The 237,804-nt window shown below is 38.3% G+C and overlaps 2 protein-coding genes, 1 long non-coding RNA gene and 1 pseudogene across 8 annotated transcripts; 2 read left to right on the top strand and 2 right to left on the bottom strand.

Annotated features, from left to right (window-relative positions):
• Positions 1 to 2,726: 2,726 nt before the first annotated feature.
• On the bottom strand, positions 2,727 to 3,893 carry LOC110202879 (interleukin enhancer-binding factor 2 pseudogene; annotated as a pseudogene).
• A 74,013-nt stretch (positions 3,894 to 77,906) lies between these two features.
• EIF2AK4 (eukaryotic translation initiation factor 2 alpha kinase 4) lies at positions 77,907 to 187,005 on the top strand. 6 transcript variants are annotated; one of them, XM_078151337.1, is made up of 39 exons: positions 77,907 to 78,171; positions 87,909 to 88,024; positions 89,967 to 90,069; positions 98,534 to 98,707; positions 103,869 to 103,949; positions 106,213 to 106,361; positions 115,560 to 115,675; positions 119,011 to 119,168; positions 127,050 to 127,585; positions 132,387 to 132,496; positions 134,929 to 135,086; positions 137,274 to 137,689; positions 138,627 to 138,696; positions 141,712 to 141,795; positions 143,341 to 143,463; positions 145,594 to 145,698; positions 147,122 to 147,179; positions 147,844 to 147,923; positions 149,414 to 149,515; positions 151,990 to 152,043; positions 154,777 to 155,013; positions 156,950 to 157,024; positions 157,485 to 157,607; positions 160,382 to 160,431; positions 161,937 to 162,105; positions 165,798 to 165,914; positions 168,452 to 168,517; positions 170,869 to 171,033; positions 171,660 to 171,794; positions 171,952 to 172,059; positions 172,582 to 172,710; positions 175,508 to 175,594; positions 176,808 to 176,920; positions 178,138 to 178,196; positions 178,983 to 179,080; positions 184,129 to 184,197; positions 184,768 to 184,812; positions 185,983 to 186,101; positions 186,758 to 187,005. In XM_078151337.1, exons 1-39 carry the CDS (start codon positions 77,989 to 77,991, stop codon positions 186,813 to 186,815), a joined length of 4,998 nt encoding a protein of 1,665 aa, XP_078007463.1. In that variant the 5' UTR covers positions 77,907 to 77,988; the 3' UTR covers positions 186,816 to 187,005. The 6 variants fall into 6 exon arrangements, 5 of the variants coding, with proteins under 5 accessions (XP_078007463.1, XP_078007462.1, XP_078007465.1 ...); XM_078151336.1 differs by having other exon boundaries at positions 77,909 to 78,171; positions 141,709 to 141,795; XR_013485404.1 differs by lacking the exons at positions 184,768 to 184,812; positions 185,983 to 186,101; positions 186,758 to 187,005 and adding an exon at positions 180,056 to 180,148 and having other exon boundaries at positions 77,909 to 78,171; positions 141,709 to 141,795.
• Positions 187,006 to 188,067: 1,062 nt separating this feature from the next.
• On the bottom strand, positions 188,068 to 191,926 carry SRP14 (signal recognition particle 14). The gene is made up of 5 exons (XM_020979264.2): positions 191,816 to 191,926; positions 191,544 to 191,616; positions 190,505 to 190,617; positions 189,136 to 189,168; positions 188,068 to 188,535 (listed from the first exon to the last, which is right to left on the bottom strand). Exons 1-5 carry the CDS (start codon positions 191,837 to 191,839, stop codon positions 188,446 to 188,448), a joined length of 333 nt encoding a protein of 110 aa, XP_020834923.1. The 5' UTR covers positions 191,840 to 191,926; the 3' UTR covers positions 188,068 to 188,445.
• Positions 191,927 to 198,827: 6,901 nt separating this feature from the next.
• On the top strand, positions 198,828 to 204,889 carry LOC144456331 (uncharacterized). Its single transcript, XR_013485405.1, has 2 exons — positions 198,828 to 201,057; positions 203,492 to 204,889. It is a non-coding gene; the product is annotated as an uncharacterized LOC144456331 (long non-coding RNA).
• Positions 204,890 to 237,804: the final 32,915 nt, after the last annotated feature.

The following is a 237,804-nucleotide window of genomic DNA, read 5'->3' on the forward strand; positions in this document are numbered from 1 at the left end:
GTGTTAGCAACCTCACAAGGTGGTTATGAGGATCAAATGAGTTTGTCACTGTCGAGTTCAAACTGTTGTTATTAGTATAGAAGGAATGAATAAAATCACATAATGCCTGCTGACTGCCTCCCACATGCCAGGCGGCTCTGCCTGACACTGTGTCTTCTCTGTCATATGATGTTGTTGGAAGCTTTAAGCTTTGCTTCAGAAGATCCTTGCAAACACACATAAAATGCATTCATTAAAAACCATGGCATACAGATCCTTCTTTTGACATCCTGCTTTGAGGGCTACAGAACAAAGACAAATGCTTGGGCTTTTACAGTCCTATTTCATCAATCAGAACCTCATTTAAATATGATATTAAGCATTAAAAATAATTCATGGATACCCCACTCCCTCCTTAAGGAAGCTATAAGGAGCTTTTCTTCCTACTATACCCTGCAAAGTTAATTGCTAGTACTCATAGGATCATAGACTTAAAGATTTGGAGAAGGAAGAGATTTTAGAGGTCATCAAGTCCATTTTACAGATGGAAAGACTGAGTCCCAAAAGTTAAGTGACTTACCCAGAATGACTCAGTAAGTCAATAAACCTTTATTAAGTGCCTACTCTGTGTCAACCTCTGTGCTAAGCACTGGGGAGACAAAGAAAGGCAAAAATAAAGTCACTGCTCATAGTATGATGGCAGCTAGTAAGTGTCCAGAGTGGGATTCAAACCCAGGTCTTCCTGGTTCCAAGTCCAGCATCCTGACCATTACACCTCACTGTTTCTTTCACCCAGATACAGAAAATGAATGCAAGCCTATTAGTCCTTATTTCAGAGCTCCTCCCTCAGGCTTCTTGGACCCTAGACCTGTGTCAGATGATGATCTTAAAGCAGTGTTCCACCAGATTGTCCTTGATTGGTGGTCATCCTAATGGCCATTATCTCACTGGATCCTCAGAACATCCCTGTGAGGTTGGTGCTATAGACATTTCTGCCACATTCTACACAGAAGCCTCAGAACAGTGAAATGACTTGCCCAGAGTTGCACAGTTATTTGGTGTCAGAGTTGGGATGTGTTCATACATCTTCCCGACTGTGAGTCCATCACGTTTCCCACTATATCAGGTCATAGGACCCTCACTGTTTTCTTGTGAAAAACAATATTTTTATCTCAGTGAGTGGCTCCTGAATTATCCAGGTGGGTGCAAGGACCTAGAAGTACACATCCTGGTGGTCCAGAGGGTTTTATACTAAGGAAGTGTTTGTTAAGACAGAGAGTTATTACCCCAGCCCACAGACAGAGCCTCTCTTATCCCTCTACACCAGAGCATCCCTACTTTATATGACTACCCTGTTCATTTTTTTCATTCTCTTTTTCTTAATAAAGCAATTAAAAGTCTCAGGAGATGACCTAATTACTGAGCCTAGCAGCTCTGAGAACACCTAATGGAAATCCATCTTGGTCCCCAGTGCTATTTCCCTTCCCCTCTCTTTCAATCTTCATTTTGTTATCTCATTAGCGATAGAAAGATGTCTTTCATCCAAGCCATTGTTGCCAGGAAACATTAGAACGACTTGGAGAATAAATACCAGAAACAGAATAGATGTGCCTCCTCTCCTCACCCACACCAAGACATGTTTGCAAATATACACATCTGGGAACACGTAATCATACACACAAGCAAACATATACACATTCAGACTTGCTTGCACTAATATAATGTATGATCTTCTCACATGCCCTCACACATGCTCATCCTAATCCTTCGAATGTCTCAGGGTTGGGGGGGCTCCCTATTCTAGAGCACAAATACTGTACCTCTCTTTTCTAGGGCTCTGACTTTGTGGTAACCACTTGAATTCCTTATGACCTGAAACTGACACCAAAGCATGACATTCTTCATGCAAAATAAGACTGAATGAAAGCTTCCTTCTCTTGAAAAGAAAGTACCTTTCAATTTTAATCCTGTAAGTACTTTAAAGCTCTTTATGCTGTGATAATGCAGATAAACTCCCAAACCTGTATATCAAGCCCTGCTCTCTCTCCTCAACTCCAGTTGTGCATCACCAAAGGCCAGCTCCACAGCTCCATCTAGATATCTGATAGACAGACCAAAGTCAGTGCATCCAAAACAGAACATAGTACATTCTCCCCTCCCTACTGTGTTTCTGACATTTTGGACTTCACCACCACAAATTAGGCTGCCATCTCACCTTCTTCTGCCATGCTGGCCCCTTCTCTTATCGGTGAGCTCCTTCCAGAGCCCAAGCCAAGCATGGTACATCACTCTTAGGACTGTGCCACCATGTTCCCACATGAGTGTCTTGTAACTCCTTCATCCTACCACTTTTCAGAAGGAAACACTTTTAATAGTTTCTAAATTTAAAAAGAAAAACAACTTTCAGATCCTAACAGTTCATAATAATTTCAACAAAAAAAAATTCTGGAAGATTTTGGTCTTAGTAGAGTTTCTAGAGTTGGTTGTTCTGTGGAGGGATTAGTGGTGTGTGTAAATCTGTAAAAGGCAAAGTGCAAGAAGGCTGATAACCTTCCCTTTGTGGCATAGGCCATTGAGTCAAGGGAGCATCAAACTGCCTACAAGACAATGCTTCTTTCTCCACACCTTCCAGAAGGCTTTCAGCCTTATTTTTTCTTCCCACAATCCCTTCACCCTCACACTTACCACTATCCAGCCTCCATGAAGGAAGTTTCTTCCTTTGGCAGCCAAGAAAGAACCAGAAGGGATCACTCTTGGGTCTTAATGCTCTCTTCTTCCTCTTCTTGAGGTGGCTTCTCTGCATTCTCCTCTTCTTCCTCAACTTCCTTCTTTTCTGGAGGCTTCTCATAAGCCTTTTCAGAAGGCGTCACTATCACCCCATCCCAAGTAGACATTTCTGAGACAAGATAGCTGGCATCACCTTCCTAGCCAAGGATCTTCCTATATCCTCCATGTGACAGGATCTGAACCAATGTGAGCCATATAGCACACCATGTCCTGTTGTTTCAGGGTCATGACTATGTGTATCCAGAAGTTACCACTTTCACAAGGGTCAGTAATCCCTACTGAACCAAGAAGAAACAACCTGACAGCCAGAATCTGAAGACATTGCCTGTAAGCCACATTGAGGTCCAAGAACTGTCTGGTAGGGTTATTCATCACAGCATAGAAACCCAAAAGGTCAAGGATCCAAGGTGTGAGAGGTTCAAAGCCAGGGAACCAAATCCTCAAGTCCTTCAGTAGATAGATGAGAACTTTCACCATAGACTGAGAAGAGTCTCTTCAAACCAACTAGCATGCCGAATGGCCTCCAAGGCACTCTGTAGAACCTTAATGTCCAAATGTAGTTCTGAGTCCAACTTTTGAAGATTAGGTGGCCCTGTTGTAACGGGGATCTTCACTGTGGCATCAGCAGAGCTGATATCAAAGCCAGTTTCATTGGTCATCATAGTCAAAAGTTCTACAGAATGTTGTGCTCTAAGACTTTCCACCACTTTGTTCTCCAAGGCTGCAATAGCTTCCAATGTTGACAGAATCTTCCGGATCACTACCAGATCAGTCACATTATGCCCTATGGTCCTTGCCCCTTTCTTGTAAGATCCCACTTGCCAGACCTCCTTAATTGTACTTCAAAGGTTTCTGGAGCCACAGTCAGGCTGTCAATCACATTGCTGATTTTTGTTACCAGAGAAAGGATGGATGCCTATTCAGCAGAATTGGGAGCAAGGTCCTGATTTCTCTTCAGCAAGGCCTCACTGAAGGTGGTTTCATCAGGTGCAGGTTTGACTCAGGGGAAGACTGTCTTACACACATAGACATCAAATGAGATGTGTGGCACTAATGGCATGAACCCCCATCTTGGTCCTCCCCTGGCCAAAACACCCTCCACTACCATGGCCCCTATCACCCCTCATGGCTCCCACAGTCTTGAACCTCCTACCACCTTTCAGTTCTTTTTTATTTGTCATTTTCCCCCACTGTTGAGGGCAGAAACTGTCTTTTTGTTTGCTTTTGTATATCCAGTGCCTGGAACATAATAAATGCTTAATGAATTCTAGTTGCCTACTCACCTGTCCCTTGGACCCATCTCTCCTCCAAATTCCTCCATTTCCATTGGTGGCAACATTATCATTCTAATCACACAGGTTCACAACCTTTAAGTTATTCTTGATTCTTTCTTCTTCCTTAATCACTATATCTAATCAGTTGCAAGATCTTGCACATCCTACCCACACAGTGTCTTTCATATCTGTCCCTTCCTCTCTAGTTCTATAGCACTCTCACTAGTAGGCAAATACCCTAAAGAAAATGACATAAAGGCCCCATATAACCAAAATACTCATAGCAGCACTTTTTGTGGTAACAAAGAACTAGAAACAATGTGCATACCCACAGATTCAGAAATGGCTGAACAAACTATGGTACATAAATAAAATAGAATGTTGTTAAGGAGTAGAAAATAATTGTTGAATAAAGAATTAATATTGTGCTTTGAATTTAGGTACCAGTCTGCCAGAATCAATTTTATTTTAAGATTAACTCTAAGTCATTTCTGACTTGGAGAGAACAAAATCTTCAAAACAACAGTTTCCCCAACCCCTCAAGAGATATGTCTCTGCTCCAAGACAGCTTTAGATAACATTTCTAGGAATCGAACAAAGAAAATCAAAATATGTAACAATGCTGTTGTGCTTTAACACTCCAATAGTTGAGTAACCATATCTCCTTCCTCTAGTAGTTGCTGTTGTTTGTCCTTAGCTCTCGAAGAGGACCATGACATCTGGGAGGTGGTGCCATGATTTACAAGTGAATTGGATTTACGTGAGGCAGGACTGTGCAAAGTCACCAGCCTCACTCTCTCCTCTGGAGCCAGCTGGGTCCAGAGGCAAAATATAGATCAAGACAGCTAGAGATGGCCCCCTTCCTTCCTCTGGTGCTACTGGGAGGAATCAGTAGGTTTCCTCCCACAGATCTTTATCTGAGAATCCAAATAGGTTTGAGAGCCCAACCTGAAGTCAGGAAGACTCATCATCCTGAGTTCAAATCTGGCCTCAGACACTTACCAGTTGTTTGACCCTGGCCAAGTCACTTAAAATTGTTGGCCTCAGTTCCTCATCTATAAAATGAGCTGGAGGAGGATATGCCAAACAATTCGCCAAGAAAACCTCAAATGGGGTTATGAAGAGTCACACAGGACTGAAACAACTGAACAACAACACTTCCCACAGGATGGACCCTAGTATAATTCCTTCAGGAGACAGAGGAAGGAGAATGACCTTAGATGGGAAAATACACGTAAGATAGGTAAATATTCCCTACACGGATTGGGAATCTTCCACTGCAGATAAGAGATATTCTTTGTCAGGTTGCTGGTTACGACCTTTAATCCAGTCACCTAATGAAAAGGTTTCTTTTCATTGCTTTTAACAACTCCGCTTCCAAATGGAAAAGAAGGAGGTTTTTTTTTTAATTAGGCTAGAGAAAATATTACTTCATAATATTTTCAGTTTCAAAAGTAAGGGCTTTAAAAAATATGCTTCCACATAATGAATGCAAGGAATTGAGAAAAATATGGGAAGACATCAATGAACTAATCTAGAAAGGAAGCAGAACCAGGTAAACAAAATATATAACAAACTCCAACAGCTTGAAAAATAAGAACCAGAACTACAAATAACCATAATGAGGCCAGTTTCAGTACTAGAGAACGGATGATGAAACCGACTTCTCTCCTCTAAGCAGAGATATTGGGGGTAACAGGAACAGAATGCTGCATATAGTGTCAAAACCTGATACCATATTGGTTGTCTTTGCTTAACATGTTTCCTTTTTATGAAAGAAGATTTTAAAGCTAAGAGAGGAGCCAGGCGGCTGAGGCAGGAGAAAGTAGGCTATATCTTGAAATGACTACAAATAAAAAAAATAAGGCATCAATAAAATTTAGGTTTAAAATAATTGAACATGGGCACTCCTACTGAAGAAACCATCACTTTCCTAGATGTTTAAACCAAGGCCTTTTTAACTGATTAATGTTTAAAACTCAGAAGCCTTTAAGTCCCAGCTAGAAAGTCTGCCTTCTGCAGAATACCTCCCCCAACACCTCTGAATTCCAGTGCCTTCCCTCTGCTAATTATTTCTAATTTATCCTGTATATAGCCTGTATATCTATGTATATATGTATTCTCTGTGTGTGTGTGTGTGTGTGTGTGTGTGTGTGTGTGTGTTTACATGTTGTTTCCCTCAATAGACTGTAAACTACTTGAAGAGCAGGGACTGTCTTTTGCCTCTTTTTTTTTTTATCCACAGTGCTTGGAACATAGTAGGTGCTTAACAAATGTTTATTAATTGAAAAGCCACACAGCCTCTGTAGCCTCAAGATACCTATAGGCTTTTGCTCTTTTTCTCCCTCTTTACCTCAGATATTGGTCTAAATTCCTGATTCTTTGCATCCAAATGGACTCTCATGCCTCAGCTCCCTTACCCATCACCCTAGTCACCCTAAGGAATGAAAAGAAGGGAAGAGAGTAAGCATTTATATAGTACCTCCTAAGTGCAAGACACTGTGCTATAAACACTTTACAAAAATGATCTGTTTGGCCCTTAAAACAACCCTGTGAAGTAGGTGTTCTTGTTATCTCATTTTAAAGTTGAGGAAACTGAGACAGATAGCAGTTAACTGACTTGCCCAAGGTCACACAGTTAGTAAGTATCTGAGGTCAGATTTGCACTCAGGTCTTAATTGACTCCAGGTCCAGTGCCCTATCCACTGCATCACCCAGCTAGCTGCCTCTAACCACTGTGTAGATTAGAAAATAGTTCTAAAAAGAAGAGCTGAGGACTGATTTATGGGTTTGTCTCCATCCTATACAGGGGATCAAATTCTATTGAACTCCATCTAATAGCTTACATTTCCTACTGATGGCAAGACCTGAATGTGTTCACTACAGCAGCCCTGTGACCAGCTCTACCACCACAAACCCACAGGATGATCTCTAAAACAAAACGGAACAAGAGGAGAAATCGGAGGAAAAGGGCAAACTAACATTTCCTCCTCATTCTCTCAGACAGATGCTCCATTCAATAGACCTATAGGGTTCTAAAATGAATTAATAGATGAGTCTTTCCATTAATTAAGTGTAGCACAATTATCACAGGGCTTTATAATTCTAACATAACTGCCCTTAGATGCTCTCAGGAGCAATCTACTACAGTTACTTCAGTAATGTGCTTTTCCCCTGAGAGGTAAATGTGTTACTAGCGCAGAAATAGACACAGGGATAATACAATTAAGCCAACTCTTTGCTGAACAGGACTGGAACTCATTTTCCACAATTCTGCATAGGAATACTGGGCCACAGGTATCTTTAGGGCATGGGTGTGTTGAGTGTCATCAGCCGTCATTCATAAAAAACAATTAATTTGCTGGTGAATCTTGCAGAACATTTCCATCGAACTTCCCAGAAAAGATCCCTCAGAAGTGGCTGGGAAGAGTCCTCAAGGAGAGGGCTTAGGCTTGCTTTATGATTCTTGCTCACTCATGGCCCACCTTAAACTTTGCAAAAAAGACACAAGAGGAGAAAAACGTGGCACATAACTCTTGTAATTCATCTGCCACTGGACAGAAGTTATTTGGCCACCTCATAATGAATGCAAAAATAATAACCAACTCAGTAATAACCAACCCACTATTCATCAGGATAGAGTCGCTCAAGGCAAGACACAGCAAACAGTAAATACAAAACAAATTTACATCAAAATGCCTGAACTCAAGGCAAGGAAATTGGCAAGCCTCTGGATTCTTCACTGTAAAGAAATTGTTATAGTGTGGCAGGGGTTTGCTTGGTGCAGGCCCAGGGCGCCTCCACTAGTGAGCTGTTTCCTGGACAACTGTGATGAAGTATAAAGGAGGTGATGAGGAGAGACAGAATGTTCATACTGTGCAGATATTTTGTAACTGGTTCTGGAAGGCTACTTGCATGTTGAAGAGGACGCTAGCTGATTGGCTAAGGAGGCATTCAGAAAGTTCTGCCAGGTTCTGGACACAATTTCTTGGCTTCAGCACTCTTGGGGGTGCTCAGCAATTGGTGAGGGGAGGAGGGCATATGACCTTGTAAGTCTGAGAAGTCTAAAAAGCTCCTTGGCATCCAGTCATTCTAGAGTTTAGGTTTGCAGGCAACATAATATTAACACCCTGAGGATGAAGGAAAAACTTGGGGGAGTCACCTTTGGGAACCCAGCCCAAAGCAGCTGAGAGACAGGTTTATCCAGTAGTTATGACCTAGACATGAACTTGGTGGGACCAATGCTATGTAGGAACTGAGCCTAACACTATCCGTCCTTCCTAAAGTGAGGTAGCATAGGGTATATTTTGCCTTCCAGGTATGAGGGTGGGGTGGGGTTAGGAAATGTTTGCATGTTTGTTCTTGCTACATCTGAGAAGTACATCTCTTTGTAAAAGCTGAGTGGTGTTAAGTGGTGAAATGGAATTTGGGAGCTTGCCATACTATAATAGGGGATCTTAACCTTTTTTGTGGAACCCTTTGGCGGTATCTGCTAAAGCCTACAGAACTCTTCTAAGAGTAAGATTTGAAAATGCACAAAATAAAATATATAGAATTACACAGGTAAATAATGATAGTGAAAATCAGTCATCCAATTCCAAAGGAAAAATGCTATCCACCTCCAGAGAGGGACCTGATAAACTCTGAGTGCAGACTGAAGCATATTGTTTTTGCTTTTTTTTCTTTTTGCAACATGGCTAATATAGAAATATGTTTTGCATGACTTCACATGTATAATGGTATCATATTGCTTGCTTTCTCAATGGGTGGGGGAGGGACTAGAGAGACGTATAGGATTTGGAACTCAAATTTTTAATAAGGATGTTAAAATTAAATAGATAAAACTTAAAATATTTTTAAAGCAAATTCACAAACCCCTGCACCATAATTTCAGTTATCTCTTTTAGATTATAACAAGCTCCATAGGGGTTAAGCCCAGGAAAATACTTCATTGTCTCTGTAATTCCTATTTCTCCACTTCTTGAGTGGCATGCTACTAATACTGCAGGCATACATAAGAATATCTGAGCGTTCACCAGGGTCCTGCTATTGTTACCTGTGGGAATTAGAATGCTTAGAAGAGACACTATGGTGAGCTAGCCTATAGGTGTATAGATAGTAAGTAGCCATTTGTGAATTTCTCTTCTTCCTCCCTTTTCTCTACCTCATACAGCACTAATTGAACTAAAATTATATAGGAGCATGATAATTCAGAACTGTTCTGTGCTACTTTTACTTCATGATAATTTAATAATGTCAACTCTTGGTTGACCATTATAAATACTGATGGTGTAAGAATTTGAGTTAAATTGGACTGAATATGAAAAATAGTAGTTTTAAATGCCTAATAGCTTAAAATCGATCAACAAGCATTTATTAAGCATTTGCTATATGCCAGGCAGTAAGCTTGGTGCCAGGGATTCAAGAACAAACTGCAACTCACAGATTACCATGGCTGCTCTGCATTTCCATACCAAACCTCTTTATAGCAGTTTTGATAACTATACTTCCATATGGCAGGTTTTCTTTGTAATTCTATGTATTTTATCTTAAAAACATAAAACACTGCCAAAAGCTGAGAATGCCTGCTCTATGGTCAAAGACTAAGACACACATTTATTTCAACCCTCTGGCCCTATAAGAGAGTGATGATCCCTATTCCTAAGGTCATATGCTATTATTCTTCTATGGAAAAAAAAATGGGTTGTTTTCTATTCTTCTCCTAGAAAAATGAAGCTATATGTGTGTGTGTGTATGTATGTATATATACATATATGCATATATACATATATGCATATATATACATATATGCATATATATACATACACACACTCTCACACACACACACACACACACATACGCACACACACACACCAACTTAGATTTAAACTTTTGGTTCAGTTCAAGTAAAAATACCACATCAAACTAATATTCTAGCTCAGCTTTATCTAAGACCCCTGCTGGACAGCACTGCACTTGGGGGGAGAAAGGTATCACAAAGTTTCTCTATGAAATGACAATATTATTTGCAATGAGTTAATGAGAGTAATAGAATGAAGATAAACTCTGACACTAGGGTGTGATAATTAGAAGTTTTCTGGTGTATTTAATTTAAGAATCCATCTCAAAAGCAATTTGGTTGCTAGGGGATGCAGATGATTGAGATCATTGGCTTGTGTGGAGTTGAAGAAAAGAAACAGTGGCAGCAACAACTATCATCTCAGCAGTCCCAGGTATACTTATACTATGAAGCCAGCAATAAAGTTAGATGGAGGGCCAAACTTCATCTAAGAATCCTGGCAGTCTCATTCACAAACTATTCAAGCAAAATTATGACCCAAGTGGGGACTTGAGCAAGGCACTGGAGTGTCTAAAAGAACCAAGTAATTTAGAGGGTAGATTGGTTTAGGAAAGAAACTAAGCAACTGGGGGACTTGGGGGACCAGTAAAGCTAGTTATTAGGGTAGGTTTCAAAAACAGCACAGAACACACATCATCCCATTTCATGAATATGAGAAGAAGACTATATAAAAAACACAACCCTTCTGGCCACAAGGTAGTAACTTCTTTGGCTAGGGTATCCCCCAGAACAAAGGAAAAACAAATATCCCTCAGTCCTCTGTAGCACCACCCTTCAGTATCAAGAAGCAGTGTGAAAGGAGCTATAGGACTGGGTGTGGTACAGTAGAAGTACTTCTCTGGAGTCAGAGGACCTAGGTTCAAATCCTGCCTTTGACACTTATCACTAGTGTGACCTTGGGCAAGACATTTGATCTCTCTGGGTCTCAGTTTCCTCATCTGTAAAATGAATTAGTTGGGCTGTGTGATCCTGGGCAAGTCACTTAACCCCAATTGCTTCACCAAAAAGCAAAAAAAAAAAATGAATGAGTTGGATTAGATGATCTGTTAGTTCCCTTCCAGCTCTGTGATGCTATGAGCCTTATGACCCAAATAAAGATATTGAAAAACATATTCAAGATTGAGATATGAAAGAGGGCAAGGCATTGTACCTTACTAAGAAGCTTCACACTGGTATGCCAATGACAGCTTTCACAGACTTTGAGATCTGAAAGGGACCTACATGGCCATATATATATAGGGTTGGCTGTCACCTACTCAAGAAAAACTATACTAGGGGCAGCTAGGTGGTGCAGTGGATAGAGCACTGGCCCAGGATTCAGGAGGACCTGAGTTCAAATCTGACCCACAGACACACAGCTTACTAGCAGTGTGACCCTGGGCAAGTCACTTAACCCCATTGCCTAGCCAAAAAAAGGGGAAAAAATGGAGATAAGAAAAACTATACTAACTCATACTTTGACTGTAATTCTATTCTTAAAAAATCTGAATAGGTGGGTCCTCTTTAGAGGTGGTCTCAAAAGTAGTTCTGGTCTTCTCATGAATAGGAAGCCTAGTTACCCTTGAACCTGACCTTGTTTCCCATTAGCCTTGCAGGCCAGAGATAAGCAAAGCCATGCAAGACTTCCTTGGGACCCTAAAGACTCAATCACTTTATCCATTTCAGGTCTGTACCCACCAGGCTGAACTTCAGGGGTGAGAAGCATGGTATTTTCTGTCTCTGGCATTCTTCTCTTTGTACAGATAAGGTGCTGAAATAGATGGCCTCTTAATGTCCTTTCCAGTTAGAAAATTCTATGATGATAATGATTAATCAAACTACAGTATTGATTTGTTTCCATGTGTTATAAATCATGCAGCTAATGGAGAAATAAATTCTCTGTGTCTAAAATTACAGGCATCATTTACAATAAATAACAGTTTAAAAGTTCTTGTGCTTACTATTATTCACTTGCAAATTAGTCAGTCACCAATCTTTCTTTTTTAGGCAATTGGGGTTAAGTGACTTGCCCAGGGTCACACAGCTAGTAAGTGTCAAGTGTTTGGTCTGAGGCCGGATTTGAACTCAGGTCTCCTGACTTCAGGGCCGGTGCTCTATCCACTATGCCATCTAGCTGCCAACCAATCATTTCTTAAGCATGTACATGCACTGTGGTAGGAACATTCACCTGTGTTCTTCTAAAGCTGCAGGTTATGGGAAGGGAGGGGCAGAAAAATTTGAAGCTCAAAAGCTTATGGAAGTGATTGTTGATAATTCAAAATAAATTAATTAAAAATTTTTAAAAATAAATAAATAAAATAGAGTTGCAGGTTAGTACACCAGGCTGAAACTAAAGCACAACTCTGAAGCCTTAGCATAAAAGGAGGTAAAATTAAATGTTGGAGCTAAGGATTTTAACATGATTCAGACCTATCCAGACCAGGTGGCTTGTCACAGAAGTTGACAAAGTTGGGGCAGCTAGATGGCATAGTAGATAGAGCACTGGCCTGGGATTTAGGAAGACCTGAGTTCAAGTCTTGCCTCAGACACTTGACACTTACTAACTGTGTGACTCTGGGCAAATCACTTCACCCCATTGCCTCACCAAAAAAAAAAAAGTTGACAAGGTATATATAAACCAGGAGAGGCAGAAGTATTTCTAATTCCCAGGCCAAATACACCTGCTTTTTCTATAAATCCAAACAATGAGTCTGTACCACAAACTCTACTGGATACTGTGGGGACAGCAGCCTCATTCAAGTATTTGAAGTGATGTTATATGTAAAAGAGATTGGTTTTGTTCTGCTTGGTCCAAAAGATAGAACAAGGAACAACAGGTAGAAACTGCAGAGGCACATTTATATAAGGAAAAATCTCCTAACCTTGTATCATTCAAAAAGCAGACTATGCTCTCCAAAGGAAGAGCGTTCTATCTCACTGGATGTCATCCAAGCAGAGGCTGAATGACTGCTTGGTGAGGATACTGTAAGAGGGATTATTGGTCAGGTAGGAGCTGGACAAGATGGTCTCTGAGGTTCCTCCAAACTCCTAGATCCTATAATTCCATGAATAGAATAGGAATATAGATACGATCTTTACCTTCAAGAAGCTTACAATCCAGCTAAGGAGATGGGATACAGGAAACAATTAGAAAACAATGTAAGATAGAACATAATCAAATGTTAAGGAGTAGGGTGCAGATTATAAAATGACTGTCCAGAGAAGGGAGAGATCAAAGGAGGTCAGAAATGGCAATGAGGGCTCCAAGGAGGAGGGAATGAGACTTGGGTTGAACTTTAAAGAATGAGTAGGACATAAACAGGTGAAGATGAGAGGGCAGGGAATTCAAAGCAGGGGGAAACTATTCAAAGGGGCAGGAACACAAGTGTTATGTGGTTATAAGTGTGTCTATTTATCTCTTTATGTCTTTATCTGTGGTGGTCTGTGTTTAATGTGATAAAGCTTGGAGGTCATGTTAGAAGAGAAAGATTACATTCTCAGGCTGGTAACACATTTATGGGCATTTAAGTGGTTCCATGGATAGAGTGCTGGGCCTGAAATCAGGAAGAGCTGAGTTCAAATATGGCCTTAGACACTAGTTGTGTGATCCTGGGCAAGTTACTTAATCTCAGTCCACCTCAATTTCCTAACTGTAAAATGGGGGTAATAATAGCATATTTCCTATGATTTTTGTGAGGATTAAAGGAGATAATATTTGTAAAGTGCTTAGCACAGTGCCTGGCACATAGTAGGTGCTTCATAAGTTCTTGCTCTCTTGTTCCTTCCCCTGCATCCCTGACTAATAATTGACCAGTAAATTCCTATTTGGGATGATAAATGGCACAGTATATGTTGTCTTCTACCTGAGGTAAAACCTGTATCTTGTTACTTGGCAATAATAGAAATTGATTAATTTTTGTGTGGCACTGTCTTGGTCATTCCTGGTCACCAGGGAGATCAGGAGGTTATAGGTGAATGCCTGTTAGTGTGGCAGGCATCTCCTACCTTCTCTTCCTCTTTGGCCTCTTAGGAGTTTTGCCTTGACCTTGGACTGGCAGAGGGGTTGTTCACTTTCATTAGCTAGCCCTTTGCTGTCTTCACCTGACCCAGACCTCCAACACTTCTTTTTATACTTTTTTTTCCTTTTAATCCCCTCTTTATGACCCACTCTCTGAAATTAAAGTTAGTTTTGCTTGTGACTATTCCCTCTCCTATCTTCCCTTTCCTTTCAAACCACCTTCCCTTCTTCCTGACTCCACCTCATTTCCTTGTTGAATTTAATGTATTTCTACACCAAACATGTCTCTGTGTGTATGCTTTCAACCCTTCTTTGAGAGTAAAGTTCCTATGACACCCAGTCCCCCAACTCCTTTCTCCATGTTTGTAGACTTCTCTTGCATACCCCAGGTAGGAGAAATAATAAGTTATTTCCCTTCTTCCTTATTTCTTCCCTCCTTTTGCCCTCCTTTGTCTTTCCTGATTAAAATAATGAAAACAGAATGAAACTACCCACAGACCCATGTTTGTCTTTCTTTACTCTGTGACTCTTTGTGAGTCTGGTCCTGAAGTGATACCTTGTTTCTTCTCTCCCATTGGAATGTAAGCAAGGAATCTTTATATTCTTGTCTAATTGATTCTGTATCTCACTCCCCATAGAGGCTATTCCAAACCTTCTCCTCTTCTCAGACTTCCCATACCTCTCCCTGTATTTTGTCTCTCAGCTGAGGACTTTAACTCATATTCACCAAAAAAAAATTGAGGCTATTTAAGGTGAGCTCCCTCTTCTCCTATTCTCTTCAGCTCTTCATGGCCCTATCTACATATGCACTTGATCCCAATTTCCCCCTCCTCAGATCATCTCTTCAATCATTTCCTTATCTCTCTCAAATCTTCAGACTCTCCCTATTAATTACTCCCTTCCCTACTGCTTGGAAATATACCCAAGTATCCTCCATCTTTTAAAAAACTTCATTAGATCTTACCATCTCCCTTTGAGCTATCATCCTATATTTCCCCCTCCCTTTCTCAGCCAAACTCCTTGAAAAAGTTGTCTACATTAGCTTCCTCTCTTTCCTCCAGTGTCCTTAACCCTTTGCAACCTGGCTTCCAAAGTCATCACTCAACTGAAACTGCTCTCCCCAACATTATCAATGACGTCTGAATTGTTAGAGCTAATGGTATTTTCTCAGTCCTAATCCTTTTTGATTTCTGTGCTGCATTTAACTTTGCTGACCGCCTTCTCTTCCTGGATACCCTCTCCCCTTTGGGTTTTGTAATACTGATTTCTTCTGCCTGGTTCATTGCTTCTAATTTTCTTTTGCTAGATCATTATCCAGGTCACACTCCTTAACTGTAAGTGTTCCCCAAGGTTCTGTCCTAGGTCCTCCTCTATTCTCCCACTATTTTCTCATTCTCTCTCTCATCGGATTCTCATTCATCAGATCCCATCACTTTAATGCATCTTCATGCAGACATTTCCCACATCTATATATGCAATCCCATTTCTCCCTTCAACTTCATCCCACATTACCCATTGAACATTTGCCCATTGAATTGCTCATTTGAATTGCCCATTGAACATTTCAAACTGAATGACCCAGAGACACCTTAAGCTCAACATGTCTAAAAGTGAACATTTATTATCTTTCCTTACCTCAGCCCACTTTCTTTCAAATTTCCCTTTTTCCTTCAAAAACACCAACATCCTTCTAGTCACTCACATCCATAATTTTGGCATTACCTCGGACTCTTCATTCTCTTACCTCAAACATCCAATTTGTGACAAATCTTGCTGTTTCTACCTCAACAATATCTCTTCCATCTGACTCTATGTCTCCACTCTGGAATATATTTGCCCTTCTAGGTTTCTCTTAATTCCTCTGTTTGCCTTTCAAAGTTTCTGTCAAGTTCTATTTTCATAAGAAATTCTTGAAAGTCCTCATTCCATTAAAGGTCTATTTTTCCTGATTAGAATTACACTTATCTTAATTAAGACAAATTTATAAGAACACAAGGCATTCCCTAATTGATAACTGGTCAAAGGATATGAACAGTTCTCAGATGAAGAAATTAAAGCCATCTGTAGTCATATGAAAAAATGTGCTAAGTCATTATTGATTAGAGAAATGCAAATCAAAACAACTCTGAGGTACCATATCACACCTATCAGATTGGCCAACATGACAAAACAGGAAAATGATAAATGTTGGAGAGGATGTGGGAAAATTGGAAGGCTAATACATTGTTGGTGGAGTTGTGAAATGATCCAACCATTTTGGAGAACAATTTGGAACTATGCCCAAAGGGCTACAAAAATATGCATACCCTTTGATCCAGCAATAGCACTTCTAGGGCTATATCCCAAAGAGATCAAACAAATGGGAAAAGGACCCACATGTACAAAAATATTCCTAGCAGCTCTTTTTGTGGTGGCAAAGAATTGGAAATTAAGAGGATGCCAATCAATTGGGGAATGGCTGAGCAAGTTGTGGTATATGAATATATTGGAATACTATTGTGCTATAAGAAATGATGAACAGGCTGACTTCAGAAAAACCTGGAAAGACTTATATGGTCTGATGCTGAGTGAAGTGAGCAGAACCAAGAGGACTTTGTACACAATAACAGCCATGTTATGCAATGACTAAGACTGTTAAACTGAACCCTTCTCAGCATTACGAGGATCTCCAGAGACCTCGGAATGGAAAATGCTGTCCACATCCCAAGAAAGAACTATGGAAGTCTAATCGCTATCACTTATTTTTACCTTCTGGTGAGTTTTGTTTCATCTTTCTGATGGTTCCTCCTATTGATTTTACTTTTTACTTACAACTTCACTAATGTGAAAATATGTTTAATGGGTATGTAAATGTAAAGCCTATATCAGATTGTGCGCCGTCTTGGGGAGGGTAGGGGGGAGGAAAAGGGAGAAAAATTTTCAACTCAAAAGCATATGGAAAAAATTAAAAAATTTAAATTAAAAAAAAAGAATTACACTTATCTTGCAGGATCAGTTATCTTTGGTCATAAGCCTTTATCTTTTACCTTTCAGAATACTTTATTCCAATATTTTCTCTCCCTTATATAAATTGTTGCCAAATTTATGTGAATTTGACTGTGTTTCCTTGGTACTTGAACTCTTTCTTCCTGGATACTTGGAAGTATTTTTTTCATGTTGGTGTTCTGGAGAAAATATTTTAATGGTGTTTGTCTAAACAAATGTCAATAGCTATGACTGGGGAGTTAACAATGTGAGAGGTGGTCTCTCAGAAGCCTCCTCAAAGGGTCGATAGTTCTTGCTAATAGCTCTTGCATTGTTTTCAAAACCCTCCCCCACTCAGACCCTGTCTTTTAAGTACTTAGCAGAAAGAATAGCCCTACCCCCAACCTGAACTGCTTGCCCTTGCAAAACTTCCCAACCTTTTTTGTCTCTGGGCAAACTTGTGTCTCCGTGAATAGATTGTACGCCCTGAAAGCCCAGCCAATGGGATAAGAGGAAGGAAGTTAGGGAGGAAGAGCTGGCGTAAGGGTATAAATAAGCCTTAATTTCTGTAACGAACTCGTACTCTCCTGGCCAGCAATGGCAACCAGGGGCGGTACCCTTTCTCATGAGAAAGCAATAAACTCCTTTCTACTTTCAAGGTATCTAAGTCTTTGTTTTTATTTTTGAGTAAGTGGTTTCCGTCCCACACAACAATAATCAGTTACTGGCTGGGCTGTCGTTGAAGTGGGAATCCATTTTCAAGGTCATGGTTTGAAAGGAAAGCCACTCCCCCAGGGGAGAGAGGCCAAAGGAGTGGATAAAGAAAAGTATAGCTGTAGGAGGAATACCTAAACTCCCCTTCCCCTGTTTATGCAAATTGGACTAATTTTTCCTTAAAATGTATTAAGACTATCCTCTAGATTTAATTGGCTCATGAGACTAAGTTTCAGATCTTCAACATCTTTTTCTGGTTACCTGGGCACAAAAGTGCCAGGACACGAAGGACTGGAATTCCTCTCTCAGGCCTCTGGAGTCTTATAGAATGACCAACACTAATACTGGAGAACTGTACTGGGCTGAATCAAAGCTATATCCTAGATAAGCATCCCTTTCCTGTTAAGGATGTTCTTTCTCTGCTATGGCTGAGTAAAACTGCCTTTAAAAAATAAATTTTCTTTCATTTTCAGATCCACCTTCTTCCTTTCCCATTTTCTGTACCCTCAAGTGAGAAAGCAAGAAAACAAAACCCCTGATACAAACATATATAGGCAAGCAAAACAAATTCCTACACTGGTCATGTCCAAGATAGATAGATAGATAGATAGATAGATAGATAGATAGATAGATAGATAGATATAGAGATATCTGTACTCTACTCTGGATCTATCACCTTTCTATCAGGTTGCAGTAGCACATTTCATCTTGAGTCCTCTGGAATTGTGTAAACCTCCTTTTCTGAACTGTTAGTTGGACTACATGTGTCTTATTTCATTCCAATTTCAGACCTAAACTACTAGGCAACTATCTTGTGTCAGGTACAGGCTATGAGAGAGGTCCCAGGAGAAGAGTAACTAAGCCCACAAAAAGGTTGGGGGAAGAGAGTGAGTGGTAAAAAGTGACTGATTCCTGCCTATCTGGGCACCAGCCCAGCATACAGCAACACTACTGTTAAATATGTACTCGTCTTACCACATTAAAAAAAAAAGAGAGGAAGGAGATGACCTTTTCTTATTGACTAAGAGATCATTACATGCTAGTTATTGCCCTAATATAGATCATAGCGATAGAGAACTGGCCTCAGAGTCATGAAGACTCTGAGTTCAAATTCCACCTTTAATCTAACACATATTAGTATTGTGACCCTAGACAAGTCACTTAAACTCTTAATGTCTGTAAATCCTGTAAGACTATAAATTGCAGAAGTACAAATCTGTATTGGTAGGAGAAGCTCCTCACTATAATTGGTAAGAGAAAATGAAATTATATGTCTTACAAAAGAGGAGGCAGACATTGGGATCATTCAGCCTAAAATGAAGAGCCCTTGCAAACTGACTAATCTTCACTATAACAAGCAACCTGGAATCACTTATACTTCATTCACGGATATTTTTTTTCCCTCTAGTAATTCTATAATTGAGGGCAATAATAAAAGACCTTGTGGTGAGTATGATGAATAGACGCTGACCCAAATGTAGAAATATCCCAAATATAATACCTCTTATTCTTCTTCTCTGATTCAAACACAAATCCAGAATTGGCTATAATGCTTTTCCCCTCATGAATATCTTCAAAAGTGACCTATGAATCATTCCAAAATTGTGTTGACCTTAGACCAATTTTTTTCATATACATTTGGTCAACTTCATCTCTTCAAATGATATCTCTGCTTTTTCATATAGCACATTAGACATTGAAGTATCAGAGTCCAAATATTAATTTGGACCAAATAATAATGCCTTCCACTGTCATCAATGATCAGAATATATTGCTATATAAATGCTGGCAGAGCTGTTCTAGCTGTTGTCCATTTCATCTATAAATGGCTGGGGATGATTTGACTTACTTAGATCTCAGGCCAAGCTGTCTGTTGGATCATTTTTGCTTTTACTGCTTTTCTCCATTTCATAAAGCAACATTTCTCAAAATCTTTCATTCTCTTCCTCTGTCATGTTTTCCAAATGGGATTTTATTCTAAATCAATACTCTCCAATTAACAATAATATTAGATATAATTCCAAGGCTCTTTTGGCCTCCTTTTTGTGGCAGTTGTTTTGTGTTATTTTAATTTCTCCAAGAAATGGGGATAATCAGAGTCAATATAAGAGGCAACTTTTGCATTTCTCAGTGATACCAGTTTACATAAGTAGGTGCTGAGTTGAAGTTATTATAATTGCACATAGCATCTTTATCTCATTATCCTTTTCACTAATTGGCATTGATTTTTACCTTTGTCCTAATTAGTTAACGATCCTATTATATGAAGATGGTTGATTCAGAAATTATTACCATATTGGTAATTAGTCATATCCTAACTAATAACTATGTCAGTACCTGAGGTGGAGTGAAGATGTAGATCATGGAAGCTGAGGAGGTTTATGACCTGGGAGACCAGGATGTTAGAAAATATACATCAACATGTATATTAAACTCCTAAAATATAAGGGTAAGAATTAGGTTGGAAAGGAAAACTTCAAAGGACAGAAGTAAGAAAGTAGGAAATTGATAGATTACTGCACAAGGCTCTGGAAAGGGTAAACAGATGGATGCAGTGAACTCAAAGGAGAAGGTAGAGAGATAGTGGCAATGGTGCCCAACTCTTAGCACATTCGATCCACTTCTAGGTTACTTTGTCACTATTGCTATGGAAGTAAAAGAGACCCATACTGGATTAAGGGTCATTTTCTAGTGCATCTTTTTTGTAGGTTGTCATAGCCAAAGAATTCATCACCTAGGAACCAATCTGCTAGTGACAAACTTTTTTTTTATTCTTAACTAGACTGGTCTTTGGACACCAGATAGAGGTTATCACTGGGACAATCTATAAACCTTTTCCAGTCTGGTAAAATCTGACAGAATTTGGGCTCTGCTTATACAGCCTTTGAAAATACAAGGTCACATCCAAAACAAGATGAAGCATAGGAAAAGGAATTTTGTGGAGGATATTGGCTTTCTAGGCATCATAATATTAATCTACACAAATAGTGCCATCTGTAACAAGGGTATCAATTATCTCTATACTCCCTCCAACTCGTCCCAATATGCATATAATTAAAATCATGTAGTCACGGACGACAACTTTGCTTTTTTTGTTTTTTGCTTTTTTAAACTATATCAGAACCACTAAAGATACATCAGGCCCCTTAAGCCAAACTTTTGAAGGATTAAAGTAAACATTTAATGTTAATAAAATCATTGCCTAATAGGAAAAAAAAAGGTTGAATGAAGTGCTCTTATCTAGGCAGTAATCAAACAACCATTTCCTTACTTTCTGGCCATTTCCATCCCACTGACAACTAGCACTTCACTCTGGCTCCCTTCTACCAGTGATCTTTTTGCTTTATCTACCAGGGAACCAGGACACCACACCATTTCCTACAATCTTCTTGCCATGCCTTTATCTAAGTAATCTATCTTCCTTCCCTTCCTAATTTCCAGCACCTCTTTTCATGTTTTCTTCCTCCCTTAGAATAAGTTCTCTGAGGACAAAAACTGTGTTACTTGCTTATATTTCTATTCCTGGCACTTAGCACAGTGCCTGGTATACAGTAAATGCTTAATAAATGTTCCTTTCATTTATCTATGTTTCATATTCCTTTACTTCATTCAAAAAGATGTTCTCAAAGAAAATAATTATTTGCACTTGCACTTGCAAATAAGATAATTGTTTGCACTTGCAAATTCTAATATTACTTTACTAAGAAAGATATCTCCCACCAAATTTTACCCTTTCAAAAGTTTTTTGGGGCTCTGTTTTGTGGATTTTGGGGATTTTAAGTAGCTTATGGCATAGTATGAACCCCAAAGATACACTGAAGCCAAACTTGTCCTGAGATTCATTACCCTAAGACTAATTAGGGGAGTGACATAGTAGTCAACACAGAAGAAAAAATAATGTTATCATAAATATTCATTGATTCAAACATTTATCAAGTACCTACTATGTGCCTGGAACTCTTCTAGATATTGGGGACGAAACTAAGAGCAGAACCTTGGGTTTCACTGGTATAAAGAACTTGCTGATGAGGAAACTTCCTCCTACCAATGCAGGTTGGCACCTTCCCTACAATTTATAATCTTGCCCAGGGAGGGGAAATCATATGGCCTTGAGATTGGGGGTTCCCTACCCCTAGTCTTGCCTAAAGTGTTGAGAAGTTAAAAGACTTGTCCAGGGTTGCACAGCCCGTATGTGTTAGAAGTGGTACTTGAATACAAGTCTTCCTGTTTCCAAGGCCATCTCTCCATCTACTACCCCATACTGCCTCTCTGTTAAGTATACAAAGGAAAAAATGAAAATAGTCTACTGGGGAATAGGATGCATAAGCAGGCAAATTAGTATAACATAATTTGAGGAAGGAGAAAAACACCAAAAGCTAGGAGGAGCAGAAAAGACTTCCCATAAACTATGGCACCTAAGATGAGCCTTAAAAAGAAGCTAAAGATTCTAAAAGACAGGAGTAAAAAAGGGAGGTAATTAAAATTTAAATTCCAGTTGGGCAGACATACTTCCTCCTCATTTGGTTCAAACCCTAAGAAGTACAATTCAGTTACTGCAAAACCATTACTTTGAACACATTAATAAATAAAGATAATTTAAATAAAAATAGTTGTTAACTATAAGAAGGTCTGCTCATGGAATCAGTGAGAGGCCAATAGGTGAGCCCCTGACTGAGCAGATAGGAAATAGAGTATCAGCAGTTTCTCCTTCAAAGAGGAAGAGAAATGACCCAATACATGCAATGTGTCTGGTGAAACTGATATTTTTCCATGTCTGTGTCTTTTCCAGGCCCCCCTTTGTGCTCTCAGCAACCTAGGACACAGGGTGATGCAGCAAGCACAAAAACAGACCCTCTAGAGGTCATGTGTCATCCCCATCAGGAAGGCAGATTGATGAAGACATGGAACAGGAAGGCAGCAGCTATTGCCAATGATCCTCACATGGGTACCAGCCTCGCTCCCATTCGAAGGTGCCAAACCCCAGGTGAAGAAAGCACACGTAAACCAGGCTTTCAGGTTAGTCTCTCTAAACCAGACCTGAACAACTTGGCAGTAGGTAGGGTCCAAAATTAAAATAAGGGAAACTTCTTCGGGCCACAGGTGGGTTAGACCACAGACAGACAATGGTTGGTTGCTGCGGGTCGCATGATAAACAGGAGAGTGCACAGTGGCAATCCTACTTTTTTTGCAGGCTGCCAGAAATCCTTTGACGGGCCACAAGCGACCTGCGGGCCATTTGTTGTGCAGGCCGACTCTAAACCAAAGTCTTCTAAACTAGTGTTCATATTGTCTAACTGATTGTGTTGTCAGGTGAGACTCACATACAAGAGTGGAGTACGGAGCTTTGGGGGCTCTGCATTTTGGGCATTTCACATGCATTCACCAAATATTGACTGAGTTCCCATTATGTGCAACGTATTGGCATTTACAAAAAGAGAAGAGAAGAGAAGAGAAGAGAAGAGAAGAGAAGAGAAGAGAAGAGAAGAGAAGAGAAGAGAAGAGAAGAGAAGAGAAGAGAAGAGAAGAGAAGAGAAGAGAAGAGAAAAAAAAAAGAAAAGAGAAGAGAAGACAGCATGATGTAATGGAAAGAGCACTTGATAAAATGTTTGGAGACCTGAATTTAAACTTAGCTCCTACAGCAAAGCCAGGCAATTCAGGGTGACTCACTTATGTTTTTGGGTCTTATTTACCTCATCTATAAATATAAGGAAGTTGTATTAGGTAACTCTTAAGGCACCTTCTAGGATTCTATGACGTATAGTACACATTAAGACCATTTTAGAACTAGATTAAGAAGAAATTGATCAATCTATAAAACTATGCAAGCTCATACCTCTTGGCACTTTTCTTCTGGGTTTAAGACCTGAATTTCCAAATGCCTCCAGCAACTGGATGTAAATTTCATTTCCCAGTTTAGGACGTAAGCTCCTTTGAAAACAGGGATTATTCTCTGTATTCTCAGGGACTAGCACTGTATCTGCAGTAGATACTTAAGTACACAGTTGGTATTTGAGTACATAGTAGGTACTGAAGAAATGTTTAGTAATTGATCAATTGATCTTTTATACCACTGCCTAAATCTCAAGTCAAGTATGCTCAAAAATCTTCAGTGGTTCCTTATTGCCTTCTAAATAGAGTTGAAACTCCTTCATCTGACATTCAAAGCCCTCCACAATATGGTGCTAACCATAGTAGCACTTTCAGTATTCTGCACTCCAGCTAACCTAACTACTCTCTTATCCCTAGCCCACACTGCACTCTCCTAAATCCCCAAGGGTCTTTTCTCAGATTGCTCCCCATGCCAGGCCCTTCCTCCCTCCCCACCTTAGCCGTCAGACTCCTGCCTATTGAGCTGTAAACTCCTGCCTTTGAGGCCCCTCCTAACTATGAGATTCTGTGATTCTGGGGCTTTTTAAAAATAACTTGCTAATATACTTGCTATGCCATTGCATTGTATTGTACATTGTAATTATCTTTCATTCTGCTAGACTTTAAGCTCCTTGAGGACAGGAACCTAGCATAGCACTCTAAGTGTTTGTTGGTGCTTTTGTTGTTGGAGGAAGTGTATAAGTAGAGGCTGGATTGCCTTTGGAAAGGGATGTTGAAGAAGGGATTCATGGATGGAGCAAATGAGATGGGCTAGATGACTTCTTAAGTCTTTTCCAACTTTCAGAGTCTGTTATTTTTATATTTCCCTTATTTTTAAAAAGTCACTATGAAATTCTGAGTAAATCTCCTCTATTCCTTTGCCTCAGTTTCACCATATGCAAAATGAGAAAAATAACTATTCTGGTCAATGTTGAAATTTAAAAAAAAAAAAGAAAGAAAGAAAAGAAAAGGCTGGTGGAGGAAGTCTGCCAAGGAATAAGAAAAGGAGGATAATATTACATGCCCAGCTTCTCCCTAAACATAGCAATAGGGAGTTCAGTAATTTAATATTTGAATAAATAAATATTTGCTGAGATGATCAAGACATGAAGAAGCCCTGCTTCTCTTGCCTACTCGTGAATGATTTAGATAATATGCATAAACAAGAGAGAAATAGGAACTTGGCCTTCCCGGTAAAGACAGATATCTAAAGAGTGTTCCTTGCCTATATATAAAGACCTCTGTGGTGTCCAGGAGAATTATGTTTAATGCAAGTCTGTAATCCAATCATAAAGACATTCGCTCTTCACCATGTATTACTTTGCTGCGTGAGAGGCAATATGACAGAGTAAATGGAGAGAGCTGGGCTCCAAGTCTAAAAGATCTGGGTTTGAGTCCTGCCTCTAACGGATACTGGCCGTGTCAGACACCTGGGCAAGTCCTTCACTGCTGTAGGCAACTCTCTAAAAACAAGCAGGTATTGCGTCGGTATATGCATTAGTAGAGGAAGTTCCTTACCAGGAGCCCCTTATATCCATGAAACCACAGATCTATTCTCTGTCCTATCGATAGTCCTATAAATATGTATGCATGTATATTTTGGATAAAAGACTATTAGAACAGTATGAATAAGACTGGCTAACAAACCTCTAGAAAATAGAGAACCAGCACACACTCCAAGGAGTTCAAAAACAGAGAGAAAAATTGCATATGGAACAACATATTCACACCAATGCCTTTTGTGGTAGCAGAAAATGGAATACAAGATGGGGAACGTACAACACTACTGAATGTTTGTCCTAACTCCCAAAGGTTCTCTTCTACAAAACAAACTTCTTCCCTGCCAGGAAATTTTGTCAGGTTTTCCAACAGCCTACATCTACCGTAGGAAAAGAAACTATGGGAAAGAAGATCTGCAAGTGCTTAATAAATACTTGTTGAATTGAATTGAACTGAATTGAATCTTAAGCTTGTCAAATGATATTAACCACCTCAAAAGAAAAGTTCATGAAAACAACGGCTGTTGCATTAAAATGCTAAGACATTGGGCCAAGGATATAAGTACCATTATTACTTTAATACTTTCAGTTTCACCACTGCTCAACCAAAGACTCTTTTTGTTATGGATAAATAAACTACCCACCAAAGACCAATATCTGTTTCCCTCTCTAGGACTGACCCTATCTTCTCTCTCAGAATTTGTCTTCTTCTGGTCCAGGAACTGGACTGCCTTTGACTACTTCCCTAAGAGAAGCCAACTTCCTCCCACTGTAGAACAGCTAGAATTCCCACATTTCTTCCACAAAGAGTCCTACAATGACTAGACCTTCCTGGGGCAACTATACCATATTCAGTCTTTCCCACCAAGGAGCTAAGTATCAAGTTTGAGAAGTGAAAAACCTGTCAAGGGAAATGTATTAAGTACATGAGTGTGAACATGTGAGTTTAGTATTAATGTCCTATGCGGATGTGAAATTGCAGGTTAAGTATGACTATGTAAGTAAAAGAGAGGATAGAAGAATGCAAAGAGGGATAGCCTTGGAATCACCCAGAATTACAAGCTTGTTCTCTTTTGGCACATTGATGATGAGGTTTTCCAGGTCCTCATAATATTTTTCTTTGACCTTCTCAGGGTTTGTCATGATGAGAACATATACACTGATGATGAGGGCATGGCACTCTCCTGCAACTGGCAACCAACTACATTGTCATGAGCCTGTCATTTATTTCCTTTGGGAGGCATACAAGCTTGTTGGCTAGATTAGTTTTGATTGCAAAACCTATGTCAACTTCACCATGCTCCTTATCACTTCAGCCTCTCCAGAAAAACATGTAGCCAGCTCTGACTTTGCTAAGTTGGCCTTCATTTGCCGGTCTTGTTTTACCAGGGCTATTTGGATGCAATATCTGCTGAGTTCCATGTTGTCCATAAGCATGAACAGTCTTCATATGCTTGGCATAGACATTCCCCTAACTCATCGATGGGTTTGAGGCTCTTAGGTTACATTCAACCAGGTTTAGCCTGTCTACCAAAACAGTTTACTGGGGTGTGGCCACTGCACATGCTACAGCTTCTTGGAGCCACAGGTGAAAGTTTGGTAACAGGTGGACACCAAAGGTGGAAAGCAGCCCTGAAAAGGGCTGATCAGCCTCATACCGGAAGTACTAGTATTCCCTGACACCTGCACAAAATGGGTGGTTTAATTGGAGGATTGCTGAACAACCTCTAGTATGTGTATGTAACAGAATATGATTGTACTGCAAGAAATGAAGATGAGTATAACAAAGTTAAGTTGACCTATGGGGCCATCACGTAGCACATGCTCAGAACTGCTATTCATTCTTGATTTTGTTGAACTAAATGAGAATTCTGAGCTCTGCTTTGGCTCATGTGGCAACCCAGGAATGAGAGAACTTGGTGTGACATGACAAACTTTAGGCGGTCCCTTGGTTTTCCCCTACCCCATTTCAGTGGTAGAGAAATGAATTGCTACATTGATTAGAGGCAGATTCCAGCTCAACCTCTTCTCCTTTCAATTCTTTAGGCATCACCCTATAACTCAAAACTTCCAGTAAGCTATGAGAAAAGGCTGGTCTTTCTCCCCATCTTACCTCTGTCCACATCACCCTGCCCTCTCACTCCCATTATCCACTTAACTGTTTGGGCTTTGTTTTGTTTATAAAAAAGGGATGATAGGGACATGGGAAACAATATCCAGACTGTGGCATAAAAACAAAGGCTATCAATGAAATTATATAACAAACAAAGGAGATAATAAGGACAGGCCTGTCGTAGCAAGAGGAGGAGGAATAACTGTGCTGCAGTGGGGAAAAAAATTGGACTAGAAGTAAGAATACCTAGGTTCTAATCCCAATTCTGTCACTAACTAGCTGTGTGACTCTGGGCAAGTCATTTCCTCTCTCTGAGCCTCAGTTTCCCCATCTGTAAGATGAGAAGGTTGGAATGAATGACCTTGAAAATCTCTTCTAGCTCTAAAACTCTATGAGTAAAGAAAGCAGAAGGATGGGGTGAATCAACCAAGACTATGGTAAGATTCCTATTCCCCAGCAATGCTAATTGCACAATCTTCATAATATCAAATTCACTTTAAAAAAAAATGAAAAAAAACGACCTAGTCTTTTCCTTATATAAAATACCAAGTTAATGCCAATATCACATTGATGCTGTGGCTCAAATTATGCTTTTCTCTTTTGCATCTCCCTCAAAACTCCACTTACAAGAAGGAAAGAGTTATGGCTGTGTCCCTTAAAAACCATTCTAACCATTCTATGACTATCTTTGGCTTTCAAGTAGACATTATTTTTCCTTTCATTGACACCTAGAATTTCTACCTCATTAATGACTTCTCAAAGTTGCTGTAAGGATGAGAGTGTGATTTCCACTAGTCATCAATCAACCAATCACGAAGTATTGATTAAGCACCTGCTGGGTGCTGGAAAGGCAGCTGGTGGGAAGAGAGCCTCTAGGCTAGAAACATTTGGGTTCAAGTGCTACCTCTGGCACCTGCTGACTGCAGGAGCTTAGACAAATCATTTAACCTCTTAGTACCCTCTGTAACTTTCTAAGCCCTGGTTGCAAAGATGGTAGTAGTAGGGAGAGATCGGGAAAAACTTCATGTAGAAAGTGACAAGCTGAATCTTAAAGAAAACTAGGGATGTTAAAAGGCAAATGGTCATTTCACATTAAAAAATATTCTAAGCCTTCTTAGTTTTTTCCCTTTTGCATCTAAAACAAGGAAGAGAAGCAAAGTGATTTATCCATAGTCAAGGCACCAGAGCCAGGTTAGAACACCTCACCCTTAATTCTCCAGTCTCACACTTTGCCAGCAAATCTTCATTGATTTACAACTAACAAGTATAATGATTTTGATCTCTTCAAAAAGTGTCACCTAACCTGAGTTATAATAATGATTACAACATCTTACAGAGAGACAATTAAAGCCTTTGTCCTTAGCACTACCTTTCATGAGGCAAAAATGGATCCTCACCTTAGAGCTTCCTACAGATTCAGAGAGGCCTTGGAAAGCAGGACACAAAATCAAATATAAAAGGGGATTTTGACATGAATCAATGGAGTGATCTGGAAAGTGAAATTTGATTATTTTCTCTCTGCTTGAATCTTGCTTGCACTCTGAGTTCCTGGAAATGAGATTCACACTTAGAGTGACTTCTACCAGCTTGAGAAATTGTGCTTTGCCCTAAGAAACTGCAAGGAAGGATTAGACACAAAAGGGCAATAATAGAAAGGTGTAAATGAGCACCCAAATGGATGTCCAGAGCTCCTAAAATCCGAAAAGGGTTGAGTAACTTCCTCTTGGTCTATGAGGAGGGCAGATGGAATCCCAAAGGTGGAAGAAACCTAAGAGTCTGAACACTTTCCAGAAACATGATGCCTTTCCTTTCTTCTTCTGCTATCCCATGTTTTCCTTAGCTGCCCCACTACACTATGAGACAGCCCTCTGCTCAAAAGGTGTGAGAAGAGAGAAGCTTTTTGCTGCTTTAGTTCCCTTTTCCTTTCTCCTCTTCTGCTCTCTGTGCTTTCAGAAAACTAAGATTATCAGTCTCCTATCTGCCTGACTTCAATATTACAGAATATTAGATCTGGAAAGATCCTTCAGTCTAATGCCTTCATTTAACAGATTAATAACAACAACAACAACAATAATAATATGCAGCTAGGTGGTGCAGGGGGCAGAGTGTCTGGCCTGAAGCCAGGAAGACTCATCTTCCTGAGTTCAAATGTGGCCTCAGACACTTACTAGCTACGTGACCCTGGGGAGGTCACTATTTGCCTCATTTTTCTCATTTGTAAAATGATCTGAGGAAAGAAATGGCAAACTGCTCCAGTATCTTTGCTGAGAAATCCCCAAATTGGGTTACAAAGAGTCAGACAGACACAACTGAAACAACTGAACAACAACAAAATAATAATAAAAATGACATTAATATAGCACTTTAATGTTTACAGAGCATTCTATATGCCTTATCTCTTTTGAGACCCATACAACACTGTGAGGTAGTTACTACAAATATTATTTTTTTCCCATTTTACAAATAAGGATATTGAAACTCAGAGACATTAAGTGATTTTTTTCCCAAGATCATTCAGATCAATAGGAAAGTAAAATCCATGTATATCCTTAATGTAGTACAGTAGCATAGTGGATAGAATAATACCTCTAGTGTCAGGAAGACCTGAATTCAAATCCACTCTCGGAAACTTAGATCATAACCTTAAGTTATTTTACCTCTGTCTGCCTCAGAACACTTTCCTCAATGGTTAAATGGGGTAGATAGTTTTTGGATGGGAAAAGTAGCACAGCAGCAGCAGCACCAGCCACAGGCCTTAGAGGTGGCTGTGACAGTAGAAACAGCAGCAGCTTCAGGAGCTCTCAGCCCAAAGAAGGTAAGGAGGTCAGACAATGGTTCAGAAAGAGATTACAGGGTTTTGCTGGCACTGGGGGCAGCTGGTGCTGAGGGGCAACTCCACTGCCCTTAAGCAGTTCTGGTCACAGTTCCAGGGTAGAGAGGAGTGCTTGTGGTCAGTCACAAGGGAACAAGGGCCCTGGTCACAGTTCCAAGGCTAAGAGGAGCACTAGCAGTTACAGCTGCAGAGAAGCAGGGACCCTTCCTGCATAAAGCCCTGAGTGCAGACCAGGACAGCAGTGACCTCACCTCTCCCAGAATCACACCACCTTGGAAGTACCAAAAACTTGCAGACCCCCTCAGAACTAGCTCTGAAAACAGCAGCACAAAAAAGCCTAAAGCTTGGCACAGTGCCTCCCCACCCCCAGGTGAGTAGAGCTCAACTTTAATATAAAGTTCAAAGTCAAGAAATAGGCTAGAAAATGAGCAAACAACAATAACAGCAAAGAACTTGACTATATAAAGCTACTACAGTAGCAAGGAAGACTAAGACATAAACTCAGAAGAAGGCGACAATGTGAAAACCCCTACAACCAAAGGTTCAAAGAAAATGCTAATTTGACCCAAACCCAACAAGAATTCCTGGAAGAATTAAAGAAAGAGGTAAAAGAAGTAGAGGAAAAATTGAGAAAAGAAATGAGAATGATGTAAGAAAATTATGAAAAGAGAATGAACAGCTTAGTAAAAGAGAAACCAAAAAATACTAAAGAAAACAACACCTTAAAAAACAGAATTGGCCTAGTGGAAAAAGAAGCACAAAAAGTCACTGAAGAAAAGAACTCCTTAAAAAGTAAAATTGGCCAAATGGAGAAAGAGGTACAAAAGCTCACTGAAGAAAATAATTTCTTAAAAATTAGAATTGGGCAAGTGGAAGCTAATGACTTCATGAGACATCAAGAAACAATAAAACAAAGTCAAGATAATGACAAAATAGAAGAAAATGTGAAATATCTCATTGGAAAAACAACTGACCTGGAAAACAAATTGAGAAGAGATAATTTAAGAATTGTTGGACTAACTGAAAGCCATGATAAAAAAAAAAAGAGTCTAAACATCATTTTCCAAAAAATTACAAAGGAAATCTGCCCTGATATCTTAGACCCAGAGGGTAAGAAAGAAATGGAAAGAATCTACTAATCACCTCCTGAAAGAGATTCCAAAATGAAAACTACGAAGAATATTAAAGCCAAATTCCAGAGCTCCCAGGTCAAAGATAAAATACTTCAAGCAGCCAGAAAACGTGCGCATGCACACACACACACACACACACACACACACACACACACACTTTAAATATTGTGGAGCCACAGTCAGGATCACACAAGATTTATCATCTTCCATATTAAAGGAGCAGAGGACTTTGCCTGGAAGGCAAAGGAGCTAGGATAAGAACCAGAATAACCTATCCAGCAAAACTGAGTATAATCCTTCAGGGGAAAAATAGATATTTAACGAAATAGGGGACTTTCAAGCATTCCTGATATTAAAAAAAAAAAAAAGACCAGAGATGAATAGAAAATTTGACCAGAGATGAATAAAAGACTTAAGAGAAGCATAAAAAGGTAAATGTGAAGGAGTGATCGAAGGGACTCAATAAAGTTCAACTGTTTACATTCCTATATGGGAAGATGATTCATGTAACTCTGTAACTCCTAAGAACTTTATCATTGCTGGGAAGTTAGGAAGAATCTACATAGACAGAGGACATGGGTATGAATCAATTATGTTGGGATGATCTCTGAAAAATAAAAAATGAAGTGATGAGAAAGGGAAAAAGGAGGGAAAGGTAGAATGAGTAAACTATTTCACATAAAAGAGGCACAAAAGGAAGAAATTTTATAATGGAGGGGGAAATGGAGGTGGTGGCAGGCAATGCTAAAGCCTCACTCTCATTAGAATTGGCTCAAAGAGGAAAGAATTTATATATACACTCAGTTGGGTATTTAAAAAAATCTATCTTACCCAATAGGAAAATAGGAAGGGAAGAGGATACGAGATACAGGGAGGGGAATGATAAAAGGGAGGGAGGATTAAAAAAGCAGTGGTAAACAAAACAAATTTGGGGGAGGGATAAAAAGAGAGAGAGAAGGATAAACAGAAGAAAATACAATAAAGGGAAATACACAGTTAGTTGTGAATGTGAATGGGATGAGCTCACTCATAAAACAGAAAACGGATAACAGAACAGATTAGAAACCAGAAGCCAACAACATATTGTTTATACAAGACATACTTGAAACAGAAAGACACACACAGAGTTAAAATAAATGGCTGGAGCAGAATCTATTATGCTTTAGCTAAAATTAAAAAAGTGAGAGTAGCAATCTTGATCTGAGACAAAGCAAAAGCAAAAAAGATCTAATTAAAAGAGATAGTCAGGGAAACTACATTTTGCTAAAGGGTGCCACCAACAATGAAATAATATTTTAAAAATTAAGTGCAAATATCTCTGATAAAGGTCTTTTTCTCAAATATATAGGGAACTGAATCAAATTTATAAATATAAGAACCATTCCACAATTGATAAATGGTCAAAGGATATGAACAAGCAGTTTTGAAAAGAAGAAATCAAAGTTATCTATAGTCATATGAAAAAAAAATCCTCTAAATCACTATTGATTAGAGAAATGCAAATTAAAACAACTCTGAGGTTATCACCTGATACCTATCAAAAATGACAAATGATGGAGGGGATCAGGGAAATGGGTACACTAATAAACTGTTGTGAACTGGTCTACTTATTCTAAAGAACAATTTGGAACTATGCCCAAAGGGCTATAAAACTGTTTATATCCTTTGACCCATCAATACCACTACTAGGTTGGTACCCCCAAAGAAATTGAAGAAAAAGGAAAAAGACCTATACATATAAAAACATTTATAGCAGCTCTTTTTGTACTAAAGAATTAGAAATTGAGGGGATCCTCATCAATAGGGGAACAGCTGAACAAATTGTAGCATATGCTTGTGATGGAATGTAATGGAACTTATAGCTTGTGCTATAAGAAATGACAAGGGGTTGGTTTCAGAAAAAAAAAATATAGCAAGACCTATAAGAACTGAAGCAAAGTGAAGTGAGAAGAACTGGGAGATCACTGTGCACAGTAACAGCATGTAATGATGATCAACTGTGAAAACTTTGGCTACTCTGATCAATACAATGATCTAAGACAATTCCAAAGGACTCATGATAAAAAAAAAAATGGTATCCACCTCCAGAGAGAGAACTAATGAACTTAGTGCAAATTGAAGTAAAATTTTCTTGCTTCATTTTTCTTGATTTTTTATGATATGTATAATATGGGAATGTGTTTTGCATGATTTCACATGTATAATTAACATCACATTGCTTGCCTTCTCAGTGGAGTGAAGGGGAAGGAGAGAATTTGGAACAAAACAATTTAAATGGAGAAGAATGTTAAAAAAAATTTTTATTGGGGCAGCTAGGTGGTGCAGTGGATAGAACACTGGCCCTAGAGTCAGGAGGACCTGAGTTCAAATCCAGCCTCAGACACTTGACACTTACCAGCTGTGTGACCCTGGGCAAGTCACTTAGCCCCAACTGCCTCACCCAAAAAAACAATTGTTTAAGAAAGACCTGATATTTGATTGGATATGAGGTGTGGTTGTGGGGTGGGAAAGAAGGAAGAGGCAAGGATGATTCCTGTGTTCTTGGGATTGGGGTGCTCTCAACTCTCAATAAATATCAGAAAGACAGGAGATGTGGGTTTGGGAAAAAGATAATAAGCTCAGTTTTGTACATATTGAGCTTGATATGCCTGCGGGCACTATCCAAGAGGCACAAGGTGCTCAGGAGAAAGATGAAAGCTGAGTATGTAGATTGGGAGTTATCTGCATAGAGATTACAAGTGAATTCATGATAACTGATAAGATTACCAAGAGAGAGGAGAGAGAGAAAGTAAGTAGAACCAAGACAGTGAGACTGAATGTACCCTATGCATGGAGAGTGAGTCATCGTTGATGTTCCAGCCAAAGAGCCTGAGAAGAAACAGACAAATAGAACTAGTCAGTGAGGTCAGTGTCATGAAAACCCAGAAAGACAGCATCCAGGAGGAAGGTATGATTAACAGTACTGAACTCTGCAGAGATCAAGGAGATTGAGGACTGAGAAAAGGCCATTTGGTTAAAAAATTAAGAAATCATAGAAAGCTGTTTCAGTCAAGGGGTGTAGTCAGAAGCCAGGCTACAGGAGCTTGAAAAATCATTGGGAGGTGAGAAAGTAGAGGTAGGGAGAGTGGAGATAACATCTGGCTCTGAGGCAACATCATGTAGTGTGTCTTCAAGGTCAATTAAGATACGATTTCAGAGGGGCACTAGGTGGGACAGTGGATAGAGCACTAGCCCTGAAGTCAGGAGGACCTGAGTTCAAATGTGGCCTCAGACCAAACAGTTGACATTTACTAGCTGTGTGACTCTAGGCAAGTCACTTAACCCCAATTGCCTAAAAAAAAAAAGATATGATTTCAAGTCCCACTTTCTGACATGTACTGAATATTTATTACATATCTACTACATACATAGCAGTTGTTTGTGGATAGATCCATGCTGATCTGTGTCAATCCAAATCATTTGGAAGTGAATTAATACTGCTTATCCCAGCACTCCCAGCCAATATAACAACAAAAGCAAGTCACAAAACCTCTCTCAGTCTCAATTTCCTTTTCTGTAACACAGGGTAATGATAACACCTACCTTACAGGGTTGTTATGAGTATCAAATGAAATAGTATGTGTAAAGCACTTCAAAAACCTTAAAGAGGTCTATAAATAGAAATCTACTGAATAAGTATAAATATATATTGCAATATATAAAATATATATTTATACACAAATATAAATCTATAACTATAATCTACTATCAAGGTAAGTGACCTTAGGAAGGAACTGGCTGATCATGAAAGTATGTCTATGGAAACAAACACACACAGCATGCATAATTACTCTGGTACTCACATAACCTCAAGCTTTTAAAAATATTTTAAGGCTTCACTAATTCTAACACACTTCATTTTTTTCTGATTGTCTTAATTAAGAGTTATGTATTTTCAAAAACCCACAATAAAGACTTCATGTTCTCAAATAAACACCTAACCAGATGACAAGTACTACTGACTTTCTAAAAAGTAATTTGGCTTACAGCTTCATCAATGAAGAAAAGGTCATCCACATGTAGCAGAGAGTATTCAAAATCTAGCAGGCTACAGAAGAAAAATGCACATACTAGTGACCATCACTTCCTTGTGCTATCGCAATTCCACCAGATTCTGCTCATTGTTTACACTGACCTTGAATGAGCTTGCTTTTGCTTTCAGTGGTTGAATGTATTTGATTTAATGTCAACATTTTATCTAAAAGAATAATCTGCAAAAATGTAAAAGCAATGTTTGTTCTTTCTGATTATATTTTTCTGACTGAAGATTAACAAAAGTGAAGTAGACAAAAAGAGATATATGCTTTAATTCTAACAATAAAACTTATTTCCTTAACCAGAATCTTTCAAGTAAACACATAGCTAAAGAAAAAAAAATTAAGTCACCATACACTCATTCTAGACATACACTCTTCCCCAGTTGACCTATCAATCCCATCTCTCCCCAAATGATTTGTTCTAATGATTATATCAGTTCATCTGTCAAATGAAGGATTTGGATTTGATGATTTTTGATTCAGCCCTAAAATTCTAGGATTCTGTTTATTGCGTGCACTACTTATGCACACAGCCAGTTTGTAGCTGGATATATATACTAATCTAAGTGTTAATCCAAGTCATTCAGAAGTGAATTAATACTGTTCACCCTATTGTTCCCAGCCACTATAACAACAAAAGTAAATCAACATAGCTGCTCCCATAGAGTTTGAAGTGTCCAGCATGAGAGTCAATTTCCAAAAGAGTGAACTAAACCTATTTGAAATGACCCAATCTGAAATTATGTCAAATGTACATTGCACAATTAGCCTTCATGTACAAAAGAGGCACTACTAATGGTTCTGCCATCCACCTGTGCAATTGTAGCTGTAAAGACTATTACGTGATCAGGCCTTTTCTACAGCCTGTCTTGTATCCACCAAGGGTTTGCACCTGGGTCTGCTATTTGCAGCACTGCCTTTTTTTTTTAACCTATTTTGCTGAGAAGAGAATTTCAGGGAAAAAAACCAAACAAACAAATGTTCCTCGGCTGTCAAAAATTTAGTCAAAATGTCCCGTTGGCTGTTATTCAACTCCCTTAATTCAGCCATCCAGATGGCTTGATGAGGAGTTGGAGTAGGCATGTAACAGCAGTTAGAATCACAATACCCACCATCACCTGGACACTTGGAGATTCTCTGCATTAACACAAGCATCCCAATGCAACCTGTAGCTCCATCAACAATGGTATTGATTCTTAATTCTCATCCCACTCCAGTAATCAGGGTTAAGACAAATGTTCCTTTAATGGATATGTGTGTGTATGTACAATACCTTCCTCTGCCAAGAAGGAGAGTGCTTAGATATCATATAGTGCCACATACCATAGTTTGATGAATTATTTGGCATAAAATATCTCATGCTATTTCATAGGCTAATCTGTATATAAGCCAAATGGTTGGGGTGGGGGTGAGAGCCAAATTGTATAGTTGGCCAGGAACCACACATTTAGGTGTTTCCAATTTAGATTCAAAATTCCCTTAATGCCTTGCCTCAAAAAGTGCCATTCTTACCACAGTATACCAGAATGGCCTCACTATCCTTCTTTTATTTTGTTTTACAAACAATATATAATTATACATCATCCAAGCTGAAGTTATTGGAGGATGTGAAGTACATTATTAAATAATATTTATTTCAAATGTTGAAAATGATGTTTCATGGTTTGAAATATTTTTTTAAATATGCTTTGAATCTTCCAAAAAGTTCCAGTTCAAATGATCCTCCTTTAATGATTCTATTGGTTGGTTGTTTTTTCCCCTAGTATTTCACCAGGAAAATTTAAATCATTTTATAATATCAGCCATTCAGGAAAATACAACTTTGTTTATAACAAAACACAAACTTTGAGAGTAGCATACCCTCAAAAATATATGAAATGATGAATCTAACTTCAGGTCAAAGTACAAACTACCTTTCTACCAGGCAGCAAAATTGGCAGATCTACCCAGTGGACCCGAGGAATGTTTTTAAGAGACTAGTTCTAAAAGAAATCAGGCTATTGTTAAGTAACTATTGTAATAATAATGACTCACATTTGTACAGAATTTAAAAATTTACAAATAACCTTCACAGCCCCATGAAGTAGGTTCTTAACAAGTACTCATTGGAACCAGTTGAATGAGGTGGGTTTAGAGATAACATAGTACAAAGATTATAATTTTTTGAAATGAAAAAATTGAGGTTCAAACACTTATGTGACTTTCTCATATTCACACATAGCAAATTATCTGTTGTGGTTGCATCTATCAAGGATTCTCAATTTCTTCACCTGTAAAATGGGGGAAATTATAACACATAGCTCACCGGCCTGTTGTGAGGATTAAATGACATAAGATAAATAAGTGCATTAATGCATTGTTGGTAAAATTGTAAAGTGATCTAGCCATTCTAGAATGCAATTAGAAATTATTCCCAGAAAGCTGTTAGACTGTGCATACCCTTTAACTCAACAACACTGCTACTAGGTCTATACTCCAAAGAAATAAAAGAAAGAGGAAAAGGACTTATATGCACAAAAATATTTATATCAGCTCTTTTTGTGCCAGCAAAGAATTGGACACTAAGGGGGAGCCTATCAATGGAAAATGGTTGAAGAAGAAGTGATATATGTGTGTGACAGAATACTTTAGAGCTGTAAGAAATTATGAAGAGGATGGTTTCAGAAAAAACTGGGAAGACTTCTATGAACTGATCCAGAGTGAAGGGAGCAAAACCAGGAGAACAATTTATATAATAATAACAATATTGTAAAGAAAACAACTTTGAAAGACTAAGAAACTCTATCAACACAATGACCAACCACAACTCCAGAGGGCTCATGATGAAATATGCTACCCATCTTCATAAATAAATCAATTTCTAATTAGTCTGTTACATGGTAATGTATTGGTAATCCTGTTTCCTTAGAAAATAAGGAAAAGGTGGTTCATTTAAGCCTGCATTTCATTCTATTCTGTGGGTATACCATGCATAATGAGCTAGGCCCATAATTGATCTGAGAAAGAGAATAGGCCGGATTGCATTGGGGAAATTGCATAGCATTTTAAATTATCCCATCTGATTGCTAACACAAAAGCCCAATTAAAAAAATATATATATATATTATATATATGTATATATATATATATATTTTTTTTTTCCCAATAGTACTATATCACAGAATCATAGAACACCACATTCTGTGAAGAATCAAAACTGTGTGTGACCCAAAGGGTGGTAAAGAAACCAAAGCAGACAGAGGTTAAGTGACTTGTCCAGGGACACACAGGTAGTTAGTCCCTGAGGCCAGATTTTAAGTGAGGTCTTCCTGACTCCAAGTCCAATGCTCTAGCCATTGTACTATCTAGCTAGTAAGATATGAAAGATATCACCCAAGAAATGTACAGCTGTAGGCTGGTCATGTAGCAAGACTGAAGATAAAAAGTGGGCAGCCTAAGTGTTGGATTGGGACCTACCTATAGGATGCTAAAAGAACTAGAAAAAAATAAGGTCTCCAGATTGTTGGTTAGATCCTCTATGGAGGATCCAGGGGACTATATGGACAAGAATCACACAGGATGAGAAGGGGTGGCTAGGTTACAACTTGTGTCATTTAAGTAAACAAGGATCTCAATATATCATTCAGCCCCTTATCAGTGACAACCAGAGAGATTACTAGGGCAAAGCAGTCAGGGCTTTGTTCCAGGGTAATTTAAAGAGTGCTGAAAGCACCTTCCTGGGAGCGCTTTCTCCTCTGGTCTCCCAGCCTGCAATTCTCTTCCACTGATGTCCTTACTCCCCTGGCCAGCTCTACCTCAGCAGTGGTAAGTATCACACTTCCTCCCTTAGTGGCTACACTTTCAGCAGCATAGAAACCTGTTTCCTTTTCTCTAAGTCAGAGGTTCTCAAAGTGTGTGGACCCCTCCAGTCCATGAGGCCCAAACTATTTTCATAATAATAGTACTAATAACTTATTTGCCTATGAAAGTGTCTCTATTTTCCAACTACATATGTGTGAGGTTGATTTTCTTCATATACTTCAACAACATATCTCAACAGAGGAAATACAGAAGCAGCTATGAGAATCCATCTGTCTTCTATTAAGCCAGACATTAAAAAGATTTGCAATAATATATAAAATAATGCTACTCTTATTGCTATTTCTTTTGTTTAGGAAAATACAGTTATTTTTTCATAAAACATGTTATGGTGACATTATTATTGTTATTTTAAGTGAATTAATAAACAATTTTTTTTCAGGACAGCTAGGTGGCACACTGGAGAGAGCACTGGCCCTGGAGTAGGAGGACCTGAGTTCAAATCCAGCCTCAGACACATAACACTTACTAGCTATGTGACTCTGGGCAAGTCGCTTAACCTCAATTGCCTCATTGAAAAAAATAACAATAATAAACAATTTTTAACGATCAGTTTGAATTTCTAATATAGTAAATATTGACAGATACAACACAGAGAATAAAAGCTCTTTGCAGTCCTCAATAACTTCTAGTTATTATTGCCAATAATAGATAAAAAAAAAGATTTGCCAAAAAAAAGTTGCCAACAAAAGATAATAGCTAGAGCAGAATATTTTTCTTTTTTTCCTTTTCATTCATTTTGAACTTAAATACAAAAAAAAGACAAATGAAAGAGAACATTTCCATGTACACAACACAACACAAAGAGAATTCAATACAAAACTACTAATTTCCATTTCATACTGCTTACTTTAAAAAAAAAGTAATAAAAACTAAACATTGTTTTCAAAGCTACCCTGCTTTTCTGTGCTTTTCTTTTGTTCTCTGTTGTGCATTTTTCATTTTTTTCTCCCTCCCTCCTCACCTTGCCCTAGAGAAGGCTCTCATTAGACACAAATAGGTATGAATGCATGTATATGTATATACATATGTATATAGAACCATACAATACACACTTCTATTTATCAATTGTTTCTCTGGATGTGGATAGTATCTTCCTTCACAAGCCCTTTGTAGTTGATTTGAATATTTGTAATACACAAAATGAAATTTCTATGAGTGTTAAAGGGTCTTGAAACTAAACATTTTGAGAATTGCTGCTCTACGCCAAACCCCCGAGTGGAGGGAGCCTCCCTCCTTTTCCCCCATTCTGTCTGCCCTTGTGAAAATGTTGCTAGTTTACATCTCCGATGACAACAGAAGGTATCTCAGCATATTTGGCTTTGCCTTTCTCACAAGGTCATCATTAAATCAATTTAGTTTGGACGAACCTCAACTAAATAAGCTTTCTGGAAAACTCCAAGGAAGAGATGCTTCCATGGTAAAAAAGAGCCCATGGACACTAACAGAATGATGTTCCCTAAATCAAGTTTCTTTGCAGTGTACAAAGTGACACACACAAAAATTAAGTTATATGTCTCACAGAACCAAGGGTATTGGGAACTGAAATTTGCAAGGTAATATAAGGAAGGATCTACCATATGCCAAAATAATGAATAAAAAAGCCACCTTTGTCTACCTACCTCTCAAAAAAAAAGTTAATCGTTTTTACTAAATTAACTTTACTTAACTGGATTTTTTGGCAACATGTAGACATAATTCTAATCTAATAGCCAAGGCAAAAATCCCAATATTATTTGTGGATCCTTTTATTTTTAAACTGTAAATAAATCTGTTAACCTCTCTATACTTTGGTTCACTCTGGACATTTTTTGGCTACTGCAACAAAATGTGGAAAATTAACTCTAACACCCTCTTTGTCTCAAAGAGATATTTTAAGGATAAATGGGATGGTATTTACAAAATGCTTGTAATTCTTTGTTCAGAGAACAGCACAAGAAGCAAGCACTCCAGGTCAATAGACAAATACTTTATGATAGCAAATTCACACAGGCTTACTCTAATAGCTTCATCTCTCTCAACCTCTCTAGCATTTGACACTGCTGACCAATCTTTTTTTGGATACTGTCTCTGTTCTAGCTTCTTGTGACATTTCTCTGCAGTATTTCTCTTCCTAACTATCTGACCATTCCTTCTCAGTCTCCTTTTGCAATTTTACTATCCATATCTAATTGCGGGTGTAACCCAAAGCTCTGTCCTCAGCCCTCATCTCTTCTCTCTGTATAGTCTATCACCTAGCGACCTCTTCAGCTCTTGTGGGTTTAATTATCATCTCTCTGCAAATGACTTCTGAATCTAAATAACCAATTCTAGTCTTTCTTCTTGGCTCCCATCCTGTATTATCAACTGTATATTGTATATCCCAAACTTGATGTCTTGTAGACATCTTAATATCAACATGTCCAAAATTATCTCCCCCTGCCCCCCCACCAAGCCCACCTCCCTTCCAAGCTTACCTAATTTTGTCAAGGGTACCACCATCCTTCCATCCACTCAAGTTCACAATCTCGATATTATTCATGACTGACTCTCCCTCCCCCTACATATCCAATCAGTTGTCAAATTTTGTTTCTCCCTCCATGATATCTTTTGCATCCATCCCTTTTTCTCAAATCTTATAGCCACTACCCAAGTTCAAGCCCTCCACACCTCTTACTTCCTAGAGTCCCCACTGGCTTGTAGTGGCCTCTCCTCTAAGATTACCTTCCATGTATTTCATATATATTTTGTATGTACTGATTTATGTATGTATTGTCTCCCTCAGTAAAATGTAAGTGCCTTGAGGGCAGGGATTGTTTTTGTTTTCTCTTCAGCACTTAACACGATCTCTAGGACATAGCAAATGAATCAACAAGTCAGTTGACAAGTATTTATTAAGCACTTAGTATGTGCCAGGCACTCTACTTATCACTGGGGATAAGAAGAAAGGAAAAATCAGCCCCATGTCCTCAAAGAGTTCAATTCTCAAGTCAAAGTGTCAAGAGGGATTTATTAAGTACCTGCTGTGTGTCAGATGTTATGCTAAGTACTGGAGATACAAGGAAAAGCAAATATAATCCCTGCTTTCAAGGAGTTCACAGTCTAATGAAAGAGAAAACATGCAAACAAATATGTGCAAACAAGACATAGGAAAAACTGGAGATAGCCAACAGAAAAAAGGCACTAGAATCAAGGGGGATCAGGAAAGACTTCTTAAAGAAGATGAAATTTTAGCTGGGACTTGAAGGACAACAGGGAAGCCAGGAAATGGAGATGAGGAGGGAGAGAATTCTGAGAGTATGATGTAAGAATACTAGAAAAACAGAAATGGGCCAGATTATAAAAGGCTTTGACTGCCAAAGGATCTTGTATCTGATATTGGAGGAAACTGGGAACCACCGGAGTTTATTGAATAGGACAGTGACATGGCCAGACATATACTTTGGTAAAATCATGTTGATGGCTGAATGTAGAATGGACTAGAGTGGGGAAAGAATTGAGTCAGGGAGACCAATCCAGAAAGAAAGCTATTGCAGTAATCCAAGCATGAGATTGTGAGGCTATATAGTGGGGTGGTGGCAGTGTCACATTCTACTGAGAAGTAATTAATACAAGTTTGTTGATAAATTTGACCAGTCTCCCTGCTTCAACTCTCTCTGCTCACACCAATCTATCCTCCACAGAATTGCTCAAGTGACTTTCATAATGCACATGTCACTCCCCTACTCAATAAACTCTAATGGCTCCCTATTACTTCTTGGATCAAATGTAAATTCTTCCATTTGGCTTTTAAAGTCCTTCCTAATCTAGCATCAACCTACCTTTCCAACTTTGTTATATATAACTTTACCTCTTACACTCTAAAGTTCAGCCAGACTGGTCTTTTTGCAATTCCTCATATGACACACTATTTCTCAACTCCATGACTTTGCCCTGGCTGCTTCCCATTGCTGGAATATACTATCTCTTTACCTCCACCTCATGACATTCTTTATTCCCTTCAAAACTCTACTCAAACTCTGTCTTCTAAACCAGGGTTTCTTAACTGTTTTTGTCATTGGCAGTCTGGTGAAGAGTATGGATTCCTTCTTAGAATAATGTGCATTGCCTATATTCATAATGAAAGGAAATGCCAGATTTCAGTTAGATGTTAATGAAAATAAATGTGATTTTATCCCATCCATGTTCACAGAACCCCCTGAAATCTATATACAAATCCCTTGTTAAGAATTGTTCTTAAAAAAAAAAAGAATTGTTCTAAACTAATATTTTCCTGATGCCTTTCCTTATAAAATTACAATACACACACATACACACACACATACACACACACACACTTACTTATACTTGTGTATGCTTATTTATGTTTTTGCTCTTCTCCCCTAATCTCAATATACCATAAGCTGCTTCAGGTTGAGCACTATTTCATTTTGTATTTGTATCTCTAGCCCCTAGAACAGTGCCTAGTACATTACAGGCTCTTAATAAATGCTGGCTGATTAATTGATTGATTAAGAATTGGGACTAAATCAGTCAAAACCAAAGAGAAAAATCAGGTCATGAAGCAAGGAAGAATTTTAATCAATAAATTACAACATTTTCTCTCTATTCAAAATTCACTTCAGACTGATCTTAAGTGAAATATGTCTGTGACATTCATAAATATGGAAAAAGCAAAGGGCATTTTTATAGACTAGTAAACATTTCTGTACTTTGTAGATTTTAAACACTTTGTGAGGCTGAGATAGTTGTTTGTTTTGTTTTACACAATTCTTCTCTTAGGAATAACTTTAAATTGGTGGATTTATGACAAACCTATACCATTTAATAGCATATCTAATAGTTAGAATTTAATAAGTCATTGCCAGGGCACATCACAACCTTGTGTAAGGGTCATGGTTGCCTGCCCTAAGGATTAAATGCCTAAGATCCATAGGTGAAATATTTTTTGAAATTGCATCTCTGACACTGAATCCTTGTTGTTATATGTTCTTTTCCTCCTTGCCTGTTTTTCCTTCTAGAAAATGTTTGGTTTTGATTTTTTTGTTTGTTTTTTGCTAGGCAATGGGATTAAGTGACTTGCCCAGGGTCACACTAAGAAATGTCAAGTGTCTGAGGCCACATTTGAACTCAGGTTCTCCTGACTCCAAGGCAGGTGCTCTATCCACTGCGCCACCTAGCCACCCCTGTTTTTTATTTCTTTTTAATTTATATATTTCAAATTGAAGCCTTTGAAAATGTCATAGTCATAGCTCAAATAGTTTACATACCCCACTGAATCTTCCTTTGTAACAAAGGAAATGAGTTATTCATGACCAGCCGCAAAAGTAACCAAGTCCAATAACATGCTTAAGTGCAAGCCTGTAGTCCTGTGTGTATTACATCCTCTAACCTCCAAAACAAAGATTGTGCATTGTAATTAACCTTTAATTTGACTGCTTTTTCTTATTGTTTTCATTTACACTATAGTGGTCATTTTATACAGTAAGGGTCTTTCTCCTAGTTCTGATTTTTTTTATTCTTCACTTAACTCTTTTCAAGATTCTCTAAATTCTTCATCTTCATTATTTCTTACAGTGTCTTCATATCCTATTACATTTATGTACCACAACTTGTTTAGCCATTCCCAAATCAATATCATTTCCTATTTATTTTGCTACCATAAAGAGTGTCTCTATGAATATTTTGGAATATATAGGATCTTTCCTTCTTTCACTGATCTCCTTAGGGTATATGCCCAATAGTGTAATCAACTACTAGGTCAAAGGCTTAGAGGGTTAATGACTTCACTAGAACAGTTCCAATTGTTTTCTAGTATGGTAGAGCCAATTTGCAATTCCTCCAACTGCATATTAATGTGACTGTGTTTCCATAGCTCCTCTAATGGTGCCTCTTTCCATCTTTAATCATTTTTGCCAGTTTGGATTACATTTTTTTAGTCTCTTAATATTTTTTCCAATTCTATGTGAAAACAATTTTAGACATTCATTTTTTTAAATTTTGAGTTCTAAGTTCTTTCATTCCTTCCTTCTATCCAGCCCCAGGCAGCAAGCAATTTTATATAGATTATACATGTGCAGTCATGCAAAATATATTTCCATATTAGTCATGTTGTGAAAGAAAATACAGACAAAAAACCCCCACAAAAAATAAAGAAAGTAAAAACTAGTATGCTTCAATCTGTATTCTTATTCCATCAGTTCTTTCTCTGGAGGTGCATGGCATTTTTCATTATAAGTCCTTCAGAATTATCTTAGATTTTTGTATTGCTGAACATAGCTAAGTCATTCACAATTAATCATCATATAATATTGTTGGTACTGTGTACAATGTTCTCCTGGTTCTGCTCACTTCACTTTGCATCAGTTCATGTAAGTCCTTCCAGGTGTTTCTGAAAGCATCCTACTAATCATTTCTTATAGCACCTTAGTATTCTCTTAACAATCATATACCACAACTTGTTCAGCCATTCCCCAATCGATGGGCATCCTTTCAACTTCCAATTCCTTGTCACCACAAAAAATTGCTGCTGGAAATATTTTTGTACTTATAGGTCCTTTTTTTTTTTCAATCTCTTTGGGATACAGACCTAGTAGTGTTATTGCTGGATCAAAGGGTACACACAGTTTTACGACCCTTTGGCCATAGTTTGGATAACATTTTTTTTCAATTTTTAAAATATTTTTATTTAAAGTTTTGAGTTCCAAATTCTATTTCTTCCTCCCTCTCTCCTCTCTTCCCTCCCTGAGATGATAAGCAATCAGATACAGGTTACACATGTGCAATTATGTAAAACATTTTCATATTAGTCATTTTATACAAGAAGACTGAAAAGAAAAAAATGAAAGAGTGAAAAATAGCATGCTAAAGTCTGTATTCAATTAATATCAGTTCTTTCTCTGGAGGTGGATAGTGTGCTTCATCATTAGTCCTTTGAGATTGTCTTGGATCATTGCATTGCTGAGAATAGCCAAGTCATTCACAGTTCTTCATTGAACAATATTGTGTTTACTGTGTACAACATTCTCCTGGTTCTGTTCACTTCAGTATGCACCAGTTCACGTAAGTCCAGGTTTTTCTGAAATCATCCTGCTTGTCATTTCTTATAGCACAATAATATTCCATTACAATCATATACCACAGCTTCTTTAATCATTCCCCAATTGATGTGCATCCCTTTGATTTCCAATTCTTAGCCACCACAAAAAGATTGTCATTTTTATTATATTGGTTCAGCCTATCCATGAGCACTTAATATTTTTCCAATTGTTTAGATCTGACTTTATTTGTGTGGAAAGTGTTTTGTAGTTGTGTTGATATAGTTCCTGGGCTTGTCTTGGCAGGTAGACTCCCAAGTATTTTATATTGTCTACAGTTATTTTAAATGGAATTTCTCTTTCTATCTCTTGCTGCTGGACTTTGTTGGTAATATATAGAAATGCTGATGATTTATATGGGTTTATTTTGTGTGCTGAAGCTTTGCTAAAGTTGTTTATAACTTCACATAATTTTTTAGTTGATTCTCTAGAATTTTCTAAGTATATTATCATATCATCTGCAAAGAGTGAGTTTTATTTCTTCATTGCCTATTATAATTCCTTTAACATCTCTTTCTTCTCTTATTGCTATATCTAACATTTCTAGTACAGTATTAAATAATAAAAGTGATGAGAATATTTGCTTCACCCCTGATTTTATGGGGAAGGCTTCTAGCTTATCCCCATTACAGATAATGCTTGCTGATGATTTTACTTATAAATATTATTTATCATTTTAAGGTAAGCTCCATTTATTCCTATGCTCTCTAGTGTTTTTCATAGGAATGGGTGCTGTATTTTTCTGTGTCTATTGAGATAATCATATAATTTCTGTTGGTTTTGCTATTGATATGGTTAATTATGCTGATAGTTTTCCTAATATTTAACCAGCTCTGCATTCCTAGTACAAATCCCTCCTGGTCATAGTGTATGATCCTTGTGATATATTGCTATAATCTCTTTGCTAGTATTTTATTTAAAATTTTTGCCTCAATATTCATTAGGGAAATTGGTCTATAATTTTCTTTCTGTTTTGGCTCTTCCTAGTTTGGGCATCAGTACCATATTTGTGTCACAAAAGGAATTTGGTAGTGCTCTGCCTACTTTTCCAAATAGTTTATATAGTATTGAGATTAATTGTCCTTTAAATGTTAGGTAGAATTCACTTATGAATCCATTTGGTTCTGGGGATTTTTTTCTTAGGAAGTTCATTGATAGCTTGTTCAATTTCTTTTTCTAAGATTGGGTTATTTAAGTATTTTATTTCTTCTGTTAATCTGGGTAATTTTTTTTAAGATATTCATTCATTTATTTAGATTGTCAAATTTATTGGTGTATAATTGGGCAAAACAGCTCCTAACAATTTGTCTTAATTTCCTCTTCATTTGGTGGTGAATTCACCCCTTTTGTTTTTGTTGGATTACATTTTTAAAGCACATCGGAGATTGAGTGAGTACTAGAAAGATATATTATCATATTATTTTTTGTTAGGTACTGTCCTGTGTTTGAAAGAAAATTAACTCATCTTTGAGGGACAAACATGAAAAATGTCACATAAAAAGTCAATTTCCAGGAAGAATTAGAGAGAGGAAGGGTTTTTAAAAGTTTGAAGAATTTGAAGAATAGGAAAGGAAGGACTGTTTAAAGCAGAGTGCTAATAATAACAACAACAATATTTATATAGTGCCTATTCTGTGGCAGGCACATTTTACAAATGTTATTTCATTTGATCCTCACAACAACTCTGGGAAATAGGTGCTATTATTATCCCAATTTTACATCAAGGAAACTGCAGCAAGCAGAGGTAAAATATTTTGCCCAGGGGTCACACAAGTACTAAGTGTATAAGGCTAGATTTGAACTTAGGTCCTCCTCACTCCGGGCTCCATGATCTATCCATTGTGCCACCTAGTTGACAGTCTTTTGTCCCACATGGAGGCTGGATTGATTTTTTGGGGGCTTAATAAATAGCAATTAAATTTGGTCACCATTTGATTTCAAAGTCATTATAAAATCAACTTGAGCAATTTCTGCTGCGATTTCCTAAGCAAGTTCAGCTACACAGGTTAATACCTACTAGTTAGAGGCAGTTAAGTGATGTAGTGGACAGAGCACAGGGCCTGGAGTCAGGAAGACCTGAGTTCAAATCTATCCTCAGACACTCACTATGGGCAAATCATAACCTCAATTTCTTCAACTGTATAATGATAATAATAACATATAAAATGATAATAATAGCACCTGCCTACCAGGGTTGTCATGAGGATGAAAGGAGATAATAACTGTGAAGTACTTAGCACAGTGCCAGGCACACATAGTATGCACTATAATAATAAATGTTAGCTATTATTACTTTTCTTATTCTACAGCATAACAGAATCATAGAGATGAGAAATGGAAATTACTTTGGGGATTATCTGATCCAATCCCCTCATTTTAGATTGGTAAACTAATTTCATAGACCTGGCTTCGACTCATGACCCTTTTAGCCTATGTATTCATAAAGACTTCCAGCACACTTGAAAACTGAAGTATGGTCATTAATGTTGCATTTGTTATTGTTGTCTTGTGTGATTATTAAGTTCTAAACATCGTCTAGTAACACTATTCATAAATATTCATCTGAGCTCAAAGCATTTTCTAGATATGTGGTCACAGATTTAGATGTGGAAGAGACTTTAGACTACCTCATTTTACAAATGAAGAAACCGAGGCCCAGACAGCTTAAACTAACTTGCCCAAAGGAGTAAAGTAACAAAGCCAGAATATGAATCCAGGTCTTCTGAAAATTCAAATCAAAATTCAATATTTCCTCATATTTCACCATGCTGACACACTTTGACATCAACCATTTCCATAATAACTTCCTGACTTATACACAACTCAGGCATTATCAGGCATTTGGCATTTTGCAAAATAGACATGTATATTATATTTGAATAAGCTGTGCATCTGTCTTTTTTAGAAGTATGCAATAGTGTCATGGAAGTGATTATTTTTCTCTGATAGAAACAAATAGTGTGATTAGAACTAGCAGAAAAGGTTTGTTTCTTGGTTTTACATATCATTAGGTTGAACAGTATCCAAGATCTGTGAGTAGCCTTTCTCTTCCTTACCTTCTTCATCTTTCAAATTAGCAAGTTAGACACATAAAGTCACAAGCTTTTTAAAATTTCAAGTCTTCACACAAATAAGTGAAATCTACAATTTATAATAAAAACTGTCAAGGCAAGGCTTTCATAGAGAAAGGTAGGGAAAGAGTTTGAAAATAAGGAATAACACAAATCAATTAATTTCTAAATTAGTCTTTTACCATGTAGCATATAGACAATCCTATGGCCTTAGAAAATAGAAAAGGAGGCTCATTCATGTCAGGCTTCCAAATCACTTTACTCCCCAAAAGTGTTGGAAGTCAATGGAAAATATATGTTGGTTGGACAGGAACAGAAGTCCCAGGTCACAGTGCCAATTGAGGACACAAGTCCTCAGAGTCCCAACTTGTTGTTTCACAAATCCCTTTCCAAAATATAAAGGGAAGAAAAAAGAAAAACAAATCCTAATGTAGTAAGTCCAAGATAACCACAGTACTGTTTGATTTTTACAAAATAAACATAATATTTACCATAGATTAATTTTTAATTAAAATTAACTTAATTACATTTTAACTTGACACTTTTGCAATACATTTGGAATATGTGAATATTCCCAAAGTGCCACAAAGTTAAGGCTAGGAATCTGGACAAGCCAAAAATAGGCATGATTTGAATAATATTGGGAAAATAGAGGCTACTATGATTCTCTTGCTCATTTTCATCTTTTATGTTCCCCCTGCTTGGAAAGTAGTAGCATTTCTAGGTTTGGTCTATTATTAAGCATCATAGTAGTTGTCAATAGCTACAACAGAAAACTATGATAATAAGAAGTAATTATTTTTCCCTTATTGACCTTAGGGGACTATGGTGCAGACTCTTATTTGAAGTAGACAGGAGGCAAGCCTGGTTTCATTAAAAGAAAGAATGAAAAGGGGGTGGGGTGGGGAACTATTCCTCTTGGGAAGGAGAAAAGCACATAAATGTTTTGTATCCTTCATGCTGTATCAGATTCTAATTCCACCAAAAATTGTTCTGAAAGCAAAAGTTAGCCAAACATTTTCTAGCTATGGTTAAATGTAACTACCCTCTCCTTCTAATGCTAATCCTTGAATTATCTTGATTGTGGACTGTATTATTCATTACTTAATGTGCTAGAAACTAGGGGAGGCAAAATAAGAGTCTCTAGATCCACCCAGTCCCCTTCAGTCTTGCTAGGTGAAACACCCAGAATTTATAGAGATCCAAAAATGTGATTGTAACAAAAAAGAATTGTAACAAAAAAGAATTTGCTCACCTTAGGTTAAAGAGCAGATTGAATTCAGGGGTAACAGATGAGAAAAAAAGAAAAGCAGTTTCAAGGACAGACTTGATGAGGAAGGCTGGGCTGGCTGGATGGTTAGTTACAAAGACGTGAATCACAAAGAAATAACATAGCCTGAGGTAGGGATAGTAATGGTTGGGGTGGGGGGCTGAATTATGGGTTATTAGCCCAGAGACCTCTCCCATCTAGAGGATTAGGGAGGGAGGAGGCTATTAAGAAGCTGTAAAAAAAGTGAACAACCAGCAGATGTGAGCAGTGCAGACCCAGGAGAAGGCACTATAGTATAAATGACTGACTAGTGGAGAAAGCAGACTCATTGCAACAGTAGGGAAAAACTCAGCTTGCAGCTTGATAATATCACTGGACAAGCAGATGACATCAGCAGCAGTTTTTCAAGGGGAAAAAAGCAGCAATAAGTTCCCATAGCCTTTAGAGAATGAGTTGCTCTATTTGTTTTCCCCAGTCACATGTTCCCAATGCATGTCTTCTCTCACATATGTCATCTTAGCCATACGTATTCCTTCTGTGTGCCTTCTCTGTGTTCCTTAACCATACATGTTTCCCTATGTGTGTTCATTCCCTCTCCCACCAATGGTGTGATAACCAAAATATCCTTGAAACCTGGGGTAGCTTTTGGGAGACCTGCAAGTGAGAGAAGCCTGGACTATAGTAAAATAGTGACTGAAAGTCAAGCTTCCAAATTCATTCCCAACTATGTGAATAACATCACAGGGCATTTGTGACTTTAGTTCTTCATTTCAAAGTGGCAATATCAAATGTCCAAGATCAATATAAGGATGGATTCTTTTCTGTTGAATCCATATAGAGTTATGAATCAGAAATACTCCATAACCCAAAAGAACTATGCTGCAACATTATCAATCAGTCTTGGATCCCTTTCAGGGCTACCCAGTTAACTCTAAGAGTATTCACTGTACAGAGTGTTGTTTTACAGGTTTACAACAAGCCATTCTCCATCTTATATCCCAATATCTCTAAGGGCTTGTATGAAATCAAGGCAAGAATTAAAGAAATTAGCAAGTTAAATAAATTCAGCATCTCCTCTCAGTAGCTGCAGACAGTAGGCAGAGGCTTACATGAGGAAAAATGAAAGCAATGGGTCTAACTAGAGAAAGGTATGGCATTGGTAGATACAGGTAGAGTAAATGTCAGTTCTTAGGAAATACTGAATATTTTTCCATAATCAAAAAGAAATTTAACTGGTGTAAAAGATTAACTTAATCCTCCATCAAATCTATTTTTGAAAATCTCAGGCAGGTCAAGAACTTGAATTTTGATCTTAACTGTCATGAGGAAACATTATCATCATACAAAATGACTGCGGCTGCTTCTTATCTCTTTACAATCTCTCCAAAATCTGTCTGCATTTCCTTGTACTCTGCCTTAAGAGATTTTATTTTCTGTTTCCGTAACAAGTTTATGGGAAATCATGCCACTGACAGTTCTAGGAGTACTACAAGAAATATTTAGGATGTAAGAACTTTGAGTCTACTTAAATAGCTACAGATAACCATTACTAATTATATAGCATAAAACATTCCCATCAATCCTTGATTGAAAATACACTCAAAAATAAAACTTTATTTTATCAGCAAATTATTTTATCAACATATTACAATACTAGTGCTTTGGAAAAAAAAGAAAAGGGGTATCTTATTGGGGAAACTTCAGATATTAATTATGGACACATACTGCTATTCTCTAACACCCAAATTCCACACTAAATACACTTTTAAAAAAATCCAGTTATCCAACTTGATGAACAATAACCTAGAATATATTATGTTCATACACTTTACACAAATATGAAAACATTCCCTGTCTTTTTGCTTCCCTTTATTTAACATTCTACTTTATGAGAAACTAAGCTAGAAATAGAAAAGGGTGCCTATAATCAAAACTTTTTGTTCTGAAACTGAGACACTAAGAGAATAGAATGAGAATATGTCAAGTGGTTAAATTTGGAAGGAATTCCAAACATTCATAATATTTGAGATATAATCCATTTGATTTCAATTAATTCTGATACCATTGAAATGTAGGTTTATTAAATATCTACATGCCAGCAACAAACTTGCTACTTTGAAACTTCAGCATATATGTGCTCTCTCTGCTTCCACAGCCCATCATACACACAAATCTCTTGTCTTTATGTCCCTGTAAATTCTAGATTGTAGTATCTACATTTAAAGGGACAGCAATATATTTACCAGGATGAAGTACATGTCAAACAAACCTCAGAGAAGTTAATACTTTACTATTCAGTATTTTCGAATAGTTACCAAGAGTCTTTGTAAATTACATTAGTCAAGTAACCAACTTTTATTAGCAGCTTATTAGAAGTATCAAAATAAATTAGTTTATCTTTCTTTTCTGCAACAGCCAGACTAATGGAGGAGGAGGGAGGGATAATATGCTTCTCTTTATTCTACACTTCAGGCAATAAGAAATAAAGGGGGGTGCAGATGGAAGGGGGTGGGGGAGCTAGTTCACAAGTGGCTTGGTTATTCATTTGCTTTTGTTGCATTTTAAGAATGATATACCAAGGTGACATCTGAATCTAACTTCATAGGGTTAATTATCAGCAGATAGGGTTAAGAACAATATCAAGTGAGCTAGAAAACACGAATAGGGTATGGCTCTTTACTACAATTTGACATACAGTTAAGAAACGTGAGGCAAATGTGCAAGCACACTTTCAAACAGTGGTAACTTTCAATCCAGACAACATGAATAAAATCATAGAGTTGTATTCAGGTATTTGTAAACAACAGCACACACAAGTAAGCTCAACAGTCTGGCCCCGTTCTTTTAATTCTATGTACAACCCTAAAAAAATTTATCATAAATTATCCCTGAACACTGTAGCTATGTCAGTCTTGAGAGATACTTGTAACACTGAATTAACCTGGGGCGTCTATAGGAAAGGAGCTCAGCTCTCCACTGCTATGGGATTGGGGGCCAGGAACCTGTCCCCTCTGCAACTTAACTGCTGTTACGCTCCAGTGATTCATTAAACATCATCTTCCTTCAATTAGATTCACTTTGCCAGGCATCGGAAAACCTGCGTGGAAAACAGAGACATTGCCCCAACCACCGAAGATTGGTCTTGCCCAACAAGTCAGCGCCCTCAGGGAAACACACGTTAGAAGAAAGCCTACAACCTCAACTGTGCGCACTTACCTAATAAAGAGCCAATGAAGATGACAATTTGCACGGTTGTGGTGAAATGCCGATAGGTCTGAGCCTCACTATCCTCTCCGCTTTCCAAGGTGCTGACCCCGAGGGAGCTTCGATTGGTCCAGACGGCCTCAGCGCTGGACCCATTATACGGCCCTAAAGCTTGGGGGAAGCCTCGGTCACTGGCGTCTCTGGGGATCCAGCTCTCATTGTGACCCATGGTGAGACTGTATTTTTCTCCTTCCTCTTTCTTCCTCCCCGACCCCCAAGCCCCAGTCTCCCAACTCCAAGCCTCTGCTTCACACTCAGGCACTCTGGGTGCCTGGAGCCTGGGCTTAGAGGAACTAATGAATGAATGAAAATGAATGAATGAATGAATGAATGAATGAATGAATGAACGAATGACAACTTGTGCCTGACGGGGAGGGCCTTGGCGGCGGAATCACTGTGCCCTGTAGAGGTGACTGGGCCCCTCACGTCTGCACATCGCTCAGGAGGGGCTAAACGAGGCTACTACTCCCCATCCTGGGTCCCTCTTGGGTCCCACACACGACAGTAGGGACACAGTCAGAAGCTGCTCTCGACGCACGACTCTCTCCCTCCCTCTTCCCCAGTGGTCACCACGGCCACGGTCACCACTTATATTTGTGGATCGAAACAGGGTTCCCCAACTTGAAAAGACAGTATTTTGCATTCAAGGAAGGCATACTCCGCCCCCGCCCCCAGCTCCTTCAGTTCCTCCCAAAACAGGCATACCACCTAGGGGAGGAAGCCTCGCCATTTGAATGGCTGGGTTCTCCACGCTTTCCTTCAGAAAAAAAGAAAACATCTGGTTGTTGTTTTTCAGACCCGCGGACTCAGAAGCTGAACCGAGTGAAAATCCCTGAAATCTCACTGGAGGCCAAGCATCCAGAGCCTGGAAGGGGCCACTGGGACCCCAGCTCTGCCTACGGTGCTGCCGAGATTCCCTAGCTCGAACTTCCCCCGCCAACGACCCTTCTTTTCCCCACTACCCTCCAAAAAAAGCTGTCACCGGGGGAACCCCCAGCCCCAGCTCCGCCTCCTCTAGGGACTTCACTCCACCTTGGTGCCCGCTCGAGCCGAAGGTTCTCAACCCTGCTCTGCGCCCTTACTCCATCCCCTGTCGTGAGGCTTAAGAGCTCCAAGTTTGGAGGACATTAGGGGAAGGATGTTCCCACTCCCTGGCAGCCCTCCCGCCCCCATGCGCCGCAGCCGCAGGTCTCCTGCTGCTGCACGAGCAGCTGAACTCCCGGGGATCCCGGGGAGGAGCGAGCGAGCAGAGCTGGGTCACATGGAGAGGCGCGCGAGCTCCTCCCTCACCTTCCCTTCCTCCCTCCCTCCTCAGCCTCGGTTTCTCAGGAGGCGGCCATCTTAGCCGAGCCGACCACTGTCACTTTCGGTAGCCCCAGAGCGGTGGGCGGGGGTCGAGCTCGGGCCTCCTCCTCTTCGTGGGCGTTATTCTCAGAATGGTCCCTACATCGCTCCTCCTCTTGTCCGCGTGGCTGGGAGGTGGAGGAGCGGAGGCTCGCCTTCCCCTAGTCCCTCCCCCTGGGCACCGAAGACCGGCCCTTGGGGCAGTTTCTGGGGGCTTTATAACCCTGCCCCACCACCACCACTGTGTCTCCGCCCTTTGCTGGGAGTGTCACGACTGATCACGACCTGGGGCTTCCCCCTGCGAAGGAGGGAGAAAGGAAGATGACGATTTCGTGCCAGTGGACGCCTGCCGGGGACCATGAAAATAAAAGGGAGGGAAGGCTGAGGAAACAGCCTAGGGGTGGAGGACAGGAGGAGAAAAGCAAGGAGCAGCGTGACGTCGGGGAAGGATTCACCTCCTGGCCCTTGCCTAACATCACCTGTCACTCCGCATCACAGATCTAGAGATGGAAGTTACCTCAGAGGTCAACTATTCAACTAGTCCCTGCTTTAAACTGAGGGTCGGAGAGGTTAAATGAGAAAGACTTCACAAGTAGTAAGATACACTGAGGGTGTGCTTTGAACCCGGGTCCTCTGATTTCAAATTCAATGTTCTCCCCACCGTGCCATGCAAACTGAGGGCACTGGACCAAACTAGGGGAGTAGGGGAACAAGCATTCATTAAGTGTTTTCTATGTGCCAGGCGCTGTGTTAAGCGCGTTATAAATATCTCATTTGATCCTCATTTTATCTCTAAGATCACTCTCAACTCCAAATTAATATTTAATATTCTACATTTATTATCTCATTTGATAAAGCATGAAGGGGATTGGGGCACCAGGAGGAATGGACTGAAAAAAAAATAAGTGAACCCCTGCTCTTGTTAGGTTTTTTTAATATCTTGACAACTGACTGTTAATGTAGAGTTGGGTAGGGGCTAGGATGTATGGCAGGTGTGACCAAGGTCTTTCGGGAGTAACTTCTAAAGGCTGACAATATTACAAAGTTATTTTTTAAAGAAGAGCTCCACTAGGGTTGCTTTCAAGTTGACCCCACTCATAATATCAACACCCCTTCCTTCTCCATCTAACACCTAGGAACAACCTTGCAATGTTTGTGTAAAAAGGCTTAGCTCCCTTGGTAGATTTGTAAATCCTTCAGTGAAAGGGATCATGGGACCTAAAATTGTACCTTGCGCATAGTAGGTACTCAAGTAAATATTTGCTGGGTAAATTAACCCAGAGATGCTGTTAAAAATTATTCTAAGCCCCTAAGCAAAATTTTCAAAGAAATCCCTTAACCCTCCATGAGTTGTCAAATAACCCAAATAGTGGCATTTATATTTATTCTGCAGGTAATAGTAAATCATTAAGCTTTATAAGAGAATGACTTGGTCAGACCTATGCTTTAAGGATATCAATTTGGCAATTATGTGTATAATGAATTGGAGAGGTGATACAAGGGAGTCAGGGTGACCATCTCTGTACCCTATGATCCATAACCCTCTCCTTTCTCCCACAGTCAAACTCCTTTAAAAAAAAAAGCCATCACTGATTCCTCACTTCTACACCACTTGTAAACTGGTTTCGTATCACCACTGGCTGAAATCATTCTATTTTTACAAATGATCTCTTAATTGCTAACTCCAGTCCTCAGTTCTCAGTTCTCATCCTTCCTGACCACTCTGCAGTATTTCACCTTGTTAACCACCTACTTTTCTTAGATACTCCTCCCTGGAGGAGTTCTCCCTGGATATTCACAGCACTACTCTCCACCTACAAGTCTGACCATCCTTTCTTAGTCTCCTTTGCTAGAACTTCATCCATGTCCTGTTCCCAATGTGTATAATATACCCTTATAAATATACCCTTAGGTCTCTGTCTTGGGTCCTCTTTTCTCTCTATGTTTTGTTGTAGTGGTCTCATTGGTTCCCAGGAGTTTGGTTATCATGTCTAAGCAGATGCCTGTTAGATATATATTTCCATCTCTTATCTCCTGAGCTCCAGTCCTATATCAACAATTGCTTATAGAACACTTCCAATGGGATGTGCCATACGAATCTGAAACTCAGTATGTCCAAAACAAAATTTATTTTTACCCTAAACTCACCCTTCTTTCAAACTTCCCTCTGTTGAGGGTATTACCATCTTTCCAGTCACCCGGGTTCATAAGCTTTGAGTCATTCTACCTATACTCTTTGCTTTCCCTTACTCCCATATTCAATTAGTTTCCAAATCTTGTCAGTCCTACCATCACAGTGTTTCTCATATCCATTTCCTTTTCTCCAGTCATCATGGCCATCCAAATAGTTTAAACCCTTCTCACTTTTTCCCTAGATTACTGCACCAGCCTCCTAATTGATGTGGGAAGTGGGAGTATTTCTGGAATGGTAAATAATCTTCACAGGTGAAAAATTTGAAGAATAGCACTCATTCAGGTATATAGGTTTTTGAATGTGGGTTTTTTTTAAATTTGGGAGACAAAACATTAAAATCACATGTGTGTACACATATACACCTACAGAAACACAACTATCATATACATTTAATATAGACAAAGGATGATCCATTAGTCTGTATGCAGTTTGATATAGGAAATTTGGTCACTTGATTCTATAAGTAAAAGCATTTGTTTATTTTGTCACAATTTTCATTATATTAATTGCATATCTGTAGAGTGACTTTTTTCTTTATGTGTATGCAAATCTTTAGTCACACAAAGACATATCAGCTATCTTTTTTCTGTTATGATTGCCACCATCTTCATACTTCACGTCTTGATTCTTGAGTAACAAAAGGGAATGAAGAAATAAAAATTTCCACAACAAATATGCAGAATCAAGCAAAACAAATTCCCTCATTGCACATACTCAGAAAATATTTGTCCCATTCTACACCCTGAATCCATCATTCTCAAGAGGTAGATAGCATGCTTTGCCATTCATCCTCTGGAACCATAGATGGTCATTTCATTGATCATAGGTCTTATAGCTTTCAAGTCTTTATGTTGCTATTATATAAATTTTCTCCTGGTTCTGGTAATTTCATTCTTTATCAGTTCATAGAGCTCTTCAAAATTGTTTTTGTAATACTGATATTGTAGTGTAAATTGTTCTTCTGGTTCTATTCACTTTAGTCTGCATCAGCTCATACAAGTTTTTTCCCTATCTCTTTGAAATCATCTATTTCTTTATTAAAGTACAATGATATTCCATCACATTCATATACCACAGTTTGTTCAGCCAGTCACCAATTTATAGATATCCTATTCATTTCCAGTTCTTTGCCACCACAAAAAGAGTTACTATAAATATTTTTGTACGAGGACTTTGTGTCTTTCTTCGATCTCTTTTGGGTATAGGTCTAGCAGTGGCATAGAAGGGTCAAAGGGCATTCATCATTTAGTAACTTTCTGTATATAATTCCAAATTGCCTTGCAGGATGGTTGCACCTAGTCACAGATCCACTAACAATAGATCAGTGTGCCTATGTCCCACAGCTCCTCCATTTATCATATTTCCTTCTTTCTCATCATTGATAATCTGATATGCATGTGATAGAATTGCTTAGTATTGCTTTAATTTGCATTTCTTTAGTTGTTAGTGTTTTGGAGCACTTTTTCATATGGCTATATATAGCCTTAGTTTGTTCTCTTGACAACTGCCTGCTCATATTCTTAGACCATTTATCAATTGGGGAATGACTCTTATTATTATGAATTTTAATCATTTCTTTATGTACCTTGGAAATACAACATACCTAAATGAAAACAGTCAGAATTCCTATCAATTCAGTATTATGAAATGTTTCAGTTATTAAATATTTTCCTAAATTATATGTGTATTAAGAATCTTAGCTGGAAATTATATGCAAATACTCTTAAAAATTGTTTGCCTTTGTGTGCGCATATGAATTGTGTCAGTGATACTTAGTAAGTACTTCTTGTAGGCCAGGCCCTATACCAGATATTAGAAGGGGATTCTTGCACTCTAGAAGCTTAAATAGAGGAAAAGCCAAGTTAGGAGACAGGCCAATAAGTGTTGTACTCAGTGCACTTGCTTTCCTTGTACCTGTCTAGTTATGCTGAAGTCTTGTGCCTCTCTTTGTTATTAAAGAAAGAATTAACAAAAAAGTAGGTACTCTATGACTGAGATTAATGTAAGGTCAGTCTTAAGTTCTGAAGAAATTAGATTAATTCTGTTGTTGCTGTTATTTGGTCGTTTCAGTCATGTCCAACTTTTCATGATCCTATTGTAGGGTTTTCTTGGCAAAGATACTGGAGTGGTTTGCCTTCTCCAGCTCATTTTACAGATGAGGGACTGAGGCAAACAGGGTTAAGTGAATTGTCTAGGGTGGAATAGCTAGTAAGTGTCTGGATTTGAACTCAGAAAAATGAGTCTTTCTGATTCCAAGCCTACTGCTCTATCTACCGTGCTGATTCTATACCATTTTACAATTGATTCTATTCTGTAATTGATCCTATTCTATATTACTGCTGCCTTATTGTATATGATTGCTCATGCTCATTTCCCTGTCTCTTTGCCTTTGAGCTAAGTTTAGAAGTTCAGTTTCACGGTTAATCACTGTTCCATTCTTACCTCAAGGAAATCCATTATTCTTCAGGGATACTGGTAGACATTAGGAAGTCTGGTCTAGTATCTTTATATCATCAAGCTATCCTTCAAGGATGTCTGGTTTGTTACCCAAAGTCTGATTCACTATCTCTAACCTTGCAGGTGTACTCAAACAATGAACATTTCTTAGTCATGAGAGGGAAGGTGGAGGTTGTTGCTAGCCCCTCATTCCTAATTTCCGGCCAGTTGTATTGTCCTCACCCTCATGCTGCTACCACCCCTATAACAATTGCATTATTTTCCTCACCTACTCAGTTCTGTGTTTTCCTTCTATATTTATAAAAAGAAGCTGCACCTCCTCCTCTAGGTCATTATCCTCACTGAGGTAGCCACTTGATCCACTTTATTAACAGGTTTGTGCCCTGCTAATAAACTGATAAAGCTCAGAATTCTGTGCCTCAGTTTACCTTTTAAAATTTTTATCAAGACAGTTTTAAATGGTTTATGTTGCACCCCTTCACTTCTTTGTGTGTTCTGTTGCCCATATTTTAACTGCTTACAAGATACTACCATTAACGAGGAATAAATAGGCAGAGGAGAATAAAAAGGGAATATAAGGATTCTGAAGGTGAACAAAGGATATTGTTCGAAGGTGTAATGATTAACTTAGGGCTATAAACCTAATCAGAAGACAAGTAGTTTCTGACTCACCACAAAATTTCAGGCAGATGAATAGATGAAACGTCTTTGCTTATGTTGCTTACAACTCCAATCTCAAAGGTTATTTTTAGGCAGATTGATATAGCTAACATTTCACTTAAGTCCATTTGTGTATCCCAATTTTCTCTCTTTCTCTCAATCTCTCTCTGTCTCTGTCTCTGTCTCTCTGTCTCTCTCTCTCTCTCTCTCTCTCTCTCTCTCTCTCTCTCTGAGGCATTTGGGGTTAAGTGACTTGCCCACAGTCACACAGCTAGTGAGTGTTATGTGTCTGAGGCCACATTTGAACTTAAGTCCTCCTGATTCCAGGGCCAGTGCTCTATCCACTGTGCCACTTAACTGCCCCATATCCCAATTCTCTTTGTGGAATTAGGAGCACACTGACAGTAAACACTTTTTTTTTGTGAGAAAAATTTTTAATGGAATCTGACCATAAACTCCAGCTCAATGTTAATTCATACATTACTTAGGAAAACATCTAATGACTGAAACAGATTTTAGCATTATTGAATTCTAGGTTTGATCAAACTTCTATATATTCTTTAATATAGACAGTTTTAAATATTTTTAAATTTTTAATTCTTGAGAGCAAGAACTAGGACCTTTGAAGATGATGTGTTAGCATCTTCCATGCATCTGCACAAAGTGGGTACTTGATGACTATTATTAATCTATAATTATTATCATCATAATGGATTATAGAAGTAGAGCTGGAAGAAACATCAGAGGCCATCTAATACAACTCCCTCATTTTGTCATCACTTTCCTGACGTTAAATTCTTTTACACTGATTTAATTTATCTAAGTCATAACATTCAAGCCACTGAGCCTGCTTTCTCCAAGCATATGGAGAAGGATGATGAAGAAGCAAAGCAAATTTTTAAATACCTTAGAAGCTAGTTCAAAAATAGACTGGTTTTCATTAATGAAGAAGCTATAATTCAAATCATAAGTTCTTTTACATACTGAACATCACAAAATGTATAAAATTATCAATGAAATGATACTTTCTTTGCTTGTCCTCTAAGGTAATTTTAGCAAAGATCTGTCCATTTTATCTTGGAGATATAGACAATGCTTCTGGTATTGCTTTACTGTTGTAACAGTTAAAATCAAGGTAGACTGAGACACAAAGTTCCTAGCACAATCAATTTATTAGTAAAGCAGGAATTTACCAATAAATAGAGTTCCAGCTTCCCTAACAAAGTTAAGGCCCCGAACTGAGGGAGAGAGCTCCCTTTTGTAGTTTTAGGGAGTATAGAACATAGGAAGGCTAGCATCATAGGTGAAAGAAAATAAGATTGGATATAAATCGAGAATGAAGACTGGCAACAACTCCCTCCCTCCCTCCTGTGACTAAGAAATGGACATTGTCCAAGTCTGGCTACATCTGCAAAGACAGAGGTAGCAAATCAGACTTCTTTGGATAACAAACCAGACATCCTTGAAGGATAGCTTGGTGGAATAAAGATACTAGACCAAACTCCCTTGTGTCCACTTGCATCTTTTAAGTGTAACAGATTACCTTGACACAAGACTAGAACAGTGAATTAACAGGAGAACTGGATTTCTAAACTTAACTCATTAACAGCCAACTAAATTTCTGAATTTAGTTCAGAGATGAAGAATCATGACGTGGGCAGTTACAGGACAAAATCAATTATCTATAAATAGAATCAATTAAAGAAAAAAGGTACAAAATCAATATTATTATTTTACCACCTAGTAAATTTTTCTGTTTTTCTTGCATTCTACAGTAGTTTTCTGTCTTTATATAATACCTTTTTTATGATATATTGTATTTTAAGTCTTTCACTAGCTAAACAAATTTAACTCTTTTAGATCATTTTATTAGTAAAAACAACTTATCTGCTTAGCTCTATTTTCCTAATAAATAGATTTTATGATATAATTTGTTTTTATATTACCTAGGTTTCCCTCTATATCCTTCCTATTCTCCCTTCCAAGAGAACTATTCTTTATAACAAAGAATTTTTAAAAGAAAGAAAAAGAGAAGAAAATTTTCATTAAAATTGATCGATACACTATCAATTGATCAATGAAAATATTGACATAATAATAGACAATGTTCAGCACTCATGGATCCTACTCCTACCCCCATCCCCTTACTTCTTGCAAAGGATCAGGACTAGGTAACTTTGAATATCACATTTGAGGCCAACCTTGTTGTTTATATTTTTGCAAGATTCTTTTTCAGCATATTTTGTGGTGCTTTTCTTTCCAATAACATTATTATAGTCATTGTGTGTATTATTTTCCTGGTCCTACTTGCTTCACTTTAAATCAGTTCATGTAAATTTTCCCATGCTCCTCAACAATTGTTGTTTCTTACATAATAATAATAATAATATTCCAATACTACATTTCATGTACCACAATTTACATAGCACCAATGGGCATTTACTTTGTTTCTAGTTTTTTGTTACCCCCCAAAAAGTGCCACTATAAACATTTTGGTGCATATGGAGTCTTCCTTTTTGTCAGTGACCTTGGTGAACTTCATTTTCAATATTTTTTTTTCTTATTTGGCTAGCAAAGTTCAACCAAAGCTGTCTGAGTTTTCTCTACATTTCATTACCATCCATTATTATAGACCTAAGTGTTCACTTTATTTTTATGGAGTAAAGTAATAGGAGGGCTCTCCATTTTACAGTAATCAGTACTAATTTTCTAAATGTCAGACTTACTTAATAGATGTATCCCTATCTAAATCCAAACTGTATTGTGCTAGTTATTAGGTCCGCTATGATTAGGTCCACCTAAGGTCCATTTCTACCATGTAACTTTGGCTGGGTCCACATAGCTGCTGAGCAACTCTGTGTCTCATCTCTTATCAATTTTCTAATGAACTTCCAACACCAGTTGTTCCAAAACTATTCCATTCTCCTCAAGAACCCACCCTATCCCCAAGTTGTAGCAGATAACTTCATCTCCTACTTTACTGAAAAAAAGGTCATTCAACATGAATTCCCTCAATTATCCTCCTTCATGCCCTAGAATCTCTCTTCACCCATCTTACCATTCCCTCATTTATCCTTTTTCATATTTCAAAACTCCATCTTCTCCTATTCCTTCCAGTTTAGAGGAAGAGGTGAGCCTTCTAGCTAAACTAATACCTCCACCTGTGCCCTTGATCCCTTCCATATTACCTCAAGACCATGCTTCATTAATCATCTATTTTCTTTCTTATATCTTCACTATCTCACTCTTCACTACCTCCTATCCCCCTACCTTCCCCCTACAAGTATGCTTAGGTATTCCTATCCTTAAAACACCTATTTCAATGACACTATATCCTTTAACTATTATCCTATCTCTCTCCTGTATTTTACTCTGAAATTTTTAGGAAGAAAGTTTTGCTCTCTGTTTGATCTTTCCAGTTCCTTGAAATATGTGTTATATTCTCATCACTTTAATGAAACTCCTTTCTTGAAAGTCACCAATGATCATTGCGCAGTCCTCAAATCCTCCTTGACCTCTTCAGTGTTTGAAAGTGTCAATCATTCCATCCTTAATACTCAGTCTCCCTTTTACTTTTAAGATACAGAACTCTCCTGGCTGTCCCTATCACCTGCAGGCTCAAATAGAAAATACACTATTTGTCATTCAAAAACCTTCATAACCTAACCCCTACAAATAGTTCTAGTCTTCTTACACTTTATGCCTCCTCACATAGTCTTTGATCCATTGGCACTGGGCTCTTTGCTTGTCCTCACCAAAGACACTCCATCTCCCAGCTCCATGCATTTTCACTGACTGTCCCCCCATGCCTGCAAAGCTCTCCTTTCTCATCTCTTCCTCCTGGCTTCCCTCAAGTCCCACCTAAAATCCTACTTTATTCAGGAAGCCTTTCCCAATCTCTCTTAATTCTAGTGTCTTCCCTCTGTTGATTATTTTCTATTTATCCTGTATGTAGTGTATTTGTACATAGTTGTTTTCATGTTGTATCCTCCCTGTTAGATTGTGAGCTCCTCAAGGGCAGGAACTATTTTTGACTTTTCTTTTATCCCCAGTACTTAGAATAGTATTTGGCATATAGTAGGCACTTCATAATTATCTATTGATTATCTTCTACTTCTATGACCACAATTTTACTGAGCATTTTCTGTCTTCAAACTCCTAAATGTAGGTGTTTTCTTAAGATGTTCTTCTCAACTCTTTTTCCCTTGGCAGTTTCATCCACTGAGCACCACAGAATTTTAGAGTTGGAATGGATCTCAGAAGCCATTTAGCCCAATCTATAACAACAATAATGCCTTTATAATATCCATGACAAGAGGTCATAAAGTATTATCTTAAAGACCTCCAGTAAGAGGGGTGCTCACTACCTATCAAAGCAGCCCATTGCACTTCTAGACAGTTTCAATTGCTAAGAAGTTTTTTATCCCATGGAATATATACCTACTTCTTCAAAATTTCCAACTATTTCTTCTCATTCTGCCTTCTGGGGCCCAAAACAAGTCTAATGCCTTTTCCACATAATAGCCTTTCAAATACTTGAAGACACTTATTACATACCCCTTAAGTCTCCTCTTCTCTACCTAACCATCCCCTCTTCCTTCAGCTGATCTTCCTATGACATGGTTTCTAGTCCCCTCAACATCCTGGTTGTCTTCTTCTAAAAGGATCCATTCCAATTCATCAATGTCCTTCCTAAAATGGAGGGCATAGTGCTTGTTACAACACTCCATATTTGTTCTAACCAGGACAAAGTATAGAGGGTCTTCATTCTAGACACAATATCTGTAAAACAACCTGGCTTCTCATTAGCCTTTTTGAGTTGTCCACAGTCCACCCAAATCCCTTTTCTAAAAAATTAGACCAATATTTTTCCTTCTCTAGTCCAACATTTTCTATTCTCCATGATACTTCAAATACCACTGATAGTGGCTCAGCAGTGACATTAATTCTGGTACTCTGGGATATAGTTCATCTGTGCCCAGTGATATGAATTATTGAGGGCAACTAGATGCCTTCTTAACATCTCTTCACTTACCTTTGGTTTCAACTAACCATTAACCATTTTTGTCCATCCTTTCAACTCCATTAAAAACATTCTCTTGGACAGAAAAAAAAATAGAAAAGGAGAGTTAGGTAGCTCTTCTTTCTCACCAGGATTTTATAATTATCTCATGGCTTCAACTATCATCTCTATAATGAAATTTTATAAATCTATTATCTTTACTCCCAATTTCATATTCACATTACAAGCCCAGATTTCTAACAGCTTACTTAATATCTTCTCCAATATATCTTGCTTATACTTCAAATTGAATATGTACAAAAATGAATTTATTCTCTCTTCTTTCCACTCCAAGCCTATTTCTCTTTCCATCTTTCTATTTCTAATAATGCTACCATGAAGTTTGGAATCTCAAACTTCAGAGTCATTTTTTACACTGTCTTCTTCCATAACTCACAATTCCCGTCATTTGCCAAGTCCTATCAATTCTGCCTCAGAATATTTTTGAATTGACCCTCTTTTCCATCTTTGCTACTACCTTAGTTCAGACTTTCTTCATCTGAAGTATAGCTTGCCTCCTCCTAATTGGTCTTTCTTCTAATCTCACTCCTTCTGGTCCATTTTACACTTTTGATGGTAGATAAATTTTCTTAATGCACAACTTTGATCACATTATGACCCAGCTCAAAAGCCTTCAATTGTTACCTATGACCTACTAAATAAACACCAAATCCCTAGGCTGATATTCAAAGCCTTCCACAACCTGGCTCTGAATCACCGTTCCAGCCTTATATACTACTTTCAAGTACTCTATTCCTCATTTTTCTCCCTGCACCTGGAAAGTTCCTCTATCTATCTTACCTAACCTTCAAGACCCAGTCCAATGCTGCATACTCAATGAAATCTTCCCTGCTTTCCCAGATAGAAGTGATCTCTGCCATCTATGAATTTTTATAGTCCTTTATTTGTACCTCTTAAAGTGCGTGTCTACATTCTACTTTATTGATTCTACTTTGTATTATAGTTATTTGTTCAGACTTCTTCCTCCACTAAAGTGCTGTTCTGCTGCTTGATGATAGTATGTAGGTGACTATAGTTTTTAAAAACTATATCAGCAGCCCTGGTAGATACCACCAAGCTATAAGGACATTGAGTACAAACCCAACATTAAAAGACCACCCTAGTTAAGCTTGTAAAGGCTCATCACCAAAAGTTAACCACAAGGTAATGAATTTTTTCAACCATAGGAATTCATGAAGATTATCTACTATAGCTCACAGAGCTGTAATCTGTATTGGTAGAGGGAGTACACATTCTGTTGAAGTCATGAATCCTTGAAGTATTGAAGTAAGTAGTTCTTATATTCCCTACTAGACTGTAAATTATTTGAGGGGAAGTATTTTATTACCTTTATATGAGAGGCAGCATGAAGCAATAGATAGCACACAGGATTGGAGTTGGAAAGAGTTGAGTTTTAATCCCATCTCAGACACTAGCTGTGTGGCCCCGGTCAAGTCACTTAACTTTTTGTGCCTCAGTTTACTCATCTGTCAAATGAAAGGATTGGACTTGATAACCTCTAGATCTATGTCCTCTGTTCCTAACCCTAAATCTATGACCCTTTGATCTCCTTCAGTACTTACTTCACTATCTTGCAACCTAATAGGCACTCAAAGAATGTCAAATGAATGAATGAACAAATGGGTATGAGCCAGACTATATATAGATGACAGTAAAAGTTATAGCCACACTATCTCTGCATTAGGTGTTAATTATTCTTCTTTCCTTAAGCTGTCTGAGATTTATTAGGTTTCTTTTTTGCAACAATTAGAATTTGGTTTTTCAAAGGTACACTGGTTGTTAGCACATGGATGTTACTTGAAATGATAATTACAGAATTTTCATCAACAGCACTAAATAAAAGGCTTCTTCTGTGCTGATGCAAGAGTAGAACTACTTTTGAGAGAGTTGAGCTCTTCTAAAAGCAAAGAGCAGTATTATAGGAATAATTTGGATAATAACTTTCCCATATTTATATATCATTCCTGCAATATTGACCTATTTTAGTGCACCAGCCTTTTTAAGTGATCATTCTAATCCAATAAATTAATTATTAAATAACAAGTTGATCAATGAAAATGCTTGAATGATTAAAAATTATTTTAAAAATATACATAGACATATAGCTTTAGAATAGAAGTAATTAATTTATTCACTCAACCCAATTTATTCATTCAACGAAAAATTGGGTATGAAAATGGAGACTCAAAAAAGACTCAACAGGCTGGAATACTGGACTAAAAAGCTAACAAGACGAAATTTAATGTGATAAATACACTTGGGTTAAAAAAAATTAACTGTACAAGTACAGGATGGCAGGGATAAGGCTAGGAAGTAGTTCATGAGAAAAAAGCAGCCTGGGGATTTGGGTGGGCTATAAAATCAATGAGTCAGCATATTGAGCTAATATGATCTGAGGCTGCGTTAATAGAAGCAGAGTGTCCAGATAGAGGGAGATGATCACACCACATATAAGCCTAATCAGAACACATCTGGAAAATTGTATTCTATTTAGGCAGTCACATTTTAGAAGGAACACTGACAAGTTGACATATGTCCAGAAAGAAACCAGGAAAATGAGAATTCAGTTGACGAAACCAATGATACTTAGCCGGGAGATGAAAAGATTTTTTTTTCATCAGTTGATTCTACCTGGGGCCAAGCAGAAGTCTAATTCATATTCACCCAAAGGACTGCCTTCTTTTTTTCTTTTTTCTTTTTTGAAAGTGTCAAGGGGAAGAGAGATTCAAATTGCTCTGTTTGGCTCAAGAAGACAGAAGTAGGATCAATGGTTAAAACTTACAAGGTATGGGCAGCTAGGTGGTGAAGCGGATAGAGCTCTGGCCTTGGTATCAGGAGGACCTGAGTTCAAATCTGGCCTCACCAAAATAAAAAAAGTTATAAGGTGACAAATTTTGGCTCAACAAAAAGAAAAATTTCCCAAAAATGAGAGCATTGGAACATTTGGGAGCTGGGGCAGGTATAGGGTACAGATGAGGGATGGGGCAGATAAGATGGGAAATGAGTTCCCTGGAGGTATATAAGTTGAAGGACTACTTGTTGGGAATATTTTAAATAGGTTGATGGTTTGAGTAAGGGTTGGACTAACTTCTGAAGTCTCATCTAATTCTAGGGTTCTTAATCTATGAAATACTTGTTAAATTTCCTTTATCTGATCAAATATTTAATTTTTCCATCTCTATGCTTCACTTTCTCTAAACCTTTTTGCCCTTATTTTAATCTCCAATTCCTCCATCTTTCAGTATTATCCCAGGCTGTAAGCCCTACTGTGACTACACTATCTTCTCTTTCCAATCTTAACTCCTTGTTAAATCAATTTAACTTCATGCTGGTTACTTCTCTCAAATCCTCTGCTCCATTTCCGCTTCCAGGAGCCAAGATGGCAGAGTAAAAAAGGTAGTCGTTCTCACTTTCCCCTATCAACCTCTGAAAACCCAGAAAATATCACCTCAGAAAAAAAAAAACCCTGGAACAGCTGAACTAGAAGAAAGATGGGGAACAGCAGTGCAGCAGCCCAGCAAACGGTCTCCCAGTGCCTCAGCAAAAATAAGGGAAGCAGCACTACAAAGGGCCCCAGGTGGATAGCATTCACCCGAAAGGAGCCAAAGAAAGCAACCTAAAGTCTTCATAAAGGTCCAGCCTTGCTGATTCCAACCCAACACCAGGTAAGCTGTCAGAACCCCAGGAAGAGATCTTGAAGCCCAGGCGGCGGCAAACACCAGCACCTGGACCTCCGACTGCCTCAGTGACAGCGGGGGAACAAGTGGAAACCAGCTCAGAAAACCATCAGGTGCCTGGCACTCTACCACAAAGGAATCTCCCGGTGCATTAGCAGAAAGGAGGGAGGCAACATTGCAAGGGGCCCCAGGCAGATAAACATCCTGCAGCACCCATCTAAAACGAGCTGAAGAAAGCTTAGGGAAAGGAAAAGCAGGTAACCTAGAATTGCCTGAAAGTTCTAGCCTTGCTGATTCCAGCCCAACATGAGGTAAGCTGCCAGAAACCTACAGCTTCCAATCGCCAACATAAGAGGCCCCAGCGCACAAAACCAGTGACCAAGACCTAGGCTCCCAACACAAGAAGCTTGGGTCAATGCCTTCTGTTACCCAGCAGGAGAGCTCAATCTCTTTAAAGGCCAGGGAATAAAGAAACACCATGAGTAAAAAGAAACGTTATCATAGATTCATATTATGAGAAGAGTGAAGATCAAGACAGAAATTCTGAAGAGGACAACATTGTCAACAAACCCACATCTGCAACATCAAAAGGGAACATGAACTGATCTGAAGCCAAAAAAGCCTTCTTAGAAGAGCTCAAGAAGGATTCTAAAAGTCTAATGAGAGAGGTAGAAGAGTCCTTAATAAATACGATTGGCCAATTGAAAAAAAGTACACTGAAGAAAACAAGTCCCTAAAAAACACAATTGGCAAACTGGAAAAAAAGTACACCGAAGAAAAAAAATCTCTTAAAAATACAATTGGCCAATTGGAGAAGGAAGTACGAAAACTAACAGAAGAAAACAATCTGTTAAAAACTAGAATTGGACAAATGGAAACTCGTGACTCTATGAGAGAGCAAGAATCAGTCAAACAGAAACAAAAAAATGAAAAAATAGATGAAAACTTAAAATACCTCATCAGTAAAACAACCGACCTGGAAAATCGATCCAGGAGAGACAATTTAAAAATTATTGGACTACCTGAAATCATGATGAAAAAAAGAGCCTGGACAATATCTTTCAGGAAATCATAAAGGAAAACTGCCTTGAAGTCCTAGAACCAGAAGGTAAAATAACCATAGGAAGAATACACCAGTCACCACCTCAAAGAGATCCCAAATCAATGCCAAGGAATATAATAGCAAAATTCCAAAAGTACCAGATGAAAGAGAAGGTGATGCAAACAGCCAGAAAGAAACAATTTAAATGTCATGGAACCACAGTCAGGATTACACAGGACCTTGCAGCTTCTACATTAAAAGACCGCAGGGTGTGGAACATGATATTCCGTAAGGCAAAGGAGCTTGGATTGCAGCCAAAGATCAACTACCCTGCAAAAATGAGCATGATTTTTCAAGGAAGGAGATGGATATTCAACGAAATGGGGGCTTCCAAACCTTCCTGATAAAAAGACCAGAGCTCAACAAAAAATTGGATCTTCAAGTACAAGATTCAAGAAAGACATAAAAAGGTACATGGGACAGACAGATACAATATGTTGTTAATAAGGGTGGACTGTTTACCTCCCTACAAGGGAAGATGACATTTGCAACTCTTGAGAACTGTATTGTTATTACACCATGTTAAAGGAGTATACATAAAGAGGCTAGATAATAGTTGAATTTGATATAATGATAAAAAAAATCTAATCAAGTGGGTTAAATGGATCCAAGTAAGTGGATTAGTCTAATTTTAGAAAATGTACTGAGAAAGGAGGAAGTAGACAAGAGTAAATTACATTACAGGAAAAGACACAAAATCCTATTACAGCAGAGGGAAAGAAGGGAGGGGGGGCAGGCATTGTTTGAACCTTACTCTCATCAGTTTTGGCTCAAGAAGGGAATAACATAATCAGTTAGGTATAGAAATCTAACTTGCCCTATAGGCAGTAGGAGGGAAAAGGGGAAAGAAAAAGGAGGGGGGATAGAAGGGAGGGAAGAAGCAGTAAGGCTAACGGGTGAGAAAAAGGAAAGGGAGGGAGGGACTGAGGGAGGTGGTAGTCAAAAGCAAAACACTAGTGAGTAATTTTTACTTACAACTTCACTAATGTGAAAATATGTTTAATAGGAATGTAAATGTATAGCCTATATCAGATTGTGTGCGGTCTTGGGGAGAGTGGTGGGGAGGAAGGGGGAGAAAAATTTTAAACTCAAAACATATGGAAGTGATTGTTGATAAATCAAAATAAATTAATAAAATGAAGGGGAAAAAAAGAAAGAAAACCCCAAATGGGGTCATGAAGAGTTAGACACAACTGAGCAACAACAATAAAAATCTAACCTTTAAAAAAAATCCTCTGTTCCCTTTACCTATTGCTGACCACACATCACTAAAACCCATCCCTGAATTGCTGCTAAGGGCTTTGCCTCATACTTCACAGGGAAAAAAAAATTGAAACTGCTTTCTCCAAAGTTACCAATGATGAGTCTCAATTGGTAAATGTAATAGCCTCTTCTCATTCCTCTTCTTTCTTGACCTCTCTGCAGTATTTGACACCACTGATCACTTTCTCCTGTATATTCCCTCATCTCTAGGTTTTTATGGTACTGCTCTCACTTGATTCTCTAACTACTTGTTTTGACTGCTCTTCAGCCTCTTTTTCTGGATCTTCATCCATGTCACACCTAGTAACAGCAAGCTAAGCATTGTCCTGAGACCTTTTCTCTTTTCACTCTATACTTCTTCACCTGGTAATCTCATTGGCTCTTTCGAGTTCAATTATCAGTTCTATGTAGATGATTCTAAGATCTATATATCTAGGCCTCATCTTTCTCCTTTCACATAGCACATCGTTCAGGTGAACATTTCAAACTAGATGTCCCAAAGGGATCTCAAACTAAAAATTCAAAATAGAACTTTACCCTCTTCTGAATTTCCCTATTGCTGTTGAAGGCATTACAATCCTTCCAAATAATCCAGGGTCACAATCTTGGCACCATCCTTGATTCCTCAATCTTGCTCATCCTACATATGTGCTAGGTTGCCAAATCTTATAATTACTTTCTGTACATCTCCTGCATGGGTCTCTTCTTCATTCATACAGCCACCACTGTAATTTAGGTCCTCTCCACCTCTTTCCTGGACAATTATAATAGTTTTCTAATTGGTTTCACTGGCTCTCTCTCCATTCCAACCCATCTTCCACATAACTGCCAAAGTGATTTTCTAAAAACATTGTTCTGACTCTCTAAACTTTAGTGAATCCCTATTACATCTAGGATCAAATATATAGTACATTGTTTGGCATTTAAAACTCTTTACAACCTGACAGTTTGGGCATTTTCTACCTTTCCAATCTTCTTGTATTTTACTCCCCTCCACAAACTCTACAATCCACTCATACTTACCAAATTGCTATTCTTCATACACTTGCATATTCTTCCATGTTTCCTCTCCATGTATTTGCACTGGCTATTCCACATACCTGGAACAATTCTCTCTCTCTCTCTCTCTCTCTCTCTCTCTCTCTCTCTCTCTCTCTCTCTTCTCACTGTGTGTGTGTGTGTGTGTGTGTGTGTTTTAAGATTTAGCTAACATGTCATCTTCTCCCAAAGGCCTTTCCTGAACCTCACCCTCTCCCCAGTGCTATCCCTCTTCTCATCTACTCTGTATTATCTTTTATGTTCTGGTGATTTCATCAGCTCCAAAGGATTCAGCAATCCTACCTATGCTGATGAATCTCAGATCTACTTATCTAATCAGAGTCTCTCCTAATCTCCAGATTCACATCTCCAACTGCCTACTAGACAGCTCAAACTGGATGTCCTATTGATATCTTAAACTCTACATGTCCAAAAGTACTCAGTACTTTTCCCTGAGCCATTCCATCTTTCTACCTTTACTATTACTGTGAAAGAGACCACCATCCTCCCTCTCACCCAGGCTCCCACCTACATGTCATCCTCTACTTCTCTCATTCTCTCTAACCCCACATATCCAGTTTGTTGCCAAGCCCTATAGATTTTATCTTTACAATAGCTCTCATATTTACCCTTCTCTCCTCTGACACTGCCACTACCCTAGAGCAAGACCTTATTGCTTCATGACTGGACTATTACAATAGTGTTCTGGAAGGTCCCTCTGCCACAAGTCTCTCACCATTCTAGTACTTCCTCCTTTACTTAGCTGTCAAATTGATCTTTCTGATTTACAAATTGATCTTTCTTATTCAATAAACTCCCTATTACCTCCTGGATCAAATACAAAACTCTGTTTGGGGTTAAAAGTTCTTCATAACCTGGACCCCTTCTATTTTTCCAATCTTCCCCCCACCCCCCACAACTTCCTTGCTATTCCTGATACTCCATTTCCCAACCCTATGCATTTTCACTGGCTATCATTCATTCCTGGAATTCTTTCCCTCTTCATTTCCACCTCCTGGCTTTCCTTACTTCCTTGACACCTCAGCTAAAATCCCATTTTCTACAAGAAGCCTTTTCTAATCCCCCTTAATCCTAGGGCCTTCTTTCTGTTGATTATCTCCAGTCTATCCTGTATATGTCATGTTTGTACATAGTTGTTTGCATGTCACCTCCCCCCAGTAGACTATGAGCTTCTTGAATGCCAGGATCACATTTTGTATTTCTTTGCATCCCCAGTGCCTGTCATATAGTAGGTGCTTAATAAATGCTGGTTGATTTATTGGTTAAAAAACCTACTCTGGTCCTTAAGACAAATAAGACAATTCCAGCCGTGAAATTACTTTCAATCTAGTAGAATTGTTGAAACGTTAGAATGTAAATTAATAAGGGGAATACAAATGTTTTTGAGATTTGTTGAGGAAGAGATTGCTTCCAGCTAGGGGATCAAAGAAGCTTCACAGAAAAGTTAGAATTTGAGTTGGGCCTTACAGAATAAGCAGGCTGTCAACAAGCAAAAATGAGGTAGGAGGGTATTCTGGGCCAGACCTAACTGGTGGTTATGGTTCAGGTGGTTCAGGTTTGGGACTAGAACAAAATGAGATATACATAGACAATTGAACATTTTTGTTTTGTTTTATAATTTATTGATTTTTGAAATATTCTTTTATTTTTATATTTTGAGTTCCAAATTCTCTTCCTCCCCTTCCCATACCCACTGAGAAGACAAGCAATATAATATTAATTATACATGTGAAATCATGTAAAATATATTTCCATATTAGCCATTTTTAATTTTTTTTTTTTAGGCATTTGGGGTTAAGTGACTTGCCCAGGATCACACAGCTAATAAGTGTCAAGTGTTTGGTCTGAGGCCGGATTTGAACTCAGGTACTCCTGACTTTAGGGTCAGTGCTCTATCCATTTCGCCACCTAGCTACCCCCTTAGCCATAGTTTTTTAAAAAGAAAGGAAAATAAAGTGAGAAAATTATTCTTCAATTTGTATTTAGTTTATCAGTTCTCTCTCTGGAGGTGGACAGCATTTTTTCGTCATGAGTCCTTTGCAATTGTCTGGGATCATTGTACTGATCACAGTAACCAAAATTTTCACAGTTGTTCATCATTACGACATTGCTGCTACTGTGCACAATGATTTCCTGGTTCTTCTCACTTCACTTTGCATCAATTCATATAGTTCTTGCCACATTTTTCTGAAACCACTCCCTTCATCATTTATTATAGCACAACAGTACTCCATCACAATCATTTGCTACAATTTATTCAGCCATTCCCCAGTTGATGGGAATCCCCCATTCCAATTCTTTGCTACCACAAAAAGAGCCAATATTAATATTTTTGTGCATATAACTCCTTTTTCCTTTTTCTTAGATCTCTTTGGGATATAGATCAGGTAGTGGTATTACTGGGTCAAAGGGTATGCACAATTTTATAACCTTTTAGGCATAGTTCCAAATTGTTCTCCAGAATGATTGGACTAGTTCACAATAGTTTATTAGTGTACCTATTTTCCCTCATCCCTTCCAGCATTGGTCATTTCTGATAAATGTGAGGTGGTACCCCAGAGTTGTTTTAACTTGCATTTTTCTAATCAATAGCGATTTAGAGCATTTTTCATATGACAATAGATAGCTTTGACTTCTTCTGAAAACTGCCTATTTATATCTTTTCATCATTTATCAATTGGGGCATAGTTTTTTTTTATAACTTTGACTCAGTATATATTTGAGAAATGAGACCTTTATCAGAGAAACCTGCTGTTAAATTTTTTAATATTATTTAACTGTCTATGGTACCTTTTAGCATAATGTAGTTTCCTTGATTGTCTCTTTTAATTAGATCTATTTTTCTTTTGCTTTGTCTGAGATCATACTTCAGCTGAAGCATATTAGATTCTGCTCCAGACCTTTATTTTAACTCTGTGTGTATCTTCCTGTTTCAAGTGTTTCTTGTAAACAACATATTGTTGGATTCTGGTTTCTAATCCATTCTGCTATCTGTTTCCATTTTATGGGTAAGGTCATCCCATTCACATTCCCAGGTTTCAATGATTTGAGCCTTAGTGCCCTGGACTAATCAAGTCTCTAAGATGATTTCTTTGCCTTTTTAGGGAGAAACTAGCCTAATCTATATCAAGTAGATGTCACTCCTACCACAGAGGATATTCTAAGCATAGGGAACAATGTAAGTAAATGTTTGAAGCATATGGAGCCTCTTCACAGAACATCGAATAGTCCTTTTGTCTGAGATGAGAAGTACATGTTGGGGAATCATGTGGGCTAAGGCTAGTATAATAATTTGGCACCAGATAATGGAAGATTCTTAATAAAAAATTAAGGAGGGGCAGCTGGGTGGTGCAGTGGATGGAACACTGGCCCTGGAGTCAGGAGGACCTGAGTTCAAATACGGCCTCAGACACTTGACACTTACTACCTGTATGACCCTGGGCTAATCACTTCATCCCATTGCCTATCGAAAACAAAACAAATAAAAAACTTAAGGAATATGATCTTTATTTGTTAGTGACAAGACCTACATTAGACTCCTAACTCTGCCATGTCTTAGCTGTGTGTCTTTGGGCAAGTCACAGAATTACTATACTTGGGCTCAAATTCTAGCTCTTCTCTTTGTTATCTACATGACTTTGGATGAGTCACTTTACTTCTTTGCACCTCAGTTTCCTCATTTATAAAATAAAAAGATCTTGTAATTCTACATCTTCAATCTCTCTACACCATAGCTTCTTCATCTATATAATTTATATAATTAAGATAACAATACTTGCAATGAACCAAACAGCAACATTGAATCCCAAAAAATCCAAATATGAAGGCTTCTTTGATAAAGCTTCCCCATCTCACAGTCCTTTTTTTTTTTGCCATCTCTCTACCTGTTGCAGGGGATTTGAGGGGTGTTGGAGAAAGCTGCAGAGAAGGGGATCATCTCTATACCTTCCTGTTTTTTGTTTTCCCAAACTAACCATTCCAGCTTCCCAGATAAGATGAGGAAAAGTCTCCAGGGTCCTTTGCATTCTCTGATTTTCAGTGACTTTCTCTTTCCTGCAATCTTGGGAGCCCAAACCTAACTTGTGTACTCTCTGTACTACCATTCACCCTTCTCTAACTCTTCTATTTTCATCTCCTATCTTTGGCCTTCATTAGCTACCATCCCCTTATGTTTTTGCCATTCTGCTGACACATCTTTTCAAGTTTCTAACATTCTCCTAAATCAACAGAAGGGAAGGGCATTTCAAAGGAAGGTCATAGGATCAGAGATTTAGATCTGGAAGGGATCTAAGAGTTCATCTAGTCCAGTCCCCCAATTTTATATATAAGGAAACAGAAGACTGGAAAGGTTAAGTAATGTTCCCAAGTCACATAAGATGTAAATGGAAGAACCAGGGCTTCAACCCAGTCCTCTGACTCCAAGATAATAACATAATGATAAGAGTCAAAGTCGGCTGTTGGGAAGGGAAGTTCTTGCACTGGAGCAGGTTCACTAAAGCCAAGATCTAATGGACCAGACTTGTAGGGTTTGGGATGAAAAGTGGATAACTAAGCAATAATTCTATAGCAAAGTAACTTAAGTAATGGTAGCAAATAAGATGGACAAAAGAAATGTCAAGAATACTTACACAGGTGGCAGCTAGGCAGCGCAGTGCATAGAGCTCAGGCCTTGAAGTCAGAGGACGGGAGTTCAAATCCGACATCAGACACTTGACACTTAAATAGCTGTGTGACCCTGGGCTAGTCACTTAACCCCAATTGCCTCACCCCCCCCAAGAAAAAGAATACTTACACAGAATGAAGCATAATAGAATTATTCAAAATTGGTATACAGAATTAACAGACACATGATACTGATGTGTAGCATCCAAGCTGATATACAGTAGGAAAATTGAGTACAACACACTGTTCCTCTCATGAGTCAAGAGATAGAAGTATAAACCTCAACAGGCCCTGCACACCTCCGTCCAAGGTGCTGTGCCAGAGCAGCTCTACTCCGCGGGTTACAGTGACGGCTAAGAAGGAGGTCCGGCCTCGCAGAGATAAGCAGGACTCAGCAGAGCAGAAAGGGCACGCGTTGAGATCCGAGGGCTTGGCATCGAATCCCAACCCGGTCATTTACTCCTGGGGCACTTGTCACAACCTGTCCGTGGCTCAGTTTCCTCCTTCACAAAACCACGATAAACTAGCTCGCTTTTGGAGTTCTGAATGTACGTCCCGTGATCTTCAGCCTGAGTAAGAGAGCGGAGTCCTTGCACCGGGCAGGAGCAGCCTCTGGAGCGAGGCTTCCCAGGGGCCCTGCCAGGTTACCCCGGGAGTTGAGTAGCGGCCCCCTCCGGCCAGCAGAGGGCAGCGCAGCGTCCCGGAGGGGCCCGGCCCTGCTCCTCCTCCCTCCCTTCTTCGGTCCCCTCCCCCTCTTCCTACTCGTCCTCGTCCTCCGCGGGGCGGCTCGGATCGGCCTTCCCGCCAGCCCACGCCGCCGCCGCCGCCTGGCTCCCGGTGCGGCCAAGGCCATGGCTGGCGGCGCCCGCGCCCGGCAGCCTCGGGATCCCGGCGAGCAGGGTCGGCGCGGAGCGGGGGACGGCGCGGCGGAGCAGCCCGAGAGCTACCCGCAGCGCCAGGACCACGAGCTGCAGGCGCTGGAGGCCATCTACGGCGGCGACTTCCAGGACCTGCGGCGACAGCGGCCCGGACAGGTAGGAAGGCGTGGGGAGCGCTCGCGTCCTGCCCCGGCCTCGCCTCGGCTCTTCTCCGCCTGCCCCGGGGCCTGGCCCTCACCCCACGCCGGCCACCCCGTTACTTCCTCCGCCGCTCAACCCCTGGTGCTTTATCCGCCGCCCCCCTCACATTCCTGCACTGCCTCGGTAGCCCCGCCCCGCCAGCGCAGCAGCTGCCCCAGGATCAAGACAGCTGTATGTCCATCCGTTATCCTTGCCAGGTTCTAAGCCAGGGTTCTTAACCTGGAGTCCGTGAACTTGGGGTTTTACTTTAAAAAAAAATCATGATTACTGCATTTCATTATAACTGATGGCCTTCGTAATACTACGTATTTCATTTTATGCATTTACAAGTATTATTCTGAAAAGGGTCTATAGGTTTCACCAAACTGCCAAAGGGTCCATGACACAAAAATGTTAAGAACCCCTGGGCTCAACTCTTTATGTGCACCCTTCACTGTCCCATGACTTTTTACTGATATCCTTAATTTTTCTGCCACCCTCATCCTTTATTCCTCCCATCCTTCCCCCCCACCGCCCCCATGCACAGATAGATATAGATATCTATATATATATATACATATATATTTATATATATATGTATATATATATATATCTATATATATATATAGGTACTTCTCCTTTTCCTTGACATTCTCTGAACCTTTTGGGTGGGCTTAACTGTACACTCATCACCTCCTCTAACTTTGCTTTTCTTCTCTCATCACTTTTTTCTTGACACATGCCCAGCCCTTAGTGGACAGTAATCCTCTTCAGCAAACATTTCTTGGGTGCCTAAGCACTGCAGCAATACTGAAATGATCACAGTTTGGGGTGGGGAGAGAATAAAATTCATTAACTTCTTCATGTTGATAGTGGTTGATAGTGCATAGGTAAGTTATAAAGTATTTTTGAAAGTTCAAAGCAAAGAGAAATCACTTCTGACTGGAGAGATAAGGGTATAGTGGAAAAGATTGTATCTGACTTGGCTTTAAAGGATGAGTAGGTTTTCCAATGGAAGAAATGGTCGCGGAAAGGAATTCCGGAAATGAAGAACTACATAATTCATGAGCAACAGGAGGAGGCATTTGAGCCTGGGCCACATTAGAGACTGAGAAAACTGGTGTGGTTGGAGGGTGTGGTCTGTTAAGTGAGATAAGGCTGGAAACATGGGCTAGACCCAGTTTGTAGAGGACCTTGAAGGGCTAGCTACAGAGTTTGGCTATCATTTGGTAAGAGGGAGCAATGGAAGGTGTTTGAGCTAAAGAGTTATATGGTTACACCCGACATGAGGATAGGGCAATGAAGTGTAGGATAGATTGGCAGGGGAATACCAATTAAGTTATTAATAGTAGTCTGGGAAAGATGTAATTAAGTCTGAATTAGCAGCCACAGCAGTGAGAATGGGGAGAAGATGGTTGCTGGAAAGATTTTGAAGACAGAATTGAAAAGACATAGTTATTGAAGCAGTGGGAGTGAAGAAATCAAAGATAAGTCAAATATTTTCAGAATGAGTGACTGGCAGAAGAGTTATGCCATTAACCTATATAGAGAAATAAGAGGCCAGTTGTTGAGGAAGGATGATGAATTTGGTGTATGGAATATGTTGAATTATAAGTGCCTGTGTGATACTTACATGGAACTAACTAGCAGGAAGGTGGAAATGTGGAGCTGGAACTCTAAGAAAGAGAAGAATTGGGGTTGGACATTTATAAATCAAGTACATAGAAATGATGGTTGAAACCTTGAGAGTGGACAAGATTGCATTGGGAGATAGCATAGAGAACAAATAAAAGAAAGGTAAAGATTGAACACTTCTTCCCCTCCCAATGCAGCAAGGTTCTGAGTTCAGCTTTCCCAGGGCAGAATCAAATTACTGCACAGGGAAAAGAGATATTTGTCCAAAAAGTAAGTAGCAATACTCTCAAACATCCTATCTTCATGCACAACCTACTCTTTCATTTCTTATTATAGTGTTCCTAATTCTACAAATCATATATCACACATTCTTCTATTTCATCAATCTTCACTGTATTTCCCTGTTTAGAAATCCCCCCCCCACTTCCTTCTACCGATATAACTTTGCCCACAAGAGTGTCCACTCCCTCCAATGCATCTAAAAGTGTCTCATGCTGTACGGAATATCTGGACTGAACTCTACCCTGTCCCTGCCCCATTTTCCTTCTGTTATAGGCCTTTCTTTTAGGGCCCAACTTAGTGCTTTATAAATGTTTGTTGAATGTTGTTGAATTGAAAGCTTCATGTGGGCCTGGGTTTTGAGAACTAGTCTTTCTTCAGGCCCCTAGGTGGCACAGTGGATAGTGTCATGCCTGGAGTCCTGAGTTCAAATCAGGCCTCAGACATTTACTAGCTGTGTGACCCTAAGTCACTTAACCCTGGTTGCCTCAGTTTCCTCGCCTGTAAAATGAGCTGGAGAAGGAAATGGCAAACCACTGCAGTATCTTTGCCAAGAAAACCCCAAATGAGGCCATGAAGAGTCAGACACGACTGAAACAACTCAATAACAAACTCCTTTCTGCCTGTAATAGTCGCCTCCCATGTTTTACATCCACCTTTTTTCCATATTGTACCAGGTGCTACCTTGTCCCCCTAGCTTGTCTCTGCTACTTAATTTATTTTTATTATCATATATTTCAAGGGTCTTTGAGTTCGTCTATGGGAGTATTTTCTTTACTAATGGAGGTTACGAGGTCTCTTTGCCTCAGTTCTTCATGAGTCATAGTGACTGAAAAAATTCATCATCTCATATCCAACCTTCTTGTGCTATACCACTGGTACTTTGCTAGGTTAGTCCACAGACAACCCACGTAAGTACATACATACACACACACACACATACGTATATACATATGTATGTGTATGTGTTTATGTATGTGTTTGTATACATATACACATATACATACATGTGTATATGTGTGTGTGTATACATATACATGCGCATATATATATATATTTTTTTCAATCTCTGAGCCTATAACTGAAGATTTCCCAGGTTGGCAGAACCTGCTGCTACAGCTGATACAGTGTTGGAGAGTCTATAAGCATCAGCTTAAGACTTTAGTAGAGGTTATTCATAATCAGTTGCTCATAATGGAGACTTATCTGTGTGCTCCAGAGAACATTACTTTTTGGAATTCTGTTTTAAATGATGTCTTCCTTTTATCTCACAAGCATGGAAAGACATATGTGAAGCAACTGCTACAGGTAGAAAGGAGTTTGGGGTTGTGTCCAACTCTGCATGGCCCCATTTAGGGTTTTCTTGGCAAAGATACTAGAGTTCTCTGTTATTGCCAGCTTTCTCACCTCTGAAAAATCTAACATGAATGTACTGTCATGCTTCTGAGTATTACAAAATAAGCGGTGCTTTCTCTCTTCTACAGTTTATATCATTCAGCCTCATCTGACACATCTACTCAGCAAGGTTTTAATGAAGTAATAATTCTTTTGGAACTCTCTATAAAAGGAATACATTCTACTCCACTCCTCCTCCATCCGTTCTTTCATGCTGAAATACTGGAAATGCAAATCTTTACTCCTCACAGTCATAATACAGTAGCATTTTAACCATCTAGAACTCAGTTATTTGGCACCCTCAGTTATATGAAATTTAGCTCAGTATCAGGAAATAAGCATAAAAGTCTCAGAGCAAGAAAATTGATTTCAGAAAGTTCACCGTCAAATTCATGCATTTCACTCTTAGTAAAAACCCTTTAGGCGGCAGCTAGGTGGCGCAGTGGGTAGAGCACTGGCCCTGCAGTCAGGAGGACCTGAGTTCAAATCCAGCCGCAGACACTTGACACTTCCTAGCTGTGTGACCTTGGGCAAGTTACTTCACCCCCGACTGCTAAAAAACAAACAAAAACCCTGTAGGATGAAACCCTGTAGGATGTCGCTCAGAACTTAGTTACTGTATTTTTTCCATAGTTCTAAAAATGTATCAGGTTTTCATGCCCACAGCACATAAGAAGCAGCAAACTAAAAGATCAGAGAGAGAGAGAGACAGCTAAAAATGGGTATGTACACAAAAATCAGTAAGCCCTTATTTTAAAAAGGGGGGGAGGCTTAATGAAAGCAAAAAGCAAAAGTTTGATAGCAATTAGGAGGAAAGAGAAAGGATTGCTTAAAATCCAGTCAACTCAAAAACACATAGTACGTGGGTGCTATTTTGCATAGGACCAAACTCAGGTTTGTTACTGAAATACAGCACAGTACAGTAATATGGTAATATTCATAATTATGACCCTGAATCATTAGACAAGATAGAAGCATGTTCATGAACCCTTTAAGAAGATAGGGAAGTTTGTAATACATTTTCACACTTTAACATAAAAAAAAATTGATGTTTAAAGAATTTGAGCCCTCAACTGTCAGAAAACTTGGTTAGATTAATTCTGGATAGTGGTTTTGTTGTACTTGCATTCTTGGAAGTGAGAATATCAACATAGGAGGGCTACGGTCTGATAACAAAATGAATATTTCTCCTATGTTACCGTATTAGTGTTTTCTGAATATACTGTAATTTTTGAAGGTTTCTAGTTTCAAAAAGTCATGCTGCTTTGGATGTTAAATCCCTGAAATGTAGCTTTTTTGGTCCTATGGTAAAACTAGATTCTATATAGGATTAGAGATGTTAAATTTTCAGAATTGTTACATGGTAGAGGAGAGGGAAATGACTCCATTTCATCCCTTTAGTAGATAAAAAATTATTGGGAAAATATTGACTTATTCTTCAGTAGCCATTTATACCTCTAAAGTCATGGTGTCAGTTTAGGAACTTTAAAATGTATTATGTATAACAGTTTGCTCACATAATATTTCTCTGATACATCAGTAATTTGGTGATTCAGTTGATAAAAACACTCCCTCTAATCCCTGCAGATCACATCTCATTTACATCTTATTCTATAGAACTCTTATTCCAGTTCCATAAAGCCTTCATACAGAGTCCCCCAAATATGTTGTGAGCTTCCTATCACCAGACGTGTGGATACCAAAGGAGTATGAAAACTATACATTAGTTATCTTTTGATCTTGTTATATGATTTTTCATTAATACATTTCTATCTTTAATTTCAAGTACAATGCTTCCTTAGTAACACATTGCAGCCTATTCATACTCACTTTGGGATTTCTACTGCTCTTTAAGTGACCTTCAATTTTAGTTGTTTGTAGATGATAATGTTCTATAAGAATATCGATATTATATAAACAGTAGAGAATAAAATAAGCTTACAGGAACCTTAGCAAGAAACTGAACTAAGCCGTATCATCCTAAGGGTATTTAAAAATTAAAACCAGAAGACCCTTAACAGACAAAAAGTGAAAAAGATCTGTGAAGGTTTCTCTAACAAGCTACTTCACTATCAGTGACAATCTGCCAAGTTTGCCCTCTTAATATCATACCTGTGGATGCTGCATGAAGAAATAAAAGGACACTAAAGAATACAGATAAGGGAGAAGTGGACTAGACCAAATATACAGAAGATCATGCTGGAAGTGACATAAATTTAAGGGTATAGAGATATTAGTGTCATGATATCTGAAGGAGGAGAGAATACCAAAGACTTGAGGGATGGTGAAAATGGGCCTTGTTATTATTAGAATAATACAATGTAAAATAATAAAATAGTTGGCTTTCTAAATTTTTAAGTTTAATTTTTCTTAAAGTAATTACAAACCTGATTAAATTTACCTCTAAATATTTAAAATTTAATTTTAAGTAGATAAGTATTTTGGTTTTTCACTAATCTACCAAAATTACACAAAAGCTTAAAAACAAAAGGAACAATGAACATCCTAGTAAAATGGATTTAGGTTTATTCATTATGTCAAATAGATTCAGAAGGTATTCCTTTTTTAAAATTTATTTTTGTTGATGCCTTTTGTCTTTATATTACATTCATTTCCAGATAAATTATTCTCCCCTCACCCAGCAGGTCTTTCTTTATAAAAAGAAAGAGGAAGAAAAATTGCAATAAAACTGGCACATTGCTTTTGTCTGACTTTTTTTTTTCTTACCCATAGTCCCTCACCTCTGTAGTGAAGGGAGAAAAATATATTTCTCAACCCTTCTCCAGATCTAAGCTGGGTTATTATAATTAGATAACATTCCATTTCATTTTGTTATGGAAAGCACTGATTTTCAGAAAAGGAGCATGAGGGAAAATAAAAATACCGTAACTCATTTAATATAACTTTTGTCACATGGAACTTTATACAGTCTCATCTGAGTGGTCACTGGCAGCAGTTTTTTTTCTCATTTTAACCATCTTCATGGATGTCTGAAAACTAAAAATTTATTTTAATTTATATAAAATACTCTCTCCTTATCCATGATTATTTCTAAATATTTTAAATATGAACTTTTTTTTTTTAGCCAAAGTTTGTAAGCAAGCATTCATACTTCCTTAAATGGGTAACTTCCCCTGCTATACTAGCATCTTTCACATGCTAAAGAAGCCAAAGGAATGAGGCCAGGACACAGCTTTGTCCCAGGGAGGATATGCTAGGCCAAATACAATCCTGTGGTCCTGGAGCAGACACCATAAAGAGGATCAGTTTTCTGTTGCCCTCCTCACATCAACTAAGTGTTTGTTTGGTTAGTAGCAACATCATCATCACCTTGTTGTAGAAGCCTTTCCTTAGTTGTTAATCTCCCACTCCAGCCCAGGAATCACTTTGTATTTGTTTTGTTTCTGAGATATGTGATAAGTAAATACTTATCTATGAATATGTTAAGGTCCCAATAGACATTAGGAACTGCTTTGCTTTTTTGTATTTGTATCTGCAGCACTTATCTAGCACAGTGCCTGGAACATAGTAAGTACCTGATAAATGTTTGTTGGGTGATTGACTAATTGACTGACTTACTTTTCTGCTTTGGATTTTTCATCGAAGAGATTAAACAGCATGTTGACTGGATTGTTCCATTCTTAACAAAGTTTTTCTTTTAACTTCTGTATTTACAAGTGAAAATACTCTTAGAGTAGATTCTCAAAGTTTTGGTTTCATCTGGTTTCATTTGGTAAAGAATGCCTTACAAACATAGCATCTAACTCAATTATGTTGAAAAAACAACATTGTAGTGGATAAGACACTGAACTTAGATAAAGAAAGAGCTAAATTCAAATTCCACCTTAGAGACCTACTAGCTGAGTATCTCTGATTAGGTGACTTCACCTCTCTGAGCACCTCAATTTCCTATTAATCCTCACAGCTCTAAATGATCCTATTTTTTTAAAATGGTTTTAGACTCTTCAGGGCTTTCTGTGGTGAAACCTAGGTACTTTAATTTCCACAGCTATTTCTGTTTTAAATAGCTTTTTAACTTTTTTAAAAGCAAGTTCTGAAGGAATGTTACTACTCTATCCCTATTCTTTGCATTCTTTGCTTCTTATTTCTTAAAATCAGCAACGATAGGATGATTAGGTTTAATGTTTATTGACCTTTTTGTTTTAAGGATATGTGAAGAGTGTTCAATTTTGTGTTATCAAAAATGCAAGTTTAGGTTACAGAAGGTACATTCTGTTGTAATGTATGGATGCTCATCTATTATAACTTCCCATGAAGCTTTCATACTAATCAAAACTGTATCAGCAGTCAGCAAAACAAATAATTGACAAATAATCTAAATATATTTAGATACTCTGTAGTATATTTAAGTTTCTCTCATTTCAAATTGTGCATAGTAGATTTGTAGTTTCATGTGCAATCATCTTTTTTATTGTACTATGTTGTGGAAATGCTTGTTATTCCATAAATTAAAAATAAATTTTAAAAAAAGAGAAATACCTGCTTCAGGAATCTCACTCATATAGGTATTCCTTACACTAAAACTAATATCAACTCTTCCATGCCTTAGTAGAAGGTCTTCATGATTTGGCGTGGCCAAATAATTCATGAAGTAGTAACTAAACTTCTGGTGACTCAGGTTGGTCCTTAACCAACAAGTATACTATCACTTGATGAGTCTGTGCTTGAAGCTTTTCCAGCCTGCTAGCACCTGCCAGAGCTTGTTCTCCACTTTGAGAACCCTCGGTCACCACTATCCTGTGATGTGGCATCAAAGGTTGTTATGTTTGCCCTTCGTTCTCGAAGAGAACCATGACATCAGGGAGACAGTGACATGACTTGCAGTTGACTTTGATTTGAGTGAGGGAGGGATTCTCCTCCAGAGCCATCTGGGTCCAGTGGTCAGATATTCATCAGGATGCTGGATATGGCCCAAGATGCAGTGGGAGACCCTGCCCTTTTAAACTAAGGTCTTTTCAGATTCTCACTTTGAGTGAGGTAATGCCTTTTCAGTGACTTGATCTCTTTAAGAAGTGAGTCAAGGAATGGCCTCTTTAATTAAAAAAAAAATCAAACTGGGAGAAGACCCTGGGGGTTGCTGGCCAAAAGAGAAGCAGTTACTATTTACATTCACTCTGAGCCAGGAGGGCCCAAAAAATGGCCATCAAGTGGTGATTGGGCAGGGACCTAAGGCATCAAAGGAGGACTTTTAGTGGAGGATTTAACTTAATATTTATGAAAGTCACAAGTTTGTAGTGGCCTGTTCCACGTCACCCCCCTCCCCATCAAGTATAGTGTAGAAATGGTTCCACATTCTAGAAGTTGATCTCATCATTTTGCTTTGTGGAGTTTGGTTGGGGATGAAGTAAAAGAAACATTTTAGCAGTCAGCTGGGGGGGAAAGCACTAAATTGCTGTGTATACAATAAACAAATTTGGTAAAGGCATCCTCTTGCAGTTGAGTGTGAAAAACTTTCCAGCCTTGTAGATCCCCTCATGGCTAAGACTGAGCAGGTGATTTTTGCCATAGAACATTGAATTAATAAGAATTTAATTGACTTACAATGTTATTAAAAGGATACTTCAGGTAGAATATAGTTTAATATTATAGATAAAAACAAATCAACATTTTAAACTTCTAATAAAGAAAGTTTACTTTCAGTCCTTTTTTGCATCTTAAGATTTCAAGCATAGAGAAGCAGAATTCTAACTTCTTTCCAATACCCAGACTCTAAATTTGCTCTTACTCACCTGAGGCTCGGAGTATGTGTGTGTAGGGGTAGGGGGTGGGGGGTAGGAAGAATATGTATGTACAGTCACAATAATTAATAAATTCCTTGTTTTTAATCTCAGGGGGAACAAATAGATGCTGTTGCCACTAAACATTCTATTTCCAGGCTTTTTAGGTGTAGCCAACCTGAGCTCCCCCAAATTGTCATATTAATAGATAAAAAACAAAAGACCAGAATAAACAGATTCTAGGTTAAATTTGGATTATGCAGTATTATTATTGAAGAACAATAAAAGAGTTAGCTAGGGGAGGGCAGTTATTTCAGATGATACACAATTTTTAATTTGGAAATTTTACGTATTTCATCATGTCTTTAAAGTAGAGTGGAACATTTTTATACGATGGTATATTAGACATACATGACTTTTGAGTTTTCTTTTATAATGTACAGTAGGCAAAAATGTGTAGAACACCTATATAAAATACAATTATATTTACAGAATGAAACACAATTGGTTTGGACTAAGATGATCAATGTCACAATTTCTTTTGCCCTTTTTTGTGTCCCCAGTTATTTACATAGGGCCTGGCACCTAGTAGGTACTTAATAAATGCTTGTTACTAGTTTTTACTATTAAAAAGACAAACAAACCTCTTTTTTTTTTTAATTTTAGGTAAAAGAGCCCCCAGAAATCAATTTAGTTCTACATCCCCAGGGTTTGACTGGTGATGAAGAAGTCTATGTCAAAGTGGATTTGAGAGTTAAATGTCCACCAACCTACCCAGATGTGTGAGTACATTTGTGGGTTGTTTTGATATGATTTCAGTTTGCCCTTTTATCACCACAAATGCTAGCTGAAATTTATTAATGAGAACCTCCCTTTTACTCCATTTAAAATGTTTATTTCATTGATTTCTCATCTTCCTTCAGACCCCCTAATGTGGAAGTTTCTCAGAAGTCTGTCTTAGGCCCTTTTCTCTCCACACTCTTTCCTTTGATAGGCTCCTTTACTCCCATGGCTTTGGTCAGTCCTACTTTAAAAACTATCAAAATCTACATCTATAGTGACTGGTTTTTTTCTGTGCCCAACTTGCATCTGCAGTCGCCTGAAAGATATCGCCACCTGGATGGCCCAGTGATGCCTCAAACTTAGCCTGTCCCAAACCAAGCTTATCTTTCCCTCTCAACTTCAGTATTTCCCTCTGGCCTCAGCATTTCTTTCTGCGGTACCATCATTCATTCACCTAGCCTCTCTTGTTTAAAACCTTGTTATTACCTTTGAGTCTTTCCTCTTTCATACTTTTCATATCCAGTTACTACCAAATCCCATCCGTTTTACCTCTACAACTTCTCTTAAATCATGGAATCGTAGGACCAAAGATCTAGACCTGAAGGGACCTCAGAGGCCATCTTGTCCAATGCTTTCATCTTTCAGGTGAAGAAACTGAGGCTCAGGAAGTTTAAGTGACTCCTCCAAGGTCATATGCATAGTAGCAGAGACAGCATTTGAACCCAGGCTTTCTGACTCAAGCCAGTGTTTTTTTTCCCGTATGACACAGCTTCCCCTATGCCACTCCATTCCGTGTTCTCTGTTCTCACTCCAACCACCTTAGCTTAGGTTTTCAGCACCACCAATATGAACTTTTCCTACTTATTCTCCCAGCAGAGTTTTTTGCCTTCACTCTTTCCTCCTCTCCAGTCCTGTTCTTCACACCATTATTAGGATAATTTTCCCTATACATTGCTCTGGTCCTGTCATTCCCTTGCTCAGAATTCTTGGTTGGCTCCCTTTTGCCAACTGGAGCAAGTTCACATTTTTTTACCTGGCATTCAAGGCTCTTCACAGTCTGGCCACACCAGCCTTATTTCATATTGATTCTTTCCCTTCATTCTAAACCCCAACCAGACTTAGTTACCCTCTGCCACTGTGCCTCAGTTCAAGTTGGTCCCCATACTTGAAATGTTCTTTCACTTCACCTCCTGAATTCCTACCCATCCTTAACCAAACTCAAATTCCAGCTCCTCCAGGAAGCCTTCTCTGGTCCTCACATCAGTCACAAACCTTTCCCCACAAGCCTCACATAGCACTTTTGTTTTAGAATTCTCTAAATAGGAATTCACAAAATTGGTTGTCGTAGTTCTCTCTCTTTGTGTCCTATTCCTCCTATTGGATTACAAATTCCGTAAGGGCAGAGACTTTGTGTTATCCACATTTTTACATCCTCTAGCACTTGTACCCAGTTAGCATCTAATTTTTTTGTGGAATGAATAAATGAACACAGATCCAAATTGCAGGGACTTGCTGAAGCACAGCAACAGGCTCACAGGGAGGAACAGAGTGAGACTCTTTGCCCTTAAACCTGCTGCTTTTGACTTGCAGATCCCCTGCAGAGGATGGAGTGGGCACTTCCGGGCCTGCTGGCGCCTGATGCTTTCTCCACCTGCAGTTGACCCTGACTTATAGGTTAAATCATGTGTTGTCAGCCCACTTTCCTGCAAGATTCTGATAATATGCTGTTGATCATTGTCTGAACTGGAGTTGTCTTGTGAGAAAAATACCGTCGGCTTTTTTATCATTATTGACAGTATACCAGAGATTGTTGAGGTTTATGTGATAATAGTGATAGAGCACAGTAAGGTTCTTATTGAACTGTTGAAGAGCATGTATTAGCAACTTAGTGATATCAATGCAGCACATACTGAATTCTGAAATAAGCCTTTTGTTTTCCAGCGTTCCTGAAATAGAGCTAAAGAATGCAAAAGGTTTGTCAAATGAAAGTGTTAATTCGTTAAAGGCCAACCTGGAAAAGTTAGCCAAAGAACATTGTGGAGAGGTAAGATTGAAAAAAAAAATTTTATAAAACTTATAATCAATGCCATCAAAAACTCAAAACACATGTTTCATCTAGCATTTGGTGGGACTCACTTTTACCTTTTTCTGTGTCCTTTAGGTCCAATTTATCCCTAAATTTTTAGTTTCAAATATCCTATGCCTAGGCTCTAAAGCAAAATTGTTAGCACTTATGATGTAAAGTTGACCAGTCAACCTTAGAGATAGTATCTACTAAACAGGTTCACATTGAGGACTTTTTTGGCCAGTGAATGGTTGGCATTTTGGTATACTGGATATGTTATTAACTTCTAACCTGCCACAACAAAATCTTAGCTATCACTTCAACACTGAAAAAATCTTGGTTTTTCTAGATTTTCTTGATTTGTGCAGGGGGAAGAGGGATGGGGGTGGGGGATGCAGCAGGGTGTCGGGCATGTAGCACTGGTTTCACTTCACAAAAGTATTTGTTTACAGGTCTAATCAACCCTGAACCCTTCTCCCCACTACCTCAATCTTAGCCTGAAGAGGAAAAAGGGATGGCTCAGTACTTGCTTTATCTGGGCTCCAGCCCAGCTGCAAGTCCTTTTCTGCTTCAGAACTGGTGTGTTATTTGCTCCTCTCTCTGCCATTAGTCCCACACATTTGTGAGTCTGGACAAGAGAAACAGCAGATGGGCTGAATCATGTGTTGCTGATTTGTCTTAGACGTTCTGTGATCTCTACCCATTTCCCTAGGGTTCACATTTTTGAGTCATGGATCGTACCTCCTCCAACAGACCAGTATTTACTCAAAGCTTTGAGGTTTTCAATATAATATATATATTATAGTAATAATCATATTTAACTTCCACAAATAGTGAAGGAAGGGTTATTTCATAACAACTTCCCTCCTCAGCTATTTGTAATAGACTCCAATGCCATTTCTATGCCTGAATAGTATAATACAAGACAAGGGTAGGCAGGTATGGCTGGACAAAAATCTGGAGATTTTAATGGCCTTCAAGTTCAGTAGGAGTCAACAGTGTGATATGACAACCCGGAAAATGAGTACAATGTTAGGCTCCTTTAAGAACAGTACAACAGGGTCCAAGATTAAGGAGGCTAATGTTGCCTTTCCTCAGCAGACCCTTCTGAAGTATTCTGTCCTGTTCTGGATGCCACATTTTAGGGATAAAAAGAAGTATGCCAGAGAATGTCCAGAGTACGTTAGCAAGGATGCTGAAGAACTTTAAGTTCAAGCCATTAAGGCATCATTTGAAGGAACTGAAGATGTTTAGCTTAAAGAAATTGCCAAGAATATCCCAAATGGGGTCGGACATGACTGAAAAATGACTGAACAACGACAAGCTTAAAGAAGAGAAGATTTTTGGTTTTTGTTGTTGTTTTTGCTTTTTGGTGAGGCAATCAGGGTTAAGTGACTTGTCCAGAGTCACACAGCTACTGAGTGTCAAGTGTCTGAGGCCAGATTTGGACTCAGGTCCTCCTGACTCCAAGGCTGGAGCTCTATGCTCTGTGCCACCTAGCTGCCCCAAGAAGAGAAGATGTTATAGGAGATATAATACCTGTCTTCATATGGAAGAGAATTTTTGCTGGTTCTGCTTTAGGGAGGCATTGTGAAAAGAAGAGCACTTATTCTGGAATCAAAGCAGCTGAGTACAAATTTTGCTACAAGTAGTTACTACCTGCATGGACTTGGGCAAGTAAATGTCTCTTTTGGTGCCTCACTGTTGTCATGTGTAAAATGAAGACGTCAGACTAGCTGGAATCTAAGGACCCTTCCAGCTCTAAGTCTGTGATCCTGTGGCTAGCCACCAAGAGCAGGACTAGGAGCATTGTCATCATTATCAAGTGGAAGTTTAAAGAGGCGTCTTAGGCTTAATATAAGGAAGAACTTATTAATAATTAGAACTATCCAAAAGGAAAATGGCCTACCTCAAAATGTGTTATGGTCCTCATCACTAAAGGTCCTCAAAATTGTATGACCACTTGTCAGCTGTGTAAAAGATTCTTGTTCAAGTATAGGTTGGACTAAATGGCCCCTTAAGTCCCTTCCAACAATAGGTGTTTACCAAGAGAAATCCAGTAATGACTTCCTCAGCAGTTGCCTGAGCATAAAGGTTCACATATTTAGTCTTCTGAAAATGTGTCTTGACTACAGTACTATGGAGGGTAAACCTAAATGGTTTCTGGATGTGTGGTAAAGGAGTACAGGAAGTTCTTTTCTTCACTTCTTTCTAATGATAATGCTCCCTTCTTTCCTTTTAAATTTTTACCCTGGAGAATCTCATTATAACCCTCATAAAGAAAGAGAAATAGAGGCAGCTATGTGGTGCAGTGGATAGAGCACCAACCCTGGAGTCAAGAAGACCTGAGTTAAAATCTGGCCTCAGACACATAACACCCACTAGCTGTGTGACTCTGGGCAAGTCCTTAATCCCAATTGCCTCACCAAAAAGAAAAAAGGAAAAAAAAGAAAGAGAAATAACTAAAAGCAAGTACTAAACTGGAAAAACTTTAGGCCTCAAAGTCTCACTTGTTAAAGACAACCTTATTGCTTAAGTCAACTAAAAGATAAATAGAATGACAAAAAATTTTAACATGTAGGTTATAACAATCAGAAGTTGATTTCTGAGATCCATTCTAGCTTTAAAATTGTCTGACTTCAAGTTGTATTTGAATGCTGCAGGGGCAGATCAGGTAAATGATGTTTTTACTGTAGGCCATTTCTGATAAGAAAGTGGGATCTAAATAATTATTTCATTAACCCTTTCTTGTTACTCAGGACTCTTGCATCAAATTGGAAAATTAAATTGTAGGAATCCCTCTAGATTCTTGGATTCATGTTCATGTTTCAGATGTTAGCTGTATACCCTGTTGTCATACTGACCTTCCCTTGAGGCTGTCACCACTTGCATTAAGCCCTTAACCTGAAGATATATTCTTTTTTTAAAGATAGAAAAGATTAACAGGTATTTAAAATGGATTAGCATTTTCTACATATATAATCAGAAGAAACTAAAAAAAAATTGAAAAAGTGACAACTTTGAAGAGGGAATGAGTAGCAGGCAAAAGTATTCCATATCAGGTACAAATATTCAAGGATTTTCTATTCAAGAGGAGCTCTTAAGTACATTGCCTTGAATGCAAGGACACGTACTTAAGAGCTCCTGTCTAGTGCAACAAGAAGATGACAAATCAGCTCGCCTAGGCAGAAGAGAAGAGACATGTAGTTGTGGGCCCTGTTGTTGAATGTATATTTGGTTACGCCATTTCTATTTGTCACCAATTCTGGTTGTTCTCATTTTTATTGGTCTGCTCTTTTTTTAAATTTAGAAATCTGAATTAATAAGTATTTCTTTTCAAAAAAGAAAGAAACACAGAATATTAGAGCTAGGAGGTACCTTGGATGTTATTGAGTTCAACCCATGGTTTACAGATGATGAACCTAAGGTACAAAAGTAAGATGACTTTCCCAAGGTTCTGCAACCATTTAATGACAGAACTAGGCCTAGTACCCAGGTCTCCTGACTCCTAATACTCTTTCAGCCTTTACACAGTAACTATAATTTGTTTATGTCCCAATAGAGGTTCTTAAGGGAACTATTTTAATGTAGAGATCAGAATTGTTGATAACAAGCTTACCAATTATTTGTAAGTAAAATTTAAAGATTTGCAAATACTTGAAGTATTTTCCTTGTTGAAATCTTGCTTTCTTTTTATTTAGCAACACTCACTCTCTTTATAAAAATGATACCTTTGTTTTATTTTTTTCTGAACCATTAAAGTTTGAATGAGTAAAGTTTTATGATATTTTAAATAGGATTTAATCATGAGTAAATTACAGTTGTAGAATGTTTCTCACTATATACGTGTGTGTGTGTGTGTGTGTGTGTGTGTGTGTGTGTTATCATATACCATCCTGAGTTTAAAGTACACCCATTGAATAGTAGCTAGAAATGACTGTTCTAATGAGAATTGACTGACTGGAAACTGAAGATTATTCTGGTGAATCAGTGAAGACTAGTATAAGAGAAGGTGGATTATATATATTGCATCAGAATTCTCAGTGCTTTACAGTAGGAAATAGCCTTCATAACTGAAAGACGATACCTACCCCTAATTCTGAATGCTTCTGTATATAGCAAACCAAAAATTTACTTTGGTGAGTCTTATCATTTGCATATTTTAATCAAGTTAGATTTGAACTTGAAATCTAATGTAACATTTACATTCAATAAGAAGTAAATTTTTCAGTGTTAGTTCATTTGAAAATTAGGAGCCCACAGGCTAGAAATAAACATCTGTGAAAGCAATTCAATATAATTTAAAATGTTTCTTAAGTACTTCCTATATGCAAGGCACTATGCAAGGTGCTAGGGAGTACAAAAATCAAAAATACAAAGACCTCAGTTTCAAGAACCTTATAATAGAGAGAAACTACATATACGTATACATAATTGTGGTAATATAGGGGGTGGTAAGTGCAAAGAAGTGTCCTGAGAAATCAGAATTGGAAGAGATCACTTTGAGTTGGTGGGAGAAGTCAAGGGGGCTTTATGAAAGACCAAGTGGCAGCTCCTGAGTTGGGTTTTGAAAGAGGAGAGGGACTTCAGAAGACAGATATGAAGGAAGAATGTGTACACACACATGCATAGCCACAGTACAAGATGAGAATTAGATGGAAAGCAACCAAGTTTGTTTAGGACACAAACTGTATAAAGAGGAGAAATATGAGATAAGGTTTGACAGTTGTTAGTTCCATATGTTAGAAAGCTCTGAATGTCGTGATCAGGAGTTTATCATTTATTTGGTAGGCAATCGGGGGCCCCTACAGAATTTTAACTAGAAGAATGACATAATCAGAGTGGCGCATTAGAAAGATTATTTAAACAGTAGTGCAAAAAATAGTTTGGAAGGAGTTAGACTGTAGGCAGGAAGCCCAGTTAGGAGGCAAAAAGTAATGAAAGCCTGAACTAGGATGGTCACAGTGAGTAAAAAGGAGGGGAGAGATGAAAAAGAGACTGCTACAGTAGACTTGCCAGGACTTGCATGGCTTGCCCAAGATCACACAGACAGCAAATATCGCTGGTAAGATATGAACCCAGGTCCTCTGATTCCAGCTTTTTCCACTGTAACATATTGTCTCCATAATATTCCAGTAAGCATAATGATGTTGGTTATTTGTGAAGAAAACTATCACTGAGATTATAAAACAAAAACAGAACAAAAAACCTTAAATAAATGTTTTGCATTAGCTTGGCAGTTCTAATAATCCTTTCACATAATTAATGTGACCTTGGTGCTAGGAACATAATTCAGGGTCCTTAGATGCCTCTTTTTTCAGCTGTAATAGTGGTCTCAGTTAGAGGTCTTGTTTTTCAGCATATTGACTGAAAAGGCATTTGTTTTGGGTAAATATTTAATGTTCAAGAGAAGAATCTGACTTCGAGACTTCTATTATCTTGTAAGATTATTTGTCATTGTGTTTTTGACTTTATGAAGAATGTTCAGGGGGAGTTATTTAAAAAGTGAATTATACAAACCAACTTTATATTCATGTGTTAATGAGAATTTTCTTAGTATTAAGCCTGATATCTTCATCAAATAACAAACCTGTAACAATAAAGGTGTTGAAGATTGAAATGCTTATGCTTGTGAGCAATTGGACCAGGTTTGCTATAAAAGTGCTTTGATGACTTGGTTTTTTAAATAATTTTGAATGAATGGAATAGAAATCCTTTGAGCAGTGAAGGAAACCTCTGCTGTTATAACCTGTGCATTAAGAAACAAATATATTGGGCTGCAGTCTACATTTTTGTCAGTACAGCTTGAATGTTTTTCTGTCACATAACACCCTATGCTGGATAGGAATCTATTTCTTGCAATTTGGTGCACTTTTATGAGTTAGGTGGAGAACTGAGTTGAATAAGGAGGCAGAAGAAAGTGCTTCATAGAAGTAGCAATTTACTCAGAAATAATGGTCTTAGAGGACTAGGACACCTCCATTATCAATTGAGCTTGTCACTTTGGCTTCCTCAGCCTGTGCATTTTGCTGATGGAAAAAGAGTATTGAAGAGACCTTACAGACCATCTAGTCCAATCCCCTCATTTTACAGATAAAGAAACTGAGACTCAGACAGGTTCAATAACTTGCCCAATATCACACAGATAATAGCGGCAGTGCTGAGATTCTAACTAAGGTGCTCTAATTCCAAGGTCATTTGCATCACACTACTCCCAGACACCACAGTAGAAATTTGTTGAAATGTATTTATAAGTTGCACCTGGTCTCACAATGCCTTGTGGTTTTAGAAGAAAATCCTTGGAAATAGTGTACATGAAACTTCTAGTGAATTGTTGTTCTCCTCATGCACCTTCTGCCCCCTCACCCCAGGTAATGAGGTGTGTGTGTGTGTGTTTGGGTTTGAGGGTACAAATTGAAAAGGTTAGACTGATTATTTTATTGGAGAGTTGCCTGGGGACACGGAGAGACTCAGTGACTTACCCATAGTTACATATTAAATAAGTGTCAGAGGCAGGTATTTAATTCAGGTCTTGTGCCACTCTGTCTCCTTTGTGGACTGGAATAAATCTAGATGATTAACCTTCCAGGTTATACCAAAACTAACTGAATTGGACTGGTGTCACAAAGCTAGTGACTTTCATGGTGGTTGAATCATCATTTCTTCCACAATATACTTTCACTGCTACCATGTAGAGTAGTATTAAAGTTTTATGGTCTTGTATCTCTAAAGAGACAACGCCTGAGAGTCAGATTCAATCACTAATGTCAGCTTCTTAAAACAACAGTAGCTACAATAAAGTCTCTTTATTAAATAATGAAAGGTTATGTAATTAGTATGTGAATACCAAAATATTGAGTATGAAATGCTCTTTTACAAAGTCTGACAAAATTAAGATCATCAACTGTTGACCTTGCCCTTTACCTCCTTTAAAATCTCTTTATAGATGTATTTAAACAGGCTTTCTCTTCTCTTTACTGTCATGATGACCTCACAACCCTCAATGGCTTTTTCTCGGGTCCAAGATTCCTTCTCGTTAAGAAATCATCATCTCTTTTTGACTGGCTGGAAATCATCTGTTTGCTTCCTCAGCATTTCTTAAGATCTTGCCACTTTCCAATGTTTATTAGTACTGCCACTAAATATATTTTAAAAAAGACTTTGAGGAAGAAACAGTATCTCTTGTGGATACCCCAATATAACTGATTTCTTTGTATCTCACTCTCGATGAGAAAATGAAAGTAAGTGCCTACTACTAGCTCTCCTGATTTCTGGAATTTTTTTATGTGACAGAATTTATTGATTCCCAGCCCAGCCTGATATGTTCCTTTAGAAATCTTTAAAATATAGAAAGAACATGTTTGAAGTGTTTTGCTTCAGAAGAAATAAGAGAAAAGAAACCCAAAAATAGATTCCCATATCTCTGTGAAGAGATATATTCTTACCATTCTTTTTCTTTTCCACAAGGGCTCTCAGAATGTTTTACAATTCTAACTTGCCAGCTCCCTTGGTGTGCAACAGATTGGCTTGCTAGGTACTTACTAATCACAAGGATCCTTTTTCTTCAAGTCTGTGAAGACCCCATCAGCACTGAAAATTAAATCCTTTTGAAATGTCTGATCCACCTTCCTGTTGGTCTTATTCCCAGTAGACAGAAAGTGAGGTCTTTTTGTGCCAGCCTACACCTACAGAATATTTCCAGAGTCTTTAGGTTGTCTAGTAAAGCAGATGACTGTTCTGATGTTAACATTGTTTATTTTCTGCAAAGGAGGCATTGCTGTACTGGAAGATGTAGATATCTTCAGGTTATTTAAAAAAAAAAACAACTCGATACCAGTGTGCACATTAACAACAACAATATGAAAAAAAAAAAGATAAAACTCGAGTCAAATCCAACGGACAGTGTTGGTTCCAAATAACTAAGTTAAAGTACACTTCCTTTCTACTAACAGACTAAAATGTTAGAAAGTTACTGGTACCGTGAATGGTAGTCACTACGACTATATTAAATAGTTTGCCTCTTTTTTTTTTTTTAACTTCAGAAGGTAATGGTGGTATTTATTGGTAACTGTCTGGTGTTTCAAAACAAGATGTTCTAATTTCATGAAACCTTTTTTTAAGTCTTTGCTTTAATTTTATTATACAGAAAAGGCCAATAAATCAAATATGCCTGGAAAGTAAAATTGAAACAATTTATTATATACCTGTAGTAATCTGTCTTAGTACCAACAGTTTCTAAGATGTCGGTTTGCTGACATGATTTGTTTCTTGTTTAATATGTTAGAACCATAGTTCAGAAAATATCCTATCAGAATGTTATCAAGCAAGTAGTACATTGTATCCTGTTGTTGTTGTTATTGTTGTTTACTATTACGTATTATGCTATTGGACCACGGCTTTGAATTCCCTGCCAATTGAGTTTCACTTTGGTTCAAATTTGTAGGTGATGATATTTGAACTGGCAGACCATGTGCAGTCGTTCCTCAGTGAACATAACAAGCCACCCTCTAAGTCTTTTCATGAAGAAATGCTAAAAAATCATCAAAAGCTGCAAGAAAGACAGGCCCAAGAGGAGCAACAGCGGCTGTTAGAAGCAAAGCAAAAAGAGGAGCAAGTGGTAAGAGAGGTTCTATTTCACACATTGTCTGGGAACATGGAATATAATGGGTTGTGTATGTCTTAGGGTTATGCGTTCTTGTAGAATTTTAGCATTCTGCTTGTAACTAGCTTTCTCAGGATCAGACATGATGTAGTTAGATTCCCTGGCATTAACTGAAAAAAAATGAGCTTAGCAAGTTTTTTCCCTCATTATTGAGTAGTCATCCTCCTCCCACCCCACCCAGTACCTTCTGGCTGAACTACAGCAGGTGACCCATACTTGATATAGTCATTCTGAATATGACCGATTTAATAGGAATTTACTGGTTACCGCCATCATCATACCTGTTAAAGAAACTTTCCATTCTCACACTAGCCACAGATTGTCTACAGTATGATTGAGCTGACCCAGAAAAGGGCCCACAGTGGAGGGCCCTGCTCATTTGGTGAATGACCTGGCCCAGCTATTCTCTGAAACAGCCAGTAGAGTAAATGTATGAATTACTCACTTCTCTCCCACTCCATCCCCTATCCTCTAGAAAAATCTTAATTTATTAACTCATTTTAAAACATCAACAAATGTGGTATATTAAGGACACTGTTCTGAATGTCAAGTTTTGTTTTAATCCTTTGTGGGATAAGTGTTTAATTTGCCTCTGAGACTGCCTGACTATTTAAGGACCTTGAGCTTTTCTGAAGGATATAGAGAAAAGTTCTGGGGCTTATATAGTCAGCATAGTACCCTCTGAAACAGGAGCATCTGGAGGATCTTGCTGTTTGTCTGTAGGGAATCCTTATTCCATTTAAACTCAGTGGAACTCATCCTTCATGACAGGGGCAAATACCTTTGGCAAAGATACATTTCTCTGGTTTTGTGCCTCATTTGATATTGATAGGAGATCTCTGAGTAAAATTATATCTCTGACTATATTATCTTAACATATGCCTGAATGAGGAGAACCTGTAAGACTAGATTTTGCTCTACCAAGTCAAAGGCTTTTTTTTTGTTTGTTTGTTTAAAGTAAAAATAAACTGGGATTTTTTATTTTCTATATTTTTCAGTTAGTAGACTACAGAAAAAGTCTGCTGCATAAAATAATTTCTGACAACATGCTGATTTTTTTCACATATTTGTCATGATCTCTTTATGAAATCATTCTCATAAAGATTTTATAGAAATGAGAAAATAGGCATATGAGTTAGTTAATAGGGATATCTTCTTGAGTGCTTTTTTTTTGGTAGTAATGTAGTACGTGATTTCCCCCTACCATTTGATGTCTTTCCACTTTTAAATACATTGAAAATTGATCCCTTGATGCCATCAAAATTCTGTTGCCTCCAGCACAATTATCTTGGTCTAGCCCAAGTATTTCTCCCAATCATTCTCTTAAGTCTTATTTCTGCTTCATTATATAATACATCGTGGACTGAGGTGAGAGGCCAAATGTATGATTGTAGTTATACTGTCATAAATGATGAAAATAGGTCTTCATAAAAACATTAGCAGATTTGTTTCATTTTTACCCACTTATTGTTTTGTTTAGTTTCACTTGTACTTAGAATGGCCTAGCCTAGTCGGGTCTCAGGCCAAACTTTTCTGCCGAGTCATTTTTTTCTCTACTGTTCTTGATAGTTTATGACCTAGGGTTGCCCACAGTCTACTACCATCCTCCTTACTGACTTAATCAGGTCAAAATGGTTGTAGTTGCCTACATTGTCTTTTTTCATCCTTCTATTTTAGTGTTGATTTGGATGTTTGCTCAAATTAATTACAGTCTAACTACACAAAGATAGCTGATTCAGAAATTACTTCCATATTTGTAGTGGGTTATTTTCTGTCTGTTAAGATTTCACCTCATATTTTATTGAGAAAATAGAAACCATTCTCTGAGAACTTCTCACCTGATCTACACCTCAAAGCACCTTGGCATCATCCCCCATTCTCTCCTATTTTACTCCAATTTTTTGCCCAGATCAGCCACCCTATATGTACCCTTAATATCATCCCTTCCCTTCTTCTCTGGCAAATCATCCCCACAGTTATCTCTTCTGTCTTCCTAATCTTCATTCTCTCCCTTTTGACCTGCCCCCTGCTACCTAAAAAGATTTCCAGGCCTCACTTGACCCTCAAGCTATCATCCTTATCTCTCTTTTACAGTTAAACTCTGGGGAAAAGTTGAATGCGTTCATTGCCTCCATTTCTTCTTCTTTCTGTTATCCTTTCATTTTGTCTTCTTTCCTCAACACTCAACTGAAACTGCTCTCTCCTGTGTTACCAATATCTCTTATTACCAAATCTATTGACCTTTTATCTGCCTTTGTTTTCTTGAGTTCTCCACAGCATGGCATTCTTGATCAGTCTTTCCTCCTTAATACTTTTTAATAATAATAATACTTAATGCTTAAACTCTTCCAGGTTTTCATGACACTGCTCTTTCTCAGTTCTCCTGACTAAATCTTTTCAGTCTCCTTTGCTGGACCATCATCTAGAGCCTGCTCACTAACTGTGAGTGTACCTCCAAGGCTCTCTCTAGGATCCTCTTCTTTCTAGATGTTCTCTTTGCAACCTCATTAATTTATATATTCAGTTTTGTCTATGCCCATGAATTCTAGATCTACATAAGCCAGTCCTAATTTCTCAGCTGAACTTTAATCCTTCATCATCAACTCCTTGTTGGACCTTTGGACTGCATCTCCCAGACATCTCAGCTTAGCATGTCCAAAACAGAACTCATTATCTTTAACACCGCCACCCACCCAAATCCAACCCTCTTCTGAACTTCCCTGTTTCTGCTAAGGGTACCACCATCTGGTTACCTACATTTGTAATTTCAAGTTATCTTGGATTCCTCCCACACAGCTCATGTTTAGTCAGTTGCCAAATCTCATTAATTCTACCTCAGTAGCTTCTCTCATGGCTTTATTCTAATTAAGGCCTCATTAACTTTCAGCTAGACCATTGCAAATAGACCTAAGTGGTCTTTCCATCTCAAGTCACTTATACTTCATAAACCATTTTCCACACAGGTACCCAAGTCACATTTCTAAAGCACTTACCTGACCATGTCACTCTGCCCAAAGCAGTAAACTTTCATGGTTCCCTATTCCCTATAGAATCAAATATAAATTATGTTTGACATTTACAGCCTTTTACAACCTGAGTCCAGCCTACCTGTTCAGACTGATTATTCATTAGTCCACTTTTCTGCAAGACTGGCGTTCGTACTGTTCCTCACACGTGACGTTCTATCAGCCATTTCTGTCTTTGCACAAGCTGTTCTCCATGCCTGAAATGTACTCCTTCCTCACTGATGCTGCTTAGAATACCTTGTTTCCTTTAAAGCTAAACTCAAATGACACCTTCCACAGGATACCTGACTCCTCCCTCCAGCTGCTAGTGCTTCTCTCCCCAAATTACTTTGTCTTATTTTTTTTTATACTTATATTTGTACATGTTGTGTTACTTGATAGAGTGGGAGGATCAAGTGGAATAATATGCATAAAGAACTTTACAAACCTTAAAGTGCTATATAAATGCTAGCTATTATTTTTGTAGAATATAAGCTCCTTGGAAAGTTCTGCTTTCATCCTTGGATTTCCAATACCTAGCACAGCACCTGGGAGGTAGTAGATGTTTATTAAATGCTTGTTGATTGATGGATAGATATACTCAGTTTTATTTTTTGTGTTGTTATTTTAATGTTCCTCTTTCAACTCTCTTCTGGAAGACATATTCATTATGTATACCTGAGAGTCTTCTGTATAGTGCAGTCTTTTGGCCTCTTTGTTTCTTAATCTTGAACCATATTTTCAAATGTGTTTTTCAATATCCTTTCTTATGTTTACCTTTGTATTGAATTCACTGAATATTATATGTTGACTTGCTTTAGAGGAGATTGTCAGATTGTCATAGAATTGTTCTATTGCCTCATATTCTGCAACAAACATTGGTTCATGAGCTGTGTATATCTTTTTGCTTATGTTCATCATAAGGACGGTAACCCAAGATGATCAAGGATTTCATGAAATGTTGTTACTTGTTGCCTATTAATGCCTCAAACACATGACCGCTCAAATAAGTTTAGCTTAATAACCCATAGAGAAAAAAACAAAGGGAGAAAGATACCCTTTTACCAGACCGTGTGACATGTAGCTAGATGAGCAGTCACTTGAGCACCACCAGTTCATTCACCTTGAACAGACATTGCGAATGAATAAAGAGATGGGCTGAGAATTGAATATGTTGAAGATAGCTTGTTGGATTGCTTTTGAGAAGTTGTGCTGGGCTTGTGATGATCTCTGGCTACTCCCTGACACAAAACCCCATCTTTTTAGCACTATTATTCTTTTGGTTTTGCCATTCCACTGCAAGTAGTAGAACGTTACAATCTCCAAAGACTCAAAATTATAGGTGACTTAAAAAGCAATAGAGAAATGCATGGTGGTTATAACTAGGTCACAGTTTTTACAAACAATGACTTCTCCTTTAAAAAAAATGACATAAAAGACATTGTCCAGAAAATGGCTCATTAGAAAAGGAGATGGGTTAAGATAGTTAATGCTCAGAATAATGAAGTGTTCCTTAACTATCATTTTGAAAAACTTATTTTTCCCTCATTATAGCCCTTATTTTTTCAAACTAGGACTTACTGAATTATTTACTTCATAAGCTTTTGAATCAACTTTTTTTTGTATTTTATCTTATTTATCCTTCATCTTAACAATGTCTGTGTAGTCCCACTCAGTATATAGTTACTGCCCCTCACTACTTATTTGTGCATACTGCCCCTCATTCAGAAGGGGTTCTGTTCCTGAACTTTGTAGGTGACTGTACATTTGTTAGACTTCACACCATTTGGGAAATGATAAATATTGGCTGGTAGAGTCTTATTGTGGTGAATTGATCTGTTACAGCAGCTCCTAAATTTTTGAGCAATTTATCGAAGTGATTATTGTTCATGATTTGCTTGCTCTGTGATGAATTTAGTCCATGTAAGTGGGGACATAAAGACCAAGAAAATGGATCTACTTACAGTGAAGACTAACAACACTTCAGATTTAGGTCTTCTTAAGAGGTGATTTGAGTTATTGAACTTTCCAAAAAAATTTTTTTGTGTTTCTTAAATTTCATTTATCTTGCTTGGATTTCTGAGACTTGATAGCAGTATGCTTTATTTCAGCAACTTGAAATCCTTCATGAGATTCAGAGAAGGAAAGAAGAGAAAAGAGAAGAGAAAAAAAGGAAAGAAATGGCAAAACAGGTACTAAAAATTACCTTTGCTATTAATAATTACTAAGACAGACGGTTTAGTAGATTTAAATTAAGATTTGCCATTAATGAGGAGTTTTCCTTTTATTTTTGTTTAGCATAGGTGATATCACAGTGATAGCATATGTAATTTTAAAAAGGAAATCAAGCATGGCCCCTTCCAAGTTTAGATCTCTGATCCTATGTCAGAATTGGAAGGGATCTCAGGAGCTCCCTACCCTACTACCCTATATCTTATCAAGAATCACATGTACAGGATCTCTCACAAATAGTCATCTAGCTTTTGCTTGAAGACTTTTAGCAAGAGAGAACCCACTACCTAATTCTAGGCAGCCCATACCACTTTTGACTACTTCTAACTGGTAGGAAGTTTTTCTTTATATTAAATCCAAATCAGCATCTTTATAATTCACTTCTACTCCTTCATTATTCATAATTCTGCCCTCTGGAGTAAAGCAGAACATGTCTCTAATTCTTCTTTCCCATGATAGTCCTTCAGATACTTGAAAACAGCTATCACACCCCTTACAAATCTACTTTTCTCCAGGCTAAACATCCCTAGTGCCTTTGATCCATTTGGCTTGCCAAAAAACATATTTTTGGTTCTCTAAAAGTGCAATATGGGGTAGTGGGAAGGAACAATAGACCTGAAACCAAGGCCTGGTTCTAATGGGGGAGATAACACATACACACACACACACACACACACACACACACACACACACACACACACACGCACGCATATATACATCATAAATATAAAGTGAATACAAATATATACAAAGTCATTACATAGAAGGCATTTTGGCAGGGAGGGCATTAGCAGTAAGGGGGGGATCAAGAAAAATTTCATGAAGAAGGTGGTGTTTTAGCTGCATCTTAGAAGAAGAGAGGGATTCCACAGAGGAAGGAAGGGCATTCCTGACATTTGGGACTGCCATTGCAAAGGTACAGAGAAAAGAGATGGAGTGTCATATATGAAGAACAGAGAGAAATCTAGCTTGGCTAGGTCAGAGTATGGGAGGAGGAGCTTCGTCATCTGTGAAATGAGTATGTAGCACTTCTGTCCCAGGGTTGTCGTAAGGATAAAATGAGATAAAAAGCACTATATAAATGTTTATATTAATAGTCATTATTATTATTATCATTGTCATTCAAAGATAGGTTGGGGCCAGGTTGTGCAAGGCTTTAAATGTTAAGTAGAGGAATTTATATTTGATCCTAGACAATAAGAAGCTATTGGAGTGAATTGAGCAGGGGAGTCATGATCAGATCTGTGTTTAGGGAAAATTATTTTGTCAGGAGTATGGAGGATGGATTAGGGTAGTGAGAGACTGGAGTCAAGAAGACCGATTAGAAGGCTGTTTCAGTAATCTAGGCTAGGAGTGATGAGGGCCTTAACTAAGGTAGTGATTGTGTGAGTGGCAGAATAAGTCATAAGCCTGGGCAACTGGAAGCATGGTGGTACCTTCAACGGAAATAGGGAAATTTCAAAGAAGGGAGAGTGGGAATAGGGAGGAAGATAATGAGTGTTCAGTTTTTGACGTGTTGAGTTTGATGTTTTCAGGACATCCAGTTTGAAATATTCAATAAGTAATTGGTGATACAGGACGTCAGGGAAGTGAATAAGGCTGTATATATAGATCCGGGAGTCATTTGAGTGGAAGTGACAGTTAAAACCAAGGGAGCAAATGTGGTTATTTAGAAAGAGGAAGAAGAGAAGAGAGCTTAGGACAGAAGCTTGAGAAATACCCACAGTTAGGATGTGACAAGGATGATGATCCAGCCAAAGAAACTGAGAATGAGTTGTCAGAAAGGTAAGAGGTGAACCAGGAGAAAGAATAATGTCATGAAGACCCAGAGAGGAGAAAAATATACGGGAGAAGAGGTTAGCCAGCAGTGTCATGCAACACATTAGTGGAGAAGGATGAGGACAATGAAAAGACCATTGGATGTGGCAATTAAAAGGTCACTGGTAATTTCAAAGAAAGTAGTTTTAGTTGAGTGATGAGGTTGCTGTTAAGCCTGAAAGTTAGGCTTAAGTGACCTAAAGTGGAGAATTGACAGATATTATGATGAAGAGAAAGCTAACATGTAATCTTAACTGAAAATAGAATTTTATTTCTAAGTATGTTTTAATAATCATCTTTGTCTTTTCCCATCCTGGGACTAAAGATTTAATATTTTTCTGTTTTTGATATTATGCAATCCAGATGTAATTTCTATCAAAGACTGATTTGATGTTTCTTTTCTAGGAACGGTTGGAAATTGCCAATTTAGCAAACCAAGATCATAACTCCAGGAAAGACCTAATGGGATACAAACCATCTGTCAATATAAATGGAGGTGTCTTAGACCATGTAGGCCATGTTAAGCATCGTGCAAACTCCACAGGGAGATCAAAGTATGTACCTAGTACTTCTGGTGTGGGAGGATGTACATTGATTTATAGTGAGCTTTTTTTGAGAAACATTTAGGGGCTGATGGGGATTATATGATTTATCATTTGGAGGGTCTCCTTATAATTTGTTATCCAGTCTTTTCAGTGGTAGTGTAAAAGTGATTTATCAGTGTCATCAGCTTTTAAGATTAAAATGTAACCTATACTACAGTGTTATAATTAGAGAAAATTCTTCTTTCTAAATAACATTTTTTAAACCTACACTCATTCCTAATAGAAAATTTCATCAAAGGCCACACTTTGAAATGTCCCAGTTATGTTTCTAATTCCAGTTTAGTCTGCCTTTTAAATACTCAATACTCAAACACTATAGAAGAGAGTTTTTTTCTTGGTCTGGATGATCAATACAAATTTCACAATATATCCTTTTTGACCTCTTGTCATCAACATAAATTTGGGGGATTTTACAGGGTAAGTACAAGTAGCTCTTGTTTTATAGGGCCCCTTACATAAGAATGACTGTCCCAGAAGAGAATTGACATCCTTGTTAAGGCCACCAGAACTCTTCTTCCTACTTTCTTTTGGATGCTGTAAAGCTTCTATAGCCTAGTTCAGGGAAGAAGAACAAAAAGTCTGTGTTCCCACCATCTAGGTCTGCATTTGGATGAGAGTAGTTCCTGGCCTCCTGATTTGGTATACAGAAGCAGTTTTACTGTAGAAATGAAGTTATAAATATGGGGTGTAGTTTCAGAGCTTGCCATTGTATGGCTTGCTAACAAGGAAAGAGGAATTCTTCTGCAGAAATAGAATATGGGAGAGAAATGTGTGTTCCTATTGGCCATCAAACAAATTAATCAAGAGATGATTAGGGCCTATAAATGGGAGCTGTGGCATCTGAGGGTGGGATTGATCCTTAAAGTCCTCTGTCCCAGGAGTTACTGAAGCCTTCATTAACCTCACCCCTACCCTGCTCACTGCTGGACCTTATATCCTCCAGTTATTCTACATTCCTTTAACATTTAGTATCCATTGGAGATTATATTACTTTGCACTTATTGAATAAATAGAAATACCTAGTGTTATTTCAATTGAATGGCGTGTCATAGGCAAAGTTTTTCCATTTCTTGGGTATCCTTACTGGAAAGTAATACATAAAATATTAATAGAATCATAAAATTGTTATCATAAAATTGTTAAGTAAGTGGCCTAGTGGATAAGAAGCTGGCCTTGAAGCCAGGAATATGTGGGTATAAGTCCCATCTCTGGCACAGACTGGTCGAGTGACCCTGGGCAAGGTGCTTAACCTCTCATGCTCTAGGCAACTCCTTTTTTCTTTTTTCTTTTTCCTTTTTTTTTTTTAGTGAGGCAATTGGGGTTAAGTGACTTGCCCAGAGTCTCACAGCTAGTCAGTGTTATGTGTCTGAGGCCAGATTTGAACTCAGGTACTCCTGACTTCAGGGCCGGTGCTCTACCCACTGTGCCACCTAGCTTCCCCTTGTAGGCAACTCTTTTAAGACTGTAAAGGTACCTACCTGCATTGGTACAGGGAGTTTCTTCACCTGAAAATTCTTTATACCAGAGGGGTCCAAATAGGGGTCCATGTGCCTTTAAAATGTAATTGGGAAATGTTTAACAAAGCAAATAAAAATATAGTAGAACATAGATAATATTGATTTGTGGTTTTCTAAGTCAATATGTAGCTCAGTAGGAATCAGTTTCTAGTTGTTTGATACCTAGAGTCTAATCCCAAGCCCTATCAATAGACTTATCAGAACTAGAAGAACCTTTAAATTCAACTCCTTGATTTTGGAGATGGGGAAACTGAAGCCAGAGAGGTTAAAAGATCATGTGATCTGTCGGGGACAGGCCTAAAACATTCAGGATTCTTAGTCTGTTGCTCATTCTGCTACATCACATTCTAACACTTAAAGAATGATCATTGCCTGACTAACGGCCTTTGCAGGCAATTTCAGTAATGCTAGCGTACAGTTCCCCTTGGAAGGGAGTACTGAACACATGCACAGTAATATCATAGAATACAATAGAATGGTTTATCAGAACTAGGCCACCCCGAGCTTAAATAGATAGAGCCCACAAGAGATCGAATATGCCGGTGTACCTTCCCTTCAGTTCTTGTCTCACCTTATTTTCTTGGAGTATTTATAGTCTCCTCAACGAAATGGTTATCTACTTCTGAGTATCTTGGTATCCATCAAAGTATTTACCGTAGTGTCTTAAATATAGCCTATATTGCATATTTGTTGAATAGAATTGAATAAAAGGGAGAGGGGAAACTCTCCCTCTTTCTCACCGAAGACTCACATATGTCAAAATGTAGCAGTTAAAAATTATTTGCACTTTCTTGATTCACTAATACTAAGTACTAGGAAATACATTACATGAGCAGTCCTTTTCTTGCTTTACTCTTTATCATTTTCCTTTCATTCATAGATTTCTCTGCTTCGCCCAAGTTCAGGGAAATAAGCCTTTTATTTCACATTCTTACAACCAAACGTGATGAGATCATCCGTTTTTGTAAGCTAATTGTATCTCTGCTGGTTGTGATAGGAGTCAGTGTTGGGTAGGGGTGGGGAAGAAACTTGTAGTCTTTTAGCCTTTTTCGCATATTCATCTAACTAAATACAAACTACAAGAGAATTTAAGGTCTTTAAAATGAGGATTATTTTATTCTTTTTATTTGTACCCCTAGTACCTAGCACAGTGCCTGGCACATAGTAGATATTTAGGAAATAATGGTTGATTTTATTTAAATAATCAATTTAAATTTTTTAAAAATCAACTAACTAATAATTTATTAAGGACACACATGTGCCAGGCATGGTGTCGGTCTCTGGGAATACTAGTACAGAGAATAAGCATAGCAAAACATTGACTTAGTTGAGTAAAATGGTTTTGATTTTTCCTAGGATTGTATGTAACAACTTTTTTTCCTTTACTACTAGAGCAGTGATTGTAATACAGTTATATAAAATGGCTCCACTGTTTAAAGTGTGCAACACTGAACGTAGTGTTTCCTTAAAAACAACAACAACAACAACAAACACTTGGTCTATTAGAGAACACCTCTGTTGGTGTTTTCCACAAGCTATGATTTATTTTCTTGGACAGATTTCCACTTTATAGTTCATTATGTTACAACATGTGAGGGTCTGCCAAAAAAAATAATAATAAATAGAATTTAAACAATGGCAAACACAAGAAAGAGATAGACCTTGGACTGTTAAGGATAAGAACAAAGAAGTGATGCACATTTCTTTTTGTGTTTTGTGAAAAAATGCAATAACTTGTTTTCATCGTTCATATGATTACAAGTGTCCACTATTATTTGTGACATGACAGGAACTTTTTTATGGAAAACTATAGCTTATAATGAAAAAAGCTTCCTCAACTCAGATATAATGACAAGAGCTAAGGCCAGACAAATCTGGGTGCTGATACTACCCATGTCACTCACTGACTGTGGCCTTGTAGAAGTACCTTAATTTCTCTGTGCTGCAAGTCATATAAAATTCAAGAAAACTCCCTGATAACCCTGCCTTCTTTATAAAACTAATAGCCTACAAATGTGAGCTAAAACACTTTGAAGTTCTTAGAAGCAAAAAGCTACATAAACGTGGTTTCTGGTATTGATTTGAGTCATATTGAGTCACTTACAATCTCCTAGGTTCAAAGGAGTGCTCAGAGGCCCAGAATGACCAGATTATATGCTGAATTCCATGGTTGAGTGATATCATATCATCTCCCAGCTTCAGTTTGTTCAAATTTTGGGTGATAATAGTTCTTTGTATAAGATTTTTAGGCTTTTGAAATTTGAATTCTAATAACTGCAAAGCTATTTGTACTTCTATGCATATTGAAAGGGCCTCATCTGTTTAGAGGGCAGTAGTACATTCTGTAAACATTAAGTTACTTTTAACAAAGATTTCTTTCTGAACTGGATTGGTTTCACTAATCCTTATTGAGTCAGGATAAGTAATGTAGTCTTGATAAACCTTGCAAATCTGGGCAAGGACCCATTTACTCATCTGGCTTCGCTTTGGAAGAATTACTCAACACTCTCAAATTTGGTTTAGCTCCAAAAGCCAGCCAGACTGAAATAGGGTTCTTGGAGGAGATAAATGGGATTTGTCTCATAAGAATTATGTAAATGACAGTCATTAAATCCCACTGGTGCTAATGAGACTCATAAAATATTGTCCAAGTGTCCATCCTATTTTAGAATCGTAGAAGTCCCATAGTACTATGCTAGGAATGCTGGGGAATGTCTCTATTATCAAAAGAACAAATTTAATTTTTTTTTGTGACTTTATTCATCTGTCTTTTGGGGATTAAGTATGGAAATCATCCTTGAAGTCCTTCATTCTAGGTTGAACTTTGTGGAAAAGGAATTTTTAGGATCAGGTGGAAGAGCGAGACCTTTATGGTTCCTTCCATCTTTAGAGCTCTGATCCTGTGGTTTCATAGTTATGTATCTGAGCAAACACCAGACTCCTTCAAGGGATCAAGAATGATAAAGCAGAATCTCTTCACAGTAGTGATTATAACAAAAATGTTAGCTAAAAGTACTTTACATAGAACCTGCTGTGTCTCACAGTTCAGTTCAACAGAGGCCATCTCTTTGAAATAGACCATTCGTTCACCAAACATTAAGCACTTACTGTGTGCTATATGCTGTGCTAGACGATATAGGACTCAGAGTTTACATGGCACTTCTCTACCTCCTTTAGAGCTTACAGCTTAGTAAGAGATAAGACAAACACCCTTAACCATAATACACTGTATCACATTATAAGTGCATCAGAGAGGTGCAAAAAAAAAAGTGTTATATTAAGTCTCCTGGAGGTGGGATGAGGAATCAAGGAAGGCTTTTTGAAAGATACCTGTCAGGTGGCTATTGCAGTGTAAGATAGGTGGTAATGAAAGCCTGTACAATGGAAGTGGTAATAGGAATAAAGAGGAAGGAATGCATATTAGGGAGATGTCATGAAGGTATAATTGACAGGACTTGCTAAAAATTGGATATGAGATATGAAGAAGAAAGAGTAAAAAGTAACTCCAAGGTTTTAAACACAAGGGTCATATGAATTTGTGTTTTCACATACAGGATTAGTGAAGTATAGAGGAAAAATAATAAGCTTGGATTTTGGAGATCCTAAGTTTAAGGTGGTGGTAAGATGTTTGTGTAGAGGTCCCTTAGGCAGTTGAAAATGCAGGTGTGATACACAGAAGAGAGGTGAGGACTGTAGCTTTAGATTTAGAAGTCACTTATACAAAGTGGTAATTAAAGCAGTGGTGATTTGCTAAAAGGGCAGCTAGGTGGCACAGTGGATAGAATACCATCCCTGGAGTCAGGAAGATTTGAATCCACTCTCAAATACTTACTAGCTGTGTGACCCTAGGCAAGTCACTTAAACCTGTTTGTCTCAGTTTTCTCATCTATAAAATGAGCTAGAAAAGGAAATGGCAAACCACTCCAGTATCTTTGCCAAGAAAACCCCAAATAGGGTCACAAAGAGCCAGATATGACTGAAACTACTGAATAACAACAAGCTTGCTAAAGACATGAGCAGGTAGGGAGAAAAAAAAAGGGCCAAGGAAAGTCTCTTGGGGAACACCCACATTAAAGAATTGGGAAGAAGATTAGGAGCTGTGAAGGAGACAGAGTAAAAAGTAGAAGAAGAACGAAGAGTGTTGTGTGTCTGAAGTCAGAGGAGGAAAGAATATCCAATGGAAATGTGGTCAACAGTGGCATATCTTAAAGAGAGGTTAAAAAGAATGAGGACTGAAAAAAAAAAGTTATGGAATTTAGCAATTAGGAGGTCACTAGTGACCTTTGAGAGCAGTTTTTGCCAAATTGTGATGGCAAAAACTCACTTGCAAAGTGTTTAGAAGAGAGTAGGTGATGAAGAAGTGGGTTCAATTTTTGCCAGAATTTTGTGGAGAAAACTAGGACAGTAGCCAAATGGGAAAAGAAGTATTTTGGAGACTTTTTAAATATTGGGTGGACCTAGATATGGTTGCACACAGGTGGAAAGGAGTCAATGGGGAGGGAAAGACAGACAATTTATACAAAAGTGGGGATAACTATTTAAGGTAGGGCCTAGAGGTATTAGAAAGGAGTGGGATCAAAGACTTAGGTAGAACTATCTCCTCTTTTGTAACCAGAAGGTTTTTTGATAAATTTTGAGGAATAGAAGGTGAGAACTGAGCCTCCTAGTCTTTGAAGTAAGAGGCTAGGTCATTTGCTTTAAGGGGTTAGGATTGGTTGAGGGACAGTGAGGAGAACAGAGTTTTAGAACAGGTCCTGTGAGGAGTGTGATAAGATGCGAGGAAAATTGTCAAGCTGTAGTAAAGGGTCAGCCAAGGTTATAGATACTATAAAATTGTAGTAAGTGAAATCAACTGAGTGATATAACTTTGTCCAGGTGTGTTTTGCAGCTTGAGAGCAGAATTTGAAAAAGCAAATGATGAAATTGTCCAAGGAGGAGAATCCACAGGCTAACAATATTAGAAAATTAGGGGGGCAAAGTTTCTAGATCAGTAGCTAGTGAGACATTAAAAGGATAGACTGTGACATCAGTTCTGACAGTGGAGGCAATTAAAACCAGGGTCCAAGAGGTAGTCTAGGAGAATACAGGTGGGTCAAGGTATCAGAGGTCTGAGAAGAATGAAGAGTACTTTAAGGAGAAGTTGAAGATTTGTGGGATTGGGGGAGAGAGATTTGAGGTTTCCATATAGTGGAGAAGATAGAATCAATAGTTGGTCCAGAAGGGAAAACAGTCCTCTTGTTGTCAGATACTGGAGGAAAGGAGAGAGTAGAGTATATCAAGGGGTTTTAAGGTGAAAAGGTGAAAAGCAGGAATTCATATCAAATGGCTTCAATTTTCTCTGTAAAGTAAGAGGGAAAGAGTGAGTGTCTTAAGGAGAAAAGGGAAAAAAACGTTTGGAAAAACTTTTGTGGGAAATGAGATAGGGAATGGATTGGAGAGAATAAAAGCATTGCCTTGCTGCAGTAAGAGCTTAGTTGAAGTTGGATAACATGAACTCATGATGTACCCAACCACCACAGTGTGGCTTCCTCTTGCTTCCTGCAGCAACACATGAATAGAAGCAGAGGATGGGGAGTAATCAGAGACTGAGAAAGTACTGAGGGGTGGTAGGGATTGGAAGTCTCACTGAGGAATAGGTTTAGGAGAAGTCAAGAAAAGAGAGATGGAATGTTAGGAGCTTATGGTCAGTCAGATGGAGGTATGTCAGAGTTTTTAATCAGAAGAGTGGACCATTTATGGGTAATGGTGAGATAATAATATCACATTATTATTATTACAATGGAGATGGAATAAAAGAGTAGATCATGGGATTTAAGGAAGCTGAAGAATTGGGAGTTTAAGGAATCTAAAGGAGCATCAACCTGTTTAAATTTCAATAAGTTAGTTCCAGACATATACAGTGCTTAAATGATTATTCATACTTATTGAATTTTAATTGATCATAGTTAATTTATGTCTGTGTATTTTTTGAGGGGGGAGGAGTCTAGGCAATTGGGTTAAGTGACCCAGGGTCACACAGCTAGTTAAGTGTTATGTATCTGAGGCCAGATTTGAACTCAGGTCCTCCTGACTTCAGGGCCGGTGCTCTATCCACTGCACCACCTAGCTTTCCTGTGTATTTGTTTACATGTATGTGGGTATATATTTTATATATGTAACAGTTATAAGCTATATGTAGATGATTTTTGTATCATCTGGTGTTTCATCTTATCGTTGCTTCTCTTTGCCTCCATTAGCACAAAATTTAAGAGTTAATTATACGTAATCAGTGTCTGCCCAGCAGTCTAAATATTCTTTGTTTATTTGCATCAGTGTTATTCTAAAATTAAGATCTCAAACAAGTATCAAATCTAATTTTTTATAGTGTCTTTCATAGTGCTATAGACCTTTAAAATGCATTTTAATGTAGTTTACCCAGCAGCTTGAGATAGAACAAAACATCTAACTAGTTAGTAGGCTTGCAATAAAATCTGAAAAAATGGACTTATATATAGAACTGAAAGATAAATTTAAATATATTTGTGAAAAGCTGCCATTATTAGAGAAGAGAGTCTTTTTATAAATCATTTAGGAAGGATGACAGTAGTATAGTTCAGTGGTAGCAAATTCAAATAGATATGGATTCCTGTGGTCTACATATTGACTTAGAAAATTACAAATTAACATTATCAATGTTGTATTGTATTTTTATTTGTTGTTAAACATTTCCCAGTTAAACATTTTAATCTGATTCAATCTGCACTGAGAATTTGCTGGCCTCAAGTTTGACATCACTGGTAAAGAGAGTACCCTCATATTGCATAAAATTCATTTTGCATATTCTCATTATTTTGGAATGCATTTTAAAGATGTAGTTAATGTCAGAATTATTACTAAGGACATAAGAGTTATTGCAAGATGTCCTTTATTATTGCAATCCACCCGTCCCCCATAGTAGGTAAAGAGTTAGAAATATGGAGGGAAAATCTTTGCTTTGCTCTACCATTTAAAACCCCTAGAAGACTCAGTAAAGGATAGTAGGACATAGAACGCTGCTTCTTCAGGGCCAAGAGAGCTACGGGACGCATCCTTACTTCCTCATGTAGAAAGAAATCAGAGCTTACCTTCCAAGGTGATTTCTTTAAAGAGAAACCTTTATCAGGAAGTATATGTTCTGGCATATTGGTTAAAAACTGTCTTGTTACTTTGTTTCACACCTTGTATTTCTTACACTATTTTAGAAAATATGAAGAAATTAAATCCTTCATCTGAAATAAAATATTGGAGAATAGGTACATAGTTGCCGCTATATAAAATGCCATCCTTCATATTTTAAAATGGCTTTCACAGTGAAGTCAATTTCAGATTGACAGGTAGATATAAAAAGATATGTGTAATTGTTACTTTTTCCACAATGCTATGAACATAACTTGTCAACTTTTTGCTTAGTAAGGTTGGTTTCTCTTCCAGTGTATGGCTGTACCTTGTTGACTAGGACAGCTCAAATCAGCCACATTTGCACAATTTTTAAATCATCTTAATTCTTGCACTACTTAGATGGGGACAGATAGAAAATCAGATTCCAAATAAATGGGTTTTCCATGTTTAATGCTAAATTGAAGGAAAATTATTGTCCAAATTTATTTTTAAGGCGAGAACGTCAGTATTCTATATGTAGTAGTGAAGATTCTCCTGGCTCTTGTGAAATCCTGTATTTCAGTATGGGTAATCCTTATCAGCTCACGGTGCACAAAGGGAAATGTATTGGTGAGTAAACTAGCTATATCCATTTATTTTAAGGACCAGAAATGGCCATAAAGAAGAGTGGTAGGATGATGATGATAATTTACACAGATAGATAACCCTTTAAATTTGACACAGTACTTTATATTCTTTTTATCTCATTTGACCCTCACAACAACATGAGGGGAGGTACTGCTGGTATTATCCCCATAACACTGTCTACATCTTAAGAGGCATTGTAGTCTCACGGAAAGAACTCTGGATTGATGAGAAAGGTCCTGAGTTCTATTCTTGCCTATCCTTGGTTCATAGCATAATTTAACTGTTTCAAGAAATGAAGCTCTGAAAACCAGGCTTAGATAAAGTCTATTGGCATTCAAATAGAACTACTTGACTATGCCTTAAATTCAAATCACTCTGGCTGTCACTGATTGAAGAATAATAGGTCCCAGGTCAAGCCTAATTTGGTCATTGTTTGGGTTTTGATGGTTCAGACTGAGTGAAAATGGCAATTGTTTCTATTCTAGCCAGAAACCCTAAGGTCTTCCCCTCCCAAATTGATTTTTTTTAAGTAGGCAAAGTTGTTTTTTTTACCTAGCCTTAAATTACTGAATGGGTGTTGCCTCAGACAAACTGAGACCTGGAAAAGACCTTAATTTAAAAAGGCCAAGGTCTCCCACTGCATCTGGGGCCATCTCCAGTTGTCCTGACCTATGTCTTGCCACTGGACTCAGATGATTCTGGAGGAGAGAATGAAGCTGATGATTTTGCACAACCCTGCCTCACTTAAATCCAATTCACTTGCAAGTCAAGACATCACCTTCCTGATGTCACTGGTCCAGACGAAATCCAAAACAACAATAACAACAACAACCATAGTGTAATTCCAGGCAAATCTCTTTGAAGTTCTCTGGGGCTCATTTTCTCTGTCTATGAGAAAAAGGTAGTAATCTATGTTCTTAGGAGTGTATTAGGACAAATTAGATAATAGATTTTAAATTATGAGTTTTTTGAAAGGAGAGCATGCAGTAATACAAAGTATGATGTATTAACCAATTTTAATTTCAGGTATTAGGATTATCAGGCATCTGCCGATAAAATGATTTGCATGTTAATGTGAGTTTTTAGTGCCCTGTAGCCTTTTAATGACCATGAAGTACCCTTTTCACAAATTGATGATAGTAGCCTGTTTACCATTTTGTTGTTGTTGTTGTTGTTGTTGTTGTTGTATTGGGGATCTGAATAGGAGGCCCCAGTTTTGGTTATGTTTTATTTAGCAATTTCTGAAAAGATTATCCCTTGGAGCTATGCTTCTTGAGTAATATAGAATTTGACATAGTCGCTCAGAATCCAGTGTCTTTGCCATATATATGTATGTTATCTCTTTTAGAGATAAAGCTATCTCTATATGTGATATTCTGGGAGCAGGAAGAGTTTGGATAATCCACGGATGATATAAAAATGAATTTTAACAAGAAGCTTCAAGTTTATTTCCCACCAAATTAATTTACTTGAATTCCACCTCCTTCCTTTTCAACACTTCCCATTCTCCTTAAGGAGTTAAAGTGAGTAGCAAAATAATGAAAAAGCAGGCAATAGATAGGAGGAGATACAAAGGAAGTGGGTAATCTACAAACTTAATAATTAATTCCTGGTTAATTGAAAGTTGATTACATGGTGCCTAATATAGTATTCTGTACACAGTGACCATTCCATACAGTTAGTGACCAGTTGACTCTAGGGTAAATTTGAGATCTTTGAAGAAAACGATTGGCATTGGAACTACTTGTCTGAGAGACATTTGAAATTCAAAGCACAAAGCCCATTGTTCGTAGATCTGGAGACATCCGGGAGGTAAATTAATCCAAATCCTACTGCTCATTACTATGTCTTTGTCTGAGAGTCTCACTGGTACTCATTAAACAGATTGCCTTTACTTAATACCTTAATTAGAAAGTAAACTTGTACTTTGAAGGGTCTTCATAAAACCACATTATTTATTTTCCACAGCAGAGAATAGACTTTAAAATGTGCTTTGGTTTCTTATAAAGTTGTTTAAAAAAAAGATTAACTAATTAGCCATCACTTTCAATTGAAAAGTTTTAAAATTTCAAAGAAAAAAATGCATGTATTGAAGATAAAATACCAAAATGACTAGCTTATAAATCATCATTCTTAGCATATTCTGGTTCATAGCAAAGTTCTATTGTTAACTGTTTTCCTCTTTTCCTTCTGTAGTGTGTTCTTTGGTCCTATTACTGTTCTCCTTTTTTATTGCTGTTGTTAGCCTGAAACTTTCATGTAACACTGAAAATCACATTGAATGCCATACATACTAAGTTTATAATAACTTTTATTTAAGTAGCAGCTTTCCTCATCCTGTGAACATTTAAGAAAATGTACCTCTGACTGCTTAGATGCTGTATTCCATTTGTTTTATTAGCTTGTCAATGCTAAAGAAAATTGGAATTTTCTCACTTGGCTAAAAATTTCAGATGTCATTTATGACACAATAGACAGCTGTAGTCAGAAAATTACAAAAATGCTTATTTTAATAACAAATGTATGAAATAACATTAGTTAACGAGTAGAAGCTGCTTCTGCATTCTGATTATCAGTTGTCTCAGTACAATAATTCTTTATCCAACTGTTTAAAAAAAGTATGCTGTCATTTTTACTTTTTCTAAGTGGAAATCATAATCATACAATAAGATAGCAATTTTTAGGACCATATTCTGTTTTCCAAGAGTTTAGTTCACAAAAATACTAATGAGAACATATACCATGACTAAGTAAACATGCCTCTCTTCTCATTTCTTATATTTTACTCTAAGTAGCCACATTCAGTCACCTTTTCTGGCCCCTCCCTGATACCAATTCCTGATACAAGTAGGCACTTGTATTTACTGAGCATGTGTTGTTTTTAAGAAGCCCATTTTGTGTTCAGAAAACTATCAGATTTATTAGATGAATTTTAAAATGCTCTTAATGGTCTTTTTCCACGAAGTTGAGGTAATGCCCCAGATTCTTTCTTTCTGCACACACTGAGCAGAATAAACTTCATAGAATTTCATTATTTTCAGCTTTTCAATTTTTGGGTGTTTTTTTTTTTTAGTATTTTGAGAGTATTTGTGTCCATGTAACTATGTGGGACCATAGCAGGACGTTGTGAATGAATTTGATTATGATGTAAGTGATGGAAGATGTCGGTCTTGATATTTAGTCTGGTGGTTCTTTATGAGATATTTTTTCTGTCCCTCTGTTAGCTCTTTGTAAGTACTTTTCTTCATCTATCAAACCAAAGGAAAATATAACAATGAAATTTAACTTCATTTTTCTCTTTGTTGTTTTATATACAGACAATGATGTACAGCTTGGAAAACTAACCTATAATGCCTTGGAAACAGCCACTGGCAACTTTGTGCTCTTATATGAGTGGATACTTCAGTGGCAGGAAAAAATGGGCCAGTTCCTTACCAGTCAAGAAAGAGAGAAGATTGATAAATGCAAAAAACAGGTTGGAAACACCTTTTTCTTCATTTTTGGGCTAGTGGAACATTTTAATATGCTTCTATACTGACCAAATAAAAGGATTGCCTACTAGAAATGCTTTCTATAGCAATAAGATGAGAAAAAGAAATTGAAGGAATTAGAATAGGCAATAAAGAAACAAAACTGTCACTCTTTGCAGATGATATGATAGTATACTTAGAATCTAGAGAGTCAACTAAAAAGCTATTTGAAACAATTAACAACTTTAGCAAAGTTGCAGGATATAAAATAAACCTACATAAATAATCAGCATTTCTATATATTATCAATGAAATCCAGCAAGAAGAGATAGAAAGAGAAATTCTGTTCAAAATAACTGCAGACAATATGAAATACTTGGGAGTTTACCTGCTGAGGCAAAACCAGGAGTTATGAACACAGTTACAAAATGCTTTTCACACAGTCAAATCTAAACAATTGGGGAACTATTAATTGCTCATGGGTAGACTGAGCCAATATGATAAAAATGACAATTCTACCTGAGTTTACTTATTCAGTGCCACACCAATCAAACTACCAAAAAATGATCTTATAAAACTAGAAAAAAAAATTAACTGCATTCATCTAAAAGAACAAAAGGTTTATAATTTCAAAGGAATCAGTGGAAAAAAAAGTGAAGGAAGGCAGCCCAGCAGTACCAGATTGCAAACTATATTAAAAAGTGGTAATCATGAAAAGAATCTGGTACTGGCTAAGAGATAGAGTGGTGGATCAAGTGGAATAGATTAGGTACACAATACATATGCAGAGATCTAAGCTTTTGGGACAAGAACTCACTATTTGACAAAAATTGCTGGGAAAACTGGAAAGCAGAAACTAGGTATAGACTAGCATCTCACACCATATGTTAAGATAAAGTCAAAGAGGATACATGATTTAGACACAAAGGGTGATATCATAAGCAAATTAGGGGAACATGGAACTTTTTACCTATCAGCTCTATGGATAAGGAAGGAAATTATGACCAAACAGGAGATAGAGAGGATCATGGGAAATAAAATGGATGATTTTGATTATATTACATTTAAAACTTTTTACACAAACAAAACCAATTGGGGGGAAATTTCATAGCAAGTTTCTCGATAAAGGCCTCATTTCTCAAGTACATAGAGAACTGGATCAAATTTATAAAAATAAGAGCCATTTCCCAATTGCTAAATAGTCAAAGGATATGAACAGGCAGTTTTCAGAAGAAGAAATCAAAGCTGTCTGTACTCATATGAAAAAATTCTCTAAATCACTATTTTTTTAAAATATAAATTTATTTATTTTTAGTTTTCAACATTTACTTCCACAAGATTTTGAATTCCATATTTGCACCCCATCTTGCCCCTCCCCCACCCCAAGATGGCATGCATTCTGAATACCCCTGCCCCTAGTCTGCCCTCCCTTCTATCTCTCCCCCCCTTCTTCTCTCATCCCCTTCCGCTTCTATTTTCTTGTAGGGCAGGATAGATTTCTGTACCTCATTTCCTGTATTTCATATTTCCCAGTTGCATGTGGAAACATTTTCTTTTAAACATGCGTTTTTAAAACTTTGGGTTCCAAATTTTCTCCCTTCCTCCCACCCTCATTGAAAAGGCAAGCAAGTCGATACAGGTCATACTTGTGCCGTTATGCAAAACACTTCCATGGTAGACATGTTGTGAAAAACTAACTCTATTTCCCTTAATCCTATCCTGCCCCCCCCATTTATTCTATTCTTTCTTTTGACCCTGTCCCTGCTCAGAAGTATTTCCTTCTGATTATCCCTTTCCCAATCTGCCCTTCTCTCTATCATCCCCCTGCTCTCTTGTCCCCTTCCTTCCCTATTTTCCTGTAGGGTAAAATAGATTTCCATACCCAATTGAGTGTGTATGTTATTCCTCCTTAAGCCAAATCCTATGAGAATAAGATTCCCTCATTTCCTCTCACCTTCCCTGTTTCCCCTCCACTGTAAGAACCTTTTCTTGTCTGTTTTGTGCAAGATAATGTACCCCATTCTACCTCTCCCTTTCTCCTTCTCCTAGTATAATCCTCTCTCACCCTTAATTGTATTCTCCAGATATCACCCCTTTATCTTCAACTCACCCTGTGCCCTCTATCTATCTATCTATCTATCTATCTCTCTATCTCTCTATCCATACATATAATTTTTCGCCTTCTACTACCCGAATACTGACAAAGGTCTCATGAGTTATAAATATCATCTTTCCATGGAGGAATGTAAACAGTTCAGCCTTAATAAATCTCTTATGATTTCTCTTTCCTGTTTACCTCTTCATGTTCCACTTGAGTCTTGTATTTGAAAGTCAAATTTTCTATTCAGCTCTGGTCTTTTCATCAAGAATGCTTGAAAGTCCTCTATTTCACTGAATGACCATTTTTTCCCCTGAAGGATTATACTCAGTTTTGCTGGGTAGGTGATTCTTGGTTGTAATCCTATCTCCTTTGCCCTCTGGAATATTATATTCCATGCCCTGCGGTCCCTTAATGTAGAAGCTGCTAAATCTTGTGTTATCCTGATTGTGTTTCCACCATACTTGAATTGTTTCTTTCTGGCTGCTTGCAATATTTTCTCCTTGACCTGGAAACTCTGGCTACAATATTCCTAGGAGTTTTCCTTTGGGGATCTCTTTCAGGGGGATCAGTGGATTCTTTCAATTTCTATTTTGCCCTCTGGTTCTAAAATATCAGGGCAGTTTTCCTTGATAATTTCTTGAAAGATGATGTCTAGGCTCTTTTTTTGATCATGGCTTTCAGATAGTCCAATAATTTTTAAATTCTCTCTCCTGGATCTATTTTCCAGGTCAGTTGTTTTTCCAATGAGATATTTCACATTGTTTTCTAATTTTTCATTCTTTTGGATCTGTTCTACTGTGTCGTGATTTCTCATAAAGTCACTGTCTTCCAATTGCTCTATTCTAATTTTTAAGGAAGTATTTTCTTCAGTAAGCTTTTGGACTTCCTTTTCCATTTGGCCAATTTTGTTTTTTAGGGCATTCTTCTCCTCATTGGCTTTTTGGACCTCTTTTGCCATTTGGATTAGGCTATTTTTAAAGGTGTTATTTTCTTCAGTATTTTTTTGGTCTCCTTTAGCAAGCTGTTGACTTGTTTTTCATGATTTTCTTGCATCACTTTCATTTCTCTTCCCAGTTTTTCCTCTACTTCTCTTACTTGCTTCTCAAAATCCCTTTTGAGCTCTTCCAAGGCCTGGGACGGATTCATATTTTTCTTGGAGGCTTTGGATGTGGGAGCTTTGACTTTGTTGTCTTCTTCTGGTTGTATGTTTTGATCTTCTTTGTTACCAAAGTAAGATAATATAGTCTGACTCTTTTTGTGAGGTTTGCGCATGATCCCAGCCAACTACTTGAGTTTTAAACTCTTTGTTAAGGTAAAAGTCTGCTTCCAATGTGGAGAATGTGCTGTCCCAAGCTTAGGGGGTTTGTCTAGCTGTTTTCAGAGATACTTCTAGGGACCTGTAAATTTTCACTTCTTCCAAGGTGGTATGATAAGGGTCGAGGTATTTACTCTTTTTCTGGCCTGTGCTCTGGTCTTTGAGTAACTAGCCACAAGCAGTCTTTTCTCTCTTGGAACTGTGAGGAGGGGTTCCTCTTCGCAGCCACTACAAGCTCCACAGTGCCAGTGCTCCTCCTCACCCCAGGACCACCACCCAGAACTGTGACCCAGATCCAAGCACTGGCAAACAAGAGATTCCTGCCTCAGCACCAGCAAAGAGATTCCTGCAGTCCCCCTCTAATCAGCCACTTGATTTCCCCTCAGTCTGTGGGCCGAAAGCTCAGGACACAGCCACTGCCCTAGCGCCCGCACTCTGCGCTCTGAGCTGTGGAACTGGCTCTGACCTAGCTCTTCTCTCACCACAAAAACAGACTTTTCCCACTGACCTTCTAAGTTGTCTTTGGCGTTCGTGGATTGAGGAGTCTGGAAACTGCCACAGCTGCCCATGATTCAGTCCTCTGAGGCCTGCTCCAGGTTCACTGTGGCCTGCATGCCGCGCTGTGCTCCGCTCCCAGCCCGGCAGGATAAGCCTTCCCGATCAACCATCCAGGCTGTCTTGGGGTGGAAATGTGTTTTACTCTGTCTTTTTGTGGGTTCTGCTGCTTTAGAATTTGTTTAGAGCCATTTTTTATGGGTATTTGGAGGGGTTTGGGGGAGAGCTCAAGCAAGTCACTGCTTTCATGCTGCCATCTTGGCTCTACCCCCTCTAAATCATTATTGACTAGAGAAATGCAAATTAAAACAACTCTGAGGTACCACCTCATACCTATCAGATTGGCTAACATGTCAGAAAAGGAAAATGACAAATGTTGGAGAGGGTATGGACAAACTGGGATACTAATACATTATTGGTGGAGTTGTAAACTGATCCAGACATCCTGGAGAGCAATTTGGAACTATTCCCAAAGAGCTATAAAATTGTGCATATCCTTTGACCTAGCAATACTGCTAATAGGCCTATATCCCAAAGAGATCAACAAAAAAAGAAAAGGACCTATATGTACAAAAATATTTATAGCAGCTCTTTTTGTGGGGACAGTTGGAAATTGAAGGGATGCCCATCAGTTGAGGAATGGTTGAACAAGATGTAGTTTTTGATTGTGAAAAAATACTGTTGTACTAAAAGAAATAACAAAAAAGATGGTTTCAGGAAAACCTGGGAAGAAATATATGAACTGACGCAAAATGAAGTGAGCAGAACCAGGAGTGCATTGTACACCAAAACAGCAATAGTTTGGTTTTTTTTTTAATTTAAAGTACTTTTTTTTGTTGATGTCATTGAAAACAGAACAAGAAATGGTCTGAGCCAAAAGACTGCTCTTAAAACTGTCAAAAACATTTTAACGGAAAAAAATAAACATGACTGCATTATGAATGTTTTAGAAGAGTTGCGCAAAAAACCCCATGGTTACTGCACTAATTACAGTATTTAAAAAGATAGATGCAAAAAAAAATTATATGACCTGCCAAGCCATCACACAAAAGTTGATGGCAAATTTATTCATACTATAATACTAACAATTTAAAAAAAGGTTCTCCAGCATTTTATACTAAAATCACTTTGTTCTTTTTATACAATTGATAGTTTATGTTCACTTCGGGAGTAAAAATCACACCAGAATCAGAATCGTTGTTTGCATAACAGCAATATTGTACAGTGATCAACCATGAATGATTTAGCTATTCCAATTAATTCAATGATCCAAGACAGTTCTGAAGGACTTATGATGAAAAATGCTATCTACCTTCCAGTGAGAAAACTGGTGGAATCTGAGTACAGATTGAAGAATAATTTTTTTCATTTTCCTAACTTTTCTTGTTTTTTTTCAACATGGTTAATATGGAAATATGGTTTTTTTATAATTTCACGTGTATAATTGATATCAGATTTCTTGCTTTCTCAGTGGATAGGGAAGGTGTTAGAGGGAGGGATAGAATTTGGAAATAAAATTTTTTAAATTCATGCAAAAATTATTATTTTAAAATTATTTTAAATAATTATGTAAATAATTATATTTTTAAATTATTTCTAAAGACAACAATTTATTTTTTAAATTATTTTTAAAAAAAATTTTAAATCATTTTCAAATAAAATGATGGCCAAGACATCAATATTCTGCTTTTAAGTGGGAGATTTATGAAGACAAAGAAGAGTATCTTTGATGAGCTTAGAATTGAGCTGGTTTTATTATGCTTTATTATGAATACCTAAATAGAGGATGCCTAGAGCAAGTGTTGATGTATCACATAGGCACTTTTCTCCTTGTTTCCCCAATTCCCTGCTGCCATCCTCACCCTGCTGCTGGGGATCAGAACTTTCACCGCACATTTACTCTGCATAGCTTTTTCAACCTTTCACTGTTGTTCCCAAACCCTTATTGCAAAGTCCACCCATCTCTCCAACTGAAACTAGGTAGGCAAAAGGCAGTGGTTGGCTATTTCATGGTTTTACTTTGCAGTTTTACTCTATCAGCATGCCCCACATAAAGTTGCACCGGCCAACATCATTTTGCAACAATGTCTCTAAAAATGATAACAATATGTCACACTGAAGCTTGGGTTTTTCAACTAGTTCCTAGAGACCTGGCCTACTTCTGCCCCTGTGCTCAGATTTAGTCTCTGTTCTTCCCATGGATTACTAAATAGCATAGAGAGAGGTTAAATATCAGATACAAATAGTTCACCATTAATGGAAAGAGAACTAGTCTTTTGAACATGAATGGGTCTAAATCCTGGCTCCAACACTCACTATGGCATCTCAGCTAAGTCATTTAACCTTCTTGAGCCTCAGTTTCTTTGAATGTAGAATGGAACTAATAACACTTGGACTACTACCTACTTCATAGTGTTGTTGTGAGAAAAGTGCTCTCTATAAGCCTGGAATTGCCATATGCATGAGTTGTTATTGTCATAAGCATTCCTATTCACAGTAAAGAAACATCAAATTAATTGCTCTTCCTAGCTGCTTCTATAATACAAAGAATAAGAGATAATTTTTAAAATTCCTTGAGCTTTAAAAAAAATTGAACCAACCTCTTCATGTTTAATATCATTCTACTAGTTGCATTCCTGCTTCAGTCTCTTAAAGAAGGGAGAACTTTAGCTTTTGAATAGCCACTTTTAATCATTTACCCTCCCCTTTTCGCACATTGACTTAATTCTTTTCCACTGCTCACTTCCTCTGGGGAAATAGATTATACTTTCCCCAGATGTGGTCAATACTTTAAAAAAAAAAAAGAAATTGTTTGTTGTCCTCCCCCCAAACTCATATGAAAATAGTCAGCTTTCTTAACTTAAACAAGTATTTAGTATTCTGGAGAGGAAACAGCCACTTTTCTCATCAGCCTTCTAAAATACTATTGGATGGACCTTCTGCCAGTTAGTTCCCACCTTTCTCCTACCTCCTTCCTGTACCCCAGTAATTCTGATGGCACCCAGCTGTATCCACTGCTTTCCCCATTTTGTTGGTGTGGCAGGTCTTCTCACCTCAGATCTTTTAGCATCTAAGAAGCACATCACAGCTATAGCATAGACTCAGCACTGATCAATTTTAAGCTTTTATAGTCTGAATTTTGGGTGTCCAAGGAGGTGTCTTCCATTTTTAACATTGTTGCTAATGAACTAACAAGCTATCTGCAATATTGTTTCACTCAAAGTCATATTTTCAAGGAACTAATTAAGACTGTTAGGTGGGGTTTGCCTGCCTTTCTCTTGAAGCATAATGTCAAAATTGGTTTTTAGGACAAAGAACTGGCAAGAGTTTGTAGTACTGAGCATAAGACATAGCATTATTTTTTCTTTTTCTTGATTGCTAATATTACACCATTAGACTAAACTTGACCCACACTGCCTGTCTATAATTGCATCTAAAATGACTTGAAAATGAACTCAACAAATTTGTTCATGAGATGAGGAAGAATAGAAAATGAGTTGTTTAAAAAAACTAAACTGTTAACTAATACTGTTTTGTTTTGGTTTTTGTTTTTAACTGAGAAAGCAATTAAGGCAGTTAAAATGATGAAAATGATCTGGTGTCAAACTTTAATTCCAAAACCAAAAGTTTATAAAAGAGAAAAGACCTTGACTTTTTTTTTGTAACATTCAAATTTTAATAAAGACATCCACCTATAAAATTTGCCTCTCTTGGCAAAGTGGGATATCAATTAAATTATTAATTACATACACAGGCAATGCCTTAAGCTTTTCCCAGCTTTATCAATCTTATACCAATTGAGGGTTTATTCCTGGTTCTCACTTGAACATTCATTTTCTAAATATTTTTCATCATGAAAAAAATGGCAGTTAATTCTAACTAATGCAAGATAAACTTTATGTTTCTTCTAACCAGATTCAAGGGGCAGAAGCAGAATTCAGCTCCCTGGTGAAACTGAGCCATCCGAATGTAGTACGCTATCTAGCTATGAGCCTCAGAGAAAAGGGTGATTCTATTGTTGTGGACATTTTAGTGGAACACGTCAGTGGTATCTCTCTCTCTACGTATCTGAGCAAAGCAGCTCCCCTTCCTGTTGATCAGCTGCGAAGTTACTCATCCCAGCTTCTATCAGGCCTTGATTATTTGCATAGTAATTCAGTGGTGCATAAAGTCCTAAGTGCTTCAAATGTCTTGGTGGATACAGAGGGCAACATCAAGATTACAGACTACAGTATTTCTAAACGATTAGCAGATATCTGCAAGGAGGATGTTTTTGAGCAAACTCGAGTTCGTTTTAGTGATGATGCTCTGCCTAATAAAACTGGGAAGAAAGGTGATGTGTGGCGCCTGGGCCTCCTATTGCTTTCTCTCAGTCAGGGTCAAGAAAATAAAGAGTATCCTGTCACCATTCCTAATGACTTACCAGCTGACTTCCAAGACTTTCTAAAGAAGTAAGTATCATTGGCATTGTTTTTTTATTGTCGTGTTCAACTGTATTGATAGAATACTGGTGGCATTGAGTGTCTAATTTTGAAGACAAGGAAGTTGAAATGCTGCCTTAGAATCAATTCTTTGTATCACACTTTCCCTCTCCATGTGGTATGTTTTCTTTCTACTGTTAAATTACCTGTATGTCACATCAGCTTTACTCTTATATCCTCTGGTTCTCTTCAGGATTTACTCTAGCAATTTTCAAACTTTTGTGGATTCTTTTGCTTGGTATCATAGACATTCAGGACTTATTGTGGTCAAATACCAAGGGCCTCCCTAAACAGAGAATTCCTTAGGATTGCCAGTTAGTCTTGTCTCTTGCCTCCACTTAAGGGACTAAAGGTAGGCACTCCTGTTTAGACTTCTTACAGAGTCAGTCAGTCAACAAACATTTTTTAAACATTTACTCTGTGCCAAGCACTAGATACAAGGAAGGATACAAACAGTCTGTATGCCTTCAAGAAGCTCCCACTCTAATGGAAAAGACAACATAGAGAGACAGATAGCTGTACGTAAATGATATATACAGAGTATTTGGAAGATAAGCTTAGGGAGAAGCACTAGTAGTGGAGAGGAACTAGGAAAGGCCTCCTGCAGAAGGAGGGATTTGAGACTGACAGTTTAGGAAAATCATTTTGACAGCTTGATGGAGTTAGGAAAGACTTGAGTCAGAAAGACCAACCAGAAGGCCATTGGAATAGTCTAGGTGAGAGGTTGTAAAGGCCTGTACAGAGATGGTAGTTTTTTGAATGGAAAGAAGGGAAAGTATATGAAAGATATTGTAAAAATATAAACAGTAAGATTTGAAATGTAGGATTAGTGTGAGAGGTACATTGGTGATGCCAAGGTTATGAGTCTGGATGACCAGAAGGACAATGGTGTCCTAAAGAGTAATAGGAAAGTTGAAAAGTGAGAGGTTTTGTATAAAGATAATGAATCCTCTATTTTGGATATATTTTACTTGAGATTTCTATGGACATCCTTTTCAAGATTACAAAAGGCAGTCAGTGATGTGGGATGAAGCTCAGTTGAGAGATTAGGACTAGATGTATAGATCTGGAAATCATTTGCGTGGAGTTGATCATTGACTCCATGGGAGTCAAGGAGAGAAATAGTGTAGAAGGGGAAGATAAGAGGGCCCATACAAAGATTTGGGAGATGCCTACAGTTAGTGTCATGCCATTAATGAAAATATAGCAAGGGAGACTGAGAATGGGTGGTCAGATAGGAAGAGAAAGAAGAGAGAACAGTGTAATGAAAGTCTAGAGGAGAGAGTATCCAGTAGAAGATGGTGATCAGCAGCATTAAAAACTAAAGAGAGGTTAAAAAAAAAAAGGATGAGGATTGAGAAAATACCATTGTAGCTGTCAATCAAGAAATCATTAGTAACTTTGAAAAGGACAATTTCAGTTGAATGAGGAGGTCAGATTCCAGATAATTTAGGATTTTAGGAGCAAGAAAGAGGAGGGAAAGTGAGAGTATCTGTTGTAGATGACTTCCTCAAGGAGTTTAGCCAAGGAAGAGAAGAGATATAACAGACAATAGCTAACTAGGATAGTAGGATTAAGTAAGGTTTTGTTTTTTGTTTTTTGTTTTTTAAGATTGAGGAAACCTGAGTGTCTTTGTAGCCATCGGATAAGGAGAGATGGAAGATTAGAGAGAGTGGGGATGATAGTAGAGCCAGTCTACTAGGGGTGGAATCAAGGGTGTATCTGCTTATCTTATACTGATCTTGTGGAAAAGATGGAAGAGTACCTTCCATCCTTTGCCAGAGAAGTGAAGGACTAATGGTTCAAAATTAAAGTGGAATTCTTGGGTGTAGCCAGTGCAGTGATTTGTTTTACTTGACTTTACATAGTTGTTATAAAGGAGGTTAGTAACAGACATGGCAAAAAAAAAAAATTAAATCATTGTCATTTAAATTAACTACAAATGATTACCAACAAGTTTAGAGATTTATATTAATGTTCAGTAATGTTTTGAATGCTGAATGCCCCATTTTAGGAAAATACATTGACAAATAAAAGCTTATACAGAAGTTAGAAATCTGGAGCTCATGCTGTGATGAGAATCAGTTGAAAATACTGGAGATACTTAGCCTGAAGAAAAGACTGTGGGAGAAACACAGTTCTGGTTTTCATGTGGCTGAAAAGTTCTCATGTTTGAAAGAAAATGCACTTGTTCGGCATGGCCCCAGAGGGCAGAACTAGGAAGAGTGTTTGGAGAGAGGCAGATTTAGGCTTGGTGTAAGGAAAACTTGTGAACAATTTGTTGTTGTTCAGTCATTTTTCAGACTTGTATGATTCTTCATGACCCCATTTAGGATTTTCTTGGCAGAGATACTGGAGTGGTTTGTCATTCCCTTCTCCAGCTACTTTTACAGGTGAGGAAACTGAAGCAGACAGGGTTCAGTGACTCGCCCAGGGTCACACAGCTAGTATGTGGCCTCAAATCTGAAGCCAGATTTGAACTCAGGAAGATGAGTCTTCCTGACCCTAGGCCTGGTATGCTATGCCATCTAGCTGTCCTTTGCTAACAATTAGAGGAGTGCAGAAGTAAAATATAGAAGTGGAGTGGATTGCCTCTAGAAGTAGTGAATTCTCTTATCATAGGAGGTCTTAAAGCAAAATTTGGTCTAGGACCATCTAGTGGGCTAAGTGGGCTAATGTATACGTGGTCTCCAATCAGGATGGCTGAATCCTGGGGCAGAAGCTCCAAAGATGAGTGGATTAATTTCCACAAGCACTAGGAGTGTGAATTCTAAGGGTCTGTGGTTCAGAGGATCATGGTCCAGGTGGGGTGAAGCAAAATAACAGTTTCAAATAGATGGCATTGTAGATGGATGAGATAGAGAAATGAGGTGTGTAGACTATGAAGAATTTAGAGAAGCATGAGAAAACTTAGGTGAACTAATACAGAATGAAATAACCAATTAGCAGACATTTTTAAGCACTTACTATCTGTCAAACACTGTAAGCAAAACCAGGAAAACAATAAACATAATGTCTCCAGAAAAACAACATATGTAATCAACAGCTGGGAAGAATGAAAAAATAAAACTGAATGTCATGTGACTCTAATGATTAAGCTTGATCCTGAAAAGAGTAAGAAAATGTACCTACCTCCCTTCATTGTAGTGATAGGAGACTGTTGGTGTGGAATGTTGCATGTATTTTCAGACTCGTTCGATGTGTTGGCTAGTTTTGCTTTTTTTTCCCTCTTTTCTAATCTCTGTTAGGAAAGATGGCTTTCCTAGAAGGGAGACAGATATGTATAGTGTCCTAAAGGCTGCCAAAGTACAAAACAGCACTAAAACTTTTGAGAAACTGTATTTGCAAGTGAATGTGACATTTAAAAACCAATCAATAAAATAAGACAAAATTTAAAAAATAACATTTTATATTTGTTGTTACTGAATGAAGTGATTTGTGGATTTCTTTTTACCTCTGAAGAATAATAATTTTGTTTTGCTTTGTTGTTGCCTTTTGTTTTTATACTGCAGTAATTTCCCTCATTATTCCCTATTCTCCTCTTCCTCCCCTTTCCCGTAATTCTAATCTTGTGACCAAAAAAAAAAAATAAGCAAGACCAACCAACACATCATCTGTGTTTGACAGCATGTGCAGCACTCAACACCCATAGCCCTCACCCCCCCCAACAAAGTGGCAGGTGCTTTTCCTTGGCTCTTCAGGCTAAGATTAGTCATTGTAATTTGAAGGCTTTCTACCCTCTTTTTTTCCCCCTTATATTACTGGAGTCATTGTGAATATGATTTTCCTTGTTCTGCTTACTTTATGTAAGAATGTTCATGTAAGAATGGCAGTTGTTATGAAGATTTTATTTTGGGAACTTAAGTATCGAAAGTTCTGTGTATGTTCAAAGAGAACATATCTCCTTGTTGATTGGTAGAGACTTTAGTAGTTCCTTTTCTATAACTGGTGCCCATTCTGGTTTGATACAGACAATAACATTGTGTGATTAACTTTTTTCTTAAAGCTTATACTGATTGCAGGCTTCTAGCAGGTCCTATCTATTCATAAAGACTTTGAGTACAGAGACAGCAATTGATTCTGTGCTTGTAGTTTAAGAACCAGCATATTAATAGGTCAAAGAGGCACATCTCCTCAAGTGTAGCCACAGCAGCTCATAAAGACCATTATACTAAGGAGCTCCAATCAGTATTGGTGAAGGGAGTACCCACACGAAAAAAAGTCACGGATCTTTAACATCAAAATAGCTAATTTAAGAACGACCCTTCATGGGAACCCTAGGCAAGTACTACTTTACCAATTTCAGCCATATCCCACCATATAGGTTACTGAATTGTTGGTATACATTATGAATTCATGCAGGGTCTTGATTGGCAACATAATCTAGAAAAGATAGGCGCATTCCTGGAAGCATTATCAAATTTTGTCTTCCCCAAAAGGACAGGGACTATGTCATGTAGTTCTCTTGCCTCCCACCACACCCAGCATGGTGTTAGGTCCTGAGTAAAGACATACTAAGCTGCTTTGTTAAATGTAAAGTCCTTGAGGCAAAGATTAGTTTTGAATTGCCTTTGTATCTCACACGTTATTTTATACATAATAATCACATTTTAACATGTTTATTGGATTGCATGTTTAGTTGATTCATCAGTGATAGGAAAATTTTTTGATGCATGGCTCCCCCTCCCTTGCCTTAGGTAATTGTAAGTGCCTTGACTAATTATTTGGTCATTTGGGGTATTCAAATATTCTTTTTTCTCTGTCCTCTAAGGTGTGTGTGTTTAGATGACAAGGAAAGATGGAGTCCTCAGCAGTTGTTGAAACATAAATTCATAAAGCCACCTCAGCTCAAAGTGCCTTTGATAGAAGAGAGTCCTGAAGGTAAGCCTTTTTCTTTTGATGCCTCATTTTAACAGGCAAATATTTGGAGATCAGAATCCTCCAATTTGAAGGAACTTTTTCCAGATCCCTGATTTAAGCATAAGATCACATTTATCAAGCACCGGTATGTGTAAGATGCTACACTAGTGTGCTATGGCTACAAGGAAAAATTGACCTCGCTTTCAAAGAGCCGACGTTATTCTTGAAGTAAACAACATTTGTACAGAGAACTACTCAGTAAGTTGAGGAGGAATGGAACACACAACTAGGAGCTGGGTGAGGAGATCACAAAAGGCTTTGTTTCGGGGGTGACCCTGAGCTGAGCGTGGAGAGCAACCTAGGCTTCTAAGAGGCAAAAATGAGAGGAAGACCATTCCAGACATGGAGGACCACTTTTGCAAAGTCATAGAGGCGGATGACGTGATATTCATTCATTTTGGGAAACAGCTAATTGTCCAGTTTGACTGAAATGCTAATTCCATTAAGGGGAACTAATCTGAAAGAAGTCCTTCAAGGACTCTTGTAGAGGGCTTCGAGTGCCAGCCTGAGAAGTTGTATTTCATGCTAAAGACTATAGTGAGCCACTGAAGAATTTTGATCAGGGGAGTGCCATGGTCAGACCTGTGTAGGTAGTTCTTTTATGTGTGTGTGTGTGTGTGTGTGTGTGTGTGTGTTTGGCTAGGCAATGGGGTTAAGTGACTTGCCCAGGGTCACACAGCTAGTAAGTGTTATGAGTCTGAGGCCGGATTTGAACTCAGGTCCTCCTGAATCCAGAGCCAGTGCTCTATCCACTGCACCACCTAGCTGCCCCCTGTAGGTAGTTCTTTTTAAGGAATAGTTTGGCAAAAGGTTCTTCAAGGTCCCTTCCAACTCTGAAATTCTGTGAGTCTGTGAAAGATTTCTATTAGTAGATATTCTTCAGTCTCAATATCTAACCAAGTTCTTCATACAATTTAGGGCAGTTTCATATTGTCCTGTCTTCCATGGAATTAGAGAACAGCTGATTCTAGTCCTTCATGCTAATTAGACATCAGTGGAAGCTTTACAAGTGGAACAGACAGGCACACTGACCTTAAACCGTTAATTGATTCTGTAGAAACACAATTTTGGGTCAAACTTTATTAGAACTATTGTATAAGTGTGAAAGCTATTCCTGAGCAGCTAAAATTCAGACAATAAAAGCTTTAATAAGTCTTTACAGGGAGCCTGGATTTATTTTAAAGAGTTGGCATACAGAGAGGAGAGACGTAAAGCAGGGGCCGGTGTGTGTGCCTAGAGTGGGCAGGACGGCCTAAGGCAGTTCCTGAGGTGGTTGCTGCCTGCTTCCAGCAGAAGCTAGGGGCCGCAAAAGCAGTGGTAGAGCTTTCCAACCTCACCACCCTTGGGAGCATGTGTGTATAAAGCGTGTACTAATATGCAGATGTATAAAATATTGCATAAATGTGCTTAAACCCAAGGGAGATATGCAGCAGCAGTAAAAACGGTATCTGTTAAAGAAATTGATATCATTAAGCAAATTTGTTTCTCTATGGCAGGTGTCCTTATCCTTTCTTTTTTTGAAATAAAGAACTACTTTAAATATTAACGTAGCTTTAACATTGGTGGGGTAGAGTGTTATCAGTAAAGGCCCTAAGCAGGGAAAGGATGGGTAGAGCCTGGCAATAGTAAATCACTTTAGAACAAAACGAAACTATGAGAAGATTTATTATATGACGTGACACAGAATTGAGGAGCACATGAGAACAATGTGCACATTGACTATGACTGAACAAGAAACATATTGAGGGTTTGTCCTTCCCTTAATAGTGTGGGTCGGGCTAGTATTTCTCTGATCATGTGACAAAGCTTGCAGTGAGACTTTATTGGCCAACAGAGCTAAGGCTTGAGCAGTAACTCAATGAGTGCAGCTTTCTGATAACCTCTGGCTGAATTGATGTTGTTTCCTAGTTATGTAAGGGCATATGAAAGCCAGCTCACCTGGAGTCAGGGCCCTTCAAACTTGATGGATCTCCCAAGTCTTCAACTTAGGAACTACGACCCTTTACAGTTGGACAGCTACATTTCCTTAAGGAGAACAGGGAGGCCATTTCTCAGGGAAGTGCTGGAGTAACTTTGTTGAATACCCTTTTTATGCCATGTCTAAGTAAGCCTTTTGTTAACTGATAAAAACAACAACAACGACAGTAAATCACTTAACAAAACAGAAAGGAGGAATCCAGCAAACCACAGAAGGGAAATGAGGGCTAAAGGGGAGAGGAAGTTGTTAACAGCAACAAGCTTGGAAATCTCTAGGTAAGACTTGAAAATGTATCCTAATTTATTAACTAGGAATGTGTACTCTAGTGTTTAGGCCATTTGCTTTGTTAGGCTGCTGGATATCGTTATGACCTTTCAGTACTTTGAATGTCTTAAATCTCTTTGTTTTATCTCAGATTCTGGAGGGCTAGATTATGCTGAAACTGTTATTCCCAGCAACCAGCTACCCAGTGCATCGTTCTTCACTGAAACACAAAGACAATTTTCCCGATATTTCAATGAGTTTGAAGAATTACATTTACTTGGTAAAGGAGCTTTTGGAGCTGTCATCAAGGTATGGTATATAGTTTTTCTCATTTGCATTTCTGATTTCTCCTTCCCTGTTCCCTTCTCTGAAATACCTCCTCATTATTTTAATAGCAGTATTTATTTTCCTTCTAAAAACCTCTTATAGGTTTGTCTTTTCTGTGAGAAAATTGTTACTATTAGTTGAAGTAGTGATCATCTGCACCTTCTCGGCATTAAGGACTTTTACTTGAAATGACAATGGGCACATTAGGAGAATTTCACTGCTCTACTTGGGTTTAATGCACTAACATTAACACAAAACGCACATTATTCTAACAGTCCGTCAAGTAGAGTGAAGACTTGTAAGCAGGGGACATTTTACTGTGCTTTGGTTCAGAAAGAAAAGGTTCAGTTTTCTTTTCAAATGGTTTGCTTTTGGATTTGTTGTAAATAAAAAGGTGCCCATGTTTGAACAAAGGTGGAACCCAACTGTGGAACGACCAGAGATGGTTTTGATGGCTTATATTTTCCATCTCTTGCTGAGATGGAAATAAGTGATGTAGTATTAAGATGTGGTTGTTCTTGGATCTTCCTTTTTGTTCTTCATTCCCATTTATTTGGATGCTTTCTTCTATCATTTTCTAGAATATTGTAACCGTAGGAAATCATCTAAACTGTGTTTATATAATTAAGAAACAATTTGGTTAAACTTATTAGGAAGTGAAAATATGCATTCTATAAATAAATTTGATTTATCTGTATGTGTGTGCATACATATACATTTATATATGCATACATATACGTTTATGTATGCATATGTGTGTGTGTGTGTGTGTGTGTGTGTGTATGTGTGTGTTCTTTATAAAAAAGATAGCATCAGTAACTGGTCCACAACAGGGCATATTATTGAGATGGTACAGATACTACAATGGAAGGCCCTTGGTATTTTACCATTAACTGAAGTTAATTTATTTTTCCATTGAAGCTGCCTAGGACATGGACTCTTGCCATATGAGATATAGTAACTTGTCTATGATTCTTTTAGGTATATGTGTTATCTTAGTTGAGCTCTCAGTTATGACACTTTACTATCCATCCATTTTCTGTTTAACAAGTGGAGGGAACAATAGCAGGAACAGTGTATTTTGAAAGAAGCCTCATAAAATATCAAGTTAGGTTTTACTAACTTTAGACTTTAGCTAAGCATAATAAGTCTGCAGGGGAAAATGAAATCAGTTCTCCCAAATGTCACACTAGTAGGAAGTAAAAAACGTTAGGAGTACAAGGGAATAAAATTTACTTCAGAAATGGTTTCTTTACAAAATTAGAAAGCATGGTTGGTACCGAAAAGGAACAATTAGAAAGCACTTGTTAAAATGTCATTCTTGAGCTGCCTCTGGTTGTTTTAGCTAACAGAATGAACCTACTCTCAATCTGAAATTAGGGAGGAAAATATCAGACATTTTTCAGAAATGGTAAGCAGATGACTTAAGAATTAACTCTTAAATAGTGTAACCTGTATACTCCAAGCAAAGAATTTATTGTACTTTCTGTGGGTTTCAGGCAGTAGGTTTCCTGCCTGCTTACTGGGTTTTTTTTTTTAATTATCATTTCCTGTGCCTATAATGTCTTCATACCTTTCTCATCTATTCAATTCATGCTCATCCTTTAAATTCCAACCCAAATGCCACCCCATCCATGAAGCCTTTCTCAGTGAGAGAGGAAGCAGGATAGAGTAGAGAGAGTGCTAGATTTGTAGCAGAGTTCCAATCCTGGCTCTGCTATTTATTACTTATGTGTCCTTGAACAAGTTATAACCTCTCTTGAATCAGTTTTCTCATCTATAAAAAGAAGGGGTTAGACTAGGGGACCTTCCAGTTCTAAATCAGTAATCAGATAATTAATTGCCCCATCAGTCATGACCTTTCTCCTTGACCTTCATATAGCATTTTTCTAATGCACTTGTCATATAATAGAATAGTCTTATGGTTGTGTCTTTTCTTCTTGTTAGTAAGATCTATGAGGGCAAGGACCATTTTAGTGCGATTTAAGATATTTTACTTTCATCTAAAGTTTTACGTATGTAACCTTTAAGCATAGATTGATTTCCAGTTGGAATTATAGTGTAGGGTTTTGGGTCCACTCAAGTGGTATTATATTAAAGTAACCATATAATGTGGCAAACATTACATACAAAATGGATAGCCGCCTTGTGGTGCTCTTATTCTAATAGGTACAGAATAAGCTCGATGGCTGTTGCTATGCTGTGAAACGGATCTCTGTCAATCCTGCCAGCAAGCAATTTAGACGAATTAAAGGGGAAGTGACCTTGCTTTCTCGGCTGAATCATGAGAATATTGTGAGGTACTACAATGCCTGGATAGAAAAACATGAGATGCCCTCTCCTGGCTGCCCATCATCAGAGGCAAGTGAAGAAAGTCCAGCCCCCAAAAAGGGGCAACAAAATGGAAAAAATGGACTTGAATTGACAGATGATGTGGAAACCAATGCTCCTCCTCCAATCCTGACCAGCTCAGTGGAGTGGAGCACATCCTCCAGTGCCAAGTTCACTGGAGCCAACCAGGAGTCAAGTGATGATGATGATGATGATGATGATGATCTGGATGGAGTATTCTCACAGTCATTCTTGTAAGTTGATTCAGTAAATGTTATTTAATTTGGGAAACCAAAGAATCTTTGAAAGGAAATCCCTTAGCCAACCAAGCCTGTTAGAGTGTTTTTAAAAGATTTGGCACATACATTTATCTGTTTTACAATGCAAGGCTATTGAAAACACAATTTAGTTTTTAATTAGAACATACATAAACCTTGTCAAGCAGACCCTTAATTTTAAACCATATCCAATTAAAGCTTTAAGACTTTTCATTGTACTTGAAGGATTTCCACACTTGAGGCTATAGTAGATTGTATGGGAAAGCTGGATGTTGCGATGCACACCTATAATCTCTGCTCCTGGCAGAGGTTAAGGCTGATGAATCAGCAGTATTGGATCAGACCTCATTAGGGATTTCTAGCTCAGGCAAGATAGAGAAACCTAGTCTCAAAAAAAAAAGTATGGAAAAAAATAAGGAAAGGGGAAGTGAATTCCAGATTATTCTGTTGAGCATTCATGCTTGTTCATCTAGTACATTATGTAATATACACTTTCTAGTATACCAGCTAGATGATTTTAGTCCTGAGGTAGGATCTATTGAAGATTCCGAAATTAGTTAGTACACTATTGAATGTAATTGTAAACCAAAGCCCATAGATCAGAAAGTGTAATTTGACAATTTAATAAGCTTAATCTGCTTTTAATTTTTCATATCTTAATTAAGTTTTGTTGTAGCCCTTACTAAGGGATTGGCCTATGAAAAATAATTTAAATAATTTCTCAATGAAGTGATTTTCATGAGCGACCTAAAAATTAGCTTAATGCATTACCTAGGTGAATTTATGTCTCTGAGTGCTGTTTATGGATAAGTTTCACTATATACCAAACACCTTTCTTTTTTGAGAATTGTCCAGATTAATTGATTTTGGAAATTTAAAGAGACTGCGTTTTCCTTTCTTTTCTTTTTTAAAGACCAGCCACAGATTCTGAAAGTGATATCATTTTTGACAATGAAGATGAAAACAGTAAGAGGCTCAGTCAGGTAAATAAATATTTAATTGCATAACTTGAAAGAGAGTTTAAAAGCATATAAATTGGTTCCAATTGTAAACACTTACTTCAGCCTTCAATTCCACATACCTTACTCTTAAAAGCAGGAGAAATCTTCTCAAAAATGTTTCTCCACAGTGATACCTTTGATTTATAAGCAACCTTGATACATCTGAAGAGTGCTAAGTTGACTGACTAAAGGATGTCCTTGTGAGATAAGGAACCTTTCTAAGCAAAGCATTCTTTGATGACCCATGGCATTAATACTAAATACCTAAGGTTATTAATAGACAGTAATAGAATAAAAAGAACACTGGACATGGAGGCAGATGAAAACTGGGCTCAAATCCCACCCTCTGATACTGTGACCCTGGGCAAGTCACTTAACCTCCCTAAGCCACCATTTCCTTTTCTGTCAAATGGTGATAGTATTAAATGAGTAGAGGAGGTAAAGTGTTTGCAAACCTTAGAGTCCCTTATAAATGTCAGTTTTTAGTGTTTTAAGCCTGAATTTATCCATATAACAAATTTACATTTTTCAGGGTAGAGAAATTAATTAGGACATTACATGGTCTTTGGATGATTTGCTGACCAAAATAAAAATAATTACTTTGTGGTACATTGGTTGTGGGAAAAGGATGTAAGCTGTGGAGCTAGAATAAGAAGAGCCACGGTATACATGGGCAGCGCCTACTCCTTACATTTTGCTTGGTCTTTCCCTGCCCCAGCCAGTCCTGATTTCATTTTTCATAGACCATCCCTGAGACCTGTAACCCCAATGAATTTCCTCTCTGATCCTCTTGCTTATCCTCATAAATGGTTATCAGTTTATTTAGGCACCCATTAGACTGGTGTTACATCCTCTGTACTGGATTCTGAAGATACACAATGTTTAGATTTTGGTTAGATATGATAACTTTATTACTAGGAGTAAAAATAACCCATGGAGTCATACTGGATGTAGATAACAAATGTTTATATTTATAGGTTTATTAAGTAGTTTGAATTGATTTGAAAGAAGTAGAAATATACACGTTGTTTTTAGTATTTCCCCGTCCTGTAGAACTATCCCAACTAAACTTGTCATATTTATAAATTTGGCTATCTGTACTAAGAAAAGAATATTGCTATAAATGATCCAAATAGAATGCAGAAATTATCTACATCTTATTTTAGAATGCTCTAAATTCCAGTGTGGCAATATGGCTGAAGAGTTAGCCTCAAGCTTGTCAATCCAGGGTTCACACCCCATCTCTGACACATGCTGGCTCTGTGACCCTGGGCAAATCCCTGAACCTCTCAGTGCTCTCAGCAGCCCTCTAAGACTATCAGTTGCAGAAGAGATGTCAGTCTACATTGGTAGAGGAAGTGTGCTCATCTCATATTCCTCATACCAGTGAAATCCCAGGTCAGGTCTCTGTCCTCATCCTTAAAGAGGTGGTGGGCTATCCTTCAGTAGAAGTCTCAAAAAAAGACTGAATAACTACTTTTTAAATAGGTTGTGAAGCAGGTGATTTTCAGGGGTGCATCAACTTAGATTGCCTTTGAGGGTCCTTCAATCTCTAAAATTTTCTTGCTCTGTGAAATGATGGTTTAGACCAAAACTATCAAACTTAAAACTTCTGAGTACCACCTCTTCTACCCAGATAAAAATGTAATATGACAAAATGAATAAAAATATATTGCAACATATATAATATTAATTTGTGATATTCTAAGTCAATATATAGCCTGCAAGGGTGTGTTTCTGTTTGAGTTTAACACCAATGGTTTAGATAACACATTTACATTCTGTTTTTCTAAGATCATTACCTAAATATCTGGCAGCTGATGGGTAGAGGAGCCACCTTTAAATTGTGCCACATGGAAGAGAAAAGCTCCTATGATAATATTAGTGTCCTGTCAATCCACAAATAAGATAATTCACATGAAGCTGATTTGTGCTGTATCACGACCACCTAACACAGTATCTTGTATACAGTAGACACTTAATAAGTGTTTATTGAATTGGATTGGATCAACCATTGTTTCTAGATTTGGTCTTTTATCTTTGAAAAATTAAACTGAAACAAAATAAGTTAGATTCTTTCCTAGATCCAAATGTAAATCAGAAAGAACCATAAGAGTAGTTAGTTTTTAGCAATTGGTTGGTTCCTCCTCACTTTAAAAACAAAAACAAAAAACAAGGGCACTGTAGAAGGAAAGAATTTTTTAATCATACTTTTAAGATATTAGTCATGAAAAAATTTCAATGGCAATAAAAGGAACGTATCTAATTTGCTTTTTAGGTCAAACTAAACAGCCAGATGGAAAAACAGTACTATAAAATGGTTTAGCATAATCACTAACATGTCAGCTGAACTGCTCAGTCTAGAGAATAGTGCAGGGTATACTACCTGCTTAAAAATCTGTTCACATTCATATTTTATTATATTAGATCTAGAGAGATCTAGACATATTTTATTTTAAAATTAACACCCTGGTGCTATATAAGAATTTTCTTTTAACTGAAGCATTAAAATTTTATTCTATATCAACTTTACTCTTCAGTTGTGAGAAGATATTTTGGTGGTGATAAGTGTCTTATGCAACTCTGTAAATAACCTCCTCTATTTGGTATTTAAAACTCTTTGAAACCTGACCGCAATCTACCATCCTTTTACCCTTTACTCCCCTACATACTCTATAGACCAACCAAACTGGCCTTATTCTTCTTCTTCCATACATGACACTCTGTCTCCTATTCACATACCTGGAATACATTCCAAACTATCTTATATTTATATGTATTTCATAGTTCCCTTTACATATACATGTTGTCTTCCCTCACTCTCCTTCTCCCTTCCACACACCAATAGAATGTAAGCTTCTTGAGGGTAGGACCGTTTTACTGCATGTACAGGTGTGTCTGGTAAGTAGAGGGGGGAACTTCATAAATACTTGGCAGTGATATTCCGGTTTAGTGTCAATTAATTCATTATGTTTTGGTTTTTTCTTCATAAAGCAGGATGAAGAATGCAATGAAAAAAGTAATCACCAGGAAAGTGAACAATCCCTAATGACCCAGGCAGTCCATTACCTATACATCCAGGTGATCATGCAGGGTACTCTTGGATAGTACAGCAGTATCCATTAGTAGATTGGGCATTTATTTTGAAAGGACTAGAAAAAGATGTTGTAAGAATGAGACATAATGGCATATGTACAAAGTTTTGGCCAAAGATTTCTATGAGCATTTTATATAATCTCATTGCTCTGGGTGTGCTCTCCATCAGTGCAAATAACCCCTCCATGCCTTCTCATGCTGTGCAGTACTATAAATTTCCTATGGTCAACACCCTGTCAGCTTTCCTCAGGCCCTTTTAACATTTCCAGTACCAATGCAGCATCATGGGCATCACTCTTTATTAAATTGTAAGATGGGATCACCAATTAAATAAATGAATGCATTTGTTCTGCCAGCATTGACATGATCCTTTTATGCTACACTCATGGCCATTTGCAACCATCATAAAACAAATTGAAATGAAGTATTTTCAAGAATATGAGGAGGCAGGAGGGCAGAAGATATGGTAAAGCAGAACTTTAAACAGTATAGCTTTGCTGAGAAATAGTAGCCACAGACACACCAGCTTCGTGTGAAAATATAAAGAATGAGCCTAATCTTCAGGTCACCACAAAGAGGAGAGTCTCGTCAGCTCCAAATCATGGTACACTTGTCAAACAGTGGTTAGAACCAGCCACAAGTGTAAAAAGAAACTGTACATATTTTTCACAGTATAGAAGGGAATCTTGGTTGGCATGAATCTTTTTTTAGACAGAAAATCTATGGGATAGCAGCATATAGAAAGATAAAGAAAAAAGCCTGATAATGAGATTATCATTATACTTTATTAAAAAAGCTAACTCAATCAACATAAGTAGGTTGCGTGTGTTAAACTGCTTTTGTGAGAATAAGTTGAATTCTTGCTAAATTATTATACTCTCATTTTAGTTGACCCTTAGTTCCTTAGCCAGGAATAGCTTCTGTGATAGGTATCAATGCTAGATTACCTAAATCATAGCTTAAAGGCATTAAAGCACCTCATAAATTTTTTTCTTTATTCAGTGAAAGTCTCATTTGTAGAATATTAGCCAGTTGCATAAATAGTCTCTGTACCATGCTGACTATAAAAGTAAATGCTATTATGTTCTGGTTTTCTACTTTAATATAATTATGGTGTCTGGCTAGAGACCAGTAAATGTGATTCTGAGCAAAGTAAGGCTCATTAATGTTTTTAAATGTTAGAATTTGGTATAGAAAATCATTCTTGATTCATTTAATGCATAAATTATGGAAAATGGGATGGCATCATTATATTAGTTCTAATAAATTAGTTGAAAACATCTTTCAAAACAACTACATAAAACTTACAACTCTTAGTTCTTGCCATTTTCACTTATGTTGAGGACCTTTTTAAAGGGGATGGGGGGGGTGGTAGTAATACGTGCCCAAATAGTACTTGGTCTGCCTTACTATGTAATAATAGCTGCCTCAAATCAATGATAAATGTGTAAAATTAGAGCACAACATTAAGTAGCATTTTAAGTCAACAGGTGAATGTTGAACTTCTCATTGGTTTATCCTTATCCGAAGATGGAATACTGTGAAAAGAGTACTTTAAGGGACACCATTGACCAGGGATTGTATCAAGACTCTATCAGACTGTGGAGACTCTTCAGAGAAATTCTGGATGGTTTAGCATATATCCATGAAAAGGTTAGTAAACTTTACTGCACTAATTTATCCTATTTCATGTCTCAAAATTAAAGTGCTCACATGATTGTATAATGTATGTGACATATACAAAAATATGTGATCTAATAAAATTACATCAGTTATGAGAAGAAAAAATACATGTAAGAAGAAAATACAAGGAAGTTTTTTAATATTTCCTGCTATTTGTTGATGAGATTGGCATATTTGTGGGGTTTTTTAATAATTTATTTATTTATTTTTAGTTTTCAACATTCACTTCCATAAGATTTTGAGTTTTAAATTTTCTGCTCCTTCCTTTCCTCTCCCCTCCCCAAGACAGCATGCAGTCTGATACAGGCTCTACTTATACATTCATATTAAGCATATTTTCACAGTAGTCATGCTGTAAGGAAATATTAGAACCAATGGGAGGAACCGCAAGAAAGAAGAAATGAGAAAACAACAAAAGAAAAGGAGAGCAAATAGTATACTTCCATCTGGCAGATTATTTGTTTCTTAATGGGGACAGGATGGGGTACAAAGGTTGATAAGAAGTACCAAAAGAATTTTGAAGACTAGACTGCATGTTGGGATATATGTGGTGTAAAATGTGAAAATGAAGTGTTTCCTCTAAATTATTGTATTCTCATTGAACCTGGTAATGGCCTTCCCTGGAAATACATTTAAGAACTACTTATATCATCTTTTGGGTGGACAAAAGAAGGACAAAGATGGGAGCAGTCTATTTTCAACTCTTATTTCTCATTCAGAGTTTGTCATTTTAAAAGCCAGAAATTTTGAGTCCACTATAATTGACAAAAATATGAACCTAGCTTCAGAGTGAACTGCCTGCATTTAAAAACCTAACTGTTTAGGACAAATAAACTCCTGGAACATAGTTGTCTACCAGCATCGGAGTGATCATCCTTGCCGCAACATTTTGCTGGGCTAAGCATGGGGAAAATAACTTGACCATCATGTAACAAACAACTGGGACAACTTCATTAAGGAAACAGAGAGCAGATATAGACATATTAGGCTTTTTCTTCTGCTTAATTTCGCATTATTCTTAGAATATTTTATTTTGCCATGTTTAAATACAATGTTTTTAGGCCACATTTGGCACACATACCTGGCTGCTTCATAAATGATTTCATAAAAGCAGAATCTGTAGGGTTTGGATTTTTTTAAAGTATTTCCACTGAGAATCCTAACTATATTACTGTGAAGTAATGACTAGTGATCCTAAAATCGAGCTCCTGTGCAATTTTTCCCTTTCAATTCAGTTGAACAAATATTAATTGAGTTTTTACTATATATCTACTGTGCCTGGGAGTGTGGGATAGAAAATGAAGAATATTACAAGATCCTCGCCATCAGGTAGCTTATTCTTTTAGGCGGAAAGGGAAGAAAGAGGACTTTTGTGGATTAAACACTTGGGGCAACAGTGAGTATAATCTGTCAATCCAGAAGAACAGTCTAGTGTTAGTTGGAGTTATTTGGGAAATGTTCTTTGGAGCCAGGTAGAACTTGAGGTAGACTTTGAAAAATTAGAAGGATTTGGAAATGTAAAGAAAAGAAAGGAAGTGCCCTTTTCATTAGGGAAGAACAGCATGAATAGAGGCACAGAGAATGAGCATAGTATACAAAGAGGATGGTGAAGAGACTTCACTGGGGCAGGAGGTGTTATATGAGGTTAGGAAAGATGATGCTTGAAATGGCAGGCCTTGAATGCCAAGATGAGGAATTTGTACTTAAACCAAAAGTTAGTAGAAAAGTGTTTTAGGAAGAGTAATCTGACAGCTATTCAGGGTAAATCAGAGTAGGGAGAGCAATTAGAAAACAACAAGCCAAAAATAAAGTAATGCCACTTATCATCACATATTGTATATGATGCTATGTTTGTGTCATCTCCTCCTAGTAGATGGTAAGTTCCTTGAGGACAGGGGTAGTGAATTGCTTAAACTTTGTATTCCTCCTATGGGCCCTTTCCCACCTACTTCCTGCATAATAGATACTCAATAAACCTTTACTCCATGAATGGGGGAATAAATGAAGAGCAGCTCCTGGTTCTTTCTCTAAAATTAAATTCGCCCTTCTTGTGATAATCATCTATAAGTCAGGGTATCATTCTTATCTTTCTTTTAACAGGGAATGATTCACAGAGATTTGAAGCCTGTCAACATTTTTTTGGATTCTGATGATCACGTAAAAATTGGTGATTTTGGCTTGGCCACAGACCATCCAGCCTTTGCTGTGAGTACTTTAATTAAGTGGAGACCATAATTAAAAAGAGACCAAATCTCACTGCTGAAGCTTTAGGATTTAATCACAATGAAAGATGCTTTTAAAAAAAGGTTAAGTTAATGTGATTCTCCTGGCTCAGGACTGGAGTCTTCAGTTTACATGTTTTCTGCATTCTAATCATGAGTTAGTAATTATTTACATTTATTGGTAAATGCATTTTAATTAGAAGTAAATTATCTTTTTGTATCTATTTCAATCATAAATACGAAGTATTTTAATTTCTCTTAGTTTAGTATTTTGGTATGAGGATTTCATTTAGTGAGAAAAAACTTCAAGACAGCTGGAGCTGAGCCACCAGCCATAGACACTTGAGCCCAGATCTAATCAGTTCTTTTTATCTTCAGGGCATGGGGCTGGTCTAGAGCAGGAGCACAGGCTAGATGGCCAGGGCTCAGAGCAGTGGGCTCCGCCACCAACACTGGAATGCTACAATAAGTTACGTCTGCTACTGGCTTCTTTGGCATATATTTCTGGCTCCCTCAGGAATTTTAGTTCTGGATCTCCTAGCTGACACCATGTACATTAGTAATGTACATAGGTAATGAGCAGTAAAGAGCGTAGAGTTTTAATATGAAATGCCAGAACTTTCATCCATGAATTTATGCAAGTGTACTCTGTTTTAAGCAAACTGAATATATCAATAGCCACATTTACAAAATAAATCAGTTATAGGAAATGGAGGATTTTAAAGTTGGAAGGATCGAGAATATCTAATCTAGTGGTTCCCTTATGTCCTCTTTAAACATGAAAAAAAAAATTGGTGGACTCTTCTCTACACACATGTGATAGATAGTAGCTATACTATTAATATCTGATTAAGAATGTACATGACAAAAAACTAATATGAGTTTATTAATAGCATTTATATGCAGTACATAAGACATGTACAAGACATTATTTATACTATCAACAGAAGGTAGGTTTTGCTTCCTTATTTTTATGCTGATTCATGCTTTGTGTTTAGTTTCAACCAAGTAAAGACAAAATGACAAAATTCCCCCTCCTCTCCCTCCCCATTTAGGGGCAAGGAAAGGAAACTGAGGCTTAGTGAAAAGGGGAGGTCAACTTTTATGTGAAGATGGTAGGAAAGAGAGCAATAGAACAAGAGGAAATGAGAAAAAGCACTTAAGGAAAGGGGATAGCCATTTTCTATTAGAATGTTTTGTTTTTTCAAGAATATCATTCACTTTACATAATGTTGTTTTGAGGACACCTCAGTGTGGACTAGAAAATGACACAAAGAAATTAGAAAGGCAACACCAGCCCATGGTCACAATGACCCTCCAGGACCTGCAAGCCATGAAATATGCAAAAGACAGTAATCAGTGACAAATGCTGTGACATCCTAATCTTTGGGTTCCTTGTGTTTTAGGCTGATACCAAACAAGAAGATCGGGGAGCTGATCACCTAGTTAAATCTTACCCTTCAGGTAAACAAGGAAAGCTGCATGTTTTCATCACTGATTTTTTTTTACATCAAATGCCATTTCCTCTGCACTGATAATTGTCTTTCAGTGCATCATTAGAAAAAGGAGCTTAATGTGGTTGAATGGCAATGAGGGTGTGGTGGGTAAAGTGTTGGCCAAGATTCAGAAGAGCTGGGTTCGAGTCCTATGTCTAACGAAAACTGACAGTGGTGCCCTGGGTAAGTCATCTTACCCTCTCAGTGACCCAGGCAGCTCACCCAGGCTGTCAGTTGCACAATGGCTACAGACCTACATTGGTAGAGTTTCTTTATCTGTTGCTGTGTACATCAGTGAAGGCAGACTGCCTGATCAGTTTGGCCGATCTAAAGGGTTTTCTCCTAAGAACATATTCAGTTGATAGAAAACATTAGCCTATCTGGAGCTGCCTCCCTTTTGCTTGAGTAAGAAGGCATCCTAGAATAGAGTATGAAGAATGTCAGTAATTAACTATACAAGGGATATATGGATGATCTTTTGTACCATGCATAAAAAATCCATCAGTGTGGATTATCAATAATTAATTATACTCAGTTCATCACTGTTAGTTAATCCCCTTTTTGTAGGTTCTTCTTCCTTGTCCATAGAACTCCTATCATGTAAAGCTTTTTTTCTGTCCCCAACCACACAGATAATTTAACTGGAATGGTCGGCACAGCATTGTACGTAAGCCCAGAAGTCCAAGGAAGCACTAAATCTTCATATAACCAGGTAATGTAAAAGGGAGCCTTTTATTTTTGTTGAAAAGCAAAGAAAGTTTCAAGAGTGAGATAATATTATGAGCTTAAAAGGTAACATCACTTTGGGGCCATTCTCAAATGTTCTGTTTTTGAATTTGCTAGTTTGGACAGTTCCTGTTTGTTTTTTAGTGTTACGATACTGTGAATTGATTCAGTATATACTGTCAACATGCGAGACTTTGTGAAGACAGAAACTTTATCCACTTAAATTTTGACCTGTGCATGCATGTTAAATTGAGATGTTTTCAGATGTTTCCTTGGCATTTTATAACTTTTCTGTCAAAAATCTCAAAATTTCTGTAAATTCTTCAACTTGAGCACATTTCCTTGTAAAAAATGTTACACTGCTAGCTAAACCATTTTAGATGAAGGGCTTGAATCAAGAATCATTTTCTCAGCCTTATAATAATAGTTCAAAACTAGGTTTTACTTGTAGGAGGAGATACACACACACACACACACACACACACACACACACACACACACACACACACACACACACACGCCCTCAGAGGTCATCTAAGCCGGTTTAAGAGGAACTTTTTGCTAGTGCTTAGAATAAGATTTATCTTAATAGCTTTCTGAAAAGCAGGATATGTGTTTCCTTGCTATTTAATTTTGTTGAAAAATAAAGTGATGAAAATTTTCAGCAACCGTAGGATACAGTGAATTAGTTTACATTATCATCTGTATATCCTTTAGTAAGACTGCTTTCTGAATTTCATCCTGTCAGTATCAATGCTCTTTTGGATTCTTTTCTATCAAATGTTTGCTAAGTACTTTTTCTAACTGAATTTTCATTTATTTTCTTTGAGCTAATCATGAGGCTTTTCCTGATCCACTGTACTGTTTTAAAGTTCTTATTATTGCATTAATCAGTCAACCCATAAGCGTTATCAAGTGCCTGCTATGCACCAGGCACTATGCTAGGCATTAGGTATGCAATTACAAAAGGCAGTGTTGGTCAGGGAGCTAACATTCTACTACCAATACTAGAATGACCTTGCAACCCCCTGGCCACTTAGAGTGACTTTAAATTTTCACTCAGTGTCCTGCATCAGATGATTAATAAATTAAGGTGTTACCCAAAGCAACACTTGTTATAGCAGCTCTGTTGTTCTTTATCAGTATCCAAGATTTGAAATTTTTAGCCATTTTAGTCTGACAGTGAATATACAAAAGCCAGTTAGAATTAGTTTTACCAGTAAAGTGTTCAGATGAACTAGATCAAATGCTTCACAGGCTAAACATGGAACATTTTGTTTATGTTTTTATTCTTTTGTTTTGTGAACTGTCTGAGCAGATAGATTTCTGTGCCATGACTTCTTTTTTTAATCTCTCTCTATTTTTTTTGGCCATTTAATGCTTATCCTACAATTTCTTAAGAAAGTGTACTTTGATCACAAGTCAAAACTGAATACAAGTAAATTATTTATAATTCCATTTTTTTTTCTCCCATAGAAAGTAGATCTTTTCAGCCTGGGCATCATCTTCTTTGAAATGTCCTATCATCCCATGGTTACTGCATCAGAAAGGATCTTTATTCTCAGTCAACTCAGAGAAGTATGAATCAATGATTTCACCCCCTAAATGAGCCCCACTAACCTAGGTTATTAACACATGAGGTTTACATATATGACAACATATCTTTTTTTGTATTTAAACATATGAAAAAAGTTCCCACCATAAATAAAAGGACTTAATTATTAAGGCATGTCAGCCTTAGCAAGTGTCCTTTACAATGAACTATCTCAAGCAGGGAACAATCACTGGAACTCTTCATTCTTATGGCAGCATCAGCAGTAACATTGCCACTTCCCTCCAGTGTTTCTATTTCCACCACTTTATATTTGACTCAGATCATATTGGGAGTAGATCTAATTGGAAAGCAATCAGAAATTATGCCCAGAGTTCTAAAACTGTGTATACCCTTTGGCCTGGCATTACCACTATTAGGAATGTTTCCCAAGGTGATCGGGGAGAAGGAAAAGAACCTACATATTCTAAAATATTTATAGCAGCTCTCTTTGTGGTGGCAAAGAAGTGGAAGTTGAAGAGATGCCTGTCAATTGGGAAATGGCCAAACAAATTGTGGTATGTGATTGTGATGGACTACTACTGTGCTGCGAGAAATAATGAGCAGGTTGAGTTCACATGGGAACATATGGGAAAACTTGCATGAAATAATCGAGTATGAAATGAACAGCACCAAGAGAACGTGGTATACGGTAACAGCAGTATTGTTTGAAAAACAACTGTGAACAACTAAGTTATTCCGAGTATTATGAATACTCTAATCAACTACAAAGGACCAATGAAGGAAGATGCTATCTACCTCCAGAGAAGAATGGATGGATAGAAATATGCATAGTATGGTTTTACATATATGTATATATATGTCAAATGGTAGCCTTCTCTAGTGTGAGGGAGGGAGGGAAGGAGATAGTTCAGAACTTAAAATGTAACAAAAAATAAAATTAATTTTTTTTAAAAAAATTAATAAATAAAAAGAGAGTAGATCTACAGAAATGGTAAGGGCACTTCATGTGGTAAGAATCATGTGCATAGTACTAAAACTTACCCTGGCAACTAGGCACATCCACATGGAATTAAGCTTTTAGGTGGAGACTTAATTGTTTTCACAGCTATTAGAAAGGGATGTGGGAAGGAGGAGAGAATTAGGTAGACAGACAGGGTATTGATTCCTAGTGCAGAAGAAAGAGGCTAGACTTGGTCAGGACACTTGGCCCTGACTCTTCCTAGCTTTATGAACTCGGGCAAAGTGCTTAAACTGTATGAGTCTGAGCTTCTTCATCTGTGAAATGAATATATAATTATACTACCTCTTTAAGATAGTTACTGTGAGGATAGCACCTTGTGGACCTTAAAAATTTGTAAATGCAAGGTTAGTATTAATGAGCATAAACATAATTTTAAAAAAAAAGTTTGGGGCAATACAGAGACAGCAGCGAGAGAGGGAGTGAAAAGAATCCGCAGTTTGGATCAGATGTTGCATTTTATCCAACTACATTTTCATTTGCTTTCTTCTTTTGTCTGATAGTATGAGTTTGCCTCAATCTTCATGCTTGCTAGGATTCTCTTAAGGGCTGCCATCAATAAATGCCCTGGGTACACATGAGAGAATAGTGTCAGGATCTGACAGAAGATGGGATTTGGCTGGGTTGACCTCTGTCCAGAAAGGCATGATGAGCAAAGGGAATCAAAATGTAAAGTAGCTGTTTTGTGAGGTACAGAGGCAACTTAGAGTGTTTGTCTTTATTTCCACGAAGAATAAAGCAGAGGCAAGAGGTCTGTTGCTTTATATGAAATAGCACCTTGTAAGTAAAAAAGTACATTGTACTTAGAACCATCTTCCTGCTTTTCACCTAAGAGATAACTGTTTACAAAACCTGGGCTACTTTACTGCAGTTTTTAAAGCTGTATCTATACCCTCCTGGAGTAAATAAAGTTGTCATATTGTTACTGCTTTAACTGAGGGTGTTTTGTGCAAAGTTGGGGTCCTTAATAATTAGGATGTAGTACTTTCAATTCAGCAGCACATTGTTCCTTCATTTTAAGTATATCTGCATTTTTATTTTAATGATATCAATGTAGTATTATTAGCCAGAAAAGTTGAATGTATTATAGGTACTTTCATTGTGAATGATTACCTCTTAGTGTCTCTTCTTGTGATTTTAAAAAATAAAAATATTGTACCCCTCTGGTAATGGAAACAATGCAGACCTTTCTGGTCATTTTAAATGACTTGGAGGTTCTAAGATATTCAGTGATCTATGATGTTCCTTAATAAGCAGTGTTATTCTAAGTAATTTTTATATGAGTAAGAAATTTTAAAATGTAAAGACAGAATGTGTATCAGATTTCAAGATGGTTCTCAGCTTATCCTTTTCTTACTAGCTTGTCACTTCTGTGCTAGCATTTTTTTTTCACTTCTGGTGAACAAATGTTTTAATTATGGTAGTTTGCCAAGTGTTTGCTGTATTTATTTGCTAATTCGAATATAATTATCCTTTTAGCCTACTTCTCCCAAGTTTCCAGAAGATTTTGATGATGCAGAACATACGAAGCAGGTAATTTTCAGATGCTTTAATTATAATGTCTTTAGTCTTGAGTTTTAATTGTTATTTTTCTTCTTCAATTAGTAATCTGTGCCAGTCATTCTCTTGTGTTCCTGGAACAAAGTAAAAAAGAAATACTGAAAGATAAAGCATTTAAAACATTATTGAAATTTAAATACATGATAAAAAAAATCAAGCGTTGGCATAGTGAATTAACAAGCTGCTGGATTCTTTTGTGTAGCTCTTTGTGCCTATGAAGTACTGTTTAAACCCTAGACTTAACTGCTGCAGTGAAGAAAGTACTTTTACAGCTCTTCGTTTCAGATAAAACCTGGGCCTTTATAGGAAAGAAAAACATCATTTAAAATTTTAATTATGTTGGATTTCAGGTTTTAAATAGCTTAGTGAGAAGAAAACAACATTCAAGCTTCTGACAAGCTCATATTAGAACATTTTCAAATATAATTATGTTCATATATGACACAGTATATATAATGCAGTCACAGCGAAAGACTGAATGCCAGCTACTGTGGAAAAAGAATGATCTGGAATTTCATGTATTGTACATCAATTCATCTCTTTCTTTCTAAGGCTAATTATGGATATAAGTAATAGTTTCTGCAGTGATTCCTTTTCTTATTGCAAGGGGATTTTTTTTTGTTTTGTTTTGCTTTGCTAAGGTTTGATCCACATTTTGGGAGAGACAACAGCCCTTTGAAAACAGCAACCAAAATAGGTCACCAGCATTCAACTTGTTAGCATTTTTCTACTTCTGATGTGCTATTTGTTATGGTATTTATGTATTATGATTGAGGACTACACCAATAAAGAACTGTTAGAAAAACATTAAAAATCATGTTTACACTTTTATTAGCTGGGATCATATGCTTTTACTAATGTTGATTAGTTGTTTGAATTCATAAGTATATGTGAACTTCATACCTCTTACATTTCCTACAGAAAATCCAGGCTCATTTTATTATTTTTAAAGAAATTATTAAGACATAAGAGGCAGTGTGGTGAAATGGATAAAGAGCTAGCCTCAGAGACCTGGGTTCATTTTCTGCTTCTGATAGCTACTAACTATATGACCCTCAGCAAGACACTTAATCTTTCAGTGTCCCTAAGACCAGAATTCATCTGGAGGGTACTCATCTGCATTGATGGAGAAAGTTCCTCACCTCCAGCTCCCACTGATGAAATGTGTGTGTGTGTATATGTGTGTGTGTTATAGCATAGGATCTTACTCAAGTTAACAGGCTACTGTCCCTAATAGAATTAGAAACAGAACCATAATTAATGACTGTGCCAACTATTCTTCCTAGCTTATAGATACTGTGAGAGATGTTAGGAAACATTTCCAATAAATGACCATTTCATAAGGATGATTATATCACTATCATTGGAAAGATAATTAGTTGTGTGACTTTGGACACTAGAATTTGAACAAATCATTTCATCTTTATAGGCCTCACTTTTCTTATCTATTGGACAAAAGGGTTAAACTAGCCAACTAAGATTCCTTCTCGGCCCAAGAGTCTATTTCTGATATTTATTAAATACTCTTAAGTATATGGTCCTGAAGGTAATCTTGCAGCTTATAGTTTAAAGTGTTTTTTGTACTAAAGTGTGCTGAATTAACTTAACATTGTACAAAATTAGAAGACCACCTGGTAATTTCCCCTTAAGGGTTTAGAATCTAAATGGAAACAACATAGAATATGCAGATAGTAGGACAAGGTACATGTATGCAATAAAAGGAATTTTTTTCCATACATAAAAAATAGGCAAGGTCTGGGTTTTGTTGGAAAAGCTAGTTTATTATTTCTATGAATTTTACACTATGTAAATTCTCAGAAAATCTCACTAAATCAATTCAGCATACCCTAATATAAAAATGCTTCCTAAGACTACACATGGTTAGCTGCAGTAATTCAGTCTCAACTCAAAACAACTAAATTTTAGTGGAAATGAGGAGTTATTTACTTGGGTAGGCTATGAAACTGTAAAATGCTTTATGAACCTCCTCTGTTCTTCAAAGGTAAGTCTTATCTCCCCATAAACAAAAGGAAGGTGCCCTGCAAAAAGGTGTGGATCAACTCTAACTATTTCTCTGAGCTTCCTTTTACTGCTGAACACCACTTAAAGTACTATAGGGTTAGAAAATGGGTGGCAGCATCACCAAGAGAAAAATGGCCCTGAAAATCCCAGTTCAGGCAGAAAGTCCCATCCCTCTACTGAGAAAGCTAGAGATTACTGGTTAAGTTTAAACTTTTTAAGTTTTAATTTTTTTCTTATGCTTGGAAAAGTAATAACAAAATTGAAGTATATTGTCACAGGTTGTTTTACCTACGTTAGGAATTCCAGTAGCTACAGTACGTCATAACATACAATGGTAAGAATGTTTTATTTTATGGAATTTATACTCCCTTTAGTTTATTGATAGTGTGTAGATTGCCTTTAAGTGTTCTGGTCTTCTGTAATTGTTTTTATTGTCAAAAGTTTCAAAGAGCATCCAGCATTCTAATAAATTACTATTTATAGAATGTCTATATTATATTTAACAGTGAGGTATGTGACACATAAATAATAGTATACCAAAGGTTGCAAAAACCCAATTAAAATTATACTAAATGCAACAAAGATCTCTTTGGTGTGGCTCAGGTGAAAAAAAAATTATAAGACATTATAGATACTTGTTCTTCACTAATTTATAGTAACCATGTCCATGGGCTTTGGTTGTAGAAATCTGTCATTTCCTGGCTATTGAACCACGATCCAGCAAAGCGACCCACTGCCACAGAGCTGCTGAAGAGTGAGCTGCTTCCCCCACCCCAGCTAGAGGAGTCTGAACTGCACGAAGTTCTCCACCACACCCTGGCCAACGTTGATGGCAAAGCCTACCGGACCATGATGGGCCAGATCTTTTCCCAGCGCATCTCCCCTGCCATCGACTACACATATGACAGTGACATATTGAAGGTGAGATTAAAAACTGTGAGTTTACAGCTCTCATAGTACATATTTAACCAAACACAGGCTAGATTCAGAAAATTCTAAGTCATCTTGAATAGCACTAAATCAGATGGCTGTTACTGAAAAGGTACTTTAATGCAGCTGTAATAATAAGCATTAGCCAAAATACCCAAATCTTAAAACATCTGGGCAATTCTAATTCAAACTAAATAGTGGACCTAAAATAAATTTAATGTACTATGCCTATTTGTTCTTTTCACTTTTGGTTTGGTTTTCATGGAATCAATTTTGAGAATGAGTTTATTTCCTATGTGCTGATATATGGAGTAATAAAAAGAGGTAGATTTGGGTTGGAAGAAATGTAATAGTGAGTATGGAGTCAATGTAGATTTTAGGGACCACTTTTTTTTCTTTTGCCTGTTAGTTTTAGAAAGCTATTTGTAAGACTGCTTTAATATAAGATGTATGTTTAAATAGATTTGGGTCCTTGTATATGCAGAAAAAATTGGTCTGATGGATATATCCTGTTTGCCAAAGAGGTTTCACAATTGCTTGTACTTAAGACCATACAGAGCTACAAAGAACCTTAGAGATCACATAGTCCAATGCAAGCAAAACATTTTATTTTCTTCTCTTTATGTTAAGGGATCACAAAGACCACCCAGTTCTCTGACTCTTCAAGCCTATTCAGAAGTTAGCTGAGCACCAACCTCCTCCCACATTTTTATCAGGTTGCTTACATTCTTGAGTTTCTACTTTGGTTTTATAGGGCTTTATTACACCCACCTTTTCCCCATGTTACTTCAGTTGATTTACCTTAAATATATGGTCCTGAAGGTAGTCTTGCGGCTTATAGTTTGAAGGGGTTTTTTTGTGCTAAAGTGTGCTGAATTGACTTACCATTATATAAAATTAGAAGACCCCTTGGTAATTTCCCCTTAAAGGTTTAGAATCTAAATGGAAACAACATAGAATATGCAGATAGTAGGATAGGATACACATACCAGGGTGTTTTCCAGGGATCTGGTGGCATCTATTTGGGAACTAGGGGCCTGAAGTCCCCCAAACATAGAAGCTTTCTCTACAGCTATTGCCAGTCTCCCACCCCAGTAACCTGATAGATAAAGAGGAAATCATGTTACCACCACCGTGCTGGTAGGTCTCCCTGCTTCGAGTCTCTCCCCACTCAAGCTTATGCTCCACTTTGCTGTCAGAATGATCTTAAAGAAGAGGTCTGACCATGTCACCCCCCGCTCAGTAAATTCCATCGCCTCCCTGTCACCTCTAGGATCAAATATAAAATCTTCTGTTTGGCATTCAAAGCCCTTCACACCTTGTTCCTCCTTTCTCCCCCTCCCCCACACCTTACCAGTCTTCTAACATCTGCCCACATACTTTGTGACCCAGTGACGCTGGCATCCTTGCTGTTCCTACAATAAGACACTCTATCTCTCGACTCTGGGCATGTTCATTTGTTATCCTGCACAGCTGGAGTGCTCTCCCTCCTCATCTCCACCTCTTGGTTTTCCAGCTTTCCTTCAAGACCCAGCTGAAATCCCACCTTCTGCCTTCTTCCTTTCCCAGCGAAGGAAGACTCTCCTGATCACTGTAATTCTAGGGCTTCCTTCTGGTGATTTTTTCCAGTTCATCCTACCTATGGCTTGATTGTACATAGTTGTTTGCATGTTATGAACTTCTGTTTTTGTGAAAATTGTGACTTACTATGACCCCTGTTTAGAGTACGGATCATTATGAAACAAGAGAAAAGATGCTAGAACCCCCTTCCCTAAAGATGTTTGGAAACACGATGACTCTATGAAACCTTGTTCCTTGATTCTACAAATGAATGGTGTAATACCACCAACCAACGCAATATTCTTTTAGAGGGGGAAATTGTTTTCCCTCTTGGTGTGGTACTTCAATGGTCTTGATCATATTTTAGGGCAGCTTCTCTATCCGTGCAGCCAAGATACAGCAGCATGTGTGTGACACCATTATCCGCATCTTTAAGAGACACGGTAGGTCCTTTTTTTTAATCTCATTTTGTTACCTATCTTGCTCTTTCACTGTCAGAAAGTAGTGGCAGTGGATCTGAATAAAACCTAAATATACTTTTGCTTTCAAATCCAGTTACAGGTAATTGGTGTAGCAAGTGAAATTTAAGCTCATTTTTATATTTCAAGTTCCTGAAGAGAAATTCATTTAAGAGGATAGCATCTTTGCTTTTAAAATAAAGTTGGATAGTCACCATTATAAGAGAACTGCTATGTCTCGTTGTAAATGAGCTCACTCTGTGTGGAATATGCAGAATAAAAAAGAAATTAATAATAACTTAGGAGCGGTGCATGGGGATTAGTCTAACTTTTATAATGGTCCCCAGTGACGTATCCTTAATTGTCAGGTTTATGTTTCACTTTAAGTTGGTTCCTGGGGAGTATGAGAACTCAGGTTAATTATGGTTTGCCAATTTGGTATAGGGAGCTGTCGAGCTGTATACCCCACTGCTACTTCCCCGAAATAGGCAAATGTATGAGCACAACGAAGCAGCCTTATTCATGGACCACAGTGGAATGCTGGTGATGCTTCCCTATGATCTCAGGGTGAGTTCAGGAATGTTCTGTTTTTCAGGATGGATTTTTAGAACCTACAGATTTGTTACTGAGTCTGATTAGAATTGAGGGGTTTTTTGGTTTCATTTTGTTTTTAGCACTTCTCATTTTTATACTGGAACTCTTATTCCATTCAGGTTTATGTATCCATTGTTGCCATTTCTCACATGGCCTTTTTTTTTTTAAACTCTTCTTAAGAGAGAATGGGTCAGAGTAAAGAGTGCTCTTGAAGTCCAAAAGATGTTTGAGCTCCAAGTCTTTGCCTCCTTGCCAACAGCCCAGAAGTTAGTTGTGGTAATGTAGATACTTGTGTCCGTAGACTCTAGAGTGCCCTTTCCTGGAGTCTGGTCATCAGAACCTCGACACAGAACGCTGACCAGGATGCTAGTTATCTCCATAGTAATGACAGCATCACATAGCTATATCAAATGAGGGAGTGTATGTTGTATTTCTCAGCAAATTTTTCCATTTTCTGACTTGCCAACATTTTAGCTCAATTAAGCCAATACAATGTCAGTGACTGTCCCGATTGGGTGTTTTCTTGTTTTTTTTTTTTCCTAAGCTGGCTCTCTATCTTCTTGGACATACTTTTGCTATATAGGATTATGACTCCTAATTAGTTAACAGATTACCAGAATGCCATTACTGACCAACAGCTCTTTATCATGCTGTGTGTCTGGGGCTGGGGATGAGAAGTGGCATGAAGAATTGTTTTTACAGAAAACTGAGTTCTGGTTGTCATTTGTTAATCTTCCTAGTGCCTTAGTTTGCCCAGTTCTACGTATGGAAAAGCTGAACTGTTCAATAATTGTTAGTTCTGTTCCTAACTTTTCAAAAGATATTTGTTGAACAAACCTTATCTGAAAGGCACTCATGTGCTGAGTTATTAGAGGAGTCAATGATAAGCCGTACCACCATGTTGTTAGCTTCTTTGGAGCAAGACTATGTCATATCTATCTTTATACCACAGTGACCACACAGAGTAGGTGCTCAGTAAACATTTATTGAATTGAGTTGTGTGGATTCCCAAAATGAATGAATGACAAACCTGGAATTAGAACCCATAACCAAACTGGAATAAACATATTCTGCCTGTGCTAACCCGCTGAGACCCATTGAGCTGTTAATCATCTTGCAGTGTTATATGCAGAGTGTCCCAAAAATCTGAGTGCGGTTTTAAGCACAAGTAGCTTAAATCCTGGGCAGCTAGGTGCTGCAGTGAAGAGAACCAGGCCTGGAGTCAGGAAGAGTCTCAGCTTTCTGAATTCAAATCAGCCTCAGACACTTAGTAGCTGTGTGACCCCGGGCCAGTCACTTAACCCTGTTTGTCTCAGTTTCCTCATCTATAAAATGAGCTAGAAGAGTAAATGGTCAACCATTATCTCTTTGCTAAGAAAACCCCAAATGAGGCCACAGAAACAAAGACACAAAGGAAAAATGACTGAACCACCACAACAAGCTTAAGTCAGCACCAGCTCTTCTTGTGGTGTGTCTATGGTATTATACGTATTAGGTTATAAAGCTTATATGTTAATGGCATTGTTTTTTACTCCTGCAAGTACAGGGCCCCAGTTTAAATTTTGTCTGTGCCTTGTCATTTTCTACAGCCAGCACTGACATATTCCTATGATTCTGTTGAACTCTGAAATTTTCCCTTTGCTTTCCAAATACCACATCACATATGAGGCACAATTTAAAAGAATCCAGCAGCAGCTCTGTATTTGAGTTATGCCTAACCTTTCTGCACTGCTCCCCATCACTACTTTGTTTTTATTTAAATGTGTTTTTGTCAGAAGAGATGCCATAAGAAATGGTTCTACTGGAGAGAATATGGTTGGTGGAGATTGGAAAGTAGTTGTGGCGTCAGTAAAATAAATAAAAGATATCAGTAAAACATTAAATAAATAATCAGGGAGGTGAATAAATAACTTGCCCTGCCTTGGACACAGCCTTATCCAAAACTCAATGAAGCACTGATTTTTTTTTTTATTGCCAGTTCTTTTGCTAATTTTTCATGTTACTTCTGTTTATCTTGTTTCTCCAGAGTGTAAATGTAGGGAGTTGTATTGTTATTTTAATGCTAATATTGAATCAAGTGGTGTGGTAAAGACACTTGGGGTTTGATGAAGAAAGATATAAAAGAAAATAAATGGTATGGTTATTGTTCAATTATATTTAAAATTGGCTTTTCATTCTCTAAATATTGGCAGGAAAAAATGTTCAAAACTGTAAGCAGCACTTACTTTCTATGAACTATTCAAATATGAAAGGAAAATGCATGGCTACCCATACAGTATCTGACCCGTAGTGTACTAATGCTACCCCCTGGGATAATTAGTTTCTAGGAGAAAATATGAAAATAGCTACTTTATCCCATAATGTAGTTACTTATTTGTGTTTAAGGGTTATAGTGAAGAATTTTTCTAGAAGGAATTTATTAAGGATTCCCTTTGGAAATATTTAGGAAAATTCCTACAAGGTACTAGATGCCTATCATGGTTCAGTTACTGTAAATACCCTCACAGATTATCCATGAAGAGTAATCTTATGGAAATCAAAATAACCATGACACTGACTTTTAGTATATATGAGTTTTCATTTGATGCAATCAAAATGTAGTCGGTTTCATAACTTAAATACATACATAACATGGTAACTGATGAAAGCTTATCTCTCTTTTACTGATATTGTCACCAAAAAACAGATTGTGGAAAAGCATAGACTCCAAGGTATTAATCTGAAAACATTTTTTGTTGTATTTTCAGATTCCATTTGCAAGATATGTGGCTAGAAATAATATCTCAAATTTGAAACGGTAAGGAACTGATGGAGGGAGTATTGTCTTTTCTGACCAACATATAATAAAGAACTCACCACTCAACTGCTGGGTTTGGAATACTCTTCAAAAATCATAGATATCAGTTCTTAAAAGGTTGACAGGACTGCCTTTCTCATAAGGAAGAATGTGGTAATTGAGTTAACTAGAATTAACTGTAATCCTTTCTGTGCCTTCTAAATATCCCTGAACCTCATCAATAGTTATTTTCACAAATGGCTGTTTGTGAACGTATCTCGTCATTACTAGTCACAGATAATTCTTTGTATAACTTAATTTGAGGAGTAGATGCTAAAACTTCCTATTACAGGTAACTTTGGACAGAGAGACACTTAAAGGGAAGCCTAAGTGAAAAATCAGCATGACATTTGGATACTAGGGAGCCATATTTGTAGCGCACATTTAAATAACAGAGGAGCCAAATATAGTGTCTCCTCATAAGACCCAATGGTATTGCTGTTAATTTGGCATTTTGGTTTATAAGCACCATTCTTCACATGAAACCAAAGCATTTTCATGGGATTTTTTATTCATTTGTCTTGATATACTGTTGGCAACAAGTGAATGATAAATAAGAATGACATTTATGGTATCTCTGTGTGGAATATAAGCACTAAGGAATAAATATTTTGCCATGATAATATCTTTAGAGTAAAGGAGACAAGGTACACAGAGTTTGTCAATGGTAAAACTGAATTGGAGGATAGATCACATTTCAGTTCTGCATACAATGAAGTCTACAAATGCATTTAACTTTAATTCAGCTATACATGCTAGGCAAAAAGGAGAGAAACAACTTAAATATTGTAGGTGCCTTTCAGTTCAATGAGTGTATGCCTTGGCATGGGCACAGAGTAGGAGAGATGACTCTGCTTTCCCCTAAGTTGGTCTGAGTTCCCCCTGCCTCTCCTTAGTTTGAGCATCTCTCTTCAATGTCATGTAGGATGATCCTAGAATCTCCTCCTCAAATCATTCCCATAGACAATCTAGTTAATCAGCCTTTGTTGGAAGCAATTGAGAAAAATAGCCATTTTGGCCATCCTAGCATTCTTGGTCAGCTAAGAGATACCTGCTACCTCTCCTTTGATGTTCTTATGTCCTTTCTTTCCTCACAGTAAAGCAGAAAATAAGTAACAGTTGTGTGGTGTTTGATCCCTTTCTTACTAACCACACTTAAGTGTGAAACCCTTTTAAAAATATTTTTGCCTAACCATCAGTTTTCCTGCCAGCAAAAAGATAGTCCCATACTTTAAGGGGGATTCAAGGGATTTTTCAAGGGTGATTTTTCTACTACATAGTATAGAATTTAACCCCTTCCTTAAGATATGACTCTACTGTACTGGTCATGGGGCCACACAATCCTGGTGTCCCAATAAACACTCACCAGTTGAGTTTTCTTACTCTTTTCCTTTGAATTTTTACACTATTTTTGTAAGCATTAGAGTACAGTAAGTCATCTTAGAACTCTGGGTTTCTTCCTCTAGATACTGTATAGAACGTGTGTTCAGACCACGCAAGTTAGATCGATGTCATCCCAAAGAACTTCTGGAGTGTGCTTTTGATATCGTCACTTCTACTAGCAACAGCTTTCTGCCCATTGCTGAAATAATCTACACCATACATGAGATCATCCAAGAATTTCCAGTGCTTCAGGTTTCTTTCCATATTTTAATATACAGTGATCTCCCATCCTATAGCTTTATTTTTTCCAGTAAATGAGTTATTGTTGAATCAAATCTATAGTTCCTTAAGTTTATAGTAAATGCCAAGGATTGGTGAACAACATTCCACTGAAAGTGATTTGATGATGTAACTTTTGATTTTAACTTGAAATTCTATTAACTTGAAGCCCTATTATCTTGGCCAAAAGTATTATTGCGGGGAGGATGGGGAGGGAGCAGAAGGATTCTTTTCCTGGGTTTTTCTAAAAGGCAAAATGTAGGCTAGCAGCACTATGCCTTGTACACATAGACACTAATACAAATACAAAAATGAAATAATATATAATCCCTCTCCTCAAGACACTTGACTCTAATAGAAAGTTCATGGAACATTTACACTAAAAACTTTGTCACAAGGTATAATGTGGTGAATGTAAGAGGGCTACAGAGTGCTGGAAGGCCAAGTAAAGGAATAATTAAATACTAAATTAATTAAGTACTAAATTAATGAAGTATTAAGTAGGGAGTCTTCATGGTGAAAGTGGAGGCAATGTATTGCAGAAAGAGCACTGAGCTTCATGTCAGGAAGATGTGGATTTGAATCTTTCATCTTCAACATTTGAGTCACAACCTCTCTGAGCCTTAATTTCCTCATCTGTAAAATTGGGATGACAATACCTATAGTAACTACCTTACAGGTTTGTTGTGAGGATATTTTGCATAATCTTATAGCAGAGAAGCAGTCTTGGTGTCATCCTGTGGTGTTAAACTCAAATAAAAACCCTGTGGACAGCATATTGACTTAGAAAACCATATGTTAACAGTTATCCATGTTGTATTCTATCTTTATTTGTTAAATATTTTGAGGCACTTGGCTTGGCTGGGAGTTTGACATCTCTAGTGAAGTGGATAAAGAGCTGTCCTTAGATATCAGGAAGATGTGGGTTTTTTAGATCCACGTATTATACACACACTGGCTGTGTGACTCTGGGCAAATCACTTCACCTCTCAGTTCCCCAGGCAAATTTTTAAGACCTCAAATTGTGAACTAGGTGTGGATCTCCACTGGTAAAGAGTTTCCTCACTGGAATTCTCTATGCAAATTAAATCACAGGCTCACCCCAAAACAAAACCTTAAAATCCTATATAAATTTAAGCTCTTATTATTATTGTTAAATACAAAGAAGAAGTTCTATCAAGCCTATGAGAAATTTGAAAAGGAAGGGGCAGCTAGGTGGCACAGTGGATAGAGCACTGGCCCTGAAGTCAGGAGGACCTGAGTTCAAATCCGGCCTCAGACCAAACACTTGACACTTACTAGCTGTGTGACTCTGGGCAAGTCACTTAACCGCAACTGCCTAAAAATTAAAAAAGAAAAAAAAATTTAAAAAAAATATGAAGAGGAGAGATCACTTTCAGCTGGGGAAGGGATACATGGATAGGCAAAATGAGGGAAAGTTTCATGGAGTACTTGGAATCTGAATTGGGCCTTGAAGGGAGGAACTTCAACCAGAGGAGATGGGATTAAGGGATGGAGTTCATTTTAGGTAGGGAAAACAGAGTGAGAAAAGGCATGGAAAAAGGAGAGGGCAGAACTGGAACAAAGAACAGTGAATAATCTAGTTTGATTATCATATAGACTGTGTAAAGGGGAGCAGTATGAGATAAGGCTGGAAAAGTGGACCCAGACTGTGGAGGGTCTAGCATGCCAGGATCAGGAGTTACTACATTATTTGTCAAGCAGTGGGAAGCTATGGAAGGTTGAGGATAAGAGTGAGATAATAGAGAAATAGTTCATTATGAAGATTATATGGCGGCCATGTGAAGGATGGATTAGAAAAGAAAGAGATTAGAAATAGGAAGATCAGTTATGAAATTATTACTACAGTTCAGATAAAGGGTGATAAGGAATAGATGCAAGGGCTGTTTTGTATGTAACATCAATAGGACTTGCATTGGAAGGTGAGAGAGATGGAAGAGTCAAGGATCACTTTGAGATTTTGTCCTGGGAGGATGGTGATGTCAACAACAGAAATAGAAAAATTGGGGAATGGCCGCAAGTTTCTGGGAGGAAAATGATGAGTTCAGCTTTGGAGGGCATCGACTTGGAGGGGCAGTTAGAAAAGGAGGATTGGAGATCTCTAAAGAGTTTGGAAGGTAAAGGTCTAAATTTGGGAGTTGTCTGCATAGAGGTGATAAAGCCATGGGAGTAGATTAAATTACCAAGAGAGGGCACAGAGTAAGAAGCCAAGAGGGCCAGAGCCAAGCATAGAACCTTGCACAGATAGCCATGCTTAAGATGTAGGAGAAGGAGAAAGAAGTGAAGGAGCTATCAGAGAAAAGAAAAGAATGTGAGAAGTTCAGTGTTACAGGAGCTAAGGATGTAAACAGTACTAAGAAGGGGATGGTCAGCATTGTCAGGTACTTTACAGAGGTCAAAGAGTAATAGAACTGAAAGACGGATTCTGGATTTGTCCATCAGGAGGTCATTAGCTACTTTTGAGAAAGCAGTTTTAGGTGGGGACAGATTGCAACGGGTTATAGAGTTAAATGTGTGGGGAAGTGAAAGCAGATTACTTTACTTAGAAGTTTATAGAATTGAATGGATTCTTTTATAAATTCCACTTTTATTGTGTTGCTGTTCAAAAACTTTTCATGATTCCTCACTTTCTGTTATATGAAATATATGAAACCTGGCTTCCCAGGTTGTTCATAACACTTTTGCCCTCCACTCTAGTTAGACCAATCTTCTACTAGCCAGCCTATAGATACACAACCTCCATTATCATCTTTGTACCTTCACTCATTTTGTTGTTCTTACTTAAAATACCCCCTCACTTCTTTCCTTTCTGTATCAAATCCATCTTTCAAATCTGTTTGTTTTATAGCTGTCTTGAAGCCTGTTTTTCTAGACTTCATTAATTTTTCCTTCTTCTGAACTCCCCCACTCTTACAGCTTGTACTTTATATTTAAACATTTAATGCAAGACATCTAATATACTGCCTGAGTTTTTTGTCACTTCATTATTAATTTTGTTTCCAACTAGATTGTATACTCCTTGAAGGCAGGGACCCTGACTTCTGTTTTTCCTTTACTTCCCACAGCATCTAGTATAGTGCTGAGTAAATAGATATTTAACTTAATGTACACATGTTCTTGACATATTTGAAGGATAATTTCTACAGAACTAAGTTGCGTGTACTCTTACAGGTGCATATTATTTAGTATCCTAGTGACCTTTTAGAAAATCTATATTCTCCCATGCTTTAATCAGGCAAAAATATGATAAGTACAAATGTAGCCAATGATTTCTAGTTTTTACCCCATGATATTCCATTGAACTAAAATTACACTTTAAAACATGTGTAAAATGCTCATCATGTGTAAAATGCCCTGTTGGTACTGCAAACAATCATGTCTGCAGTCCTCCACTGGACAGACCAACTAAAAACTGCCAAGAGTTGAGATGATAGCCTTCTTCATCTTTTCTGCCCTCTAGTTTCTAAGTAACTGGTTCTCAACCAGATTAGAATTCCAACATGTTGTAGACTTAAAACCTTTGGTAAGTGTAAGTGTTCTAATGAAAATAAGTGACCAAAGATCACAAAAAAAGTTTTGTAAATAGAGTGAAACATCTTTTTTCTATACCTAAATGCAATAAATTTTTTTTTCCTTCCTATTAGGAAAGAAATTACAATATTTATTTGAACCACACTGCCATACTGAAAGCAATACTCTTATATTGTGGGATTCCAGAAGATAAGCTCAATCAAGTTTATATAATTCTGTATGATGCCGTGGTAAGTGGACAGTGACTTTACATATAATTACTTCTTGTCAGCGTTCATGAAGAGAAATGATGTATGACTATCTTTTTATTGCTACCAATTTAAAACTATTACATCTAACTCTAGTATTCAGAGTGATAAAGGAAATCCTCCACCTAGATTATCCCTAAAATACAAATAATTAATAGAATCTACAGATTATATGCCAGTCCATAGACTTTGCAGATATTTGCAAATCTAAGGATCAACATAGGTTGTTACAGTAGCAGAGAAAATACTATAATCACTGTACTATTCTCATCTAGAATGTTATCATATTAGTAGGTGAAACTGTTCTACAGATTGCTTTGAGTAGTTCATAAACATCCTGTTGGATCAAGGAATTAGTGTGATCAGTAGAACATTCATAATAACATAAAAAAACATGAAATTGGTTATTTTAAGTTTCTTTGCAGTGTGGAAATAGCTCAAAAATGCTTTGTATTAAATCAGGACAAATATGTGACCTGGAATTGAACTTCTCTTACAGAGCCTGCTCATAGGTCATATGTACTGAATACCGATCTCCCTGTGGCTCTCAAGTAGCACTGAGCATTTTAGCAGAAGGGAATAGGAAAAGAAGGTGGTTAGGTAACAAGATATACAGAAAAAAAAATCATTAATTTGAAAACTGGTGGGGGAGGGGTGTTGTGTGTGTGAAGAAATCTTTAAATTTAAAAGACTGGAATAATGTTATATAAATATCAACAGACAACTTCACTGTCTTGTTTCTGCGGGCAAAGAACATTTCTTGTTAATAAATAGAAGAGGTGGGGGAAAAAATGAAAATGTTACAAGCTATTTCTGACTATTTTTCTCCCTCTTCTATCAGTAATAATAAAAGTCATTTTTGGATTTGTGACACCTACTTTGACCTAACTGCCTGACTTTCTGCTGGGCTTTTTGAAATTAATTATGTCAAATTAGAAAGCCTTTACTGTGATTTCTGCTACCCTAGGCTAACTTCCTTTGGCCTTTAAAAGTATGAGAGCCCTGAAAACAGCCTGTGCACTGACCTAGCTCTTCGCTTCCCCACAAAAAGGCTGCTGCACAGACACGAGGGGGATGTGAGCTCCAAAGATCACAGGAAATAGGCAAAGGTGACTTTGGTGACTTGTCAGTGGTGACAGCCAGCTACAGCTGGAGTTGATTGTGTGAAACCGAATGATCCCAACTGGGCCAGATGTTGAGCTTGGGTCCTTCCCTCCCGTTCCTGTTATCACTTCCATTGCCCAGGCTGCCATGCTGTTCCTGGCTTCATCCCTTCTGGGCAAGTCACCTAATTTGTCTGAACCTTAGCTTCTTCATTCTTAAAATGAGGACAATAGTATGCACAGTAATTACCCTACAGGGCTGTAAAGGATCGAAAGAGAGCGTATATAAAGCACTTCATAAATGTCAGCTATTATAATGTATAAATGTAGTGGTGAGTATGTCATTCAGCACCAATTAGTGCTTCATTTTTATTACAAATGAAACTGGCCAGTTGAGCAACATAGCTCTTTCTTTCTCCCTCTCTCTGTCTCTGTCTCTCTTTCCTTTACCTTTCCTCCCCTCTGTCCACATAGGATATCAAACCTTTACTTGTGGGTGCTCTGCCCAAAGGAATATAAATTTTGATTGCTGAAACCTCGCAAGATATCTTGGGGTTTATGGGCTAGATATTTTTCTCAAGGACCATGCCTTAAACCTAAATCACTCTGGCTTTCATTCATTGGCCAACAATAGGTCCCACGCCTTTGGGCCATGATTGGCTCAGAGTGAATGTAAATAGCAATTTTTTTTTTAGTTTTGGCTAGAAACCCAGAAGGTCTTCCTCTCCCAGATTGATTTTTTTTTGACTAGGCAAAACAGGACATTCTTTTTCTTATTTCTTACCTAACCTTAATCACTGAATGGATGTTGCCTTAATCAAGCTGAGACTTGGGAAAGACCTTAACTTAAAAAGGCCAAGGTCTCTCACTGAATCTAGGGCCTTCTCCAGTTGTCCTGATCTATGTCTTACTATTGAACCCAGATGGCCCTAGAGGAGAAAGTGAGGCTGGTGACTTTGCACAGCCCTCCCCCACTTAAATCCAGTTCACTTGCAAGTCATAGCATCACCTCTCTGATATCATGGTCCTCCTTGAGAATGAAAGCCAAACGACAATATTACAAATGAAAGTAATCTTCACCAAAGAAATTATATGCTTCTTTTGCAATATGTCTACCCTTTTTTGGAAACCTTAATCTATGATCAAGTTTGAACAGACACATTTTAACAAGCATATTGATCTGTTTTAATTTGTCTACATCAGGGTTTTCAGATTTTACCATAACTTTAGTGAACATTTGTATGTAAAATTACACTTGGATTAATATTTTAAGCATGGAATCAGCCTCCTCCTTTCAGGATTGGGAACAATTTTGCTGCCATAAAAAATAAAGATTAACCTGGAAACTATGTCATTGAGAGTCAGCTACGAGGAAACTGAAATTTGTTTATCTTAATATTGTTTTCTTTTGCATAGACTGAAAAACTGACTAGGAGAGAAGTAGAAGCTAAATTTTGCAATCTTTCTTTGTCTTCTAACAGTGTAAGTATATAGCACATTATTACAGCTTACTCTATAATCTATCATGCCGTAAAATGTCAGCATATTCTTTTTCTAGCAAGGTAAGAGCACTTTATACTACCTTTCAAACTCAGGGTTTTTTTCCCCATGAATATTAACGGGTACCATGGCAACCCACTGTATTAAGAGAGGGGGTGGATCTAACACTGTGATCCCAAAGAATGTCTCTCCATGGTTCTTTTTAATGTACTGTAATCACGGTGTTCTTTCCTGGTCCCTAGTCACTTTCTTTTACAGCCCTTTTTGTTAGACAATGCTTTGGTACAACCCCCCTGGCTATGCCAAGATAGAGTACTAGTCATAGTCTCCTGAAATAAACTATATGGTACTAGACTAGTGGGCAGATCTAAGAAAGTTCACTTGCATTTTTCTAAGTTCTTCTCAACTCCTTTTCAGAACTAGAAGAGAGCTTTTTCTTTTCTGGCACATTGTTTGTTCCCAGTTTTAATTTTGAGCTATCTTGGAGATTAGGGAATAATTCTTGGGCTAGAATAGGGCTTTGTCTCTAATTGTCTCACTACTTCAACAAATTGAAGTGTGACATAATAATGCACCCTCCTATAGTTCAACGAACAGCAGAGGATAAAGTGAGGAGTCCTGACATGACTCTAACTTCAGAGAAATAAGGACTCTTTCTGAGCCTTAGCACCCTCCCAACCCTTGTTCGAGTTGCATGATTGTGTGGTGAGCAACAAAGTCCAGGTGTAGGATGCTTCAGAATCTTATTGGATACAACTCAGGACAAAGATTCAATATAAGTATCATCGCATTCAGCTTCTCAACTCCTATTGACATTCAGTTAAGCCATTCAGCTAATCTCCCCAAAAGTTTTGGAGCGTATATATAGCACTCTATTCCATAGCTTCCATATTCCATATATTCCATAGCTTTACTCCATAAATCAAAATTTTAAAGAGTTTAAGCACACAAATTAGAGCATCAAAGAAATTCTCCCAGACAGTTGTAAAGACAAACTAAATCATTTGTCTAGCAATAGCAGTTCAGCATAAAAGCTATGCCAGTTTTGGAAGTGATATCACCACTGTATAGTATAACCAATAGACCATTCCCAAAGAAGAAGGATTGGAGATACACATTCATCTGTGGGCAGACATCAGTCCATTTACAAATAGTAGAAAGCCTACTCGAATGCAAGGTTAAAATGTGAAGTCACAGTCTCTGGTAGGACTTTAGAGCTGGATGGGATCTTAAAGGTTGGCTCATTCAACCCTTCGGTTTACAAAAGAAGAAACTGAAATCATTTGGCGAAGGTCACACAGCTAAACAGTTTTAGGATTAGAAGCAGGGCTTCTGAATCCTAGGCCAATGTTGGGTCTAAGATAGTGAATGGAGTCTTTTGGGGGAAGGGGCTATGTGTTGAATTGAAAAATATGTTGAAGTCAATAAAAGATTTTTGCTATTAATAATTTTATTTTTAACACAAGTACCTAAACAAATATTGGAACTGGATTAGGACTTTTAAAAACCTTTTCTTTATGCAATAAAATTATTTAACACTCCTTTTTCAAAAGCTTTAAATCAGGCTTTATTTACACTCTAGCAAGTATCATTTTCCAGTTTGAATATGAACCAGTTTCTGTATAAAAATATCAAAATGATTACACAGATACATTGTGCAGAATATTGAGCTAGACCAATTATAATTCCATTTTCTTACCATATGATATTATGGCCAGTTACTCAGATAAGAAGAAAACAGTAATCTTTACATGAAAATGAACTGTTTTGTACTGTCTTTTTTGTTTTGTCAGTCTATTCTTCATTCTTGCCAAAGGACTGAAATCCTAAAAGAGGAAAACCAGTGCATGGGAATGATCAAAAGTTTGCAGCCCAAAAACGATGCTTCTATCATAGAGGATTCTTAGGGACTATCCTAGATCAGCCTTATAGTTACTCAGAAATTACCCATTTCCCTAACCCACTGGCCTAAAGCAGTGGAGTTTAAAGAAGAGAATGGAGGAGTGGGAGAAGATGGGAAAAGGGGTTAGACAAAACATAGTTTCATTATGAAAGTACTAATCCTCCCTTGTTGGTCTGAATTGACTATATAGACCAGATGAGAATGGCACCTGTGATTTGATCCTCTCTGTAATGCTTTGTAACTCTCAGTAAAGGAGCATCCTGAATAGATACTACATCTAAGACTGTGTCTGTGACTTTTCACAAAATTCCTTCCCACCTAAGGTGTAAAAATAGAGCCTAAATGTCTCATTGTGCACACAGGATTCTATACTTAATGGTTCTTCCAGTACTGTTGATTGAAAGCTCACTTGAAGCTATTTGCTTTTCAGCTGTGTCGACTCTACAAATTTGTTGAGCAGAAGGGAGATTTACAAGACCTAGCTACAACAATAAACTCAATTATAAAACAAAAAACAGGTGTTGCCCAGCTGGTGAAACATGGCATGAAAGATCTGGAGGAGGTTGTTGGACTTCTGAAGAAGCTTGGCATAAAGGTTTGGAAACTGTTTGACTTTTCTTAATTGTAATAGTATAATAATAGTCCCAAGACAATGATTTTATTTGATTTACTTCTGGCAAGTCATTGTTTTCCCTAGAATTCTTCTGACCTAGTTTTTGTGTTCTAATATATAGCAGTACCTTTGGTTTAAAATAAGATTTTATATGAGGGAGCTGGGGGGCATTATAGATGAAGCCCTGGAAAAATAAAAATTCAAATATCTAGGTTGAAATTATTTCTCAGACACTTAGTAGCCAGGCCATCCTGGCAAGCCACTTAATTTCTCTCAACTTTTGTTTCCTCATCTGTAAAATGAGGAGAATAGCTGAAGCAATTACCTAGTAGGGTTGTTGTGAGACTCAAATGGGGTGTTGTGTATAAAAGTGCTTTGCAAACTTTAAAGCATTATATCAATGTTAGCTGTTAATTCAAACACTGTGAAAGACCAGTCAGGGACCTCAGGATTATTCTTCTGACTTAGTATTATGGTGATCTTAGCATAATAGGGCCAAACAGACATGATATCAAAACTTGCTGCCTATTGTAGGTACATACATTGAGCATTGTGTTCTACATTTTTGGGCTCTCTGGCTGACACATTTGTGATTTATGGCTTTGCAGGTCTCAGTCAATTTGGGCCTTGTTTATAAAGTACAGCAACACAATGGAGTAATCTTCCAATTTGTTGCATTCATCAAACGAAGGCAAAAAATTGTGCCTGAAATCCTTGCAGCTGGCGGCAGGTATGACCATTTGGTAAGTGGTCACCCTCTAAATATTACTTTTTCTTGGACTTCTGATGTCCTGTTTGTATGTGGTATCTTACAAGGCATAGACACTCAGTTCCATATCTGTAGAATCGTTAGTTGCATCTCATCAACAGGACTATGCTGTTGTTTTGGGTTTTTTTTAGATCCCCCAGTTTAGAGGACCTCAAGCTCTGGGACCAGTTCCTTCTGCTATCGGAGTCAGCATAGCTATAGATAAAATATCTGCAGCTGTTACCAACATGGAAGAACCAGTAAGTTTGCGCTCTTGCCTTTGCCTTCCTATAGGGCTGGCTTCATTTCAAAAAGCTTTATTTTTCTGTTTTGCAATGATTCACAAGGAACTATAGATAGAGCAACAGTAGCCAGAAGGCTTAGGATCTGACCTTAATTTCAGACCTCACAATAGCTATTGACATCTTCATAGCATAACCTCTTCTAACTCAGTAACACTGGCTCACAAATGCAGATGTGAGCTACAGAGCTTTAAATTGTTCTTTTGCTTGAAACACAAGAAAAAATACAGGCCTCCCAAAAGGAAAGAACATCCTTTTGATATTAGAGTGTCAGTTAGTTTCCAACAACCTGAACAGACTAAAATTTGAGTATGTCATTTTGAAAGAAAGAATTCTGCAAATCATCTTGCATTTGTAGTCCCAAATGTGGGACGCTAGTTAAGGAATTAGAATTCAAATCAATGTGACCTGCTCTCCTACAGCTTAGTTCCCATAGGCCCAGATTCCCCAAAGCATAAAACCTCTCTGTTTCTGATCTAGGTGACAATAAGCTCTTGTGACTTACTAGTTGTAAGTGTCGGTCAGATGTCCATGTCAAGGGCCATCAATATTATCCAGAAACTCTGGACAGCAGGAATTGCAGCAGAAATCATGTACGACTGGTCTCAGGTAAAGTAGAAAAGATATTTCATATCAAAGGTTCAAAAAAACAATTTCCTTAATGACAGATCTTATCGTTTCCTTATAGAGCTGCCAGATATTTCTCTCTAGTTATGTCCATTTCCTAAAAATTCTGCCAGAGAGCTTAAGACGTTTGACCTTGGGTTTCTCATTTCATGCAGATGTTGACCACTCTGCTGTTCCGCTCTGAAAGGGAGACCTTCAGATTGTAGCTGGCCCTCTGCAGTACTACTTGCAGATTGCTGAAGTGGCTGTAAATCCCAATTTAGTTTTGTTTTTACATCACATCCATTTCTGAATATTCTCTCTCTCTCCCCCCTCCCCACTTCTCTCCTCAGCATACCTTCCCTTATGACAAAGATTTTAAAAGAAGAAACACCAGTCATTACATCAGCTGTGTATAACAGCATATTCCACATTGAACTCCCCTCTCACCTAGTCTCTCCAATGAAAAGAGAGAGGTGCACCTTCTCATTTGTCTCTAGGGGCTACAGTGTCATCATTTGTTGCTGTTGTTGTGGTTTAGTCATTTCAGTTGTATCCCATTCTTTATGACCCCATTTGGGGTTTTCTTGGCAAAGATCCTCAAGTGGTTTGCCATTCCTTCTCCAGATCATTTTGCAGATGAGAAAACTGAGGTAAACAGGGCTAAGTGACTTCCCAGGATCACCTAGCTATTAAGTGTCTGAGGCCAGATTTGAACTCAGGAACGTGAATCTTCCTGACTCCAGGCCTGGCACTCTATCCACTGCGCCACCTCGCTGCCCCTGTCATAATTACACAGCACTTACTGTTCTTTACATTTACATTGTTAGAGTTATTATTGTGTATATTGTTTTTCTGGTTCTTGTCTCTTTGGTAAAACTTATGGACAATCATAAACCACTATTTAAAATGGATATGTATGTATGCGTGTATGTATGAATGTGTGTATGTGTGTATTTCCATCGGCCAAGGCTGTCCCCACTTTGTTTCCAGTTCTTTGCTACAACAAAAAGTGCTGTGGATATTTTGGCATATATGAGACCTCTCCTGGATCTCTCTGAGGTCCGTGACTAGCCTCTTTTTAAGTATACTTCCAAATTACTATCCAGAATAATTGCACCAATTCACATTTCCTACAGCCACTTCAATTCTATCTTTTTTCATCTTTGCCAGTTTGCTAGGGGTAAAGTAAAAGTTCAGAATTGTTTTGATTTGTACTTCTTTTATTATTAGTGACTTGAAGCAGTCTTTCATATAATTGTTAATAGTCTGAAGTTCTTTCAGAAGTATTCATATTCTTTGACCACTTATCTATTGAGAAATAGTTTTTGGTCTCACATATTTGTGTTACTTCTCTCTCTATATTAAATATCAGACCCTTATCAAAGATATTTGATGCAGAAGTTTGATTTTTTTTTCCCAGTCAAGTTGTTCATGCTTTCCAATTTCATGTAATTGAAATTATATTGTAGTTTTTTTAGGATTTCTTCTATTCTTGTTTGGTTAAAAATTCTCCCCATTGTGAGTGATAACTCTACCAATTTTCCTCTGTTTTTTTAGATGTATCTTTTTTTATTTAACTTGAATATCCATTTGGAATGTATTATAGTATGTGGTGTAAGATGCTAGTTTAAACCTATGAGGGGTGGGGAAGGGTCACAAATGTTTTCCAGCTTTCTCACCAATTCTTTAGCTTTTGGTACTGTTTTTATTTTTATATTATTGTCACCTCTCATTTGCCTTTACTTTTCTCACGTGCTTTTTCACTTGATGTGGAAAAAATGTGATTTCGGTAACTTATATTAACGTTGGCAGGTTATGGAAACCTCACCATGAATCCTAATGATAGTTCCTGTTTACATCCACTTAAAACATCAGTAAAAATAAAAACTACCCAGTGTCTAAAAACACAGGATACCCTTAGACCCAGCAATACTACTACTTGGTATATACTCCCAAAAGGTTAAAACAGGAAAAGTACCCTTATATACAAAAATATTTATAGCTGCACCTTTTATTGTAGGAAAGAAGTGGAAACAATGTGGTTGCCCATCAATTAGAGAATGAACCACAAATTGTGTTATTTGAATATAATAAAATGAAAGGGATGGATTCAGAGACTGATATAGAGTGAAGTTGGAGAACTGTTTTTATAAAATGACTACAGTAATATAAAGGAAACCAACTTTAAAGTTCTTAATAATTGACCAGTGTAGCAACTGGTCTTAAGTTCACAAGACCGCTTCTGAAGCATTCTTCCAACTTCTTAGCTGAAAGGACCACCATACATACAGAATGAAGCAGATATTTTCAAAAATGACCCATGTGTGAATTTGTTTTGCCTGGCTATACTTACTTGTTACAAGGCAGGGGTTTTATTTTGGGAAGAGAGGAGTTGAAGGAAAGTGAAGGTTATAACGTGATAGTAATGCAAAAGAAAAGGAAAAAAGCGTCAATGAAACATTTTAAATATAAGAGGAAGGCAGAAGTTCAAAAGGGCTCCCAGACAAGTAGGGCAGTGTTGGTGCTTCCATGTTAAATTTAATATAACTTTTTTAAAAACAAGCTATTAGTAATAAAGATTTATAGTTTTTTAATTTTTAAGAAAATAAAGAAAGTGAAAGAGTTGCCTTCCTAATCAGTGATCCTCTCCTTGGTGAATATTTTACACTCTGAGGGGCAACAAGTTTAGTCATTCATTTCAGAATAAAAGAAATTAGCATGTCCATTGTTTCCTGCTTAATTGCTCAAAGACTTCAGGTGTTTGTTTTATATTCCCCTTTCCTATTTATTGTTTCAGTCTCAAGAGGAATTGCAGGAGTACTGCAGACATCATGAAATCACTTACGTGGCTCTTGTTTCTGACAAGGAGGGAAACCATGTAAAGGTAAAGATTCTAGGAAATGATGTGGAGTTGTGATCAGATTTTTTAACCTATGCCCGATGGTTGAACACTTTCTGGCAGGACAGGTACTTTACTTGATACAGTTTGGAATCCATTACACTCTACCTGTCCCCTTGAAATAGTGTACTTGCCAGAGAAAATGCATCAAAAAAGAATTGATCTAGATCTGAATCCTTTCAGATAATTTTACCTGTAATGATCACTTTTTTGGTCATTCCTTTTATCCTTTCATTCTTTTCCAAAAAAAGATCTAGTAAGTGCCACTGACCTGGTTGGCTACTCCAACATTTTTTATTTGACATTTTTGGAAAATTGGATTTCCTAAAAATGCCTTAACATCTATTGTGTTTCATCGCCTATTGCTTTATTTCTGACTATTTTTAAAGGACTAAAAAATAAACATTAATTCAGTATCTATTTGGAATAGTTAGCATTTTTAATCTGATACAACAGGACTTTGGAATATAATATACAACATTAGTTCTGATCAATTAACAACTATTTATTAAGTCCTCACTATATGCCAGGCACTCTGCTAGGCCATGGGATATAAAGACCAAAATTAAACAGTCCTTGCCCTCGAGGAGCTTAAATTCTATCAGGGAGACACACATATAAATAAGTGTATACAAGGCAAATTGTGGGAGGGCAGAAGCAATTTGCAGCTGGGAGAGATCAGGAAAAGCTTCATGTATAAAGTGGAACTTGAGTAATGTTTTGAAGAAAATAAGGGATTTTAAGAGGCAGAGGTAAGGAGGAAGGACAATCCAGGCAAGGGAGCTAGCCAGTACAAAGGCTAACACACCTTATTTCCTCTGCTTTCTCTAGTCTGAGTCTTCTGGAAGCACAAACAAGCTGTTAAAGCAAATCCTGGAACTATAATATGGATAATTTCCTGTATCACAGAAACTTGAAAACTAGAGCATACACACGTTACAGATGCTTAAGTATGTCCACACAGAGTTACAGTGTAGCTACATCTACATATCATACAGACTTATTTACTTATAATACAGATTTATTGAGTACTCATATGGAAGGAACTTTATCTTCTAGCGGGGAGTGACCTGGAAAAATCATCTGATTCACCATTCTAGTGTTGGCTGTTACTTAGTATTTCTACAATTCATATTGATTCTACTTTTCGGCTTCAGAAATCTGCAACTTATCTAGTTGTTCTATTTCTTCTTGTAAGGTCAAATCCTTTGAGAAGGAAAGGCAGACAGAGAAACGAGTGCTGGAATCTGACCTTGTGGATCACATGGCACAGAAACTGAGGACCAAAGTCTGTGATGAAAAGAATATCAGGTAATATAATAAACAGAAGCCAGTAAATGCAAATGCTTCCTTAAGTGTAACACCCAGATTCATTTTTAAATTAGGTCACTGGTGAACCTTCTTTCAGAGTGATGCTTAATCAAAATAGATTTTGACGGATATATTCTATTCCCTTTGGAAAGTTATGAAAGTAATTTGATGAGACAATTTCTAATACTTCGGGACATGCCTTCCTCTTGGTCTTTAAGTCACATAACATTAGCACCCCAAAGTTTACTTTGTCATTCTTAAGGGTATCCTTAAGACCAGGAGTTTGCCTGTCAATATTGTTCTGCTATCTGATCTGTTTGTGAACTATTTTATTAAATTATTTAAAAGAAATCTAATGGGAAAACCTCTAAAATTATTTTAATATGCATGAGATTTTAAATTTTTTCCACCCCATTCTGCCCATTTCTACCATAGTAGCTTCTCCCATTTATTCCTTCCTTTTTTAAATCTGGTTCTTCCTCAAAGAAATTGTTTCCATCTTGCATTTGGCACTAGATTTTTGCAATGACAGTGTCGTGTTACTAAAGTAACTTGGTAACAGACAACTAAAAACCAAGGGACTGGGAATAAACAGGAAAATAGTCAACTACTTAACAAGGTTGGTAACAGACTATTAAAACATGATGCTAGATAAGATTTAGTTGTAGCAGAGGGTTTATAAGCTGTAATATAAATGGCTTGCTTTATTAATCAATAGAAGACGAATACTTCCCTTTATTCCTAAGATATAAAGCTATTGTGCATTTCAAAGGCTATAAACTTAATTCATTTGCTTTTGGAAGAACATCCATTCACAACCTTTGAGAAGACTGACTTTATTTACCAAACTCTTCTCCTGTAGGTATCCTCCAAGGTACGGGATGGGGAATGCTGTGACTAGTATTTCCTATTATTGTGAAAGGAGCAGAAAGAATTTCTATTATAGTTAATTGAAATTAGCATCTTATGCCAAGTCAGGATTTTTAAATCCAGCTAAACAAATTGGAGTATTTTCTCTTAAGTATTTGTTCACTTGAAATGACATCCTGTCATTTTTTTTTTACTTACTCTTGACCAAAAATTCATGCAAGTTTATACCTTAATGGTCAAGGGAAAAGCGTTTCTGTAGTAGAAAAATTGACTGTAACTTACATTGATATAGGTTGCTTTTGCCTTCTTGACTACTTTTCTAATTGTTGTTGTTTGCTTGTTTTTAGAGAAGCTTCCGATAATCTTGCAGGGCAAAATCTGAAGGGGTCATTTTCTAATGCTTCAGGTATTACTACTAATTACAGACTGAACAAAATAATTGTAGTGTCTGACTTGATAGATACTGTATGTTTGCTTTGCAGTGCTTTATATATGATTTTGGCTAACTCCTAATAATCCCCCCCAAAAAAAAAATTATGGTAGTGTTAACTTCTCCAAAAGATTGTTCCATAAAATGGAATTTACTTGGCTAGTTTTACTGTTCTTTGAAACCTCTAACCTAGAAAGAGTATTCTTTAGTATACAAACCATTAGACTGGATGTCATATACCTGGGTGCTAACCCTAACTATTCTAGCAATATTTTAGGCAGAGTTTAAACTCTCTGGGCCTCAGTTTAACCCACAGAAAACTTAGATGATTCTCTCCTAAATCCTCCCCACCTCACAGATGAATGAGAATTAAATCTATAATTTCTTGAATGATGGTAATATATAAACGTAGTTTTCTGTAAAATCAAAAGACAGTATTTGAGTTAAATACCAATTATCCCCATTTAGGTCAAAGAGAAGCTATTTGGGTTTCTAAGCTTCTACAGGACTATATACCAGTTAGGTCAAATTTTGTCAGCACTGACTCTGTACCAGGATCAGTGACAATCTTATGCCTAGTTGAAATCTGAGAGGTTATTAGGTTATAGAAGATTTCATTTTGACACTGTCTTTAAGTTTGTAACTATGAACAAATATAGTCTTTGGTCAGCTTTTGATTTATTTGTATTTCACCTTCTTGCCTTCAATATGGTGCATTTTGTGGAAGTGAATAAAGCTGTTTTGAAATTCTCTTTGGTTTAGGTTTATTTGAAATACATGGAGCCACAGTTGTTCCTAATGTGAGTGTTATAGCCCCAGAGAAGCTATCGGCCAGCACCAGGCGGCGGTATGAAACTCAGGTATGTACTGAGGCTTCTTTAGCTTTCCAATCTTTATCTTTGGGAGAATGTAAGTAATGAGAGGAAATAAATGTAGAAACTTTGCTAGAAACATAACACCTTTTTTTTTCCTACCTCCAAAGCTTAGGATGCTTCTGAAACTTGGCAAATGAAGGAAAAACTTACCTGTGTAACCATAGGTAAATCACTTAACCTCTCTGCTCTTCAGCGTCCTCATCTATAAATAGGGATAATAATATTTGCAATACTTACCAGACAAGATTGTTATAGGGAAAGAGCTTGGTGAATATTCAGATCACTGTGTTAGTGACCTGTGTACAGTAAATAAGCAGGCAAAGGCAGCAACTCCTTATGCATTCTTGGCTCCTATTTAAAGGATCTAAACACAAATGTTCTGCCCTTGCTCAACAAAAGGTGGACTTTAAAATGGGGCTTGGAAGATTTGACTAGGTAAGGAAAGCATTTCAGATCAAAGGCATTTGCAAGAAGCAGGAATGAGTATGGACATTAGATTAATTGGGGACAGAAGGGCATAGCGGAATTAAATTTGAATAGCCCAGATTTATATAGCACTTAAGAGGTTTACAAAATTCTTTCCTCACAACCCTGTGAAGTAGGTCTCCATTTTACAGATAAGGAAACCAAAGTTCTAATGATTTGTCATAGCTATTGAGTTTAGAGCTGGAATATGAATCCAGCCCTCTCCTGACTCCCAAGTACAATGGTTTTTCCACTATTATATTCTGCCATATGAATTGACAGAGTTCAGATATGGCAATTTCTGTAAGCATTTCTAACTATTTGCTTAGATTATTAAATACTAACCAGTTTATCAGGTGTTCTCTGCTACATCCATCTCTAATACTACCTTGTTGACTGCTGTTGCATTCTTCCTATTATTACAGTTGGCTTAGTACTAAAATCATTTAGAGCACAATTCTGCTGGAACCCAGTATTCATGTTCTATCTCCTCAGTTAACCACTGATCTGGGTGTCATGAGCTGCCATCACCATTGATCCTGGTTGGATTTAAGAACTAAGTAGCAAGAAAAGAAGGTTGCTAAACAGGTGACTGAGAGACCTTGTGACCCTGATCTCAATTCCAAGACAGAGGGGAGCACTAGCAATTGTGGCTGCAGGAGAGTGGGGGACCTGGTCACAGGGCCAGGAGGAGTGCTAGCATAGGTGGCTATAGGGGAACAAGATCCTGGGTAAAGATCAGAGCACAGGTGAGAAGAGCAGTGATCACACCTCTCCTTAGATCATACCACCTTGGAAGCACCAAAATATACAGACTGTGGAGCAACAAGAAAGACCTGAAGCTTGGGGCAGTACCCCCTCCACCCTAGGACAGCCCAAAAGTCAAAAAATTGGCTGGAATAATGGGCAAACAACAAAAATGAACCTAACCATAACAAGTTACTGTGGTGACAGGGAAAATCAGGACGCAAACCCAGAAGAAGACAACCATGTCAAAGCAGCTAAATGCAAAGTCTCAAAGAAAAATATAAGTCACAGACCCAAAAAGAATTCCTGGATGGGCTCAAAAAGGATTTTAAAAATCAAATAAGAGAGGCATAGGAAAAGAAATGAGAGTGATGCAAGAAAATTATGAAAAGAGAGTCAACAGTTGGTAAAATAGTCACAGAAAAATACTGAAGATACCTTAAAAAACAAAATTGGGCAGCTAGATGGTGCAGTGGATAGAGCTCTGGCCTTAGAGTCAGGAGGACCTGAGTTCAAATCCAGCCTCAGACACTTGACACTTACTAGCAGCATGACCCAGGCAAGTCACTTAACCCCATTGCCTCACCAAAAATAAAATAAATAGCCAAATGGAAAAAGGTACAAAAGCTCCCTGAAGAAAATAATTCCTTAAAAATTAAAATTGGGAAAGTGGAAGCTTAGTGACTTCATGGAGACATGAGAAACAATAAAACAAAATCAAAAGAATGAAGAAATAGAAGAAATGTGTTTGAGCTATGATCACAAAAAGACCTCATACATTTTTTTTTTTAAGAGAGTATTTTATTTTTCCCAATATAAAGACAATCTTTGACATTCATTTTTTAAAATATTTTGAGTTCCTAGGTATAGACCAACATCTCACACCATACACCAAGATAAGGTCAAAATGGGTACATGATTTACACATAAAGCATGATATCATAAGCAATTAAGAGAGCATGGAATAGTTTCTCTCTCAGATTTATGAATAGGGGAAGAATTTAGGACCAAAGAAGATATGAATAGCATTAGAAAATGTAAAATAGATCATTTTGATTATATAAAATTAAAGTTTTTGCACAAACAAAACCAATACAACCAAAATTATAAGGAAAGCAGAAAACTGGGGGTGGGGGGTGGGGGATGGAATTTTGCAACAAGTATCTCTGATAAAGGCCCCATTTCTCAAATATATAGAGAATTGAGTCAAATTTATAAAAATACAAGTCATTCCCCCCCAATTGATAAATGGTCAGATGATATGAACAGGCAGTTTTCAGACAAAGAAATCAAAGCTATCTATAGTCATATTAAAAAATGCTCTAAATCACTATTCATCAGAGAAATGCAAATTAAAACAACTCTGAGGTACCACCTCATACCTATCACCTAAAATGACAGAAAAAGGAAAATGTCAGATGGGGGGGGGAATGTGGAAAAACTGGGACACTAGTATACTGTCAGTGGAGTTGTGAACTAATCCAACCATTCTGAAGAGCAATTATAGCCCAAAGGGCTATAAAACTGTGCATACCCTTTGATCCAGCAAATACTACTGGTAGGTCTATATCCCAAAGACATCCAAAAAAAGGGGGAAAGGACCTAATTGTACAGAAATATTTATGGCAGCTCTTTATATGGTAGATAAGAATTGGAAATCAAAGGGATGCCCATCAATTGGGGAATGGCTAAACAAGTTGTGGTATAAGGTTATAATGGAATATTATTGTGCTAAAAATGACAAGCTAGATGATTTCATAAAAACCTGGAAAGATTTAAATGAACTGATGCATAGCAAAGTGAACAGAATCAAGAGAACAAAGAACTGTGAATGACTTAGCTATTCTCATCAATACAATGGTCCAAGACAATCCCAAAGGACTAATGATGAAGCATGCTATCCACCTCCCAAGAAAGAACTGATACTGATTGAATACAGACTGAAGCATGCTGTTTCCCATTTTTTTTCTTTTATTCAAGTTGTCTTGTACAAAATAGCTAATATGGAAATGTTTTACATAATTGCACATGTGTAACCTATATCTGATTGCTTACACTCTCAGGGGAGAGGGAGGGAAGAGAGGGAAGGGATAGAATTTGGAACTCAAAACTTTAAATAAAAATGTTAAAAAATTGGAAAAAAAATTTTTGAGTTCTCAATGTTCTCACTCCCTCTCACCTCCCCCCCCAAGACAGAATGCAATTTGATATAAGTTAAATATGTGCAATCAGATAGAACATATTCCCATATTAGTCATGTTGTGAAAAAAACAAGAAGACCAAAAGGGAATGGGGAAAAAAAACCCATAGTTCAAGATAGTATACATACTTCGATCCACTTTTGGACTCCATCAACTCTTTTTCTGGATATGGGTAGCATTTTTCATCATGAGTCCTTTGAAATTGTCATGGATCATCGTATTGCTAAGAATAGCTAAGTCATTCACAGTTGATCATCATATAATATTGCTGTACCATGTTCCTCTGACTTCACTCTGCATTTCAGTTCACTAGACATCACGTTTTAAGAAATTATCAAAGAAAACTGCCCTGATATCCTAGAACCAGGGGGTAAAATAGAAATTGAAAGAATCTGCCAATTACCTCCTGAAAGAGATCCCAAAATGAAAACTCCCAAAATAATTATAGCCAAAATCCAGAGTTCCCAGGTCAAAGAGAAATATGGCAAGCAACCAGAAAGAAACAATTCAAATATTGTGAAGCCACAATCAGGATCACACAAGATTTAGCAGCTTCCACATTAAAGGATTGGAAGATTTGAAATATGATATTTTGGAAGGCAAAGGAGCTAGGATTACAACCAGGAATAACCTATCCAGCAAAACTGAGTACAATTCTTCAAGGGAAAAAATGGATATTAATAGAAGATTTTCAAGCATTCCTGATGAAAAGATCTGAGCTGGGTCAAAGAGCAAATCATAGAAACAGTAAGTAATTTCATTAAAGAGAATATAAACAAAGAGACAACATGCCGGAATTAATGGGATGCAGCCAAAACAGTACTTAGGGGAAAATTTGTATCTCTAAATGCTTACATCAATAAAATAGAGGAAGAGCAGATCAGTGAATTGGGCATGCAGCTTAAAAAAAAAAACAACTAGAAAAAGAACAGATTAAAAATCCCCAATTAACTACCAAATTGGAAATCCTGAAACCAAGAGAGACAGTAATAATTTTAAAGAAAACCACTAAATTAATAAATAAAACTAAGCTGGTTTTAAGGGAAAAAATCATTAAAACCATTGATTAATTTGATTAAAAAAGAAAACCAAATTACCAGTATCAAAATGAAAAGGGTGAATTCACCCTTAATGAAGACGAAATTAAAGCAATTATTAGGAGCTGTTTGCACAATTATGTGCCCAACTATTTTCAGCAGTACAAAGATACAAAACAATCCCAAAGGACTTATGGTGAAAAATGCTAGCCACCTCCAGAAAAGGAACTGATAGAGTCTGAATGCAGATTGAAGCATACTTTTTAAACAATTATTCTGGATTTTTTGGTCTGCATTTTCTTTTGTCACATGAGTAATGGCTACACAGGTATACTCTCTTATCAAATTGCTTGCCTTTTTAGGGAGAGAGGAAGGGAGGGAAAGAATTTGGAATTTTTAAAAAAAACTTAAAATTTTTTTGTTTACATGTAATTGAGGAAAAAAAAGTAAAAATTAAATGTCAAAAAAAAAAATTAATAGACCCCAGGTTTAAGAACCCCTACCCTAATGTTTGGTTTGCAGACAAACAACAGGAAGATGTCTTGCTTCTACATGTTCTGAATTCAGTAATCTCTTGTTATAGGTGCAAACAAGACTCCAGACTGCCCTTGCCAACCTCCACCATAAGAGCAGTGAAATTGAAATTCTGGCTGTAAGTCCTTTCCTTTGATATTGTTGTAAGAGCAAAATTCTCAGAGCTTAGCTTTTAGCTCAATATAAATAGTTTGTATTCTTACATGATTTTCACTGTCAACCTTATACAAAATTAGAGCATGAAACGATACAGAAAATGTGAAGGCTTGGGGGGAAATATCAAAAGAAAAAGGTTTTTTCCTCTCCTCCCCAACCCAACCCAAAAATGGGGGGGAGGGGGAATTATAATAATATCCTCTGAAAATCTCCATTTTGTTTCTGCAGTTTTCTAGGTAGGCCTTTAAATCTAAAGTCTACATATGTACATGTATTAGAATCAGTCCCCCTTTTGGGCAGGGAGGTGGTGAGGAGGGAGTTATGATTTATTAGTGTGGGGACCCAGAGCTGAAGTCTCATCCTCATACAGTTGACATTTCATTTCCAAACATAACAGCATCCCACAGACTTGAACAATGATTTCCAAGTTGTCTTTGGTGATAGTGTATAATACAAATATCAATTAAGCTGATCAAAATTGTTCCATCAAATCCCCTTATGCAAACTTTATTATTTATTTCCCTTTTCACAGGTAGACCTGCCAAAAGAAACAATTTTGCAGTTTTTGTCACTAGAGGTAAGCTACACAGAGTCTGCCATAACTAAGTACTGGCTTAGAAAGAGCCAAACTTTAAATTACAAAAGGTTGAGTAGTTTTTGCAATTAATGGACCAAATTGAAATTAGTTTTCCTTAGTGATGTTAATTTTCTAAACCTGGGAATTTGTAGAGATTACTGGCAAACCTTCCCTTTACAGAAAAGATTTGTTCCTAAATTATGTATTAATAGAATAATTTCAAACATTTTTCTCCTCCTAATAGGAAGGAGCAGAGTGCCAAGAGCCACTACCAATTGAAGATTAATGAGAATGTCTTTTGTTTTAGAATATTAACAACCATAACTAGTATGAGACTCCTGGGAACAGTGGTGCATGGCATCCTTCCCAGTGGTGGCCTTGAGGACTCTTCTCTCTCCCCTTGCCATCTCCCCACCCTGAAGTGAGTTTGCTCCAGGTGCTAGAATCCCTAGTTACAGTTATGATCAGTCACATGTCTTCCCTTCCCCGTTTTAATTTTGGAATCTTACATGCATCTATTTTCTTTCAAACATATACTTGAATAGCCAGTAGAGCCCCTTAATCACATATAGCCCCAGCTATAGTTAATGTATTATAATAGAATAAATGACTACTTCAAAATTACAGGTTTCACCTGCCCAAAATACTTGATACCAGAGATGTCATTTATCTGTGTTTATCCTGGAAACTGAAAATGGATCCATGTGCTTGCTTCTAGTGCCATCTTACTGGTTCTATACTGGTAAATGGATCATTCATTTGCCACTAATATATTATGAAAGTGGCATCTGTCACACATAGTCAAAGAGGAGCAGAAAATAATTTTCCCAAGATCATCACGGTAGTACAGTGATAGCTGGTATACATTCCCAAAGTAGGAGTGAACTGGATGACACCAAAGGGCCTATGATGTTAATGAAGTGGTGTACAGCATTTTTATTCTAAAAGTACATGGAGTCATCCTTCTAAGAGTCAGAGCAGCCCCTTACAGATTTTAATACTTACCGCTGTATGGTTTCTCTGTAGGTACTTTGGTCTTTGGAAGAGTACTAGTAAATCCCATTAGTGATGCCTAGGAAGAGCCATATCCTTCTCCAGTTTAAAAAAAAAACAACAAAAAACCTAAGTGTGCCCTGCTGTTTAAAAAGTCTTATCTTTGTTTTCCCCTAGTGGGATGGTGATGAACAGGCCTTTAATACAACTGTGAAGCAGCTACTGTCACGCCTGCCAAAGCAGAGATACCTCAAATTAGTCTGTGATGAAATTTACAACATCAAAATTGAAAAAAAGTAAGTTATCTGGTTAGCAGCAACAGGTTTCACACATGTCAGAATTCAAGCAGGTAAGCTATTAAAACCATCCCATGCTAGTTTATCTTCCCTGAAGCTTCATTTCCCTCTCTCTGTAGCAGCACCTCATTATCCTGTCAGGATGATGGGGAATAAGCCTACTGAAGAGTTCTGCCACCTGGCAGCCAATGAAGCCTGCCTAAGGCCATCTATCAGGTCTCATCTTCAGCCATGACCTTATTAATGACAAAGCATAAAAAGGCAAGGATCAACTGTCCCCATTATAAATTTATTCACCCAGGTGACCCATTTATAGAATTCTAGTGTTTAAATTAGGAGGAAATAGCTATGAGCTCTGCTGCTTCATGTCTAGAAAATGAGACTAATTGACCTTTGCTTTAAAGTCCCAATAGAGAAATATTACCTTCTCACCCCATCACCTTTAAAGGCAGAAATGAAATGTGTGAAACAAATGATGACATTTCACTTGCCCAGAAAATTTAGTTAGCACCTAACTTTCCATATTTTTGTTGGAAAAACACTCTTACAGATAAATTTACTTTCCTAAATAGAACCTAAAGGCTTTCCTTCTTCATCTCTTGAACCATTGTTTTTATCTATGCCACCTCTAATTAAAGACTTTCTTTCTCCTGCAGAGTGTCGATGTTATTCCTATATAGTTACAGAGATGACTACTACAGAATCTTGTTTTAAGTATGAAGAATTCATTGCACAGGACATGTGAATTGTACATAGTAGTGTTCAAACCAGACAGAAGCTTATGCTGTAATATAGAATGCTGTATAGTCATTGTAATTTTGGATAAATCTTAAACTGAACATTTTACAGTGTATATATTAGAAGTCTGCTAAACTTTTTGACTTTAATAAATGTTTTTGATAAATCTGCCTGCTGTGCTTGCAGAGGGGATGGGGAAAGAGGATATCTACATACAAATCAAAGCACAATAGCTCTTTCTATATCCCTGGAGATTGGATGTATGAAGTAACCTTTAAGTTACAGTTGTAGTAGGTTATAGTATCTAATCAATTTACTTATTCTCAGACTGAATACAACCATGTGAAAGAGGTGCTATCTTTATCTCCACTTTATAGACGAAGAAATTGCACCTTGGAAGTTAACCGACTTGTATAAGTATCTGAGTGTGTTAAGTACAGTATTCTTTCTACTACATGCTTTGCTGAGTTTGGGTTGTTGTTCAGTTGTTTCAGTCATGCCCAACTCTTCATGACCCCATTTGGGGTTTTCTTGGCAAAGATACTGGAGGAGTTTTCCATTTCCTTCTCCAGCTCATTCTGCAGATGAGAAACCTGAGGCAAACAGGATTAAGTGACTTGCCTAAGGTCACACAGCCAAGTAAGTGTCTAAGGCCAGATTTGAACTCATGCAGATAAGTCTTCCTGACTCCAGGCCCAGCACTCTATCCACTGGGCCACCTAGCTGCCATCAGTTTGGGATATGGTTTTTATACTTAACAAAAGAGAAATGAAGCATCCAAAGATATAACTAGCTGAACTTCTTGTCATTCTGAGCTTGCTTTCTGGGGACCTGGGAAGTATAACAACTGAAGGTTTGGATTTCAAAGATTCTATTGAACTGAGTATATTCAGTGCAAACAAAGAATGCTAATATCAAGGAAAAATTTAAAATTGATTAGTTGTACCTTAAAAGCTATGCTTCTTGGATTTGGAAAATGAACTACCATATAGTCACTTTTTCAGTGAATTGTGTTAAATTAATTTAAATGGTTCATTAACAAGACTTAAAAACTTCATAAACACCTCAGACGTATCAAAAAACAACCCTAACCTAACACTACACATTCTATTCAAAAAACTGCCAGCTTCTGTCACCATCAGCCCTGAGGACATGCTAAAAGCTTTCTCATTCCTCATGCAAAACCAAAGGTGATTAAAAAATAACCCAACAGGTAAAGGCAATCAAGAAAGGTATATCAACAGATTTAATAATACATTGCTCTGTTCACAAAGCTCTCTAAAGTGACTTCAACAAATCATAGGTCAGGTATCCTACAAAGTGTAGAGGGGGTGAGGCTGGGTGGATGCCATATATAATATATATATATATATACACACACACACACACACACATACATAACTTGGGCAGGCCTTTTTTTTTTTCAAAATCACAGCTGCCCCTGTAAACATTAAGCCTGCAATTAACTGAATGAAGATCTGTCACTAAAGCAACCCCCCCTCCCCTACACATGAAGCCATTCAGCGCTAAGAGAAGCCAGTACCACCAGCAGAGCATCTTCAGAGTTCTGCTGAAAGCTGGAATAAAACAGGAATCCAAGCATCCCTCACTGTGTTGCTTTGCTCTTCTTGTTCTTGCTCTTCTTGTCTCTCTTCTTTAGCCCATCCATATTGGCTCTCAGCAAGTTAGAATAGGCCTGTAAAACACAAGGCATAGCTTTCAGTAGAAAAGGGAGCACACCTGATTAGGCCACCATGCGTCTACAGACAAGGAAGTCGTCCAGTAGAGGAGATAAGAGAACCATTAGGAGAGAAAGAATGTATCAGAATATACCTTCCCTCTGGTTCTGCAAAGGACAGTCCCTGTGCTTTTATATTATGACAACTTTTCATCTCCTACTCACCCCAAGCAAGACAATTACTGACCTTATTTTGTTATTATGCAATTCCTATGGCAAAGCCAGCAAATAATTGTTGACGTTTAAAATAGTGCTTTTAAAAGACATGCCAAGCACTTTACCTACATTTCATTGTTTACAAAACTGTATTAGTAGGATGACAGGTCAAATCCAAGCTGACTCTGACAGGAAAAAAGCAAAAGAGATAAAGCTACGTTCTGCATTCAATACCACTATTCACATTAAACAGCCTCGTTTGTAAAATGGAAATTAAAATTGCCCTTCCTAGGACTGTATTAACTCCAGTTTGTTATTTTAGTAGAGTTAGATGCCTAGACTTAACCTTCAATTTTACTTACTAAAAAAGCTGGAAAGACCCAGTGAACATCAGAAACTTACCATCTGGAATTTATTCACTTCTTTAGAGCTCACCTAAAAAACATAAATAAATCAATTACCTCTTCTCTCCATACAAGAACCATCAAAGTCCTCATGGGGGCAGCATACCCCAAACGTAAACATCTGTCCCCAACTTCACAGAGCTGTGTTTTAATAGTGTACCTAGCTAAGGTCAAGGAAACAAGGAAATGCTGCAAGGGGAGGCTTTCCTCACCTGCTATATTTGAAAACCAAATAGCTCTTTACCCTTCAATTCTCCTTGGAGGTGGGTTCCCAATGTCTTATTGTTAGGATCTTTTCTGACTCTAATTAAAGACTGAGGGGAAAAAGGTCTTAGAGACAGATGCCTAAAGTCTTCTATAATGGACAGCTTCATGGTAGAATATGAAACAAAGTATCTTAGGCTATAAATGTATGGAGGTACTACACAAAACAAACTCCTTTCCTCACGCAACTTGCCTTCAGAAGCAAAGTCCCACATGTCCCTTCCGTTTCTTCTTTAAAAGGAAAACACTGGGACACAAGTGCAATGCAGCTTTTTACCTCAGAGTAAAGTACTGTGGAGTAAGGAAATCTGAAGAATTCCAACAGCCCAACTTTACCCCACCAAGCAACGGGCAAAGCCAGCTTCCTGGGCACTTGGCATCTCTTTTCACTTGATTTTTGGAACATTCTCAAAAGAGCCAATGAAAAGGCAGTATTTTATACTGGGTAAAGAGGAATCAAATTAACCCAAGCCTTTTATGTGCCAGTGTTGAGGGTAGTAAAGGGAGAAAGTTAATAAATGAGCTTTATACATAGTAAGCTAATAACTAAGTGAATCAGAGATTCTGGTGCAGCAAATAAAATAGTACTTCTGTATTCACTGACTCCTGTAATACCTCACTCTCTACCCTTATTAGAAAGAAAAACCATTAAGAGCAATTCTATTCTTTATCACAAGCAATACAAGGGCACAGGCCACAGCCAAATGAAATATCAATTAGGCACTGAGAAGCTGATGATGACAAGTCATAGTAGTGGCATAAAGAGTATTTGTACCATCTTTCTATTAACTGCTCCTAGGGACAAGAAAAATTATTGATACTCTACTTCCCCACAAACCTTTTGGAAAAGCAAAGGGGAAATTTCATTTCACCTTCCTCTCTACTTACTTTTCTGGTACTCTAGGTAGTATGAGGTGGCATAGAAACCAACCAAATTATAATTTGTCATACCTAACTCATCCCTGAGTAACTGAATGTTGAACAATTCTTGAAGATAATCCTAAGTATGAAATATGGATCTGACAGTTCCTATCCTGAATATTTCCAATTTTAAGATATAAATATGCCCCCCTTGCACCTAGCTCCCCAGAGTCCCTGCTCACCACAGTGCTGATCTTCTTTTTCCCATCAGTAGCTCTTAACAAACACTTATTGTCTGAAGGCTCAAAGCCTTCCACAGACCCTTTCCGTGGAATGGGTTTAGTCCGACCATCATCTGCATTAAAGAAAAAAAAATTCTTGTCAAAAAAAAAAATCTCAAGACTAAATGGAATCTTAGTAAGTTATACAGTTAATACCATCCCAATTCAGGAATGTACCTATACTATGCCAGAAGCCTAATTCTTCAGTCAATATCCAGTAAGTGGAGATGGCAACAAGAGATTCAATCTCTATGACAGAATCAAATAAAGGCCATAAAAATTTCTGCCCTAGGTGAGAGGCACCCTGTGAAGGCAAACAAAAAGGAAAAGGGAGAAAAAGGTAAGCAAGAGCCCTGAGAGAACAGGGTCTTCGGTGGCTGAAAAACAAGGCACCTCAGCAATAGCTAACCAATGCTGGGCCAGCTCAAAAAGGGAAATCGATCAAAACAGCTGAGCGCTTCATTCTGCCCCCAGCACGGCTCTGGAGCCATCGCTGGGCCCGCTCCCACTGCAGAGGATGGACCCTGGCCAGCACTTCCCCTGCCGCCTCCACTCGGGGGATCTGGAGCTGGAAGGCCTTGGAGTGGAGGGGCCCACGGATGACTGCCCCAAGGCCCAGGCGTCCATCTCAGGTCATCGGTTCCCCCTTTAAACATAACTAGAGGGGCAGCTAGGTGGCGCAGTGGATAGAGCTCTGGCCTAGAGTTCAAATCCGGTCTCAGACACACAACACGTACTAGCTGTGCGACCCTGGGCAAGTCACTTAACCCCAACTGCCTGGCAAAAAAACAAACAAAAACATAACTAGATGTCTTCATAATCCCATGTATTTTGTTTTATGCATTTAAAAGCCTCGGGCTTATAAAGCCGAGAGAGGGGAAGAGGCTGGCCAGGCCTCTAGTGGGGCTAGCCTGGGCTAATCTGGACGTCGGCGCCTCAGTTTCTCGCGTGCGTACTTCCCCGCTCCCCGACCCCCCGCGGGGCGGCGGACGCTCCTTACATTTCTTTAGGGTGATGAACACGCTCCCCGACGACCGGCACTTCTGGAAGAGCCTGGTCAGCTCCGTCAGGAACTGGAAAAACAACCCGCCCCGCCCGGGCTCCCGTTAGGCGGCCCTCATGCCACCGCCGGGGAGCCAGCGAGCTCGGCCCGGTTCCGGTCGGGCCAGGCCGAAAGCCCGGGCGAGGCTCTGCTCTTTGCGCTTACCTCCCACCACCCCCACCTCCCGATCCCCGCCCGGCTTCCCCCCGGCCCCGGCCCCGGCCCCCCACCTGCTCGCTCTCCAGCAGCACCATCGCAGCTCCTCCGCCTCCCGGCTGCGATCGCTCAGTCACCACTAGCCTGGGAGCCGGAGCCGGATGCGCTGCTCCAGGGAGGCGGGACTTCCGCCTTTCCGGACGATTCCCCTGCCTCCGCCCATTGTTCTCGTCCTTCCCTCCCCCATTACCCCGGCCAGCCACGCCCCCAAGTGCGAGCCTCCGGAGTCCCCGCCCCCTCCCGTGGAGGAGGGGGAAGAGGAGGAGCAGAAGGGAGAGGTCTAGAGAGGGAGGGTGAGAGAGCGGGGGGATGAAGGCTGAGATGGAGCCAAGAAGGAAGGAGAGAGAAAAAGAGGGAAGAAGGAGGGAGGATGAGGGGATGGAGAGGAAAGCAGCTGAGAAAAGAGGAGGGGAAGGATGGAGGAAGAGAACGGAAGGAAGGTGGGGGAGGAGTAAACGTGTGAGAGCTGGGACGGAGTGAAGGGAAAGAAGGAAGAGGGAGACAGAGACAAGAAGGAAAGACAGAGGAGGGGGAGGCAGTAGAAGAACGGAGCTAGGAAAGAGAGGAGAGGAGCAGACCAAGAAGGGAGAGAGAGAAGGGGAGAAGAAGGAAAGGAGAGGGAGGGGGAAGGAAGAAGAGCAGTGAGGGTGTTAGCAATGAGAGGACAGAGGAGGAAGGAGAAAAAAAGAAGAGTGGGAAAGGAGAAGGGAGACGAAGGAGGGAGGAAGACGGGGAGAAAGGGGGGAAGGAAGAAGTGCATTAAAGGAAATAGGAGAGAGGAGGAAAGGGTGTTTGGAAGTAGAAGCAGGAGAGGGGAAGGGGAGAAGGAAGAGAAAAAAGGGAGAGGAAATAAAAGGAGAGGAGAGGAGAGGAGTGAGAGGGAAGAAGGAAAGAAGAAAAAGGAAAAGAGGAAAGGGAAAATGGAGAAGGAAGAACAAGGAGGAAGGAGTGAAGTTAGGAAGGAGAGAGGGAGGATGGAGAAGTGAAGAAGGAAAAGGGAAGATGAAGGGAAAGAGAGGAAGAAAGGAATGGAGGAGAGAAGGAGCATGTTAGAAGGAAAAAGGGAAGGGAAGGACAGGAAGAGGAAATTGAGAAGAGAGGAAGGAGAGAAGGAAAAAGAGGAGTGAAGTGGGGAGGAAGGGTAGGAATGACTGGATGGGAAAGGAAGGAGAGAGAAGGGAAAGCTGCCCCAGGGACATGGATGAGGAGAAATCTCACCTGTCCAGGCCCCAAATATATCCCATCATCCTTCAGGGATCCTTCTCGACCAGGATTTTGATCCCCAAGGATCTTTTATGGAAATTTTGTGCCACTAACGTGTGTCTGACTGACCTGGGTTCTAGTCATTGCTCTTCTGGCTAGTTCCCCTAACAGGGATAATTGAACAGTTCAATTCAAGAAACACTTAGAAAATGCCTACCATATGTGAAACACTGTGCTAAGTATGGGAGATAAAAGATGAAAAACAACATAGCCCTTACCCTCAAAGAATTCATAATACGTTCATCCTTGCCCTTTGCTCCATCAATTTTCATCTCTCCCATATCATAAATTTCTTTCTAGTAGCCCCATTGCCTTCTGCCTATAAACAAAATCAGTTCTCTTCTAATCATAAAACTCCATCCAAAAAAATGGTGTGATGGAAAGAGTACTACATTTGGAATCAATAGACCTAGGCTTGAATCCTTGTTCCACTACTTATTGCTTGTATAACCTTGGTTGGGCAAGGCCTTTAGCCCCTGGGCCTCATTATCTTCATTTGGAAAATGAGGGGGCTAATGAGTTGTGCCGAGGTCCATCATCTAGGTGTCAAAGTGGATAGAGTGCTACACTTCGAGTTGGGAAGACCTGAGTTCAAATCCAACTTCAAATTCAAATCCAACTGTGTGACCCTCGGCAAGTCACTTAATATCCACTTCATTTCCCTCATCTGTAAAATGGGGATAATAATAGCATCTGTCTCTCAGGATTATTGTGAGTATATGGTATATTTGTAAAAAATGCTTTGTAAATTTAAAGTGCTACATAAATGCTAGCTATTATTAAGAGTCTACATTTCTTTTTTTTCTTTGGCAGTTGGGGTCAAATGACTTGTCCAGGGTCATAGCTAGTAAGTTTAAAGTGTTTGATCTGAGGCTGGATTTGAACTCAGGTCCTCCTGACTTCAGGGCTGATGCTCTATCCACTGCACCATCTAGCTGCCCCTTTTTTTCCATTTTTAATATACTTGCATTGATACTTTTTGTCTCCTACATCACCAAACCCATTCCCTCCCAGAGAGCTATCCCATATGACAATATTTTTAAAGGGAGAAAAAGAAAAAATCAGCAGTTAAAATTTTAAAAATATGAAAATATTTGCAAAGGGCATGTACTCATGAACCTCCCAGAGCTGCAAAGAAGTGGGGTGGGAGTGTCTTTGGGGCCATGCTTGTTCTTTGTAATTTTGCAACATTCACTTTTAATTTTGTTTCTTCCATTTATATTTTCCGTTGTACAGGGGGTAGCTAAGTGGCACAGTAGATACAGTGCCAGACCTGGAGTCAGAAAGACTATTTTCCTGAATTCAAATCTACCTCAGTCACTTACTAGCTGTGTGACCCTGGGCAAGTCACTTAACCCTATTTGCCTCAGTTTCCTCATCTGTAAAATGAGCTGGAGAAGAAAATGGTGAACCACTCCAGTATCTTTGCCAAGAAAATCCCAAATAGGGTCACAAAGAGTCAGACATCACTGAAAATGACTGAAGAACAACAAAAGTCATTTTGTATGTGTGTGATTTTCTTGGCTCTGTCTACTTCACTCTCATCAGATCATGTAAATCTTTCCATGTTTCTCTATATTTATCATGTTCTATCACATGTGACACAATTTGTTTAGCCATTGACCAATCAATGGGCATCTGTTCTGTTTCTGATTTTTTTCTACCACAAAAAAAACATGCTGCTATAAATATAAAATCCTATACTGCCATAGATATTCTCATCACCATCACTGCCTTTGCCACTGACTGGGAAAAGAGCATATTGGTGAAGTCACTATCATTGCTAGCAATTCATTTTAACAACTTAACACATTCATCCTGTTATACCTGTCTTGGGGGAGAGGGAGATTATTAGCCACCACAGCTATGCACAATTGACTTTTTTCCTTCTATAGATCCAGAAAGATTACATAGAGAATTGAGAAATCTAGAAACTAGTAAAAAAAAAAATGGAGAAAATTTGGACCAGATGGCCCCTGAGGAACCTCCCTATACTGAGATTCAGTAATTATTTTTTTTAAGGCAATTGGGGTTAAGTGACTTGCCCAGGGTCACACAGCTAGTAAGTGTCAAACTCAGATCCTCCTAACTTCAGGGCTGGTGCTCTATCCACTGCGTCACCTAGCTGTCCCCCAGTGATTCTTTCTCTGTACGCTCTTAGCGCTTATTAGTCTGAGTGGAGAGAACAGGAAAGAGTTGAATGTATAAAGGGAACTTTGAGTAGCTATGCCTGAGACAAATGGAGTGTTCACATAAGAGCAGCGAAGATGGGAAGTGGAGATTTATGTGCTTAATTCATCTAGATGCCAGGAAAGCCTCTGACAAGGCTTCTCATTGATATAGATATATTTGTGGACAAGACAAAGAAATACAGGCAGTGTGACTGATTCACAGCAAGGTGAACAGCCGTATCTCAAGAGCTTTGACCAATGAGTTCGTAGTGTAATGGCACATTCTAAGTATCTGACCTCTATCAATGACTTGAACGAAGACACATTCAATTTGTAGATGACACAGCAGAGGAAGAAATGTCATCTGCTGGATGACAGAATCAGGACCTCAAAAGATCTTGTCAGACTAGAAAGATAGATCAAATCCAACCTTGATGCTAGTCAAGTCCCAGGTTTATGTTAAAAAAAAACTGCTCAAGATGGGAGAGACCTGCTTGGGTAGTAGTTCATCTGAAAAAGACAAATATTTTTGTTGACTAGAACCTCAATATTAATCAACAGTGTAATATGGCTAGTAAAAAATGTAACTTCAAGCTACATTATTATTAATAATAGCCAGCATTTATATGGGGCAGCTAGGTAGCAAAGTGGGTAGAGTACAGGGCCTAGTGTCAGGAAGACTCATCTTCGCGAGTTCAAATCTGGCCTCAGACACTTACCAGCTGTGTGATCCTGGGCAAGTCACTTAACCCCATTTGCCTCAGGTTCCTCATCTATAAAAGGAACTGGAGAAGGAAATGGTAAACAACTCTAGTGTCTTTGCCAAGAAAACTCCGAATGGGGTCACGGAGAGTTGGATATGACTGAAGACCTAGAAAAGAAAGTTCTCGACACCATCAAATAGTTCAGAATGTGGTTTGATCAGCGGAAATGATGCTAAAGAAAGTGTATTACCATTTGTCTGGTGGATGCACCCCAAGAACCACTGGACCTTTCCATCTTGTTGTTTTTTGTCCTTCATTCCCTAAGAGGACCATGACATCAGGGAGGTGATGCCATGACTTGCCAGTGAATTGGATTCAAGTGAGAAGGGCTGTGCAAAGTCACCAGCCTCATTTTCTCCTCCAGAGCCATCTGGGTCCAGTGGCAAGATATAGATCAAGACGACTGGAGATGGCCCTGGTGCAGTGGGAGACCTGGGCCTTCAGCTGGACTACCCTGTAATTGTTGTCTCTCCCTGTTGTAATGGGAGCTCCTTGAGAATGGGAATTGTTCTCATCTTTATCTCCAACACTTAATAAATGATTTTTCAATAATTTGTTCAAGAAGCAATGGGGATTAAGTGACATCCAAAGTCAATAATCCAAGGTCACAAGGGCAGCTAGGTGGCACAGCGGATAGAGTGCTGGGCCTAGAGTCAGAAAGATTTCTTCTTCCTAAATTCAAAGCCGGCCCCAGGCACTCACTAGCTGTGTGACCCTGGGCAAGTCACAACCCTGTTTGCCTCCATTTCTTCATCTGTAAAATGAGCTGGAGAAGGAAATGGCAAACCAGTCCAGTATCCTTGCCAAGAAAACCCCCAATGGAGTCATGAAGAGTCAGATACAACTGAACAACCAGAAAGCCAATACAGCTAGCACATTACAGAGACAAGATTTGAATCCAGGCTTTCCTGGCTCCCTGGCTAGCCCCATGTTATCTACAGTGCCAGTGTTATTATGCCCTTTTTTTGGACTAGATCTGTTATTTCATTGATGTTGGCAACTCCCAAGTGAGGAAACTACCTCTACCAATACAACTGCTCCAAAACTTATATCCTGCAGAGTCTCTCACAGCACTGAGAGTGATTTGCCCAGGGTCACACAACCAGGCTATATCCATTTTACAGATGAGGAAACCAAGGCTCAGAGAAACTAAGTGATTTGACCACGATCACATAGTTATTACATAGCAGAGAATCTTACAGAAGCCCTCAATTTGGAAACCAGTTTTCTTTCTCCTATAATTGTATCCTTTAGGATGTGTCCAAGTCCACCCCATAGTCTAAGTGGCCACTGAGTAGGCAAGTAGCCACTACCCTTTGGGAAGAAAAAACTCTTCCTTTCCTTGAAAATGTAAAACCAACTGTTCACAGAAGGGAAAGAAACTTCCTAAGAATTACTCTCATAGCTAGATGGTGCAGTGGATAGAGCACCAGCCCTGGAGTCCGGAGGACTGTAGTTCAAATCCGGTCATCAGACACATAACCCTCACTAGCTGTGTGACTCTGGACAAGTCACTTAACCCCGATTGCCTCAGCAAAAAGAAAAAAAAATTACTCTAATGTATCTAGTCCCATACACTGGGTCCTTGAAGTCAATGCCCCACTTTTATTTCCAAATAACTTAAACATGTAGAGATAAGCAGAAGCAAGATATTAAAAATAATTTTTTCAAAGCTGATTAACCATAGCACAAACAGTAGCAATGGTGTTCTCCCTCTACTGTTTCTTCCTTTCCATCACCAAAATACACACACACACACACACGCACACACACACACACGGCTCCATAATGCTATGATTTAGGCTTTGTTTTTTGTTGGGGTATTTTTCCCCCTGCAGATAGAGTAAAACCAGAATGTTTAACATTCCATAACTTGGGCTATTGGCTAGATTGTACACATAATTTGGCTCTCTGCAAAACTGGATATTTGGGGCATTTTTAATCCATAACAACTGAATAGCGTAGATTTAAAATTCCAATGTTTTGTTTGTTTCCTTCGATAACATCTTTAGTATCTTAGGCTAAATATGGGGTGTCCCAAAAGTCTTAGTACAGTTTTAAAATTTAGTAACTGAAAGCTACTATCTAGTTTGAACACATAATGGCATTTGTAAAAAATTCACTCTCCTTTCTTGTCTGTATCTGTCACTGGACATTTCGGGGCTATTTCCTTGTTTATTTGCATCAGTAGCAAATGGTGAAAAGACATGAAACTCAAAATCAGTGTTGCTACTTGTTAGCCAACACATAAACATTTTTAAAGGATGAGATTTATGCTAAAAGCTTTAAAAAAATAAAGATTGGTGATTATGCACAGCTTTCCTTTTTCAGGGCTATCCTTTTCCACTGTTAGCATGAACTATTCAAGAAATTTATAGGATTAAAATGAAATTTAGCTGATTGAATTTTCAGGGTTTTTTTAAACTACAAGCAGTTTCCAGCTTTTGTTCCAGAAATTTAGCACATTTTATATCGAAACAATGTCACAAGGAAGTGTTGCTACGTTTCCAGGCCAACCCACAAAGGTCTATTTAACCCGTAATACAGCTGAACTATGCTAGAGAAACGAAGCATCCATTATGCTTTTATTTCTATTGGAAAACGAATTCCAAGTTCCACCTGGAAATGCTATGAATGCATGCTACCCTCCTCTTTAACAGAGAGGTGATAGATTCAGGGTACAGAATGAAACGTGTGGTTTTCAGCAAGGCTGATGTTGGAATCTGTTTTGCTTCGTTCTGCATAGTTGTAACAAGGATTTGGGTTTTCTTTGGGGGGAGAGGGGAAAATGAGAGGGAGAGAAAATGGATGTTTGTTCATTAAAAAAAAATTTTTTGAAGAAATGCTATAAACATATAACAGCAAGAGTAGTTGAGAGAGTGTTAGAATTGGAGCCAGGAAGATCTGGACTCAGATCCCACCCTTTTATACAAGGGAATAAGCATTTATTAAGTGCCTACTGTGTGCTGAGCACTTTATTTTTATACAAATATTATCTCGTTTGAGCCTCACAATAATCCTGCAAGGTAAGTACTATTGTTATCCCTATTTTACAGTTGAGAAAACTGAGGCAAACAGAGGTTGAGTGCCTTGCCCAGGCACACATCTAGCAAGTGCCTGAAGCTGGGTTTGAACTCAGGTCTTCCTGACTCCAGACTCAGCACTCTATCCACAGTGTCACCAGCTGCCTCAAGTGGCCATAGCCAAATCACTTAATTTCTCTGAGCCTCAGTGTTCTCATTTTTAAATTAGTGACACTAATAACTATAGTACCTTCATCCAAAGGTCATTGTGAAATCCAAATGAATTGATGTATGTTAAACACTATATAAGATTATTACTATTACCTGCACTTCTCACTCCAGCCTCTTCATAGCATCTTAGATTTAGAGCTGGAAGGAATCTTAGAAGTCATTAAATTCAACCCTCTGCCCTCCCCCACTTTACAGATGAAGAAATTGAGGCATAAAAATAGTAAGTAAACTGCCTAGAGTCACACAATTAATAAGCATCTGAAGTAGGATTTAAATTCATGTCCTATGGGCAGCTGGATGGCACATGGGATAGGGAACACTGGGCCTAGAGTCAAAAAGACAGTGAGTTCAAATCCAGCCTCTGACACTTACTAGCTGTGTGACCCTGGGCAAGTCATTTCACCTCTCTCTGCCTCAGTTTCCTCAACTGTAAAATGGACATCATAATAGCATCTACCTTGCAGGGTTAAGAGGATAAAATATGATAATATTTGTTTTTTAAAAAGGGTTTAACACAGTGCCTGGCACACAATAGGTGCTTAATAAATGCTTTTTTCCTTCCCTCCCTTTCTCCCTACCTTCTGACTTCCGGTCCAGTGCCCTACCATGATGCGATGCTGTCTCCATGCTCCAGCAGTCCTCATCCTCTCTAAATCATGCATCATTGGCTCCTTACCACCTACATGCAAACATGCTCACGTGCTTCCTGGTATGTTAAAAACAAAACAAAGAAACAAAAAGCACTTTTCCTTGAACCACAGAACCAAAAATGGATCTTAAGGGTTATCTAGTTCCAACCCTGGTCATTTTATAAATAAGAAAACATAGGTCACCGGAGAAGCGTGTTAACAGAGCTCAGCTTTAGAACCTGGCCTTCTGAGTCCTAATCCAGTGATCTGTCTTGTTTTTGTTCAGTTGTTTCAGATACATCTGACTTGTCATGACCTTATTTGAGGGTTTCTTGGCAAAGATACTGGAGTGGTTTACCATTTCCTTCTCCAGATCATTTTACAGATGAGGAAACTGAGGCAAACTGGATAAAGTGATTTGCTTAGGGTCACACAGCTAGTAAGTGTCTGAGGTCAGTTTTGAACTGCTGAAGATTAGTCTTCCTGACTCCTGGCCCAGCACTCTATCTACTGGGCCATGAAGCTGCCCTGTGCTGTCTACTACACCACATTACTTTCTGCCCCAGCTGTCTGCTGCTCTCTCTTTTACCTCCAGGGCTAATCTAAGTTTTACCTATTTCTTTCCACTATATTCCTCCAATTCCCCTTTGCGAATTTCAAAGTGCTTTGAATGACTCCAGGGGTTGTTGTAAGGAGTGATACTATGATTATATCCTTCTCACAGATGGGGAAACTGAGGCATAGAGCGACTTACATGACTTGCCCAAGGTCACTTAACCTCTGGATTTCTCAGACTCACAAGGTCCCCTCCAAGTGAACAAATCCAGCTCAAGATAGAATTCATTCACCTAAGATCAGGAGAGAACAAATACAAAAGTAGAAAAGGCAGATGCAAGCAGTCAGGGTCAAGTTGGGTCCCCTGATTGAGCTACCATGGGGGAAGGGTCTCCATGATGCTGAAGTGGAAAGGGGCTACCAGACCTTCCCATTCCCTCCCTGGAAGTCTGATTTACGACATGGTTCTTGAGAATCAAAGGACAAGACAGAGTGAGAAACTCATCTCTTCTTTTCATTGATAGCCACTGTCATAAGGCCAGAGTAGTCAAGTTTACCAGGTCATCCCAAAAGGCCAAGCTCCTTCAGCACTGGGTCACCATATGGATGGAAGCTACCAGGTAATTTATCATTCCTCAGGCACCCAAATACTGAGGAATAGATGTGGTTGGCTGTAAGCAAGCAAGGAATATTTGTGCATGCTCTGTATCCATGTTACACAAACAGCAGCTAGGTGGTATAGCAGATAGATTGTTGGACCTTATGACAGGAAGATCTGAGTTCAAATCCTTCCTCAGACAGGTAACACGTGTTGTTACCCTGGGCAAGTCACTTAACCTCTGTCCATCTCAGTTTTCTTATCTTTTCTCTCTATACTACTTCACTTGGTGAGCTCATCAGCTCATGTGGATTTAATTATCATCTCTATGCTAATGATTCTCATATTTTCCTCTCCTTCCCTAACCTCTCTACCTACCTCCAGTCTCATATTCCCAACTACCTATTAGACATATTGAATTGGATATCCCTTAGATATCTTAAACTCAACACGCCCCAAACTGAATTCATTACCTTTGCCCCTCATTCTCTCTCCCCTTCCAAACTTCTGTATTTCTGTCAAGGGCACCACCGTCTTTCCAGTGCCCCAAGCTCAAAACCTAGGTATCATCTTCAACTCTTCGTTATCTCCCACTCCCCCATAACAAATGTGTTGCTAAGGCCTGTTGATTTCACATTACAACATCTCCCAAATATACACCCCTTTCTCCCCTCTGACACGGCCACCACTCTTGTACAGGCCTTTATCACCCCACATCTGGGCTACTGCTGGTGGGTCTGCCCATCTCATGTCTCCCCACTGCAATCCATGCTGCATTCTGCTGCCAAAGTGATTTTCCTAAAGTGAAGGTCTGACCATATCACCCCACCCATCATACACACACACACACACACACACATACACACGCACACACACACACACACACACACACACACACACACACACACACACACACACTCAATAATCTCCAGTGGTTCCTTATCACTTCCAGGCTCATATACAAAATCCTCCGTTTGACATTCGAAGATCTTTATGACCTACTCTCCTCCTCTCTTTCCAATCTTCTTATACTTTACCCTCTACCACAGACTCTTTGATCCAGTGACACCAGCCTCCTTAATTAATGTGCCTTGCACAAGATATTCCATCTCTTGGCACTTGGCCTTTTCTCTGTCCCCCATGCCTTGAAAGTTCTTCCTCTTCATCTCTGCCTACTGGCTTCCCTTGCTTATTTCTTTTTATTTTTAATTTTTTTTTTAGGCAATTGGGGTTAAGTGACTTGCCCAGGGTCACACAACTAGTAAGTGTCAAGTGTTTGGTCTGAGGTCAGATTTGCACTCAGGTCCTCCTGACTTCAGGGCCTGTGCTCTATCCACTGCGCCACCTAGCTGCCCCCTTCCCTTGTTTATTTCAAGCGCCAACTAACATTCCACCTTCTACAGGAAGCCTTTCCCAACTCCTCCTAATTCTAATGCCTTCCTTCTGTTAATTATTTCCTATTTATCCTGTATATAGTTTGTTTGTACATATTTGTTTGCTTTTTGTCTCCCCCATTAGATTGTGAGCTCACTGAAGGCAGCGACTGTCTTCTGCCTCTTTTTGTATCCTGAGCACAGTGCCTGGCACACAGTAGTTGCCTAATTTATTGACTGGCTAACTGTAAAGTGAGGATAATAATGGCACTGACCTCCCAGGGTCAAATGAGATAACATATGTAACGTGCTTTGTGAATCTTAAATCACCATATAATGCTAGCTATTATTATTATAAGGAATAGTAGAATGTGTGTAGCACATCATTGCAGGTTACAAAAATTTAGTGTCTACTGAATACCTAGCAAGACACAGCCTGATGGATAGAATTATACATCAGAAGTGGTACAATCTTTCATAAACCAACCAAGAGACAGCAAGACTCCATGCTATAAAAACAGACCTCAAAATTTCCTTGAGGATTTAACAAACAAACTGTCCCAGACCCAATCATCACAGACAAAACTGTTGTCCGCAATTACTTGGACAAAACATCAAGCCATAAAAATTTAACAGCAACCCCTAATCTCCAAGCCGTGTGAATGAAAAGCTTTCACAAAGTCGATGTCTAAGAGAAGAAATCAAAACCGTAAGGGAGTCAAATGCAGTCTCTGTCATCCCCATAATCCTATCTGCCCCTGGAGTTGTCCCAAAGAAGTTTTCCGTGAGCCCTCAGAAGATGAGCTTTCTTCCTAAAACTTTAATTCAATTACAAAAGACAGTCATGTTATCCACCTGTGCAACTGGCCACAAAAGATCATATATAAAGGAATAATGGCAGAATAGCTACTTGTCCCAGAGCTCATAATTCCATCAAGAAAGATGAGAACAAGATAAATAATAAGAATCACATTCACAGATGGATTCACAATTTATAAAACATTTTACATATAGTATTTAATTTGATTCTCACAAAACCCCTTTGAGATAGATAATGCAAGTATTATTGTTTATATTTTACAGATGGTAGATCATAGGATCCCAGATCTAGAGCTGAGTGAGACCAGAGAAACCATTGAGTTCAGCCCTCTTCATTGTACACGTAAAGAAATTATGGAACACAGAAGTTACGTGACTTGCCCAGAGTCACACAGCTAAGACGCTTACATGTCTGAGGCAGAATTAGAACTCAGGTCTTCCTGACTCCAAGTCCAGCACAGGTCATAGTGCTAATAACTGGAATAGTTAAGTCTCAATCCCATATCTACTAATTCTTGATCCACTATATCTGTCGATCTATTTATCCATCCATCCATCCATCCATCCATTGATCCATCTTTCCATCGATTGATCTATCATCAAACGACACAGTAATTGAAATCTCAGAAGTAGGTGACATTGCTCATGGTTTTATGGTAGAGCAAGAAAAACAAAAAAGAGAAAAAATCTGGGGGTGATGGTGGGGGTCTGGGGGATGACTGGAGAGCCACAAGACCACATCTGGGCTGTGGTGGAGGTTGATGGCAATCTACCTCAGCCTCCTGCTTTGTAATTAGGAGCAGTGACTGGATCTGCCGGGAATGCTCTATCCTGCTCCACTATTTCAGGAAAGAACTAGTCTGGCTTCGCTTTTTTTTCCCCTACTGTCCAGCTAATACCCAACTGCCTTCTCTCTCTTCCTCCCTGTCCGGTTCAGGAATTAAGATCAAATCAACTGCCGTTGCCCCTGGAGGTTGTGTGTCAGTCCCTTCCCCTATGGTCCCATTCATCATCTTCCAAACTTTCTATACCCATATAGAGCTCTTAGCCCACCACTCCCCTAACAAGTTGTCTGCCCTTTTGGAATATAAGCTGCTCCAAAAAAAAGAAGAAGAAGAAGAAGAAGAAGAAGAAGAAGAAGAAGAAGAAGAAGAAGAAGAAGAAGAAGAAGAAGAAGAAGAAGAAGAAGAAGAAGAAGAAGAATATGAGCTACTCATGAGAAGAGACTGTCTTTACTTTTATATTTGTATTCAGTATATTGTAATCACTTAACACATTTAATTAATGTATTTCTGAGGTTACCTATGTTCTAACCATCATCTGTAACCTCCTTACTCCCCTTTCTTTATACCAGAAACTCAGTTTCTACTCCTGGAACCACCCTGGGCTCTGATCAGTGAGCTTTCATCTTATCTTGCCTGAAACTAGTCCTCCATATTACTTCCTAGCCACTATTTCCAAATTATCTATCCATCAACTACCACTCTTTCCAACTGCCCTTTATATATTGTCTTCCTTCATTAGAATATAAGCTCCTTGAGGACAGAAACAGGGATTGTCTTGCTTGCTTCTATTTGTTTCTTCCAGTACTTAGCATGTGTCTGGAACACTTATTATTATAGTAGGCACTTAATAAATTATTTATCTATCCATCCACCTTAATCATCTGTCTATCTTTTTTCATTTATTCAGAGGCCAAGGATTTATACCCCCATAGCAGGTGAATACGTATTTCCCATGCCCAACACCTCCATTCAGTAGCTGAAAAGTTTAGAAAACAGTTCCAAGCCCTCAGGGACCCCAGTAAATGAAATGATACTGTCAGGATTCCCAGATTAGTTGGATGAAAATTCAGCTAAAGTCATGGCTGAAGACATAACAGTGTGATGCAAAGAGGTTAGGAATCAGGAAAACTGAGTTTTTGTCGTGTCTCTGCCACAAAAGAACTGTGTGACCTTGGAGAAGTTGTTTAATTTCTCGGGGCTTCAGTTTTCTTATCTGTTAATTGAGGGGTTGAGTAGGTAACCCCAAAGGTCCCTCTCAGCTCTCTGAGTATCTTTGCCCTGTGGCCTAAAGTGCTTCCTTATCATTGAGTTGTTTCAGTCCTCTCTGACTCTTTGTGACCCCATGTGTGGTTTTCTTGGGAGAGATATTAGAGTGGTTTGCCCTTTTCTTCTTCAGCTCATTTTACAGATGAGGAAACTGAGTCAAAGAGGGTTAAGTTACTTGCCCAGGATCACATAGCTGGTAAGTGTCTGTGGCCTAATTTGAACTCAGGAATATGTCTGCCTGACTCCAGGCCCAGTGGTCTATTATGCTAAAATGTTACCTATATTCTATTTTTTCCCCAGTTTTCAAGCATTTATTTAATCTCATTCCCACTCATCTCCCCTCATTGAAAAGAAAAAAGGAAAAAAGAAAACCCTTGTTATAAATATGCATTGCCAAGGAAAACCAATTCTTGCACTGGCCATGTTCAAAAATGTGTATCTCTTTCTGTATCCCGAGACCATCATCTCTCTATGACGTTGGGTAGCACACTTCGTCTTTGGTCCAATGAACCATGGTCTCACTGCACTGACTGGAGTTGCCTATGTTTCTCCAAAGAAGAAGGGAAACTAAAAATTTCATCTTGGTATCATGAGAAATTCATCCAGCCTATCCTCTTTTCAAACCCACGATGTGAATGGGTGACAAAAAAGGGAAAGAAATTCACCCCTCCAAGGGCCCTCCATCTCTACTTTCTACCAAAGGGTCCTCCTTGGATTCTGCCTGCAGAACTCCTCAATGACAGCAGAGGACGCTCTGACCAAGCAGGTGGCCCAAACGGGCCCAGGCAGCCCAAGGCTGAGCTGCCTGACAGCAAAGCCAATGAATTTTTCTTGCTCCTCTCTCTCTAAGTTTCTCATTTGCCTTAGGAGTATACAGAGGAAAAGAATTACTGTTTTAATCGTTATTCTAAATTTCCAATGTGTCTAGGGTCCGGTGTCTCACTCCAGCTGTGTGAAGGAGATATGGTCAAGGAAAGGACCAGAATTCAATTCAGCCAACATTGATTAAGCAATTACTTTGTACCAGGAACTGTGCTAGGTAATGGAGACACAAATGAAAAATCCTGTCCCTGTCCTCCTACAGCTTACATTCTAACTAATGGAAATAACCTGTGCACAGGTAAATAGTCAGGATATACAAAGGGTGGAGCGTTAATAGCCAGGTGGATCAGGAACCTCTCGTGAGAGGTGTGGAAAGAGTTTTGAAGAGAGCTAGGGTTAAAACGTAGAGATGAAGAGGAGCATATCCCAAGCAGGGGGAACTGCCCATGCAAAGTCATGAAGGCAGGAAACAGCATGTCCTGTATAGGAAACAGCAAGGACTCAGTGACAGTGGATGAAAGGAAGAGGAAATTTCCACATAAAAAACTTACTTGTATCTGGAAAGAAATTTGGAATTATGCTAAGAAAGTGACTGAAATGTCCATATCCATTGGCCAAGAGGTAGCCAGGTAGGCAAGTATGGCAAAGAGATCAACGACGGAAAAATAATGTCCCATGCAAACAAAATATTTATAGTAGCGTTTTTCCTAGTAGAAAACAACCGGAAACAAAGCAAATGCCCTTCTAATGAGGAATAGCTTAACAACTGATGGTACATGAATGTAATGAAATATTTGTTCAGTTGTGTTTAATTGTGTCCAACTCTTCATGCCCATTTGAAGTTTTCTTGACAAAGATACTGGAGTGCTTCACCATTTCCTTCTCCAACTCATTTTACAGATGAGGAAACTGAGGCAAACAGGATGAAGTGACTTGCCTAGGGTCACACAGCTAGTAAGTGTCTGGGGCCAGATTTGAATTCAGGAAAATGAGTCTTCCTAACTCCAGGCCTGGCACTCTGTACACTATGGTGTCACCTAATTGCCCCTAATGGAATATTACTGTTTTAAGAAATGATGACCATAACAGATAACAAGAAGCCCTGGAGAACTTGTATGAACAGATGCAAAGAGAAGTAAATAGAACTAAGATAACACTATACACAATGTCCACAATGATGAAAATGGAAAGATAAATAGCAATAAGACAGTTGCCACCGAATGCTGTGGGTGCCACGGCTGCCACTTGTGTGGAGTAAGCAGCTTTTGAGCCAAAGCGTTAAGCCATCAGTGAGATGAGCAAGGAGGTACAAATGGGCAGGAGGTGTGGACAGGGGAAGTAGCCTCAGCCTCTAGTCCCAGGACAGCCTACAACAGAGCTGGCAAGTGAGCAGCCAGGCTTCCTTCTAAGCTCCCCAGGGTTAGGCTCCCGAGGGGCCCCTTTCCATTTCTGGACGTCTCCACTGGGTAATTTTCTTCAGATCAAGTTGAAATCTAGCACTCTGCAACTTCCACCATTACTTCTAGTTCTGTTCTTTGAGCTAAGCAGAACAAACCTAATTCTTCTTCCCTATGACACCCCTTCAAATACTCACAGACAGCAACTACGTCTCCTCCTCCCCCAGTCTCCTGAGGGTTTCTCTTGTACAGACTAAACATCCCCAGTTCATTTATTTGATCTTCATGTGGCATTGTCCGAAGGTCTGTCACCACCCTGCTCACCTTCCTCTGGATGTATTCCAGTTTGACCGTGTCCTTCCTACACATAGCTAAAGATAGAGACAATGATAGCTACCGTTTATATAGAGAGGAACAAGAGAAGGGAACAAGCATTTATTAAGCACCGACTATGTGCCAGGCACTCTGTTAAGCGCTTTACAAATATTTATCTCATTTGATCCTCGTAATAACTTTGTGGTGTGGGTGTTCAGTCGTTCATGACCCTCTTTGGGGTTATCTTTGCAAAGATACTGGAGTGGTTTGCCATTTCCTTCTCTAGTTCATTTTACAGATGAGGAAACTGAGGACAAACAGGGCCAAGTAACTTATCTAGGGTCACACAGCTCATAAGTGTCTAAAGCCATATTCAAACTCAGGAAGAGTTTTCCTGACTTCAGGCCCGCCGCCTAGCTGCCCTATAACCTTGTGAGGCTGGTGCGATTGGTATTATCCTCATTTTACAGTCGAAGACACCAAAGCAGCTAGATATTAATATAATAATAATAACAACAACAACAACAACATTTACTGTGTGCCATGCACTAGGCTAAACACTTTACAAATATTATTTCATTTGATCCCCACAACAACCTGGCAAATTAGGTGCTATTATTACCCCCATTTTACAGATGAGGAAACTGAGGCAACAGAGATGAAGTGATTTGCCCAGGGTCACACAGCTAGAAAGTGTCGGGGGTCAGATCTGAGCTCAGGTCTTCTTGACTCCAGGCCTGCCACTCTATCCCCAGTACCACCTAACTGCCTGGTGCTTAAGGTTTGCAAAGAGCTTTACCAATATCTCATTTCATAGATGTAAATATAAATATGTATGTGTGCGTGTGTATGTATGTATATGTGTATGAATGTACATGTATGTATAGAACAGCTAGGTGATGCAGCGGATAGAACACTGGGCCTAGAGTAAGAAAGACCAGAAAGACCCAGATTCAAATATGACCTCAGATACTTTCTAGCCATGTGACCACGGACAAGTCACTTAATTCTGCCTCAAATCCTGCCTAAAAGGAAAGAGTAAATCACTCCCATATCATTGCCAAGAAAACCCCATGGACAATTGGCCCACAGGATCATGAAGAATCGGACACACAACTGAACAACAAAAATATATGTGTATATGAATATGTACGTGTACATAAACATACATAAAAAGGTATGCATACACATATATCCACATACATATATATCCACACATATATACATACATATACACAAATTATATATGTTATTAATATCTTTTATTTTTATAGCCCCTATACCTCCTAGTGTGTCCATCTCCCCTCTTTTCTCTTCCCAGAGATCTATGCCTTATTACAAGGAATGAAAAATAGGAGAAAGAAAAAAAGAAACTAAATGCTGTGGAAATTATGACCAATTGGCCCTGAAGAAGAAATATGAGAAAACGCCTCCCCTTTTTCTTTGCAGAGGTGGGGGGGCTGCGGGTGTAGGACACCGCAAATAACACCAGACTTTTTTGATGTGCTGGTTGACTTTGCTGACCTGTATTATGTTTCTTCTTTTTTAATTCTTTGTTATAAGGGATAGAGCTCTAGCAGGGGAGTTACATTGGAAAAGCAAAGTGATACAAAAATAAAAGTTAGCTATTAATAATTCTCATCCCTCTGGTGCATCTCTCCAAAAAGCCCAGAGGATGAATCAAAAACAAATAGGCACAACCTGAGCACAGCCTCATCTGGGGTGCCTGGGGACTCTCATCTTCCCGAGTTCCACTACTTGTATCTCAGGGGACATTAAATACAGAAGCAGAGTGAGGCCTAATCAAAATCATAAAATAGTGGAGGCCTATTGAGCACGCCCTCCCCTCCCCACTCTCCTCTCCCTTTGGCATCCACCCTTCACCCTCACGGGCTTCGGTGGTCCTAAGGCGGTGGCCCCTGCTACAAAATTGTATCTCCCCTCCCTGCGGCCATTAAAACACTCATTCTGTCAAAGCCCTGATCTCACCTAGTAATGCAGAGGGAAACAGTCAGATAAACATAGGATGTTACACTCTCTCCCCTGGTGATCTCATCCCTTCCCACAGACTCAATTACCACCCCTAGGCAGGTAACTCCCAAATCTATATAGCCAATGCTAATTTCTTCCCTGAGCTCCATTTCCACTCTATCTCCAACTGGGTTTCTCTCCAACACCTTAAACTCAATGTGTCCCAAGGGGAATTTATAATCCTCCTCCCCAAAGCATACCTCCCCTCCCAACTTCCTGATTTCACCCACCCTGTCACCCAGGCTGGGAATTATGAGATCATCTTTGACTCTTCCCCCTTCCTTTCCCCCTCCCTCAACTTACACTCAGTTCCCAAATCCTCTAGATTGTATTACGTCTTTTATATTCATTTCTTTTCTAGCCCAACAGCTAGGTGGCACAGTGGATGGAGCACTGGGCCTGAAGTCAGAAAGACTCATCTTCCTGTGTTCAAATGTGACCTCAGACACTTACTAGCTGTGTGACCTTGGGCAAGTCACTTAACCTTGTTTGCCTCAGTTTCCTCATCTACAAAATAAGCTGGAGAAGAAAGTGGCAAACCACTCCAGTAGCTCTGCCAAGAAAACCCCAAATAGGGTCAGAAAAAGTCTGACATGACTGAAAAATGACTTAATAAAAACTCATCTCCCTTTTTTCTAGCCCTACAGCAACCCAATTCAAGCCATCGTGACCACTTTGTCTGAACTATTGTCCTCTCTGGACTGATATACCAGTCCATAATATCTCCAATATATTATTTTGCAGTAGGAAGAACTCTGGACCTGGAATCAGATAACCTGGATTTTTTTCTGCCTGAAATATTTACTACCTGTGCGACCTTGGACAAATCCCTTAACTTCTGGCTTTCCTCATTTATAAGATGAAAGGGTTGGACTCAGTGGCCTCTAAATCTATGATCCTATGAACATCCTTCTTTTTCTTTTTGGTCCAGAAACTCTCCTCGGACATAAAACAGTAACTTTTCTATAAATTATAGTCTGAGAAAATTGCCTGAGGAATTCAGAGATTAAGTGTGAGATGATTCCAAAGTGACCCTCTATCCACCGCTCTGTGCTGCCTGTCCCATTTTCTATACAGATCTAAAAAACAAGCTATATTATAGTATGTTATATTATGTAGTATTATTTTATTTATATTATATTATATTATATTATATTATATTATATTATATTATATTATATTATATTATATTATATTATATTATATTATATTATATTATATTATATTATATTATATTATATTATGTTATATTATGTTATATAGTATTATTTTATATTATATTATATTTATATGTTATGTTATACTATGTTATATTACATTATATTACATTACATTATATTATATTATATTATGTTATATTATATTATATTATATTATATTATATTATATTATATTATATTATATTATATTATATTATATTATATTATATTATATTATACTATATTATATTATATTATGCTATACTATATTATATTATATTATACTATATTATATTATATTATACTATACTATACTATACTATATTCTATTCTATTCTATTCTATTCTATTCTATTCTATTATATTATATTATATTGCATTGTATTGTATTGTATTACATGATATTACATGATGTTATATTATATTATATTATATTATATTATATCATATCATATCATATCATATCATATCATATCATATCATATCATATCATATTATATTATATTATATTATATTATATTATATTATATTATATTATATTATATTGTATTATATTGTATTACATTGTATTGTATTGTATTGTATTGTATTACATGATATTACATGATGTTATATTATATTATATTATATTATATTATATTATATTATATTATATTATATTATATTATATTATATTATATTATATTATATTATATTATATTATATTATATTATATTATATTATATTATATTATATTATATTATATTATATTAAATTAAATGGTGTGACTGCCATTTTTTGCTCAAAAACCTTTAATAGCTCTCTATTGCCTGAAATAGAATAAAACTCCTTAGCCTGGAATGTAAGGCCTTCTACTTTCTGGTTCCTTTCTAGTTATCTTCTCTACATGTGAAGCAGCTGCATCATGCTGGGCCTAGAGTTGGGAAGCCTGGAGTTCAAATCCAGCCTCAGACACTTACTATTGGTGTGACCCTGAACAAGTCACTTCCTTTGTCCGCCTCAGTTTCCTCAACTGTAAAGTGGGGATAATAGCAGTATCTATCTCCCCAGGGTTATTATGAGTATCAAATGGAATATTGGTAAAAAGTGCCTGGCGTTGTTTATCCTCTCCCCCTTCCCTTCCTTGTATCCAGCCTGGTACAGTGGAAAAGGGCTTTGGAATCAGAGGACTTTAGTTTAAATTCTGTTAGATGGATGACCCTGGACAAGTCACTTAACCTTTATGGGCCTCAGTTTACTCATTTGTAAAATGATGGATTTTAACTAAACAACCCCAAAGATCCCTTCCAGTTCTAGATCTTTGATCTTTGATCTGACTTCTTCCAGTCTACAGACGTAGATAGACATAGATAGACAGATGATAGAGATCAGTGTATTTCAATGTAATGTCCAGCATATAGTAGGTGCTATAGAAATGCTTATTCCTTCCCTCTTTCTTCTTCCCCATATAATAATAATAGTAATAGTGATAATAGCAATAGCTACAATTTATATAAAGCTTTAAAATTTGCAAAGCATTTTACAAATATTATCTCATTATCCTTACAACAATCATAGAAAATAGGAGCTATTATTATCCTCACTTCACACATAAGGAAACCAAAGCAAACAGAAGTTAAATGACTTGCCCAATGTGACAGAGGAAGTGTTTGACGCTAGATTTGAATTCAGACCTTTCTGACTTATAGGCAGCAAGGGGGCGTAGCTGATAGAGAGTAACTTCAAGCTACATTATTATTAATAATAGCTAGCATTTATATGGGACAGCTAGGTGGCAAAGTGGACAGAGTGCTGGGCCTGGAGTCAGGAAGAATCATCTTACTGAGTTCAAATCTGGCCTGAGGACATTTATTAGTTGTGTGACCCTGGGTAAGTCACTTGCCCCTGTTTGCCTCAGTTTCCTCATCTGTCAAATGAGCTGGAGAAGGAAAGGGCAAACCACTCCAGTGTCCTTGCCGTGAACACCCAAAGTGGGGTCACCAAGAGTGGGACAGGACTGAACAATGGTTGGGCGACAACTTCCTGACATATAAAAGCCAATCAACTGATCATCACCAAGCATTTATTAAGCACCTACTATGTGCCAGGAACATGAGCAGAGGGCACAGAGGGCAGAACTAGGAACAAGCAGTAGAAGCACTAGGAACATACATTTCAGCTAGATTTAAAGGAAAATCTTCTGAACGATTAGAAAAACCCACAATGGTAGAAACTGGGTGATCTTTTCCTGGGGGTGTTGGGGGATGTCCTTGGGTCTTGAGATGACTTCCAGTTATGAGATGCTATGATTCTGTCAAATACAGCCAGCCCAGGTAGATATGACTAACACAAGCAAGTCTTGCCGTGTGAGAGGTCAGCAGAAGAAGGGTCTCCTCTGCCCCAGCGAGCTTGAAGAGGGTATTTGCAGGGTAGAGGGAAGGGAAGACAGGAGCCACAGGCTGGGGGACTGTTCTCTCATGAAATTGTGTCTGAGCGTTCACAATTTGAACTTCACCTATGCCAACGTAGGGAAGTGCCCTGTCCGTAGCCATGGAATGAATCACCCCAGGCTCTTGACTAATAGTCACCAAGAAGTAATTTTTGTCATTGTTTTGTCATGTCCAACTCTCTGTGACCCCTTTTGGGGTTTTCTTGGCCAAGACACTGGAGTGATTTGCCATTTCCTTCTCTAGCTCATTTTACAGATGAAGAAACTGAGGCAAACAGAGCTACGTGACTTGCCCAGGGTCATACAACTGGCGGCTGAGGCTGGATTTGAACTCATGAAGAAAAGTCTTCCTGACTCCAGGCCTGGCACTCTAACCGACTTGGGTTGGTGCATTTTTCAAATCAAAGTAACATCACTAGTCCCTGAAGTCTTAAGTCCCCAGAACTCCCTTCCACTACCCTGTAAGATCAGCAAATGCAACTTTTAGATGAGGGAAACCAGGTAGACATGAGACCTTTCGCTTTAGTAAGGATCCCTCCCAGGGAGGCATCCTCATCGGAGTCAGACCTGAGTCCTGGTGAGAATGCCAGTTCCCCTCAAGGAAGTCGATGAGGTAGGAATGCACATGACACAGAATTCTCATGATCAGCTGAGACTCTCCGTCTCTGTTTCTCTCCCTCTCTGTCTCCTCTCTGTCTCTGTCTATCTTGCTGTCTCTCTCAGATAAAAACATGGGGTCAGGAAAAGGTTTCTTTGGTACTCTGAGATATAGCTGGGACATCCCCTTCGGTCCCAGAGTTCTCATGGGGAATGGGGCAGATTGAGGGCCCCTTCTCACACCTCAGTCATTGGACTTCAGATTAGAGGCCAGAGGAAGCAGCTTCCTGTTTGGACTCACTTCAATGCCATTTCACAATAGGGGGAAAGAGCAGTGGGCCAAAGGGGCCAAGGTTACTGCTCACCCCACCCCCTAACCCTACTATCCCCACTGCCTTCCTCCCATCCCTCCTGTCCCTCCACTAATCCTCGACTAAATGAAAAAAAGCAAGTTTTTAGTGATGCAAGGGTATCTCTCCTTGGTGTTTTGTTAAGAAGGGAACCCGAGTTCTGAAAGAAGAAGAAAGGGTTAAGAGAAAGGAGCTACAAATAGAAGACCATAAAAAGTTCAGGGAATGATTCTGTTCCTTAGATTTTCCTTATTGTACTATTATTTTTGAGAAGCTCCTGTCTCTTGAGATGCCTTTCTTTTTGTAGGCGATATGCAAACCGGTATATCTCAGTACCTTACTACAGATTAAACCTTCCTGATACCTGGAGAAGCCAGTCCAGTGTAACAGGAAAAGAAATGACCTGTGATCCAGAAGCCTTAGGTTCTAATCCTGCCACTGCTTGCTAATAACATGACCTCATGGAAGTTACTTGACTACCTTTAGCAGTCCAGGGCCCGTCATGACCTCACCTTTTGTGATTCTGTGGGTGAGGTCATCAGCACGGAACTAACCTGCCCTCGCTCTTCATTAGAAGACAAGAAGACTAGATTGGGATAATGAGGCCACAGGTATGCTTGGAAGAGAATTTGAAGCGGGGAGACCCTAAGTCCCACTTCTTTCTACTCAATCCCACAACTCACAGGGGTGAGGATTGCTGAATGAGATCCAGCCAGGAAACATCAAAGCAATATTTTATCCCCAAGACATCAATCAAATTCAGCCAGGATTTCTCGAGAGTAGCCGTTAATTAGCTCCCTAAAATGACAGGTGACTTATGGATAACTCCCTTGCCCCTCCCCATCTAACAGGCAGGAGAAAAACTTCTCGTTCTTGTCTGATGGCTGGAAAGGACACCCACACACCCGCTTCCACCAGCCACTTCTGCTCTCCTCTCGGTGTGATAACTAGAGAAGTTTTTCCAGAAGCCGTCTCTCTCTCTTGAAGCTATTCTCTCATTCAGATGGCTGTGGGAGAGGTGACATTATAGACTTAGGGCTAAATGTGCAGTCGGAGACCTGGTTCAAATCTCAGCTCTGCTCTTTATGACCCATGTGACCTTGGGCAGGTCACTTCAGCTTTCTCATCTATTAAAAAAAAAAGGTATTGAACTAGTTGACTACTGAGGCCCCTTCCAGGTCTAAATTCATGCTCCTTTGATAAGACATTATATCCGCCCAAGAGATGTGCATGACCACAAAAAAAAGAGATGTCGGGGGTGAAGCATCCAGACAAGCAGGGAAGGCCCAAGGCAAGCCAACAGGAGAACTTGCTTGAGGTTACAAGGGGAAGAGTCACAGGGTGTGGACAGGCAGGGAGATTGTCTGGGGAAGGAGGTGTCCTTCTTCACACACACACACACACACACACACACACACACACACACACACACACACACACACGCGCGCGTGCGCTCGACCCTTCACCGAGCCCTTCAGCCCCAGGCTTGTCTAGCACACTCCAACTACAGAGAAAGACCAAGCATCTACCTTCACTGCCACAGTGTGAGACTGGAGGGCATTTAAGTCCCAAATCAGCAGAAGGACAATAAGAATTGGGAAACGTGGCCAATATTATTTTCGTTCCTTTAACAATTACTTACATCCCAAGTTTTTGTTGTTGGTGTTCAGTTGTTTCCAACTCCTCATGACCCCATTTGGGGTTTTCTTGGTAAAGATAACAGAATGGTTTGCCATTTCCTTCTCCAGCTCATTTTACAGATAAGGAAACTGAGGCAAACAGGGTGAAGTGAATTGCCCAGGGTCACACAGTTAATCAGTGTTCAGGCCAGATTTGAACTCATGAAAATGAGTCTTTCTGACTCCAGGCCTGGCACTCTGTGGGACACTGTGCCACCTAACTGCCTCTGTCCCAAATAAATATCTACGATTTTAATGTGCAAAGAAGATAAAAAGGAGGCAGATAAATGTCTGTTCATATTAAAGATTTTCCCTACCACCCAACGACAGTGTTAAGAAATTTCTCCACCAACCTCATGAAATTACAAAGCCTTATGTGTTAGTGAAGGTGGCTGGCTGAGAATCAGCCATGCTCTGGCAGCTTTTATAAAAGCATCCTAGGGCTAGGTGTGGTGGCATAAACAGCCAATCCCTGCTACTGAAGAGGCGGAGGCTGATGGATGACTTGAGCTTAGGAGTTCTGAGCTGATGGGTGCCCACCCTAAATTTGGCACCAGTGTATTGATTCTCAGAGAGAGGGGACCACCAGGCTGCCTGAGAAGGGGCAAACTAGCTCAGGCTGGAAAAACTGAGCAGGTAAAACTCCCCTGCTGATCAGTACTGAGATCATGCAGCTAGGTGACACAGAGGATAGAGTGTTGGATCTGAAGTCAGGAATGCTCATCCTCATGAGTTCAAATGTGGCCTCAGACACTCACTAGCTGTGTGACCCTGGGCAAGTCATTTAAGTTCTGTTAGCCTTAAACCAGTGGAGAAGGAAATGGAGAACCACTCCAGTACCTTTGCCAAGAAAACCCTGTAGACAATATGGTCCATGCCAGGGGTGGGGAATCTGCGGCCTTGAGGCCACGTGTGGCCTTGAGGCTACAGTTTCCCCATCCCTAGTCCAGGTAGTCAGGAAGAATTGGACACAACTGAAAAACAACTGCCACTACTATCGTCATTATTATTATTCTACAATCACCAGGCTGACTAAGCCTTCTACTGTGCTCCTGCTGACATCAAGCAATATTTATAAAGCAATATGGGGATATACTGCTAAATATTTAACAATCAGGTTCTCTGGGGGAGAAATGTATTCACCCACACTTTTAAGTTTAAAATGCATCATTAATTCTTTCTTAAGTTTAGCCAATCAACAAAACAATAAATCAAGCCCTAATTTGAAGGGATTGCTGATTGCTAAAGTTTAAATGACATACTGAAAATTTAACAATCAGCTTTCACAAGCTGCTTAGAGCGAGCTCCAGCATACCCTTGGTCCGAGAAATATATTGTTCCATACGTGGCCACATGTGTTCCCTAGGCATGTGCCTCTTAACTTATCAACTCTATTTGGGTCCATCCTTTGCATTGATGTTGCACATTTCTGGGAGGGTATACCCCCTTGTTTATGGGGGAGTTGTTTTATTACCATTGCTCTCATTATGCCTTTGCTTGAGCTAATTGTGTCTTCTGGCTGCCTAGAGACAAGGTTAATAGACCTTGGGGGCTCATGAGGTACAGTTTTAGGAATACTGCCCCCTCAAGCACATTTCACTTAGGATAATTGTCACCAGAGGAACTCACCTTAGGAGGGTAAGCTGGTGGTAGGGTGGTTCACCAGGGGCATGACACATGTTTTTCCTCACCTGCATCTACTAGTATTAGCATCAGCAATTGAGCTAACCCAGACTGGGTAAGGAGAAGCAAGTCAAGATAGGTCAATCACCTTTAAGATGCTCCACGTTTAGAACCAGAGTCTGTGTGGGTCCAGCAGGTGGGACCAGATGTAGGCCGTGCACTCAGCAATTTGCCAATTGCAACAGAGTATAAAAGTCAGAAGGGACCATCTTTGCCTGTGAGCTGAAGATTTTGTTGGCTAATATGTGCCCATGTAAAAGGGTTTAGTAACAAAACAAAGCAGTGTATGCCTAAGCATGAAAATGAGAGGCTCTGCTCCTTCAGGGCTACCAAAGTTAAGAAAAGGGAACCATAAGGGAAAGTGTCCTGGAGAAAGTTAGGACATAAGCGGGCCTGGAAAGGATGGGTAAAATTTACGTTAAGTCAGAGGAGAAGAGGAGATGGGACATTCCATCCTGAGGGAAACGACATGAGCAAAGTTTCAATCAAAAGACCAATTAGCATTTATTAAGCACTGACTATATACCAGGTGAGGGATTGACAAAAATTAAATGGTTCCTGTCCTCAAGAAGTTTACATTCTATACAGTGAGACAATAGGTAACTGGGGAGAAGTCACCAGCATCTGGGGACCAGGAGAGAATTCCTGTAGGAGAGAGAAGTTGAACTGAGTCTTGTCCAGGAGGCACAGGTGGGGAGGGAGCAAATTCCAGGTATGGGAGGTGGTTGAATTAACACAAAGGCATAGAAAAGGGGAATGGAATGTTATGTATGAAGAATGGTAAGGAGGCTGGTTTGGTCAGAGTGTAAGATGTGCGAAAAGGAGTAATGTATAATAAGGCAGGGAAGGTAGGTGGGGAAGGGCTTTAAATACCAAGCAGAAGAGTTTCTACTTGATCCTGGTGGTAATAGGGAGCTACCAGAGTTTCCTGAGGTGGGGAGAGAGTGCTAACATGGTCAGACCTGAGTTTTCGAAAAACCATGCCAGCAGCTGAATAGAGGACGGTGAAAACACTTGAAGTAAAGAAACCAGCTAGCCTCAGAGGCAGAAATGCACGTATTCCATAAAGGGGACAGGAAAACTAAATTAGAGAACTGGTCATTAGCTAGAGAGGCAAGACTAGAAGGATGATGGGGGCAAGGAAACCCTTCCTGACCATCCCAATTTCCATTTCCTTTGCGCATCCTCGAACTAGAAGAGCATGACCTTCTGGACAGGTGAACAAGGAGATAGATGTGGTCAGAGCAGATTCAGTGAGAACCCACACACCTCTTCCTGAGGCCACTTGACAACAGGAAACAGCTGCTGCTGGGAGATGGAACTGGTATTGGCATCTGCCCCCACTCTTTCCTGGCCTCAGCCTTAACCCCTGCAAAACAAAATGTTCTTCAAGAAGCCCTAGGGAACAGGGAAGGCAGACACCTGCTCTCCAGGTGGCTTTGGACAAGCCTTCCTCAACCTAAAGATGGTGGCAGTCGCCCATCAGAGCCTCAGCTCAACCCATCCGTTCTCTCACCTCCGGCTCACAAACTCCACTTCTGACCTGAGCATCCCCTGGCATGCTTGCTGCCCCCTCACCCTTCCACTTCAAAACCAAAATCTATTAAAAAAAAACAACTGTGGCAAGCTAGGGACTCTCCATGAGCCCCACATCCTGCGGCTTCTAGCTGTGGCTCTAAAGATGGGCTATAAATGACTGTAATAATAGAAATCAAGAGCAAGAACCGTAAGATAAGACAGAAGCTGTGTAATTACAATGAACAGTCATAGGCTTCTAGGATCATGAACCAAGGGCTGGAAGGGACCTCCCAGACCAGGTAGTCCAACCCTTTCATTTTATAGATGACAAAATTGAGGCCGAGTGATTCCATTGAGGTCTCCGAATTAGTGAGCTTCAAAGTTGGCCCTAAAAAGAAATGAGGAACCTTGGGCAATTCTCTCCGAGGCTCAGTTTTTGTTTTTGTTTTCATTGAATGTAACCTGAGTTTCAAGCCAAGGCTGGAGGTTTTGTACTGTATCCTATGCAGGACAGTCCTAATACTGGAGAGGATGTTGATAAAGTGCTCTTGCATGCCTGGAAAATGGAGTGGACCTGGCTGGAAATTCTGGTCACATATATAATGAGCATTTTGAGTCAGATGATCTCTTGACACCTTTCCAGTCTGTGACCCGTTCATTGGAGATGTGGGGGAATTTGGGTACAGAATGTATCTGTGTGGTTAGTTTTGCTTGACTGGTTTTTTTGCTTTGTTTCGAGGGAAGGATCACTGAGGTGGGGAGTTGTTAGTTCAGCAGAGAGGCATATCTAGAAATGACTGTGATATAAAAAACAAAAGGCATTAACAACACTTTATTTTTAAAAATAATACTTTATTTTTCCCCAGTTACATGTAAAGACAATTTTTAACATTCATTTAAAAATTTTTTCATGTTCCAAATCTTCTCTCTTCCTCACTCACCTCCTGATATACCAATCACATAAAACATATTACCATAATAATCATGGCCAACACTTTAAAACAAACAATTAATAAATGTTTTTTAAAAGATGTAAAATTCTACTTCCCACTTCCTGGACTCTGAGCTTTTTGAGAGCTAGGTTTAGGGTTCTTGTAAGAATTCTGTTGTCTGAAGGTTAGGATTAGGGCTATGATGAGCTTTAGATAAAGATTTGGATTGAGGGGAGGTTGCACTGACATGGGAAGAAAGATTGGAGCGGGCTTGTGTCAGGATACTCATGGGAGAGAAATGCAGGGTTCTTGAGCAAGGAGGTTCCAGGTAAGAGCTAGCCTAAGAAGAGAGCAGAGGTCCCCCAATTTTTTTTGTGGAAAAGAGCTGCAGTTTTCTTTTCCACTTCCTTGAGATTACTGACAGGGGAGCTTTCCGGAGTCTTCCACTCAATTCTCCTGGCCCCAGTGAAATAAATATATGAGAGAGCAGTTAAAAAAAATTTGCAAATGAGATTGTTGAACCAATGTCGATAATCAAAGAAATTATGAAGAACAAAAGAGGTGTTATAAGACTGTAGACTGGAAAATATTTCCTTTTTTTTTTCAAGCAGAGAAAGATAGATTCTAGTGTGATGCATGCTTTGAAGTCACCATGCCAACTCACAACCACACTGATGAATTTGGTACTCAGAATGTGTCTACTAAGGATCCTCAGGGCTCTAGGCATGCCCCTGAGGGATTAGGACTTGTCTTTTCTAGAGCTATACTGAGGGGGGAGGAGGGAGAGGAAGAGGAGAAAGAGGGAGAAAAAGGGAGAGGAAGAGAGAGGGAGAAAGAGAGGGAGAGGGAGAGAGGGAGGGAGAGGGAGAGGGAGAGAGAGAGAGAAAGAGAGAGAGAGAGAGAGATCATGTTATCCCTAAGATTATAAATTGGGAATAATTTAGTCAGCTAGACTTGAGTAGCTTTTAGAAAGGGGTGTTTACTAAAGTAGTATAGTTAATTGAAAATATACTAACACCCCCCAAGTCTGTATAACTTCTGTGACACATTCTCCCACCAGTACAGAATCCAAGAGAAAGTGGGTTCAAGCTGAAAGAACCCTGGGTGCCAAAGGAATGACTCCCAGCTTTTGGCTACTGGAAGCTCTTTTATCCCCTTTGCCGAGGGGTGGTGCTCAGAAAGTTCATTTTGGGCTTGGAGGTGTCGTATAGTTTCTTTGATGGGATGCTCATGGAATGGTGAATCTGAATTCAGTCTGTTCCTTAGCTCCCAAACCAGACAATTCCATCAGCTTATCCAGGGACACTGACAGAATGTGAAGATGGAAAGTCTAAAATCCTCTGACCCCTTCAGAGGTCTAAAGGTCTGGCCAAAGCAAGGGCAAAGGATAGGAATACCTCGGCAGAGGCTTAAGCTAAGACCCAGCTCCCTAAACTTTTCCTTCTCAAAGGTTTTACCGGAATACTACTCTTGCTCCAATTTCTTCAATAACCCAGACCTCGTGGAGGGGAAATGGGGGGATGGTGAGAGGGAATGAGTGAATCTTATTCTCACAGGATTTGGCTTAAGGAGGGAATAACATACACGATGGGGTATGGAAATCTGTCTTGCCCTACAGGAAAATAAGGGGGGAAGGGAACAAGAGAGCAGGGGGTTGATAGAGGGGAGGGCAGATTGGGGAAGGGGATAATCAGAAGCAAACACTTCTGAGGAGGGACAGGGTCAAAATAGAGAATAGAATAAATGGGGGGTAGGATAGGATGAAGGGAAATATACTGAGTTTTTCACAACAGGACTACCATGGAAGTGTTTTGCATGGCTACACATCTATAACCTGTATTGAGTTGCTTGCCTTTTCAATGAAGGTGGATGGGGAGGGAAGAAGGGAGAAAATTTGTAACCCAAAGTTTTAAAAACATATGTTAAAAAATAAAGAAAAGAAAAAGAAAAAGAAAAAAAAATAACCCAGCCCTCAATTAGCTTGATATTTTATAGGCAACCCCTAGGGTAGGACCAAAGTTTCCTCAGCCTATCTGAACACTCTTCTTGTGTGACTTTACTCCATTTCCTAAGAGTTTTCACTCTTAGTCCAAATGTTCTCAGCTAATTAACAGCATCAGGGCATCTTCTCATCCACTCTAAGTAGGGGTGTGACAGCTTGCTTTATTTACTCAACCAAGACCCTACCCTGATACTAGGATTTCTAGACTTGTGACTTGACTCAATTCCTGGAAAATTTTTAGAATGAATTATTAAATGGACTCTTGAAAGTGGTAGAACTGGAAGAGAATTTAAAGATTAACTAGCCCAGTCCCTCATTTTATGTGAGAGGAAGCTGAGGCACAGGGAACTGAAATGACTTGCCCAAGGTCACACTGCTAGTTCGTGCAGTGAGAAGGCAAATACACGTCTCTGGACCTCTTCCTCACTGCTACTTCCAATGCAGCCCTGGTTCCACATAGTTTATGGCCAATCTGAAAGGACAGTGGTGATTACCAGGGGTCAACACGTATTCACTAAGAAATCCTTGCTAAATGAATCTCATTTCCTCTTTGATTGGTATATTAGATTGGTGGACTAAGAAAATACCATAAACACAGCATATGTGGACTTCAGAAAGCTTTTTATTTCCTTTTTTTCTTTTTTTTTTCAGGCAGTTGGGGTTAAGTGACTTGCCCAGGATCACACAGCTAGTAAGTATCAAGTGTTTGGTCTGAGGCCAGGTTTGAACTCAGGTCCTCCTGACTTCAGGGCCAGCGCTCTATCCACTGCACCACCTCGCTGCCCCTCAGAAAGTTTTGTGACCAAGTTTCTCATTGACAAGATGAACGTCTGTGGGCATCTTGATAGAGACATAACTGGATGCACAATCATATGCAAAGGGTCTGAATTAACAGATTGATGCTAGCCTTTATGGTAGGCTGCAAGGCTCTGTCCTTTGCTTTCTTCTGTTCAACATTTTTACCAGTGACATAGGTGAAGATACGGTAGGAGGAATATTTATCAAATCTTCAGATGAACAATGTCTTAAGACCTTTTGGGACCCTCATTCTGTCATCCACTGTATTATATATGCCTTCCAGCTTTGTTCATGGGTCAAGTGTAAGAATATAAAATTTAAGAATATGTATTCTCCAATGTACAAATAAACACTGCAAGAGTGTCCTGCCTCAGTGAGCTGCTAGGATAGGGTAGATCTGAAATAAAGCAGAAGTATTTAATCAACAATCCCACAAAGTTATCTTTACATTCTGGGGTAGGGGGGTTTATAATGCTGTTTTTAAAAAAAAATTTTATATTTCTTCTTGCATACTTTTGAATCCTTAGCATCTTAAGAATTTCTTGTGAGGTGAAATAAAGTGGGTCCCATACTCAATCTCCACATTGTACATTGAATACCTCTTCCTTTTAAAAATACTTTTGTTCTATTTCATTTTTAGTCCCAATTCTCTCCCTCCTTCTAACCCCTCCCCTCCCCATGAGAAGGCAGGAAATAAAATGCCCACTATATACATGAAATTATACAAAACACATTTCTGCATTAGCCATGCTCTGAAAAAAAAACGCAAGAAAAACAAAGAAAGGGAGAAAATATGCTTCAATCTGCACTCTGAGTCCATCACTTCTCTATCTGGAAGCGGATAGCATTTTACATCATGAATCCTTTTGAGCCTTTATGGATCATTGTATTGATCAGAGTTACTAAGTCACAGTTAATTACCTTTACAATATCTCTCTTACTGTATAAATTGTTTTCCTGATTCTGCTCACTTCACTATGCATCAGTTTGTACAAGTCTTCCCAGGTCTTTCTGAAACCACCCCCTTCATCATTTCTTATAACAATATTGTTCCATCATCACATTCATATGGCATAACTTGTTCTGCCTCTCCCCAATTGATGGGCATCTCCTCCACTTCCAATTTTTTGCCACCACAAAAAGAACTGGTATATTTTTTAACATATGGGTCCTTTTCCTTTTTCTTTGATCTCCTTGGGGTATAGACCTTGTATGGTATTGCCAAGTCAAAAGGGATGTACAGTTTCATAGCTCTTTGGGCATAGTTCCAAATTATTCTCCAGAATGGTTAGCCTGCTTCACAGCACCACCAACAGTGTATTGGTGTGCCTATCTTCCCACAGTCCCTCCAGCATTTGCCATTTTCCTTTTCTGTCATTTTAGTCAATATGATAGGTATTAGATGATACCTCAGAATTATTTTAATTTGATTTAATTTAATAATCTAAAGCATTTTTATATGACTATTGATAGTTCTGATTTCTTCCTCTGAAAACTGCCTGTTCATATCCCTTGAGCATTTATCAGTTGAGGAATGGCTCTAATTCTTATGAATTTGGCTTATAAATTTATTCCCTGTATATCAAGCGAGACTTTTCTCAGAGAACCTTGCTGCAAAATTGTTCCCTGGTCTCCTGCTTTTCTTTTTATTTTGGCTACATTGGTTTTGTTTGTATAAAACTTTTAAATTTTATGTAATAAAAATTATCCATTTTACCTCCCATGAATCTTTCTATGTCTTGTTTGGTCATGAACTCTTTCCCTATCCATAGATCTGACAGGTAATTTCTTCCATGCTCTCCTAATTTACTTATGACATTTTTTATGTCTAAAGCATGTACCTATTTTGAGCTTACCTTGATATATTGTGTGAGATGTTGGTCTATGCCTAGTTTCTGCCAGATTACTTTCCAGTACTTCCAGCGATTTTTTGTCAAATAGTGAATTCTTGCTCCATTCGCTGGGCTCTTCGGTTTTATCAAATACTAGGTTACTATGCTCATTTGCTTCTGTATATTGTGTACCTAATTTGTTCCATTAATCACCCACTCTACTTCTTAACTGTTACCAAATTGTTTTGACGATCACAGCTTTGTAATATAGTTTGAGATCTGGTACTGCTGGGCTCTCTTTGCATTTTTTCATTGAATCCTTTTATATTCTTTTTGCTTTTCCAGATGAATTATATTGTTATTTTTTCTAGTTCTATAAAGTAACATTGAATACTTTTTCTTGAGGGATATTATAAACTAAATTTTGGGGAGATATTAGACATGAACTACACCTGAGCCTTATTTTGGCAATTCCCCTATAGTTACTCAGGGTTAGGGGCAGACCTAAAGAGAAAGAAACCCACCTCCTCCCCTTTTGGGATCAACTCCCTCCCCACCAGGTTGGACCTGGTCCATGTGAGCCCAGAGCCAACCCCTTATTAGGGCCCCCAAGGTCATGGGATACACATGCAACAATTAATAGGTATAAACGCCAAGTCCTACACTTAAGTTTTGAAAAATCTATTGCACAAATCAGGGAAAACATGGCTTGGCAATAGTTCAGGTGAAAAAAAGAATTAGAGGTTTCAGTTGACAGAAAGATTAATATTAATGAATAATTGTCACATTGCCCAATGCTCTTGGTTACTCAGTTACCTTCCTTTTAAAACAAATCTTCTGGAGCTCATATGCCCATAGTATAGATATTCAGTACTGGGTAGAATCTGATCTTATAGCCTTTTTATCATTGCTCACATAAGATGTCCATGTGCTCATGTACAATATGGACATCCACCTGTGTTGTCTAAATGTAGCTTAAGGATGGCATGAATAGATATGACTGAGGTCTGGTCCACCCCTGATAATAGGAAAAGCTCCTGAAGCAGTTGCCTGCCCCAGGGAGTAGGAATGGGGAAAAAGGCAGGCAGGAGCCAGGAGTGCATTGAGAATGAACATTCTTTCCTCCAGGCTCCAAGAGGATACTAATCTAGAATTCTATCTATCTGCCCCCTTCCCTCCATCAAATATCTCTGTTCTATACAATAGGTTCAAAACAAAAGCTGCTTTCCTAGGTAGGCATTTATACTGCTTTCCATCTCACCTTAGTCACCTACACTCTTAGTTTATACTTGCCAGCCTGACTCCTTCCCTTCCCACCAAATGCAAGTCACACAAAAGACAATCACAAAGATGGAAGAGTGAGTAAACACATTTGTCCAAGCAAAACAGCGAACAGAAGTCAGAGAAGTTGTGCAGATTAGAATAGCCCAGAAAATAAAGAAGAGTGAAAGCGCTCTTTAGACTGAAGCAAAATAGTATCTCAGCTCCACTAAGAAAAGTCCCCAGTCTCACCCAAGAAGAAAGCCTTCAAAGCATGGAGGAAGGCAGCTAGAAAAAAGGGTGTTATTGAGGAGCCAACTTTCCCTACATGTCTGCAGTTTCCAAAATCTTTATGTGTGTCCCCTTGAATAGGTCTAGAATCTCACACATATCCCTTCCAAGCAGCTACAACACCAATTCCACCCTTTCTGCAGCTATTCAGCATGAAATTGCACTAACCATTCAATCATCACCAAACCAAAGAAATTACATCTCCTTACTCACATAGGCACAAAAAACGCCCCAGGCTTGGGTGAAAGCCTGGCCACATGTTATACACTTCGGGGACAGAGCAACTAGATCTCAGCAGTTCTCCCATAAAGTCACACTACATAGTCCTTCTCAAAGCACTTCCAAAACCCACATTCTCAGTCAATTCATATTCAGTCTTAGACCAATCCCTCTACTGTCACCCTGAGGCCCACACACCATATGCCCTGCATTGTTACAGTTCCCAAACTCCAGGCCCCCATTTACTGTCACTGACTCACTCTCTAATATCACATGAACATGCTTCAAAAGTACTCTTTCCTTGCAACCACTGACTCTCCTTTCATGATGACAGGCTCCTAGGCTGGTCTCCCAACTCCCAATCAACATTAATCAAACCCTGAGGCTACTTCCTAAATACTCACACACATAGAATTGGAAATACTTGCTTAGCTGACTCCTGCCATGGTAGTAGATGGGAAGGAAATTGTGTGTCTGCCTTTTCCCCTGCTGGCCCCACAGCATCCCAAACTCTTGACTACAAGAAGACGTGACTGCCAAAAAAAAGCTCACGTGAGGTCTTAGGCTACATTAATATGAGTTCTATGTCCAGAACAAGGGAAGTAATAGTCCCACTGTACACATACAAACTTGGAATAATACAAGGAGTTATATTAAGTACCAAATGGCTGGTACAAAGTAGTAACAGAATGGGCCTAGTCAGATCACATCTTGAGTACTGTTTTCACTTCTGGGCACTACTTTTTAAAAAAATGTTATTAATTTATTCTGATTTATCAACAATCACTTCCATATTCTTTTGAGTGACAATTTTTCTCCCCTTCCTCTCGCCCCCCCCTCCCCAAGAGGGAGCACAATCTGATATAGGCTTTACATTTACATTCCTATTAAAAGTATTTTCACATTAGTGAAGTTGTAAGTAAAAATTAAAGCCAATAGGAGGAACCATCAGAAAGATGAAACAAAACTCAACAGAAGGTAAAAATAAGTGATAGCAATTCGACTTCCAAAGTTCTTTCTTTGGATGTGGACAGCATCCTCTGGAGATGTCTTAGATCCTTGTAATGCTGAGAAGGGTCCAGTTTGACAATATTAGTCATCGCATAACGTGGCTGTTGTTGTGTACAATGTTCTCTTGGTTCTGCTCACTTCACTCAGCATCTGACCATACAAGTCTTTCCAGGTTTTTCTGAAGTCAGCCTGTTCATCATTTCTTATAGCACAATAGTACTCCATTACATTCATATACCACAACTTGCTCAGCCATTCTTCAGTTGATGGGCATCCTCTCTGGGCACTACATTTTAAGAAAGACTTTAACAAATGGGTCTAGAGATAAGCAACCAGGATGGTGAAGAGATTCAAAACAGTGACATATGAAAAAATAATGAAGGGACTGGGGATGTTTGACCTGATAAAGAAAAGACATTGGAGAAGGTAAAAGTGTGGCTTTTGGGTGATGGATACTTTAAGTGAGGAGTACTTAATGGTGTTTGAGTTCCCAGATCAGAAATATGACGTCAGGAATACAAGTGGACCAATTACTAATAGATTATGTATACTCCCTTCTTTTTTTCTGTCCTTTCCTGAGAGGTGTATAGAGGGAGGCAGAAAGGATGTACAGAGTATGTGCTTCTGCAGGCATGGCTTTGGTGAAAACAAACAAAGAAACAAAAAACAAAACAAAAAAACCCTCACTTTTCCAGAATTCTGGGAAATGAAAACATCTGGCAGAAAGCACAAACGAGGAGCATCTAGGAGAGAAAGGGCTGCTGGGAGGAAGGATAAAAAAAAAGAGAATGAAATTACCATTAGGACAGAAAAGAGAAAAGTTTCAGTATTGTATCTCCCACTTGGAGATGAAGAAGTCCCACCAAAGGCAGGGCCACAAAACCATGATTACATGTAGTATGGTTGGCAGAAGCTTTAAGTGACAGATGGAAACTGAGAAGACAGCACTCCACAGGCAGAGTAGCCAGCAGATCAGGTTGTAGAACCTACCCTTGTTATGAAAGCAGTGATGGCAGTGTAAGCTGGCCGTTGGGACTTCCCTACTGCTGTTGTGAGTTTTTCTTGCCACTGAACCCAGATTGAAGCCCCATTTATGTTCTTATCTGCTTAATAATAAACATGCTTGTATTACAAATGTTCATTGATTGCCTTATTTACTAGCAAATGAGCTGACTCTACTGCCCCAGAAGTAAGCTAAATTTTGAGGTTACTAAAGAGTGAGAACGAGAAACAGAGAGACTCTTTGGGTGGAACCAAGATATGCCCTAAATAATTGATTATTCAATTGAATATTGACCCAATTCAATTGAATTGAAGATTGAACCCAGTCAAGCTGCCAGAAGTAGAGCACTGGATACACAGGTTATAATTATGTTAATAATCTCTAAAGTTACAAATTCTTGGGTGGGGAGGAACTGGAAAGATAAAATGTTTGAAATACTCAGGAAGGTCATGCTCCTGTCCTTCCCACTCCCATGTAGGAGCAGGAGAGGAGATTCCTCTCACAACTATAGCTTGAAAAAGAGTCCTTGACCAAACAAGAGGTACAGAGGACTCTAGGAGATAAAATGATAAATTGTAATTATATAAAATTGGGTGAACAAAATCAGTGCAGTTAAAATTAGAAGGTAAACAGTTAATTGGGAAAACTCTGGGCAGCAAACTTCTCTGACAAAGGTATGATATCTCTCTAATCAATTTCATATCCATATACGTGAAATTGATACAAATATATAATAACAAGAGACCTTCTCCAATTAATCAATTAATAAGGATATGAACAGGTAGTTCTCAAAAAAAGGTGAACTATTAACAACCATATGAAAAAATCACTAATAATAAGAGAAACAAAAAATAAAAGAATTTTGAAGTTGTGTCTACATTCTTCAAATTGACAAATATGACAAAAAGGGAAAATGACAATTATTAGAAAGAGGGGCTCTGAAAGGACAGGGACGGTAATATATTCTTGGTAGAACTCTGAATTTGTTCAGTCATTCCGGAAAGCAATTTGGAACTACATTCAATAAGTCACTAAATTGTTCTATGAAAAAATGTAACCCAGCAATACCACTAGTAGTGTGTGGTGTGTGTGTGTGTGTGCGCGCGTGCGCACGCGTGTGCACATGTGTGCGTGGGCACACACATGTAGTATGATATTTACATAACACTTGAAGGTCTGCAAAGCCTTTTACGTATATTATCTCATTTGATCCTCAGGGTCATACAGCTATTAAGTGCCTGAGGCAGGATTTGAACTTGTGTTCCTGACTCCAATTTTAGTACTATATATAATTACGCTCCATCTTAAAGAGGTCAAAGACAGAGGGCAAGGATTCATCTGTACAAAAATATTTATAGTAGTCCATTCTGTTGGGGCAAAGAACTAGAAACAAAGTTACCCATCAATTGGGAAATGGACAAATAAACTATGACATATGCATGTAATGGAACATTAATGTGCCATAAGAAATGACAAAAGGGACAGATTCAGAAAAATCTGGGAAGATCTGTGTGAATTAACAAAGTACGAAGTAAGTAGAATCAGGAGAACAGTTCATCCAGTGGCTACAATACTGTACAGGAAGAATAAAGAGCTCTGATAAATGCAGTGATTGACCATGACTCCAAAAGACTGATGATGAGTTTTAGTTATACATCCCACCTCTTGGCAGAGGGGAGATGGACTAAAGGTACAGAATAAGACATACATATTCAGACTTGACCAATATGTGAATTTGTTTTGTTTGACTGCACTTACAAGGGAGGGACTTTATTGGAGTGAAGGAGAATCGTGTAGGGGAATAGGTTGGAGCACTAGAGATATGAACAAACAGACAAACAAAAAAGGAAAGAGCATCAGTGAATCATTTAAAAATATATAGAAGAGAGCAGAAAGAGTTTCAGTGGAGCACAGATAAATAGGGCTATAGTAGAAGGACTCTGCTAAATTTAATAATACTTTTTAAAAGTTGTATATAATAAAGATTAAGAGTTTCCTTTACAATCCTCTTTTTTGTTCTTTGTATGTGGAAATATTAACTTTTAATGTTTGTCAAGTTCATAACAAAAAATAAAATTTGGGAAAAAAGACAAAATCAAAAAACAATAGCTATTGATTCCATTTAAACATACAGGAAACAACTACTTATTGATGTGGGAGTCATTATTAAATCAACTGTCTGTGAACAATTAGGTCATTGACTTGTTGGAAGAAAGATCAAAATTAACATAAACGTAAATTTTCAAAAATATGGTGTAGAATTAAAATGACTTCAAACTGAATTAGTAAACGAGTGATTGGTGCCAGAAAAAAGGGAAGCAGATGATAGAGGACGTTGGCACCAATTATTTCATACAGAAGTTTAACTGATGTATATCAATTGGCATTTTGACAAATGATATTATGACAAATAAGCCTAAAAACCACCATAGTCAACAAAACTTGCCAAAGGGAGGATATGGCAGCAGCAGAAATACTAGTTTAGAATATAAACTCATTTGTACAATCTTATGGAAAAGGATGATGAAAGATTATGAGTAGTATTACATTATAAAACTGTGAGAACCAATGGAAGGAAAAACCATTTGAAAGAATGTCTGATGAGAGACTCGGCTGAGCAAAGTCACACAAAGGATAAAATCAGAAGAAGGAGAACAAAGGCGAAAGATGGCAAACATCTACAAATATTTTTAGATATCTTGTTTCACCATCAAGAACAATGGAGCTACCACTGTTGGATTCCAACCTCATAATTTAAAATGTGCTTGTTGAAAAAAAAGACATGACACTTAAGAAGGTGAAGATGAGAAAAGCAGCTAGACTGAAACAAACATAGACAGAGAAGGCCTATGCTGGTGGCAACACTGTTTTAAGAGCACTGAGGATCTTAAGGTACATAAAGGAGGAAAAGATACCAAAATCATACAAGATTTTTAGAAATCTATAACAAGAGAGACAACCTTGTTCAACAACCCCCTGGTTTGGTAAGGCATAAATTAGGAAAGTGTATACTTTGCTGTTGTCACAGAGCACGTGCAGCACAGAGTCCAAGTCAAGGAGGGATTCCCAGTAGGTACCTTAGTAGATACTTCTATGAGTTGCTATGACAAAGGTACTCATCACCTAGTGTTCATGCTCCTCACTGTACTTGGTTAGGCTGGTCCTGGCTACAACAACAATCCTTTTCTAAGCCCGTATGCCAGATCTTTCCAGCTGGGTAGGACCTCATTTCCCTCAAAACTTTTATTCAAGCGCTACCTTCTAGATGAAGGTCCTCCTTATAAGTTTTCCTTATGTTTATTCCACATATACTTATGTCTGTGTTGTCTCCTCTAAAAGAATATAAGCTCCTTAAGGACATGAATTGTCTCACTTAACGTCTTTGTATCCTCAGCAGTTAGAACAGTGCCTCACCTTTTTAAAATTTTTTTTTAATTTTTGGTACCAGACTATGATATTTTTGGTGTAGGGAGCTCCCACGGTGAGGAATCTCCTTTGGCTAATGCAAATTATCACCTTCTCCGCCACTCATATAGTCTTAGAGTGTTGTCTGGGGCACTGAGAATGTAAGTAATTTCTCCAAGGTCACACAGGCAGTGTGTGTCAAAGGCAGGACTTGAGCCCAGGTCTTCCCAACTCTGAGGCTAGTTCTCTATCCACTAAACCATGCTGCTGTTCACATAATAGTATGAGGCAAGCACATAGTAGAAATTTAATAAATAGTTGTTGATTTATTGCTTGGCTTACTAGAGTTTTCAAGCCAAAATTAAGCATATGAGTAGGAAATTAGAGGATTAATATTATTATTGGTGCCTCGGACCAACTAGAAACTAGAACTTGGATAACTCAAATCTTAATTATGGGGCTAAGTCTCATATTTCTGGGTCATATGACCCAGAAATTTATAGTTATAGAGAACCAGCTCTGCATTCCTTCTATAAATCCCACCTGACCAATGTATTATCCTGGTGATAAATTGCTGTAATCTCTTTGCTAATTTTTTTTTAATTTTTGCATCAATATTCATTAGAGAAATTTGTCTATAATTTTCTTTCTCTGTTTGTTTCTTCTGGTTTAGGTATCAGCACCATATTTGTGTCATAAAAGGAATTTCTTCACCTATTTTTCCAAATGGCTTATACAGTATTGGAATGAATTGTTCTTTAAATGTTTGATAGAATTCACTTGTAAATCTATCTGGCCCTGGAGATTTTTTTCTTAGGTAGTTTATTGATGGCTTGTTCAATTTCTTTTTCTGTCAGTAGGAAAAGCCAGCCTCAGACACTTGACACTTACTAGCTGTGTGACCCTGGGGAAGTCATTTAACCTCGATTGCTTCACCAAAAAAGCAAAAGAGAAAAATTTCTTTTTCTAAAATAGGGTTAATTATTTTATTGCCTCTTCTGCTAATCTGGGCAATTTATATTTTTGTAAATATTCATCTCTTTCATTTTGATTGTCAGATTTATTGGCACACAGTTGGACAAAATATCTCCTAATTATCTTTTTAATTTCCTCTTCATTGGTGGTGAATTCATTCTTTTCATTTTTGATACTGGTAATTTGTTGTTGTTGTTGTTGTTTTTAATCAACTTAGCCAAAGGTTTACCTACTTTATTGTGGTGTTTTTTTCCCACAAAACCAAGCTCTTAGTTGTATTTGTTAGTTCAAAGTTTTACAAGTTTATAAGAAACACATTTGAAGCAGAGAGATACACAGAGCAAAGGCAAAAGGCTGGAGCAAAATATATTATGCTTCAGCTGAAATTAAAAAAAAAAGCATGGGTAGCAATCCTGATCTCAGACAAAGCAAAAGCAGAAATAGATCTAATTAAAAGAAACAAGGAAGGAAACTGCATCTTGCTAAAAGGTACCACAGACAATGAAGCAATATCAATACTAAACATTTTTCAATTTTATTAGTCTCTACTTTGATTTCAATTTTATTACTTTCAATTTTACTTTCTATTTTTCAATTTTTATTACTTTCAATTTTATTAATCTGTCCTTTGATTTTCAGAATTTCTAATTTGGTGTTTAATTGCGGATTTTTAATTTGTTCTTTTCTAGTTTTTTTTTAATTACATGCCCAATTCATTGATCTCCTCTTTCTCTATTTTATTCACATAAGCATTTAGTGATATAAAATTTCGCCTAAGTACTGCTTTGGCTGCATGTCATAAATTTTGGTATGTGGTCTCATTATTGTCATTCTCTTTGATGAGATTATTGATTGTTTCTATGATTTGTTGTTTGACTCATTCTTTAGGATTAGATTATTTAGTTTCCAATTAATTTTAATCTATTTTCCGTGACTCTTTATTACAAGTAATTTTTATTGCATCATGATCTGAAAAGGATGCATTTAATATTTCTACCTTTCTGCATTTGATTGTGAGGTTTTTATGTCCTAATAGATGGCCAATTTTTGTGTAGGTGCCATGTACCACTAAAGGTATGTTCCTTTCTATCTCCATTCAGTTTTCTCCAGAGGTCTATCATATATAACTTTTCTAAAATTCTATTCACCTCCTTAACCTTCTTCTTGTTTATTTTGTGGTTAGATTTATCTAGTTCTGAGATGAGAAAGTTGAGGTCCCCCACTAGTATAGTTTTGCTATCTATTTCTTCCTATAATTCACTTTAACTTCTCTAAGAATTTGGATGCTATACCACTTGGTGCATATATGTTTAGTATTGATATTACTTCTTTGTTTATGGTACCCTTTAGCAAGATGCAGTTTCCTTCCTTGTTTCTTTTAATTAGATCTGTTTTTACTTTTGCTTTGTCGGAGATCAGGATTGCTACCCATGGTTTGTTTTTTTTAATGTTAGCTAAAGCATAATACATTTTGCTCCAGCCTTTTGTCTTTACTTTGTGTGTCTCTCTGCTTCAAATGTATTTCTTGTAAACAACATATTGTAGGATTCTGTTTTTCAATACACTCTGCTATTCACTTTCATTTTATGGGAAAGTTCATCCCATTCACATTCACAGTTATGATTACTAACTGTATATTTCCCTCCATTCTATTTTTCCCCCTTTATACTTTTCTCTCTCTCTCCTTTCACTCTGTCCCTCCTTACCAGTGTTTTGCTTCTGACCACTGCCTCCCTCAATCTGCCCTCCCTTCTATCTATTTATTTATCTATATATATACCCAGCTGAGAGTGGATATTATTCCTTCTTTGAGCCAAACCCAATAAGAGTAAGGTTCACACTATGCTCGCCCCCTCCCTTCTTTCCCTCTACTGTAATAAGTCTTTCATGGCTCTTGTGATATAATTTACCCCATTCTACCTACCTGTTTCCTCTTCTCCCAGTACAATCCTTTTTTTCACCCTTTAATTAATTTTTTATCATCACATCAAAGTCAACTTATACTCACACACTTTAAGTATACTCCTTCTACTCTGTCCTAATAGAGATACAATTTTTTTTTGAGGCAATTGGGGTTAAGTGACTTGCCCAGAGTCACACAGCTAGTGAGTGTTATGTGTCTGAGGCCAGATTTGAACTCAGGTCCTCCTGACTTCAGGGCCGGTGCTCTATCCACTGTGCTATCTAGCTGCTTCTAGAGATACAATTCTTGGGAGTTATAGGTATCATCATTTAGATACGTAAACAGTTTAATCTCATTGAATAATTTTTTTTCTTTCCTTTTTACCTTTCTATGTGTCTCTTGAGTCTTGTATTTGAAGACCAAATTTTCTGTTCAGCTCTGATCTTTCCATCAGGAAGGTTTGAAAGACCCCTCTTTCATTGAATGTCCATCTTTTCCCCTGAAAGATTATGCTCAGTTTTGCTGGGTAGCTGATTCTTGGTTATAATACAAGCTCCTTTGCCTTCTAGAATAGCATATTCCAAGCCCTCCAATCCTTTAATGTAAAAGCTACTAAATCCTATGTAATCCTGACTGTGGCTCTTTGATAATTGAATTGTTTCTTTCTGGATGCTTGCAATATTTTCTCCTTGACCTGATAGTTCTGTAATTTGGCTACAATATTTCTTGGAGTTTTCATTTTGGAATCTCTTTAAGGAGGTGATCAGTTGATTCTTTCAATGACTATTTTACCCTCTGGTTCTAGGATATCAGGGCAGTTTTCTTTGATAGTTTCTTGCAAGATGCCATCCAGGCTCTTTTTTTCTTTCATGACTTTCCGGTAGTCCAATAATTCTTAAATTACCTCTCCTGGATGTATTTTCCAGGTCAGTTGTTTTTCCAGTGAGATATTTTACATTTTCTTCTATTTTTTCATTCTTTTGATTTTGTTTGAACTGATTCTTGATATCTCATAGAGTCATTAATTTCCACTTGCCCAATTCTAATTTTTAAGGAATTATTTTCTTCAGTTAGCTTTTGTACCTCCTTTTCCATTTGGCCAAGTCTGCTTTTAAATGAATTGTTTTCTTCAGTGGGTTTTTTTTTCCATTTGGCCAATTCTATTCTTTAAGGAGTCGTTTTCTTCAGTCACTTTTTGTATTTTCTTTTCCAAGCTGTTGACTCTTTTTTCATAATTCTCTTACATAACTCTCATTTCTTTTCCCAATTTTTCTTCTACCTCTTTTACTTGATTTTAAAAATCCTTTTTGGGGGCAGCTAGGTGGTATAGTGGATAGAGCACTGGCCCTGAAGTCAGGAGGACCTGAGTTCACTTACCAGCTGTGTGACCCTGGGCAAGTCACTTAACCCTAATGGCCCCTCCAAAAAAAAAACCAAACCCCAATAAAAAACCTTGTTGAGTTCTTCTAAGAGGACTTTTGGGGCTTGAGACCAATTCTTCTTCCTCTTTGAGGCTTCACACATAGGCACTTTGACATTGTTGTCCTCTTCTCAGCTTGTGTTTTGATCTTCCCTGTGACTTTAGTGGCTTTCTATGGTCAGGGCTCTTTTTTGGTTTTTGCTCATTTTTAAAAACAGAGCTCTGCTCCTGGAGCACAGGGGGTACCACCTCAAGCTTCTTGAACCAGAGGTCAGGGGTATGGTCACTGACTTTCTGCGCCAGGATCTCTGGGTCTGGCAGCTTGCCCACTGTGCTACGGTGGCCCGGCCTAGTTGTGCCTGCTGTGCCCTGGGTTCTGGGGCTGGCAGTTTGCCTGCTGCACTGAGACTGGAGACCTTACAGCTAGCCTGCTGGACCAGCACTGCAGGGCCTCGTGCAGATCCATGCTGTGGCTAAGAGCCTCCTACTGGCTTACTTGGACACTGCCTACACTGGGCTCCACTCCCCTTTTCCCAAGTGAGACAGACCTTTCCTGAAGTCCTTGTAAGTTATCTTGGGCTCAAAAATTGTTTCACTCTTTTTGTGGATTCTGTTGCTCCAGAATCTGCTCAGAGACTTGATTTAATGTTGTTTCCAAGGGAAACTGTGGAGAGTTCAGGCAGCTTCCTGGCTTCTCTCTGCCATCTTGGCTCTGCCCCTTCCTAGAGATAGCTCTATGACTGTTGAAATAGAAATTTGAAATAGAATTGCAGATCTTAAGTCTTCTCCTCCCTTTAGATGTTGTGTGGTAAGGGTAGGTGAAAGTGTGTGGGAATCAGTAACATGCAGTATTCCTTCTTCCTTTAGTCTATAATGAGGGACCATATGAAGACAAATGTTGACAGGAGGCACACGTGAGACAGAAGAAGAACACAAGTTCTGACCACGGTTTTCCTTCGCACATTTTGGCCGTATTCCCAAGAAAAAGAAGCAGCAAATATGTGGCATGATTCTCCCCAACTCCATCTATCTCTCCATGTATGGAATTGGACTAATGTCTATTGGCATAGAAGAGTGTTGGCACTAGTGAGTAAAGGAGCCATTAGGAAGATGAATGTGGATGTGACCAACGGTTTGGGGAGCTCTAGATGTAGGAGTTTCCTCCTACTCATCCGCAAAAAGCAACATTTTCTCTCAGCCAAGAGATAGTTGGGTGGTAAGGAAGTACTGTGCAGCATTGAGAAGTAAAGAGTCCTCATCACCAAGTAAAACAGCAGCTAGGCCCAGCAACTTCCCTGAATAGAGCATTACCCTCTACTTAAATCAATAAATCATCAAGCAGGGCAGGGGTACAAGATCATGGACTTTAAATCAGCATCAGATATAGAAAGTAAAAGGACTAAATTAATTTTAGCCTGGAGTATTTTTTTTTCTTTTGTTGGCTATTGTCCAGCGT

Source organism: Phascolarctos cinereus, unplaced genomic scaffold (genome assembly GCF_003287225.1).
Source record: "Phascolarctos cinereus isolate Bilbo 61053 unplaced genomic scaffold, phaCin_HiC Scaffold_3;HRSCAF=262, whole genome shotgun sequence".
Lineage (NCBI taxonomy): Eukaryota > Metazoa > Chordata > Mammalia > Diprotodontia > Phascolarctidae > Phascolarctos > Phascolarctos cinereus.

What these genes read in the sequence shown, in the direction of transcription:
- EIF2AK4 (XM_078151336.1), top strand. Translation starts at nt 77,989, where the DNA reads ATGGCTGGCGGCGCCCGCGCCCGGCAGCCTCGGGATCCCGGCGAGCAG. An exon ending in AGCAAAAAGAGGAGCAAGTG is followed by an intron (nt 98,708 to 103,868) that starts GTAAGAGAGGTT and finishes GCTTTATTTCAG; the next exon opens with CAACTTGAAATCCTTCATGA. An exon ending in TGAAGAAGCTTGGCATAAAG is followed by an intron (nt 171,034 to 171,659) that starts GTTTGGAAACTG and finishes ATGGCTTTGCAG; the next exon opens with GTCTCAGTCAATTTGGGCCT.
- SRP14 (XM_020979264.2), bottom strand. Translation starts at nt 191,839, where the DNA reads ATGGTGCTGCTGGAGAGCGAGCAG. An exon ending in TGCTGCTGGAGAGCGAGCAG is followed by an intron (nt 191,617 to 191,815) that starts GTGGGGGGCCGG and finishes TTGTTTTTCCAG; the next exon opens with TTCCTGACGGAGCTGACCAG. An exon ending in GTTCATCACCCTAAAGAAAT is followed by an intron (nt 190,618 to 191,543) that starts GTAAGGAGCGTC and finishes TCTTTAATGCAG; the next exon opens with ATGATGGTCGGACTAAACCC.